Source organism: Schistocerca nitens, chromosome 4 (assembly GCF_023898315.1).
Source record: "Schistocerca nitens isolate TAMUIC-IGC-003100 chromosome 4, iqSchNite1.1, whole genome shotgun sequence".
In the NCBI taxonomy this organism is placed as follows: domain Eukaryota; kingdom Metazoa; phylum Arthropoda; class Insecta; order Orthoptera; family Acrididae; genus Schistocerca; species Schistocerca nitens.
Window position 1 is genome coordinate 125787834 of NC_064617.1, and position 288358 is coordinate 126076191.

The window sequence follows — 288358 nt, forward strand, 5'->3', positions numbered from 1 at the left end:
GGAAACTGGGAATCTGCCTGAGAATGTGTTGATTTAAAAAATTATCCAGTGGGCTGTGGGAACATTTCAACCATTCAAGTCACCAGGCCCAGATGGTATCTTTCCATTCTTTTGTAGCAAATAGAAGACGATTTAATTAGATTCCTATGTAGACCATTTAGGGTCAGCCTAGGAGTGGGAATCATTCTGCATTTACATCTACATGGATTCTCTGCAAATCCCATTTAAGTGCCTGGCAGAGGGTTCATCGAACCACCTTCACAATTATCTATTATTCCAATCTTGTATAGAGCATGGAAAAAAAGAACACCTGTATCTTTCCGTGCCAGTTCTGATTTCCTTTGTTTTATTATGGTGATCATTTCTCCATATGTAAATTGGTGTCAACAAAATATTTTCACATTCTGAGGAGAAAGTTGGTAACTGAAATTTCTTGAGAAGATTCCTAATTCTTGGAGGACAGTGAGGATTGTTTCCCTTCCACAGCCAGGGAGAACTGATCATACTAAGGCTAAGGATATGAGACTGATCAGACTGTCCTTGTTTCTTCTAAAGACATTAGAAAAACTGGTTAATGTGCAGATTATGGAGAAAAGGTTAACTGAGGCTCCTCAACATGTGAAAGAACACCCATATTAACCAGGTATATCAGGTGAAACAACACTTCACCACCTTCTGAAGGTGAAAAATCTCTTCACTTTCAGGAAATAGCTCTCTGCATCTTCCTGGGTATAGAGGGAGCTTTTAGCAATACAACCGCTGAATCCATGGTCAGAGCTGCAGAAGACCATGCCACTGAGACCATCATATGCAGGTGTATTAAGGATCTTGCTAAGTAGAAGAAGGGTAGAGGCCACTATGATTAATGAAAACTGGTAATCTACCCACCATGATGAGTCCACAAGGAGGGGTTTTGTCCCCACAACTGTGGAACCTAGAAGTGAATGAACTCACTGAAGATTTAAATTCTAGTCTCCTTTTTCCAATGATGTGCAGATGATTTAATCATAGTAATATTTGGCAAATTTGGTAGTACTGTTAGAAAAGATGCACAATGTGCAATAGACATTATGGAAAACTGGTGCAAAAAACAGTCCCAAGAAAACTGTTGTAGTACCATTTATTAGGAAGCAAATCCAGCACAAATTCTAAATCTTAAGCTCCTTGATGAAACTCTACCACCAGAGTGGGGAGTGAAGTATTTAGGGATATGCAAAACTGTCATGGACCCCTCATAAAAAGAATATCTGTTTCAGGGTAAAAAGCACTCTTATGAGCACTAGAAAGGCCTTTGATAAAACTGGGTTCCAAACCCCATGAATATGTGCTGGATATGCACCGCTGCAATAATTCCCATGATAATTTATGGATCTACAGTATGGTGGAATAAAGTAGAACAGGAGGTGGCTGCTAAGGAGCTTGGTGAGGCCTGCTTAGCCATAGCAGGTGGAATTAGTGGCACCCCACATCTACATCTACATGGGTACTTTGTAAATCACACTTAAGTGCGTAGCAGAGGGTTCATTGAACCACTTTCACAATAATTCTCTATTACTCTACTCTTGAACAGTGTGTGGAAAAAAAGAACACCCGTGTCTTTCTGTGGGAGCTCTGATTTCCCTTATTTTATTATGATGATCATTTTTTCCCTATGTATGTTGGCATGAACAATGTATTTTTGCATTTGGAGGAGAAAGTTGGTGGTTGAAATTTTGTGACAAGATCCCACTTCAACGAGAAATGCCTTTGTTTTAATAGCGTGAAGCCCAAATCCTGTATCATGTCTGTGACTCTCTCTCCCCTATTTCTTGATAATACAAAATGTGCTGCTCTTCTTTGAGCTTTCTCAATGCACGCTGTTAATCCTGTCTAGAAGGGACTGTGATAAAACTGAGTTCCAAACCCCACGAATATGTGCAGGATATACACTGCTGTAGTAATTCCCATGATAATTTATGGGGCTACAGTATGGTGAAATAAAGTAGATCAATTGTATCTTGTAAGTGTTCTGCCAATAAACCACAGTTTTTGGCTCGCCTTCTCCACAAAATTTTCTATTAGTTCTTTCTAATTTAAGTTGTTTGTAATTGTAGTTCCTAGGTATTTAATTGAATTTATGGCCTTTAGATTTGATTAATTTATCGTGTAACTGAAGTTTGATGGATTCGTTTTAGTACGTAAATAGGTGAACTTACACTTTTCATTAATTAGGGTCAGTTGCCAATTTTTGTACCATACAGATATCTTTTCTAAATCATTTTGCAATATATTTTGACCTTTTGATTACTTAATAGATAATAAGCACATCCACAAAAAACCTAAGATGGCTGCTCAGATTGTTTCCTAAATTGTTTATATACGAGGGTTGGAACTTAAAATAGTGGCAACTATTTATTCACAACTGATACAAAAGAGTTACATGTTTGCACCTGTTACTTTCCTTCAAAATCGTCACCAACATTGTGTAGAACCCGTTGCCAGTGATGTGGAAGGTGTAGTATACCGTTATCAGAGCCTGTTCTGTTGATGGTGAGAATGGAGTGGTCTACTGCCTGTCGAATCTCTGGAACAGTTCTGAAGCGAATGCCATGAAGTAATTCCTTCACCTTTGGAATCAAATCAAAGTCACAAGGACTTAAGTACAGGGAGTATGGTGGATGGTACAGTACTTCCCAATACCACTGACTGAACAGAGCAACCGCAGCTTGTGCTGTATGCACCCACGCATTGTCATGCAAAATGATAGGTGGGTTGCCATTTCTTTCGCAAAGCTGGTCACAGGTGATGCTCCAAAAACAAACAGTAATACTGTGCATTGCTGGTCTGCCATGGAGGAATGTAATGTGTTAGGGTAGCACCATCACAGTTGTAGATGAGAATCACCATAACTTTAGACCGCTCCATTCGCACCATCAACAGAATAGGCTCAGCTAATGGTATACTGTGCCTTCCACATCGCTGGCAATGGATTCTACACAATACTGGTGACTACTTTGAAGGACAGTAAGAGGTGCAAACATGTAACTCTTTTGTATCAGTTGTGAAAAAATATTTGCCACTATTTAAGTTCCAACCCTCGTAGATAAGGAACGGCAGAGGGCCTATAACACTACCTGGGGGAATGTCAGAAATCACTTCTGTTTTACTTGATGACTTTCCATCAGTTACTAAAAACGGTGACCTCTCTGACAGGAAAGTATGAATCCATTCACATAATTGAGACAATATACCATACGCACACAATTTAATTACAAGCTGCTTGTGAAATAGTGTCAAAAGCCTTTTGGAAATCTAAAAATATGGAGTCAATTTGAAATCCCTTTTCAGTGACACTCAGCTCATTATGTGAGTAAAGAGCTACTTTTGTTTCACAAAAACAATGTTTTCTAAATCTGTGTTGACTGTGAGCTAATATACAATTCTCTTCAAGGTAATTCATAATGTTTGTGCACAATATATGTTCAAAAATCCTGGTGTATATTGATGTTAATTATATGGGCCTGTAATTTAGTGGATTACTCCTATTGCCTTTCTGGAATATTGGCGTGACCAGTGCAGATTTCCAGTCTTTGGGTACAGATCGTTCATTGAGCAAGTGGTTGTATATTATTGTTGAGTATGGAGCTATTGCATCAGCATACTCTGAAAGGAACCTAACTAGCATACAGTGTGAACTCAGGACTTGATTTTATTAAGTTGCTTCACTACTCGGATTTACTTCTGAGTTACTCATTTTGGCAGCTGTTTTTGATTCAAATTCTGGAATATTTACTTCATCTTCTTTGGTGAAGGTATTTTGAAAGGCTATGTTTAGTAACTCTGCAGCAGCAGTACTGTTATTAGTATTATTTCCATTGCTGTTGTGTAGATAAGGCATTGATTGTCTTGTTGACTGTGTCTTTGCACTAATATACTTCACAAACAACTAGAATCTCTTTGGATTTTCTGCCATGTTTTGAGACAAGTTTAATTGTGGAAACCATTATAAGCATCTTGCTTTGAAGTCTGAACTGAATTTCAAGCTTCTGTAAAATATCACTGGTCTTAGGGAATTTTGCGTTGGTTTAAATTTTTGTATGCTTTTTTCGTTGTTTCTGCAACAGTGTTCTGACCTTTTTTGTGTACCATGTGGGATCAACTCCATCATTAGTTAATTTATTTAGTATTAATCTCTCAATTTCTACTGATACTATTCCTTTAAATTCAAGCCATATCTAATTTATGTTTACATTGTTAATTTGCAAGGAGCAGAGATTGTCTTTCAGAAAGGCATCAAGCAAATTTTTAACTGTCTTTTTAAAGAGGTATAATTTTCATTTATTTTTGGAGGGTTTGGGAGTTGCAGTATTCAGACCCATATGACAACCCAGTGTCCACTAATCATTGTAGCTGATGCTTGTTATGAGCTCAGGATTATTTGTTGCTAAGAGGTCACTCGTGTTTTCACAATCATTCACTATTCGAATGGGCTCATGAACTAACTGCTCGAAATACTTTTTCTAGAATGTGTTTAGCACTATTTCACATATGCATACCTCTGGGTTTAAACATGTATTTTTGCTCACATATTGGGGTTAAATTGAAGGTACCACTGACTATACTTGTGTGAGTCAGGTACGTGTTTGAAATTAGACTCAAGTTTTCTTTGAAGCTTTCAGCAATTTCATCATCTGAGTTGGGAGATCAGTAAAAGGATCAAATTATTATTTTATTCTGGTTGCGAAGAATGACATCCACCTATACTAACTCAGAGGAACTATCTACTTCATTTTTGCTACAAGATAAACTACTTCTATTGGCAACAAACTGGCAACTGTGTGTACCTATCTTTTCTGAACACTGTTAGGTCCTTCACAAAAATTTGAGTTGAACTTATGTCTGGCTTTATCCAGTTTTCAGTGTGTATAATGATTTCAGCATCAGTGCTTTCTATTATCACTTGGAGCTCTGTACTTTCTCAACATAGCTATGGAAGACAATTTACAACTGTTATACTGATGGTAACTAAATCTATATTCTTCCTATGTCCAACCACGCCCTTCAAGACTGAAGCCCTTTCTTTTGTTACCCCTAGACTCTCTAACATAAAATACCACCCAGTCCATGCCACACAGCCTCTGCTATCCATGTAACAGCCTCCCACCTGCAGGATGTTAAACATTTCTCTCCTTCTCCTCCTGCGAGTAAGAAACCCCTGACTTATTTAGAAGAGCCCAAAACTCCACCACCCTATGGTGCAAGTTGAGTAGTCTGCAACCTACAAGGTTGCAGAACTGTCTGAGCATCTGATTCAGACCCTGCAGTGGGCTCAGTACCAGAGATCTGCAATTGGTCCTGTTGATAATGCTGCAAATTGTGAGCACTACTTTCATCTGAGAAGGAAGACTGGCAGCCTTTACTATTTCTAATAGCGGCTCAAAACCAGAGAGAATCTCTTCTATTCCAAAGTGACACACATCATTGGTATTGACGTGAGCCACCACCTGCAGTTGGCTGCACCTTGAGCTCTTAAAGACATCCAGAAGGACCCGTTCCATGCCTGGAATGACTCCATCTACTATGCACATGGAGTGCACATTGGCTTTCTTCCGCTCCTTGGCAGCCATATCCCTAAAGCCTCCATAATGCACCTAGCAGTAGAGCTCCCAACTACCATTAAATCCACCCTCTGTGATTGCCCAGATCTTTCAGGCTGAGAGGTTTCCTCTGAAACTGGATAAGTGACTGCATCTGGCTGAAGGGCAGTGTCAGCCACAGACAGCACCTGGAACCTGTTTGTCACACTAAACAGGGAGGGCTTATGTTTGGCCCCCTGGGAAGCCTTTCACCACCTGCCACATCCTGAGGTGACCTCCCACTTTACCATGGGCGAAGGATCAACCTCAGTATCAGCAGTAACTGGTCTGACCACTGGTTCAGACCAATCATCTGACTCGTGGGGGTTGTATTGGACATTCAATGGATCATCACAGCTGGCCCACAACAACGATGCCCATCCACTCCAGCCTCAAGCAGTGTAGCCGAAGCCATCACAGCCTGGAGCTGGGAGCAATGTGTCACCAACTCAGCTCTAATCCTCACACAGCAATCCCCATTGCTGGGATAAAGATCGTACTGGACATGGCTCCATTACTCCTTTGGGTTATAATGGAGGCAGTGGCAGGGGCATATGTTAAAAACTGTTAATAGATGGATTCCTTCAAGGTATCCAGACTTTCACATCAGTATAGTGAATATGGTGAATATAGGAATGTTTTGCCTGCCGCATGACTCATGAAGTAGGTTTCTACAAATAGACAGAATGTCCAAACAGTGACCAATATGCCATCACACTTTCTTAATAGAGCCCCAGGATATGAGGTATGAGGCATGACATCTTCGAGTCGACTGTTCAGTAGGTGCCTGCAGATAGTTAAATGTAGTATTACTTGAAGAAATACAGCAGTCAGGCACACCTTGTTTAGCTTTATTTATGCGAAGGTGTGTTTCTAATACATTTATATCTTCATCAGTATAATGTCTTTATTGACCACATAAACAAATGTTTAAGACAAAATGTGCGTAGTTTTTTTTATGTAGAATCTGATTCTGCAGTAAAAAATGGGGGTTCCCATTTGAAATTTTAAAGTTGCCTCCCACCACACCCTCAGGGGGCTGGGGTGGTGGGCTAATTTTAGCACCAGCAGATGTCCCCCTCGAAAACAATCAACTTTGGATTCCATACATTTTTTCGTGTGAAGCTTATTTTTCGAGTTATTCTGGTTTGTCAACTTAAAATTTACACCCTGTATATCAACAAAAAATAAATTTTTGAAGGTATAATGTAACTGGATAGATAAAAAATCTATACATTAAGTGACAGCAGGAGAACACAAATATAAAAATTATTACAGTTTTCAAACTTTCAGAGTAAGTGGTGCCTTATTCAGGCAGAAGGGTTGAGGGGTCTAGAAGGGAGGTGAAGGAAAGGGAATGGTAAAGTTTAGGAAAAGGGGTACAGTTTGGAAAAGTCAGCCAGAACCCTGCATCAGGGGATACTTACTGGACAGTATGAGAAGGAAGGACTGATTGTTGGGGGACTGCACCAGATGGGATTTGAAAACCTGAGAGTTTAAAGGTGGAAAATAGGGTAGTATGCATACTTATGGTCCAACATCAGTAGCAAAAATTAACCTAGAAGTCTTTCAAATGATTGTATAGTTTCTAAAATAACTATTTGTTCATATGCCAATCTTCAAGTAGTTGGACATGATCAAAATCCTCAGTCTGCTCTGTGTCTGCTCCTGGTAGTCTCTCATGCAATATCTACTTGAAAAAGTGCAGAGGAGCTATTCATTATGTTAACATTTCTGTGGCAGAATGCATATTGGTATCTGCAAAAACAGAAAACAGCAATGTTTGTGTCTAAGGTCCAAACAGTGTGTATATTGTGTCTAAATTGTGCTGTAAATAATAGGAAAGCTGGATCATCCCACAATTGATTATTGCATGTTGCAGTCTTTAGTAAGCAATAGACCAAGTGAAATATTATTGTGTAATTTACTTTGATCAGTTACTTCAAGATACTGTGTTCACTGTGACACATGATGTAAATGTGAACTGTGTTTGTGTCAAATTCACTCATTTTGTTTTCATGACTTTTAGAGCAACTATTGATTCCTGGATAGTGCTTTTAAAAACTGTGCTTCAACAACAATTTGATTTATCTGACAAATTCTACCACTGGACTGTTACATGTGAGAGCTAATTGGATTTATAGACTACTTGTTTTGCAAAGTTAAGAAATTGGTCATTATTCCAACAATAAGACATCAAGTTTAATAAATTTGTGAAAAAGAGAAACCAGAATTGTAGTGTTGCATGCATTATTAAGCAAACACGATCCAGTATCATTAAGATTTTCAGTTTCACGAAAACAGAATGGTGTGATACCAGTGAAGGAACAATGAAGAGACTACAAAAATTAGGTTGGTTATCTTACAAACCTTAAAAAATTTCCTGCTGAGGATCTATGTCTTTCAGAAATACTATCCTGTGCCTTTCAAAGTCAGTTACTAAAGAAGAGCTAGTAAACATACATTCAGGACTTCAGCCTGGTATTTCAAGTTGTGTGTCTATAGCTACTCCTTGAACTATACTTCACCTACAGTAATTTTTACATTTTAATCCATCTAGCTGCATCTGTTCAATTTAGGTGACCTCCAGATGACACTCTTCTACTATTTGTGTTTAATAACAATAACTATGAAATTAACACACACAGTACTAGAAGTAAAAAATAATTTAAATATATAGTGTGCATCCCTGTTGGGTTTCAGAATGGAGTTTTATATTCTAGTGCAAAAGTGTATAACAGGTTGCTGGTAGACATTAGTAGGTATTCAAAAAGAAAGTAAAAGAGTAACTTACTAGCCACTCCCTCTATAATTCCACAGAATATTTGGACTAATGAATACATATTCTGACTAACAAACAATGGAAACTCCAGGTAGGAATATCAACAATATATGAAAAGATAGATTGCTACTTACCGAAAAGAAGACACTTTAAGTCAGAGATAGGCACAATTAAAAAGACACTTACACAAAGCTTTCAGCCACAGCCTTCATCAGTAAAAGAGAAAAAAACACCAGTCATATACAGAAGCTAGAATACCTCATGCGCACATGACCGTCAACCATGTGTGTGAAGTGTGCATGAATAGTGTGTGGTTCACTTTTGCTGATGAAGACTGTGGCTGAAAGCTTTGTGTAAGTGTCTTTTAATTGTGCCTGTCTGCAACTTCACATGTCTTCTTTATGGTAAGTAGTAATCTATTCTCTCCTACATTGTTGATATTTTTATCTGGAGTTTCAATTGTGTGCGTGAGGTGTGCTTGATTGTGTGTGTGAATGGTGTGTGTTTCTCTTTTGCCAGTGAAGGATTTGGCCAAAAGCTCTGTATAAGTGGCTTTTAACTGTGCCTGTTTGCAACTTAACATGCTTTTTTTGGAGTAAGTATTATGATTAACATTAATTTTTGTACTTAGCTTTACCATTAGTCTCACATATAGCCCACGTCACCTAGCAAGGCACTTCTGTGCATCGAGGCAGAGCAGAAAGGAAGAGTGAGGGGATGAGAACTACACATGCGCGGCATCAGAGAGCAGGTTGCCAAACTGCGTTTTTGCGGACAACAGTCAGGCTCGTTTGCCTATGGCATATTGTATTATACGTTCAAATCTATGAGGGGAATAATATTAAAATAAATTTTGATCAGTCATCATGAAAGAAATATCAATTCATGTCTTAATGACGTTGCGTCCACTGCTCCATAGATTTACTCTGTGTAACGTCAGGAGGTGAGAACAGCTGACACAGCTTTGTGACGACATGAAGCAAAAATCTTCTCAAAATGACAATTGTCTAATGATAAGGCCATGAAACTGCTTGCAATAATTAACATTTATTGCAATTTGAACTGCATTATAAGTAAAAATTTGATACACAACAAAATTAACTTAAAGCACAAACCGAAATCATTATATTTGCTTGCAACTGCTTCTACTCCACAGAATTTTTAAAAATGTGTAAGGTGTGTGTGTGGATGTGTTTGATGATAGTTAAGTGTAACTGCAGCATGTAAAAAAGAATTAGTGGTCAAAAGGACTAATGCAAAAGACTATGCTAAAAATTGTCAGTAAGTTGTCATACTTTTCACTGTTACGGGCATTATGAGTGTAAACTAACACATTTGATATTACAGTGAGAGACCGCATTTATAATCCATTGAACAAGCAAACAATTAACCATTGTCTGTGAAGAATTCCAGGGAATGCTGACCAATAACATCGAAAACCACTGATATCTCGACAAGTAACAGTTACTGTCATTTTAGGGCCTTATCTAGTTTGTGCCTTGAAAATGGCAGAGGTTTACATGTGGAAACATCAGACTTTTGATGATTTTATCCAGCTGTATTCTTGCGTGTTATTAAAGCATTCAACATGATGGGAGAAGCGTAACTTCCCCTTGGGCAATATTTTGAATGTTATAGTCTGCATAACTAAAAGGATACAAATTCATAATCAAAAAGGCTAGTAAGTTCTCATTATTGTGTATTGACAAACACATGTTTTAAAACATGAATCTTTAAAACTGAGAAATATTATTACTTTGTTCCAAAGTCTATATCGTAATACCATCGTCACTTCACCCAACTCGACTTTCTATTTTTTTGCCGTTACTGTATCTCATTCCTACCTTTGCCATGAGATTACATTACAATCTCATAGTACTTCTCTGTCAACTGCATGCAGTTCATGACTAATTCCATGGAATTTTAATCTCAGCAAGTACAGACCATCAACACTTCTCACTTCTAATCACCTCACCTCACTAGTAATTGGGAGCTAAACTTTATTCCATCCTTTAATCTTGGGTCATTTCTTTTCTCTCTAATTTCATCATTCAACCACAACTGCTTTCAAAGTTTTATAAATATTCAATTTGGTATTTACCTTCTCTCATCCATACTTGGTATTCTTCTCCTCTCATCCATACTGTAGTTATTCTTATTTCAGGGATCAGATAGTAGGACTTCTGTACTTGACATTAAGCTAAAGTTTGTAGATCAATATTTTGATCAAGGAGTCATCATAGTTCCTAAGGTTATCACTGTAATAAAAGTTTATACAACTTGTATTATGGAATGATCACTAAATGAAGATGTTGACTGGCTTAATCTCCTCTGGGTAGGATTATAATGGGTATTAATGAAGAGACAATAATGTAACTAATTGTTAAAGTAAGTTAAAAACCTATTTTCATCAAAAAATGTGTAAGGACAGCAACAGCAGTGCTAAACATTATTAGGACTTATGATACTGTATCTAAGGATACAGAATATCTTATCTATTTAGCTATTGCACTTCTCTGCTCTCAACATCTTCCTCTTTTTTACTCTCTTGCATAATACTTGAGAAGAGGAATAATTGAGACAGTTCACACTATTTTCTGATTTTAGATGCTTCTTCCTTACATACCAATAGAGGTGCAAGCAAATTATAAGCTGATTTTTCTGCTGTTTTCAATTGTTGTTCATTTCCATTTCATATCAAAAATTTAGCTTACTGTATATACATTACACTTATTGTATGTATTGCTTATACAAGCAACTATTTATATCCCCTTAAAAATGAGTAGTAAAATAACAGTTGTTTTAAAGACCTCCCTAATCAGTTAAACAAGGAATTGTCTTTTTTAACAGTGTGAATAAGGACATTTTAAATTATAGAAAAATATTTTGCAAGCAACTTCTCAAGCCTCCAAATTGAGGGCTCTAACAGAAAACAATGAAATAAAGCAAAGTTGAAAATCATTTAGAATAATGAGTTATTTTTCACTGCATATTTTCATTGAAAGCACAGTTTCAAGGAATTAGGAAGTAAAAAAAAAATATCCAGTATTTGTTTGTTAAAAAAGTATTTTATTTGATAAAGCATAAATAATGTACTAGCCACTTATTTACAACAGTATGATGTCAATCTCTCAGCAGTGGATGTGAAACACATCATAAATATTGTCTATCACAAATATTTTATTTTCTAATATTGCATAGTTTTTGAACATTTCATAGTGAGAAAAATAAGTCCCTAAGGCAACAGACTGACATTCAGACCTCACAATGGTGACTATCAGGTAAGAAATATACTTTTCATTATACGTATGGAAGAATCTGAAGCAAAAGGTTTAGAATAATATGATAAAGCCTCTGTCACATTTCATGTGGACATTTCACTGATCAAGAAAGGCCATTGTAGGAATATTTAGTTTCCAAGTTTTACAAGAAATAGCATTTTATCAATATATATGTATAAAAGTAAAAATAACAGAGAAGGTGACATGTATATATACAGATCTTTGCAAATGCTTAAATGTTAGGACAGAGCTTCATTGGACCATTTTACCCTGGCCTGTTAATGACAATTACAACATTCCACAGTATAAAAATTATAGCTTTTGAGTATTTTCTTTGGAGAAGAACATCATTAAATTTCACAGCATATATCCAAATTTTAAAATAGTTTCTAGCTACTTATAAAGACTGATGATGTTTGCATTCCACAGCATAATTCTTTAAAAGTATTTTCTCTACATAATTGTATCAAAAAGTTCTAGGGCTGCCAAGTAACTGTTCATGAAATTTTTTAGGAAAAAATAAAACATTTTTTTTCTTCTTATGAGAACATTTTTGCAAATTCTAAAGGTGCTTGGTGTTTATGTCCTTACAAAGGTCCATAGTCATCTAGGCATTTTCAGTTACTGTGTTTAGATTGTAAAAGTTTATTGCTTAATTTAAAGGCAAAGTTCTTTCAGTTTTTGTTTGTTTAATAAAATACTATAAAGCTACATTTTTTGTATAATGGTGTATAATATTTACTGACAAATATGCAGGTATCATTTGAAAGCACATTAAAATTGAGAATGAAGAAATATTTTATGGTTAATCATCAACCTAATATTTTTACCTCAGTTGCATGTGTTAACCATAGGAACTGTTAAGGAACAGAGTATTCATTAAAATGTACCGAAATCTGAATAAAGAATCCTCTGATTCTGTTCTCACAGTAGAGTGTTGAACAAACTGAGGTTTACAACAACTTAGATGATTTGTCTTACTGCTTTATAGATGCATCCTTCAGATATTCATTCCTTCCATAGTGGAGTGTCAGGCTTAACCAATGAGCAATGATGTTTTAAATATAATGTAACAACGAAAAAATCAATTATTTATAAAATTGTTTAATTGGATAGATAAAATATCTACTCACCAAGTGGTGGCAGAACACACACAGAAAAGATTGTTGTGATTGGCAAGCTTTCAGAGCCAGTGGCTCCTTCTTCAGGCAGAAGAGTTCAAGGGGAAGGCAGAAGGGTGAAGGAAAAGGACTGGAGAGGTCTAGGAAAAGGGGTGGATTTTGGGAAAGTCATCCAGAACTGCAGGTCAGGTGGCGGTGGTGGTTAGTGTTTAACGTCCCGTCGACAACGAGGTCATTAGAGACGCAGCGCAAGCTCGGGTTAGGGAAGGATTGGGAAGGAAATCGGCCATGCCCTTTCAAAGGAACCATCCCGGCATTTGCCTGAAACGATTTAGGGAAATCACGGAAAACCTAAATCAGGATGGCTGGAGATGGGATTGAACCGTCGTCCTCCTGAATGCGAGTCCAGTGTGCTAACCACCGCGCCACCTCGCTCGGTTGCAGGTCAGGGGAAGCTTATCGTACAGGATGAGAAGGAAAGACTGAATCAGTCTTGTCCGATGCAGTCCCCAACAATCAGTCTTCCCTTCTCATCCCATATGTTAAGTCTCCCTTGACCCGTGGTTCTGGGTGACTTTCTCAAAATCTACCTCTTTTCCTATACCTCTCCAGTCCTTTTCCTTCACCCCTCTGTCTTCCCCTTCAACCTTCCTGCCTGAAAAAGGAGCCACTGGCTCCAAAAGCTTGCCAATCACAACAATCTTGTAAGTGTGTGTTCTGCTGCCTCTTGGTGAGAAGAGTTTTTATCTAGACAATTTAAATATAATATGAAATATAAAAATTTTTCTAGGGCACTTAGTGTAGTCTATCAGTGTGAATATTGAATCTTTGGTTTTATTAATGGAAATGCTCTCTTTGTCAGAGAAAATCAATGTCTAAGGAGATCAGTAGGCTCTGATTCATATCTTGGTTATCATTTCAGATTATATTTTTGGTATATTGTCCAATTTACAACTATCACATAAAAGAGACCTCAGTGTAATTATGTAAAATTAAATAAAAAAATGGAAACCCCAGGTTGGAATATCAACATTGAGGAAAAGATATATTGGTACTTACTATAAAGATGAAACGTTAGGATGCAGACAGGCACAACTAAAAGGCATTTACACATTAGCTTTGGCCACAGCCTTAGTCAGAAGAGGAAACACACACAAAAATTCATACAAGCAACCACATCTCACACACACATGACCATCATCTCTGGTGGCACAGACAGGAAGGCATTCTGGCACGAGCTGCTGGAGATGGTGTTCGTATGCATGAGTGTGCTTGCTTGTGTGAATGAATGTGTGTGTGTTTCCTTTTCTGACTAAGGCTGTGGCTAAGAGCTTATGTGTAAGATCTTTTAGTTGCACCTGTCAGCAACTTAACATGTAAAGTTAAAGAATTATAATCACAGTAGCAGAAATTAGGAAAAGATCAACTACAGAATGTTTTCTGACATTTTTTCAATGGCACTTAAGCAGTTTATATCTCTGTATCAGTTTATTTATGTAACCTTCTTCAGCCACAACCTCTTGCTCAAATATTTATTATTCATAAGATGTCCTATTTTCCCTTATTATGTAATTCCCTCTTCATTTCAAAACATCTCTCTTTATATTTTCTAATTATTTTTTACTTTGTTACTTTTAATATATTTTTCTTATCTCATCTCATTAATCAATCAGCCAACCAGTCATAAATGGTGATAGCTTTATGCTGATATACCTATTTGTTAGTACATAACACTTCATAAACATCATTTCCTCTGCAGTAGCCACCAGAAAGATCGCAGGAGTCACACATTGGCACGGTGCGTCACGGACAGTAGTTGCCGCAAATAAAGTCCCATCCACCAGAGGGCACGCGAGAATTCGGCCGATTTCTCCCGTGTCCTCTGGTGGACGGGACTTTATTTGCGGCAACTACTGTCCGTGACGCGCCGTGCCGATGTGCGCCTCCCGCGATCTTTCTGATGGCTACTGCATCCTCCACCCACTTTTTCCAATATAAATTAGAAATGAGTCAACTAAGACCCTATACTGGGCAGTGATTTAGGATATTCATTGTTTCTCTTTGTCTGAAAGTGGCACAGGATCCAGGTAAACTGTATATCAGGTTATGTCTTCACTATTATTTTCTTCCTCCATGCTCATTTCAACATTCATGTACTCAGAAGTTGCACGCCTCCCCTACTGCATTTGTATATTTGCATTATTCAGTTTCACTTCTTCAGCTTATATAGTGATTTGCCACTTTCTCTAGCCATCAGATATCATTTTTTCACAGTATTTAGCCATTGTGTACACACTGTTAATGCCAACCAACAGTTGATATAGATTCATGGACATTAGATATGTCTCTCAGTTTTTAGCACTGTTAAACTGACATTATCATGATGGATGTTATATGAAGAAATCAATACTATCTGTTCGTGATCCTTTGCTCTAAAAAGACACCAGATTTATTTTTAGTATAGAGAATATTGTCTGTATTGGTCCAGATCAACAAGAATGAAAGTTATGGCTGTTAGGAGTTGATATGGTGTGACCTTCCTGATCACTTCAGTGATGTTTCTGAAAGGTGTCAAATATTTTGTATCAATTACAGCTAAATATTAATAACAATGACACATGAAAATATTGTGCAATTGTATTGTCATAAGCTGGAGGAAGAATCTCTGTCACACTTTACTTGTTCTTTTACACGACACATGTGAGTTATTTCATTTTGTGTGCTCAAAGGCCTAAATAAAGAAATTTTGTACATAGAAACTATTATGCATGATTGTGTAGTTTGATTCAGTAAGTTAAAATCTTTGACTGAATTTCATAGTTGCTTAGTCTACAAGACATGTGCAATTTACTGATTAGGAGTAAGTTTCATTCAGCTTGCATTAATGTAAAATGAAATTTTACAATGTTGTAAGTAAAATTTAGAATAATGCTGTATTACTTCATACTTATGTTTTATACAAAAATTTAAGTGGATTTTACTTAGCAATAAACCATGCTGCTTGCAAATATACCAAACTGAGTTTAATAGTAAACACTTGATTCCCCAATAAGATATTTTCATAGACTGCTTATATTTACTTGTTCAGTACATAACTTTAGTTTATAAATTGAAAGGAAATTAAATTTATTTTGTATAGATTTCCATTTGTCTTGAGTGAGGCACTTATCCTTCTGTTCACATCAACTTATCTGTAAATGCTTCAACTATTAAAGGTAAAGGAGAGTGACTTTGTGGTTAAGTGAGTAAGTGTTTAAGTTAACACTTACTCACTTAAAGGTCCAGGGTTTCGTCATCGGTCAACTTTAGGATTTTTTCTGTTGCTTTTCCTTTACTACACCTTTGACAATTTATTAATGTTAAAAATGTTAAGTTGCACTGCAATTTAGAGTCTGTGATAAATTGTAACTTCCCTGTAACTGGCTGGGTAAATCAGTTTAAAGGTGAGAGGAAGGCAAGGACATTTAACCTCCAATGGGGCCATGCCTATTAAACCACTGCAGTGTTCAAAACAATTGACCTGCCTGACAGCATCAAATCAAAGATTTTTAAGCTTTTGTTCAGGGTTCACTGGCTTCCTACACAGAAAAGAAAGAAAAATAGAATGAAGTGATATCTAGATGACTGTAAAGAGAGAGACAAATCCAATTTCTCTTTTAGGTTCAATATTTTCTCTTTCTGTATAATGAATCCATTATGTTTGAAGTTTAAATCTACATCTTTCCAAATTCCTTCTAACTTCTTTTTCGTTTTGGTTTTCCTTACAGATCTGATCCTAAAATACTGAAATCTGCAAATTTTATTTTTCAGTTAGGTATTGATGGGCTTCCTGCTTCTACTTTTTTGTGGCCTTACTTTCATTTTAGACGAGGTTTAACTCCACACGAAATAATAATAATAATAATACACATGTACACGCAGGTGTTCATTACAAAATTCCATGACATTAAATATGTGAACACTGAAAAACAATGATATTTATAATTTAGGTACTGGTAACTAATATATGTTAATATTTCATTGCATGTACAGAAAAATGTTTATCACATTGCAGACTATTCTCTCTTTAACATGTTGTTCACTTACACATAACAAAATGAACAAATTGCATTTGGATGACTCAAAAGAAACACAATATTTCACTAAGGATATATTGTGATATTCCAAAGGCCAGAAAGTTAACAGAAAGTATATAATGTTGATTACAAATGAGTGAGAATGAATGTAGAACAATCTGTTACAGGTTTTGGTAAGAATAATTGATATATCACCTTCTGAGTATAAAGAGTCACAAATATTTTCTTTAAAATGTAGTAATAATTAACTGCTACATACTATGAGAGTTGCAGTAGATTTATAAAAATATGTTATAATCAAAAATACACCAATTTTGGGTTTGTGCAGGCTTACTTCAATACCATTATTCAAACAGTGTCATAGCACTATCAGTAGTCACAACACTCAGGCAATTATTGCCACAGTATGCTTTTCAAATTTCAAGTCATTTATTGATAGTAAGACAAACTGGTTTATAGAGAAGCACATCACATAATTATTGGCGGCAACCCTAGAGATATTTAAAAAAAACACACTCACTGTCACAAGGTTTCATCACATTGAATGTTTTGATTGTTTTCTTGTGGAGGTGGGGCTGAAACTGAAAGTATGGGAAGTCCTTCTCGCATTCCACTCATTGGAATGTTTTCAGCACTACGTGTTCGACGCCCCATTTCTGAACGAAATGGTTGATGCTGAACAAATTCAGAATCACGTACACCAGAGCTAATAAATATAGCTGAGTTAACCCTTGGCCTTGAACGGCCAATCCATGGGTCCATATCAAAACGTTGGTGTGTTGACCAATGCAGATGCTGTAGACAGAAAGTAAATATTTAATATACATATTTCAGTGAGACTGGAATTGTCTTGTTGATAATTATTTATTTCCATTTGTTGCAATAGCCATTACATGTTAAATATTAAATTAATAAACACATCTTCTACAGGCAGACATGGCACTAGACATCACAAGTACATTTAACACACATCAATAGCAACAAACATCAACTGCTACTACACAACTATAAGACTAATCAGGCACATTGGATTTAAGCAAGCCTATTAGCATCTGACTGCAAAGCTGTGCAACACTCAGTATTGGTTCTATTTGGTGCAATTTTAAAGCACAAGAGCTATAATAACATAGTTCAAACACTTCTTGCTTAGGTGTGCCCAACAAAACAACCAGCTAACTAACAATGAAAGCTATATATTGACTCAGAAGTTTTGTAATTGCCCTTATGTTACTGGAGTGTCTCGTAGGCAAGTTTGTGATTCCTCGATGGCACTCACAGAGACTTACTGCTAGGTGTCTGCACGATGCAAGAGTGCGAAACGACATCCACAGTCTCTGGGTGGCTGAGGGCGCGGATAGTTGAAACAGTGATCCAGAACGCAGCACCCCTGACAAACACGGGCAACAAGGCTCTAGTCAACCCCCACAAAACCATGTACCTATATCTGTTTCTCTTAGATTAGGCATACAAATAAAAAGATTTGCCTTACCCTCTTACTATTTGTGTGACAGTGATGAAAAAAAAAGAATGCATCTTGTTATCATTTAAGTCTGAGTTCTGTGTTTATTTTTAATGTTTTTATATCAGTTCCTCAGCCACAGAATGTAATTTTGGCAGAGCTTCAGTTCATTGCTTCCATGATACATAGGCATTCTGCAGAGGCATGAGCTAACATCACAAAAGCTACATGGATGTGTTTGAGATATATGTCAGCTAGCTAGTGTTCATCTGACAAAGCTATGTGAAGCTCACTTCATATTGATTGTGAAATGTGAAATTGTTGTGTAAACCTGGAAGTAAATTTAGAAAAATGCCTAAGGTTTTTTTTACCAGCCTTAAGTGTATGCCACATTTCACTATCAATTGAAATATCTAAGAGTAGCTTTGACAATGCTTGAATGTTGCTATCTGGCAGTAAAGACAACACATAATATGAAGTGAGTTTATAGGCAGTAACAAAGTAGCTGCTTGATGTGGAATTCGCCTAAAAAGTGATGACAATATATGACAGCAACAATTTAGGAAGGGTTATCTACGTCAGCTTAAAGGACAACAGTAAATGCCTTCTAAATCAGATTTGAAACTGACTTTTACATTTTCTCACCCCTTGATTCCTTATAACTGTTCAGTCATTTTCATCTTGTCTACTCCTGTCTACTTCACTTTATTTGGACAGTTACTCCCTGGAATCCGTTTGTACTGCTAGAACATGCAATATTACTATGCAAGACTTTTTTTTTAATCTGGTCAGTATTAGGATAAATTATTTCAACAGAAGAACAATTATTAACTGCTAATAAGACATGTTTTATTCTAGTTCCTGTTTAACAGTGAATTAAAAAAGTTAATTAGCTTATTAAAAATATTTTCAACAACAGCAGAAGCATAGCATTATGTTTTTTTCTTAGTGTATCATGATAGTGTCAATAGTATATTGATGTTATTTCAGACAAAAGTTATTGTATACATAGTTAGTGGCACCAAATCATGTTTTACAAATTCAATTCACTGTTTATATAGATATTGTGACTTAGAATATAGTTTATGTTTTCTAATGGAAATTAATGCATAATTATGATAATCCGTAACACAGTTTCTCATGTAAAGAACATAAATTGCAGTTACCAATGAGAAAATAGGTTTAAAGGATTCTGTGTCTTTTTCAGAGCTATTATCTCTATTCATTCTGGGTTTACCATTACTTTATTTCTGTTACTGGCTGCCCGCCCTTCAAATTACCCTCCCCCCCTCGTCCCCCTCCCCACAATGAAGAGGGCTGAAAAGTTGTGTGTTCTACGTCTGTGAGTCATGGAGATTTTGTTCCAAGTGCTTCAACTATTTATGTGTTGTGCTTCTGAGGCAGAGACATGTAACCAGCCTGCACTATGCCTAGACCATATTGGGTGTAGACTTGCTGATTTCCCAGGTCAATTAATGCTTGTGGGACACCTCGATATGAGATGTTACAGCTTATTTTCACATTGTATAAGCTAGCACATTACCCATTACACTCCAGAAGATGTTGAAGACCTGTTAACATTGTTCATAAAATGTCTCAACAGGAGAAGAGGGGGATGTTGTAATTTATTAAGTTTTTACAGTTTGTCTGAATGATGATTTGCCCCCAGTTTGTAGCCAAGCAGACAACTGCATTTTGTGCACAAAGTGGAATCTTCCACTGGCTGGAAAACCAAGAACAAGCAGTCAGAGATGTTATTGTTTTCTGATCCTGCATGTCAATGTCTCCCACTTCTTTTTCCCCTTTCAGTGCCCTTCTTTTTTTTTTCACATCCGTCCCATAACCTTTTCATTGCAGAACAAAAATTATTATTCACACATTTTAGTTTTTCTTGTCTATATTTAACTATTTAAAAAGGAAAATCAAACAATTGAAAATGAAGAGGGTAGACTGTTACTCACAACATAGATGAAGTATTGAGTGGCAGACAGGCACACTGGGAAAGACTGCTAGATATTATTCAGTCATCAGACTTAATCCTTTGTCAAATTTAGACAAAAAAAATTGACCCTAATTCACATATGCACAACTCACATACACTTGGCTACTGTATTCTCTGAGGCCAGTCAGGCTTTAGCACTTGGAGACAACAGTGGCCAAGTGTACATGAGTTGTGCATGTATTAATATGTATGAGTTTTATTTTATCCATGTCTGTCGAAAGATTAAGTCAGAGAGATTAATAATATATAGTAGTCTTTTTCAGTGCACCTGTCTGTCAGTCAACACTCCTCTATGTGATGAGTAGCAATTTATTCTTTTCATATTATTTTTAAGAAAGAAAACAATGGAAAATTCAGTACGGAATAATGACAATATTATGAAAAGGAAAGATTGCTATCACCATATAGTGGAGCTGCTGGGTCACAGCTAGGCACAACAAAAAGACTGCTAAGCATATAAGCTTTTGGCCAAAAGGCTTGCTTCTGAATTAGATGAAGTACACTCACATATCCACGCAAATGCAGCACACATGACCACTGTCACTGGCCTGAGTGTGGCCTCAGCAGCCAGAGACAGTGATCATGTCTGTATAAGTTGTGTTTGCGTGAATGCGTGTGTGTGTTGTCTAATTCAGAAGAAGGCTTTCTGGGTGAAAACTTACTTGTTTAGCAGTCTTTTTGTTGTGCCTGTCTGCGACTCAACATCTTCACTGTATGGTGAGTAGCGATCTGTCCTTCTAATAATATTGTCACTATGAAAGAAGGAAAGATTAGGGCTTGATGTTCTGTCAACAATGAGATTATTAGAGACAGAGTATGAAATTAAACATGAAGCATATTAGAAAGGAAACTGGTTCTGTCATTCTCAAAGGAACCATCCTGACATCTGTCCAAAGCTATTTAAGTGTACCATAGGAAATCTATATCGGTATGGTTGGTCAGGGATTTAAACGATGGTAATGCAAATGTAAATGTAATGTCATAGTCACTTACGTAATTAAAATGGTACTGAATTATGCACCACCTCAACAGGTAAAATCACTAAAATGTTAATGCACTGGCAATGAACTCAAGAGGTGGCTGTCACAAATCCTACTGATCACAGAAAATGGCCACTTCCAAAGCTATCAGTGACTGGAGGGGTTGTAGCATAAAGTTTCTGACCACTAATCTATTCACAATGTTCTGCGTTGATCTCATTGTATCAGCAAGGGGGCACATGTAATACCTCAGGTGATGATACATTTGTTGGTGGGGAAAGCTGAGCTTGATGGCCTCCTTTGTGTTAGTAGAGTGACAGAGAACCTTTTCTCACATGGGGCTCCCTCCCCCTCTTAGTTTCATTCTATATTCATCCATCAAACAAACACTAATCTATGTTATCAATGTAGCAACTATACAAGTCAGAGATTGGCAGTGGTAAGTGCCTCCACCACAGGTGCAGTGAGAGAATCTCATGTTGTCTCCAATGATCAGTGTTCCTCTTACTTCTCGTATTAACAATTGATGACTGTTTTATTTGAATTAGGTATGTTCTTCAGGAAGATATGTTCAGCTTGCTTAAATGGACAGAATGAGTTGAGGGCTGGACTCTGTGTGCATTCCATAAGTTTCTTGCAGTAGTCGTATCTCAGAGGCCAAAAATGATGAAATATGTAATAGCAGTTAAGTAATTTAGGATCAGAGGTAACCATTTTTTGTTTGGTGAGTAATTAGCTTTACTTGTAATTATTTACATTCTGTCACAACTTTTCATTACCATGTTTCAATAGCCATTAAATTGGGAATTACAGAGCAAATAAGGAGACAGGATAGAACATCAACAAAAATTGAAGGTAATGATGAAGGAACTGTAAAGGGGACAGAGATTAATGGAGGCTCAGGCCATGGGGATTGTCGGATCATAAAATGTGCTTCAAAATGGTTTCAATCTATACTGCTGAGAGGAACTGATATTTAGAGGGGTAAGAGAGCATGATTAACAAGATTGCTATTGTACTCAACTGAGGAATGTAGTTTCTCTTAAGCGTGGTTTAACTATGGCACTGGAATATGCATTATTGTTTGGTGGCCTTTCTCATGTCCAACTACACTCATCCCTACAATATGTGACTGAGGGAACTGTACCACCATGATTTTTCTCTCCTACTGTTTAACCTACAAATAATGGGCAGATAGAGCAACTGTCACTGCGTCTCTGTATGAAATCATTTTCTCTGATTTCACTATCATGCTCATTTCCTGAGATGTGTGTTGGAGGAATTAAAATTCTGTTTCACTCTTCTTGGATTATGTACTTTCAAAATTTTATTATTAAGTCGCTTCTTTTATAGCTTCTGCCATTTGACATTCATCTCCATAACACTCTGATGAAACAAACCCATGGTGAGTCATATGGCTCCTTCTTGGACCTTGACTATCTCCTTTACTAATCCTGTCCAAGGTTCCAGACTAATTACGAGTATTTAAAAATCAGCCAAGCAAGTATTCACAAACAATCTTTTTTACCTTAACTTCTGCCATAAAAATACTTCTTGAAATATTATAGTTTGAATGTTTCTAGTGATTGATCACAGATGATATGATCAAACAATAATGGATCGTGACAAAATGCAGTGGTGCGTTGAGTGAACCCAACAGCACCAGACGAAAATTTGTGCCAGACCAGGAGTTGAACTGACATTTCCTGCTGTATGAAAGCAGTCACCTTAACTGCCTTGACTATAAAAGCAGGTTGTCCACCCAATACAAATCTCCATACGCTGCACACTACAGTGTAGCACCCCTATCCATTGATCCCCTTGCTCGCAGCCTAACTTCATTCCTGCAAGGGCTCGGATACTGTTATGCATCATCACTGTAATATCATAATGCCACCAAGCATACATATATGTTATGTATGGATGTTTCCAAAAATAATTAAGTGCAGTAAATTTAATCTTTTTTGCAATGAAAGACAACTTGCAGTACCTGCATCAAGCATCAGCCCCTTGCAAGTCTCTCTGCAATCTGCTAACTTTTTTTGCGAAGTGACTTCCCTACCCTGATGAGTCAAAACAATATGCCCAATGCTCACCACAAGATTGAATGCCCCCTGTTAGGAAAGCAGGAGAGATTTGTGCCATTTTCCATTGCTTTGGAGTAGACACTTATGATTTGAAATATTATAATCTCTGTCTACAGGCACTGCGGTTACATGACATGGTAAATAAAGTATATCAGTGAAACAAAGACCTGTTTGGAATTATTCTAGCTATGACATGGGCTGGAACAGAGGAAACCTACTGACACACGTGGCTTTTGGAAGTTGTATCAGTGCTATTATGATGCTATAAAAAAACGTGGCAGTCACAGGCTGTGTAGTCACTAGTTCCTCACGTTATATGTTCTGATGTATATCTTATCATCAGATTAATCTGAAAAAATCAGTCAAGAACCACAAATAATACATATGAGGGTGGTTTTGACAAGTTTTCAGAATGGAATAGAAAAAGTACTTACATCACTGAAACTTTTTTAATTTTTGAATGTAGTCTCCTTGTAGATTAATGCACTTGGTCCAATGATGTTCCACTACCTTGATCCCATCTTGAAAATGAGTTTCCTCCAGGCCTGCATAATAGTTGTTGACTCCAGCTATCAATTCTTCGTTTGAAGAGAATCTTCGTCCACCAAGAAAAATTTTCAGTTTTGGAAAGAAATGTGGCAACAATCGTACCTTAGTTTGTGTAATTTTGCCATGGCGACAACACACGCTCAAGAGTCACAGCACCCATCTTGTAGATAATTTTTTCATTTCTAATTCTTCAGTTAAAATGTGATATATCCTTTCAGATGACATCTGGCAAGCATGAGCAATTTAGTGCACTTTCAATTGGTGATCCTCCATGACCATTTCGTGCACTTTTGCAATGATTTCTGGAGTAGTGACACATCTTGGCCGACCACTGTACGAGTCATCATCTAAGCTCTCCTGAACAAATTTAAATTCATTTGTCCACTTGGCAACAGTTGAATATGAAGAAGCAGAGTCCCCCAGTGTAGTCTGGAAATTGGCATCAATGTCCTTTGCTTTCATACCTTTCTTTATGAAGTACTAAATCACTGCTCGAATCTCGATTTTTTCCATCTTCACAAATCATTATGCGGAAACAACAACAGAACCATGTCACTGCCACAGCTCTCTTCAAAGAACACTGACATGGCACATGTTTACAGGCAACAGTCCAATGACTATCACGTGAACACTTCATTGCGCTGGTGCTGACCTCTCATGGTGATTCCAAGAACTTTTCAAACTACCCTCATAGTACATAACAGTAGTTACTGACCACTAAAAACAGACAGGAAATATACCAATGTTCAATGCGAAAACATACAGAGGTTTGGGCGAATGCACCATTCATAGGTATGAAGTCATTTATCTTATCCATAAGACAATGCACAGCTGGATCATTATGGCAGTTGTGCCATTCAGGAAGATAACTAGGTCACCAGGTGGCACTACTGGTGAGCGTTAACATTTAAGACTTAAATACAATTATTATAATCCCATGTAAACAATGAAGATATGACCCGTAGTTTGTGTATAATTAAAAAAGAAATATACATCATATAACATAACAACTCTATTACACACAAAATCAAATTTCATATTGTAAGGGAGGGGAGCCATTACAGGAGGACCAGGTAAAGGCAGAAGGGACCAATCTATGGGTCAGCATGGTAAATAAACCTTTTATTACAAAACACTTATGATTAAAGTAGATGTATTAAAACAACACACCTACATTAACTGCCTCTATACACCAGGCAAAAGAAATATGTTTTTCTTTTTCAATACACTGTTAGCCAAGTAACCTAAACTTACAAAACATTGAACGAAGTTAAAAAATGACAGAAATAAAATAAAACCTAAAGGTGGTAACATATGTAAGTTCAATTTCAGAAACGTGACCATGATTTCATGTACAGGAAGTAACCCCATAGCATAAAGACCATTGATTTAAATAATTACATAAAAATAATACCACATAGGCTTCATAGGCAACGTTGGTCAATAGTGGAAAATAACAACATTAAAATGAAATGAGTTATTGTATGGCATACAATAGCAATGTCATAAAATGAATGATACATTAATAAATTTATTTTAATCATATGTGTTTTGTTATAAAACGTTTATTTTATTTGCACTGACCTATGGATTGGTCCCTTCTGCCTTTACCTGGTCCTCCCTTATTGGCTCCCCTCCCCTACAACTTGAGATTTAATTAGTGTCTAATATGGTCATTATTTTACAGTGCTTGATATGATGTATATTTGCTTTGTAATTATACAAGCCCTCTGGATTGCTTCTTTGCCATTTTCATGGGATTATAATGGTCATATTTAAGTCTCAAATATTAATGCTCACCATTACTACCACTGGTGGCATAGTTGTCTTCCTGAATCGTGCAACTACTGTAATGGTTCAGTTTTACATTGTCTTACAGATAAAATTGATGACTCCATACCCATGTACAACTTGTTGACCGAAACCTTGGTATGTTTTCACATTTCACTTGGATATATTTCCTGTTTCTTTTCAGATGTCAGTAACTACTGTTATGCACTACGTATGATTTGTGGTTCTTTATGGATTTTTTTCAGATTAATCTGATGATGTATAAACTGATACACGTAATAAAGAAAGCGCTCACTACAAAACTCATGACTTCCATTTGTTTTTTATAGTGTCTGTAATAGCACTGATGCAACCTTCAATTTATGTAAAAATGGGTGAGTACTTCTTACTTGACTTCACATATCACTTGTCATAAGTGATTTTTGACAAAGGGCAGATTGTTATGGCCCAATGTCTGTGAATGAGCATCTCAAAAATGGTGAAGTTGGTTGGCTCTTCAGAGGTACTGTCCTTAACCCTATGGAAGATGGCTGAATGACTCTGAAACAATGAGTAGGTGACAAAATGTTGGATTTCCATGCTTCATTGCATGAAACATGGAGATTGGAGACTTGCCTGCTGTGTAAAGTAGTATAGGCTGCAATATGTTTGCAGATCTGATGACTAAAAATCCTCTGCCATGCACTTCACAATGATTGGTTGGTTGGTTAGTTGATTTGGGGGAGGGGACCAAACAGTGAGGTCATTGGTCCCATGAGATTAGGAAAAGATGTGGAAGGAAGTCGGTTGTGCCCTTTCAAAGAAACCATCCTGGCGTTTGCCTGAAGTGACCTAGGGAAATCACAGAAAACCTAAATCAGGATGGCCAGATGCAGGTATGAACCATCATCCTCCTGAATGTGAGTCTAGCCTGCTAACCACTCCACCACTTCAGTTGCTCTCACAGTGGTTGGCAGAGTATGGATGTAGATGTATATGTAGATAGTCTAGTCTATTCTAAGTACAATGCTGGTACAGGTGCTAGTGTTTTGGGGCATACCATTTAGCACACATTGCTGAACAAGGGTCTCTGCAGCAGATACCACTTGCATATTCCAGTGTTGACCCAACTACGTTATTCAGACCGAACCGTAAATCAGTGAGAATGTGTCATCCGGCCATGTAAATCATTATTCTTGTTACTGTAGGTCCTGGTTGCTTCTTGATATACAATCATCCAGGCTAATGGCAGCTCAAAACATGCACTGTGCCACATGTACAGGTTGGTGGGTGCCGTATTATGCTATGAGAGATTTTCATCTAGGCTTCCATGGGACCTGCGGTAGTGGTCAAAGGCACCATGAGACAGTTGTAGACCTGGACCACTTGTATTCCTTCATATTCGATGTCTTCCACAACAATGATGGCATATCACAGTACGATAACTGTCCACGTCAGAAGGCCAGAATAATGCTACAGCCGTTTTTGGGTGCAGGACGGTACACATATAGAGTGGTTCTAATTGTACTTTCGTTACTTTAGTTAGTGTAGATGGAAAACTATTTACTATATGGATACCCAACTTCATACAACTGATATTCAGACTGTGAACTGCACAATTTGTGTTGTTAGTAGTGTTAGTGACATGATCTCCCATTATGCACCAGTTCTGGTATGAGAACGTAGGGTTGAAACACAAGCATCAGTGTACATTACAGTTTCAGACAGTCAGCATGGGTCTGGATAATGTGCTGCTGCTCTTCACAAGTATTGATGCATAAAGGAATCTAAAGATGTCATCTTTCTGCACCAAGTTAAAAAACATGTTTTGAAGTTTGAATCAACTGGTGATTTCGCAATTGCTCCTGAGAGAGATGCTGACAGCTAATTGCATCAAAAATTGTTGAAGAAGTTAGCATTGTCATGGCTAAGTATGCTGGATACATTGTGTGATCTTCAAGCAGTGTGCAAGCTGTGTCATAACAGCAAAATTTTCCATAGTTTGCCATTTGGAAAGTGCTGCGAACGATTGTGAAATGGTATCTCTAGTGTGGTTCCAGGCTGTCGTGGATGCAGATGGTCATCACATTGAGCAATTTGTGTAACTTGGAGTGTAAATGTGGCACACAATTAATAAATTTTACCCTCTCGCGTGGAACTTAAACTGTGATTCCTTCTATCTGCATGTCCTTACGAAAGTTTCCACAAAATTACATTGTCCTACAACCACTTGTTTTTCACGGGGGTCTTCTCAGGTAGTGAAAGTTTAATTACAACCACCCTGTATGTTGATGTCTTTGCTACCAAATTCATCTAATCTGAACCCAAGATAATATATATGGGATGCTATCAGGTGCTAGCCCTGTGTCTACAAAATTCTGGCACATAGATTGAGATTTTTCACTCTGCTGATATGAAACTTCCTGGTGGCTTAAAACTATGTGCCGCACCAAGACTCAAACTCGGGACCTTTGCCTTTCATGGGCAAGTGCTCTACTGTCTGAGCTACCCAGGCATGACTCACGCCCCATCCTCACAGCTTTACTTCTGACAGTATCTCATCTCTTACCTTCCAAACTTCACTGAAGCTCTCCTGCAAACCTTGCAGAACTAGCATTGCTGGAAGAAAAGGATATTGCAGAGACATGGCTTAGCCACAGCCTGGGGGATGTTTCCAGAATGAGATTTTCACTCTGCAGCAGAGTGTGTGCTGATATGAAACTTCCTGGCAGATTAAAACTGAATGTCAGACTGAGACTTGAACTTGGGACCTTTGCCTTTCTCCTCGCAGGAGAGTTTCCGTGAAGTTTGGAAGGTAGAAGTTCAAGTCTCAGTCCGGTACACAGTTTTAATCTGCCAGGAAGTTTAAACTGGCACATAGTTTATGGTTGTTGGGCAATCCTTGCATAGACATGAAGTGCCATGTATGTCTAGTAATCTGCCAAGGATGCGTTGAATCAATGTTCCAAAACTCGAACTGCACACTATTAAGTAAGTGGTTATAGTGTTTTGACATATTGATGTACATACTCATAAAAGTATCCATTCAACTCCTATCCTCTGTTGACTAACTGCAGTTGATTTTCTAATTCAAATTGGGACCAACACTATTAAGCAGGTGGTTATAATGTTTTGGCTTATCAACATATATATTCATACAAGTATCCATTCAAGACCTGTCCTTTGCTGACTAAGTGTAGTTGATTTTCTAGTCCATGATCATCTATCTCTATATCTGCCATTTTTGTGATGATTGAAAGGAGGAACTGTATTATGGGAGACTGTAGTTAATCAATTTTGGAAGAATGAATTCATTGTTTTGGCATTTTATATGTTATCTTCCATTTTGGTGTCAGTATGACCACTGAGCAGAGTCTCTAGAAATCACACATAAAACAGTTACTGACCATTTCCCTGACAGTCACTGCTTGTCAGCTCTGAAACTTAGCTGAGGGTACATCGCTGCACTCTTGCACCTCACAATCACAATTACGTTGATCTGAATATAGTTAAAAGATATGTTCACATCGCAATCTACCTCAGGCAACTGGGAAACTTGTAAACTGAAATAAGCCTAATATACTGTAATATAACCCTGCAATTACGTATCATCTCAACTGATTATGAGCAAAGATCATGCAAATTCAACAGTATTCTAAAAGGGACAATGAACCATAATACGAGAGTTATAATGGTACATGCTATACTAATGTGTCCAGATCCTTCTTTCTACATGCACATTAATCTCAGAGGAAACTGCTTTCATTGTTGTGGGTCATAAATCTACTAATATTCTTAATGAGACTGAGTAATAACCTAGAAGTACAGAGAAACTACATTAAAACAGCATAGCTGCAATCAGTCATAAATATAGCCTTAACTACAAACATACCACTGCTAGTGCTACTTTACTGAGGGCAGTGTGGAGAAGACTAGACTAAACTAAAATAAGTATAAAAAAATTAGATGTTCAGTAAATAAGATGAAGAAGTAGTAGGGTCGTATCTCAATGAGGAACTTGAAACTTTTAGCTCAGGACAGGAGCATGTAGAGGCTCAAGTTTAGAAAAATAGTTGGCCACACACTGGACACTCTAGGTTGGAATATTAACAATATTAGGAAAAGGGTAGACTGCGTCATCATGAAGAGGACACATTGAATTGTAGGCAGGCACAACAAAAGGACTGTGACACATTTAGCTTTTGGCCAAAGCCTTCCACAGAATAGAAAAGTCACAACACATTCACACAAGCAAGCACACCTCATGTACACGGGACTGCAATCTCTGGCAGCTTGGACCAGAATTGAATTGTCAGGCTGTGAGGTAATCTGGAGTGGGGCAGGGAAGAGGCTGGGAGAGCATGGTACAAAAGGAGAGGGGTGGGGGGGGGGGGAGGGAGAGAAGGGAACTGTCTGGCAGAGCATGGAGGGACTAGATGGACTCATGACAAAACTGACAGGTACAGGGTCAGGAGACAGTGGAGCAGGGAGGTGGGGAGGGGGAAGCAGAAGAGGAGAGGAGCAGGGAAGAGCAAACATGGCCGGGTGTGATAGCAGAGGGTAGCACACAGTGACGGTGAGGGGATGTGAATAGGAAGGTGGTGATGGGACAGAGGGGGTGGAAAATGTTAGTGTGAAGGATGTGTGGATGGTAGGTTCACTGTAGCTTGAACCGGGATAGTTTTGGGAGCAAAGAACATGTTGTAGGCCTAACTCCTGTTTGTACAGCTCAGCAAAGCTGGTGATGGAGGGGAGAATCCGGATGGCCTGGATCGCAAAGAAGCCTTTGAAGTCAAACATATCATGTTCAGGTGCATGTTGTGCCAAAGGGTGGTCTACCATGCTCAAGGGGCACAGTTTGGCAGTGGCCATTTATCTTGGTGGACAGCTGGTTGATAGTCATATCAACATAAATAGCTGTGAAATGATTGCAGCAGATCTGGTGTATGACATAGCTACATTCACGGGTGGCCTACCCTCTGATGGGGTAGGATAAGCTTGTGAACAGGACTGCAATAGGAAGTGGTGGGAGAGTGGATTGGGCAGGTCTCGCATCTGTATCTTCCACAGGGATATGATCCCTGTGCCAAGGGGTTGGGATTGGAAGTGGCATAGGTATGGACTGGGATGCTATCGATGTTGGCTGTGTGATGGAACATCAGTTTAGGAAGGGTGGTAAGGAAATTTGGATAGGAAACTGCTCATTTCAGTGCCTGATGATACGTAATCAAAGCCCTGGTGAAGGATGTAATTCACTTATTCTAGTTCAGGGTGATATTGGATGGTTAAGGGACTGCTCCTTTGCAGCTGGTTCCTAGGGGCGTTCGGAGAATTGGATGTGTATGGGGAAGTATCATGGGAGATTTGTTTGTGGACTACATCTGGGGGATAGTATCTGTCTTTGAAGGCCTTGGTGAGACCTTGAGCATACTGGGCAAGGGACTTCTTGTCACTGCAGATACTCCGTCCCTGGGTTTTAAGACTGAATGTGAGGGATTTTTTGGTGTGGAAGGGATGGCAGCTGTTGAAAAGCAGCTACTGTTGGTGGTTGGTGGATTTAATGTGGACAGAGGTGTGGATGAGCCATCAGAGAGGAGGAGGTCAACATTCAGGAAGGTGGCAAGCTATGTTGAGAAGGACCAGGTGAAGCGAATTGGAGTGACGGTTTTATGATTTTCAAGGAATTAAGGTACGATGTCTTGGCCCTGAATCCAGATCATAACGATATCATCAATAAACCTGTACCAGACCAGGGTTTTGGAATTTTGGGAAGCTATGAATGTTTCCTCTAGATAACCACAAACAGGTTGGTATTGGAGTGTGCCATATGGGTGCCCATGGTTAGGCACCAAATTTGTTTGTACAGCTTACCTTCAAAGGAGAAGTAGTTGTGTTTTAGGATAAACCTAGTAACATGTATGAGGGCTGAGATAGTATGTTTAGAGTCTGAAGGATGCTTGGAAAGGTAGTGTTCAATAGCTGCAAGTCCATGGGCATGAGGGATGTTAGTGTATAGGGAATTTCAGTCAACAGTAATCCAGGAGGTAAAGGGTGGGAATGGTGGAGAGTCAGTGAAGGAAGTGGTTGGTATCTTTGACATGGAAGGGTAGATTTCAGGCAATTGGTTGGATGCGTTGCTCAAAGAGGGCCGAAATTCGTTCACGGCTACACAATAACCAGCTACAATTTTTCTTTCATGACTCTTGGGTTCGTTTTTGTATGTTCATCCTTGTGACTAATGGTTTTTGGGACTTTGTTCACTTATGTAATAAAACAAAACACCTGCATCCTTTGTTTTGATGTTATTTTATTGTATGGCAACCAGTTGTGGTCTTTGATCTTCTGGGTCTTAACTGACACTGAGTCTGTGAACTCTTATCATTGGTAGTTGATGGTTGCAGACATGATTTTGCTGTTACAGTATTCGACAGAAGCCAGTTCATAGGTGTTGGCCACTGATGGGATCATGTATATGATTGGAGTTCAACCACTCAGCGCCAGCTGAGGCCTGAAGACAGCGTATTGAGGCACCGAAACTGGTTGCCATATAATAAAATAATGTAAAAAGAATGACTGCAGGTGTTTCAGTTTATTATGTGTTGGGTTTGTGGATTTTGGGGAGCATGTAGAAGGTGAATGCACAGAGTGTCATGGGGATGAAGAGGGGAATGGATTCAGGGGAGAGGTTCCAGCAAGGGTCTAAGGCTTTAGGCAGTGATGGGAGCACTCTGGCAGAGTTTATAGTTGGAGGAGTCAGGTAACTGCCAGAGACATTCAACTTTGTTATGAATCACAGTGACTACATGGTGGAAGGCCTCTGTCAATTATGTGACTCCTTCATCTATAGACTCTGCCAGATTGATCTAATCCGAGGAGTCCAATATGACTTAAAGCCTTAGGCCCTTCACAGAACCTCTCCCCTGAATCCATCTCCCTCCTCACCCCTACCACACACCACACACCCAACTTCTATATGCTCCCCAAAATCTACAAACCCAACACTCCTGGAGGCCCCGTTGTGGCTGGTAATTGTGCCCCCACTGAAGGAATTTCAGCCCTCGCTGACCAACACCTACAACTAATTGCCCATAATCTATCCTCCCATGTCAAAAATACCAACCACTTCTTCCACCAACTCTCCACCATCCCCACCCCTCTACCAGCTGGATCCCTATGCCCCACGCATCTTAGTAACTTTATCCTAAACTACAACTACTTCTCCTCTGTAGGGAAGGTATACAAAGAATTCTGTGGCACAGCCATGGGTACATGAATGACACCCTCCTATGCTAACCTGTTCATTGGTCATCTAGAGGAAACTTTCCGAGCCTCCCAAAACCCCAAACCCCTTGCCTGGTTCAGGTTCATTCATGATATCTTCATGATTTGAACTCAGGGACAAGACAATGTATCTTCATTCCCTGACAACCTCAAGACCTTCTCTTCCATTCACTTCACCTGGTCCTCCCCAACACAGTGTTCCACCTTCCTGGATGTTGACCTCCTGTTCTCTAATGGCTTATCCACACCTCTGTCCACATTAAACCCACCAACCACCAACAGTACCTGTTTTTCAACAGCTACCATTCCTTCCACACCAAAAAATCCCTACCATACAGCCTGACCACCCAGTGATGGCTCATCTTCTGTGACAAGAACTCCATTGCCTAATATGCATAAGATTTCACCAATACCTTCACAGACAGGTAATATACCCCAGACGTAGTCTGCAAACAGATCTCCTGAGCCCTTTCCCTCATACCTCCAATCCACCCACCTCCCACTTTGTCACCCAACGCCACACTGGACTGGAACAACAGAACCACACCCTTTTCCAGGGCTTTAGTTACCCACCATCATGACCTGAAATGAGGGACATCCTAGTCACGATTCTTTCTACCCTTTCTAAAGTGATGTTCTGTCACCCACTCAGCCTCTACAACATCCTAGTCCTTCCCTATGCCATTTCCAGTCTCAAGTCCTTGCCACAGGGATCATACCCTTGTGAAAGATTCAGGTGCAAGACCTCCCAATCCACCCACCCAGCACCTCCTATTCCAGTCCTCTTACAGGCTTATCATACCCCAGCAGAGACTGGGCCACCTGTGAAAGTAGCCATGTCATATACCAGTTCTGCTGCAATCACTGCAAAGATTTTTATATTGGTATGACTACCAATCAGCTGTCCACCAGGATGAATGGCCACTGTCAAACTCTGCCTAAGAGCTTGGTATACCACACTGTGGCACAACAAGGAGCTAAACATAACATGTTTGATTTCAACGGCTGCTTTGCAACCTGGGTGATCTGGATCCTCCCCTGCACAACAAGCTTTTCTGAACTTAGAAGGTGGGAAATAGCCACACAACACATTCTCCACTTCCAAAATTATTCCGGCCTCAATGTACGGTCAACTAATGTCCCCACACCCTCGGTGCAACAGTTCCCGCTCTCTGTGTGCTATCACCTGCTCCCTATTCATGTCCCCTCACCCTCATTGAGTGTTACTCTCTGCAATTTTAACCACCAGTCTTTTCCCTTCGCTGTTCCTCTCCTTTTCTGGTGCCCCCCCCCCCCCCCCCCCACCTCTCAGTTCCCACAGTCTCACAACACTGCATCTGGCAGTCTTACATCTCAATCTAGTCCCTGCATGCATCATCAGACATACTCTTCTCCCCTCCTCCCCCTCCACTCCACTCCCCATATCCTGATATCCCTCCCCCCTCCCTGCCCCTCTCCAGACTGCCACACAATGTGACAGCTGCATTCCAGTCTGAGCTGCCAGAGATGATGGACATGTGTGTGCGAGTTGTGCTTACTTGTGTGAATGTGTGTGTGTGTGTTTTATTTTTTGAAGAAGGCATTGACTAAAAGCTTAATGTGTAACAGGCTCTTCATTATGCTTGTCTGCAACTCAACGTGTCATTTTTATGATGAGTAGCGATCTCTCCCTTTCCTAATATTGTTGACCATGCACTGGATAGATATGTACCCAGCAGAACAGGTTGTGATGGGATGGACCCTGCATTGTATACAGAAACTGAAAGAAATTCCTAAAGAAACAGTAACTACTGCATAATAAATGTAAAACAAAGGATAGGGGTGTTGATAGTGAGACACTGTCAAGAGAACAATGTGTAAAGCCTTCAGTGATTACTGTAGAAGAATATTGTTGAAAGATCTTTCACAAAACCAAAAGAAATTCTGGTCATATCTAAAGGTGGTTACAGGCACCAAAACAAGTATCCACTCACTCATGGATCAGGCAGGAACTGAAACTGAAGAAGGCAAAGAAAAAGCAGAAATGCTTAACTTAATTTTCAAACATTCCTTTACAAAGGAAATCCCCGGAGTATTGATCTGATTTAATTCTCATACCATTGAAACTATGAGTGAAATTGATATTAGTGTCAATGGCATTAAGAAACAGCTGTAATTGTAAAATCTCCAGGGTCCGATGGAATCCCTGTCATATTCTATATTGAATTTGGAGCTGAATGAGCCACTCTTTTAACTATAATCTATTGAAGGTCCTCAGAACAAAAAATTGTGCACAGTAATTGGAAGAAAGCACTGGTCACAGCCACCTACAAGAAGGATAGCAGAAATGATCCACAAAGTTAGCATCTAACATTTTTAACATCCATTTGTTATAGGATCCTAGAACGTATTATGAACTCAAACTTAATGAGGTACCTGGAACAGAATGACCTCCAAACAGCATGGGTTCCAAAAACCTAATTATGTGAAACCCAGCTCCCACTTTACTCATGTGACACACTGAAAATTTTATATCAAGGCACTCAAGTAGATGCAGTATTTTTCCATTTCTGAAAAGTATTTGATTGAGTACATCTATGCTTATTATTGAAAATATGACTGTATGGCACATCAAGTGAAATTTGTGATTGGTGAAGCCTTTTTTGGTAAGGAGGATGTAGCAGTCTATCTACAATGGATTGCTATCAAAAGGTGGAGAAACAGCTTCTGGAGTGCCCTAGGTAAGTAGTTCTGATCTTTGCTATTGATGTTGTACATTAATGGCTTTGTGAACAATATTAAGAGTAACCTCATACTTTTCACAGATGATGCAGTTATCTACAATGAACTACTGTCTGAAGGAAGCCACACAACTATTCAGTCAGGTCTTGATAAGATTTCGAAGTTGTACAAAGACTGGCAACTTGCTTTAAATGTTCATAAAGGAAAATTGCACACTACACAAAATGCAAAAACAAAGTATCCTATGACTGTAATATCAATACCAACAGTTGGAATTGGTCAACTAGGTTTAATGATTTGTAGGTATATGAAATGGAACCAGTCTACAAGGGATGATGCATATGAAACACTTGTGCCACCCATCCTAGAATATTGCTCAAGTGTGCAAGGCTCATATCAAATAGGGCTAAGGGGATATTCAACAAATATAGAGAACACAACATGAATGGTCACAGGTTTGTACGACCCACGGGCCAGTGTCATGAAGATGCTGAAAGGACTGTACTAGCAGATGCTGGAGGACAGACACTAACTATCCCACAAAAATTACTTAAAAAGTTTCTAGAACCAACGTTAAGTGATGAATCTAGGAATAACATCACAACCCTCATGAGTCACTCCCATAAATATCATGAAGACAAGATTTTGTTAATTACAGTGTGCACAGGGGCATTTAAGCTATCATTCTGATCATGCTCAATACATGAATGGAATGGAAAAAAAGAGCTCTAATAACTGGTAAAATGGGATGTACCCTCTGCCAAGCACTTCACAATGTTCTGCAGAATATGGAAATAGGTGTAGATATAAAGAGCCTGCATAAACCACGTTTTTTATTATTGAAAGTACTGGGTGAATACTTTCAAGTGACAAGGTATCAGTTCTACTTATTTCAGATAAAAACTGATGCTTCTTGTAATGCCTTAGGCAAAATCAAAACTGTGTCCTAATTAAAATCCTTTTTCAGCTAATCTTGAGTCTCTTTATGTAAAAATGTACAGTATAAAATTTATTTACAGAGAAATTTTCTAATGATTTACCCTATTGTTCAGTCATGGGCAACAAGTATCTTAAAATCAATCCTCTTCCATATTGAGTACAAAATTATATCTTTAATTATCAACCTAATAAGAATGAGAAAGAACAATGTTTTCATACATAATTATAATTCTCATAAGATGTGACATGATATGTACCATTAAGATCATATCCAATAATTAATTTCATTTCATGGTACACATCTAATTCAGTTTAACAGTTCAGCTTCCCAGGTGTTGGCTATTAAAAATGCATTTAGAGGATTAAGCCCACTTATGCACAACACCACAGTCTTCTGGTACCAGCACCTGCACCTTTAATGGGCTAAGAAAAGTCCACAAAGAGTCTTTACAATTTTTGTAAAAATGGAGATGTTCAATATTACTGTTCATTAAGAAATTCATTTTGACTTTTCTGCACATAACCAAAAAAGAGAATTATTTCCAAAACTTATATATTTTTATTATACCTAAAGAAACATCTTATCATGAATATGGGGGGCAATTCTGTATTGAACAGGTAGCAGTTTGTGTAAGTTCATAGAATTAAACAATAATCATTCGCCAAACGGCATTATGCTGTATATGTAATTAAACTGGAAAAGTGTAGACATAAAGTAGACTGGGTGTTGTGGCATTTCTATATAGTAGGGAGGTACATTTTCCTTTTATGTATAGGTAAATCAGCTAGTGCCAACATTTCGTATGGAATCGGTAAAAGTATGTGAAACTGAAACTAATACAGGTTGCTGTACTGTAGACTGTTCTGCTGAGGTGGTGACTGTTCTTTATGCCCTCAATCAATCTCTCAGACCTGGTTTCCCTTTACACATACAAACACACACACACACACACACACACACACACACACACACACACACAATAAAACACATACGCACACATGAAAAATTCCATATTAAATACCGACTCTCCTACAAAACACTTCTGGAAGGATCAGGAATAGCTGTCTTTACCACATCAAAGGCTTAGCAGTACCATAACATTTGCTGAAATGATTTTTTGTGATGGATTCTGTTGTCTGTCCTAAGACTGAAACACAAATATTACCTGCAGCTGTTCACAGAAATTACAGGAATTAACATATCAACTGAACAATTTGGTATGTATAAGACTGTTACCATGCTTCAATGTAGTGATGTACGTAGTACAAACTCCACATAGTGTCTGTTATCATGTTGCCTGGTTGGCTTCTCTGACTTAAAAATTTACTTTTTTTGTGACAGAACCTTATAAACAGAGTTATCATCAATCCATATGATTTGCACAATGATGTCAGCTTTTTTCTGGGTGGGGGAGGAGGGGGGGGCAGATATTAGTTAATTCTTGTCAGGTATACACTTTTCATCAATAATTAAAGTTCTTCTGTCTGAACATGTCACTGTGCTTATGAGTCTTTGCCATGAAACTGAAGAGTATCAATGTGAAATTTCCAGACTTAGTCACATCTGCTAGGCTTACAGGGAACCTTCAGTGGAAAAATGCATTATTAGGAGGTTTAGCTGCACATTAAAGTGATTGAATTTTGTTTTCTTCTCTGTAGGACTTATAGTTCCAAAGCATGATGAAACTTGGTTTAAGTTATGCTATGTGCCTGAGCAGAAATCTTTTTCTGTTTTTAAAAGTGTCTCAGATGGAGAAATGTTACTGAGGACATATGATTCCTTTGGGAGTTATGTCTATATCATCTAATGGAAGCAGGAAAATCATAACAAAGCTAGACTGTATGAAAATCTAATATGAACTGATAGTCAGATTTAATGAAATGAAACTGCTTTCAATACTACAGTCTATAAAACTCTAGAAGTGAGCTGATAACAGTAGGAGACTGAAGCCGAAATAGAGATTAAAAAAAAAAAAAGAATCATACACAGAGAAAATCATGATGATAAATCTCTGGGTGTGATCTTCAGTCATTTTTCAGCTATTATTCTATTATATTGTCTGACTTCTCCATTTTTCATTTTTACTGTAAATTGAGATGTAATGTATGAATTAAAAAAAAACACCAATGAACTAAAATTAGAAGAATAAGATGAAGAATTCACAAATGAACAGTGTGGAGAGAAAACATGAAACAATAAAAATCATCTGATTCTTTCTCAGATGCTACCCGAGTTTCTATAACTGTTGTATTGTAAAGGATTACTTAGACACAACAAATTCATATGTATTGATTGTCAGAGATGAATATGAGATGCAGTCATGTGCAGCAACAGTGTTAAAATGCGTATTTCATCCACATAATGATATCAAACTCTTTTCCTAACAGCAAACATATATTGTGTGCACAAATACAGAAGTGACTGTGTGAAAAGCAGGCATTATGCTCTTGAACTCAGAAGAAAATATGATCAGAGATAGAAATTGACACCAGGAGTCAACTGATAAAGAACAAAACTATGAGCCATATCTGGTACAGCAGATGTTAATAACAACAGTTCTGCAAAAGCAAACAAATGAAGGTAAGTGTTTTCTTGTTAATGAATTACTAGTGACATGGCATCATCTGCTGAGAAGTGGACAGCAACACAAACAAGGACCTGAAGATAGTAACTGAGCTTACACACATGCGTTCGACTTTATGAAACAAACAAACACACACACACGCACACACACACACACACACGCACACACACACACACACACGAGAGAGAGAGAGAGAGAGAGAGAGAGAGAGCAATACTGACAACAACACTGCCAGGACAGTATGCATATCGGGGCTCTGAAGAGAAAAACACACATTTTTTAAGGAATAATGACATTCTGTCCATGAAAAACATGTTTGACACTTACTACACAGTTCTAGCATATTACTATGACTGAGTCTAAAAAAATTGCAAGGAATTATATAACAAGCTATTCACTAAGTTCATGTTCTTATTTATGTTCATATCTAATGCTCAGTGCTTCCACCCCAACAGGAATATGTTACTGATTTAGTTTTTTGTACAGTAGACTCGCTCTAAGAAGACTCTTGATAGCTGAAGGAAGTAACTGAATTCACGGAAGTAGAGTGACCTCGATCAGTAGTGACTGCTTTATGTTCTCTGCAGCTTTTCCCAACAGACAGTACTGTGTTCGTTCGGTCTATGTCTATGTGATCGTACAGTTAAAGATTTTTGAAATGTTGTATGATGTTGGGTTTTAAATCATCTGTTACTGATATGTGAAATGCATTAAATGAAATGTTGCCTATTAGCTAAAATGGTAGTAACTGGAAAGCAGTCAATATTGATCAACAGCAACTGATTTCTATCGATGCAGCTACTCCTGTCAGTCACTTTGCCAAGAGTTGTTTTAGAGTGTACGTATAGTATTCATCCTGAGCTTAACTCAGCTCTGTAGCCAAGACTGCTAATGCAAGCCTGTGTGGTAGTGCTGTACTTGGTGGTTGCCACTTGGACTTTTGATGGTGGAAGAAATTTTCTCTACAAGTACTTGGCCGACAAGGTTAGGAGAGATGGTGGTGTAAAGTTCCTGACCACTAGACTTTGTTCCAGTGTCCTAAAGTAACTTCCAAAACTCTCTCTGCCATATCTCATGGAATGGGGACAGATGATACTATTGATGGTGATCTTCCCATAGGACGTGGTTGTTTATCTGACAATTCCCTTGATGTTATTCAAGATGAGTAGGCTATGTGTCAGACATGGATTTCACCCTCTCTCATACAACACAAACATGACACCACACAACACACACCCATTACAGTCACTTTCACTTAACAGGCACACTTCCAAGACTCAATTCTCATACACTGACCTGTGCAGAAAGGGGACATGATGAGTGGAAGAAGAAAACTCTTTCTTATTAGGCCCCTCAGGGTCTGCCATCCAACAATGCTATACAAATCTTTCTTTCTTTTATTCCAAGCTCTTTTACTCCAAGCTCTGCCATGTGTCATTAAATGTCCAATGAGGGAAGAAAAGTTAAATTTTCACAATTTAGAAAGAAGGGACTAAGTAAAGGTTTCTTTTAGAAAGTTATGGAAGGTGACAAATATGATAAAATGACTAGAATAATGGAAAGTCTTTAGGTACAGGAAACATGAAAATATAATTGTGTTAAGGGATAAGAAGCTACAGCCAAAAAAAGTAACCTATGATGTGAAATGTTCATTTTGGGGTCAATTACAAACAGAATCAGACACAATGATCATTATGTGAATCTCAAGTTGTGAACAGACATTTTACTAACATAGCACATGCTCCTTGAAATAACAGCATCTGAGAACAGTTAGATTTAAATTCTATGTTTCTTTCTGGTTTAGATATTGGTGGGCTAACAGAAAAAAGGCACCACAATATGGGAATCTTCTGCATTGACAGTTTGTTCTTTGAGTTAAATGTTTCTTTATTGATTAGACTGACCTCCTTATAACTTGAGTTAAAAAATCTTTTTTTAATGAAATGATGAAATATTCAGATATAGGTCTACTATTGATCGACAATGTCAACATTTCTATGTAACTGTGCCACTATCATTTTATTTAAGAAGATACAAAAGATATAGGAAGTGAAAAAGAATCTTGGTAGGTCATTTTCTGGACAAACAGATCACTGATGAGTATTTTCTGTAAATATACTTTATGGCTAAAATTACTTATTTTGCATTAGACAACTGGAAAAAAACACAAAGTATACAAAGGGGAGAATCAGCAATGAAGGTGGTAATGGAAATATTCTCTTTTCTTGTATACTTATTGGACTGTTTGTATGTAGACTGTGACTTCAATACAGTGCTGGTTCCAGAAGATAGTGGGTGATAATGAGAATGGAACTCACCTGTGGACAAGCCTGGCTTGTACCATGACCTTGTGAGCAACCACTACCCACAGGAGGACCAGGAACTTTAAGCTGCTCCTTGTAGTCAGGCTGATATGGTAGAAGCATTCGAATCTTCCCCCATCGATTGAAGAAGAGTGCAATTGCTCCAGCCCAGACAACAAGTACAAGCAGAACTATTCCTACTTCTACACCTCGCACTTGTATGTATGGAGGTGTATGCATATCATCATCTGGAGGACCTCCTATTATCTCCTCCGTCTGCAGACCACCTTCAGTTACAGGCGTAGCCATGGATCCCTCTTTCTGAGGCGATGTGCGTGGTATTTCTAGAAAATATCAAACATAATTCTTCAGAAAACTTTATGCTTATTAGGAATTTGTAAAATTTTATACATGTGCTTTTACAGTTTAGAAAGCTTTTTTTTTTTTAAATCTGCAGAAAGCTAGTATGGCACAATTAAGTACTTCGTAATGCATTGTTATCAATGATTAATTCTGCCCTCATGTATTCATCTGTTCATCAATCAATCCATCAGTCCCTCCATTAATACACTAGCCCTTATCCCAGGCATCACAGAAACACTTCACATAACAATGCTTTATGCATATATAAATGAAAAAGGTCAATAAGTTTAACAAAATGATTTTTTATGATGGACTACAGTCTGGAATTCAGGAGGAAAGAATTTTATCTGAAGATGCTAATGTTCAGTAATGTGAAAAAAAAAAATCATATGTATTACGTGACTTCATCTGTTCCAGCATCCTGCAGAATATGTACTTCATCCATCCCATGGTGTACTTAACATTAGCTTTCATGAAGACATAGGACAAAAGGGAGTCTTTTTGACCTCTTTTAGACAACCTCTCTCTTCCAATGAAACATTTCTAAAACTTTGCTATTGATACTTTCTGTAAGCACTCCTGTTGATATGTCTACTATTCCCACGAAAGATGAGTAGGCCTATATGATTTTATTTATGATCTTTCATCTACATCTGTAATTACTACATGTGTGCCTGTGGGTGTTTTCAAACTATAAAATGACTAAGTATACTTGTAGATCAGAAATGTTAGGTCTTTCATTGTTTAATGTTCATTCGCACAGACAAACATAGTCTCACACATGCAAATTCTGAAATGTGTATAATCTTACAGGGATCAAAGCACTTCTGTTGAGTATAATTTAAAGTTCAGGTAAAATTAATTTCTCTTTTGGGATAACAATCAGCCAGGAAACAATTCTGAACTCAGAGCCACATAGGTGAGCAGAAATGACAGTGATCATTTGATGTTTACTGTTGTTATTTAGCTTAACCTTTTAATAGCTATCACTAACATATCCAAACACCACTGAACACTGCTGCACAAAGAATAATCAGCAAAATATGGAAGCAAACGTAACACTGTTGTACTCTAGGCTGCTACAGAGGCTTTCTATTAGAGACTACTAATAAGGCACATCTGGCATTGGAAATAGTGACCAGTGTAACTGACTCCTGGTATGATCACCAGCAATTTATGATGCCACACATACATTAACCACTGAGAAAGTAAGTTTAGAAAAATAAAGATCATATTAGTGTACCTTCCATCACTGGAGCAACTTCAGGTTTTAAAAAGTTATGTAGCAAAACTTCCAGGGGTGACAGGTATTCAGTTTTTCCAATAATTCCTAATCTCCCACAATGATTTTTGCTTATTAAGCAGTGTGTGCTTCATTTAATTTCAAAATATGCAACCTAAACTGCTAATTATAGAATGTCTCTTGAAAAAAAAATGTAATTATCTAGAGAAAAGGCTCCTTTCAACAGCTAAAAGACTGTACATTAGCTGGAATCTTCTCCTGGTGCAACAAATAAACTGTTAATACCATACACTGTGATAATCTTTTGGGAGAAAGTTTGAAACATTTAATCTGATGATAATCTCTGTGTTACTTCTCCTCAGTGAAGCTTTCTAAAGTTGGGTATCGGACAAGTTTGTGACTTTTGTTCTTTGAGGCCCACAGTGCAAAATATGTCCTCCAGTGACAGGATTATTATGAATATCAGCTAGCTACACTGCTCTTTAGATGGTTTTTATTTTTATAAATCACTTACAATGAGCCCGTTTCGGCATATTGCCATTATCAGGTGCTCTTACATGAAATATCATTGCTGCCATGTCCTGTCTTTTTTGTAGAATTATTAGTTTTTCCTTTGATGTATGTTGGAGACATATAACTGACTTAGTTGGTTTTTATAGCTGCTGTTTTTCTCATGACAGCTTGGATGACAAAGGATCAGTGATATGGCAGGACATGGCAGCAATGATATTATATGTAAGAGTGCCTGATGATAGCAATAGGACAAAGTGGGCTCATTGTGAGAGATTTATAAAATAAAACCATTTAAAGAGTAGTGCAGCTGGCTGATATTCATAATAAAGTTTGTGAACAGTGCGCAATCTATACCTACACTGTATATCTGCAAATCACTATTAAATTAAGTATACTGACATTTCTTCCATTCATTTTACACATTGCACATGAAAAGATTGACTCCCATAGTCTCCATACAGCTTATGATCAACTTAACATTAAATTTCCTGGCAGATTAAAACTGTGTGCTGGACCGAGACTCGGACTCGGGACCTTTGCCTTTCGCGGGCAAGTGCTCTACCGACTGAGCTACCCAAGCACGACTCACGCCCCGTCCTCACAGCCTTACTTCTGCCAGTACCTAGTCTCCTACCTTCCAAACTTAACAGAAGCTCTCCTGCGAACCTTGCAGAACTAGCACTCCTGAAAGAAAGGATATTGCGGAGACATGGCTTAGCCACAGCCTGGGGGATGTTTCCAGAATGGAAACTTAACATTACTTTAATGGCTCCTGTTTAGTGAACTGTAGGCTGTTCCTAGCATCATAACAGAAAAAACAGATTTGAAAGTTACTGAATAGATTTTTTATGAGGTTATAGTGGCACCACCTAAAGCCAGTATGGGAAGTAAGTAGCTGATGAAATGTTACTGACAACTGCTGTGGTGCCACTCTGCAGATGGCACTTCTCGCAAGGAGCACACCTGCCAGGTTCCTGTGTATATGCTCCAAATACATTAATGTGGCCACCGCATACATTTGACGTCAATGTGCAATAACCACTCACAGATGACAGGTGGCAGCAGTGTCATTGGAGGGTAATGGAGTGTGTTGGGGGGGGGGGGGGGGGGGGATGGGGGGGGGTCGCAGAAAACAGTGTAGTAATTGTCATACTGCAGAAACAGAATGATTTATCATCGTCCAAAAGAACATGATTGGCTTTCAGACCAAGGGTGGAAGCATCTCTGAAATGGCTAAGATTGTAAACTGTTTGCATGCTACTGTGGTTAAAATGTACTGTGCATGGCAAAATGGCACTATCCAAAGCAAGTGCTAAGGCATATGTGGTGCAGCTTGGGCCATACTTGATAGGCGTAAATGACAGCTTGGGAGATGTACATGGTCGAACAAACATACAGCTGTTGAGTAATTGACCACCCAGATGAACCAAGGGGTTACCATTAGTGTCACCCTAACAGTTGCTGCATATGGGCCTCTACAGCAGGCGCCTGTTTCATGCATCCTTGCTGACTGCTCTTCATTACCACAAAGGCTGTAATTTGCATTTCAGTACCACAACTGAATGTCCACTGAATAGTAACAATAGGCCTCTTCAGATGAATGATGTTTTATGCTCCATTGGACAGAAGGCTGTTGGTGGGTACAGTGTGAAATGTCTGATAGCAAGCACCCTACATTTATTATGGTCTGGGGAATGTTTCTGTGGCATTTTCTGGATGATCTGATCATTCTGGAAGGCACAGTGGATCAACACAAGTATGTCTCTATGCTCAGGGACCATATCCACCCTTACATGCAGTTTGTTTTTCCTCAGCACGATGACATCTATCAGCACACATTTCACACAGCTCGCAGTGTATGTGCGTACAAAACTGGCTGTGGCTTGAGACCTATCACACACTCAAATCAATCTTTGAGCATTTCATGATTAGGTGAGAATGTGGGCCTTCAACTATGGAGCAACTGCTTATGCAAACCGTAAGCAGTTATCAGGAGCTAATGGCAGCAACATTATAGGCAGTGCAAGTGTTAGTGAATGCAACAGTTACATCTTATGTGCCATCCATGTTTAAAGATTTTCCACCCTTTTATGAACAAAGTGAAGAGTGGGATGCTTACTTCCAATGACTGTAGTTACATTTTATGGCTATGTTCTTGTCAGGAAATCCTGAACAGTATCACCTAGTACAGAAACTAGAGCCACTAATGTATCTGATGGAACTTGTGTTGCCCAGAGTATATTTTTTGTTGCAGGGATATTTTTCAGTGAAGAAATTTGTTATGGCAGCAACTTAGAATCTTGGCAGAAAAGAAGAGGCCCCAATCAGTCTCACTCACATTGAGCTACTGACCTACATGGATTAAGTACTAATTGCAATTCTGAATGTATATGTGGGCAGAATTAGTTGACACTCTATTCAGGGATGTTACAGTGCATCTTATCCCTGACTTGGAAGTCAGGCGCCACACATTGAGCAAACTGAATCCTTCTCTGAGGGAAGTAATACAAATGGCCCAAGCCTATAAAATGGCTTGCAGAGCTCAGAGTTCATTTATGATGGCAGAAATTGTTGTGGCAGTCAGCTCTCTGGCAGTGGTCATATGGGATGTTTTACCACCACAAGCAGGGCCCTCACCTTCTCCACAGCCCAGATGATCCCATCAACAAATGACAAATGGCAAAGGGTCATGTCAGCAGCGGCACCATTGTCTGGCTATAAACTTTGCTTCCTTCACCACGCAACCAGTGCATACCCCCACTGATGTACAACATATCATGGGTGTGGAAGAAGGGACATTTGCAAGAGGTATGTTTTAGCAACACCATTGCAAATGCCCTCCAACCAGCTGAAGTGAGTCAAGTGAGTGATAAATCTATGGAAGGGGAGACTTCTCAGGATGCAGCCACAAAATGTACTTAGATGTGTTCATAGCCAAACACTCAGTAAAGTTGCTCCCCGATTACTTGTGCTTCTGCATTATTGTTAAATCAACCTACTTATTTAAGTTTAAGGTACCTCTGTAGGCAGCCAAGACAAACCTTTGCAAAACTGTCATCATTGTCTAGTAAATTTTCTTGTGGTAACTGACTTCAAAGTTTGAGGATAGGCTCTTTCTATTCTTTTGGGTGTGCAGTCCACGAAACAGTACATGTCTTCTAAGCCAAATGACCTAGCACCATCCTAACCAATCTCTGTGATAGATATGCTCCTCTTCTCATTTAGGTTAGGGAAGGTGACTGATGTTGAAACTCACATCACTCTTAACTTGATGGGTACCTTATGTGTCTACCAGCTACAGTGCTCTCAAATAATCTATTCATTCCAGAAGTTTAAATTATTCCATTATGTACAGAAATTTTTTATAGCCATGGACCAATGACCATTGTTTATCCGGTTTGCCCCAAAGCATTGATTAACAGCCTGGACTACCCATTGATTCCAGTGGTGGATGCTGTAATTGTCTAATTTTCACTAAAAAGTGCTGTTACCCCATGTAACCTGATCTGTCATTAGATCAATGCAAATTGGTGTGTTTATAACATAATTCAGGTCTGGATTCAGCCATTTCAGTTTTCTTTTTAACATCACATGATGTCACGGACATCACCCACAAGGAGCCATTGTTATGCATTCTCATTCACTTTGTGCAACATGGGTGGCCAAAGACACCTCTCAGCCATGATTTTTGTCAATAGGGGCAACTACATCTAAACCAAGGGGTTCTGTTACAAGTCTCAGCCAAGTATCACAGCTGCAACCTAATTCCTCTCCCTCTTCAACAGTGAGTGCTGTGTCTCCAGCACACTACCCACTGAGGCATGTTCCAGATGAAAAGTTTGACATGACAGCACATGTTATGGCTAATATTGACTCTGACATTACGGCCCTCGTCTGCCACTGTTCTGCCTGTCAGACCTAGCAAGCTTCACCACCCCACCAGATTTCTCCTTGACCCAATCCTGTGGAGCTGTAAAGCATATCCACCTAGATTCTGCTGCTTAATTTTTGGGCTCCATGTGGCTTTTTGTGATCAATTCCTTTCCTCACTTCCTTTTGGATTTTGCATATTTGGGCTCACTTATGCTGCTACTATCATGGCCTTAGAAAAAATCTTTGACTTTGTACGAAACCCCACTCCTAGTTGTGAGGAACACTTTGTCTGCACTTTGAAGACCAAACTCTGGAAGGATATGATGTCCAACACTGCACCTAATTCCTTGTGTATTTTCATGCAAACTTACAGGGGTGCCACGAATGAAGACTGCAGCCAAGTGGAATGTCTTTATGGGTGCCCTCACAACACCCTCTTGGACAAGCTGCAACTACTGGTGGTACATTTGAATGCCAAAGCCTCTCCCCTCTTAGTGGACACCACGGTGTGGGTGCATGAGTTGAGACACACTCAACCTGAATCCATGGGATGCTCTCCACTCACCACGGGACCATGATGTATACTGTAGGCTTCAGTCATGGCATTCCGGCATATAATCAAAGTCAGCTTTATGCCTATCATACTGATCAGCAGCCATCAGCATGTAGTGGCTATGGGAATTCAGCAGCTGGTGCTAAATTACTGTCGACTGCCACAATGCTACTGTCAGAATCTGCATACAAGCCCACCCACAGCCAGTCTGAGCCAACTGCAATTCTGTCATAGTAAGCAGTGGAAGTGCATGCCAGTAGCTCTATTGGTTTGGCTCTCAATATGGTCTTGGTTTACAGATGTTTACTCTTTGGACTCTGTTAGTAACTAGCTGGACTCTGACACTATGCAAACTGGGCTTTGGTTAGATTACTTACTTAAAGATAGCTTTCACTGCTCTGGGATGTTCTGTAACACATCTCAATCTGCCAAATAAACCAGGCTGAGTCTCAGTTAGTTTTGTGTAGCTCACCTTTACAAAAGAAGAGATAGTAAATTTTCTTTGAGAATCTACTGAGTCAGATTTTTGACTATTTCTATGATATTCTTCTTTGATTCAAACAAACCCTCTTGGTGTTTGCATATCCCTACTTTTTATGGCAAAATGATATTTCCAGCAGAGAGTAGGAGTGTAGGACAGTAAATCTTTGACGAGGGCTGTTTGGTTGAATCTGCGAGTAGGGCTGAAGGTGAGGCCTTTGGATAGGACAGAGGTTTTGGATTGGGAGAGAGGTTTGGAGGAAAGGTTAACTACTGAATTAGGGTGTTGTGGTTCCAGATTGTGTTGATTAGAATTTTGAGGGTTTGGGGGGAATGGAGCTGGAAGTGGGAGATTGAGTAGATGGGAGAGACTGGGTCTGTGTGCAATGAGAGGAGGTAGAGGTTTGCTGGAAAGGTTGTGAAGGGTGAGTGAGTTGCCTTTCCGGAGGTGGGAAACCAGGAGATTGGATAGTTTTTTGAGGTGGAGGGTGGCATGCTGTTCTAATTTGCAGTTGGCCTGTAGGAGGATGCTCTGAACAGCCGGTGTGGATGTGGGAGAGGAAAGATTGAGGACTTTTATTAAGGATAGGAGTTGACGGGTGTGTTCATTGGCTGAGTTGATGTGTATGGGAAGGATTAGGTGGGTGAGGGCTATGGATTGTTCAGTTTGGAACTGGTATAGGGACTGATGGAAAGAAGGGTTACAGCCAGAGATGGGAACTTTAAGTGTGAGGCCTTTGGGGGTAATCCCAAATGTCAGACAAGACTGAGTAAATAAAATATGGGAGCGTAATGTGGCTAGGGTGAAGGCATGTTTGCGGATGGAATGGAAATAAAACTTAATGGGATCATTGTGGGGATGTTGTAAAGGTGACATGGTATTAGAAGGTGGAAAGTGTAACATGACGCTGAAATGAAAATAAAAATATATGGGGAGAGATAAAGGTGAACTAGAAAGCAACTGGAGATCTGGTGTGAAAAAAGTCGAAAACGTGTTGGTTAAATCTGAGCTATGTTGATCCTGTGGTGAACTTGGGCTGGTAAACAACGATGTGCACGAAGGTTAGGTGGTTGTGTTGCCGCTAAAACACGTTAAAGGGTGGAGAAATTTGGGAAAATTTCGAAAAAAACTGCGTGTAAATGTATTAAAAAGAGTGGTATTGTGGTGGCAGATTACGAAAATGAGGCTAACAATTGTCTGACGAAGAAATAATGACGTTAAAACCTGTGGGAAGCGGCTAAAATGATCAGTGATGTGGAAAAAACGGAAATGGAAATAAAGCAAAAGTTGTTAGAACTAGCCGAAATGATTGTTTAATGGGTGAAAGGAACTGTTTGTGAACTGGGAACGGTGGATTTTACAGCAGCGGTAGTGTTGAAAGAGGAAAAAAATTTTTTTGGTTATGGTTTGGAAGTGGGTTACGTATTATTGAGTATATATAGTCAGGATAAAATTGTATGGTAGATTACGGTAAAAAGGAGAAGATGAATACAAAGTGAAACTACTTGCAAAAACAGAAAGGAAAGTAAGATGACAGAAAAGATTTCGAAATGCAACAGTGACAATAACAAACGTAATTGTTGGGTTCAAATTAATGATATGAATATAATAGAGGGAAGCATTCCACGCGGGAAAAATATATCTAACTACAAAGATGATGTAACTTACTAAACGAAAGTGTTGGTATGTTGATAGACACACAAACACACACAAACACACACACAAAATTCAAGCTTTCGCAACGCATGGTTGCTTCATCAGGAAAGAGGGAAGGAGAGGGAAAGACGAAAGGATGTGGTTTTTAAGGGAGAGGGTAAGGAGTCATTCCAATCCCAGGAGCGGAAAGACTTACCTTAGGGGGAAAAAAGGACAGGTATACACTTGCACACACACACACATATACATCCGCACATATACAGACACAGCAGACATTTGTAAGGGCAAAGAGTTTGGGCAGAGATGTCAGTTGAGGTGGAAGTACAGAGGCAAAGATGTTGTTGAATGACAGGTGAGGTATGAGCGGCGGCAACTTGAAATTAGTGGAGGTTGAGGCCTGGTGGGTAACAGGAAGAGAGGATATACTGAAGGGCAAGTTCCCATCTCCAGAGTTCTGATAGGTTGGTGTTAGTGGTAAGTATCCAGATAACCCGGACGGTGTAACACTGTGCCAAGATATGCTGGCTGTGCACCAAGGCAAGTTTAGCCACAGGGTGATCCTCATTACCAACAAACATTGTCTGCCTGTGTCCATTCATGCAAATGGACAGTTTGTTGCTGGTCATTCCCACATAGAAAGCTTCACAGTGTAGGCAGGTCAGTTGGTAAATCACGTGGGTGCTTTCACACGTGGCTCTGCCTTTGATCGTGTACACCTTCCAGGTTACAGGTCTGGAGCAGGTGGTGGTGGGGGGGTGCATAGGACAGGTTTTACACTGAGGGCGGTTACAAGGGTAGGAGGCAAAGGGTAGGGAAAGTGGTTTGGGGATTTCATAGGGATGAACCAAGAGGTTACGTAGGTTAGGTGGACGGCGGAAAGACACTCTTGGTGGAGTGGGGAGGATTTCATGAAGGATGTATCTCATTTCAAGGCAGGATTTGAGGAAGTCGTATCCCTGTTGGAGAGCCACATTCAGAGTCTGATCCAGTCCCGGAAAGTATCCTGTCAGTGGTTCTGGTTATTTGCTTCTGTACCAGGTCGGGAGGGTAGTTGTGGGATGTGAAAGCTGTTTTCAGGTTGTTGGTGTAATGGTTCAGGGGTTCCGGACTTGAGCAGATTCATTTGCCATGAAGACCTAGGCTATAGGGAAGGGACTGTTTGATATGGAATGGGTGGCAGCTGTCATAATGGAGGTACTGTTGCTTGTTGGTGGGTTTGATGTGGACGGATGTGTGAAGCTGGCCATTGGACAGATGGAGGTCAACGTCAAGGAAAGTGGCATGGGATTTGGAGTAGGACCAGGTGAATCTGATGGAACCAAAGGAGTTGAGGTTGGAGAGGAAATCCTGGAGTTCTTCTTCACTGTGAGTCCAGATCATGAAGATGTCATCAATAAATCTGTACCAAACTTTGGGTTGGCAGGCCTTTTTTCCCCCTAAGGTAAGTCTTTCCGCTCCCAGGATTGGAATGACTCCTTATCCTCTCCCTTAAAACCCACATCCTTTCGTCTTTCCCTCTCCTTCCCTCTTTCCTGATGAAGCAACCGTGGGTTGCGAAAACTTGAATTTTGTGTGTGTGTTTGTGTTTGTTTGTGTTTCTATCAACATACCAATGCTTTCGTTTGGTAAGTTACATCATATATAATGAAAGCACTGGCAGGTCGATAGACACACAAACAAACACAAACATACACACAAAATTCAAGCTTTCGCAACAAACTGTTGCCTCATCAGGAAAGAGGGAAGGAGAGGGAAAGATGAAAGGATGTGGGTTTTAAGGGAGAGGGTAAGGAGTCATTCCAATCCCAGGAGCGGAAAGACTTACCTTAGGGGGAAAAAAGGAAAAAAGGACAGGTATACACTCGCACACATACACATATCCATCTGCACATACACAGACACAAGCAGATATATAAAGATAGTTGTTCTTTGTTCAATTGTGGCTCAGTTTGGGCTTTTTGCAATCACTGACTTCGGAATTAGTATGGCAGCAGACAGTAGAAAAGCTTTCACAGACAATGTTTCAATAGCAACATGGTGATTACAAATCTCTTAGTAAGAAAAATTTGACACAAACAGACAATCTATACTTGTTTTGCCATTGGGTAACTGAGATTTCTGCAACCAGTACCAAAGCTTCAAACTTTCAAAGTGAGATTTTGCAACATTATATGTGATTTGTTCCTATTGCCCACTTGTTTCAGCCTCATGAATGCCTCCTAATCTACCCGTATATGCATGCCGCCCACCCCACTCTCTCTCTCTCTCTCCCCCCCCCCCCCCCTCTCTCTCTCTCTCTCTCACACACACACACACACACACACACACACACACACACACACACACACACACACAAATATATACATTTTGTAGTATTCAATTACTGCTGTTTTTCCTTTGTTTCTTCTCTGTTATTGCCCTCCACTAGTTTTTCCTTCTTTCATTTTTCAGCATCTCTGCCCTTTGTCTCAATTACATATACACCGCCCAATCACATTAATGAGACCACCTGTTGAAAGCCTGAATAACCACCTTTTGCAGTGCGGGTTGCTGTAAGGTGTGCAGGAAGAGAGTCAATGAGGTACTGAGAATGATATGGAGCCATTCCAACTAGAGTGCTGTGACCAGCTGTGCTACGTTTCTTGGTTGAGAATTCCTAGTGCTCATAGCCTGACTGAGGTAGTCCCAGCTTCTTGATTGACATTTGGTGGCCGAGGGATACAGCAACATTATCTTGGTGCTTTCAAACCACGCATGTACACTGTGAGATTTGTGATATGTTGCATTGTCCTGTTTGTAGATGCCACTGTACTGAGGAGAAACAAACTGCATGTAGGGGTGGACATGGTCCCCAATAATATACAAGGTGCGTTCCATAAGTAATGCGACCAAATTCATAAAAAATCATTTATTGAATATATTCGTACAAATAATCAAAAATTTTCAAAATAGCACCGTCTTGCATCGATACACCTCTGGTGTCAGTGTTTCCATGCCTGGAAGGCATCCTGGAATGCCTTTTCCAGAATGTCCTTTAGAGCTGATGTAACATGCGCCTGGATGCTTTCAATCCTGTCCCAATGTTTTCCTTCCATGACTCCTTTTAACTGAGGAAACAAAAAAAGTCAGCAGGAGCCAGGTCAGGACTGTAGGGAGGCTGGGGAACCAATGGGGTCTTGGTCCTGGCCAGGAAGTCGTTGACAGTGAAGGCGGTGTGACTCTGCGCATTGTCGTGGTGAACTTACCACGTGTCCTTGATGTCGCTTCGGCAGCGCGAGACCCTCCTTTTCAGTCTTTTGAACACTTCCAAGTAGAAAGAAGAGTTCACTGTAGTCCCGGTAGGTACAAATTCATGGTGGACAATGCCTCTGATGTCAAAGAAGACAATGAGTATGGTTTTGATCCTGGACTTGGTCATGCATGCCTTCTTGGGACAGGGCGATGATGGGATGTGCCACTCTGAACTCTGCCTTTTTGTCTCAGGGTTGTACTCAGAAATCCATGATTCATCACCAATGATAACCGATTTTAAAAAATGGGGATCGTTTTCACACACTTCCAACATTTCTCGGCACCAAAGCACTCGCATGTGCTTGTGTTTGTCAGTCAACACTTTTGGGACGAGTTTGGCACACACATTTCTCATGTTCAAATCTTCAATCACAATGTGAAAAACGGTTGTTTTTGACATGTTTAGAGTTTGTGCTATCAATTGAAGGCTCAGCCGTCTTTAAGAGTTCAAACAATCATGCACACGTGTCACATTTTCGTCAACTCGTGTGGTTGATGGCCGTCCACTGTGAGGTTCATCAGTGATCTCCTCTCAGCCCTCCATGAACGACTTGTGCCATCAGAAAACTTGTGATTTGGACAAGCAATCAGTCCCAAAGGCATGCTGAAGTAATGGAAATGTTCCGGTGTCGGACTTCCCAAGTTTAACACAAAATTTGATACCGTACCGTTGTTCTACAGAATGATCCATTGTACCGTGTTACATAGACTCAAAATGGGGTTGACAGAAACACACGTCCTGGCTCTCCAGCAGCTCGCAGCTGAATGAGACAAAGAGCGTTTCGAAGCTAACACCCCCCTCCACTTAGTCCAGCCAGTTACAACACGCTGTGGTGTACCGTTGCGTCAGAAAAAAATTGGTCACACTACTTATGGAATGCACTCTGTACTGTTGTTGTTCCATTGTGTCTTCCAAACTGATGAAATCACCCAGGGAACACCATGAAAACATTTCACAGACCATAATGCTCCCTCCTCTGGCCTGGAGCCTTCTGATGATTCTTGCAGTGTGTTTGCTTTTAGATGTTTCATTCCATACAAATCGATGATTAATCTGAAAAGTCCACTTGTTGCCACTGTGGCCATCTGGTTTCAGTACCAGTGTGCAAATTACAGCCTTTTCACTGATGAACAGCAATCAGCATGGGTGCCTGAACCAGGCATCTGCTGCAGAACCCATACACAGCAACATTCGCTGAACCAATCATTGACAAGACACTGTTAGTACCCCTTGGTTCATCTGGGCAGCCAGTTACTCAACAGTTGCATGTCTTTCCACACTTACTCATTTCCACAGCTATTGTCCATCCCTGTTATATATGGCCTTTGGTGCATCACATTTGTCTCAGCACTGGTTTTGGATACTCCATTTTCCATACACGGTATACTTTAACCACAGTGGCATGAAAACAGTTTACAAATTTGGCCATTTTGGAAATGTTTCCACCCTAGGCCCAAAAGCGAATGATCATGCCCTTTCGGACATCAGATAAATCGCTCCATTGTCACATTGTGATAACGACTGCTCTGTTTTCTGTTTCCCTCAACACACTTTACATATACTGCATAGGTAGAGCTGCCACTTGCTATCTGTGAGTGGTTACGGCATGTTGATGTTGAACATAGGCAGTGGTCACTGCAATATGACTGGGCCATGTGTTTCTCTTTACATATCTCTTGCCTAGCTGAATGATCTCTCTGAAACTTCTAATTTATCATTTTCATTTCTCATCTGTTGTTGACATTCATTGCTAATTTCTGTTTCATACTTTGTTGTTATGCTCATCCACTAGGCAGCCAGGATAAATTTCTCTGCAGTCCCTAAAAGCACCAATTTCCTGTAATCCTTTCCTGTCCATTTTTTATAACTTGAACTCTTATTGTATATTAGGTAGGCATTCTTTTTGTATTATTTAAGTAGTTAGGGAATGAGTGCTAGATTAGTGAACCAACTCCAAGAATCTATAAACAATAAAATGTCACCAGTTGCTATCTTCTCTGATCCATTTGAGTATTTTGATTGTGGGAACCATAGTGTGTTACCCAGGAGTGCAGGATATCACAGTTAAAATGGGAAGTAGGGATATAGTTCTCATCATATTTAGACAACAAAACCATAGGGGGGCTGAACAATTCAGATGTGACACCTGCTTCCGCTGACTCATGTGCAGTGAACTGTGAGGTTCCAAATGATTCTGTTATGCACCATTTGCTGTTACTGGTTTTTATAAATAAGCTTCCATTTTGTGCGATCTGGAATACATACTTTGCTCTCTCTACAGTTACACTTTATATGGACTAAAACTCAGTCTCACTTACTTGCTATTTATTCAGTTTTAGACAGCAGCACAAAATACAGAATGTTGTGAACATAAAATATAGATAAATAGGAACACTGGGAGTGGAACCTTTCATATTCCTGCACCTATATCAGCAGCAGTTTCAACTGGTCAGCTCATATTTATGATCTAGGTGTGATATATTTTGGCAGAATTTGCTATTTCTGCTGTAACATTAATTTTTATGATGGGTACAATCAGAGCTGTATGTTTAACGTATTTCCATTAAGTAATGGGGAAATATTCTGGGAGAATGAATGTCAAAAAAATAAAGATTTTATCATACAAAAGAGAGACATCAAAATCTTGAGTCATGTCGTCCTATATGCTCTAGAAGATACTTATTCAGACAGCTGTGGATCCTGAGCTTTCCATGTTAATACATTCACTTATAGGCTCCCGTAGCAAGAATTACACAGTTTACAAAATAAGGAGTGTGTTATGATCCTAGTACAAGAAATAAACAAGATTTATATGAAGAAAGCAGAAGCACAGTCACAGAGGAGAATATTGCTCTTCCACAGAGGGAAATAATGCATTAACAGATCATGGTGCAAACATTACCGACAATCTTACAACAAATCGACAACCATAACCTTCACATGAGCATTTTGATTGTATAATAATTAATAATGAACTGTGTAGTGATATTGTAAAAGAAAAACCAAAATATTATACTTAAGTACTTTTACTTCACCATACTTGCAATTGTAACAATACTGTGAAAGGGAAAGTTGCTACTCACCATATAGTAGAGATGCCAAGTCACAGATAGGCACAGCAAAAAGACTGTCACAAATATAGCTTTTGGCCACTAAGGCTTTCGTCAAAATTAGACGACAAACAAACACATACAAATTCACACAAATGCAACTCACACACACATCATGTGTGTGATGTGTGTGTGAATTGCATTTGCATGAGTGTGTATGTGTGTGTTTGTCATCTAATTTTGATAAACACCTTACAGGCTGGAAGCTATGTCTGTGACAGCCTTCTTGTAGCGCCTATCTGCGACTCAGCATCTCTGCTCTATGGTGAGTAGCAACTTTCCCTCTCACAATATTCTTACATTCCATACTTGTAATTGTTGATATATTATGTACACCATGTGCTTTAAAACTAGCAACATATGTCTCACTGTGAACACCTACTCATTCTACATCCTAGTGATATACTTACATATTGCATCCAAGGAACCTTAAATAAAATGTATAAACAGAACAGGTAGCTCAAAGATTCACCCTATGATCAATTACCATGGAAAACAGTCTCTACATTTAGAAATATTTCGAGAAAAATTGAAAGGTCATAGGAAGACTGTGACCACAATTAGTATAACAATATAATGATAATAGTAATAATAATAATAATAATAATAATAATAATAATAACCCCCGTGGAGGCCCGGGAAAAGAATAGGCCTCCGGTATGTTCTGCCAGTCGTAAAAGGCGACGAAAAGAACAAACCACTAATAGGGCTAACCCCCCTTTTAGTGTGATTACTTGGTTCAGGACAGAACTAAAGAAGCCTCGGACAAGCGCCGTCATGGTCGGGGACGACGCTTGAACCCTATGCCCGCCCACAATGGTAACGACACTGCTAGCCAACTGGAAAATGATTTAAATCCAAATAGAGGTGTTTTGCAGGTTATGCTTCCTGCAACCACCCTAGAAGGAAAACAAAGACAGAGGATGAGATGGTCAGATGAAGTTAATCGACACCTCATGTTCTGTTATTACCAAGCAACAAACCTAGGAACCAACACAACTGGATACAGATCACAAGTACACACAACATTTATTACCAGATACCCAGAATTAAAATTTTTAACAGAACAACGACTAGCTGATCAGATCCGTGTAATAATCAAAAATAACAGGATACCCCAGTCAGAATTAGAAAACATCAAACAACAAGTACAACAAATACTAGAACAAAATAATGTGCAATCAGAAGAAGAAGAAGAAAATACAGTAATGGACTCAAACATCCCAGAGCAAACAAACAAAGAACAACACACATCAATTAAACAATCAGAGGAAAACGACATCTTAAGACAGCCACCAGAACAAGCACAAATAGAACACGAAGTGACACACATGTTAGATATAGAAGAGAAATTTCAGCTGACATATATAGAATACAAAGACACAAATACAGAAATTAGACCATTCTTGCATAGACCACCAAATAACCCACAAGTCGAAACAACAATAACAACTATCAACACAATCATACACAACAAAATAAATGAAAATACAACAATGGAAGAGTTACAACTACTGGTTTATGTAGGAGCACTCACTACACTAAATATACACACTAGGCAGAGATCAGAACCAACCAACACACAGAAGAAACCCACAAAACCAGCATGGCAACACAGGCTACAGATCAGAATAGAAAAACTGAGAAAAGACATCGGACAGCTAACACAATTTATAAGAAATGAAATATCAGACAAAAAACGAAAAAGGTTAGGTAAAATCTCACAACAAGAAGCAATGGAGCAATTAGATGAAAAGAAGCAGAAGTTACAAGCATTGGCCAAACGACTCAGAAGATACAAAAAAAGTGAAAATAGAAGGAAACAAAACCAAACATTCAACACAAACCAAAAGAAATTTTACCAGACAATAGATAACACACACATTAAAATAGACAATCCACCAAACATAACAGACATGGAACACTTCTGGAGCAACATATGGTCAAACCCGGTACAACATAACAGGCATGCACGGTGGATACAAGCAGAAACAGACTCATACAAGATGATACCACAAATGCCTGAAGTGATAATTTTGCAACATGAAGTCACCCGAGCAATTAATTCTACGCACAATTGGAAAGCCCCTGGAAATGATAAAATAGCAAATTTCTGGCTAAAGAAGTTCACCTCAACACATTCACATCTAACTAAATTATTTAACAGTTACATTGCAGACCCATACACATTCCCTGATACACTTACACATGGAATAACCTATCTGAAACCTAAAGATCAAGCAGACACAGCAAACCCAGCTAAATATCGCCCCATAACATGCCTACCAACAATCTACAAAATATTAACTTCAGTCATTACACAGAAATTAATGACACATACAACACAGAACAAAATTATAAATGAAGAACAAAAAGGCTGTTGCAAAGGAGCACGAGGATGTAAAGAGCAACTGATAATAGATGCAGAGGTGACATATCAAGCTAAAACTAAACAAAGGTCACTACACTACGCATACATTGATTACCAAAAAGCTTTCGATAGTGTACCCCACTCATGGTTACTACAGATATTGGAAATATACAAAGTAGATCCTAAATTGATGCAATTCCTAAACATAGTTATGAAAAACTGGAAAACCACACTTAATATCCAAACAAACTCTAATAATATCACATCACAGCCAATACAGATTAAGCGTGGAATATACCAAGGAGACTCATTAAGTCCTTTCTGGTTCTGCCTTGCTCTGAACCCACTATCCAACATGCTAAACAATACAAATTATGGATACAATATTACTGGAACATACCCACACAAAATCACACATTTGCTATACATGGATGATCTAAAACTACTGGCAGCAACCAATCAACAACTCAACCAATTACTAAAGATAACAGAAGGATTCAGCAATGATATAAGTATGGCTTTTGGAACAGACAAATGTAAGAAAAATAGCATAGTCAAGGGAAAACACACTAAACAAGAAGATTACATATTGGATAACAGCGACTGCATAGAAGCGATGGAAAAAACGGATGCCTATAAATATCTAGGATACAGGCAAAAAATAGGAATAGATAATACAAATATTAAAGAAGAACTAAAAGAAAAATATAGACAAAGACTAACAAAAATACTGAAAACAGAACTGACAGCAAGAAACAAGACAAAAGCTATAAATACTTATGCCATACCAATATTGACCTATTCATTTGGAGTAGTGAAATGGAGTAACACAGACCTAGAAGCACTCAATACACTTACACGATCACAATGCCACAAATATAGAATACATCACATACATTCAGCAACAGAAAGATTCACATTAAGCAGAAAGGAAGGAGGAAGGGGATTTATCGACATAAAAAACCTGCATTATGGACAGGTAGACAATTTAAGAAAATTCTTTCTAGAACGAGCAGAAACTAGCAAAATACACAAGGCAATCACTCATATAAATACATCGGCTACACCACTGCAATTTCATAACCACTTCTACAACCCTTTAGATCACATAACATCAACAGATACGAAGAAAGCAAATTGGAAAAAGAAAACACTTCATGGCAAGCACCCATATCATCTAACACAGCCACACATCGATCAAGACGCATCCAACACATGGCTAAGAAAAGGCAATATATACAGTGAGACAGAAGGATTCATGATTGCAATACAGGATCAAACAATAAACACCAGGTATTTCAGCAAGCATATTATTAAAGATCCCAATACCACAACAGATAAATGCAGACTTTGTAAACAACAAATAGAAACAGTAGATCACATCACAAGCGGATGTACAATACTAGCAAATACAGAATACCCCAGAAGACATGACAATGTCGCAAAAATAATACATCAACAGCTTGCCTTACAACATAAACTTATAAAACAACACGTTCCTACATACAAGTATGCACCACAAAATGTACTGGAGAATGATGAATACAAATTATACTGGAACAGAACCATTATAACAGATAAAACAACGCCACATAACAAACCTGACATCATACTCACCAATAAAAAGAAGAAATTAACACAACTAATCGAAATATCCATACCCAATACAACAAATATACAAAAGAAAACAGGAGAAAAAATTGAAAAATACATCCAACTGGCTGAGGAAGTCAAAGACATGTGGCATCAAGATAAAGTTGACATCATACCAATTATACTATCAACTACAGGAGTCATACCACACAATATCCACCAATACATCAATGCAATACAGCTACATCCAAACATATATATACAATTACAGAAATCCGTAATTATTGATACATGTTCAATTACCCGAAAGTTTCTAAATGCAATATAACATATACCGTACAGCAAAATGGAAGTGACGCTTGATAAAGGTCCGCGTCACTCCATTCCTCACCAGACTTAACGTCTGAGAAAGTAAAGATAATAATAATAATAATAGAGAAAATATCATCTGGATCACTTACTGTAATAATCTGTTTTGACCTACTGCCCAGATCAGGTCCATAACCAATGCTGCAGAGTGCGTTTTGTGCAATGGGGCAACAATGCAATAGTTTACTGTTTACTTACAGTCTTCTGTGACATCACTCCTATTGCAGAGATCTAATTGGCAGTTGTGTTTACTGTGGTCCAAGTGCCGTAATGTCATTTATAGATCTGTAGTAGCCTGTCAGAGCTACATACATTACATTGTAGAATTACATATTCTAGTGGTTACAGTACTATAACATCTACAGGTTCTCTGCAGTCTGAATTAAAGAACTTTTTGGGTATGTCAAAATTAATGAAGTTAAGAAGTGGACTGTGACCCTACTGAGGTCAACAGATTGCAACCTTAAGCATTCCTTGGATAAAAATACACTCATTGAATTTTATCCATGGTATCCTATTGACTCTCCTAGGTATTCACCCTCCAGTGTTTCAATTAGAGTTTGTTAATGAGTCATTTCAGTTGTCTACTGAGTTATTTCAGATATCTGATATTTAAGACAATATGTGGCTGCGTTGTTTCTAACAGTGATGTCTATCAGATATATCCAAGTGCCATATTTAGTCAATCTGCAGTCATCCTGAATGCCCCTAATTGTCTCATGAGAACACCCTCCTGCCCTCAACACATAGATGTCCTGCAATGTCCAAAGCACAGTCAGTGTGCTCAATACTCACTGTAATGCTGCCTATTGAGAAAAATATGGGATTAAGGTACACCTTCTTCACATAAAGAAGTACTTTATAATCAGCTGTCTCAGTTCAGGTCAGCTTGTGTGTGGTCTTCATTCTTTGCGAGTGCTGATGGCTATGTGCCCAGTGTTATTTTGCTGTTTATCAAGTTTTGTGTCAAGATTTTTGCACCACACCTGTCTAACAATACACGTGGCTTTTAATTTTAGAACTACATTCCTGCTGAGCTTTCTCTTTAGCAACAACATGTGGTTCTGTGTGCAGCACTCTCAAATTCATTCGCTCACACACATTACACTCATGCACTGAAGCCACCCTACCCCCTCTCAAGGTTTTTCACTGCATTGTAGCTTTTGAGTTGGTGGATACCATGACAAGAGTACTGTCCACATTCACAGTGATGCAACAGGGATTTAAAACACATTTCATTAGCTTACAGCTGAATTCCATCATGATATTCCCAAAGATGTCTCCACAGTCTGCCCCCCTGTAGGCATTGTTTAGATGTACTTTTGATCACAGTTTGCTCTGTGCAAAACTCATGGAAAATTTGACAGAGTGATCCAGCAAGATATACACTCCTGGAAATTGAAATAAGAACACCGTGAATTCATTGTCCCAGGAAGGGGAAACTTTATTGACACATTCCTGGGGTCAGATACATCACATGATCACACTGACAGAACCACAGGCACATAGACACAGGCAACAGAGCATGCACAATGTCGGCACTAGTACAGTGTATATCCACCTTTCGCAGCAATGCAGGCTGCTATTCTCCCATGGAGACGATCGTAGAGATGCTGGATGTAGTCCTGTGGAACGGCTTGCCATGCCATTTCCACCTGGCGCCTCAGTTGGACCAGCGTTCGTGCTGGACGTGCAGACCGCGTGAGACGACGCTTCATCCAGTCCCAAACATGCTCAATGGGGGACAGATCCGGAGATCTTGCTGGCCAGGGTAGTTGACTTCACCTTCTAGAGCACGTTGGGTGGCACGGGATACATGCGGACGTGCATTGTCCTGTTGGAACAGCACGTTCCCTTGCCGGTCTAGGAATGGTAGAACGATGGGTTCGATGACGGTTTGGATGTACCGTGCACTATTCAGTGTCCCCTCGACGATCACCAGTGGTGTACGGCCAGTGTAGGAGATCGCTCCCCACACCATGATTCCGGGTGTTGGCCCTGTGTGCCTCGGTTGTATGCAGTCCTGATTGTGGCACTCACCTGCACGGCGCCAAACACGCATACGACCATCATTGGCACCAAGGCAGAAGCAACTCTCATCGCTGAAGACGACACGTCTCCATTCGTCCCTCCATTCACGCCTGTCGCGACACCACTGGAGGCGGGCTGCACGATGTTGGGGCGTGAGCGGAAGACGGCCTAACGGTGTGCGGGACCGTAGCCCAGCTTCATGGAGACGGTTGCGAATGGTCCTCGCCGATACCCCAGGAGCAACAGTGTCCCTAATTTGCTGGGAAGTGGCGGTGCGGTCCCCTACGGCACTGCGTAGGATCCTACGGTCTTGGCGTGCATCCGTGCGTCGCTGCGGTCCGGTCCCAGGTCGACGGGCACGTGCACCTTCCGCCGACCACTGGCGACAACATCGATGTACTGTGGAGACTTCACGCCCCACGTGTTGAGCAATTCGGCGGTACGTCCACCCGGCCTCCCGCATGCCCACTATACGCCCTCGCTCAAAGTCCGTCAACTGCACATACGGTTCACGTCCACGCTGTCGCGGCATGCTACCAGTGTTAAAGACTGCGATGGAGCTCCGTATGCCACGGCAAACTGGCTGACACTGACGGCGGCGGTGCACAAATGCTGCGCAGCTAGCGCCATTCGACGGCCAACACCGCGGTTCCTGGTGTGTCCGCTGTGCCGTGCGTGTGATCATTGCTTGTACAGCCCTCTCGCAGTGTCCGGAGCAAGTATGGTGGGTCTGACACACCGGTGTCAATGTGTTCTTTTTTCCATTTCCAGGAGTGTAGATAGTGTAATCACACAAACAGGAAAGGTCATGAAAGGTAAGCCAAAGGTGCCTGCAATGTCTGTCATGATAACAACCATGTTTTCCAGGATCTAAAATACAATTAACAGTGCATCAATTATTACACTGTTGACTGAGGGATCACCTCTCAGATCGACAGCTGGATAAGTCTATGGAGCTCCCTGTACACCTGTAATCGGTACACAATGAGCACTCTTGGACCTTAAGCAGTGCATTTAAAAGGAAATTGCATCTCTAGGACAGTAGTTCAGAGGAGTTTTTGGACATATTACTTTTTTCACAGTTTCTGAGATACTGAGTATTCCTTCTAGTCCCAGAACCTTATAGATGATGGAAGTGGAGAATGGCATGATCAGTGGTGTGAGTGTCTGTTTGGCATCTGGGGGGATCCAGTCTTGTCTGGGACCTTTTCACTTTGTTAAATTTGTTATCGAAACCTCCTCTTAAAAGAGAGAGCATGTGACAGTTTTTCTATTGTGCTATAGTACTCTAGTTGAAGTATGTTCTCAATTTATGTGTAGCATTGGTAGTCATTGAGTCATTGGGCGCATTGTAATCTGGGAGTAGTCAATACACCAGGTGGTCTGCTGTATGTCTCCAAACCAGTGTTACCAACTTAGGGGCTTTCCCCCCAAATTTAGGGGGAAGTTAGATGGAAAGGTTTTTTTTTTTGTAGGGGCCTCACTTTTATGGGGGGATCTGAGGATCTACATTCGTTGTGCGTTGTGGTGTGGACATGTTGGGAATGTGGATCTCACGGGGAGCGTGCAAGGGATAAGTCCCTGCAGACGCACTATCCTCTGTGCCCGCGGTGGCTCAGATGGATAGAGCGTCTGCCATGTAAGCAGGAGATCCCGGGTTCGAGTCCCGGTCGGGGCACACATTTTCAACATGTCCCCAATGAAGTACATCAACGCCTGTATGCAGCGAGGGTGTCTATTTAATTATCATTTCATTTCTAGCAAAGCTGCATGGTCATCCACAGTAACTGTTCTTTCAGGAACAGTTACTAACGTCATATATAGTTAAAATATGGCTTCCCGGCCATTGACCTTCTTGTGCGAACGCACACGCTATGCCCGAACTCATACGGGACTTGGTAGATTAATCTGCCACGAGTAATGAGTATGATGGGCAAACATCTATTAGGCGCACAACGAATGTAGTGGTGTGGACATGTTGGGAATGTGGATCTCACGGTGAGCGTGCAAGGGATAAGTCCCTGCAGACGCACTATCCTCTGTGCCCGCGGTGGCTCAGATGGATAGAGCGTCTGCCATGTAAGCAGGAGATCCCGGGTTCGAGTCCCGGTCGGGGCACACATTTTCAACATGTCCCCAATGAAGTACATCAACGCCTGTATGCAGCGAGGGTGTCTATTTAATTATCATTTCATTTCTAGCAAAGCTGCATGGTCATCCACAGTAACTGTTCTTTCGGGAACAGTTACTACCGTCATATATAGTTAAACTGTTGCCTCATCAGGAAAGAGGGAAGGAGAGGGAAAGACGAAAGGATGTGGGTTTTAAGGGAGATGGTAAGGAGTCATTCCAATCCCGGGAGCGAAAAGACTTACCTTAGGGGGAAAAAAGGTCAGGTATACTTTCGCACACACACACACACACACACACACATATCCATCCGCACATATACAGACACAGGCAGTAATATGTAAAGGCAAAGAGGTTGGGCAGAGATGTCAGTCGAGGCGGAAGAGCAGAGATAAAGATGTTGTTGAATGATAAGTGATGTAAGAGGGGCGGCAACTTGAAATTAGTGGAGGTTGAGGACTGGTGGGTAACGGGAAGAGAGAATATATTGAAGGGCAAGTTCCCATCTCTGGAGTTCTGATAGGTTGGTGTCAGTGGGAAGTATCCAGATAAGCCGGATAGTGTAACACTGTGCCAAGATGTGCACCAAGGCATGTTTAGCCACATGGTGATCCTCATTACCAACAAACACTGTCTGCGAATGGACAGTTTGTTGCTGATCATTCCCACATAGAAGGCTTCACAGTGTAGGCAGGTCAGTTGGTAAATTACGTGCGTGCTGTCACACGTGGCTCTGCCTTTGATCATGTACACCTTCTGGGTTACAGGACTGGAGTAGGTGGTGGTGGGAGGGTGCATGGGACAGGTTTAACACCGGGGGTGGTTACAAGGGTAGGAGCCAGAGGGTAGGGAAGGTGGTTTGAGGATTTAATAGGGATGAACCAAGAGGTTACGAAGGTTAGGTGGACGGCAGAAAGACACTCTTGGTGGAGTGGGGAAGATTTCATGAAGGATGGATCTCATTTCAGGGCAGGATTTGAGGAAGTCATATCCCTACTGGAGAGCCACATTCAGAGTCAGATCCAGTCCTGGAAAGGATCCTGTCACAAGTGGGGCACTTTTGGGGTTCTTCTGTGGGAGGTTCTGGGTTTGAGGGGATGGGCAAGTGGCTCTGGTTATTTGCTATTGTACCAGGTCGGGAGGGTAGTTGCGGGATGCGAAAGCTGTTTTCAGGTTATTGGTGTAATGGTTCAGGGATTCAGGACTGGAACAGTTTCGTTTGCCATGAAGACCTAAGCTGTAGGGAAGGGACCGTTTGATATGGAATGGGTGGCAGCTGTCATAATGGAGGTACTGTTGCTTGTTGGTGGGTTTGATGTGGACGGATGTGTGAAGCTGGCCATTGGACAGATGGAGGTCAATGTCAAGGAAATTGGCATGGGATTTGGAGTAGGACCAGGTGAATCTGATGGAACCAAAGGAGTTGAGGTTGGAAAGGAAATTCTGGAGTTCTTCTTCACTGTGAGTCCAGATCATGAAGATGTCATCAATAAAGCTGTACCAAACTTTGGGTTGGCAGGCCTGGGTAACCAAGAAGGCTTCCTCTAAGCGACCCATAAATAGGTTGGTGTACGAGGGGGCCATCCTGGTACCCATGGCTGTTCCCTTTAATTGTTGGTATGTCTGGCCTTCAAAAGTGAAGGAGTTGTGAGTTAGGATGAAGCTGGCTAAGGTAATGAGGAAAGAGGTTTTAGGTAGGGTGGCAGGTGATCGGCGTGAAAGGAAGTGCTGTGTTGTGATGATGTTAATTGATATAAATCTGTTCTTTTGATAGTTCTGTGTTCTACCACAAGTGGCGCGAAGATGCGCAACATCCACCAATAGCAGTACAGTACCTGTCTACACACACAATCCCACGCACACACTCACACACACACACACACACACACACACACACACACACACACACACACAAACAAAGATTCTGTAACTTACCAAACGAAAGTGTTGGTACGTTGATAGAAACAATAACAAACACAAACACACACACAAATTTCAAGCTTTCGCAACTCACGGTTGTTTCATCAAGAAAGAGGGAAGGAGAGGGAAAGACGAAAGGATGTGGGTTTTAAGGGAGAGGGTAAGGAGTCATTCCAATCCCAGGAGCAGAAAGACTTACCTTGGGGGGGAAAAAGGGACAGGTGTACACTCGCACACACACACACACACATATCCGTCCGCACATATACAGACACAAGCAGTAATATGTAAAGGCAAAGAATTTGGGTAGAGATGTCAGTTGAGGCAGAAGTACAGAGGCAAAGATGTTATTGAATGACAGGTGAGGTATGAGCGACGGCAACTTGAAATTAGTGGAGGTTGAGGTCTGGTGGGTAACGGGAAGAGAGAATATATTGAAGGGCAAGTTCCCATCTCTGGAGTTCTGATAGGTTGGTGTTAGTGGGAAGTATCCAGATAACCTGGGTGGTGTAACACTGTGCCAAGATGTGCTGGCTGTGCACCAAGGCATGTTTAGCCACAGGGTGATCCTCATTACCAACAAACACTGTCTGCCTGTGTCTGTTCATGCGAATGGACAGTTTGTTACTGGTCATTCCCACATAGAAAGCTTCACAGTGTAGGCAGGTCAGTTGGTAAATCACCTGGGTGCTGTCACATGTGGCTCTGCCTTTGATCGTATAACCCAGAAGGTCTGTTTATCATAATAGGGTATTTAGATTATAAGTTGCATTGTATTAAATAGAACTATGTAAATAAAATAATCATTTCTTCCTACCCAAATGAGTTTTATTAATAGTTCAATGTTCCTATCAGACACAGATGCCTATTCGGAATTTTAGGGGGTTCGAAGGAAGATTTAGGGGGATTTTGAATTGATCCTGGGGGGGGGGGGGGGGGGAGGAGGGGGGCAGAGTGGGGGGGGGTTGTGTTTTTGGAGTTGGCAACACTGCTCCAAACCCAGGCCATTGTGATATCACACACTCATATCATGGCTATGCTCACTGGAGTATTTTCTTGCCCAGTTAGCAATTTATAGGATGAACTTCAAATTCCTTTTTGTACTTGATTCCCCAAAAACCTATTTTATAATTTTATTCTTGCTTTAGAAGAGCTAGTTTGTATTTTTCTTTAAAAGTTGTATACATGTTAGCTGTATTTAATGGCAGGTGGTGATAATGGTTCTATGAGACACATTCCTGGCAACACTCATTCAACTCAGAAAGTGGTCTGGCTTCAATGCTCAGAGCATTTTACGCTGTTCTCATATCTGAAGAAGTGCTTTATCTTGCACTTGATATGATGCCTATATAAGCTCATATACTTCATACTTTAGAGTCCCCTGTAAATTTGTAACCCCACTTATGTCTTAAATTTCTCTCAATTTGCTTTTTTTTTTAATTTAAATGTTTTTTGTTGTCTGTACATAATTACTTGGCCACATAGTCTTCTGTATTTGTCATAGTGGTTGCTTGAAGTAAGGCTCAGAAGAACCATCCAGATAACAATTTTGGCCAGTCTAGTTCCATTTGTGATCATATTGCTTAATGCAAAAGCTCTATTCTCATACAAATGTGTAATCCTTGCTAATGGACTGTATAGTTTGCTACTTTTATTCACTTTGCTCATTTTGTATCCTTTTTAATGGTCCTGAAAATGTGTAAAATTAAAATTGAGCTGATTCTGTGTGTGTTACAATAGTAAAATTGCTCCCTGCTTGCTATTTAAAAAAAATATAAAATGAATTTATCTGCAGCAGTAAAATTCTTGATATCAATATGCTAGCAACTCTTTTCTCCCTTTCCCTTTATATGACGTATATTCTGCAGATCCAGGATGTAGAGAAACTGTACAGACACAACATAAAAAACTTATTGCATTACTTATATACTAGTATGCCTAGAGGATTTGTACAGTTCTAGCTGGGCTAGAGTAATCATCTCTGTTTTGTACCTATGCATGACATTTCACCACAAAACGTGTATGTAGTAATTATACTTATTGTAGTAAAAATTTCATACCAATCATATTTTAAATACAACTCAGTTGCTCTTTATAAATCATTTTTTAAACAAGTAAGGCATACTAGTATGTAATCAGTGCAATAAGTTTTTTATGTTGTGTCTGTACAGTTTGTCTGCATCCTGGATCTGCTGAATGTATGCCATATAAAGGGAAAGGGAGAAAAGAGTTGCTAGCATATTGATATCAAGAATTTTACTGCAGCAGATAAATTCATTTTATATTTTTTTAAATAGCAAGCAGGGAGCAATTTTACTATTGTAACACACACAGAATCTGCTCAATTTTAATTTTACACATTTTCAGGACCATTAAAAAAGATACAAAATGAGCAAAGTGAATAACATATTGTGCTGTTTAATAATACACCATATAAAAAAGTATATGCAGAAGAGAGATTTTTATATTTTTCATAATGCCTTCATCTTTTGTTCTTGAAACTAGTGATAAGGATTTGCCATCTAAAGTGCCCAGTTTTACTATCTTGAAATGTTAACCTTTCCTGTCTGATTAAGTGCTCCATTGCACGATTCACACATGTTTTCATGTTCTATCATTTCTACAGATTATGCAGTATTTTCATTCTAACTCCATCTAATTTCTATTGTCTTCTGATGATGTCCTGCCACATTCTTGTGTTTCTATTATGTTCCTTGCTATTCTTTTAGGGTTGCTCTCTTCCAGGCTTCTTTGTACCTTACACCTGTTAATTTACCCACACTTTTTTCAGTTGACACTTGCTCTTTGAGCAGGTCACTATTTTTTGTGCACAATGCAACCCACATCCAAGACATGTAAGTTTTTCCCCTCCCTACAGCTGTTTCCCAATATAATTGTTATTTGCCAAATAAAGTTCATTGCATTATTCTTTAAGCACCTTTTTTGTCATCCCCCTCCCCTTCCTGTCCAGTCCTGATTGTTTTTGCTGCTTCAAAATTAATTTCTTATACATGATCGTTTGGAAGACCTTGGCATCAAGGAGAACATGGAATGAGTCAAGACTAATACATGACTAATACACAGCACTATCTGCTGTTACAATCTACTTCTGCTGACTGCATTAAAAATTACTGACAAATAATCTGTTAAACTCTATCTGTCCAGAAGAACTACTGCTTTGGAAAACGCTGCTGCTGTTTAACCTTGTCATGTATAACACAAAAGTGTTATCTTTATCACCTACAATATTAATATTGTTTATAATAATATATTGGTAACTGATGAGGTGTTATAGATACCCACATTTTGTAAGAATGGAAGCCTATTTAGAATGTACATAGTCACTTGCCATGTTACTATTGGAGATGTGCTGGAATAGTCTCCTAATTTGTAAAAGGAATGGCTAATAAAATATGTTTTCAGTTTTCTTACGAGCCTACTGGGAGTTTTAAGTTCTTGTCTATTACAGGAAACATCTATTGTTCTATATTCCATTGCAAAGCCTGTAGAGATAATATTTTTGCGACTTGTTAGTGATTGCGTTAACTGCTGATATCCTGAAATTGATTTTTCTTACTAATTATCAGCAAATTTTCCAAGAATTGTTAAATGAATACTATCAAGAGAGTATAACAATTTAAAGATCTTTCACAAGGCCTCTGAAAGATGAGAGGTTATACACTTCACACAATTATCATATTGTTTACATTTTAGAGCAAATACTTTCTTTTTTATCATTGCAAAATAAATATTTTTTGTTATTGTTAGTGGTATAAATCTTCTGTATATCATTTTTTTGTTTTTAGTATAAAACATTTTTGCATATTTATTAACCAATTTTTAATAATGTTAAATCTCAATCCACTACAATACTTGTATGTGTGTTCTTCCAAGCAAGATTAAAGCTAGTCTGTTGTACTGGATTAAGCAAGTCAGTTTTACTGGGTTTGATATGTAAAAGAAGGAAGAAAGAGACTCATATCTATATTTTCAATTTTAGAGGCTAACTAAAAATGTAGGCATAACAAAATTACAATGAAACTTTTGTCAGTTAAGCACAATGGTGAGACAGAGTATAAAAATTTCTCAGATGTAGTTACTTATATGTTGCAGCACAGGGTGCAGCCATAATGGTAAACATGCAAAATTAAAATACTAACACAAAAGACAAGGTAGCATATTTATATTAAAAATTGTATTTTGTGGGTACTTTCTGTTGATAGTTATTTTTTAAAGCAACAGCAAAAGATGGAGACTACCATTGCCACAAAATATACATATTTTACATAGAAAAGTACTACACTGTGAAACACTTCATGTAATAATATACCCTCAGCTACATTATAAGTGAACCTGAGGCACTGAAGCTCCACGATACTTTGGTCAATAATTATTCCACCATCATCAATGTAGCAGAGATGCATGAGACTTAACTGTGCCACTGACCACTTCAAGCCCAGAACTGATACCTACAAAAATTGCAAAGGTTACTGGACATAGAAGTGAACACGTTAAGCCACAGCATAAATAGCTGCGATTCAATGAGAAGACCTTTGAACATCAATAATATGCAACATTGGTGGATGTAGTTATCCAACAAAATATCATGGAGCTTGTTGAGAACATCAACTCCTCACCTGAGAACTCATCCATGCCTGTAAGCTGCAATACCTACATTTGTGGGCACAGTAACAATGGCCGAAAGCACAAATGAAAACAAGCAGAATTGAAAAAAACTTTTTATTTTCAGGAGTTTTTATTTTTAAAGCAAGTCGTAGATGTATTCAAACTGGGAGTGGGAACATTTTTGGGAAGGTGGAAGCAAAATATGAGCTTCCATTGAAACATCAGTCATCACCATGTTAGTCCATTCACTGCACTCAATTTTTGCAAAAACATAAGAAACACACACAAAATTATTCACTCACTTTCTCACATATACAGCAGCACACAATGTATTACCTCAAAGAGCTGCAGTGTTGGGAGTGATCAGTGGCTACAGTTTTATTTATTGGAAGGACTCTTTCCAAAAGATCAGCTAGCTATCATTCTATTCTTAAGTTCCTGTCTGCCGCTCACTGCATCTTTTATTGAGATGAACATTTTATGTTTATCAGCTGCTATAAGTACTGAGCCTAAAATAGGTTTTATGTATAAAAAAGTATTTAATTTGTATTTTTTATGTTTCATCACTTAAATCTGTCTTTTCTCTAAATGTTGCATTTGAATATCTAGAACACACATGTCAGCTCTGCTCAAGGTGACCTGCTGACTACATGCTGTGATATATAATACAAGACAAATTAATAATTAAGTGGATGTATCCAAGAAATCAGAAAATAGCACAAAGATGTGATAGTTCTGTTACTGGCAGAAGAAAATAATATCTCACTCAATTACATGTCTATAGACTGAGTTATCTTCATAAATGAGGATGTCATTTGTTAAAAAAGTGTGCAATGAAAATCACAAAACTGCAACAGTTTGATGAATGGCCATTAGTTACATAGCCTTTTTGTTTTATTTTGCAGAATTGTTTATAGTTTCAGATTTTATCTCCATGGAGTTTAAGTTGTTTATCAATATTTCAGCAGCACAGACTGAGAACAGATGTAGAGTTTTATAGTGATATATATACGACACACAGGAATTAATGAGGTAAAATTCCACACATATCCAGCCCACTTACTAACCTGTTGTAGTCTGGGTGGTGATGGAAATAGGAAGAATTTCATCAGAAGGCTTTTGGACAATTGTAGTAGTTTCTTGTTTGAATCCTGAAATTGAATCAAGGAAAATAAAGAAAAGCTATTACAGTCAGTGTTCTACAAGTATCTGCTGGATAACTGATACTTGGAAACAAGCAACGTGTAAAGCTTAGTAACAATAAACAAAGATTTAGTATGAAGGAAGAAGTACTTTGCTTATAATTCTACAATAAATTTTAGATAATTTTTAATATACGTCCTGGTAATGAAAAATCACAATCATGACAAAATAGCGAAATGAAAATTTGTAATGTATGTCATACATGATTATTAAGCTGAGATTTCAGATAGAAGCTAACCAAGCAAATCACTCATACGATATCAGTAATTCAAACTGAAACAATCTTTCAGCTCTACTGCAAGTCCACAGTTCATTGATCTTTACTAAGATAGAGTGATATTGCAGTTGGTTAGAATAAAACTGTATATAGTCTCATTCAGTAACATGTCATGAGTTGGCAAACTACTTTTGCGATTTTTGTGCTGTATTACTGAAAGTTAGCTTAGTGAATATGCTGATGGAAGGATATGGTTTTGACCTCTATAACTTCCCATTACTTAATAAGCAGTTGGTATTGAGCCATCTTCCAGTTTGTAATGAGAAATGTCACTTTTGATAATTGTGTCCCAATTCATTACAAATGTTAAACTGACATCTAAAATCTGTGTTTGGACATACTACTTGCCCAGTGCAGCCTAAGTAGACATCACTGTACTGGATTCTGATGCACAATACATACCACTATGCTGTTTGCTATTGCTGATTACTCCATACGCTGTGAAGCATGGATGCTTTCTGAGGTTTCCAGGTATTTTATATAGGATGACAGTCAGTACTACTTCCTACTATGCCAGATTAACACTCAAATGAACCAGTGAATGAATATACTTTATACTTAGTCAAAAATTAATTCATAATTGTCTTCCAACCGTAAGCATCAACAAAGTGTGGACTAATACTGGAACAATGCTGTAGATACTACTCCAGGCATTCATCTACATCATTATTCGGGGCTAAAAGATGTAAATGATTATACTGCAAGTTGTGGTGATTTTATAACTGGTTTTGAAAACCAGTTTATTTATATTGCAATATTTCATCAAATATGACACACATTTAATGCTTTTATAATGTTTCATTCATGATGTAGCATTCTATTCTCATGCAATGTTCTTGAAACTATTACAGGGGAAGACTAAAGAGATATACTTAGATGTGGTGGTATGAGAATTGATCCAGGCAGGAAGGTTCCCAAAGAGCTCCAGCCACACAGGAAGGTGCTGTGCAAAATCTGTCAACAGCACTGTGCACTGCTGTTCACCTATTGTCGAATCCACCCGGCCATGCTTCGCTGCACCACTCAGTATTGGCTCAGCAGCCATCCACAATGGAAGTGACCATTGTTGATCCCAGCAAGTGTGAGATTTGCTCCATAATTTGGTTTTTGTACATGAAAGGGACTCCACCCATGGATATTCATTATTAGTTGACACAAGTGTATGGAAACAAGTGTATGTCTGTTCAACATGTCCAAAAATGGTGTAGGAAGTTTAGTGCCAGTCAGAAGGAGATCCTCGATGAAGAGTGGAGTGGACGACCTTCAGTTTGAGAGCTGGCTATCAGTATGGCCTAATGTGAAGTGCTTCAAAACATGAGGATCACGTCCATGAACTAGTTTCTCAGATTCCTGGGAGCTCTTACGGTACAGCTGAAAGAGCTTTGATGGAAAAATTTGGGTATCACAAGTGTTGTGCTCAATGGGTACCATGTATACTGACAGTAGAACACAAAGAGAAACACCTTGACTGTGGTCACCGATTTCTTCAAAAGTGTCAAGAAGATAGGGAAGAATTGATGAACTCCATTGTTATGGGAGACGAAATGAGTGTGTTATAATTTCACTCCTGAAACAAAAGAAAAATCCAAACAATGGCATCACCCAGTGTCACCAGTCACAAAGAAATTAAAACAAACTCCTACTGCTGGCAAAGTCATGGCCACTGTGTTTTGGGATCATAAGGGGATACTGGTGATAAGTTTCATGGAACCTGGGACAACAATCAACTCAGACAATTATTGTGAAACACTACAAAAACTCAGGTGAGCTATCCATAACCTCCAGAGAGGACACTGACAGAAGCTGTAATGCTGCTCCACAATAAAGCCTGACATCATGCCTCCCGCCAAATCCAGGAACTTTTGACAGACTTTGTTTGGAGTGTCACGTCCCACTCACCTTACAGTCCAGATCTTGCACCTAATGATTATCACTTGTTCCCCAAGTTAAAGGAACACTAGGGTTGCCAATGCCTCTGGAGCAATGATGAAGTCAAAGAAGAGGTGTAACACTTCCTCAACAGGTTGGCGGTGGAGTTCTACGACAGGGGGATACATAAATTGAAGCACCATCTATAAAAATGCATAGAAAAAGATGGTGATTATGTAGAAAAATAGAACTAAGTTTCTTCTTTCCAATGATGTTAATTTCTGTGAGAAAAACAGTGTTGTCCATTTGTAAAAATGAAGGGAACCTTACTTCTGGATCAACTCTCATATATTACTGTGCTACATTCAAATTGTTCTGAAAGCAAGTGCTACCATGCAAAAATTGTTCACTGAATCTTTTATATACTGGCTTTTAACATTTTGCTTTTAAACTTATTATTTAATTACTGTAATAATGTCTGTTGAGTTTAGCTCATATTTGAGATTATTCATTATAAGATATGTGTAACATTTTGCCTGTACTGCCAGAACTTAGGTAATTCATGCAAACTATTTGGAAAATGTGGGTTACATGATACCTCTTACAAAACATGCAGATGGAAATATTGCCACGCTAGTGACAGTTGACAGTTCTCTTATCCTTTGGCTTTGGCACACATCTGCATTTCATTATGTAAGCATGTTTGTGTTATTTAATCATGAGCACATTGATTTTCTATTATCTTGACAAACTGGCAGACCAGCAACCAAAAAGCTTTAAAACACTGAGAAATGCTCAATATCAGTCTGGAAATATATATGTAAACAGCTAGAAATGAAGTTTCTCTCATTGCTCATAACAGCACTATAATGTTTCCAAATAGTTATTACAACTGTAGAATTGGCAATTGCAAATATAAACATTATTTTCTTCTCTTTTCCTCATAATTCTTCTTTTATTGTAACTAAATTGTGAAAGTGAAGAAATGTTTTAAATTAATTTGAATGGACATCTGGTAAAATAAATTGGAGTTCTGGTTCCTGCAGTGATAATTGTTCAATATCTTCTCACATAAATTCACAGACTGTTAAGACAAAGCTGTTGCAGACTTCATTTAAAACGAGTCTTGAATGTGAGGAATAGGAAGTTCAACACGGCTAAGTACAAAAATGTAATACTATGAACATCTTGCAGCCAGCAACACAACATGGCTACAAACTTTTCTTCGTATTCATCCAGCATTGTCCCTCAGAATATAATAGTGCTCATGGATAAGTTATATTATTTTTCAGTAACTGTCATCCAGCAGTTCCAATTAAATGGTTCTAGAGCTGAGGAGGAGGTAAAATTCAAATATAATCCCAACAATTGATATCTGTATTGTATGTTACACTGGGCACATATCGCATGTAACAACACTACAGAGCTATTCAGCTAGAAACAATTCTTACTATTTCTTCTACACCTCAGACTGGTTCTCAAAATATAATAATGATAACAATATGAAATAGGATAGATTGTTTTCACCACACAGAGGAGGCACTAAGTGGCAAACAATCATACTGAAAGAAGACTGCTTGATATCAACTATCAAATTAAGTGCTTCATCAGATGTAGACAAAATACACACACTCACAGATACATGCCACTGTCATCTTTGGCTCATATGGCCTGACTGCAGTCAGCCTGGAGATGACAGGGGCCATGTGTGTGTCAGTTAAGTATATGTGAATGTGTGTGTGTGTGTGTGTGTGTGTGTTTTTTGGCTACATCTGATCAAGGACTTAGCCTGACAACTGATTATATCAAGCAGTCTTCTTTCAATGTGTCTGTCTGTCACCCAATGCCTCCTCTAAGAATAAGTAGGAACTTAACCTATCTCATATTGTTGTGTTCATCCAGGGCTTCCCATTGTCTGAAAATATGATAATGGTTCTTCATAAATAAGATATACAATTGTTCCATAACTGTCACATAACAGCTCTCAAAGGAAGAGGGCCTCAGATGGAAAATAGTCAAAAACAACCAATATTTGTGATGAATGAATAGTTTTCAGTATGTTTAGGCTAATTGCTGAGAGTCTTGATGATAAGGATGGTTGTAGAACCATCCAAAACAGCTGCTGCATCAGCTTCACAACTTCTTCAGCGATTTGAATGGGAGTTACTGGATAAACTTCATTTCAGTAAGAATTTAATGACAGTTGTTCCAACTACAATGGTGATAATGTGGGAAAACAGACATTTATTGTATGTGATGTCTGTACATTAACCCTCTATGAAATTCTATTCAAGCTTGTATCTTCTGTTTACAGAATAGGCCAAACCCTATTGGGTGTGCAGGGGGGGAGGGGGGGAGAAATAGGTGTAACCCGAGTATTTGAGTGCAAGTTCAAAGGAAATCATGTTAGCATTTTGCAAATCAGCAGTCAGTTGACATCGATACAGAAATTGCGTGATCAGTTCACTGAAATGATTTAAACATTACTTTGATAAACAGAAGCCAGATGTTTATTATGTAAGAGATTAAATAATGACACCAGTGTATGTAAAAGCTGAAAACCTACCTGATTCTGAATGTAGAAAATACTGGAGACACAGCCAACATATCTGAGCTGAAGCACCTTTGTTTAGTTTCGACAAATGTAAGCAAATAGCTGAACTAAATCTTATTATTAAGTAGTTAGCAGAGAAGCTTTAGGTCACAAAAGTGCTAAACACCAATAAAGAAATAAACTATTAAGAAAATGTGGATCAATTACATCAATTACTGCGCCGCCCCCCCCCCACCCTCTCTCTAATCTCTAACTAAATGATTATGTGAACAATCTCACAAATGATGCAACACAGACTGGTTTATTTGCTTAGTCTCAGTTTCAGGGGTGTACCTAGGTGTCCCAATGAAAAGAAGCTTCCTGGCACCATAGAAAGAGAATATAAATAAATAGGGAAAAATTAAAATGGGTAGGAAAATTGGAAAAATAGAAGATACAAAATGCATTGCTGAATATTCACAAATGTCTATTGCACACTGATGGTCAACAGTTGTTCTGGAGCTAGTTTTTTGAATGCAAACTAAGCAGATTTTGGTGCTGATAGCTCACAGACATCTGACAGGTATATGACTTCTACCAGTGCACCACCGAAGCAAAGGTCTCCAGCTCGCCATGTTTGTCAAAGGAAAACAACTAGGATATGTTGAGCATAAATCTGTTGAAGTTTGCCTGAAAAGAAGCATGATCTGGTGCCACAAGGAATTTGTTGTAAAGTAGGTACTTGTGGGGGAAGTGCAATCATAATAGTGTGGATGGATGGACGAAATATCACATAAATTCTGCAACCAACTTAATGTCTCCAGCTGCTTATATTGCAGTTGGTGTCATAGACTCGAAACAGAAGTTATTTCATTCCTGTGTAGTAAGTGTGGCACATGTACTTGCTGTTAAGTAAGCTGTATTTTCATCATACTCTGCATCTGCTGCAACTGGATTCCATACATTATCATGTAGAGTTTGCTTATATAGGACAAGCCCTCCTGCTCTGAGAGGTTCCCAGAAACTGAAACAGTAATATTGTGACATTTTGCTCAGATACATTAGATTATTAATGATATTTCTTAACTCTGAATTTTACTATAGCCATTGTATATATTTAACAACTGTGAGAAATAACATGCCAAAGCAGTGTGTAAAACATGGAGAGAAGCACAGAAGAAAGAAAAAGAAAAGTGTTTCCTTGTTATCAACATGACTGAATCAACCAACAGAAAAGGATGACTCGAAGATAAATATTATTATGTCCACAGATGAGGATTATTTTTATTGTTGTGCTACTACAAATGTGCACCCTGTTAAAAACAAAATAATAAAAGAAATGACAATGGACTCCTACTGTAATTAAAGAAGTTTATCAATTTCAGTTAAATTGTGTACATCCAATTGGGTTACACTAAACAGAGGGTAAAATGAAATTAGCCTAGCAAGTCACTTGTGTACTCCTTGTTTAATCTGTACTCTGACTTAATGTAAGTATATAGTTCACACATTACACTTTTCATAATGTTTGTGAGGTACAGTGGACACAGGCTCTGAATAGGTGATGTCGTTGGCTTAATTATTGTACTAGGAGATACAGTTTCAGTCTCTCTTCCACATTTTAAAAACCTCACAATTACACAAACAATAAGACATTTAAGAACAAAAAAGAAATAATATTAGTTTGTCTGAGAACAATGCATGATTTCCCATCATCATCTGGCAGCACTGGATTGCCTATGTAGTTTGTTGAAACAGGAGTAAACCCTGCAGTTTTCCAACATACCTGCATTAACTTAAGAAGGTCATCCACCTGTTTGTATCACTGACCTTTCCCTTGGTATGAGTGCTTCAATTAAAATATTAGTTCATCATGATCCTCAGATAATTTTGACACTCTTCATGGACTTACATATTCCAAAGCCTTAGTCCAATGTTCAGATACTGTATTAGCAAATAATCAATTCTTTACTAGTATTGGTTCTGTGTTCTTTTTTTGCAAAACAGTATTTATTTTTCAGTTTCCCCCAAAATGTGTCTTTGCACATCTAAACTCTCTGAAATATTGGGATAAAATAATGATGGAAAATTAGGTCTAATAGTTTTTCTTGTTGTAACTGTGATTCTTTTACCCTAATCATTAGATTATACGGTTCATAGAATATTCATTGGTGTTGGTGGTTTCTCGGCAAAGCTAACAAAAATCACAAACTGTATGTGTTGTGGGAAATTTTGTTTCTCAGTGGGTACTCAGTTTTTTGATGCTCTTCTCTTCATGCAGATGTCTCTCTTATGAAAACATAGTCACAGGAGCAGTGCACTTGTCATTTATAAATGACACTCTACTTCATTAGGCTCTGCTTTTATAAAACATAATATTTATGTTCATAGAATGCATGTGGCTGATGTATTTAATGACTGTTTCCATCCTGTGCCTGGAGAGAAATTTAAAGATCTCTCTCTCTCTCTCTCTCTCTCTCTCATTATTTTTGCCTTTAATTGTGTGTGTGTGTGTGTGTTTTCTGTACACTCTTCTCTCTTTGTTCTCTTTTTCATCTGTCTGTGCTTCCTTTTCTGACATTTTGGTAATGCTTTGAGTGGTCTTTTTACATAGCGTAATTTATAATCTGTTCCCTTCCTGCCGCAGCTCTCTTTATATGCATATTTTCTTCAACAGCAAGTTTTTAGTATAGGAAGTGGATGGATTTAAGTTGTAGGGATAAAATGCAGGGAGCACAAGGTTATTTACAACTTTTACAGAAAGTGGAAAGCAATCATAACAGATGAAGGACATAAGAGAGAAACAGTAGTTGAAAAGAGAGTGAGACAGGTTTTTAGCCAATCCCTGATGCTATTCAGTCTGTATATTCAGCAAGCAGTAAAGGAAATCAAAGGGAAAATTGGAATGGGGGTTAGAGTTTAGAGAGAATAATTTGAAAATTTGAGGGTATCCAGTGACACTGTAATTCTGCCAGAGATGGCAAAGGACTTGATAGAGCAAACGAGTGGCATGGATAACATCTTGAAAAGACATTATAAGTTGAAAATCAGTAATTGTAAAACAAGGATAGTGGATTAGGGAATGAGACACTAAAAGTAGTAGGTGAGTTTTGTTGTTATGGCAGCAAAGAAGAGAGGATGTAAAATGCATACTGGCAATGGTAAGAAAAGCACTCCCCAAAAAGTTAAATTTTTAACACCTAATATAAATTTGAATGTCTGAAAATACTTGTCTGAAAAAAAGCTTTTTACAGAGTTGAAACATGATTGATGAACAGTTTAGGCTACAAGAGAATAGAAGTTTCTAAAATCTGGCACTCAGGAAGAATGGTGAAGATTACAAGGGTAGATCAGATAACAAATGAGAAGATGCTGAATGGAATTGGGGAGAATATGTACTTATGACACAACTTGACTAAAAGAATGGACTTGCTGGTAAGGACACATCCTGATAAATGAAGGAATTGTCACTTTAGTAAAGCAGGGAAGTGTGGGGTCTAAAACTGGTAGAGGGAGTCCAACAACTGACTGCAATAAGCAGACTCAAGTGTGTGTAGGTTGCAGTAGTTACGCAGAGGTGAAGAGTCCTACATGGGATGGACTAGCATGGAGAGCTACAACAAAGCAGTATTCATACTGAAGACCACAAACAACAGCAGCAATAACAACAACAACAGCTGTATTTGGATCATTAAGCATATGTGGAATCTGGTACTGTTGTTTGTTAGGGCTCAGAGGTACTCAGATATCTTGTTTCAATGTTTCTATGGGTCTGATCTACATAAATGGACTAACAAGACTGTGGTGTGGTGTCTGAGACACAGGGTTGATGGTCAATAGCTGCATTCGATTAAGAATGAACTTCACAATTATGATTATAGTTCTGCATCAGAGTAGACAACAGGACAAATGGAGATTTGGGCTGCTCCTGGAAGTGTGCTCAGATAACCGAAGTGGTTGAGGTGACTGCTTGCAACAAGCACGAAATCTGGGTTTGATTCCCGGTCCAGCACAAATTTTCATTTGTTCTTAAATATTTTACAGATGATGTGGAACCGCAATTGCAATTTGTGAAGTTCATTCTTAGTCTGAGAAGAGTTGCATGTTTGTTGGCAAATTCCCAATTTTTTAAAATTTTTTCAGGATTTGGTGTGGTTGTTGAGAATTCCTCCTTCGCAGCTGTTCCAAGTGTGTTGTGCCCTCTATGGACTGTTTTACATTACCTGTTTCACAAACTTTATGGCTGAGTTTGTCTACCATATGTATGGTAAACACACTGTCTAAGGCTATATGTTCTTTTGTGTTCAATTGCTACATGGCTGTTAAGAATTCTCTTTTGTTGAAAACTGAACATTTTGAGATAAGGACTTATGCAAAAGACAAGTTGATTCTTACAAAGAAGAAAACAACACTAGTCACTGTTGATAATGCTATTTATTTTCACAAATAGTGCCGTTACCAGTTTCGAACAAACAGGTTCATCTTCAGTGCAACATGATGACATGGGAACTTCAACAGAAGTAAACTAAAATAGTTCTGCCTTAGAGATTTGTTTGCACTGCTGTCATTCACTATTAGGTACAGTTACAGTTAAATAGGCTATTTCTTAATTTTCACCACAATGGGAAATAACAGCTGCCAGCTAATGTAAACAACAAATATAGTCAAAATGTGAACAGCCATCTGACAAAGACCCTGTCAGTTTGAAACCAGAAATGGCACTATTTTTGTAAGTAAATAGCAGTGTTTGGTTACTGCTTTCTTTTTTGCAAGAATTAACTTTAATGCTCTGTTTAATCTATTAAGTATGTATCCAAAAATTGTTTGTTTGTGTGTCACTGATAGGCTGGTTGTGAATGACATTGTTTGCATTGCCTTTTATTTTATTGTTTTTTAAATCATAATTCAGAGCCCAAAAATGTCACAAATCAAATTCTACATTTTATATTTAATGGTCTTCAACCATTACTCAACATACATGGACACAGATTTATAATACCTAAATCAACAACACACTAATCTCTTAATGAACCTATTTATGACCCAAAACTTCCAAATTTTACCTATTTTTTTTCTACATACTTTTATGCTCTCTTGAAATGCATTGCATCAACAATTCATTTTTACATTTATCTTGAAAATGAAAGGAGATATTTCAGTTGGGAGTAGCTAAACAGTATTATCCTGAGACAAGTGGAGCTCAGCAAAAATCTCTGCATATATTTGTTAAAATATGTTATTTATTACACAGATGAAAAAGTATACAAATAAGAAGTTAGATAAGATATACAAAATGAGAATCACACACTACAATCGCATTAAAAATCCTTTTGTGTATGGTAGATTCTGAAGCATGGTGTGATGCACAATGGGACCTTGTACTGGGGGCAATAGTACCATGTTTCTCTCTGGATGATCTTCCCATGTACTTTCTGCTTTTTGGAACAAACTGTGCACACTCGTGTTGGATTGCTCTTACTCTCTGTTGGCTTGATGACTTCTGGGAAATGTATTTCCATCAACTGAAGAGGGTGGGGCATCCATCCTGGTCAGCCTGGTTTAGGAGAAATGATGCTTCCTTTCTACTTCTCAATTATTTTTTCGGAGAGGGTCAACATAAATTCCAGTGAGTCCTTTTTTCCTTCAGATTTTTCATACAAATAAACGAATTCCACACAGAAATTTCCAGATAACGAAAAAATATTTTCTTGTAGTACTTCTTGCCTTGCTTTCTGGGTACTGGATATGATGCCATTCTTTGATTGGCGCTATCCATTCCTCCCATTGTACAGTTGTAGTCAAACACAAACTTTGGCTTTATTATTTTCTTTGACTTCTTCTGAGTCTCCACCATATCCATAGTGTGGATAGTTGAAAGAAGTACCACGTCCTTCTTATCCTTTCAATGCAAAGCTAGTACTTTTTCTCGTCTTTCAGCTGCAATTTTCCCCGTTTGTAATTTTAGATTTTGGAGAGTTTGTGGCATTTCTTTCCTGGTTATTTTTATTGTTCCATAACTATCAGTGGACTTCAAAATCAGGAAATCTGCTAACTGTGGAGATATGTAAAAGTTATCTGTCATTAGGCAGTAACCTTGCTTCAGGAGTGGTTTTGGAAGTGTCAAGACAACTTGTGACGACATTGGAAAGTCCATGAAGTTTGCATCCAGCTTTGTCCCTTTCCCCATGTAAATAATCAGGGACCACATATATCTGCTAGCCGATTCACACAGCATGTAGAATTTTATTATAAATCCCATGCAGTTCAGTGGGATATACTGTACCCAACCCAATCTGCCCTTGTACAAAAGTAAACTTTCATCCACCGTAATGCCCTGTTCTGGAACATAAGAACTTTTAAATTTATTTTCCAGGTGCTCGTAAACTGGCCAAATTTTGTTCGACTTACGATTTGAATGATTTGTGGCATCATATACTTCATTGTCAGAAATGTGTAGACACTTTTTTATTTGGCAAAACCTCTTGTAGGACATTACGTCACTGAAAAATGGAATTGATATGCTTGCCCACCATGACCAGTACATCTGCAGTTCAGGTTTCTGTACAACACTTTGTAAAATAATTAGAGCAAAGAAAATTCAAAGTTCTTCACATGACGGGGACAAAACGTTACAGCCAGTGGCTGAAATACATTGGCTGATATAGTTAGCAATTTCCATCTGTATTATTTCCAGGAAACCCCTATCAAAAAAGTGTTCAAATATTTGAAGTTCATCATCAGTAAAAGGAATCATACAACCAGAATTAGCACAAAACAGAAATCTTGGAGGAGCTCAATAAGTATTTGGATTGACAACATGCCACACTCTCACCTGAGACGAATCTATATCTGTGTCTTCCTTACATTCTTCTTTACTTGAGGAAAGATTCCAAAACAGATATGTCTTCCCATTGCTCTTCTTCACTGGAATGATCACTATTCATTTTACATGACTCCAAACAGGTGTAATACTGTGACAACTGCACCAAAATGCTAATAAAGGTTGCAGAATTGTTGCAATGACAATAGAAACGCTACTGATGCAAGTACAATCTAGTTGTAAAATATCCCTCAACTCCCAAGTCTCCTAAAGGCTTCAAGAGCAACACCCAGCAGCAATAAACCAAAGCAAAACATGAAAAACACCAACTAGCGGCAGCAGAAGGAAGAACAATGACTATAACTGGTTTCTGGTGCTAACTAGTGGCAGCAGAAGGAACTACAACGAGTATAATCGGGGTGGTGTTGCATGAATGTGAGAAAATCTGAATCCCGAGTTATCTCAGGACAACATTTCTCAGCAAAACAGTCTATCCCGAGTACATGCGTGCGCGCCCACATGCGCGCACACACACACACACACACACACACACACACACACACACACACAGGTGGAAAAGAGAAGAAACAGAGAGGGGGAAGAGCAATGGGAATTGGCAGCAGCCATATGAACATAGTGTTTCATTAAATTAATGTCTAACCGGCTCGAGTAATGTCAGTAAATGATATGTACACTGTTTTTATGATGGTTTCATGTGAGTAATATGATCACGAATAACGAAACAGCATAAAACTGGGAGTACTTAGAGAAAAAACATCTAATGTGAAAACTTCCACAGCTGGAACTGTTACTTTTATTAAAACCTCCAAGCTATTATGCAGTGGTTCCCTGGATTTTTTTGAGAAACCCTATGTTTCTTCCCCACATGTGGATGACATTTTGAGGAGGTCTCTGACTTGGATAAGCATCCGATTCCTGTCCTGTCTGCTTAAGTAAACATTTGCTACCATGTACTTCAGCATGGAGATATGATGTCAATAAAATTTCTTTAAGTTGTTGTCAACAGTACTTATATTGTCCAGTGTGGAAGACAGATAACTGGCACGCTTCCTCTTCATAACCAAACAACTAGTATCACAAAGTTTCTCACGCCCCTCTTTTTTGATAAAAATTATTACCAAGAGAGGGAACCTCTATCTACCAGCCTTAAATACTTCTGTAACTTACCTGAGAAAGTGGAATATACAAACTATGAAGAGAATGGTACAGAGCAATGTTACATTCATTCATATCTACTGTCTGTGAAGAAGATCTTAAGAAATCAAGCACTTAAATTAGTTTGTCATTTCCTGGTGGTATTTCTCCTCTGTTTCTAGCACAACTTTGTTGATAAGAACTTCATTTAAAGCATAAAAGTCAAACTATATGGTATACAAGACTCAGCAGAAATGATAGTTTTTTAGCTCAAAAACATAGTGTTACCTTGATATATGCACCCCAGATCTACTGTATCTTGTGGTACCTTAGATTGTTACAAAATGTGAGCATTCTTTCTCCAAGCTAAAAATAATTTTAAAAAATCCACTTACTTCTACATAAATACTTATTATTCTAGGATAATACACCATTTTACAGATACAAGAAAGGAAAAAACCATTTTAGTAAGATAAAAATATGGGTCACTAAGTATACACTTCATTAGCAACTTGTATTTTAACAAGGATACTCACAACTGTGTACTTCCTTTAATATAACTTTTTGTGTCTTGTGTTGTAATTAATTAATTTTTAATGCTTTTTTTCTGAATTCAGAAAAGTTGTATTACTACTTAAAATATGAATTTTCATGAAAACAGATTTTGCATTTTATTAAAATTTAACTTGGGTAGTGGTTATATTTATTATGTACATGGATTTAGGGTGTCTTATACAAAAAAAAAAAAAAGGAATATCAACCAAATACTCAATTTTTGCCACAAAGTAGTAGTCGGTAGCTGTTTCCTGAAGTGGGGTCTTCTCCCCACCCCCACTATGCACACAACAGAGACAAGCCAGTCTGATGTGTTGCTTTGCTTTGGACAGCCAACAATATGTAACAACAAAAGTTTCAGGCATTGTGTCTTAAGTGAGCTTAAATTGTGAGTGTGTAATTGTTAAAAATTGCATTTGAAAAAACTATGAAATGGAGAAGTCAATAGTCTCTTTTGTTTTCTTTGCTAAGAAAGAGACCGAACAATCATGAACTTATTTTAAAAGACAATGGCATGGCTCCATGTGTTGTGGGGTGCCACCATGAGGAAGTAGTGAGAGCAGTCCCATCGATAAAAACTGAGGATGAAGCAAAGAAGAATAAGTGTCTTACTTGCATAGTGAAAAGGCTTATTTGATTATGAAGCATAATGTTGTGAAAATAAGCTTATTTCTCCATTATCTTTTCACCTGATCTGTAGTCTACAGGTTTTGCCAGTTGTAATGACTACTTTTTGGAATATTGTGCAGAATTGTAGTAGTTTTGTTTGTTTCAAGTTTGTAGTTTGGTTGCAGAAAGAAGCAGCTTTGCTGCATACTGTTTGGTTTTTGTATTATGGATATGGACACTCAACTTTAGAATTTAATTAGAAGTGAAGTAATGAACCAATAGGCTTATAACAAAATGAGTTACACCAATATTTTTCTTGTTTAATTTCTTAGGCTATAAGAGAAATTTGGTTTTAACGTTCAATAACTATTTTTATTTATGATTATAGTATGAATCATCTGGGTTCTGAGTGTCCTTACTAGGAACTGCTCCCTTTAAATCTCTTGAAACATATTAGTCTGATGTTAATGAAACTTTAACAAGTTAAAACCATTGGTATTGATAGTGTAAATCTCAACTTACAGAATTTTTCAATCACTCAGAAAAGGTTTTTATAATTTTTCTAAAGTAACATTTTCTCAGCCCAATAAAAATGTACAAAAGAAAGCACAGGTTTGTTCTGAAGCTTTTTTATGATAATCTGTAACTACAACCACTGAGACTGTTCAGTGTGATACTGATTTTGTTGTGTCTAGACAAGACAGCCTAGACACAATGAGAGGAAGCCGAAAGGCACGCGCTTAAACTCACGCAGGCTGGCGTGAGGTCTAAAACAGGATATGTAATGAATGCTATAAAGAAAAGTACGTAGCTTCTGGAATACTTAACTTTAATCCACATTTGTAGAACATCTCTCGTTACGGTACATGCTTCATAATATTAATTATCAATTGAATACGGCGCCTTGCTAGGTAGTAGCAAATGTAGCTGAAGGCTATGCTAACTATCGTCTCGGCAAATGAGAGCGTATTTGTCAGTAATCCATCTCAGGCAAAGTCGGCTGTACAACTGGGGCGAGTGCTAGGACGTCTCTCTAGACCTGCCGTGTGGTGGTGCTCGGTCTGCAATTACTGACAGTGGCGACACGCGGGTCCGACGTATACTAATGGACCGCGGCCGATTTAAAAGGCTACCACCTAGCAAGTGTGGTGTCTGGCGGTGACACCACAGATTTTATGGGGAGTAATACTGAAGAGTGGTTGTATGAATGTTGGACTATGTTGAAGTAACTTTTCTGTGGTGGAGATGCTACACCAAAATGCTGACTGTTCATTGGCTGAAAAGTATCTGTGACAAAAGTTACAGTCAAGTTAAGTTATAGTCAGTCCAACTTTTTTTTGAGATATGGGCTGTTTAGTAAGTTGCCAGGAAGCAGTGAGCAGTTTTGGAGCCTGGAATTAGTGTTGATAGCATTTCCAGTTGGTGATACATTCTGACCACTTGCTGTGATATAAATGATGCACCAAAATGACAAGGTTTCATGACAGTGTGTTACAACAGCATTCATGTTCACACATCATAATTACTTCAATGAATATAAAACCTGAAATGTAATTAAATTAAGGCCACAGCACATGGCCAAATAAATAAGCATTTCACTGTGTAATGAATTCTGCAGTGCTGCTAAGTTCATGCTGAGGTGACAAAACTCGTGCGATAGCTCTTAATATCGTGTCGGACCTCCTTTGGCCTGGTGTAGTGCAGCAACTCAACATGGCAGGGACTCAACAAGTCATGGGAAGTCCCCTGCAGAAATATTGAGCCATGGCATCCATAACAGCGAAAGTGTTGCTGGTGCAGGATTTCATGAACAAATTGACTGTCACATAAATGTTTGATGGGATTCATGTTGGTAATGTGGTTGGCCACACCATTTGCTCAAATTGTCCAGAATTTTCTTCAAACCGTTAACAGTTGTGGCCTGGTGACATGGTTTATTGTTGAATAACTGCAAATGGCCTCCAAGTAGCCAGACATAACCATATCCTGTGAATGATTGGTTCAGTTGGACCAGAGGACCCAGTCCATTCCATGTAAACACAGCCTACACCATTATGGAGCCACTATGACTTGCACAGTGCCTTGTTGACAACTTGGATCCATGGCTTCATAGAGTCTGCACCATGCTCAAACCCTATCATCAGCTCTTACCAACCAAAATCACGATTCTTCTGATTTCCAGAATTTATCTAACCAATTATTGTACAACAAGATGTGTGCACAGAAGTAGCTGGGTTAAACTTACAGTCTGAAGCAGTCCCTCTGTCCACTATTCTCAACATTCTTTAGGACAGTTTTGAATATCAAAATCCTGGGAACTGCGGCACTGGGGCCGCCAGTAACTCACCCAGAGTACACTTTCCCCCACCCAAAGTCTTTAACTATGAGCTGTGCCTGTTCTAGAGGGAAGTTGACATGGACTTACCATACTGTCTGCTGTATGGGTTGGTAAGCAGCCCATCCATTCCATGAAGTGGTTCATCAAAATTATAATACAGATAGTAACTGCTGTGTGACATGAATATAAGGATTAAAAAGGGAAAAACCATCTCACACTACCATTTACTTATAAATAGATACCTCTCTGTTATCTTTTTATTCTTTAGATGTACATGTGACTGCATCTATTCTTCATTTTTTGGGACTAACAATGAAATTAGATGATGAGAATACAGGAGTATGGTATGTAATATTGACTTATACAAAATAGAATCCTACTCACTGTTAAGGTGACACAATGAGTTGCCGACAGGCACAACAAAAAGACTGTTACATTCTGAGCTTTCAGCCAAACCTTCTTCAGAAAAGAAGGGAAAACACACAAAAGCACACATATCTCACACACACATCTTCAGATATTCAGGCCACAGTGGCATCATTGCATTGAATGAAAACAGCAATCCGGAATGGAGCAGGGAAGAGGAAGGGGTAGCAGCATACAAATGAGGAAGAGCACAGTGCTGTCTGGCAGAGAATGCCAAGACTAGAAGGTGGCAGGATAAGGCTGCCAGATGTAGCATCATGAGGCTGTGGGAGTGGGAGGTGGAGGTGGGGGAATGGGGAGTGGAAAAGGAGAGGAGCAAGAAGGGGAAAAGATCAGAGGGTGCTTTGGCAGAGACTGACAGCAGTGAGGGTGTGTAGATGTGTGAACTGGGAGCAGTAATAGGAATGAGAGGGTGGAAATAGTTGGGTGGAGGGTGTGGGGATAGCAGATTATCATAGACTGAGGCTGGGCCAGCCACGGTGGCAGAGCGGTTCTAGGCGCTTCAGTTAGGAAACGGACGACCGCTATGGTCGCAGGTTCGAATCCTGCCTCAGGCATGGATGTGTGTGATGTCCTTAGGTTGGTTAGGTTTAAGTAGTTCTAAGTTCTAGGGGAGTGATGACCTCAGATGTTAAGTCCCATGGTGCTCAGAGGCATTTGAACCATTTTGAACTGAGGCTGGGATAATTTTGAGAGCAGAGAATGTGTTATAAGGATAACTCCCATCTGTACAGTTCAGAAGATCTGATGGTGGAGTGGAGGATTGAGATGACTGGTGCTATGAAGTAGCCACTGCAACCAAGCATGTTATGATCAGCTGTAGGCTGAAGTTCAAGAGATTACTCAGTAAGAATCAAAATGCAAACAAGTGGGATACAAAAGTACTGGGGGATGATGAGATACACTTGAAGTTCTCTACGGCTATAGATACAGTAATAAGGAATAGCTCAGCAGACAGCACAGTTGAAGAGGAGTGGACATCTCTACAAAATCACATAAGTTGGAAAAAAACATAGGTACAAACAAAGTAACTGCAAAGAAAGCATGGGTAACAGAAGAAATACTTCAGTGTATTGATGACAGAAGGAAGTACAAAAATGTTCAGGGAAATTCAGGAATATGGAAATACAAGTTGCTGAGGAATGAAATAAATAGGAAGTGCAGCCTACCGGAGGGGCGGCGACCCAGGCAGTCACCCAGAATTTATGTCAAGTTCTTTGGGACCTTTAGATTGCTGAAATCCATTGTTACTGATGAGGCAAGCTGTCTCACTGATGAGGCATTTAAACAGTTTTGTTTAGGAATGGCGGTGCAACACATGACTATGATCCTATACTATCCTAACTTCCCTTATGCTGAACACCTTAATCACAATCTCAGATCTGCACTGATTGACTACCATCATAAAGATCAAAATAATTGGGACTGTTCTCTGTCTCGGTTGACGATGGTGTTTACTGCATGTAATAAGGCTCATGGATCAAGATCGGCCAAATTATTTCTGGGTTATCAAGTGGAAACTCCATTGTGCAATTTGTGGGCAAGCAAGGATCTGTTGCCTGAAGTAAAGAATCCGCAACAAGTTGCTGCACAGTGGAGATTGGCCAGAAGAAATATCAAGAAGGGCCAAAGGAAGGAAGTTATGAATTACAACCAGAAGTGCCATCCGAATTCTTACTAAGAGAAGAATTTCCAGGGGTCAGTAAGTGTGTGAAGAAATCTCTAAAAAATTGTAGCCTTGGTATAGAGGGCCATTGTGCATTAGAAGATTTATTACCCTGGTAATGGTGCTGTTAGAAGATCAGCACACTGGTAAGTAGGTTACCAGGTTACAGCTCACCTCACTCAGATCAAGTCGGGTGCTTGAATTAATGAAGAGAGTTTTCGGCCCTGACCGAGATTTGGGAGAGTGGCGGGGGGGGGGGGGGGGGGGAGTACATGCTATTTTGTCAGTGGTGGCGCCTATTTTCTTTGTTCCTCCTTCTGTAAGGATGGAGTTCAGGGTCTTCACTCCCCGATGGCGTGATTGGGTTGTGTAATGTCAGCGCGTGCAACAAATTGCGGAGAGTGACAGCCGGGATGAGGGTGGACAGTTACAATGTGACAGCAAACTTGTGCAGACTGTGGATTGTGCAGTGTGTCCATATTGTTGGTCTCTGAAATCACATGCCCAAGCAGTCTATCAGTCCTGGTGGTTTGGTGACACAGCTCCAAGAACTATGTGTGATGGTTGTACTTGGAGGCGTGCATTAGCTCTGGCTGATTTGTTTTTATTTTGGATTCAGTATTCATTCTGATGTATCAGTCTGTTTGAGTTTAGTCTGTATTTACAAAATGTGGTATTTTATTGCTGTATTCTTAAGATTGTCTCAACTTGGTATATAAATGTATTTCAAAATTGTACCCCATCTCCCACACAACCAGTGGCTCTGCGCCTTTACATCCCCCTTCATGTTACAATAGTATATTTCAACAACAGCAGCACACAAGCAGTTTACAGACTTAGCTGTTTTGGAAATGCTTCCATACTTGGCCCAAAAACCAGTGATCATGCCCTTTTGGATGTCAGATAAATTGTTTTATTTTCACATCACGACAGTGACTGGCTCTCCAGGCAATTGCCCACAAGTTGCACAAGCTACCACCAGATAACCCAAAAGTAACTTGGTTGGCATTGATCCATGAGCCTCATGATGTGTGGTATTAAATGTCATGCTCAATCAGGACAGAGAATGGTCCTAATTACTTAAGCTGTTTCCCACGTCCTTCACAACATTTTATATATCTTCTACTGCTAGTGCTGGCAACTGCCACCTGGAAAGGTTACTGCACATTGACATGGAACATAGGCAGTGGTCACATGAATGTAACTGGACTGTTTGGCAGTGAAGAAGTAATAAATTTCAACATCATTCCTGATGTGGCAGTGTTTATGACGACATATCTCCTCAGCTATGTGTTGTCAAATGATAAATTTTTCTAGGTCCATTCAGTGGTGTATATGGATAGTGTCTGCAAAATGTGTTGCAAATAGAGTTAGTGGTAAAGATATAATAAATTAAAAAAATCACAGATGATGAGGCTATTTTTCAGGCGTCTCAGTGTTTATGGCAACACATGTCCTGAACCGTGTGTCATGCAACAAGGGCATCCATATTCAGCAGCAAGGGATGGGCCATGGCCTGGCCTAGCTCTCAAGGAAAGGAAAAAAAAAGTAGTGTTGTCAGGGGTGTTTCTTTCAAGAAAATGATTTAAAAGTCAGTTTACACAGATTTTTAACACCACTGGAACTGGAACTTTCTTACGCCTGCTTACAAGTTACCATTTACCTTTTAAAATATTAAAAGTACTCCATACCTCTTGGCCTAGGCACACACTTACAAACTATCGTATGGATGCCCTTGTCACTCAGTGACATAATTTTCCTGGTACATTCAATGGTACACGTGAATACTTTCTGGAAAGTGTGTTGCAAATGCAGTTAGTAGTAGAGAAGTAATAAATTAAAACATAAGGCTTCATGCAACAGTTTTACAGCATGAACAGCGGAAATGTAGTTATCAATTAACATTTTTCCTTTTGTCATTTTTTGTGGTTTGTCAGTGAGAAAAAGTTTTGTAAAGGTTTGATATTATGTCTAAATTTTGTTTCAAATACTGGATGAATAAAGTATGGGCATCCATACATTATGTGCTACACTTATTTTCCACCCCCACCCACATTCCTTTGAGAGGTAGGTACATACACTCCTGGAAATTGAAATAAGAACACCGTGAATTCATTGTCCCAGGGAGGGGAATCTTTATTGACACATTCCTGGGGTCAGATACATCACATGATCACACTGACAGAAAAATGGCTCTGAGCACTATGGGACTCAACTGCTGAGGTCATTAGTCCCCTAGAACTTAGAACTAGTTAAACCTAACTAACCTAAGGACATCACAATAATCCATGCCCGAGGCAGGATTCGAACCTGCGACCGTAGCGGTCTTGCGGTTCCAGACTGCAGCGCCTTTAACCGCACGGCCACTTCGGCCGGCACTGACAGACCCACAGGCACATAGACACAGGCAACAGAGCATGCACAATGTCGGCACTAGTACAGTGTATATCCACCTTTCGCAGCAATGCAGGCTGCTATTCTCCCATGGAGACGATCGTAGAGATGCTGGATGTAGTCCTGTGGAACAGCTTGCCATGCCATTTCCACCTGGCGCCTCAGTTGGACCAGCGTTAGTGCTGGACGTGCAGACCGCGTGAGACGACGCTTCATCCAGTCCCAAACATGCTCAATGGGGGACAGATCCGGAGATCTTGCTGGCCAGGGTAGTTGACTTACACCTTCTAGAGCACGTTGGGTGGCACAGGATACATGCGGACGTGCATTGTCCTGTTGGAACAGCACGTTCCCTTGCCGGTCTAGGAATGGTAGAACGATGGGTTCGATGACGGTTTGGATGTACCGTGCACTATTCAGTGTCCCCTCGACGATCACCAGTGGTGTACGGCCAGTGTAGGAGATCGCTCCCCACACCATGATGCCGGGTGTTGGCCCTGTGTGCCTCGGTCGTATGCAGTCCTGATTGTGGCGCTCACCTGCACGGCGCCAAACATGCATACGACCATCATTGGCACCAAGGCAGAAGCAACTCTCATCGCTGAAGACGACACGTCTCCATTCGTCCCTCCATTCAAGCCTGTCGCGACACCACTGGAGGCGGGCTGCACGATGTTGGGGCGTGAGCGGAAGACGGCCTAACGGTGTGCGGGACCGTAGCCCAGCTTCATGGAGACGGTTGCGAATGGTCCTCGCCGATACCCCAGGAGCAACAGTGTCCCTAATTTGCTGGGAAGTGGCGATGCGGTCCCCTACGGTACTGCGTAGGATCCTACGGTCTTGGCGTGCATCCGTGCGTCGCTGCGGTCCGGTCCCAGGTCGACGGGCACGTGCACCTTCCGCCGACCACTGGCGACAACATCGATGTACTGTGGAGACCTCACGCCCCATGTGTTGAGCAATTCGGCGGTAGGTCCACCCGGCCTCCCGCATGCCCACTATACGCCCTCGCTCAAAGTCCGTCAACTGCACATACGGTTCACGTCCACGCTGTCGCGGCATGCTACCAGTGTTAAAGACTGCGATGGAGCTCCGTATGCCACGGCAAACTGGCTGACACTGACGGCGGCGGTGCACAAATTCTGCGCAGCTAGCGCCATTCGACGGCCAACACCGCGGTTCCTGGTGTGTCCGCTGTGCCGTGCGTGTGATCATTGCTTGTACAGCCCTCTCGCAGTGTCCGGAGCAAGTATGGTGGGTCTGACACACCGGTGTCAATGTGTTCTTTTTTCCATTTCCAGGAGTGTATATGATAACCTATGTGCAAATTCAGGATACAGGCTATCTCCATTATAAATTTCATCCAAATCTGTCTAGCTGTTTCAGCACTAAGTAGTAAGACGCACACACACACACACACACACACACACACACACACACACACACAACTTTAACCTTTATAACATATTTAAGATTATTTAATACCTGTAGCAGTAGTGCAGAGGTGTGTGCTTACAACTTAATGCAACAACTTAAAAGAGAGTAGTTTCCAATCGACAGAATAGGAGATTATTTTTTGTTGTTACCATATCCAGCCAGAGCAACTGATTCTTGTGATTTAAGCAATACAAAGAGTATTTCCTGATTGTCAAAACTCCCTGATATGTCCCATGTCCCATAGGGTTGTCCTTTACAACCGACTCCACATACACGCAATTTAGAAACAATGGGAAACTATGTTAATGGGTTGACATGAAAATTCCTCAGAAAAATATTCTGATATTTTTATTTACTTCTGAGTCAATGAACAAATTGAAAAACAGTGAAAGTTAACTGTTTCCCTCCTCCCTGTTTTGTTTTGTGTTCTATGTGAGTGAATGCACAAGAGGGCGAGGACTGCCTTCATCACATATTCTTAGCTCATTGACTAGTTTGTAATAAGGAAATGTTTGAAAGCTGCAATGGAAGCATAGGTCTTATGAAGTCAGTTGTTGTGGCACAATATCATGTTTCTGACTGTTATGACCGTCATACCATGATCCATTTAGTTTCTGTCTTTAACAGTAGTGTACATCGTCCATTTTTCTCATAAATTTCTACAATTTGTAATTTGCTATGAGAGTTCACCAGTGAGCATAGTGATACAGAAGTTGGAGACAAAGTTCCTAGTAGCATCAGGAAATTTTATCCCAAGTTAGGTGCATGTGTGAATTTAGGTACTCAACAGTGAGGTTGTTAGAACCCTAGCTAATATTCTGCAATAAATGTGATTAAAACACCTTCTCCCTAATAGTTTACAGAATAAGTAAAAAATTACATAAAATTTTAAAAGTCATATCACATTAATCTCATTGTCTTCCTAAATAGAGAGCAGATCAGCTAGTAAACTAGCTCCTGTCCTTTTGACTGAATATAACAAATGTTCAGTGATAATGATAATATTTCTCACCATACAGACAGGACATTGAGTTGCTCACAGGTTCAACAAAAAGTCTGCTATACATTTGACCTTTTGGCAATAGATACTTCTTCTAAAGTAGAAAACACGCCCATACTCACAAGTACAACTCACACATTGAGGCTGGACTTAGGATCTTTATCCACACATTTCATTTAACTGTTGCTGTGTAGTGACAGCAGTGCTCAATGGATACATTCAACAGTTTGTTTATATACATTTCAATAAAAGCTGAATAATTTAAGAAATTAAGGAAGGAAGTTTAGTGTTTAACGCTCCATCAAATAACAAGTCATTAGAGATAAAATACAAGGTTGCATAGGTGAAGAATGAGGAATGGAATTGTGTGTATTATTTCAAAGAAACTACAGGGTGTCCTACTCAAATCTCCCTGATTTCAAAGACCCAGGGAAAAAACACAGTAGAAATGGCAATGAAAAATGCACCACATTGTAGAGAATCTCAAAGAATTTATTTATTTATCATCAATGCACCTCTACATGTGAACCACTTGTAGCACAAAGAATATCGAGTCTATATTCAATTTCTTGCCAAGTTCTTTGTAACATTTCCTCTGTTATTGTTGCAATCACATTAGTTATACAATGTCACAATGTAGGAATATCGTGCACTTTGGTCGCATACACACAGTCCTTCACGAATCCCCACATGAAGAAAACAAGCGGCATAATGTCAGGTGAACGTCGTGGCCAGGCATTGGGTCCTCCTTGTCCGATCCAACGATTGGGAAATTTCCTGTCCAGAAACTTGTGAACAGCCATTGACCAATGCAACGGAGCTCCATCTGGTTGAAAAATGATGTTGGGCTGCAAGTCTTGTATCTGAGGGTACACAAACTGCTCCAACATGTCCAGATACACTGACCCATTCACTGTTTGTTCTGCAAAGAACAGTCCAACAATCCTGTTGTGCATTAGCCTGCACCTGATGTTTAGTTCAGGGCTATCACGAACATGTTCAATGACAATGTGCGGATTTTGCGAACCTCAAATCCGAACATTACGCCTATTAACCCTTCCTTATAAATGAAAGTTGCCTCATCTGAGAATAAACATCTTTCCAGGAAGCTGACATCCATATCAATATGCTGCAGCATATCCACAGCAAATTGTTGTCAGCATGGTTTGTCATTTGGCATCAGATGTTGCAGAATTTGCACTTTGTAAGCACACATACAAAGATGCTGGTGAACTACATGATGCAATGTTGATCGAGGTACATCAAGTTCCTAGATGCTTGATAAATTGACTTACGTGGTCTTCTGAGAAACGTTTGTCTGATGTCCTCCACTCATTGTCTCTTCTGAAACTCCATAACGTGCATCGCCAGAATGTTTCAGAACACTTCCTGTTGTCAGAAACTTCCTATACCATTCCTTAATTGTTTTCACATCAGGTGGATCACATTGATACACACGACGATAATTTCTTTGCACAGTAATCAGCGATTTTGTTTCTGCAAAGCACACTATTGCTTGCACGCACCGCTGTGGAGTCACCATTTTCACTTCGTGCGACCATGCTGCACTTTGGCGACGATACTTGGCATTTCTGATGTGGGAATATAAATTCTTTGAGATGCTCTACAATGTAGTGGATTTTTCATTGTCGTATCTACTGTGGTTTTCCTCTCCTGGGTCCTTGAAATCAGGGAAGTTTGAGTGGGACACACTTTATTTAGGTGCTAAGTAATTTAGGATAACACATTGACCTATAATCCAGACAGCTGGAGGAGGATTTAAAGTCTGCATCAAATGCAAGTCCTGTGATTAAACCTCTGAGCCACCATGCCTAGTATAAATTCAGAAATTGTCTGAACTGCTTAATACTGAAAACATTACAAAATAGTATTGTTAAGGATACTATATGATTTTTTTATTTCTAATGTGAAGCATGGAAGTAGATCTATGATAAAGTCTTCCAGCCATGCACCAAGTTGATGCTCCTATGCTTGAAGGAAGGAAGGAAATAATATTATTGTTCAATATATGATTGATGGAATTATCAGAGCTGGAGCACATGCTCAGACTGGACAAGACTTGGGAAGGGAATTGGCTACATTCTTTTCAAAGGAAAAAATCAATCATTTGTCTTAAATAACTTAGAGAAATCACAGAAAATCTAAATCAGGATAGCCAGATAGGGATTAGAGGCTCAGTCAAGTACCATGCAAATCTAGTGCTTAAACACCACACTATCTTGCTCTGTGAGCAACTTTGATGACTGTTACAAATCTGTTATAAGTATCTAGACTTACTGCAGCCAGTGTAATGAAAACAGTTTATGAGAAAATTGTAGTATAAGTGGAAACAATAGGGTCTGTGCTCCTTCCCCTCTTCCAGGTAGGCCCACTGACTACATTTCAGCATGACAATTCCTGGTCATATAAGTGCAGTACTTGGAAGGCCTCTTCAAAGTATAGGGTTCACAGCTTCTGCGGTCTGCAAGTTCACTTAATAAATCATCCATTGAATGTGTCCAAGATTAGTGTGGTCTACAGATCACTGAGTATGGTTCTTGGTAAGTACTGTTAATTTTTTTGTGGATCCGTGTACAAACTGCAAGGGGAGAGATGTCCAATGACATATCCTTTCTCATTACATGTCAGGACATATCAAGGTTTTTGCTTGAGTTTGTAAGAGAGTTTCATTTCAGAGATATTCACAGTTACATCATTTTTATAACTTGTACATTGCAATATGTCTAATATATGATATACATTTCTCTTCAGTCAAACAAAACCTTTTTGGCACTGATATTTTTACAAACATTAGTGTAATTTGTGCAGCCTAGTAGGATGCTCTATACAGGGCTGACTAACTGCTACTACAAATAAAAGAAGTTCTATCATAGTACAGAAGGATGCTGAGAATTAAGTGGACTGATAAGATAATACACAAGAAGAATTCTGTAGAGCTGTGGAGGAGAGGGATATGCGAGAAACAATGAGTAGGGGAAGGGACGTCTGGGAATAATTTCTGCTGTACTAGAGGTAGCTTTAGAACTGAAAAATGATAGGGGATGACTGAAAATGGAATGTACAGAAGAAATAAGTATTGATGCATGTGCAGATGTTGTTCTGAGATGAAGAGGTTGGCTCAAAAGAGGAAAACATTGTGAGATGCATCAATTATATTATTATATCCCTATTTACTGTGCTCCATATCCTGGTTAAGAGCTTTTAGAGTTTTATTACTCTAAAGAATCAAATTTAATTGTTAAATAACACATTGCCTTTGTCCCAATCTTATTTCTTTCCACACACAGGTATTATATACACCTACATGACTGTCATGAGTGCTTGTACAGCATAATGTTGGGTTTGCATTATTATGGCTGAAGGGAAGGGAGAGGATGAAATCCAGCCTACTACTCATGAATAGTGCCAAGGAGGCCACCAAGCATAACATCCGCATCTGATAAATGGATCACTATCAACTATGCCTCTTGCCCTCATATGATGAGGCACTGTAGAGAAGTTTGGCATTGAACCCAGGGCACAGGAGCAAAGACTGTTGATAGGGGCTTTACGCCAACCCGTCTACTTCCCTTGTCAGCCAAATTCTGGTAGTAAAAGTTTTCCACCACTAGATTCTGAACTAGCTTTCCTCTGGGTTGAGTGCCACAGTGCAAGTGTGTCTTTGTACCATGGCTACAGAGGTGGATTACAAGAAGCACATTTGATATTAAAATTCCCAGCATTTTCTCTACTCACTATCATATGCTCTGTTTTCTTTGTGCTTGTTTTCTAAACCCCACTTGTCATATTCATCAAACAGCATCCTCAGCATATAGCTTCACTACTTCAGCACTTATCACCTAGTCATCAACAAACTGGAGAGACTGCAGCAAGTCATCCTCCACTGATATTCCTATCAGGCTACATTTATCTTAATGAGATCACAAACCAAACAAAAATGAGTACATACAAAAAACAGTAGACAGTATATGTACACATGGATCATACTTTTGGGAAATTAAAAACAGTAGACAGTATATGTACACATGGATCATACTTTTGGGAAATTACAAAGAGAAAAAAAGATCAGTTGCTATTTGTGGGAATGAATTACTGCAAACAATGTGTAAGAATCTCAAAATTAGACCACCTTAGAAATGTGGAAATCAGAAATATGATGTAAGTGGAAGGAAACATATTCTTCTTCTCCTTCTTCTTCCTCCTTTCTTCCTCAGCTAAAGCCAGTTTCCTTCACTATGCCTCAGTCTACCTTGAGGTTTTCACCCCCTTTTTTTCTTGGCTGGCCTACATTTCATTTGCAGGTGGTGATCTATTTCTTATGGTTTTTACAGTCTTCTGTTCATCCATCCTGTCTATGTGATTTGTTCTGTTCTTGCTTGCTCTTATGTACCCACCCATTAATGGAGTCCAAACTGCATTCTTTTTTCATGCTTTCACTTCTCTCTATATCTCTCGGTGCATTTCCTGCAATCCTCTGTAGAACTCTCATTTCTGTGGTTACCAAAGTTTTCTAGTTTTTGATGTTTTAGGTCTCGTCCCAGTCCTATATGTCACAACTGATCTCACTATTGTTTTATATATCCTAGTCTTTGCATCTTTTCCTAGATGTTTGTTTTTGTAAATAATTTAAACACCATGCCACTCTGTTTGCTTTTGCTACTTGTTCTCTATTGTTGTCATTTCCACTGATGGATAATTCAGCACCTAGGTATTTAAATGTCATTATCTGTTAAATCACTTTTCCATTTATGTACTAATTGGTTGTACAGTTATGGCCACACAGTGAGTTTTTTAAATTGATATGATCATTTTTAAGTATTTGGTTGCCGTTTTAAATAAATGTAAAAGTTTTTGCAGGTTGTTTTCACTGTTTGCCAGCAGAACTACCTCCTCAGTGGAACAAATGATTTTTATTTCTTAATCCCACATTCTATAACCACTATCAGCCAATACCTTCTTTATCACTTCATACATGACTACATTAAAAAGCAATGTGCTCAAAAAGTCACCTTATTTAATGCCACTGTTAACGGTATACAGCTAATTAACCTGGAACCAATTTTCGTCTGGACATAAATGTTTGAATAAATGTGTGCAGTTGTTTTTAATAAGTTGAAAGGAATGTTCTGATTGTAAAGCAGGTTTACCATATCTGTGAACTGAAGCCTATCAAAAGCCTTCTGTTAGTCAGTAAGACAAATATTAGCTGTCTCTAGTACATGTCGGATTGTCTACAACCTGAATGAGATTTTCACTCTGCAGTGGAGTGTGGAAGTTTGGAAGGTAGGAGATGAGATACTGGTGGAAGTAAAGCTGTGAGGACGGGGCGTGAGTCGTGCTTGGGTAGCTCAGTTGGTAGAGCACTTGCCTGCGAAAGGCAAAGGTCCCGAGTTCGAGGCTCCGTCCAGCACACAGTTTTGATCTGCCAGGAAGTTTCTTGTCTACAACCTGTATAAGCACGAATACTGCATCTGGGCATAACCTACTGGACCTAAAACCATACTGCAGATCTCCAAGGATTATAATGTTTCTTTTTTTATTTTTTTCTATTATTTTTGTTATGAATTTGAGAGCTGGACTGATTAGAATTATTCCTCTGTAAAAGGACAGGTCTTTCTTACCTTCTTTCTTGAGCATGAGAAATGTGACATGAGTTCTCTGTTCATTTTAAATTTTATTACGAGTTATAATATTGTTAAGTAACTTGGTTAATTCTTCAGTTAGTGGATATCCTCCACACTTCAGTAATTAATTGGAAATCCTATCTTTCCCAGGAAGCATTCCATTTTTAGCAGACTTACAGCTTCTTCTGCCACTGCGTCAATAGAAAGAGCGGGCAGTACCACAGCTCCAGGAAGACAGAGTTAAGTGCCCCCTGTCAACGCTGACTCAACCAGCTGCCCTTGCCAATCAGCTCCAGTCATAGACTTTGAGAGCATCAGCACTGAATAATAGGAAGACAATACTTAGCCTGTCTTCTGCAAGTAGACCTCATAACAAGAAGTTCAGTTATGTTTCTTTCCTTTTTAGAAATAAAGAGTTCCATTAATTTGATAGTGTTATGTACAGATCGTTTTCGATTCCTGCCACCAGCCTTTACAACTTCTCTCCTTCCTTGTTTGAGTTGGTGCTGACTCCCTCAGTAGCCGACACAAAATTTCTTTTTTTCTGACAATTGTTTACCTTTAGATAACCCTGTTTGATATTTAACCCATGACCCCTCATTTGTGTCATTCATTTTCGAGATTTCATTTAATTCTTACCTCTGTTGTCTGTCATTTTTCAAATTTGTTTCTGCAGCATGTAGAAGTCATGTTCTATATTTTTATAAAAGATTTCCCAATGATTCCTTCTTAAAATGATTTCTAGTGATTTTGTCTCATTATGAGTTCCTTTGTAATCTTCATAAAATTCTTATGTTTTATATTTCAGGTAGGCACACATCGTTTTTTACACATTTCTTTAATCTATTTGCAAAACCATGGTGTTCTCTTTGTTTTCCTTTTATGCTTTATATCTAGTGTACCTAGAGCATCTTGAGCTGCTGCTTCAATACTTTCTTTGATCTTGTCTGACCCCTGATCTACACTGAAGAGCCAAAGAAATTGGTACATCTGCCTGATATGTGCAGGTTCCTCGTGAGCATGCATAAGTGGCACAACACGACGTGGCATGGACTCGACTATTGTCTGAAGTAGTGCTGGAGGGAATTGACACCATGAATCAAATCATGCAGGGCTGTCCATAAGTCAGTAAGAGTACGAGGGGATGGAGTTCTCTTCCGAACAGCATGTTGCAAGGCATCCCAGATATGCTCAATCACGTTCATGTCTGCAGAGTTTGGTGGCCATAAGAAGTGTTTAAACTCCGAAGTGTTCCCGAAGCCACACTGCAGCAGTTATGGCCGTGTGGCGTATCACATTGCCCTGCTGGAATTGTCCAAGTCTGATGGAATGCACAATGGACATGAATGGATGCAGGTGATCAGATACGATGCTTACATATGTCATCTATCAGAATCAGGGGTCCCATATGACTCCAAGTGCACATGTCCCACTCCCTTACAGAACCTCCTGCTGACATGCAGGGTCCACGGATTCATGATGTTGTCTCCATACCTGTACATGTCCATCCACTCGATACAATCTGAAATGAGACTTGTCCGACTAGGTGACATGTTTCCAAGCATCAACAGTCCAATGTTGGTGTTGACAAGAGTAAAGCTTTGTGTTATGCAGTTATCAAGGGTACACCAGTGGGCCTTTGGCTTCAAAGTCCCATATTGGTGATGTTTCATTGAATGGTTCACATGCTGAAACTTGTTGATGGCGCAACACTGAAATCTGCAGCAAATTGCAGAAGAGTTGCACTTTTGTCACGTTGAACGATTGTCTTCAGTCATCGTTGGTCCCAATCTTGCAGGATCTTTTTCCAACTGCAGCGATATCATAGATTTGATGTTTTATCGGCTTCCTGATATTCACGGTACACTCACGAAATGGTCGTATGGGAAAATCCCCACTTCATTGCTACCTCAGAGATGCTGTGTCCCATTGCTCACGTGCCAACTATAACACCACGTTCAAACTCACTGAAATCTTGATAATCGGCCATTGTAGGAGCAATAACCAATCTAACAACTGTCCCAGACTCTTGTTGTCTCATGTAGGCGTTGCTGACGGCAGCGTTGCATTCTGCCTGTTTACATACCTCTGTATTTGAATACTCATACCTATACCAGTTTCTTTAGCCCTTCAGTGTACATTATCTTGTGCATCACATAATGGAAGCTATTGAGAAGAAGAGGTTATTTGGAATGAATAAATGATAACAGATGGGCAAAGAAGTTATGAAAGTGGATCCCAGAGGTAAAAAGGAAACATGAAGACAAGTCTAGAGAATGGGTGGCAGATGTCAAGGAACCTATGGACTTCCAGAATCTCCAAGAGGGCAATTGGGAAGAGTGGAAGTGTGTGTATTCTTGTTTTAACGGAGGCAAATGTTGAAATATTCCCTTCCCGGTCCTCATTCTATCTAAGCCTGTGTTCCATCTTGGGTATCATGACCTAAGCAATGACGGACCATGAAACAGTAATGTTGCGCCCTTTGTGGCATTGTCCACCTGCCCCTTTGGACTCACCGAGAGTGCGGAAGACGATGGCCCTGCTGCGGAACTTCCGGCCAGAGCGCACTGCAGTCACCGTCAGCTGGTACTGCGTGTCCGCCTTGAGGTCATCCAGCGCCACAGACCTGGAGTTGCCCGCCACCACCGTCACCACGCGGTAGCTGCAACACACAAATAGCACAGCCCCTGAAGCCACAGTACATGCAAGTGCCAGTGCCTCTGCCCTTGGTTGTAAACGTCTCGGTTTTTGGTGGAAGGAGTTTGCCTCCTCCAATCCCCGCTGAGAACTCAGGATGTTGTGAATAAATAGTTTCTAATAGAGTGTGCAGAAAATAATAGACCCGTATCTGCACAGACTTTATGGTACGGAGAGGGAACAATGGTAGTGGTGGGGGTTCTGATGTGTGTGGATACCGTGCAGTAGAAAATGTACAGTTCAACAGCTGAAGCCTATTCACAAGCAAAACTTCTAAGCCACAACCAGCGAGCCTGCAAACTAACGTACTGACATGTCATGCCATTATGACCGTTAACTTGCTATGTCAGTAGTCTCTGTCGATAGCACCGAGCGAAAAAAAAAACTTTATATAAACAACAGCAAAGCCCTACCAATGAACAATGCACACCACTCAGCAGGCGACTGAAATCTAAGGAATGGACTCACACAGCGGTTAGGATGGGAATGCGTTTCTGCACATGTGCCAGGTTGTTTCGTCTAATTTCTGTATCTATACACAACATGTCTACTTTAAGCATGTGCGGTGCCCATAATACTAACGAACTGCAGGGCTACTATTCATCAGTACGTACTCATTTTTTTAAAAAAGTATTTCGTTACTTCCTCATAAGATTTGGCGGTATGTCTAATAAAATTTTATTTCACTGCCTTAAGCACCAGCAGATGCTATGAACCTTTACATTTGAATTATTATTTTAATGATATAAACAAACATACTAAAACTGATAAAAGAACAGTTACGATATATCCAGATCTTCCATTGCGAGCTGCAGTTCGTAACAGCGTGATGAAGTGAGTCAGTTGTCAGTGGTTAATGAGAATCATTAAATGTAATTATTTCTTTCGGCGGAGCATGGAAACTGATTACATTTGCTTTCGACATGAAGAGCAGGAAGAAAACTAGATGTGCTGAAATCCTAACCCGTAGCAAAGCCCAAGGCCGAGGTTAGTTTGGAACGTGATAATTCCGTTGTGAGTGGGCGAAGCCAACGATTGCCGTAATGGAGTGATGTGTAGCGTAGCCTGAGATATATAGGGTGGTCCACTGATCGTGACAGGGCCAAATATCTCACGAAATAAGCGTCAAACGAAAAAACTACAAAGAACGAAACTTGTGTAGTTTGAAGGGGGAAACCAGATGGCGCTATGGTTGGCCCGCTAGATGGCGCTGCCATAGGTCTATATCTCTCGGTGCGTTTTTAAAAATAGGAACCCCCATTTTTTATTACATATTCGTGTAGCACGTAAAGAAATACGAATGTTTTAGTCGGACAACTTTTTTCGCTTTGTGATAGATGGCGCTGTAATAGTCACAAACATATGGCTCACAATTTTAGACGAACAGTTGGTAACAGGTAGGTTTTTTAATTTAAAATACAGAACGTACGTACGTTTGAACATTTTATTTCGGTTGTTCCAATGTGATATATGTGCCTTTGTGAACTGTTACAGCGTGATTACCTGTAAATACCACATTAATGCAATAAATGCTCAAAATGATGTCCGTTAACCTCAATGCATTTGGCAATACGTGTAACGACATTCCTCCCAACAGCGAGTAGATCGCCTTCCGAAATGTTCGCACAAGAATTAACAATGCGCTGACGCATGTTGTCAGGCGTTGTCGGTGGATCACGATAGCAAATATCCTTCAACTTTCCCCACAGAAAGAAATCCGGGGACGTCAGATCCGGTGAACGTGCGGGCCATGGTATGGTGCTTCGACGACCAATCCACCTGTCATGAAATATGCTATTCAATACCGCTTCAACCGCACTTGAGCTATGTGCCGGACATCCATCATTTTGGAAGTACATCGCCATTCCGTCATGCAGTGAAACATCTTGTAGTAACATCGGTAGAATATTACGTAGGAAATCAGCATACATTGAACCATTTAGATTGCCATCGATAAAATGGGGGCCAATTATCCTTCCTCCCATAATGCCGCACCATACATTAACCCGCCAAGGTCGCTGATATTCCACTTGTCGCAGTTATCATGGATCTTCCGTTGCCCAATAGTGCATATTACGCAGGTTTACGTTACCGCTGTTGGCGAATGACGCTTCGTCGCTAAAAAGAACGCGTGCAAAAAATCTGTCATCGTCCCGTAATTTCTCTTGTGCCCAGTTGCAGAACTGTGCACGACGTTCAAAGTCGTGGCAATGCAATTCTTGGTACATAGAAATATGGTACGAGTGCAATCGATGTTGATGTAGCATTCTAAACACTGACGTTTTTGAGATACTCGATTCTCGCGCAATTTGTCTGCTACTGATGTGCGGATTAGCCCCGACAGTAGCTAAAACACCTACTTGGGCATTATCATTTGTTGCTGGTTGTGGTTGACGTTTCACATGAGGCTGAACACTTCCTGTTTCCTTAAATAACGTAACTATCCTGCGAACGGTCCGGACACTTGGATGATGTCCAGGATACCGAGCAGTACACATAGCACACGCCCGTTGGGCATTTAGATCACAATAGCCGTACATCAACACGATATCGACCTTTTCCGCAATTTGTAAACGGTCCATTTTAACACGGGTAATGTATCACGAAGCAAATACCGTCCGAACTGGCGGAATGTTACGTGATACCACGTACTTATACGTTTGTGACTATTACAGCGCCATCTGTCACAAAACGAAAAAAGTGGCCCAACTAAAACATTCGTATTTCTTTACGTACTACACGAATATGTAATAAAAAATGGGAGTTCCTATTTTAAAAAATGCAGTTGATATCCGTTTGACCTATGGCAGCGCTATCTAGCTCGCCAATCATAGCGCCATCTGGTTTCCCCCTTCAAGCTAGACGAGTTTCGTTCTTTGTAGTTTTTTCGTTTGATGCTTATTTCGTGAGATATTTGGCCCGATCACTATCAATGGACCACCTTGTATGTTAGTCCTTGCAATGGCCTACTTGCAAGAATTATTTCAGATTTTTCTGAAAATTCCGACGATATAGTTAAATTATAACCTAACAGAATGAAATAAATGCTAACGTTATTTACGAACAATGGGAAATTACAAATGAGCATTCTGATTGGCTATCGACAAACGACTGACACTTCGTATGCTGTTCACTTCCCATCAATCACTACACCGTTACTAACTGCAGCGCGAAACAGAAGAGTCATGTGTACCGTAACTGCAATTATGCCATTTTTACAAATAATACATTTGTCCATCATAAAACTGGAAAACATTTTTTGGAGTATAGCCTAATAATTGTTCACTCTCAGGAGACTCGCGAGTCGAAGGCTGATGGGACTAGGTGTAGCAATAGACGCCTAATGTCCTCAGTCGGCACCGACTGTTCATCAGCGCTGCCTACCTAGTCAACTTTAGCTAGCAGACAACATTTCATTCAGTGCATCTACGTACCCTTAAATGTAAGGAGACATAATGCGTGGGGTTAAAAATCACAAAAATATTAAATATAATTGAAGCACGATTTAAATGTATTGGTTTATTCAATGGAGATTTTGCACACAGCGTTGAAAGCTAAGGTAGGCAGCAACTAGAAACGAAGCGAATATCGGTCCGAAGCAGTGAGCTCGATAAAAAAAAAAAAAAAGCAGTGAACTACTCAGCGAAGCCAAGAAATGACGCATGGCATCACAGTAGCTATGATAGGCCGGTGGAAGCTGTCAAACTGGTCTGCTAAACAGAAGAAATAAAATTATTGTTTATCGATACTACGTGACACTTTCTAGGTTTAGTTTGTAGTTCACTGAATTAAATGGCAAGCACAAACAATTTAGTTTGCTCACACCTTTCTGAACGTGGGCACCCTCGTTATGGGTAGGCAGAAGTCTGTTGATTGTGGCTCGCTAATGTTTTCTATCAACCAGCTGCTAGCTTTGGCGATCTGGCATTGTAGCACGTATACCGTAGCAGTTAGGAAGTAGCTGTCGCGCAGTGTGGCAAACCCGTGAACAAGGACTCCTTTGATTAGCTCTCCAGTTTTGTATCGAGCTCACTGATCCGGAAGTCATACACCGTCTTCTGACGCCTATCAGAACAACTTCTTCCGCCAGCCACCGCGCCGAGTCTTCTTAGAGCGAACGATTTATAATTCGGCTGCGGATAAACTAGAGCTGCCCAAGTGATCTTACTGTTGCTTTCACTAGGTGTGAAGAGTAGGTTACCGTAACCACTATTGATTCTTTTTCAGCATCGCTCGCATTACCAACCATTGCAGGTGCTAGACTCTGCAGACTGTCTCTATATTTGATTATGAAGTACTGCAACTCAGGTTAAAAAGTAAAATGTTTTATATTATACAGTTACGAAGATTACAACTCCGGAAAGAACAAAATTTCGTGGCACACTACTTAGTTTTGCGCCATTCAGCAACCCGTCTCACCACATTGTCTTCAGGGGGGGCAATATAGAAGTATAACCCTATAACAACCGATGGGAGAGAACGTGCACACGTCTATCCGAATGGGTGAAATTTTACGTTGAAACACGACAGACAAACATACCTTAAAGACACCCTGTTTTTTGACTGAATAACGTCAGTGAAATGAATGCAAAATACGATCGCACAAACAGCTTTAAGTGAGCAGATTATCACTACCGGTTACCTTGACTCAAACGGATCGCTGTCGGACTTATGGAGGTATTTCCGTTTTCCGACTGTTTCGCTGAGCAGCGTACGTTCTGTGGCGCGAGTGTGTGTCGGCTGCAGCATTAACATAGATTGTCAGGAATGCTTCGTAAACAATGTAAAACAAACAATAACTATTAACAATATTGTGTTGCAAGTTCATAACAGTGCACGGCAGAACATAATGGAACATAATATGCAATACGTAGAATGAGGTTTAATGGAATACAAAATCGTCGAATGTATTCTTCAAAATCTTCGAAAACACAGTCAACGTTGGGTCACTGATGTGTTATTCCCACTGGTTTAAAAAGAACTACACAGAAGCCTAAACATCGTTATTCAAAACTGCAATCTAGAACTGCTAACGGTTAATTTCCCCCGGGGCCCCTGACAGCGCGGGGCTCGTGGCATGTGCTATACATATAAACCGCATCTGACGTTCAGTATGTACTGGTAGGATGAGTTACGTCAAGCCCCATTTCCACCGGAGAGAATGAAAGCGAAAACAAGCGAGCGAACATTTACAATCAATGCGCCAGATTTCACTACCGTTCGCTTTTTGCTGTGAACTAGTGGTTTTCACTGGAGAGAACGAAAGATAAAACGAGAGAACATGCATAGCGAGTTAATCCTTTGAACGGTGCCTCGTTCTGCTGTAATAATTGGCACTTTTTATGGATACGTGTTGAGTTTGCGCTTCTATAACCGGATTGCAGCTGCAACTTTGCTTGGTATTATCCTAAAACCCTGCACGTATGTCGTTTGTCGCTTTTCGCTGGCTTCTAATTTCACTGAGGGTGAAATTTAAATTCAGGATATTAATTATTAAGCAACACAAGTTGACGAAATGCTACCATGTAATATATCTGTGTTTTCTGTCTCCAACGTGATTATGAATCAAATCAGTTATTTTGAAGTAAATGAAAATATTAGCAATGAGTAAATATGTCCTACGATTACCTATGTCACAGATAATTATTATTATTTACCTGTGGATTCCTTTTTTGTCTCCCTCTTTACGATGACGGAGACAATCGACAAAGATGGTTAGTTCTAGACTCGCGACACTCAATGCTGCGAAAATTGTTACCATCTGACAGCTGGTGCGACACTAGCGCCCCAAGCGGCGAGAAAGTAGCCGTAAAATTAAAGTAATTTTTAACAATTTTTCTAGTTAATTAGCGAAATAATTACTACATTTTGCTTTCAGGCGTTAGCAAATTTTCAAGAGTATTGAATGATCATGAAATACATGTAAGAACAGCTGCAGCTCCCTAATTCAGTGACATAAGCTACGACTTAGTGATAAAGAAATACTTCCGGTTACGTGTACAACTGCAACTTTCTCCTCTGGAAACAAGAGAATATAAACACATATTTCATGCATGAGAAGAATATATTTCTTGCATTGGCTGTTCTTATTATAACAAGCACTTTCCTTGACACGTAACAACTTTGTAGGGAGCCTCATGTTTCGCTCGTTCTTAGAGTTCACACGACTTTCTAATACATAAATATTCTTGTAAATATGATTACTTCCGCTTCAGAAGTGAATGTGTTGATGCTTGGCGTTTGTGGCTCAGACGCAGCAATAGTTGTGGAAGTGGTTTCTTCCGTCTTGGGGAAACAGTTTTATTGCTTTTGTTCCTTTATTATCACGTCTATGTGGTTTTTCCTTCAGCTATAATTGTGGTAGTTTATATGCTACGTTAAACAAAGTAGGTAACGCTTTTCATACACGATTCTTATGTTCCACATGATGCCTTTCCTCAAAAGCTCGGATCTGTTCACTTGCAATTTTTCTTCTTAAGGAACACAACATTTTCAAGTAAATATCTGTAGCTTACAAGTAAATCGTTAATAAACTGTTCTGTAATGTAGCGGCTCACACTTCCTGGAGTAGTTAGGAAACCTTAAAAAGAGAACTGTTGTGTCTCCTTTTTGTTGCTGCATATTACTGAGCAACAGATGCTCACGTTTGTAAAAACTATTCTACAGACCAATATAAGCAATTACGATTCGTTTTCGCTTTCACAAGCTCTCACCGAACTCAACAATATAATTTCCTGGCCGCTTGGCGCACTGCAATCGCAGTGGGTCATTCAAACAAATAAGACGTAATTAGCACGAATTTAATGAATGGAAACTGTAATGCACCATTACGTGCTAAGTTTTGGATATGTAGCCATGTGTTATATTAGTATTCCGACGAAATTATTAATATTCAGATGTTTATCTGCGAGGAAAGAGCTAGCATTTACAATCTAGTTCTTAACAACTGCAGTCATTTACTTTAGAAATTACTTCGCATTTCAAAGCTGATATATGTCGTATAGTTCCTGATATGTGCAGCGACATACGTGAAACGCTGAACTTTTTTAAAAAATATGTGTAAGGCAGATAAATGATATATTACGATTAAGATAATGTAACATACGCATTGATTTCTGCTGCCAATAAGTAATCTGTTAGAGGCAAGAAAACGTCATCGAGGGAAAAACCATTTTTATTTATTCAGTTGTTGTTGTTGTTGTTGTTGTGGTCTTCAGTCCTGAGACTGGTTTGATGCAGCTCTCCATGCTAATCTATCCTGTGCAACCTTCTTCATCTCCCAGTATTTACTGCAACCTACATCCTTCTGAATCTGCTTAGTGTATTCATCTCTTGGTCTCTCTCTACGATTTTTACCCTCCACGCTGCCCTCCAATGCTAAATTTGTGATCCCTTGATGCCTCAAAACATGTCCTACCAACCGGTCCCTTCTTTTTGTAAAGTTGTGCCACAAACTCCTCTTCTCCCCAATTCTATTCAATACCTCCTCATTAGTTATGTGATCTACCCATCTAATCTTCAGCATTCTTCTGTAGCACCACATTTCGAAAGCTTCTATTCTCTTCTTGACCAAACTATTTATCGTCCATGTTTCACTTCCATACATGGCTACACTCCATACAAATACTTTCAGAAACGATTTCCCGACACTTAAATCTAAACTCGATGTTAACAAATTTCTCTTCTTCAGAAACGCTTTCCTTGCCATTGCCAGTCTACATTTTATATCCTCTCTACTTCGACCATCATCAGTTATTCTACTCCCTAAATAGCAAAACTCCTTTACTACTTTAAGTGTCTCATTTCCTAATCTAATTCCCTCAGCATCACCCTATTTAATTTGACTACATTCCATTATCCTCGTTTTGCTTTTGTTGATGTTCATCTTATATCCTCCTTTCAAGACACTGTCCACTGCTCTTCCAAGTCCTTTGCTGTCTCTGATAGAATTAGAATGTCATCGGCGAACCTCAAAGTTTTTATTTCTTCTCCATGAATTTTAATACCTACTCCGAATTTTTCTTTTGTTTCCTTTACTGCTTGCTCAATATACAGATTGAACAACATCGGGGAGAGGCTACAACCCTGTCTTACTCCCTTCCCAACCACTGCTTCCCTTTCACGTCCCTCGACTCTTATAACTGCCATCTGGTTTCTGTACAAATTGTAAATAGCCTTTCGCTCCCTGTATTTTACCCCTGCCACCTTCAGAATTTGAAAGAGAGTATTCCAGTTAACATTGCCAAAAGCTTTCTCTAAGTCCACAAATGCTAAAAACGTAGGTTTGCGTTTTCTTAATCTTTCTTCTAAGATAAGTCGTAAGGTTAGTATTGCCTCACGTGTTCCAACATTTCTACGGAATCCAAACTGATCTTCCCCGAGGTCCGCTTCTACCAGTTTTTCCATTCGTCTGTAAAGAATTCGCGTTAGTATTTTGCAGCTGTGTCTTATTAAACTGATAGTTTGGTAATTTTTACATCTGTCAACACCTGCTTTCTTTGGGATTGGAATTATTATATTCTTCTTGAAGTCTGAGGGTATTTCGCCTGTCTCATACATCTTGCTCACCAGATGGTAGAGTTTTGTCATGACTGTTTCTCCCAAGGCTGTCAGTAGTTCTAAAGGAATGTTGTCTACTCCGGGGGCCTTGTTTCGACTCAGGTCTTTTAGTGCTCTGTCAAACTCTTCACGCAGTATCTTATCTCCCATTTCGTCTTCATCTACATCCTCTTCCATTTCCATACGATTGTCCTCAAGTACATCGCCCTTGTATAAACCCTCTATATACTCCTTACACCTTTCTGCCTTCCCTTCTTTGCTTAGAACTGGGTTTCCATCTGAGCTCTTGATATTCATACAAGTCGTTCTCTTATCTCCAAAGGTCTCTTTAATTTTCCTGTAGGCAGTATCTATCTTACCCCTCGTGAGATAAGCCTCTACATCATTACATTTGTCTTCTAGACACCCCTTCTTAGCCATTTTGCACTTCCTGTCGAGCTCATTTTTGAGACGTTTGTATTCCTTTTTGCCTGCTTCATTTACTGCATTTTTATATTTGCTCCTTTCATCAATTAAATTCAATATTTCTTCTGTTACCCAAGGATTTCTATTAGCCCTCGTCTTTTTACCTACTTGATTGTCTGCTGCCTTCACTACTTCATCTCTCAGAGCTACGCATTCTTCTTCTACTGTATTTCTTTCCCCCATTCCTGTCAATTGTTCCCTTATGCTCTCCCTGAAACTCTGTACAACCTCTGGTTCTTTCAGTTTATCCAGGTCCCATCTTCTTAAATTCCCACCTTTTTGCAGTTTCTTCAGTTTTAATCTACAGTTCATAACCAATAGATTGTGGTCAGAGTCCACATCTGCCTCTGGAAATGTCTTACAATTTAAGACCTGGTTCCTAAATCTCTGTCTTACCATTATATAATCTATCTGATACCTTTTAGTATCTCCAGGATTCTTCCATGTATACAACCTTCTTTGATGATTCTTGAACCAAGTGTTAGCTATGATTAAGTTATGCTCTTTGAAAGAAATTTGTTTTCATCAGTTACCCACTAGCAACTACTTCCACGCTCACATAGTGTGAAACTAAATTCCCGGTTCGAACAAGGACGAACTGACTTCTTGTGATTACGCGTGATAGACTCCCATTCGTTCAAGATGTTTCTCATTCATTCTCATGACCCGTAGCAACATTCTGAATTTGCTCTTCGGTTTCTGACAAGGATCGAAGTTGATGACATGTGACCAGGCAATATTCTATGGAGTGCAGTGAATGCACAGAATTGCCGAGTTTGGGGTATTCGAAAAGAATACACCCGGAGGGCCTATTAGTTGTACCGTGACGTGTAATGTTATCGAGATCCTGTATAACATATGATTCCTACTTTGGAACAGCGCAAGTGTGTGGAAACCACAGTTTTATGCCAAATAGTTAATAACAAAATTCACCATTGTGCCTTTCTCACTCGTTTGAGTTTTTCTGCCCACGTCCCGTTCCTAATCCATAACATATGGGAACATTTCTATACATCTTTCTTGTCTTCACAGCGCCAGATTTGTATCTGGTGGCCAAAACTGGAGCTAATTTTTTTTCCCAGTCTAAATAGGTCCCCGTTAACGTTCTGGCGTATCTTTCAAGTTTCGTTGCCATACGATAATTACCGTCCACACCGAACCTCCGTGCCTACTTGCACTTTAACTACAACCACGTGGTACTTGCCTATTCTGGCGCAGACGTTTATAGGCTTATCAAAAAACTTAATCCAAAAATAGACGCAGAAGCAAGTACAGTTGCAAGAGAAGTTGGTAGAATACTATGACTCGCAAATTCATGTAGCTGCTGCAAGGCACAAATATTTTAGTTGTGTCAAGAAAGACAGGCACAGTTACTGAGAATGAGTTACTCAGTTGCAGGGATTGACACGAGATTGCAGATTTCGGTGTCTTAATGATAAATGTGTCCGCCTCCGGTAGCTGAGTCGTCAGCGCGACAGAATGTTAATCCTAAGGGCCCGCCTTCGATTCCCGTCTGGGTCGGAGATTTTTTCCGCTCAGGGACTGGGTGTTGTGTTGTCCTAATCATCATCATTTCATTCCCATCGACGTGCAAGTCGCCGAACTTGTGTCAAATCGAAAGACCTGCACCCGGCGAACGGTCTACCCGACGGGAGGCCCCAATCACATTTATTTTAATGATAAATGTAAACAATCATATGCTGACTCGCTCGTGAGAGATTGATTTTAGTGCAATTTACTGATGAGAGTTTGAAAAATGATTTATTGAACTTAAAAAAAACCATCAGAAGATGTATGTTTGCCAGTAATACTCGCATTTGACCAAACAATAACATCATCCACAGTGTTTAAAGATCCTTCGGTGCTCCATTAGACTAGTAAACGTTAGCCAGACGAGAGCGTTCACACACTAGCAGTAAACAAGGCAGGCGAGATTCAGCCACAGGCTTGTAGAGTACACCAGCAAAACAATTCCAAAATAAGTTACGCTCAGCTTTCAGGTGGTATTTCTCACGAAGGTGAAATTTTTTTGGAAATCTGTGGTAAGGTCTTATGCTGAGGTCATCGGTCCCTAAGCCTACACACTACTTAATCTAACGTAAACTAACTTACGCTATGGACAACACATACACCCATTCCCGAGGGAGGACTTGAACCTCCCACGGGGGCAGCCGCACCGACCTTGACAGGGCGCCCTAGACCGCGCGGCTACCCCGCGCGGCACACAAGGGTGAGAATTGCTACTTTCGCAAGACGAAATGTGAAACATGTTATAAAAGGAGTCACAAGGCCAAAATGTGTTAATTCTGCACGTAAATTTAAAGTGAATAGCACATGTCTTACGGAAGCAAGTGAAGATAGTGAGCAAGACACAGTGCTCATCTCACAAATGTTTCTTAATAAGGGCAGTTTTACCGTGCTGAAATTAATCTTTACATTTACAGGTGGAAATCAACAGAACTTCGTTAAATTTCAAGCCGATACGGGGTCATCGCCCACACTTTGAAATTTTCTAACGTACAGGCATTGAGGCTCATGAAAGTTACTGCCATTTAAAAGCACTTTTACGAGTTACAGTACAACAATATCGCCATATGCAATCAATTCTTCGCTACTGTAATGTATAAAGATGACACTGTAAAAGCGGCCGCAGATCGTGGTCTAGCGGCCAGCGTTGCTGCCTCTGGATCGCAGGGTCCCGGGTTCGATTCACGGTCGGTTTGGGGATTTTTCTCTGCCCGGGGTCTGGGTGTTTGTGTTATCCTCATCTTTTCATCATCATCCTCAGCACTCATGGCAGTGGCTAGACTGAACTGTGTACAAAAATTGGGACTTGGTACGGGCGCTCATGACCGCGCAGTTGAGCGCTACACAAACCAATCATCATCATCATCAAACTGTAAAAGAAAGACTCATTGTGGTCAGGTCGAATGAAGCTAATATATTGGATCTGGATTTGTTCTCCGAGTTGCTTGCTGCGGTGCACGACTACACCAGTCAGAAGAGGAGGAGATTAGTGTTTAACGTCCCGTCGACAACGAGGTCATTAGAGACGGAGCGCAAGCTCGGGTGAGGGAAGGATGGGGAAGGAAATCGGCCGTGCCCTTTCAAAGGAACCATCCCGGCATTTGCCTGAAGCGATTTAGGGAAATCACGGAAAACCTAAATCAGGATGGCCGGAGACGGGATTGAACCGTCGTCTTCCCGAATGCGAGTCCAGTGTGCTAACCACTGCGCCACCTCGCTCGGTCCCACCAGTCAAGTGCAAGCTCAAGTGCCCCAAACTCGACTCACGCAACTATTACGCAAATAGCCGAAAATTTATTATGAAAAAGCTACTAGTGTAAAGGATTCTGAAGTATGCATCACGCTGAAACCTGGGAGAGGTTTGCAAAGCCTGCAACGTGCCTTTTACTTTGAAAGATGAATTAGAATAGCAAAAATTACAGGAAGAGGGTGTACTAGAACCTAAGGCCAACAGCCAATGGGCTAAGCCAGTGTGCTCATAGAGAAAACCGATTGTTTCCTGCGAATCTGCAGTGACTTTAAAGCGTCAATTAAGGCACGAGCAATTATGGATACTTACCGGATTTTCAAAGTGTGTGTGTGTCCGTGTGTGTGTGTGTGGTGGTGGTGGTGGGGGGGGGGGTGTTACGATACAGTTGGCCGGAGATCAATTGTTGGAAACATCGAGTTGAAGGAAGCTTACCTTCAGTTGTTTTTGGAGCAACAATCCCAACCCGTTATAGCGATTAATACTACGATTGGTTTATTTAAGCATAAACGATTGCCGTTTGAAGCTGCTAGCGCTCCATCTGTTTTCCAAAGTTATGCTCAGCATTTCACTAACAGAATTCCAGGCACTCCAAATTATTTCGGTGATAATCACAGTCCATGAACCATGGACCTTGCCGTTGGTGGGGAGGCTTGCGTGCCTCAGCGATACAGATGGCCGTACCGTAGGTGCAACCACAACGGAGGGGTATCTGTTGAGAGGCCAGACAAACGTGTGGTTCCTGAAGAGGGGCAGCAGCCTTTTCAGTAGTTGCAAGGGCAACAGTCTGGATGATTGACTGATCTGGCCTTGTAACAATAACCAAAACGGCCTTGCTGTGCTGGTAATGCCAACGGCTGAAAGCAAGGGGAAACTACAGCCGTAATTTTTCCCGAGGGCATGCAGCTTTACTGTATAAATGACGATGGCATCCTCTTGGATAAAATATTCCGGAGGTAAAATAGTCCCCCATTCGGATCTCCAGGCGGGGACTACTCAAGAGGATGTCGTTATCAGGAGAAAGAAAACTGGCGTTCTACGGATCGGAGCGTGGAATGTCAGATCCCTTAATCGGGCAGGTAGGTTAGAAAATTTAAAAAGGGAAATGGATAGGTTGAAGTTAGATATAGTGGGAATTAGTGAAGTTCGGTGGCAGGAGGAACAAGACTTCTGGCCAGGTGACTACAGGGTTATAAACACAAAATCAAATAGGGGTAATGCAGGAGTAGGTTTAATAATGAATAGGAAAATAGGAATGCGGGTAAGCTACTACAAACAGCATAGTGAACACATTATTGTGGCCAAGATAGATACGAAGCCCACACCTACTACAGTAGTATAAGTTTATATGCCAACTAGCTCTGCAGATGACGAAGAAATTGAAGAAATGTATGATGAAATAAAAGAAATTATTCAGATTGTGAAGGGAGACGAAAATTTAATAGTCATGGGTGACTGGAATTCGAGTGTAGGAAAAGAGAGAGAAGGAAACATAGTAGGTGAATATGGATTGGGGGGAAGAAATGAAAGAGGAAGCCGCCTGGTAGAATTTTGCACAGAGCACAACATAATCATAGCTAACACTTGGTTTAAGAATCATGAAAGAAGGTTGTATACATGGAAGAACCCTGGAGATACTAAAAGGTATCAGATAGATTATATAATGGTAAGACAGAGATTTAGGAACCAGGTCTTAAATTGTAAGACATTTCCAGGGGCAGATGTGGACTCTGACCACAACCTATTGGTTATGACCTTTAAGGAGATGGGACCTGGATAAACTGACTAAACCAGAGGTTGTAGAGAGTTTCAGGGAGAGCATAAGGGAACAATTGACAGGAATGGGGGAAAGAAATACAGTAGAAGAAGAATGGGTAGCTTTGAGGGATGAAGTAGCGAAAGCAGCAGAGGATCAAGTAGGTAAAAAGACGAGGTATAGTAGAAATCCTTGGGTAACAGAAGAAATATTGAATTTAATTGATGAAAGGAGAAAATATAAAAATGCAGTAAATGAAGCAGGCAAAAAGGAATACAAACGTCTCAAAAATGAGATCGACAGGAAGTGCAAAATGGCTAAGCAGGGATGGCTAGAGGACAAATGTAAGGATGTAGAGGCCTATCTCACTAGGGGTAAGATAGATACTGCCTACAGGAAAATTAAAGAGACCTTTGGAGATAAGATAACGACTTGTATGAATATCAAGAGCTCAGATGGAAACCCAGTTCTAAGCAAAGAAGGGAAGGCAGAAAGGTGGAAGGAGTGTATAGAGGGTCTATACAAGGGCGATGTACTTGAGGACAATATTATGGAAATGGAAGAGAATGTAGATGAAGATGAAAAGGGAGATATGATACTGCGTGAAGAGTTTGACAGAGCACTAAAAGACCTGAGTCGAAACAAGGCCCCCGGAGTACACAACATTCCATTGGAACTACTGACGGCCTTGGGAGAGCCAGTCATGACAAAACTCTACCATCTGGTGAGCAAGATGTATGAAACAGGCGAAATACCCTCAGACTTCAAGAAGAATATAATAATTCCAATCCCAAAGAAAGCAGGTGTTGACAGATGTAAAAATTACCGAACTATCAGTTTAATAAGTCACAGCTGCAAAATACTAACAGGAATTCTTTACAGACGAATGGAAAAACTGACAGAAGCCAACCTCGGGGAAGATCAGTTTGGATTCCATAGAAACACTGGAACACGTGAGGCAATACTCACCTTACGACTAATCTTAGAAGAAAGATTAAGGAAAGGCAAACCTACGTTTCTAGCATTTGTAGACTTAGAGAAAGCTTTTGACAATGTTGACTGGAATACTCTCTTTCAAATTCTAAAGGTGGCAGGGGTAAAATACAGGGAGCGAAAGGCTATTTACAATTTGTACAGAAACCAGATGGCAGTTATAAGAGTCGAGGGACATGAAAGGGAAGCAGTGGTTGGGAAGGGAGTAAGACAGGGTTGTAGCCTCTCCCCGATGTTGTTCAATCTGTATATTGAGCAAGCAGTAAAGGAAACAAAAGAAAAATTCGGAGTAGGTATTAAAATTCATGGAGAAGAAATAAAAACTTTGAGGTTCGCCGATGACATTCTAATTCTGTCAGAGACAGCAAAGGACTTGGAAGAGCAGTTGAATGGAATGGACAGTGTCTTGAAAGGAGGATATAAGATGAACATCAACAAAAGCAAAACAAGGATAATGGAATGTAGTCTAATTAAGTTGGGTGATGCTGAGGGCATTAGATTAGGAAATGAGACACTTAAAGTAGTAAAGGAGTTTTGCTATTTGGCGAGCAAAATAACTGATGATGGTCGAAGTAGAGAGGATATAACATGTAGACTGGCAATGGCAAGGAAAGCGTTTCTGAAGAAGAGAAATTTGTTAACATCGAGTATAGATTTAAGTGTCAGGAAGTCATTTCTGAAAGTATTTGTATGGAGTGTAGCCATGTATGGAAGTGAAACATGGACGATAAATAGTTTGGACAAGAAGAGAATAGAAGCTTTCGAAATGTGGTGCTACAGAAGAATGCTGAAGATTAGATGGGTAGATCACATAACTAATGAGGAAGTATTGAATAGGATTGGGGAGAAGAGAAGTTTGTGGCACAACTTGACCAGAAGAAGGGATCGGTTGGTAGGACATGTTCTGAGGCATCAAGGGATCACCAATTTAGTATTGGAGGGCAGCGTGGAGGGTAAAAATCGTAGAGGAAGACCAAGAGATGAATACACTAAGCAGATTCAGAAGGATGTAGGTTGCAGTAGGTACTGGGAGATGAAAAAGCTTGCACAGGATAGAGTAGCATGGAGAGCTGCATCAAACCAGTCTCAGGACTGAAGACCACAACAACAACAACAATCATAGTCATGGGAACAATTCCGTGTGATTTTCCAGAAATTCAGACGCATTATTTCAAGCTCTGGAGTGAGCTAATTTAAAGTGCACTAAGGAAAAGTACCTTCCTTTCACTTCGTTAAACAAACACGGTACCTGGGACACATATTCGGCGCTGATGGTATAACAGCACATAAACATATGAAGACAATTAAGACTGACGAACGTGAAGCAACTAAAAAGTCGATTCTGGTTCAGATCAGCTGTTATAGGAAATTTATTTTGAGCGCAGCGTCCATCTCAGAACCTTTAAGAAGAGTCTTACAAAAAATGAGCGGTTGGATTGGAATAACGAACGTCAACAAGCATTTAACAAGCTTAAACATGCACTGATTAAACCCAGTAGCTTAATTAACTATGATGTGAAGAAGTTAATTACAGTGGCTGCTGATTCTTAGGACTACTGGCAGGGGCAATTATTTCGCACAAGGCCAGTGAGTTGGGGCGACCCATAGCATATGCTTCGAAAACAATTAACGCTGCTCAAAGAAATTATAGCCAGATAGGAAGGAGGCTTAGATATTAGGTTCCCTCTCAAGAAGTTTCACGACTATGTGTAAAGATCTAGTCTGTTAAATGATCACAAATATTTGCTCTCGGTATTCTATGAGAGAAGTAACATTCTTACTTTCATAAACAAACTTGTCAGGGATTCTTTTCGACGCAACACATTGGTTTGTCGATCAAAAACTGCTTCGCAATACGTAATGGAACAGAAGAAATGAAGTAACTACATTTTATAGAGTTCTCCTTGTAGATCCTGAAAATGACAAAACTGGAGTCATCATACTTAGGGCCCCTACAACCAAGGCACTTAGTTTAGAGAGGAATTTCGCCTTATGCAAGACACCTTTGTAGTTCTGTTTTCGCCCAGACATGTTGCAGCACTTTTTGTACTATCGTCAGTGGTTTTATTGCTCTATTTTTCTTCTCTCATGAAGATATTGGATGTTCATGCAAGCAGCTCTAGGTCTAGTACGCACTCTAACACCTTGTCATATTTTTTGATGTTGTGGTGTTTTTAATTTGTTTGTGTCGAGGTAAAACGCTTATTTCTTTCGCTTTTGCCGTTACACGCGCATTTTGTAGGATTTGTTTGCAAATCACACAATTTTCGCCGCCTCTGTGTTTGGCGAACGAATTGCAGAAAATACATATGTAACGACAAAAACGAAACAAATAAGAGTGATATCTCAATACAAACAAACTACAACCACCACAACATCAAAAACTATGACAAGGTGTTAGATTGCGTAGTATACTTAAAGCAACTAGCATAAACACCCATGTGAGAAGGAAAATAAGTTAATAAACCCACTGAAGATAGAACAGAAAGTGCTGAAACATGTATGGGTGAAAACGAAACTACAAAGTTGTCTTGCATAAGGCGGAATTTCTCTCCTTAGCAACACGGAAATAACAAGAACTGTAACATTCAGAAGATGGTACTTAGTTTGCTGCACCAGGGTCGTTGGAGCATTGTTTGCACTATAAGGATATCCTGTGAACAGGTTTTTTGGAGAGGGATCGACAAAGATATTGAGCTAACCCTAGAAAATTGTACAATATTTCAAAGCTACCGAGCAGCACTGCCTAGAAAACATTTTCCTTGGCCAGAACCCTTTCAGTCTTGGACCAGCATACAGTTCGAATTTGCGGGACCATTTTAGGTGCCGAAATGCTCATTGTGATGGATCCGTTTGGTAATATCGAGAATATTTGCAACAGAAGGGCTGCCTACAACTTTAATTTACCGAAGAATCTGAGAAACATTGTACAGCAAACGGCGTCACACATGGTAGATCAAGACCATTTTATCTCATATCAAATGGTTAGGCGGAAACGTTCGCGAGAACCTTCAACGCGCAAATGACCAAGTTAATTCATAAATATAATCAAGCTGATGCCTTAACTATGTTCTCCACACATCGCATCACACCTCATGAATACAAATTTAAGCAAGCAATGCAAAGATCGGCGTTGTGAGTGGTGGGTCAATCTGGACCGACTGACCGCCGTGTCATCCTCTGCCAATTGTGTCATTGGTTGCGGTTTCTTGACCTGGAAGCCGCCGCTCCTTAATTGGCTTCACGAGGCTGAGTGCACGCCGCACCAAACATCTCCTCAAGGAAAAATCCCTGGTAGTGCTGGGAATTGGCTCCTCCGCACAGCAGCCTCACACGCTCACTACCGAGCTATGGAGGCGGATAGCAGATAAATATCCAGCTGAGAAACTACATGGTCGACTCCAAAGAGCTACACTGTCTATTTCATACCGGTGGAATACGGCAACCTACCATATACAGAGCAGTCGCAAAAATTTAAGCTGCATGACAATGTATTTGCGTAAATATTTGGACACGGCGAAAGAACGGGATTGTCAGCATGCAACTGTTGGGACACACTACGTTTGAGGTCCAAACCTCAAGTGGTTCAAATGGCTCTAAGCACAACGGGACTTACCATCTGAGGTCATCAGTGCCATAGACTTAGAACTACTTAAACCTAACTAACCTAAGGACATCACACACATCCATGCCCGAGGCAGGATTCGAACCTGCGACCGTAGCTGCAGCGCAGTTCCGGACTGAAGCGCCTAGGACCAGTCGACCACTCTGACCGGCTTACAGCACAGGGAACGATGATGAAGGTGGATAGCGATCACACACCCTTCTCTCCAAAGTAGACCACAAAGGCTCCACAATATTAATATCTGGTGACTGTGGTGGCCAAATTCATCCTAGTGCTCGCGATATCCGTCCTGTCCGATGCGGGTCTTGTGAACAGGGGCCCTGTCGTCTTGGAACAGAGCGTCACCACTGGGGAACAAACATTGTATCTTTGAGATGGAACTGACCATCCCAAATGGTCACATAATTCTTGCCAGTAACGCGACCTTGTAGAGTAATCATGGAGCTATAACGGATCAAATATAATGGCGGCATGTGCGTGTATTAATTTCTCATAAGTGAACACGTGTTGTCACAAGCCCCTATAATAATAATAATAATAATATAAATTCGTATGAGTTCTGAATTCCTCGCGAATGCTAAGTTATCTGTGAATCATTATATGTAACGAGAGGATTACTTATGATTTTACTTCTGTTGTGGATCAGGCTACGGCATTCTATAGGCGTAAAAGTGTTCAGTTAGCCAGCAAGCTATTTTCTGTGAATAAATCCAAGATATTTAACAACTTTTCTTAGACAAAACCTACTGAGATACTTACTACTACAGACAGACAGGATTATAACACTTGGGATCCTTGAGGAATGATAGTGGGTTCGAGCCTGCTTGTGGTCTGGCTCTATATATGAAAAAAATTTGCTGGCCGGGGTGGCCGAGCGGCTCTAGGCGCTACAGTCTGGAACCGCGCGACCGCTACGGTCGCAGGTTCGAATCCTGCTTCGGGCATGGATGTGTGTGATGTCCTTAGGTTAGTTAGGTTTAAGTAGTTCTAAGTTTTAGGGGACTGATGACCTCAGAAGTTAAGTTCCATAGTACTCAAAGCCATTTGAACCCTTTTTTGAAAGAATTTGCTCTGTTTAAGTCGTTACATCATATACAAATTTTCGCCTTTTGGATACCAATGATCAATACTTCGTGGAGAGAGCTACATTGCATGGTAGTCTCCAATGTGTCTTAAGTGCTCCCATGAATTCTTTTTCAACTTCCAGCGTCACAAGAAATAGCAACTGTTATTTTATTTATATTATGGCTAATACAGACATATCATAAAATTAAATTATATGTAGATATGTTCATATTTACATACAAAAATCTTAAGTTTGTCTTTACGTCTGAATATCCAGTCCTTCAATACAGCGCACTGCATCCGGAGTTGCTAGCAGGAAGTCCTCTTCAGCACGGTGATAGGCTCGAATGCTGCATTCACTGACAATGTGGTGAACAGTCTGGTATGGAGCCCCGAAGTCACAGGCCGGATTAGACAGCTTTTCCCACTTAAAGAGAGCATCCCTGCATCGGCCACGGCCGGTACGGATTCTGTTGAGAGCAGTCCAGGTCTTGCGTGGTAGGTCGAGTCCACTTGGAAGTTTAGCACCTGAGAAGATGTTGTGCAGGCGCAGATCCTTCACTACTTCCCACCGACCGTAAATCCTTAGCAACCATGTGAGCAGCATCGCACAGAGTTGGATGGCGTGATTTCAGTCTCTTACAATATAAAAGTGGTAGGTCGCTATGCAAGGGGAAGTTAGAATTCCTGGAGATCTTGTGGAATTCCCTCATAAGGACAGTACGTCTGCTTAGATCAAGAGGCACTATACCGATTAACAGTGGAAGGCAATAAACTGGAGTAGATCTGATTGCGCCAGATATTATGCTCATTGTCGTATTCAGCTGGGTGTCAACAATTGTATGATGACTGTTCATCCAAACAGGTGCACAATACTCAGCACTTGAATACACCAAGCCCAGAGCTGAAGATCGCAGGGTGGTTGCTGAAGATCCCCAGGTAGTTCCGCATAGCTTATGGAGGGTGTTGTTTCGAGTCCTCAACTTTTGGTCTAAGTTAAGAAGGTGTCGTTTGAAGCACAGTGTACGGCCTAGGATGATATTTTGGGTTCCAATAATGACGAAGAATTCTGCCTCTGAAACATACTTCCAGTTTTACGTTCGCTAACCGATTATTTAAATGGAACCAACACACTTCTGTTTTACTCACACTGGGTTGGAGTCTCCAGATTTTGAAGTAATTATCTGGTGCAGACAGGTCATTGGTTAGAATATCTTCTGTTGTCTTCATTTCCTGGTGTTGTACAGCTAGAGCCAGGTCATCGGCATAGCAGAATTTTCTGGACGAAGTGTCAGGTAGATCAGATAGATATAGATTGAACAGTGCTGGTGAGAGAACTGATCCATGGGCACTGTAGCGGCGTGGAACATGAAGGATTCTACGGCGACCGTCTTGTTAATATTTTTTCAGCTCTACGATATACCGACCACCGTGTCAAACAAACACAAAGTGCTATCAAAGAAGATCTATTTCTTTAATTACTGTTTTCTCAATTCACTATAGCCACTCGAACAGATCTATATAACGAACTTCAATGAACTGTAATTTAATGATCTTAGTCCGTATTTAATTAACTCCATTGAGTTAGACTTGACAAGAGTACCAGGCTAGGGAACTGTCGATAGCCACTAACTAATTATGATAATTATCTCGAATAAATCAGATATAGCCTTTTCACTATTAAAATCGTTATTTTGGAGTCCATAAAGTACCAATGATATAGCTCTCCAAATCATCACTGAATCGCCGCCATGTTTCACTCTTGGGACGTAAATTCGGCCCGAAATTGGAGAGAGTGTAAACGAGACTCACCCGACGAAACGACTTTCTTCTATTGCTCCAGAGACCGGGTTTATGGCTTCGCCACCACGTTCTCCTGTTATGCGCATTTGCGTCACTGGTGAGTGCAGTTCCCAGCTTGTGGTGTTCCCTAAGCGTTGTTCTGGAGCTAACAGGAATAGCTAGTGCGACATTCAGTTCTGCAGTGACTTCTTCAGCTGTTGGACTCTTATTTTTCGTCACAATTATCTTCAACGAACGTCTGGGATGCTCAATAGATGTCACTGATTGGTTGTTGTGTTTTTGGCGCGCAATTCAAATTGCGTTGGAGCAACACGCTACCTAGTATTACTAGGAGCGTGTTGCTTGAAAACTCACTTCCGGTGCGATTGCGTAAGCTGATAAGAGTCCACATCCGCTGCGTGCGCCAGGACTGATGCTATAAATAGCACACTGTTCTGTCTAGCGCATTCACTTGGTTTGAGTGAATAGCCACTGAGGCACTGCTTCTTAGAATGATGCGTAAACGTTACTTTCGTCGTCGCCGGCGAATGTTGATTTACAAATCACTTGTCAATGTGGACGGCACTCTTGGTGCTTCGACTTCTTCTGGGAAGGGTAAAAAGAACGAAACTTATTCAGAGACTGGTGATTATATTGTTTGTGCTAGGTGGATTAGTGGTAGACATCGTCTGGCACGTTGTCTCTCTCGTATTTTTCATTATAATATAAAATTCAGTGTAAAGATATATTTTGATGATGAATAATTTTGAAGATTTATTGGATTGTGCATATATAAGGTACGTTGTTAGTGAAAATCTGCTAGCAGAAAATGCTTTTCCTGATAGCAATGTGGCTCGCTTATTGTCAGGAGAATTCCCCTCCAGTTCAGATTCTAATCTGGATGGTAGTAATTTACGTGATTCTGAAGATATTCCATGTGGCCAGGCATCTCCACCATTAAAAGAGTTTACACGGAACAGTTCGGCTACCATGGTTACGGAAGCGCCCACCGTGTGAGCACCAACAATACACCTACACAGACCATATTCAGACCACAAAGACATTGCAGAGGTGCCGTTCGTGGTTAAAAACAACAGCGCAACCTGCAGCCTTGGCTTGCATCTGCATTTCTGACCAAGCATGCATTTCTAGCGGCGTTTACATTTTTCTGCACAACCCCTGTATATTTTCTTTTATAGTGTTTGTGGGTCACATGTCCTGTTGAAGTTTTAAAGTTGCTCGTCTCAAATGACTTCTTTCAACCTTTATAATTTACCTGGCTTTCTAACTTGTGAGCACATTGCTAACGTATTCTGTGTCCAGTGAGCGATTTTTGCAGTGAGGGTTGTCTTTGACCAGTTGTGAAGGGAAGTCTGGGACACGTTCTTTGGTGAGCAAAGTCTCGGCCAATGAGAGCTCGGCGGAGGCTCGTGCATTAAGGCATGGGCATCATTCGAATATGAGAAATGTAGATGAAGAGACATTTTCCTACGTACCTTGGGAGAGACTTCTTGTGTGAGTGCAGCTCTGTGCTGACACGTTCTTAGTGAAGGAGATTGATATGCAAACTTCTCTTAGCCACTCCATCATATCCATGAGAGTCCTTAGTCTTCAGTGATTTAATTATTGACTCAATCTCCCCCTTGTCTGTATCACAGAGGAATATTTCAGACACCAATCTCGGGAAGGCGTTTGCCAAGAGAGTTATATGATTCCCTGTAGAAACTAAATTTTTATTTAAATAACCATCAATGCTCATAAAATGGTTGTTAAATTCTCTACATACATCTGATTTATCAGTAACAGAAACATTTTTACTACGAACTGACTTTATGTCGTCGACCTTGTGCCTGTGACTAGACACTTCCTTCACAACTGACCATATGGTTTTAATTTTATCCTGTTAATTAGCTATTATATTTGCGTACCACATACACTTTGCCTTCCTAAAAACATTTTTAAGCACCTTACAATACTGTTTGTAATGGGCTGCTGTAGCTTGTTTGTGACTACTTCTAACATTTTGATATAATTCCCGCTTTGTTCTACGTGATATGCTTATCCCACTAATCAGCCACCCAGGCTGCCTTTTACTGCTAGTACCCTGTTTAGAACGTTCTAATGGAAAGCATCTCTCAAACAGAATGAGAAATATGCTAAGGAAAGCATTATATTTGTCTTCTATGTTATCGGGAATATAAACATCCTGCAGCTTTCTATTGCCGTTGGATTAACTTTGCTACATAATTTGTAATTATATGTGACAGTTGTTTGAGTACAAAAGCCTTTTAGTGTTAAAATTTGTGCATCATAGTCTGGAAAGCCTTTTACCCTTGTCTAACAGAATGCCCATCTAGAAATGAAGAATGAACAAAAATATTGTCTATTGCTGTGTTACTGTTCCCCTGCACCTTAGTTGGAAAAAAACACAGTCTGCATCAGATCATATGAATTTAGGAGATCTACCAGCATCGTTTTTCTTGCACAGTCATATACAAAATTACTATTGAAGTCATCAAATATAACTAATTTCTGGTATTTCCTATAAAGTGAATCAAGAACCCTCTCTGGCTTGAGCAGAAATGCTCTGAAGTCAGAGTTAGGGGACCTATAAACAACAAAAATTAGAAGTTTTGTTTCACTAAATTCAGCTGCATCTACACAACATTTAATGTGTGTTCAGTGCAGCGTCGTGATACGCCTATGTACGAAAACGGAATACTATTTTCTTACGTACATGGGCATTCTCACCCTCCGCAAGGAACTCCTTGAAAAACAGCCAGCTAATCTGTATCCTGGTAAAGGAAGCCTCTGCATTGCCAAATTATTTAAGTGGTGCTCCGATATACCAATAATTTCAGAGTCAACATCTATAAGCAGTTCACTAACTTTATCTCTAATACGTCTTATATTTTGGTGAAATATGCTAGATCTTTCTCTACTTGGAAACATGACGTCCTCTGAAGGTGATTCCTTAATTAGAGGGATTTCCTTTAAGCAGGTATACCTCTCAGCTGACTTAAATATAAAAAAGTGCAGCTCTAACACCAACTACTACAGGAATTTTTCTATGTGTGTTCCCACCACCAAACACTACACTGTCCGCTATAAGCTTTGTCAGCCTCCTTTCCCGTACCTACTGAGGTGCAGGCCATGTCTAGTGAAACCCGATCTACTGACAGACTCAACTGGCACCACTGCAATGTGACCCATGACCTCTGCCATCAGTGCCTTCTTCAGCCTCAAGTTAACACGCCTAACAAACGCTTTAAGATGAGGCCGATCATGAGGCTGAAACAGTTGCACGAAATGCACATTAGTGCTACCAGTTGAAGTAGCTATTTTTTCCAGGTCACCACCTACATCACATTCTTGTTCCCTGTTCCATCCACTATCACTACCTGATCCTCCTTCGCAAAATTATTACAGAACTGCCCTACGCTGTCAGTCACGTGAGCCAACCCTGCACTAGGCTTCACAATGCTAGTGACCTATTCACTCCCCAACACTTTCTGCAACTGCTGGCCCACACCTCTAGCGTCTGAACTACATAGCAGCAGAACCTTCTTCTTTCTGTTAGTCTTCGCAACTGACTTAGGCCTTCTAACTGCTGAGGACTGCTGCATGTTTCCTATACTTACGGCTACAAGAGGCTCCTCTCCACTCATCTCTGACAACTGGTTAAATCCATTGCATACATGTAAAGTACAACTAAATACCTCCTCCTCCTAGCTGCCTTCTTGCCAACTGAAGTATCCGCTTTGTAACAGTTCGTTGTGACGCTGTGGTCTCAACTGCTACTCATATTGCTGCTGCAGATGCAGTACGATGCTCCAGTCATTGGCCGAACACGATGGTCTTTCCTCTCGGTAGGGCCACGTGGGCGTTCGGAGCCCGCTCTTCTTGCGTCCGTCCACTCTCGTGACCACCTCTGCCAGCGGTCATGTACAGTGGCTATTATTCCAGCCAAGTCTTTCTGAAATATCACAGAAGAACTTCCAGGTTCTCGTAACCCAATTATATGACCTCGTTACAAATCAGTCAGGTGTTGATAATGGCCTCCTTGTCGCCTTAAAGGCATTCTTGCTGACATCAACTCACCACGTCCAATCTCAAATGTAACTAAGGTTCACGACATTTACAGTGTGTGTGTTTAAAGCAAACCTAATTTGCACCCTCATAGTGGCGCCACTGGCGTCATTCTTATGCGACTGGTGCGAAATTTGGGTAGATATCATCTTTCAGATGTAGAAAAACGCCTAATAACTATCCTTTATGTTACATAAGTCCGTGTTGGTGTCGCGGTTTTTTTCTATCAGTATTGTTTCCTCGTCTAAACATAATTACAAAGCAGAGCTGTACGCTGTAAAATTTATTGCCTCAGTCAATGACTATAACCCTGTCCTCCTTGCTGTTTAACGTCTTTTTCGATGTTGTTCACGAATATTGCACCCTCTTTGACGATTTTAGTCAGTTCAAGTCTGGTTATGGCCTATTAAGCTGGAAACCAGCTAACAAAATACGAGGGCGGTTCAGAAAGTAACCTCCGATTGGTCACAGTGCGGGTTGTGGGGGGAGTAGCGACGCCATCTGTGCGTTCACGCACTCAACAGGTCAGTCGGCATCAAGCCGTGGTCGAGTGAACGTCGTACCAGCGCTAGTTTAGTTTTTGTGGCAGTTTGAAATGCGTGCTGCAATAGAAAACCCCGCCAAATGTGAAGTGCGTGCTGTCATAAGGTTTTTTACAGCCAAAGGATATTCTGCAGCAGCTATTCATCGTGAGCTTTGTGCTGTGTACGGACCAAGAGTTATGAGTGAAGGAGTTGTCCGTGAATGGGTACGTTTATTTAAAAGTGGACGAGAGAACGTTCATGATGAAGAGAGGAGTGGTAGACCATCATTGGTGACTGACGAACTCGTTCAGACAGTTGATGCAAAAGTTCGTGAAAATCGACGTTTCTCAATGTCGGAGTTGTCTACTGGTTTTCCACAGATTTCTAAGACTCTCTTGTACGAGATAGTGACAGCAAGATTGGGTTACCGTAAGTTCTGTGCACGATGGGTGCCCAAAATTCTTACCGACCACCGCAAAACTCAAAGAATGGCCTCTGCATTAGACTTTCTGTCACGTTATGACGAAGGAGAACCATTGTTAAACAGAATCGTGACCGGTGACGAAACCTGGATTAAGTACGTGAACCCTGAGACAAAAGAACAATCAAAGATGTGGGCACATTCAAATTCGCCTACCAAACCAAGAAAAGCCTCGCAAGATTTTTCTGCCAGAAAACTGATGGCAACGGTGTTTTGGGATGCCAAAGGGGTGTTGTTGGTTGAATTCATGGAACGTGGTACGACCATTAATCAAGACGTGTACTGTGAAACAATAAAAAAGTTACGACGGGCTATACAGAACAAACGCCGTGGTATGCTGACTTCCGGTATCGTTTTTTTGCACGATAACGCCCGTCCTCACTCCGCTCGCAGAACAACGGCCCTTCTTGAGTCCTTCAAGTGGGACGTTATCAACCATCCACCTTACAGCCCAGACCTGGCGCCAAGTGATTATCACCTCTTCATGCATTTGAAGAAATGGCTCGGGTCACAGCGGTTTGATGACGACAAAGAGCTCAAAGATGCGGTCACAGGCTGGCTCCAGGCACAAGCGGGTGATTTTTATGCAGAAGGAATTTCAAAGCTTGTGAAGAGATACGATAAGTGCCTCAATCGCTATGGAGACTATGTAGAAAAATAGTGCAAAGATGTAGTTGTAAGATGTATATATTAAAATATTTTTATTTAACTTGGTGTATTTTTTTAAATCAACCGGAGGTTACTTTCTGAACGGCCCCCGTATATCAGTGCTATGTAACATGTTTTACAATGATAAGGACTGCTTGCGAAAGTGCGGTAAAATGTTAGGCGCCGTTGTAATGCATGCAGTTAGACTGGCAGTCCGTCACTTTGAGCAGCTGCTATAAACTTATTTTATTGTGGAGGCTCTTTAACGTAGTAGTTTTAGGCGGTGGAGGTGGGGGGTCGGGGGGAGGGACCAATGTTTTCAACTATGATGGTGGAAAATACCGGTAGCGGCCAGATCTCATTGACGACACTGCCAACCTTGGCAAGCAATTGCACTGCAGCCGTTACCGTGTGATTTGTATACTCCACTTTGCGTTGTGTTGGCTTTGCTCTTTGTTGTCGTATATAATTTTGAAATGACTGAAGAGACCAATCCTAGTCCATCACCGGGTTGGAGTACGCCTCCCACCGACACCAGAGGACACAGAAGTCACTCATATTGGTTGCAGTCCTCCTCTCCCTTACCGACCGCGGTGGCGCTGTGGTTAGTACACTGGACTCGCACTTGGGAGGACAACGATTGGAACCCGCGTCAGGCCATCTTGATTTAGGTTTCCTGTGATTTCCCAAATCAGGCAAATGCCGGGATAGTTCCTTTGAAAGAGCACAGCCGACTTCCTTCCCCATCCCTCCATAATCCGATGGGACTGATGACCTTACTATTTGGCCCACTATCTCAAATCAACCAACCAACCTTCTCTCCCATTGAGCTGTCTAACTTCTCGTTTGTTTATGCTCACGGCACGCCGTTACATTAAAGCGCTCGCGCTGTATTTGGTGTAAGGGGTAAGATATTGATGTCAACAAAAAGGTACACTATTGAACGAATGCTTCCGGACACCTGTTGGTGGACTTCAATATAGGGTGCGCCCAACCTTCGTCTTTATGACGGTTTGAACTCTGCTGGAGACACTTTCAATGACGAGTCTAAATGTCTGTAGAAGAATGGCAGCCTACTCTTCCCAGCGACAAGAAACCACAGAAGGTAGTGATGTTGGACGCTGGGGTCTGCAGCGAAGTCGACTTTGTAACTGATTCCAGTAATTCGAGGTTCTGGGACTTTGGACAGGCCTGTCGATTACGAGAATGTTATCGTCCTCAGACTTTTCACAGACTTTAACTCTTCCTCTGCTATATGTAAACAGTATACAACGTTGTAAAATATGTTCAATCCTTCCGCATTTAAGGGTACCACACCCTGCCTATCTAATCCATGTTAATTTAGGCAAGTATTTGATCCATTTCTGAAAAAACTGTTTGATTCAGGACCTTAATATTTTTACTGCTTGTTACAGGATGTTAATAGAGTCAACTGTACTAAAATCTAGTTAATCCATTTTATAATTTTTAAGAAATACTATTTTTAATTTATCAACAAAAATATTAAGTTTTTTCTGCAGACAATATTTGTTGTGTACTTCCTAACTGGGGAATATTAATGAATGTAGTACCAGAGGTGGCTTTTTATGTTATGCAGAGTCTCTGAAAATTTCATTCATTTATCTATGATATTTTCTTATATAATGGGGTATGATTATTGAAAATTTTAGTTTGCGGGAAATTGACTGTAAAGAAAATCTTTTGACATTTGTTACTTGCAGTTAATTAAACTGTCCTGTTGCATATTATGGCCCTTCTTTGACCTCTAGCAGGTCTTCCAGCTTCTTTTTCACCTTCCTGGATGTTTGTCTTGCTTTCTTGGTCATATTAGATGCAGATCTGTCTGCTTCGGCTATCCTCATTTTATCGCAATGTTGCAGCCCAGTGATCACATTTTCACCAGGATTAATTGGTTCAAATGGCTCTGAGCACTATGGGACTCAACTGCTGAGGTCATTAGTCCCCTAGAACTTAGAACTAGTTAAACCTAACTAACCTAAGGACATCACAAACATCCATGCCCGAGGCAGGATTCGAACCTGCGACCGTAGCGGTCTTGCGGTTCCAGACTGCACGGACTTTAACCGCACGGCCACTTCGGCCGGCAGGATTAATTCCCAGCTTTTTCAGTACCCAACACTTTCCAATATTACCACAACTGAATGTAATAACAGGATCATAAACTCCTAGTTTCATTGTATGCATGCCTACAAATACAGTTTTAGGAAGCGGTTTCAAATTATGCTGTTGCAGCATTCATTTGGTTTCTGTGTATGCCCATGCAGACGTTTCCTTAGAAGGTCAGGATGAGCCAAGTCTCTGAAAATAGGTTTAATTGCTGTAATAACAGAAGCAGGAAGAGAATGCTGGTGAGAAAAGATTCTCCAGTTGCCTGAGCCCTATTGTCTTTGCACCACGAATTTTCTCCTGATCGACACAATAAATGACATGGCTTATCATCGAGAGAGGACTTAAGGAAGCATATGGCTCAAACATCTCTCTTCATTGCCTCTGGATTTTCTTTATTTCTCCTGATTGCCTGCCCATAATATACCTGCAAGTTTTCTATTTCAGTTTTAATTATCCGACCCTGTCCGGTCAACAATTTTCCATCTTCTAATATTTTTCCTCTCATATCAACAGTTAGTTTTCTCAGCCTTGTTCTCAATCGTTTTTGAGCATTCTATTTTGCTTATAACGGCATCTCTATATGGCTTAGAGTTCACCACATTGTTGTATGCCTTACTGCCACCATCGCCCAACTATTTGGTGTACCATACGCCTCTTGTTTCTACAGAGCGATGAAATATTTTTTGTACTCCATGAACTTCCATACCACCACTTGTTCCTCTAAAATTAGCCACTCAGTTGTCTTCTTTATGTTAATTGACTTTACAATATTTGCAATATTTAGACATTATCTGACATTATCTCCACATCTAACACTTTACTGGTGTCTACACTCGTGGCAGTCACTACTCCATTCAGAGAAGTATGTCCTCTTTTCTGCCAACTTCCGTCAAGTGCAACTGCAATATCCGAACATCCATTTTTTACTGCCACGTTCCACAATGTTCGACAGTCACTGTCTCTCAGTACGTGAGGTCTGCCTGGTTTAGCTGGATATACATCTTTCCCGAATTTGTGATTATTTAACATGTATGCTTGTGTTAACGGATAGTAATTCGAAGACTGTTTTTCACTGTGAGTTAGTTTACGTTCCATATGAACTAATGCAGCTTTACTGTATGATTAAATGATGATGGCGTCCTCTTGGGTAAAATATTCCGGAGGTAAAATAGTCCCCCATTCGGATCTCCGGGCGGGGACTACTCAAGAGGACGTCGTTATCAGGAGAAAGAAAACTGGCATTCTACGGATCGGAGCGTGGAATGTCAGATCTCTTAATCTGGCAGGTAGGTTAGAAAATTTAAAAAGGGAAATGGATAGGTTAAAGTTAGATATAGTGGGAATTAGTGAAGTTCGATGGCAGGAGCAACAAGACTTTTGGTCAGGTGATTACAGGGTTATAAATACAAAATCAAATAGGGGTAATGCAGGAGTAGGTTTAATAATGAATAAAAAAATAGGAGTGCGGGTTAGCTACTACAAACAGCATAGTGAACGTATTATTGCGGCCAAGATAGACACAAAGCCCATGCCTACTACAGTAGTACAAGTTTATATGCCAACTAGCTCTGCAGATGATGAAGAAATTGATGAAATGTATGACGAGATAAGAGAAATTATTCAGGTAGTGAAGGCAGACGAAAATTTAATAGTCATGGGTGACTGGAATTCGTCAGTAGGAAAAGGGAGAGAAGGAAACATAGTAGGTGAATATGGATTGGGGGGAAGAAATGAAAGAGGAAGCCGCCTTGTAGAATTTTGCACAGAGCATAACTTAATCATAGCTAACACTTGGTTCAAGAATCATAAAAGAAGGTTGTATACCTGGAAGAATCCTGGAGATACTAAAAGGTATCAGATAGATTATATAATGGTAAGACAGAGATTTAGGAACCAGGTTTTAAATTGTAAGACATTTCCAGGGGCAGATGTGGATTCTGACCACAATCTATTGGTTATGAACTGCAGATTGAAACTGAAGAAACTGGAAAAAGGTGGGAATTCAAGGAGATGGGACCTGGATAAACTGAAAGAACCAGAGGTTGTAGAGAGTTTCAGGGAGAGCATAAGGACACAATTGACAGGAATGGGGGAAAGAAATACAGTAGAAGAAGAATGGGTAGCTCTGAGGGATGAAGTAGTGAAGGCAGCAGAGGATCAAGTAGGTAAAAAGACGAGGGCTAATAGAAATCCTTGGGTAACAGAAGAAATATTGAATTTAATTGATGAAAGGAGAAAATATAAAAATGCAGTAAATGAAGCAGGCAAAAGGGAATACAAACGTCTCAAAAATGAGATCGACAAAAAGTGCAAAATGGCTAAGCAGGGATGGCTAGAGGACAAATGTAAGGATGTAGAGGCTTGTCTCACTAGGGGTAAGATAGATACTGCCTACAGGAAAATTAAAGAGACCTTTGGAGAGAAGAGAACCACTTGTATGAATATCAAGAGCTCAGATGGAAACCCAGTTCTAAGCAAAGAAGGGAAGGCAGAAAGGTGGAAGGAGTATATAGAGGGTTTACACAAGGGCGATGTACTTGAGGACAATATTATGGAAATGGAAGAGGATGAAGATGAAGATGAAATGGGAGATAAGACACTGCGTGAAGAGTTTGACAGAGCACTGAAAGACCTGAGTCGAAACAAGGCCCCGGGAGTAGACAACATTCCATTAGAACTACTGATGGCCTTGGGAGAGCCAGTCATGACAAAACTCTACCATCTGGTGAGCAAGATGTATGAGACAGGCGAAATACCCACAGACTTCAAGAAGAATATAATAATTCCAATACCAAAGAAATCAGGTGTTGACAGATGTGAAAATTACCGAACTATCAGTTTAATAAGTCACAGCTGCAAAATACTAACGCGAATTCTTTACAGACGAATGGAAAAACTGGTAGAAGCAGACCTCGGGGAAGATCAGTTTGGATTCCGTAGAAATGTTGGAACACATGAGGCAATACTAACCTTACGACTTATCTTAGAAGAAAGATTAAGAAAAGGCAAACCTACGTTTCTAGCATTTGTAGACTTAGAGAAAGCTTTTGACAATGTTAACTGGAATACTCTCTTTCAAATTCTGAAGGTGGCAGGGGTAAAATACAGGGAGCGAAAGGTTATTTACAATTTGTACAGAAACCAGATGGCAGTTATAAGAGTCGAGGGGCATGAAAGGGAAGCAGTGGTTGGGAAAGGAGTGAGACAGGGTTGTAGCCTCTCCCCGATGTTATTCAATCTGTATATTGAGCAAGCAGTAAAGGAAACAAAAGAAAAATTCGGAGTAGGTATTAAAATTCATGGAGAAGAAATAAAAACTTTGAGGTTCGCCGATGACATTGTAATTCTGTCAGAGACAGCAAAGGACTTGGAAGAGCAGTTGAACGGAATGGACAGTGTCTTGAAAGGAGGATATAAGATGAACATCAACAAAAGCAAAACGAGGATAATGGAATGTAGTCAAATAAAATCGGGTGATGCTGAGGGGATTAGATTAGGAAATGAGACACTTAAAGTAGTAAAGGAGTTTTGCTATTTAGGGAGTAAAATAACTGATGATGGTCGAAGTAGAGAGGATATAAAATGTAGACTGGCAATGGCAAGGAAATCGTTTCTGAAGAAGAGAAATTTGTTAACATCGAGTATAGATTTAAGTGTCAGGAAGTCGTTTCTGAAAGTATTTGTATGGAGTGTAGCCATGTATGGAAGTGAAACATGGACGATAACCAGTTTGGACAAGAAGAGAATAGAAGCTTTCGAAATGTGGTGCTACAGAAGAATGCTGAAGATAAGGTGGGTAGATCACGTAACTAATGAGGAGGTATTGAATAGGATTAGGGAGAAGAGAAGTTTGTGGCACAACTTGACTAGAAGAAGGGATCGGTTGGTAGGACATGTTTTGAGGCATCAAGGGATCACAAATTTAGCATTGGAGGGCAGCGTGGAGGGTAAAAATCGTAGAGGGAGACCAAGAGATCAATACACTAAGCAGATTCAGAAGGATGTAGGTTGCAGTAGGTACTGGGAGATGAAGAAGCTTGCACAGGATAGAGTAGCATGGAGAGCTGCATCAAACCAGTCTCAGGACTGAAGACCACAACAACAACAACATGAACTAATTCACTTATTCATTCCTGCTTTCTTCCCCAGACTGCTTACGGTAAGAGGGGAGCATTTTACTCACGTAACTGTGACATTTTAAGAGCTGAATGCGTGTAATTACAGTTCAAAGCCATCACTGAGCTGTCTTACAATGGAGTAGTTTTGATGTGTCAAACTTGTATGAGGACTAGTCTGGTCCATGCCACACAAGCTAGACAAATGAAAAATAAAACTATAGTCACTGCTGTAACAAGAGAATTGACAGTCAAATCCATATGCTTCCAAACATTTTGTCAGCTTACTGTACAGCAACAAAAAAGTAAAGCCATAACGAATATTCCTGAAACCTGTGAATGTTTTTATTTCGTCGCACCACTGACTGAACTGTAATTCATCACATTGCTCTAATTCCTGCTACACACATCAGAGCATTTCCTTTTCTTGGCAGATTGACACTCAAATAGGATGATGATGATGATGATGATGTTTGGATTGTGGGGCGCTCAACTGCGCGGTCATCAGCGCCCATACAGAGTCCCAATTTTTACACAGTCCAATTTTTTATCAATCCAATTTAGCGACTGTTACGGATGATGATGACGAAATGATGAGGACAACACAAACACACAGTCCCCGGCCAGAGAAAATCCCCAAATGGCCGGGAATCAGATCCGGGACCCTGTGATCCAGAGGCAGCAGCGTTAGCCACTAGACCACGAGCTGCAGACTCACAGGTAGGATGGCTGAAATGGTGCTAACACCGGCGGTTTTCGAGGTGACGTAAGTTGACTGCCGTCGTCGCTCATCATGCTGTGTTCTCGAACAATATCGTTTTCCGTTAAATGCTTTAGGCGAAATTCTGCTTCAGAAACTAGCTTGTTAAGTGAAGAAAATTCCATTTAGCTCACAGAAAATCCTCCTTACAGGAAACGAACGAGATAACACTATTTCTTCGATCTATAATTGGGAGTGTAGTAAGGCACACAGCAATTAGTTGTCATTTGAAGAATTTTGTAAAAAAAAATTAACGTGTTCTTCAGATATGTGCAACCAAAATGTACACATGGTTTACGGCAAAAGCTTCACAGATGCTAAGTGAGAAGAGTAATTAATTTGCTGCAGGAAATACTCTTAGCTTCTTCATGTTAAATACCAGTTAATTGTTACTCGTGATGCACTATAGATTGCACAATAAACTGAATAAGGATCCATTACATACAATAATCGACAAACAACAGATAACAAACACTTCGAACTACGTAAACGATCTCTGGCCGGCCTCCGGCTATGACGTCATGTCCATTCTCCGTTCAAGCAGCCAGGTCAAGTAGTTCTACAAGGGCCTCGCTGCGGTACGCATAATTACTGTACTATTAGATCGCCAATGTTGACAGAGGCAGCCACAGAATACTCGTAACCCGAAGTCAGCTCGCTTTCGAGGTGGTGGCAAAGTTTCAGCCGATCCAGAAATGAGGATCCCTCGTTCAGGATATTGTCAACAAACTACAGATGTAGATACTAACTTTCAGTACAGATCCATATTGATAAAATCGCTCTCTCTCTCTCTCTTTGTCTTCCTTTCTCTCTCTTCCTAAAAAATGGCCCTGAGCACTATGGGACTTAACATCTGAGGTCATCAGTCCCCTAGAACTTAGAACTACTTAAACCTAACTAACCTAAGGACATCACACACATCCATGCCCGAGGCAGGATTCGAACCTGCGACCGTGTGCGGTCGCGCGTTTCCAGACTGAAGCGCCTAGAACCGCTCGGTCACTGCGGCCGGCTCTCTCTTCCTAAGCGTTACACAGGAACATTAGTTATTGCTCTCCCAGTACTTCCGTAACGGAAATTTTTCGGGAAGAAAGCCGTCCAGGTCACGCTCTATATATTTCTTTATTTATAAAATCGTTTCGGCTACTGCCATCTTCATAGCAGGCTGCAAAATACGAAAAACTAAGAGGTTGCAAAATTAATTGTGTGGCAAATACCTCTTATCCTTACATTCCTTTAATCTTTAGAGCTGATAGTGGGAGCAGCAAAAAAAATTATTAATAAAGAAATATATTAAGTGATCTAGACGGCTTTATTCACACAATATGCAGATTTATCACAGACCTATTCAGGAAATTCATTTCCTTTATCAATAAATAGTGAAATGTTTTGTTTTCGTTCCATGTGGAACACGTAACTGACCATCGTGCCGTTTCGTACGAAATGCTACTAAAGCGCTGACAGTTGGCGGCAAGCACAAGTCAGGAGCAGGTGCTGTTCGACCGTCCAAGCCGACACTCGGTGCGGTGGCTGATGGGAGAGACTGTAAAAATGAAAAAGCATTTACGGTAGCTCCCATCTGCCACCGCACCGAGTGTCGGCTTGGACTGTGCGAATACTGATCTAATATTTGGGAGCTGAGACCCCACATTTCTCCAACTGATATTTCGACCTTATACCTTCCCACCTTCTTCCAAGTGTACTGACAGTATGAAGCTACAGCACTCGCATCTGTTATTTTAAACACGACAGCTTTGTCACTTGGCCAGAGATGTTGTTCCGTGGCAAAGAGTTTTGTAGGAACTGAATCAGTGGCTAGACACTCGATTCATGGTGGGATATCGATGCATCACTAGGAGCTACTCTAGGGCGTCCATTTCATTCTAATTGAAAAAGGAGACATTTAAAATAAATTAGAGAAAAACCTAGGACAATGAAGAAAAAAACGGGACATAAATATTGTATTGACTAAATTTAATACACATACAAGTTTACCTTTACAACGTGCAGTTTTGATCTGCACAACGTACATTCTACAGTTTCTCCACTACCAGTGGAGGAAAGTCGCTTTTTATATTACTGTTAAAATTACACTTTCGTTTTAGCATAATGAAACAGTGATTGCACAGTGCAAAACATTAACAGTGTGGTGACGAAAGCCAGAGAGCAAGTATCAGTGGTGTAGAGTATCTCTGGATCCAAAGGACGGATTCAGTGGATCGATTTAGAAGAGAAGAATCTTCGTTGTTATTTGTAACCTATAGTGCGTTTAAAATTACTTGCGATTTTTGACAGTTCGGTACATAAAACTTCCTGGCAGATTAAAACCGTGTGCCGGACCGAGACTCGAACTTCGGACCTTTTGCCTTTCGCGGGCAAGTGCTCTATCGACTGAGCTACCCAAGCACGACTCACGCCCCGTCCTCACAGATTTAATTCTGCCAGTACCTCGCCTCCTACCTTCCAAACTTCACAGAAGCTCTCCTGCGAACCCTGCAGAACTAGCACTCCTGGAAGAAAGGATATTGCGGAGACATGGCTTAGCTACAGCCTTGGGGTTGTTTCTAGGATAAAATTTTCACTCTACAGCGGAGTGTGCGCTGGTATGAAACTTCCTGGCAGATTAAAACTGTATGCCGGACCGAGACTCGAACTCGGTCCTGAGTTCGAGTCGCGGTCCGGCACACAGTTTTAATTTGCCAGGAAGTTTCATATCAGCGCACACTCCGCTGTAGAGTGAAAATTTCATTCTAGTTCGGTATGTGTTTGGAGTATGCTGAAAGTCATCACACGCTTCCTAGCGTAAATAATTGCGCAGTTAATAGAAAGTCAAACAACCAGTAGCGTAAAATACCCTAGCCAAGCGGAATCATAAAAAGGGGACATTTGAGCGTCCCCAAAAAAAACTTTCGGGACAGCGGGACATTTTGGTAAAAAACGGGACTGTCCCGGGAAAAACGGGACGAATGGACACCCTAAGCTACTCTGTAGTGACATCTTTGCAAATTGATCAAAGAAAGTACCGAATTACGTGCGTTATCCAGAATAAATCCGCTATCTCTTTTAATTAAACCGCTCGTCAAACGAATTTCCAGTGCTTCCCACACTACTGAGTCCCAGAATCGACACTTGCTGCTGTACTCTGTATGATAATGTAGAAATTTTATCGGCGACTGCTGCTGCACGCCTGAAATATAATGGTCGCTTAATACTCTAGGAAAATATTAAGATGCATAGAAGCGGGCATCTGGACCTACACTCACCTGGCGTCAGTCGGCTTGTACATGACGTCGAACTTGTCGGCCATGACGTCACTCGTGGTGGCCCACGACACTTTGATGGTAGTAGGGCTGAGGAACATCACCGTGATGTTCTCGGGCACCATGCTGGCTCCGGGCATCGAACCTGCGGTACAAGAGAGAGAGCCGTTCTTAATTGTGAATTAAAACTGCAAAGGTACATCACCAGTCTCGTGCAAAATTTATCGTAAAGCTGGGTGTAGCAATAACTGAAAACTACCATATTATATCTCTACGCGTACATGCAGTTCTCTGTTAATAATTTCATAATGTTTTCCGCCAGAGTAAAACATTCCGGAAGTGAAGTGTACCCCACGTGTACCTTCGGGTAGGGACTGTCCTGGAGGATCAGTCAGACAAAATCAGAACCGTGATTAGGGTAAGCACAACACTTATAGGAAGGCTAAAAGGGTGGGGAACACTAGGTAAGTCAAAGGTAGAGATGGAAAGGATGCAGATAGATATTTTAGGAATCAAAAATGTGAGATAACCGTATGAGTGGGAACTATAGAGTGGACATAACAAGATCATCGATATTATATCAGATAGCAGTGGAGCAGAAGCGGGAATGATAATGACTAAGGAAACAGGCAGTAGAGTAATGGGTTACCGGTAGCAAACATAGTGGACATCATGGTGAAACAGAATGAATTTCGTACAGAAATTTTAACCACAGCCAAATACGTATCAACCGCAGGTGCGGATGACAGCGAAATTGGAGAAGCGTGTGTTAATATTAATTAACTCGTAAAATATGCCAAGGGGGCTGAGAATTTAATTATAATGGGAGCTCGGTAAGCATTCGTTGGTGGGGATGTACGGAATGGAAAACAATGGGACATTTTAAACTTAGCAAGGGAAATGAGGGGCGAGAAAATTTAACAGAATTCTGTGCTAAGCAGGGGTTGGTCATGCGAAAACACTTTTCGATAATCACTTGAGAAGGTGATAGTAGAGGATTAAAAAAAATCAGACTGACTATATTTTCGTGAAATAAAGATTTAGGTGTGCTCATATTGATGATGATGATAACCCAGTACTAATGAAATGCTAACTGAAATTTAGGAAATTAAAGAGAAGGCAGCCTAAACGTTGAATCGTGGAGGAGTCGAAGCAACCAAAAATTCAGACTTCTAACAAGGGAACCTCCCCATCGCACCCCCATCAGATTTAGTTATAAGTTGGCACAGTGGATAGGCCTTGATAAACTGAACACAGATCAATTGAGAAAACAGGAAGAAGTTGTGTGGAACTGTGAAAAAATAAGCAAAATATACAAACTGAGTAGTCCATGGGCCACATAGGCAACATCATGGACGTTATCAGGGCAGGAACGCCGTGGTCCCGTGGTAGCGTGAGCAGCTGCAGAACGAGAGGTCCTTGGTTCAAGTCTTCCCTCGAGTGAAAATTTTACTTTATTTTTTTGTTTTTGTTTTGCATAGTTATTATCTGTCCGTTCGTTCATTGACGTCTCTGTTCACTGTAAAAAGTTTAGTGTCTGTGTTTTGCGACCGCATCGCAAAACCGTGCGATTAGTAGACGAAAGGATGTGCCTCTCCAATGGGAACCGAAAACATTTGATCGCAAAGTCATAGGTCAACCGATTCCTCCACAGGAAAACACATCTGATATATTCTATACAACACTGATGACGGCATGTGCGTCACGTGACAGGAATATGTTGTCGACCCACCTAACTTGTACACTTGGCGGATGGGTAAAAACATTCTTCTACCTTGCCCGATTTAGGTTTTCTTGTGGATGTGATAATCACTCCCAAAAAAGTGATGAAAACATCAGAGTTGGTCACATAAACTGAAAATAAAAAATTAAACTTTTCACTCGATGGAAGATTAGAACCAAGGACCTTTCGTTCCGCAGCTGCTCACGTTACCACGAGACCACGGCGCTCCTGCGTGCCCAATGTCCTTGATGTTGCATATCTTGCCATGAACTACTCAGTTTGTATATTTTGCTTATTTTTTCACAGTTCCACACAACTTCTTCCTGTTTTCTCAATTGATCTGTGTTCAGTTTTTCAAGGCCTATCCACTGTGCCAACTTATAACTAAATCTGAGGGGGGTGCGATGGGGAGGTTCCCTTGTAAGAACATGTTGTAACACTACAACGCAATACCTCATATCTTTCATGTCTTTTATTTTCACAATTTTGATAGTAATGTCATATAATAAATGTATATATTTTGCCATTCTATTGTCAGTAACAGTTATGTAGACTATTGTAACGCAAATTTATTGTAAATCATTTAAAAATACTTTTGTAAAAGAATGTAGTAAAAACGATGGCAAAGTCAGAGTTTTTGCTATGTGCAATAACCATGGATGTAAAAGAAAGAGGGGAGGTGGCATTACGTCACAAACTGGAAGCAGATGTCCGCCATCTTAACTAGTCATAAACTTTGGTTAGCCGCGCCCATACCCTATAGCAGGCCCCCACAACCGCACGAGTGGTCGACTGTGAAGAGCGGACAAATTGAATAGCTGGCCGGCGGTCATTAGAGTGGTAAACTGACGCGCGGAGTTCGAATGTTTATACATCGCTTTTGGTTATAAAACGCCTTCCCTTGGGTTAGGTCACAAACATAATGCCTCATTTAAATACGTTACTACAATATACTTTTTAATTTATGAACAAACAGCAACTAGTCACTGTTTATGTATTTATCTTACGTACTACATGGAATCTGCCGTAGCTAAAAAGTTACATACTGGACCCCTAGCATTTTTCGTAGTTCATTTACGATAGATGTACGCAAAATGCATCAAAATACTCGAAGATTTGCCCACTATATTAATAGATATTTTCTGACTCTACCTTGCTTTAGATTTTATGACGAGAAGTGCGTTATATATGGCATAGTGCTTTGGCAACTCACGACCAAATTATCAAGTTTCAACCTAATGTAGACCATGAAAACACTACAGATCAGCCAACTTTCTTCAAAATGATCAGAACATATAAAATGGTATTCTGTCGGTTGGAAATGTTGCCCCCTGACAGCGTGTAACCATTTTTTGTAACAGCTGTGGGGACTAGTGCAGCAGGGGGGTGATACAACCCGTCGGCTTTGAACAATGACGTCACAAGTCGCCAGAGAGCATGTATTACAGAGATGAAAGAGCTGAGGAGAATGTTGAGAAACAAAGGAATGCGAGAGAGATAAACATTGATCTTGTCAAAAGCATAAGTGTTTTTTGACTTTAAAAAAAAAAAAATCTCACGAGATAGAATAAACTGATCCTACTTTATTAAGCAATATCTTGTCAAAAGCCGAGAAGCGATTGTTCTTAATGTTCTAGCTCCCTTGAGTACGTAATAAGTGTTTTTTGACTTTTTTTAAAAAAAATCTCACGAGATAGAATAAACTGATCCTACTTTATTAAGCAATATCTTGTCAAAAGCCGAGAAGCGATTCTTCTTAGTGTTCTAGCTCCCTTCAGTACGTAATAAGAGTTTTTTGGCTTTAAAAAAAAAATCTCACGAGATAGAATAAACTGATCCTACTTTATTAAGCAATAGTGTTTTTTGGCTTTTTTTTAAAAAAAATTACGAGATAGAATAAACTGATCCTACTTTATTAAGCAGCTCCCTTCAGTACCTAATAACTGTTTTTTGCCTTTTTTTTAAAAAAAAATCTCACGAGATAGAATAAACTGATCCTACTTTATTAAGCAATATCTTGTCAAAAGCCGAGAAGCGATTCTTCTTAGTGTTCTAGCTCCCTTCAGTACGTAATAAGAGTTTTTTGGCTTTTTTTAAAAAAAATATCACGAGATAGAATAAACTGATCCTACTTTATTAAGCAATAGTGTTTTTTTTTTTTTTTAAATCTCACGAGATAGAATAAACTGATCCTACTTTATTAAGCAATCAGTAAAAAAACGAAATGGAAAGATAACAGCAAAAGCTGTTATGTTTTAGTTTAGTTTTTTTATTGATTGCTGAATAAAGTAGGATCAGTTTATTCTATCTCGTGAGATATTTTTTTAAAAAAAGCCAAAAAACACAATCCACATTACCTCAATATCATTACGAAAAATATTAAGTGCCGGACGAATAAAAAACAAACAATTAAGTTACTTAAATCACACATTCAATGATGCACCGAATATCAAGCGATCGCTTTTAGATTAACATTCAATTATTTTAATGATAGTGCTTATTAGAACACAGAACTGCTTTATTATCTATGCCTCGAAGTGAAGACATTACGATCTATGACTAAGGAATGACGTCATTGTTCAAAGCCGACGGGTTGTATCCCCTGCTGCACTAGACCCCAGCTGTGGTTTTGAGAAAGGAAACCTGCAAATAGATGCACAGACATGATACTACTACCGTGTTACAAAAACATTTATTAAGCAAGTGCACTGACATACAAAACAATTTAAAATATTCACTTACCTGTGAAATGTAATATTCGTTCCTTTCTCGAATTTATTTGTACAATTAGTCGCTGCAAGACTCTTCACCATTGTACTTCTTTTGATTGGAACGTACAGACAGTAGAATTACGAGTAACAAATACTGTATGTACGTCCCAACAAATATACAACGTTGAATCAGGGTCTTCGTAAACAACAGTACTACACAACACATCAGATTACAACCACTATAATGGCGTCCAGCCGAAGGTTCAAATTATCCCGCGACTGCAGCGCCATCAGTGAGTCTAGTTATTTTTTACAAGTTCTTTGCCCTATAGTTACCTGGGTGACACTTCCCAGTGACGTCACTCTGCCTGTGTCCTATTACTAGAGTAAATACGCATTCAAGAACATAAAAACTTTCGAAATTGCCTTCCTGGCACTATGTTAGTATTTAAAACAGTTATTGCGTGCACACGACAGTAATAATGACCAGGAAGCATTTGTAAACAGCAGTCTGCTATGTTTTGGGCTACTTAAAATGGCGCCCACTCTAACTTCAAAACAACGTACAGCGTAATTCTGTAATGCCACCGACCTTATTTTTTTACCTCCATGGTAATAACAGTCTCTAACCAAAGATAAACTCGGCATGGCACTAACGTCATTGGTACGCGAGAGCGAGCACACCCTAGAGTTGCAAGTAGACGGAGAGAGAGACTGAATGTGTATAAGGACGAAAGCATGTGAATTTCGTGGGCATAAAATGTTGGGCGAGGCATTATGAATGCAACAAGCAGTGGTATGAGTCAAGGTACAGCAATTACTTGAGAAGAGTTTCAAAAATATTAATGGAGGAAGAGTAGAGTTTGGCTAAATGCACTTAATTCTGCTCGTAAGTGAAAGGAAGAGCCTGTTGTCTAACAACCATCGTCATCAAATCATCACGCCGTACCTGCAGCAATTCCACGTCCAAGTAAGACTGTGCCATTTCAGGAATTTAGAGGTGTAAAAGACTTGCCAGTGTATTAGAATCAGCAACTGAACGTGACAGATATTTCGTTAACTTCAGTTTTTGTTAGTGTTAGTAATTACCCCAAATAATTATTACTAATAGGAAGATCCTATTCCCACGATAAATTAATGGGGCGTAACTTAAAAGAAAAGACTTGCAGTTTAAATTTATGAAAGAACTAGACAGTAAATCTTGAAAATTGTTAGTTCAGTGAAAAGTGAGACATGACAATTTATCTGCCACTGTTGATTAACTTTTGCAAATTTAATTGCTTTCGTTAACTTTTTGACAAAAAAACACGTATTCATGAATCATTTAACCCAGTTTGTTGGCAAAATAATAAAACATAATTTATTTCAATAGTGTTGTGTAACTTTAAGCGCTTATCTGTATGTTGCGTGTTTCTTGCGTGTTTCCATTGCTGGTGATTGTGACCGATTCAGTGTTCAGTTATAGGTAATATTTCTGATAATGAGTTTTGTTTATTTAAAAGAAATATTAGTGAATACTATAGATAGCAAGCGTTATAGCGAAGTAACTCATCTCAATCATTACTGCGTTATGTGTCACAATTAATAAATGAATCGAGTTTGAGTTATTGAAAAGTGTTCAGTGTAATGCAAATCAACTTTCAGACAGTTTACAAGGCTTTTGAATTTTTAACCGAGCTCCCTTGCTTGAACTGAGCGTCAATGTTCACAAAAATTTCGGTACTTTTTACGTAGATTCACATTTGTATTTAACATAACTACTTTTATAACTGCTGCTCAAACACGAGCTGGCGACCGCATTGTTTCATTCATTAACTTCAGTTTCGTTGAATTTCAACTCATAATTACTAAAATTCTCGTTATCTACGGAAAAGAAATTGACACAAATATACATTTTTCTAATTTCGATCGTTATTAGCACAACGTGTTTTGTTGGCATAATAAATTTCAACTGAACGTTTGTTCGCAGTCTGCTGGTACAAAATTTTTCGGAATAGATGCCTTCTCCGAGAATTACAGAACATAGGTACACGTTTCATTTAATTATACGTTGTTACCATAGAATGTGACAAATTGCTTCAAGGAGTTACTGGTGCGGAAAACCGAAGGGACAGCCTTTAAAGAGGGTAGCAAATGCAACAGAAAGGCACTAGGAATGAAATAAGCAGAAAAGGGACTAGGATTGGAAAAGGCAAACAGGGGCAGCCATACATAGTGAATACTGAAATTAAGAAAGCACTGACGAAAACGTGAAAAAAGTTTAACAGAAACAGGAACAAACATCGGCTGGTTATTAGCTAGAAATGGAAACAAAGTATCGTAAATACTGCAAACACTCCAATAAAAGTCATTTTGGTGACTGTGACCAAGAAGCACGTTGATTGGATGCGAGAAGGGTTAGTGGGTCATGGAAACAGAAAATAAGATGAGAATATGGAAACAATACTTGCAGGAGCTTTGTAGTTACCCAAAAGGAATTATTCCAATTGAAAAAGAGGACACTATACAGAAGATTGCAAAGGCAATTCAGTTATTATCGTTGAATTTACAGGGGTTGCGTATCTTAGGGAACATTTTTGTGTTGCTATTGTCTATTACTTGAAAATAAACAGTATTTATGGCAAATCGAATTACCAATGTTTAATTCGGGTTTATTCAAAAACTGTTGATTAGCAACGTACAACAGAGGGCTGTTGTAGTAAAATAAATAAAACGATACAAATTTGACATATAGGGATAGAAAAGGTAATTCCCTCAACAAAAAGGTGGAATAAACTATATAAAACATCGCTTCATCGTTACAGTACTTCGTCGAACTTGTATCTTTATCAGTAATAACAGAAAACTCTTGCCTATATATATCAATAGTAACTGCTTTGTTTACGTAAAAGCACATTAGTTCCATGATCAACTAATTTTTAGTAGTTATAAAATGCAGTTTATATCCTGTAGTTACATAAAACACACAATGGACTAACACTCAATGGTGGGCTGTTAGAATTATGTGCAAGTCAAAAAACCAAACAAATAAAAGAATAAAGAGGAATCGTCAGCTACAAGTTTATCTCTTACACATGCATTTATGCTTCATTCCCTAGCAGTGCTACCAATACTACGAGTAATACTTCATCATGTGTGTAGTGTACCATAACTACCGAATTGTAGTTTTGGTAGAGCACAACTCTAATTAGGAACAGACCTTCCTCTACCTTATGTTGTGTTATGAGTTAGCGACAAAAAAGGCTCTCTGAACAGCTATAACGGTGCATAGTTCCAATTGAATTTTGTCTATCTAACGGCTTCCAGAGGCTACAAAATTTGATTTTCAGTATTTTATGTAATCACACAGGTCTAAAAATTTATACTTCATTATTGTTTCTTAGTGATTTTAGGTGATCCTAATTTTTTTTTAAATGCAGAGTTTAGAAATGTTATATTTCCCTCTATCACATTTGAGTTGTCCACAAAATGTTGCTGAAATTCATAAAATGCATACAAAACACATACATTCAGAATAATTTGATTAAGAAAACAAAATGACAAAATAAGAGACTCCTAATATTATAATGAAATATTATTTTATTTAGGTCTAATACAAAGGCATAAATGTTAATGTTTCTTATTTTTCCCCTCAAATCTCTGTGCACTGACTAAGGACACTCGGTGTGCAGCATCCAGCAGTAGTCTGCTATCGTGCTGGCACCCCTGTTCAATTCCTTTTACATTCTGATAGAACCTTCTCCCTGTTCCTCACTCACAGCGCGTAGGTAGCTGGCATGTGGATCCAGAAACTGCAATTTGAAGCTCACTGAGGCATCATGTATTTTAGAGCTAGCCAGCATGTTTATTACAAATTCTCGTAATGATCTTTGCTGTTGCCAATAAATTTGTCGATAACTTTTTTAAAGGATATCCAAGAGTATGGTAGGAGTTGTCATAATGGGCCAGATAAAGATCTTATTTCCAGGTCACTTCTGGTGTCATTTTACATCCGAGGCAATTGGACTTGTTACCTCTAAGGTTACGAAATCCATCCCGTCCCCCTGGTGACTCACTGCACAGCCCACGCACCCAAGGCAACTTTATACAGGGTGAAAAGCATTAAAACCGACAAACTCTGGGAGGTTGTAGGGGACATCAAAACAAACATTTTTCCCTAATGTCATTTTTTCCTATGAGGAGTTTTTAAACCGGTAGAGGAAGATTTCTCTGGCGGCAAATTAATTAAACCAACAAACACTTTTCCATTTTTTATGACCAAAAGGCAACACATTAACACAACCCAATTTCAATTACAGTATATTTTCAAAAATGCCTCCATTGACACGTAAACAAAGGTTACACCGTCGGATCATGTTCTGTCTGACACGGATAACAACCCCAGGAGTATCCTGAATTGTTCCTGCTGCTGCTACTATCCGGGTAACCAGATCCTCTTCTGATGCAACAGGAGTTGCGTAAACAAGGTTGTGCATCTCTCCCCACACAGAAAAGTCCAGAGGGGACATATCTGGGCCATGGTACGGGATCACCTCTGCCAATCCACGTTTCTGGGAACCGTCGGTCCAGGAATCAACGCACATGACGACTGAAATGTGCAGGCGCCCGTAATTCCGGCAATGCTCTGGCGAGAAAATTATAATAGTACCTGCCATTTAATGGCCTAGGTAGCAGATACGGCCCAATTAAACAGTCTCCAGCAACACCCACCCACACATTAACGAAGAACCGCACTTCATGAGCGCTAGTAACTGTGGCATCTGGGTTATCCTCACTCCAAACATGTTAATTGTGCATTTTGAAGAGTCCATCGCGCCAGAACGTTGCTTCATCGGTAAACAACACAGAGGATGGAAATGTAGGATGCATTTCACACTGTTCCAGGTACCACTGCGGAAACTGTGCTCTGGGTGGATAATCAACTGGTTCCAGGTTGTGGACACGCTGTAAGTGAAATGGACGTAACAACTGCTCTCGAAGGACTGTTCTTACATTCGTCTGATTCGTCCCCATGTTACGTGCAATTGCACGAATGCTGATTGAAGGATCCCTCTCCACATGCTGCAAGACAGCTTCCGCAAATTGCAGCGTTCTTACCGTGCGACGTCGTCCCTGTCCAGGTAATCTGCTAAATGACCAGGTCTCACGCAAACGTTGGTACACAGCAGCAAAGGTCGTATGATGCGGGATACGGAGATTAGGATATTGTTGTTGATAAACCCGCTGTGCAGCTCGCGCGTTGTCGTGCGCTACGTAGTACGCACCAACTATATCAGTGTACTCACTCCAGGTGTATCGCTCCATTAGTAAACAGACAATCCACTACTACACTGGTGGACAGCAGTTGTCTACAACTGAAGATCGTAATACGCCCTCTATCAACTGAAGATCGTAATACGGCCTCTAGCAACTGAAGATCGTAATACGGCCTCTAACAACTGAAGAGCATAATACGGCCTCCACCGGTTTAACTAATCCTCATAGGAAAAATGACATTAGCGAAAAATACTTGTTTTGATGTCCCCTACAACCTCACAGAGTTTGTCAGTTTAAATACTTTTCAACCTGTATGGTACAGTCAAGGCCCCCCTTGCCCTTCGCCGTATATCTCTGGACCAATAGGCATCAAACTTCCCATCCCTTTTATTACTAGAGCAATTGCGTAGCGCTTGCCTTTCTTGTTCTGCCCGCTATAAAGGATATTCATGAAGTGCAAGCAGAGAGAAGGCACTGCATCGAGCAGAATAAAATGAATAAGAAGGCTTGTAAGTACCCTTTCCTTTGCCCGCTCGGCTGGTTGCGCGGTCTAACGCACTACTTCCCGAGCGGGAAGGCGTGCCTGTCCCCGGAACGAATCCGCCCGGCGGATTAGTGTCGAGGTCCGGTGTGCCTGTCTTCACGTATGTGTACACCATAGTTACTCTACCACACAAACATTTGGGGTTACACTCGTCTGGTATGAGACGCTCCTGGAAGGGGAGGGGCGGGGGGCCGGACCGCACAACAAGCCTGGGTTCAGTGTGGGGCGGCGGTGGGGCGAGTGGACTGCTGTAGACTGTTGTGGGGTTGTGAACCACTGAGGGCTACGGCGGGGACGAAGCCTCTCCGCCGTTTCTACGTCCCCGGATCAATAAACAATACACACACACCCCTTCCTCTCATAATTAATTCCTATCTACAAGTTTTATGTAATTTGTTGCAATTTTACCAATTCTCGAACACCCACATCTCTGCCCTAAGATTTATGTTAATACGATGTTAAACGATTACAAAATGCATTTTTTAACAAACTACTCCAATATTCAGAGTTAAACAATTTTTGAAGTACTTTATTTAACAACATATGCACTGGTGCACAGACTTGGAAATTTGTGGTAAGGTCTTATTGGACCAAACTATTGAGGTCATCGGTCCCTAAGCTTACGCACTACTTAATGTAACTTAAACTAACTAACGCTAAGGACGACACACACACCCATGCCCGAGGGAGGACTTGGACCTCGGAAGGAGCAGCTGCCCGGACCGTGAAAAAAAAGAAGAAAAAAACAAAAAAAAACAACGGAGTGAAGTATTTCACGATGAACTTCAAGTTTATACAGTGTTGTTTAACAAATATGTAGCCCATGTCCGTCCGAATGTCAGAGTATGTAAAAAGAACATTTCGATAATTTTGGCAATAGCGTTTCCCCTTTATGTATTACATGTATATTCATATATTAAAAAATATATATAGACTACGTCCGTCCGAATGGACCTTACAGTGTTGTGTAAAAATTTAAAGTAAATCGGTCAAGAAGTTTTCGACACTTTTGGTGACACCATTTCCAATTCCTTTATTACTTGCATACTCATACAGGGTATCCATTAAAAATATATAACCTATGTCCATCAGAATGTTCATTAGAGTATCCTATAAATATCTGAAGTAAACTGGTTGAGAACTTTTCGAGATTTTTGCCCCTTTCTGTATCACATACACACAATATCAATCACACAAATCAAGAGGCCGGTGCTGGACCCTGTACTGTGCTCTATTTACACATCAGACCTGATAACAACGCCAAGACTCTGCAGAAATACTCACATAGATGTCATTGCCCTGAACATCAGAGCCGGCCTTGGTGACCGAGCGGTTCTAGGCGCTACAGTCTGGAACCGCGCGACCGCTACGGTCGCAGGTTCGAATCCTGCCTCGGGCATGGATGTGTGTGATGTCTTTAGGTTAGTTAGGTTTAAGTAGTTCTAAGTTCTAGGGGACTGATGACCACAGCAGTTGAGTCCCATAGTGCTCAGAGCCATTTGAACCATGTGGTTACTTGCTTATAAGCGATACTGAAGTGGCTGACATGGGTGTCCAGTCATCGCTGAATTCGTGTGATGAAGTTACCAGCAACTTGCTGCAATTCTGCTGGAGTGATGTTAATTTCTCCATCAATGTTCCGCTTAAGATCATGTATTGTGCGAGGACTGTCAGCATACACTTTGCTTTTTAGTGGGTCCCATAAATAAAATCAAGCGATGTCAAGTCCGAAGACCTCTGGCGCAAGAGGCTTCTACTGACAAGTCTTTCTTCGAGACAGTGTTGCCACTTCAAAAGCAGTTCGACTGGAGATGATTAACCGGTACGTGAGGCGTACTGGTTTATGTGGGACACCCTGTGTCTATCTTTGAACAGGATGACAAAAATACGAGTAATGAATGTTGGGGTATAAGCCTGCTGGATTCAGTCTATAAAGTATATACGAAAATCCTGAATAGAACACTAAATTATCATGGAGGAACTAATATCTGAAGAATAGTCAGGTTTTAGAAACGGACGATCAACTGTTGACAAGAAGTTATAGAAGGGAGACAAGAATTCACTAGGCAAACCCATATTGCTCTTATGGATTTTGAACAGACATTTGAAAATCGCAGCAGAGAAATGCTATGGAGTATTATGGTCATTTCCCCTCATACACAGATAATGACAAAACAAATGACCCGATGCAAAGAGGTAAAACAAAGATGCTGCATTTCCATGATACTGTTCAGTATTAGCATAGAGGAAGTGATCATTAAATAGAAAATGGTAAATAAAAAAGGAGTATTTTTAGATCCTGACATTAATACTACAGGGTGTTACTAAATTCCCTTTGCAGATGGTCAGGACTTGTAGTAAGGGCCAAGACGACTAAGTTTAGCATAGGAACTCATGTCCTGAAACGTAATGTTTTCCCGTTTCATGCAAAATACCACAGCCCACGTTCAAGTCTCCCGCATCCACTTACTAGGATATTATGTACGTCATTCACCGATCACCTTACGTCCTATACCCACTATAGGTTTGTTTACGTGGCGTTCCGTTGAGTTTGTGATCTGCCCAGAGGGGTTTTTACCCGATGTTGTGCTTGTGGTCTTCGTCGATACCGTACTAATCTACAGTAGTAATCATTCGCAGAGATTATATCCACCACCAGCAGGGCATTATGCAGCGCTCCACTGCGGCGCCGCACACCCGAATTTGTAGACGCCGTGTACTGCATGCAATGCAAGAGCACGCGACGACGGGTACCAGAAAAATAGCAAGAAGACTAAATGTGGATCACCAAACTGTTAAAATTCTCGGTCAAAGCTTCAGCTGTCCTTTATTTTGCGCAATTCGCTACTAGTTGCGGTCAATGACCATTATCAAGCTTAGCTGGGATGGTCGTTGACCGAAACTAGTAGCGAATTGTGCAAAATAAAGGACAGCTGAAGGTTTCACCATGTATTTTAACAATTATTTGGCAACTGAATATCCCCACCTGCAAACATACATAGATTACTAAACTGTCTGGCGTGTTCTGCATGAGCAGCAGCTTCTCCCGTAGCACCCCTAGAATGTACAGGCAATGTGACCATAGGATTCTTCGTCATGAGCCCACTTTTGTAGGCGTTTCTTGTACCGTTGTGTAGACCAGTCCGACAACCCACGGCGGATCCTATTCACCGTTGGAGTTCACCAGGGAAGGTATTCTAAATTCTCACAACAGTCATGCGTGGATCGATGAAAGTCCGTATGCTGCAGATTCCCCATCCCCCTCTCCCATCCCCAAAGGTTGAGGATCGGTACAGTCTGAATATTTCGGCAGGCTTCCTCAACTGAAGTGTGATAGGGCCATAACTTCTTTCACCTCACCTTACGGGTGCCGCCGCGTACTTGCGATTCCTGCATGGGCTCTTGGAAGAGGTACCACTGCATGTGCGTCAAAACATGTGGTTTCAGCACGACGGCGCACCACCTCACTTTTCATGTGCGGTCCGAGATCATCTGGGACAAGTATTTGAGCAACTGTGGACAGTTCGTAGTGCTTAGATTGCTTGGCACGTACGTTCTCCCGACTAGAACCAGCTAAACTATTATCTGTGGAGCCATATGATATCCTTGATCTTTGGCATACGAGAAAGACCTATAGGCACGGTTTATGCCTGCACAGGCGCTGGATGGTCAGGGATTGGTGATGATCGTGCGTAACGGAACTTGGTACGGAGCTACCGTATCTGTTTTGACGTCAGTGATCGTAAGTGGACCCAAGTGATAAGCAACAGGAGTTAGAGAGCAACTTACGAGCATGTTGTTGTATTATACGTGCAGTGGGAAAAACGGTATGTTTCCAGACATGAGTTCCTGTGCTAAACTTAAGTTTAGCACGGCGTCTTGGTCCCCACTACAAGTTCTCAGAGTCGGTAAAGGTAATTTAATTACACCTTGTGTAAGCGGATGACCCCATCAGGGATTGCAGGTAATAAACATAACCTTCAGATCAGGGTCTGTAAGCTTGAACAGACAACTTCAGAATACAACCTAAAGTAATAAAGATAACCTTCAAAAGAGAGTCTATAAGTTCCCGGAGAGAGCTTCAGAATAGAACCTAAAATTGTCTGCAGGTAAAATGACAGCATGGCATATGAGGGCACACAATCAGTAAACTCAAAAGCAATGTTCAATAATAAAATCTTGGAGTGCGTTAAACATTTTAAATACCTAGGATGCGACAGCACACATGAACATAGCCATGGCGTGGAGATAAAATTAAATTAATTTACTTCCACATGTGGAACTACTGTTAAAATTTTCCAGAACAAAGCCAGGAAAGAAACCCAGCTGAAGTTTTACCAAACCAACGACACCTAGAAATAGAGAAGCAAGTAAAAGAAATGAGGACTTAAGGAAAGATTTTGGAAATGTAACCTAAACGAAAAAATAGAAGAAAATAGGAAAACATGGAAGTAACAAGTGGAACGTATGGGTTGAGAGTCTCCCAGTAAAGGCTCTCAATCAACAGTGTACTGGGAGATTAATTTGACTCTTACATGAAGTGAAGAAGAAGATGGTTTCATCAGTGTTGTAGTTTTAGTAACTTGAAAGACAACGACAATGATTAAAACATTTTTTCTGAGGTAAAGCTGTTTTCTTCGACCAGCTTTCTAGGCTTTTAAGTGTCAACGGCATTTGACGACATGTTGTGAGGCTAGAGGACGATAGAAAATCGAAAAGTTGTGGGGGAGCTGATATGAAAATAGTAGAAAGCAACAAATAAATCTATACATAGAAAATGGATGTGTATGTGTGTGTGTCTGTGTATTCACATCTCTTGCTAAACCACTGGATCGATTTCAACCAAACTTGACACACATATGACTTACTGCCACGCGACAATAGCTATGGGATAAGAACCGCCTACCTATCAAAGGGATGGAGGTGAAGAAGTAGCGTAGCCCGCGACACGTAAATTGCGACTTTATCCATCCAATATCTATGAATGCCCCCCCCCCCCCTCCCCCCCTGAACCATGGACCTTGCCGTTGGTGGGGAGGTTTGCGTGCGTGCGTGCCTCAGCGATACAAATGGCCGTACCGTAGATGTAACCACAATGGAGGAGTATCTGTTGAGAGGCCAGACAAACATGTGGTTCCTGCAGAGGGGCAGCAGCCTTTTCAGTAGTTGCAGGAGCAACAGTTTGGATGATTGACTGATCTGGCCTTGTAACACTAACCAAAACGGCCTTGCTGTGCTGGTACTGCGAATGGCTGAAAGCAAGGGGAAACTACAGCCTAATTTTTCCCGAGGGCATGCAGCTTTACTGTATGGTTAAATGATGATGGCGTCCTCTTGGGTAAAATATTCCGGAGGTAAAATAGTCCCCCATTCGGATCTCCGGGCGGGGACTACTCAGGAGGACGTCGTTATCAGGAGAAAGAAAACGGGCGTCCTACGGATCGGAGCGTGGAATGTCAGATCCCTTAATCGGGCAGGTAGGTTAGAAAATTTAAAAAGGGAAATGGATAGGTTAAAGTTAGATATAGTGGGAATTAGTGAAGTTCGGTGGCAGGAGGAACAAGACTTTTGGTCAGGTGAATACAGGGTTATAAATACTAAATCAAATAGGGGTAATGCAGGAGTAGGTTTAATAATGAACAAAAAAAAAATAGGAGTGCGGGTAAGCTACTACAAACAGCATAGTGAACGCATTATTGTGGTCAAGATAGATACGAAGCCCACGCCTACTACAGTAGTACAAGTTTTTATGCCAACTAGCTCTGTAGATGATGAAGAAATTGATGAAATGTATGATGAAATAAAAGAAATTATTCAGGTAGTGAAGGGAGACGAAAATTTAATAGTCATGTGTGACTGGAATTCGAGAGTAGGAAAAGGGAGAGAAGGAAATGTAGTAGGTGAATATGGATTGGGGCTAAGAAATGAAAGAGGAAGCCGCCTGGTAGAATTTTGCACAGAGCTTAACTTAATCATAGCTAACACTTGGTTCAAGAATCATGAAAGAAGGTTGTACACATGGAAGGAGCCTGGAGATACTGGAAGGTATCAGATAGATTATATAATGGTGAGACAGAGATTTAGGAACCAGGTTTTAAATTGTAAGACATTTCCAGAGGCAGATGTGGACTCTGACCACAATCTATTGGTTATGAACTGAAACTGAAGATAAATCTGAAGAAACTGCAAAAAGGTGGCAATTTAAGGAGATAGGACCTGGATAAACTGACTAAACCAGAGGATGTACAGAGTTTCAGGGAGAGCATAAGGGAACAATAGACAGGAATGGGGGAAAGAAGTACAGTAGAAGAAGAATGGGTAGCTCTGAGGGATGAAGTAGTGAAGGCAGCAGAGGATCAAGAATGTAAAAGACAAGGGCTAGTATAAACCCTTGGGTAACAGAAGAAATTTTGAATTTAATCGATGAAAGGAGAAAATATAAAAATGCAGTAAATGAAGCAGGCAAAAAGGAGTACAAACGTCTCAAAAATGAGATCGACAGGAAGTGCAAAATGGCTAAGCAGGGATGGCTAGAGGACAAATGTAAGGATGTAGAGGCTTATCTCAATAGGGGTAAGATAGATACTGCCTACAGGAAAATTAAAGAGACATGTGGAGAAAGGAGAACCACTTGCATGAATATCAAGAGCTCAGACGGAAACTTCTAAGCAAAGAAGGGAAAGCAGAAAGGTGGAAGGAGTATATAGAGGGTCTATACAAGGGCGATGTACTTGAGGACAATATTATGGAAATGGAAGAGGATGTAGATAAAGATGAAATGGGAGATATGATACTGCGTGAAGAGTTTGACAAAGCACTGAAAGACCTGAGTCGAAACAAGGCCCCGGGAGTAGACAACATTCCATTAGAGCTATTGACGGCCTTGGGAGAGCCAGTCCTGACAAAACTCTACCATCTGGTGAGCAAGATGTATGAGACAAGCGAAATACCCTCAGACTTCAAGAACAATATAATTGCAATCCCAATGAAAGCAGGTGTTGACAGATGTGAAAATTACCGAACTATCAGATTAATAAGTCACGGCTGCAAAATACTAACACGAAACACGAATGGAAAAACTGGTAGAAGCCGACCTCGGGGAAGATCAGTTTCGATTCCGTAGCAATATTGGAACACGTGAGGCAATACTACTGACCTTACGACTTATCTTAGAAGAAAGATTAAGGAAAGGCAAACCTACGTTTCTAGCATTTGTAATCTTAGAGAAAGCTTTTGACAATGTTGACTGGAATACTCTGTTTCAAATTCTAAAGGTGGCAGGGGTAAAATACAGGGAGCGAAAGGCTATTTACAATTTGTACAGAAACTAGATGGCAGTTATAAGAGTCGAGGGGCATGAAAGGGAAGCAGTGGTTGGGAATGGAGTGAGACACTGTTGTAGCCTATCCACGATGTTATTCAATCCGTATATTGAGCAAGCAGTAAAGGAAACAAAAGAAAAATTCGGAGTAGGTATTAAAATCCATGGAGAAGAAATAAAAACTTTGAGGTTCGCCGATGACATTCTAATTCTATCAGAGACAGCAAAGGACTTGTAAGAGCAGTTGAACGGAATGGACAGTGTCTTGAAGGGAGGATATAAGATGAACATCAATAAAAGCAAAACGAGGATAATGGAATGTTGTTGAATTAAGTCAGGTGATGCTGAGGGAATTAGATTAGGAAATGAGACACTTAAAGAAGTAAAGGAGTTTTGCTATTTGGGGAGCAAAATAACTGATGATGGTCGAAGTAGAGAGGATATAAAATGTAGAGTGGCAATGGCAAGGAAAGCATTTCTCAAGAAGAGAAATTTGTTAACATCGAATATAGATTTAAGTGTCAGGAAGTCGTTTCTGAAAGTATCTGTATGGAGTGTAGCCATGTATGGAAGTGAAACATGGACGATAACTAGTTTGGACAAGAAGAGAATAGAAGCTTTCGAAAGGTGGTGCTACAGAAGAATGCTGAAGATTAGATGGGTAGATCACATAACTGATGACGAAGTATTGAATAAAATTGGGGAGAAGAGGTGTTTGTGGCACAACTTGACAAAAAGAGGGGACCGGTTAGTAGGACATATTCTGAGGCATCAAGCGATCACTAATTTAGCATTGGAGGGCACCGTGGAGGGTAAAAATCGTAGAGGGAGACCAAGAGATGAATACACTAAGCAGATTCAGAAGGATGTAGGTTGCAGTAAGTACAGGGAGACGAAGAAGCTTGCATAGGATAGGGTAGCATGGAGAGCTGCATCAAACCAGTCTCAGGACTGAAGACCACAACAACAACATCTATGAATGAAAACTCTTAGCGAGATGCAAAAAACTTTGCACATAATTTCAAACCTGTACCAAATTTTTCTCACGGACAGGCCCTACAAAATGATGGAATTCAAAATATTTATCGGTTACTATTTTCCCGCTGTTTGTGCGCTTAGGCACCGCATGAGGCTTGACGTTATAATTTATTACTTTTTTACTGCTAACTGTATTTGTAACACATTTTACAAACAGTGTGTACATATACCAAGCTTCAGGAGATATAACGTCATAAACAATGAAATGTGTGAAAAGCTGCCGCGTCGTGCGTGACGTTTAAATTGATTGCTTCGTCGCTACTGACTCCATTCGCAACACAATTTGCTGACAGTAGCCAGGTATGCCGCTGAATGCAACTTACAAAATTATATCATTGTACGATACATAGTTCAGGAGATATGAAGTCGTAAACGTTAAGCCCAAAGCCAGAAGCTACGTGGTATGGGCATGGATGCACAGCTATAAATAAATACCTGGGCAACGTCGTGTTCCTTCGCTAGTAAATAAATAAATAAATAAATGGACAACGTGGATAATCAGTTATTAAAAAATATAGATATGCATGTTTCTGTAGCTAAGCCGCATTAAAAGTCATACAACAGATGAATAATGACTTTATTCATCACAAAGTATGCATGATTAGTTTCGAAATTATTTCCATCTTCAGAAATCCGAGTGCACTGATAAGAGCAATACTGTCATCTCGTGTTACGTACACAACTGGTAACGCTCTTGTCCTCGCGCTATGTAATTACTTGGCATTCTGAAGATGCAAACAACGCCGAAACGCGCCATTAACACTTGGTGACCAATAAAGTCATTCTTCACCTGCTGTATGACTTTTTATGTGATCTAGCCAGCTTAACTACAAATCTACTCATACGAGGGTGAGTCAAATGAAAAACTTAAATATTTTTTAAAATATTATTTATTGTGCAGAAGTGGTACAAAGCTGTATCACTTTTCAACATAATCACCCCCACGCTCAATGCAAGTCCTCCAGCGTTTACAAAGCGCATAAATTCCTTTAGAAAAAAAATTCTTTTGGTAGTCCGCGCAACCACTAATGCACCGCGTGGCGTACCTCTTCATCAGAACGGAACTTCCTTCCTCCCATTGCGTCTTTGAGTGGTCCAAACATATGGAAATCACTTGAGACAAGGTCTGGTGAGTATGGTGGATGAGGAAGACACTCAAAATACAGGTTTGTGATTGTTGCAACTGTGGTACGGGCAGTGTGAGCCCTTGCATTGTCATGTTGCAAAAGGTCACCTGCTGACAGCAATTCACGTCGCTTTGATTTGATTGCACGCAGCATATGATTTCTTGGGAGATCTGTGTATGATGCACTGGTCACAGTGGTCCCTCTAAGCATGTAATACTCCACAATGACGCCTTTTTCGTCCCAAAAGAGAAAGAGCATTCCTTGCTCGCTCTCTTCGTTTCCGGTTGGTGGAAGTGAACCCAGGTTTCGTCCCCAGTGACGATTCTGGCAAGAAAGGCATCACCTTCTCGTTCAAAGCGCCGAAGAGTTCTTCGCAAGCATCACCACGTCGTTCTCTCATTTCAGGAGTCAGCTGCCGTGGCATCCATCTTGCAGACACTTTGTGAAACTGGAGCACGTCATGCACAGTGTGGTGTGCTGACCCATGACTAATCTGTAAACGTGTTGCAATGTCATTCAGTGTCACTCGGTGGTTTTCCTTCACCATGGCTTCAAATGCTGCAATATTCTGTGGAGTCACAACTCGTTGTGCCTGACCTGGACGAGGAGCATCTTCCACTGAAGTCACACCATTTGCGAACTTTCTACTCCATTCGTAGGCTTGCTGCTGTGACAAACATGCATTACCGTACTGAATCTTGATTCGTCGATGAATTTCAATAGGTTTCACACCTTCACTACGCAGAAACCGAATAACAGAACGCTGTTCTTCCCTGGTGCAAGTCGCAAGTGGGGCTGCCATCTTTATACTGATACTGCGACGGTATGTGTTCATCTGCACCATGCTGCCACCTACAGTGTGTAAACTTTTAGATGGCAGACCTCTCCCTAGTCCTGAATTGGTAGAAGTCGGTAAACGTCGGGAGGCTTCGGTAGGCACGCAGTTTCGACTGCTGCCAACATTACGTAGCTGACTGTGTTGTACAAGGTAGCCATTGTCGTCTGCTTCGTTATTGTTTTTCGCTGTACTGTTCTGCACGTTTTTATTGTGCAGTTGTGCTAAACATGATCAAAATGAGTGAAGAGGCAGTTGCTGGCCCATCTCGGGAGTCGCCAACAACACTTACCGGTAGGCCTACGGTTAGAAGGAAACCAGTATTACGTAGCGATGCTCGCAAATTATATTGCGTGTGATTGAATGCTGCGAAAGGGAAAGGGAGCAGAAAAAATTGCTTCACCCCATTTACAAATCTTCAGTGAGAGCTGCTACATACACAGGAGAAAGCATGCGTAGCATTGGAAGATTCAAACAGTTTTTCAAGAATCATCCTGGCGTATCACCACAAACGCCTGGCAAGAAAAGGTGAGTTTCCATTCCAGATATTTTGTTCGCGATCACTTTGAAGGAGCCCCCTATTTTGTCCGAATTACCTTATATTTCATTTTTCCTTGCTACCGTATTGCTTTGTATGGAAACACCACTGGTTACTGTATTATTTCGAAACACATTCATATTACAGTACATTGCAATCGGATGAATGGTTTTTGAGCGCATGGTAGACAAACATACATACATTCATTTTTATATACATAGATTTTAATGTACGTGACGATTTCAGTTTCGTTTACGAACAATATTTAAAGCTTTCGTGTAAGCATGACGCGCAATTTGTAGTGCCAGCACTGCAACTGCTAGGCGTGCCTTGTGTCCCCCCCCCCCCCCCCGCCTAACGCCCAACGGCTCGCCTTGTCCCCCCCCCCCCCCCGCCCAACGCCCAACGGCTCCTCTCCCCTCGCCAGCCAATGCTTACTTCCTCCTCTTCCCTCACTCCCCTCACAACTCTGCCGTCTTACAGTTAACACACTGTACAGGCCATCATTCTGCACGCTGTTTGTAGCACGCTTACCAACTTAACAGGATAACGGCGCGAAATTTCGATTAGTTATTACAAATTTAAGGTTTTCATTTGACTCACCCTCGTATTTACTAGAATGGTTGCAAGCCTCTACGTGAATTTATATGACACCTTTAAAAAAACATTAGTCCTCTCTTAAATTTTGTATTCTCTGTCAGACGAAGACGCTGTTTAATGCTTCTCGTGTCGTGTTGGCATTTCCCCGTTGTTGCACAGCACAGTGATCAGGATACAGACTGTCCGGTCTTGTTGAGTACGAGTGGTCATTTTAACAGCACTACTCAGTGTTTATATTTCGCAGTGCCCCGTCTGTAGGAAACAGGGGGGGGGGGAGAGGGGGGTCTGACGTCTAAAATTTATGCCAGGAAGTCGACAGAAATATCGGCCCAGTTTTCGTGACGGGGCGGCGTTATTAGGCTTTTGTTTTCTGCCACAACATTTTCCGTGGAGTTAATTGTCTGAGGGCTTAAAATAAAAGAGTAATGGATGGCAGGCGGGGCTACAGAGTGCCGCACTGCGCAGAAATCGCGTGTCCACGGGCGCTGCTGTGTCTGCTCCCAGCAGAAACTGGATAAAGGCGGCGTCGCCGCAGCCAGACTATAAGGGGGCAGATGGCCAGGCCGCGAGGAATTCTGGCACTGCGACGCGAGCAACGATTTTTGATTTAGGATATCTACTTGACTCTTTAAAGAAGTTGTGAAACTTTTTTCACGTAGACGAATAGGCACAAGGAGTACGTAAATTAATGAAAGACTGGCTTTCTTAACCTTATCAACCTCTGAAATAAGGATAAGCGTACCTGACAAAAATTTAGCCACGTCTAGGCGACATCACACTAACAAAATCACCGACACTAGCTAGGATGACGATTTTTTTTCTTTCTTGAGTCGTCAGTCTTTTGACTGGTTTGATGGGGTCCGCCACAAGCTCCTCTCCTGTGCCACTGTGCCAACCTCTTCATCTCAGAGTAGCACTTGGAACCTAATTCCTCTATTACTTGCTGGAGGTATTTCGATTTCTGTATTCCTTTACAATTTTACCCTCTATAGCTCCCCGCAGTTTCATGGAAGTTATTCCCTGAGGTCGAACAGACGTCCTATCATCCTGTTCCTTCTTCTTGTCAGTGTTTTCCATATTTTCCTTTCCTCGCCGGGTCTGTGGAGAAGGCCGGCTTGGGTGGCCAAGCGGTTCTAGGCGCTACAGTCTGGAACCGCACGATCGCTACGGTCGCAGGTTCGAATCCTGCCTCGGGCATGGATGTGTGTGATGTTCTTAGGTTAGTTAGGTTTAAGTAGTTCTAAGTTCTAGGGGACTGATGACCTTAGAAGTTAAGTCCCATAGTGCTCAGAGCCATTCGAACCATTTTTTTCTCTGGAGGACCTCCTCATTCCTTACTTTATCAGTCCACCTAATTTTCGGCATGCGTCTGTAGCACCAAATCTCAAATGCTTCCATTCTCTGTTGCGGTTTTCCCACCGTCCATATTTCACTACCATACAATGATGTGCTCCAGACGTACATTCTCAGAAATGTCTTCCTCAAATTAAGGCCTATATTCAATACTAGTAGACTTCTCTTGTGTAGAAATGCCATTTTCGCCATGGCTAGTCTGCTTTTGACGTCCTCCTTGCTCCGTCTATCATTAGTAATTTTGCTGCCTAGGTAGCAGAATTCCTTAACTTCATCTACTTCGTCACGATTAGCCCTGATGTTAAGCTTCACACCCCATTTCTGCAACTTCTACTTTTGTCTTTCTTCGATATACTCTCAGCACATATTCTGTACTCATTATATTGTTCATTCCCTTCAGCATATCATGTAATGTCCGCCCCCGGTATCTGAGTGGTCAGCGCGACAGACTATCAATCCTAAGGGCCCGGGTTGGATTCCCGGCTGGGTGGAGATTTTCTCCGCTCAGGGGCTGAGTGTTGTGTTGTCCTAATCATCATCATTTCATCCCCATCGACGAGCAAGTCGCAGAAGTGGCGTCAAATCGAAAGACTTGCACCAGGCGAACGGTCTACCCGACGGGAAGCCCTAGTTCAAATGGCTCTGAGCACTATGGGACTTAACATCTATGGTCATCAGTCCCCTAGAACTTAGAACTACTTAAACCTAACTAACCTAAGGACAGCACACAACACCCAGCCATCACGAGGCAGAGAAAATCCCTGACCCCGCCGGGAATCGAACCCGGGAACCCGGGCGTGGGAAGCGAGAACGCTACCGCACGACCACGAGATCCGGGCGGGAGGCCCTAGTCACACGACGTTATTTATATCATGTAATTCTTCTTCGCTTTCACTCAGGATATCAAGGCAATCACCGAATCTTATAATTGATATCCTTTCATCATGAATTTCAGTCCTACTCTTGAACCTTTCTTTTATCTATAGCTTCGATTTATAGACTGAACAGTAGGGTCAAAAGACTGAAAGACTACATTCCTGCCTTACACCTTTTTTGTTCCGAGAACTTCGTCCTTGATCTACTAGTCTTATTATTCCCTCTTGGTTCTTGTACATCTACGCAAATAAAAATGAATGTTTCTATGTATGTTTGTCCTCTATGCGTTCCGAAACCATACATCCGACTGCAATAGAACTTGGATGAGTTGCTCTCCGTACACCCGCGAAGGTTTCTAGCCTCCCCCCCCAAAAAAGAATATGACACATAATTCAGGAGATATGACGTCATAAACACTGAGATGGCATCGCGCGGAAATATCCACATTTATGCGTCCAGTATTTCAGAATGAGACCACTTAGCGACCGGCAACAATCTTAAAATAATTTATACACTCCTGGAAATGGACAAAAGAACACATTGACACCGTTGTGTCAGACCCACCATACTTGCTCCGGACACTGCGAGAGGGCTGTACAAGCAATGATCACACGCACGGCACAGCGGACACACCAGGACCCGCGGTGTTGGCCGTCGAATGGCGCTAGCTGCGCAGCATTTGTGCACCGCCGCCGTCAGTGTCAGCCAGTTTGCCGTGGCATACGGAGCTCCATCGCAGTCTTTAACACTGGTAGCATGCCGCGACAGCGTGGACGTGAACCGTATGTGCAGTTGACGGACTTTGAGCGAGGGCGTATAGTGGGCATGCGGGAGGCCGGGTGGACGTACCGCCGAATTGCTCAACACGTGGGGCGTGAGGTCTCCACAATACATCGATGTTGTCGCCAGTGGTCGGCGGAAGGTGCACGTGCCCGTCGACCTGGGACCGGACCGCAGCGACGCACGGATGCACGCCAAGACCGTAGGATCCTACGCAGTGCCGTAGGGGACCGCACCGCCACTTCCCAGCAAATTAGGGACACTGTTGCTCCTGGGGTATCGGCAAGGACCATTCGCAACCGTCTCCATGAAGCTGGGCTACGGTCCCGCACACCGTTAGGCCGTCTTCCGCTCACGCCCCAACATCGTGCAGCCCGCCTCCAGTGGTGTCGCGACAGGCGTGAATGGGGGGACGAATGGAGACGTGTCGTCTTCAGCGATGAGAGTCGCTTCTGCCTTGGTGCCAATGATGGTCGTATACGTGTTTGGCGCCGTGCAAGTGAGCGCCACAATCAGGACTGCATACGACCGAGGCACACAGGGCCAACACCCGGCATCATGGTGTGGGGAGCGATCTCCTACACTGGCCGTACACCACTGGTGATCGTCGAGGGGACACTGAATAGTGCACGGTACATCCACACCGTCATCGAACCCATCGTTCTACCATTCCTAGACCGGCAAGGGAACTTGCTGTTCCAACAGCACAATGCACGTCCGCATGTATCCCGTGCCACCCAACGTGCTCTAGAAGGTGTAAGTCAACTACCCTGGCCAGCAAGATCTCCGGATCTGTCCCCCATTGAGCATGTTTGGGACTGGATGAAGCGTCGTCTCACGCGGTCTGCACGTCCAGCACGAACGCTGGTCCAACTGAGGCGCCAGGTGGAAATGGCATGGCAAGCAGTTCCACAGGACTACATCCAGCATCTCTACGATCGTCTCCATGGGAGAATAGCAGCCTGCATTGCTGCGAAAGGTGGATATACACTGTACTAGTGCCGACATTGTGCATGCTCTGTTGCCTGTGTCTATGTGCCTGTGGTTCTGTCAGTGTGATCATATGATGTATCTGACCCCAGGAATGTGTCAATAAAGTTTCCCCTTCCTGGGACAATGAATTCACGGTGTTCTTATTTCAATTTCCAGGAGTGTAATTTCAAACTTTTATGATAACTTTTCTCGCTGTCACTCCCCACAAAATGATGAAAGGATAAAAGGTTACCGCTTACAACATTTTCACTGTACATGCCGTGAAACTGCCGCACCAGGCATGACATTTTAATGTATTACTTCGTTTTTGCGAACTACAGTTGCAACATATTTTGCATTCTATATACACATATACCACTAAATGTGCCGGCAAATTCATATCACTGTATGACACGTAGTTACAGAAGTGCTCAGGAGTTATTACGTAATAAACACTGAGAAGCCTGAGACACTGACGCATCATACAACAAGTTTAAATTTATAGCTTTCTTGTTATACCTCTATTCGCAACGCTTTTCACAGACAGTTGCCACATCTATCGCTGAATATACCTACAAAAATATATCATTGTACGTCTCATAGCTCAGGAGATATGACGTCATCCGAAAGCCCTGGAACGATTTAAATCAAATTTGGTACTCATGTTAATTACAACTTCGAGAGAAATACTGTACGGGAACCACCAGCCTCCTATTAGGGTAAGTGTGATAACGTCGAGAGAGGAGGAAGGTTGAGGGCATAAGGGGGAGGAGCATATTAGCAGAGGGGGTGAGGGGATTGACAGAGAAAGCAAAGAAAAGGAGATGGACAGAGGCAGGGAAAGGAATAGATGTGGGAGGAGGAGATCAATAGAAAGGAGGGAGGAGGAAATGGATAGAAGAAAGGAATAGGAGGAGATCGAGAGAGAGAGAGAGAGAGAGAGAGAGAGAGAGAGAGAGGAGAGATGGACACAGAAAGGAATGGGGAGAAACAGACAGAGGGGGAGGAGCAGATGGACAGAGAGAACAACAGGTGAAGATGGACGGGGAGAGGGAGACGAGGAGGTTGACAGAGAGGGGGAGGGGGAGATGGAATTAGAGTGGGGAGGAGGAGATGGACAGAAGGGGAAGGAGCAGATGCACAGAGGGAGAAGCAGCAGATGGACAAAGTGTGTGGAGGAGGAGGTGGAAAGAGAGAATGGTTAGTTGGGATGGGCAGAGAAAGCTGTAAATCAGGAGATGGACTAATAGAAGATTGGAATAAATACTGACCTGGACAACTACGGGTACTCAGCTGGTATTGTATATTACCCATCTTTCCCTGCAGATTACATAATTTTTGTCAGATTTCGGTCAAACGCTTTTTCCAGGTCGACAAAACCTTCAGTCTTGCTTCTGTTATCAATCGAAACGTCAGTACAGCCACTCTCGTGCCTGAACCGTTCCCGAAGCCAAACTGATCGTCACCTAATAGATCCTCAATTTTCTTTTCCATGCTTCTCTAAGATATTCCTGTTAGCAACCTGAATCAATGAGCTGTTAAGCTGACTGAGCGATAATTCTCGCACATCTCGGTTCTTGCAGATTTCAGTTGAATTACATCATGGTCAGCACAGATTCCGAAGTTGGATATTGGATTGTACGGCGTATCCAGGAACAGTTACAGCCTCAGTTCACAATCCAGTAGTGAAGAAGAGTAGCACTAAACTTAAAAAAGTAGCCGGGAAGATTCAATGCACAGATAAGCAGGATACGAAAGTACTATGGAATGAAGAGACATGTTTGAAATCTGAGGCTACAGATGCTACGATAATAAATAACACAGTAGGCAGTTCAGTTGCAGAGGACTAGATGTGTCTAAAATGGGCAGTCACAGAAGTTGGAAAGAAAAACATGGATGATACTTTTCCCAAAGTCAGATGGTATATCGCCAGATTCTTACATTCTACACACCAGCGTGAATAGTCGTTTTGTTGCCACTTTCCCCAAAGATTCTAGAAATTTCGATGGAATGTTATCTATCCACTCTGCCTTATTTGAGCTTAAACCTTCCAAATATGTTTTATATTCGGGTTGTAACACTGTATCCCCCATCTGTTCCTTTTCGATTCCTGTTTCTTCTTCAATGATGACATTAGACAAGTCCTACCCCTCATAGAGACCTCCCATCTACCCGCCCTCTCCTCTGGATTTAACAGCGGAATTACCATTGCACTCTTAATGTTACCGCCGTTGCTTCTAATTTCACCGAAGGTTGTTTTGACTTTTCCACATGCTGAGCCAGTCCTTCACATTTTTATTGCAGCCATTTCGCCTTAGCGTACCTTCGCTTCCTATTTATTTCGTTACGAAGTTAGTTGTACTGTATTTGTTTATTCCTAATCATTTTTCCACTTCCTTTTTTCATCAATTAACTTAAGTATTTCTTCTGGTACCCATGGTTTCTTCGCAGTTACCTTCCGTCAGCCCACGTTTTTCTTCCCAACTTGTTAATGCCCGTTTTAGAGATATGAAATCGTCTTCAGTCCAGCCCGATAACGGAGTGGTCAGCGTGGCGGTCTGTCACGCCAAGGGGCCCGGGTTCGATTCCCGGATGGGTCGGAAATTTTCTCCGCTCAGGGACTGGGTGTTTTGTTGACCTCATTATCATTTCATCACCATCAGTGGAAGGCAACGGGAAACCACCACTGGAATCACTTCCCTAGATGCTCATGCGGTGGACCTCTCTGAAGAGGCTTCTCCCATGACAAGATCTGCCGTAAGGCAGAACACAAAGTTTTTTTTTTTTTAATCGTCTTCAGCTGAACTGTCTGCTGTGCTATTCATTATCTCAGTATCTATAGCATCAGAGAACTTCAAGCATGTCTCTTCATTCCTTAGTACTTCTGTATCCCAATCCTTTGCACATAGATTCTCCCTGGCTAGTCTTTCAAGCTTCAGCCTACTCTTCGTCATTACTATATTGAGAGCTGAGCTTATAACTGTTCCTGGGTACGCCATAAAATCCAATATTTGATTTCGAAATCTCTGCTGACCATGATGTAATCTAACTGAAATCTCCCGGCCTTTTCCTAGTATACCTCCTCCCCTTGTGTTTCTTGAACAGAGTATTCGCGAAATTTATTGCAGAACTCAGTCTTTCTCCTTCCTCATTTCTGTAAGCAAGCTGATATCGTTCCATAACACTTTTTTCTACTCCTTCCCATACAACCGCATTCGAATACCCACGGCTGTTAAATTTTCAGCTCCCGTTATGTACGAAATTACCTCTTCAGTGCCCTCATGTAGCCTACTTTCTCGATCTCTTCATGTTCTGCTTGCGACGTCGGCATGTATTCTTGAAATATTGTTGTCGGTGTTGGTTTGCTGTCGATTCTGATAATGAAAATTCTATCACCAAACTGTTTATAGTAACTCATTCTCTGCCCTACCTTCGCGTTCATAACGAATTCTATTCCCTTTATACCATTTTCTGGTGGTTTTAATATTACCCCACCATCATATGTCCAGAAATATTTGTCTTCTTTCCATTTTACTTCACTGACATCCACTGTGTCTATATTGAGCTCCACACCTCCCTTCGAGATATTCTGGCTTCCCTCCTACATTCAAACTTCTGAAATTCCACACTGCTATTCGTAGGCCGTTACACTTTCGATGATTATTCAATATGTTTCTCACGTTCACCTCCCGACGGCAGTCCCCACACGAAAATCCGAATGGGGGACTAATCTGGAACATTTTGCCAATGGAGACATCATCACGATACTTTTTCAGCGCCGGCCGCTGTGACCCCGCGGTTCTAGGCGCTTCAGTCCGGAACCGTGCTGCTGCTGCGGTCGCAGGTTCGAATCCTGCCTCGGGCATGGATGTGTGTGATGTCCTTAGGTTAGTTAGGTTTAAGTAGTTCTAAGTCTAGGGGACTGATGACCTCAGACGTTAAGTCCCATAGTGCTTAGAGCCTTTTGAACCATTTGAAATTTTTCTGCTGCACGTCACACGTCCTCTAGATCTTAATTGCGTGTATTTAATGCAGTGGTTTCCATTGCGTTCTGTACCATCATGCGTTGATCATTGCTGATTTTTCCGCCTTTCAGAGGCAGTTTGACACTCCAAGGACAAGAGAGTGCACTGAACGTCTGGCCGCTCCTCCACCCTCTTTGAAAAGGCAGTTGGCAGAGCGAGGATGACTTCTTATGCTGGAAGTTCGAACCAGGGACCGAGGACTTTTTTATTACTAATCAAAGATGCTACCCGGGATCGGAATTGTTGTCGTACCCGACTAGATAGTGGGCGTAACGTATGTGGAGCCACACGATTGTATTAGTCCTGTACCGAGGGAAAACAGAAAAGTTCGAATAGAGAAGAAGTTCAACCAGAAAGTAGCTTCAGCTGATCAGGTAACGAGATCCGGTTGTTGCTGAATCCAGTGCTAGTGTTATTGTCTGCAAGAGACAAGCCTGTCTAGTAATATACGAGGTTGATACATTTGCCGCAAAGACCAGTCAGACGAAGGCTAATGCAATGAACTTCGTTGGTCGGGATCAGATTGTGGATGACCATATACCACGATGAAGCGACGTCCATCGGGAAGATAGTGTTACGTCTGCAACAGATGGCCCCTGCCAGGCAGGCTACACTCAATACACCCCTGTGTACCATATAACATACACAAGCACTTGCAGGCGCAACCAAGAGAACAACAATTCTTCAAAACAAAAAGAACTTGCTGGAGACTAATGCGAACCTTTTTTCTGCAGAGGTCGCCTCACAGATACAGGGAAAGTTGGAGTACTCCGCCGGCCTCCGCCGGCTTTATAAGGCCAGCACAGCAGCGGTACAGCCAGTTTCTCGCCGAGCTAGAAAGAGCTCCGACAGACCTCACTGACGCTCTTGATGAATGGTCGTCTACAAGTTGTTTGTTTTTGTGTGTATATAGTGATTGTTCGAGAAGTGTAGTTCACTTTCAATAATCGACATTATACTGAGTGTTCTACAATACTAAGTATTCTCCAGATAGGAAGATTAACGTGAATCCAGGATACCAATGACGCGACCATTCCAACTGGGGAGAGGGATGATTGTACTTCCCAACGAGAAAGCAAGGATTTGGTCGTAAAGCGTATCACATAATATGTCAGCTCCCAGAAAACTTATTATAATATAAAATTCACGTATGTGCCGCAGCTTAGAGTTAATCCGGCTAACACCTGCAGGAGGAGTCAGACTAGCCGGTCGAAGGCACGTAAACAGACGAGATGTGGAATCAGTAGCTCGAGTACAAGTGAAGATTATTCACAATATAAACAATACTAAAGCCTTTACTTTGATATCAGGAATCCCCTACTCTCGAAGGGGATGGGGCCTCCCTTCATACCGGAGTCTAAAAATATGACTTTTCTATAGCAAACGTCCTGATGATAGCATCAATTTGCGCATCATCATATGGGAATATTTGTGCAACATAATGCACGTTACTAAAACTGTAGGAATCTAAGATCCATACTTCGTGACGAAAGCTAAGGGAACGGCGCTCGTGTTCTCGAATCGCCCTATGAATTCGATCTGTCACCTCTCTCTCCAATTGAACGCAGTGATCCACTGCAATCCTCACGGATTTATCCATGGAACGACAACTTGATGAAAACTCCGCGGTGGTAACAGGATGCATTTCCGCTCATTAATGCGGGCCCCAGAGTGAGAACAAAAGGAATCCAATATGCCCTTGCGCAAGGATGTGTCATCGATATGATGTTGCAACACCATAACATTATCCATGTACGCTCGCACGGAGAAGGTTTCTCCCAACATCTTGCAACCACATAACGGAGCAGCAATATAGCAAAGCAGAGGTTCTAGGGACAAGAGAAAATGCGGCATGGAGAGCGGGCTCGCTGCTGTTAGTCTTGTAGGTCTGTAATCTTGGAAGTAAATTGTCCATTCACTGCAACAGACGCTTGAATAACATCAAAAAGATTGGATAATACCTATCAGGCAGTATAATAGAGACCGGTCGCCTCGAACAACTCCATCAAGAAACTGTGACTGACTCTGTGAAATGTATCATGAAAGTCAAAAAAAGTAAGGCCCCAGAAACAAAAGTAACTGCAGCGACCGAGACGACGTTCCGGCATTCGACTACAGAAGTCAGGATCGTGCGCCCAGGCACACAGCTTTGGTAAACTACAAGAATTTTCTCTCGCAATGTCGGAAAATGACTTTTAATTGCCCGCACGACAATTTTGTAGTCGAAATTAAGGGGTGTGATAGGACGGAATTTATCGATGTCAGGCGTCCGGTTGTCTTCGGAATTAGAACGATTTTACCAACCTTGAAAGGGGGAGGAATCAAACTCCTCCCCGTATCACCTCATTTAACAGTGACGTAATGATATCACCTATAAGAGGCCAAAAATCTATATAAATTACCTTAGGAATACCGTTGAGTCCTGGCGAGTTCTGTGGTGGTGAACCAGCAATAAGGCGATAGTCACTTAGAAGTTCATCATTTAATGCAAGAGCAACCACGCAATCCACGAGAGGAGTAAATGCATCATGGAAAAGGATATCAGTAGCACGGGCGTCATAAAGCTCGGTAAAGTAATTATAGATCGCTCTGAAAATGTCATAGTGGGATGTCAGTACGTGACCATTGTTGTGAGTGAAAGACGCGATACATGGTCTTTTTCGACGCACCCATAAGGAGGTCAAATCATACTGTAGGAATGACCGGGATTTTGAGCGCATCTTGAGTCCTTTATTTGTTGTCTCATTAACTGAAGAAACTTCACCTTAACAAGGCGATCATCCATAATCCGTAAGGGAGCTTGTTTGGCACTTTCATGAAGTTGTCGTAAGATAGAATAACAGAAGTTCTAGGGCTGCCGGAGATCCCTCGCCCTGTCTGCATCGTAACTCATTAAAGCTTTCCTGAGCAGCGATTTTGCATGCCCTGACCACCAGCAGATAGGAGAAGGATAACGATCCTGGGAACGCAAGGTACGGGTCCAAACCTCTCGAACGATAATCTCGAGGTAGGGTTGTTTAAGAGAGATGTGTTCAACTTCTATGGAGGCGATACAATTTTACCGGTTGCGGTACATGATTTAAGGTTACAGCTATGGCACAGAGCTCAGTGAAACAAGTGGCTATCATATTTATCGCTCACAGTTGCCCAAACAAAGAACCAGAAAGATAAAAACGGCCAAGTCTGCATCTATAAGTAGCTGTAAAATGAGTATCCTGAGGAGAGTGGGACAGTGACAGATCCATGCATCGCGTATTTGCGAAGAGATGTTCTAGTTCCTTAGTAAAATTAAACCTGGAGGTCAGATCCACAGAACGCAAAACACAACTAAACTCTCCGGCTAACAGAATTTTACGAAATAAATAAACTATATCCTCTTTGTAAAAACGCGCTCAATGTGTTGAATGTTCAATTTCTGAAAGGGCATAAAGAATAGAACTACTTAAACCTTACTAACCTAAGGACATCACACACATCCATGCCCGAGGCAGAACCTGCGACCGTAGCGGTCGCGCGGTTCCAGACTGAAGCGCCTAGAACCGCTCGGCCACACCGGACAGCCATTGAAGTGGTTATCATTGTACAATAACAGATTAATCTGAGCACGACATAAACCAGAACCCTCTGCCAGTCACTTCATTGTGAATAGCAGAATAATGACGTAGATGTAGATGTAGATTTGTAGAGTATCTATGTAGATGTAGATGCAGCCCGTCACGAATTCTTCTCCTGTACCATATTCTTCATCTCAGAGTACCACTTGCAACCTACGTCCTCAGTTATTTGCTGAATGTATTGCAATCTCTCTCTTCCTCTACCATTTTTACCCTCTACAGCTCCCTCGAGTATAATGGAAGTCATTCCCTGATGTCTTAACAGATTTCCTATCATCCTGTCCCTTCTCCTTATCAGTGTTTTCCACATATTACTTTCCGATTCTGCTCAAACCTTTTCATTCCTTACCTTATCAGTCCACGTAATTTTCAACATTCGTCTGCAGTACCACATCTCAAATGTTTCGATTCTCTTCTGTTGCAGTTTTCCCACAGTTCATGTTTCGCTGCCATACAACGCTACTCCAGACGTACAGTCTCAGATATTTGCTCCTCAAATTAAGGCCTGTGTTTGATACTAGTAGACTTCTCTTGCCCAGGAAAGCCCTTTTTGCCATTGCTAGTCTGCTTTTGATGTCCTCTTTGCTCCTTCCATCATTGGTTATTTTACTGCCAAGGGTTCCTTAACTTCATGTAAAAAATGGCTCTGTGCACTATGGGACTTAACATCTGAGGTCATCAGTCCCCTAGAACTTTGAACTACTTAAACCTAACTAACCTAAGGACATCACACACATCCATGCCCGAGGCAGGATTCGAACCTGCGACCGTAGCGGTCGCGCGGTTCCAGACTGAAGCGCCTAGAACCGCTCGGCCACCGCGGCCGGTGTAACTTCATCTACTTCGTGACCATCAATCCTATGTTCAGTTTCTGAAAGGGCATAAAGAAGAATTAACATAAGGTCACAAAAATACAGCCTGTACCTTCGCCATTATCAAGAAATACGAAATCGGTTAATGGTATTCCCTCTCTGTAAAATAACATACTACCAGTAGATAGTTCAGGAGCCACAAAAACCCTCCGTTATTCGCGCGAAAATTCGTGGCATGGTCAGTCGCGCGGATGACAGGTGTCATCCGCAAAGCAAGCGATATGTTTGTATACTTTGAACTGTCTTTATGACTGATTTTATGATTTTTTTATTAAATCTAAATATAATACATTCAATATTCGTACAGAGTATAATATTTTCTAACGTCTGAAACGGTCCGACCATTCGAAGAACAATATCTTCAGCTGAATTACTGGCATTACATGGTCCCTCTGGTTGCTTACCGACGTACGGTTCTAAATTCAAAGTGTAAGCTGTTTTTACATCAACCAAAGTAAGCACTTTTAACCCATACTTTGCTGGTTTACTAGGGATATATTGCCTGAATGGAATGTCCAGTTTCCTCTAAATGCCAAAAGCTGTTCGTCAACAGTAAGATACTCAGTAGGTGAAAAATATTTTTGGCAGTTGTTCGTGAATAATTCAAGTACCTCTCAGATAGGAGCCAACTTGTCAGTCTCTCTGCGAACACCTCCATCACGGATATTATCAAACCTAAGACATCTCAACAGAAACCTGAATCGGTTTTCACTTATGCATAAATAACATGATTCAAGTCCGTTTGCCTTTGAGTTATCCCACAATTTCGATATACTCTTCCTAGGACATCTCAAAGATCCACACAGATATAACAAACCAACGAAAGCTCTGATATCTATCGCATCTGTTTCTTTAGCATCCCTTTCCGTAGAGAAGTTACCATGAACTTCAGTGATGGATATATTAATGCATGTTGCGATAATGCTTATTATATTTTCATCCAAGAACAAATTCAGAATTTCTATTTCAGTCTTTTTATACGAGCTTGATTTTTTGGTCCAGGCAAATGCGTAATAACTTTACAAGATCTGCTTCTAACAATGGTAGGATATTTATTTTTTCTCCGTTTAGTTATTCAATCTTTCCCTAAAAGAAATGCATCGTCTTGAGTTACTTCTTCCTGTGACTCATATTCATCATTGTCTGGCACTTCTTGTTCTGTTCCTGAATCATGACCGCTTCCATGAACACAGTCCTCAGTCTGAGTCAGCGCTATCACTGCGAGCATCTTCATCACTCACCTCATTGAACCATTCCAACCATACATTAGGATCTCTACTAAACTCTGTCCCAGGTTTTTTTGCTTTTGACATCCACAATCTAAAAATAAAGAGAATACTAGGTAACATGGAAGGTAACTGCAGTCAGTTTAAATAAGTCCAAATTTACGCACATGAAAGATCGATCGAATCTAGGAAAGCAATAAAGTAATACAGACTTACTTTGTTTCAGATTGTGGCAGCAGAGCTCGCGCGGATGACTGGTGTCCTCCAGACTATAATAATGTTTCATAAACAATGTATCTTTCGTAAATGAAAGACAACAATGATTGGAGCTAACTGCTGGAGAGTTAACAGAAAGGTACTGAAAATGGCTCGATCTCAATCCTGACCTGTCAGACAAAATTGAGCGGGAAAGTGACGTGGATGACGAGTGTCATCCGCGGGAGCAAAGCAAGGTTAGAAGGAACAAAGCCGGGAATAGAAAAATGTTTAAGTAACAGTTCTTGCAAAAATATAACGTCTGCACTTGAATCGCAGATAAAATGTCGCGGCGCCGCAAGTCAAAGATCGGGACTAATTATGTCCACATTCAAGGTAAGAAAAGTGTAGGCCTGCATCCAGTTGTTGCCAAAACTATTCAGATGATTCCAGAATGAGATTTTCACTCTGCAGCGGAGTGTGCACTGACATGAAACTTCCTGGCAGATTAAAACTGTGTGCCGGACCGAGACTCGAACTCGGGACCTTTGCCTTTCGCGGGAAAGTGCTCTACCAACTGAGCTATCCAAGCACGACTCACGTCCCGTTTTAATCTGCCAGGAAGTTTCATATCAGCGCACACTCCACTGCAGAGTGAAAATATTATTCTGGAAACATCCCTCAGGCTGTGGCTAAGCCCTGTCTCCGCAATATCCTTTCTTTCAGGGGTGCTAGTTCTGCAAGTTTCGCAGGAGAGCTTCTGTAAAGTTTGGGAAGTAGGAGACGAGGTACTGGCAGAAGTAAAGCTGTGAGGACGGGGCGTGAATCGTGCTTGGGTAGCTCAGTTGGTAGAGCACTTGCCCGCGAAAGGCAAAGGTCCCGAGTTTGAGTCTCGGTCCGGCACACAGTTTTAATCTGCCAGGAAGTTTCATATTCAGATGATTACTTACAAGTACCGTTAAGGTCGTGTATCACAATCCATGACCGAGTCAATGAATAAATGTGGATGTGAAGTGCTGGCTCCATCTGCTGCACCCTCTCTGTTATCTCTTTTGTCGAGACGCCGCATGCTCAGGCTGAAAATGCTGTTTGTTTGGCTTTGTAGGAACGGGACTGCCGCGTGCGGTAATGTGGTTGGTCCTGCAGGCGCAGAAGAGTAAGTTGGTACACCCCACTCCTTCAGAGGCGGGCAGAGCGGCTAGCGAGAAGCGACAGAAAAGAAAGTTGACGGTATGGCTTTTACCGTCACCACGTACTCCACTGGCACACTTGTGCTAATCTGCATCTAATCAGTAGCGACCTGTGGCATGCTTTCCCCATTCGAGGGCGCAGAAGTAGGGTGGGAATGCGTGTCAGGCTCAGGGATGCTCTGCATGTCCGACGATACAGTAAGAAGCTCAGGAACAGGTACATCCTCATGCGATCCCAGAGAGGCAGTCGCGATCTCGGGAGATACATCAAAATGGTTGCTGGACAGTTTCAGCTGTTCAAGCAGATGAACTCGGTGAGGGGAGAGGCATCCTGCAGTGTAATCTTTTCAGTAGGGTGGAGAACGGAAGAAGAATCGTCTGATTCCTTACTACCTTGCGTCCGTCTACGTTTGTTCTGAACTGTAAGTGGCAGGGATGCGGAAGATACAGTGGCGGGGATGCGGAAGCTACAGCGACAAAGACACTACGTGAGGATAACGGCGAAAATTCACAAGAGCAATCAAGCAATGTCTCGTGTTGCCCCTCAGGAACTGGGTCAGGCACAAGAGGAACGTGGCCGCTAAATTCGTAACTGGATGTTAAGAGCGTGACAAACAGGGGAATTTTTTTGTGGAGGTGTCCACTCTCACTACATTTAAAACTGGTCCCTTCTTTCCCTGTGTAAATTATATGTACTCAGTAACCACACACCACCACGACCACGGATCAAACACCTTTATCAACTTAGAAAAGGATGTTGGAGTGGATCAGCGTTCCCGTCGTAAATACCTTATGTCCCTGAAGGGAAGCACGATGGTCTTGAGCAAAATGTAAACAATTTCAGGCGGTAGGCTAAAAACTTCGACGTTCGTATATGCCACAGCAGTATTTGCCAGAATAACTATACTATTAGAACCATAGTGATGGGTGAAAGAGACTTGTTATCATGCCACAGAAGGAGCCTGTCAAACTGAAGCGGATCTAGAAACTTGACATAAAATGCAAACAATTCAAAATTGAAGTAAGCCATACGAATTTCTTCTGACGTTACCCTGATTGTGTCTAAAAGGCAATCACGAATTTCTAACGAACCTGGCGGCATATGCCGCGTGAATTTGTCAAAACTATAACTGACGGTTCCCGTATGTGGAATGTTTTTGGGTGTTGCGGCCGATGTCACGGCGCAAGACAATGCCGCGCCAAAATTTAATCACAGTTACGAGACGCCGAGAGACAGACAACGATGCGACACAAAAACTCACACGACACTAACGGGAAGACAAAGAAACTGTTGCAGCACTGCAGTCGAGGTGGAACCAGGTAGGCCTATAACCGGTAAAGTACGAGTGGACCTGTGGTATGTTCTTGGGAGCCACGGACATCACAACGCAAGGCAATGCCGCATCAAAATCGATTCTTGCTAACGGGACACAGAGACAAACAACGATGCGACACGAAGAAGGACTCACACGACATTAATAGGGAAACAAGGAGGCTACAGTTGCAGTAGAGGCGGAACCAGAGAGAACCTACTCGTCCAAACCACGAAGCAGGAATGAACGAAGGATGACTTGATAATAGCCTCAGTTTGACAAAAAAGTAAGTGCACAAGTTCCTTCATGTATGTCATATCCAGATGAAGTCCTCATTGGTGATTATCAGTGTAATGCCAAATAGTTGTTTTACTGTCGTAAGTGCTTAACCAAATTATTTTAAATTTTTACATGATTATCATCTAAATACTGAGCTGGACATGAGTTATGTGTTTTTTAATTAATTGTGTAGACTTTGTCCGTTAAAATCGACTGCGCGAAAGTAAAACCGTTAGAGAATTGGTTTCCTATATACAGGGTGTAGCAGAGGAAACGCATGTTTTTTGAACCGCTAGTACGCGGCGACTAGAGGGGGTATTGACCTTGAATGAATGTTGGCAGACTGCCCATACAATGCAGTTTCAGTCGCTATGGAGCGTTGGTGTGTAGAGCTTCGTGTGTTCGTTGTCGAGCAGCACTTCAGAAACAATGATTCCGTAGTCACAGCGCAACGTCTTTTCAGTCAAAATTCTAGAGTTGCACGTCGAGGTGTAGTGCCTGATGGGTTGTAGCGTTTAGAAGTACTGGATCTGTAATGAAAAAGAAACCACCTGGTCTTCCCTGTACAGTTCGTACTCCAGAAAATGTAGACCGAGTGAGAACGGCAGACCTTGCTAGTCCGAAACGATCGGCTAGACGGCAGGCTGAAGTGCTGGATATGTCACGTCGTTCGCATCTTACATGATGATCTTAAGTTTCACCTGTACAAGATAATGATCGTACAGCAGCGTAGTGAAGGGGATTTTGTGCAGCGCAGAGTGTTTTGTCGCGAAATGGACGAAATTTTTACGGAAGATGCTGATGCTACAGTCTTCATGAGAGATGAAGCACATTTTCATGTAGACGGTTACGTCAATGTTCAAAATTGTCAGTATTGGGCGCCGGAGAACCCACATGAATTATGCCAAAGACCTCTCCACAGTTTAAAAGTAACAGTGTGGTGCTGCATTTCAAAGATGGGGATTGTTGGACCGTATTTTTTTTGAAGAGGACATCAGCGCGCTACGTTAAAATGTTAAACAACTTTCTTCATCCAGAACTTGAAAGGCGTCAAGTGAACATGAGAGAAATATGGTTTCAGCAGGATGGTGCGACAGATCACACGGCGAGAGTATTCATGGAAGTGGTTCGACAAATGTTCCCAGGACATGTTATTCCGAGATATGGTGATGTTTACTGGCCTCCTCGCTCACCCGATCTGTCGATATGCGACTTCTTTTGTGAGGATATTTAAAACCAAAAGTCTACATGAACAAGCCTCGCACAATCGATGACCTGAAGAGCTCGATTCGTCAGGAAATTGAAGCCGTGACGAATGAAATGTCGGAGAGAGGCATGCGTAACTTTCGGGAGAGGATCCAAATTTGTATCCAGCAAGAAGGACGTCATCTCCAAGACATTATTTTTCGAACCTATGTATATTTCAAAACTGCATTAAAAAATCTATCAGTAAATGCTTGTTTTTGTTATTTTTATTAAATCGTGTCCCAGTCATTCAATAGTGAAAACATGCGTTTCCTTTGCACCACCCTGTATATACGAGCTGTTTTGTTTCCTTCCTCACAGTCCGTTTTAACAGAAAGCAGGAAAATTGTATTTACAGTTTATCACTTATTAGAATACTACTGCGGAATCTGAATCGTCTGAGGCTTTGTAATCCTACCAGTCTGCAAGTTAAAACTGCGCAAAATACTACCATTTATTTTTGAGTCATCAGTCTTTCAATTGGTTTTATGTGGCCCACCACGAATTCCTCTCCTGTGCCATCGCTTTAGCCTCGGAGTAACACATGCAACCTACTACTCAATTACTTCCTTGATGTATGCCAGTCTTCGTTTTTACCCTCTACAGGTCCCTATACTACCATGGAAGTTATTACCTGATGTTTTAACTGCGGTCTATAGAAATATCACACAAGAAGAGCTTGCGACAGTTGGCATCGAAAGTACCGTGGACGTCCGTCAGCAGGAGAAATATCGCTGCGCTCAAACCAATCACGCTGTCCGCGAGAATCACGCCCCCTGGGGCGGCAGTGCCACCAGAAAGAGAGATGCGCACTTCATTAGCTGTGCACGAGCGGAAATGGTCAGACAGTTGTAAGGCAGTCCGAGTCTTGCTAGGGAGTTCCTGCAGAACGTTCGTCGTGTTTTCAAGTCGTAGAGCAAGATGCAAACAGTGGCCGATAAATAGACAGTGGTTAATCTTCAGTAGAAACAGGACAGTGAATAGAATTATTGTGTACGGACGGAGACAGCCTGCCTAGAGATTTAACTGAGTACTGCTGGTTTGGAACTTCTCTTCGTTAGATTTCTTCCGACTTTAGTTCAGAGACAATCATTCAGTTTGTGTCATGGAACTGTAGTCAGCGCAGGACAGGGAGGCTAAACCTGCATCCTACAATTGCTGTAACCAGCGTTATCAAAGGTGAGTAATATAATACACCGTACACTATTCTGTGTGACCTTCATTGCGTGTGTGTGTGTGTGTGTGTGTGTGTGTGTGTGTGTGTGTGTGCTGCTGCTCTAGAACCCATGCATGGTCTTGAACACCTGTATTAACTTTCTCAGCGGCAGCGAGATTATCATCAAAGTGGACGCACTGTCCCATCATCCTGTACTTCTTTTTGTCGGCGTTTTCCATATTTTTCTTTCCCCGCCGATTCTGCTTAGAACCTCCTCATTCATTATCTTGTCGGTTAACCTAATTTTCAACATTCATCTGTGCCACCACATCTCAAATGCTTTGTTTCTTCTGTTCCGGTTTCCCCACAGTCCATGTTTCACTACCTTACAATGCAGTGCTCCAAACGTACATTTTCAGAAATTTCTTCCTCGAATTAAGTCCTGTATTTGACAACAGTAGACTTCTTTTGGCCAGTAATGCCCTTTCTGCCAGTGCTAGTCTGCTTTTTATGTCCTTCCTGCACCATTCATCATTGGTTCTTTTGCTGCTTAGGTGGCAGGATTTCTTAACTTCGTCTACTTCATTATCACCAATTCTGATATTAAGTTTCTCGATATCCTCATTTCTACTACATCTCATTACTTCCGTCTTTCTTTGATTTACTTTCAATCCATATTCTTTACTCATTAAACTGATTATTCAATTAATCAGATTCTGTAATTCTTCATCATTTTCCTGAGGATAGCAACGTCATCAGCGAATCTTATCATTGATATTCTTTCACCCTTAATTGTAATCTCGCACTCGAACCTTTCTTTTATTTCTGTAACTGCTTCTTGGACGTACAGGTTGACAGTGGGGACAAAATGACTACATCCTTGTCTTACACCATTATTAATCCTAGCACTTCGTTCTTGGTCTCGGACTCTCATTGTTCCCCCTTGGTTCTTCTCTATGTATTGTATATTACCCATATTTCTTACTCGTATTTTTCTCAGAATTTCGAACATCTTGCAACATTTTACACTGTTGAGCACTTTTTCCAAATCTACAAAATCTATGAACGTGCCTTGATTTTCTTCATTCTTGCTTCCATTGTCAATCGCAATGTCTAAATAGCCTCTCTAATGCCTGTACCTTTTCTAAAGCCAAACCAATCTTCATCTAACAGATCATCAGTTTTCTTTCTTTCTTCCCTGTGTTATTCTTGTCATTAACTTGGATACATGAGCTGTTAAGTAAATTATGCGAGAAATCTCGCGCTTCTCCGTCTTCTTCGGATTTGTGAGGATGACGTTTTTCAGAATTTCTGATGGTGTATCACCGGTCTCGTACGTTCTACACACCAACATGAAAGTTGTTTTGTTGCCACTTCCCCCCCAGTGATTTTAGAAATTCCGATAGAATGATCTTAAGTCGTACAAAGATATTTAAAATTCTGAGTTTATGATTCCTTACCTATTCCCTGTCGACTCCTGTTTCTTCTCGTACGACGTCGTCAGAGAAGTCCTCCCTCTCATAGATGCCTTAAACGCCCTCTTTCGCTCCATCCACTTTCTCGTCTGCATTTAACAATGGAATTCCCACCGCACTCTTAATGTTACTTAATGTTACCGCAATTGCTTTCACTTTCATCGAAGGTTGTTGTAACATTTCTATACGAGTATGTTGAGTCTGCCCTTCCGACAATCGTTTCTTTTTCAATTTCTTCACATTTATCACGCAGCCATTTTACCTTAGTTTTCCTGCGCTTTCTATTTATTTCGTTCGTAAGCGACTTGTATTTCTGTATCCCTGAATTTCCCTGAACATTTTTATTTCTTCTTTCATCGAACAACTGAAATGTTTCTCCTGAAATGTTTCTTCGCAGTTACCTTCCTATTACCTACGTTTCTCTCTCCAACATCTGTGATTGCCATTTTTAGATATGTCCATTCCTCTTCAACTGACCTGCATACTGAGCTATTCATTATCTCAGTATCTACAGTATCAGAGAACTTAAAGCGTGTCTCTTCATTCCCTAGTACTTCCGTATCCCGCTTGTTTGCACAGTGATTCTTCCTGACTAGTCTCTTAATCTTCAGCCCACTCTTCATCAATAATAAATTGTGATCTGAGTCTATATTCGCCTCCTGGATACGCCTTAAATCCAGTATCTGTTTTCGGAATCTCTGCATGACCATGATGTAATCTAACTGAAATCTTCCGGCCTTTCTCCTCCCCTTATGATTCCTGAACGGAGTATTTGCTATTACCAGCTGAAATATACTACTGATCTCACTTATTCTTTCTCCTCTCTCACTCCTCATTCCATGATCGTTAGATTTTCATCTCTCTTTCCGTGCTGAATTACCATTTCAATATTGTCATATACTTTCTCGATATCATGTTCCACTTGTTATGTCGCGTATATACCTGAACTATTGTTGTCGGCGTTGGTTTGCTATCGTTTCTGATAAGGACAGCTCTATCACTGAACTGCCCTACATTCGTATTCATAGCGACTTCTACTCCAGTTATACCATTTTCTGCTGCTATTAATATTACCCTCGTCTCATCTGACAAGAAGTTCTTGCCTTCTTTCCATTTAACTGCACTGACTCCCACTGTATCTAGATTTTCCCGTTTAGATTTTCTACCTTCCTAGGCAGCAAAATAACCAATGACGGACGGAGCACCAAAAGCAGACTAGCCCTGACAAGAAGGGCATTCTGGCCAAGAGAAGTCTACTAGTATCAAACATAGGCCTTAATTTTAGGAAGAGATTTCTGAGAATGTACATCTGGAGCACAGCATTGTTTGGTAGTGAAACATGGACTGTGGGAAAAACGGGACAGAAGAAAATTGAAGCATCTGAGATGTGATGCTACAGACTAATGTTGAAAACTGAGTGTACTGATAAGGTAAGGAATGAGGAGGTTCTGCGCAGAATGGGAGAGGAAAGGAATACGTGGAAAAGACATCTGTGAAGATATCAGAGAATGACTTCCATGGTACTAGGGGCAGTTATAGAGGACAAAAACTGTAGAGGAAGACAGATATTAGAACACATCCAGCAAATATTTGAGGACGTAGGTTGCAAATGCTACTCTGAGAAGAAGAGATTGGCACTGGAGAGGAATTGGTGGCGGTCGCATCAAGCCAGTCAGAAGACTGATGACCCAAAAATAAAAAAAAGCTTCCTTCCCCCGTTAAAACTTCTGACATTCCACAACCAGATTAGTCCAATGGGTACACTTTCGGTTGTTATTCAGTCTCATGATCACCTCCCTTTGGCAGGCCCCTCACAGAAATCCGAATGGTGGACTAGTCCTGAATCTTTTACCAATGGAGCGATACTGACGATACTTTTTCAGTTGTCGGTCACATGTTTGTGGATCCACAGTGTGTATTTAACGCAGTGGTTTCCATTGCCTTTGCACCTTCATGCCGTTAACCACTGCTGATTCTTCCGACTATTAGAGGCATTTTCTCACCCCAAGGACAACAGAGTGCCCTGAAACTCTGTCCGCTCCTCTGCCCTCTTTGACAAGATCGTTGGCAGAGCGAGGGTGACTTCTTATACCGGAAGTCTTCGGCCGCCAATGCTGACGATTTCTATTTAATATTTAAGCAGCAGCTAGGTTCGAATCCCGGACCAGGGATGTTTAGATCGCCTGTCAGGGATGCTATTACCCTTTTTCTTTTTTCTTGCTATACCACGGATGCCGCTCGTTTGCAATAACAATAAAAAAAACCTGCCAGAGAGATAGAGTGTGAGGGGGAGGGAGGGGTAATATGAGGTCGAGAGGAGGACGGGAGACATTTGAGGCGGCAGGGGAAAGAAAGAGATACACAGAGAGAGGGGGAATGAGGTGACGCACAGAGAGATTGGGACGTATATGCATTTCTAATGCGTATTTAACAATTTGGAAGCATTGCCGTGTTTACTAGTCTAATGGGAAGTTTCCAAACTGCATCATTTCAACCGCTGTTCTTAATAGTCTCAAAACATTCGAGTAAAAAATTTTATTAACCTGTAATCAAATGGTTCAAATGGCTCTGAGCACTATGGGAATTAACTTCTGAGGTCATTAGTCCCCTAGAACTTAGAACTAATTAACCTAAGGACATCACACGCATCCATGCCAGAGGCAGAATTCGAACCTGTGACCGTAGCGGTCACGCGGTTAAAGACTGTAGCTCCTAGAACCGCTTGGCCACCGCGGCCGGCAATCTATAATCATCCACTCTGATTATGTGATATGCTTGGATAGCTAATTGTCTTCTTTTTGACCATAAATTATTTTCATATATATCGACCTACAGTGAGGTGACAAACGTCATGGGATATCGGTATGCTTATATACCGATAGCGGTATGTTGCACATACAGGGTATGAAAGGGCAGAGCAATGACGGAGCTGTAATTTGTACTGTTGATTAACGTGAAAAAGTGTCCGAGCGACGTGATTATCTTTGTTGATCCATTACGTACTGTGGGACAACGCCTGGCATGTGTTTCTTGATGCAATAGTTTACCAATAGTGGTATGTATTGTAGAAATTTATTTTATGAACTTCTTATATGCTACCAGTTTCGGCATTACATTGATGCCATCTTCAGGCCCCACACGTCATAGTCGTAAAATCGATATACGCGGAAGGAACCACATAACCGGATCTGTGAATCAAATCGCTATGCAACAGCTCTTAGTGGCCAGGCGACACAGAATGGGGCGGTTTGCAAACATCGATGTTCACGGACCCACTTATCTGGCTTCTTCCGTGTATAGCGATTTTACGACTATGACGTGTGGGGACTGAAGATGGCATCAATGTAATGCCGAAACTGGTAGCATATAAGAAGCACATAAAATAAATTTCTACAATACATACGGCTGTTGGTAAATTATTGCATCAAGAAACGACGTGATTATGGTCGCACAACGGGACAGACTTTGAACGTGGAGTGGGAATTGGAGCTAGAAGCATGGGACATTCCATTTCGGAAATCGTTATGGATTTCAATATTCCGAGAGCCACAGTGTCAAGAGTGTGCCGAAAATACCACATCTCAGGCATTACCTCCACCACAGACAACGGAGTGGCTCAGGGCCTTCACTTATCGACCCAGAGCAGTGGCGTTTAGTGGAGTTGTTGGTGCTAACAGACCAGCAACACTGCGTGAAATAACCACAGAAATGAATGTGGAATCTATGACAAACGTATCCTCTAGGACAATGTGGTGAGATTTGGCTTTAATAGGCTATGGTAGCAGACGACCGACACGAGTGCCTTTGGTAACAACGTTACAGTGCCTGCAGCGCCTCTCTTGGGCTCGTGACCATATTGGAAAACCGTGGCCCACTCAGACGAGTGCCAATTTCAGTTGGTACAGGGTGTTTCAAAAATGACCGGTATATTTGAAACGGCAATAAAAACTAAACGAGCAGCGATAGAAATACACCGTTTGTTGCAATATGCTTGGGACAACAGTACATTTTCAGGCAGACAAACTTTCGAAATTACAGTAGTTACAATTTTCAACAACAGATGGCGCTGCGGTCTGGGAAACTCTATAGTACGATATTTTCCACATATCCACCATGCGTAGCAATAATATGGCGTAGTCTCTGAATGAAATTACCCGAAACCTTTGACAACGTGTCTGGTGGAATGGCTTCACATACAGATGAGATGTACTGTTTCAGCTGTTCAATTGTTTCTGGATTCTGGCGGTATACCTGGTCTTTCACGTGTCCCCACAGAAAGAAGTCACAGCGGTTCATGTCTGGCGAACAGGGAGGCCAATCCACGCCGTCTCCTGTATGTTTCGGATAGCCCAAAGCAATCACACGATCATCGAAATATTCATTCAGGAAATTAAAGCCGTCGGCCGTGCGATGTGGCCGGGCACCATCTTGCATAAACCACGAGGTGTTCGCAGTGTCGTCTAAGGCAGTATGTACCGCCACAAATTCACGAAGAATGTCCAGATAGCGTGATGCAGTAATCGTTTCGGATCTGAAAAATGGGCCAATGATTCCTTTGGAAGACATGGCGGCCCAGACCAGTACTTTTTGAGGATGCAGGGACGATGGGACTGCAACATGGGGCTTTTCGGTTCCCCATATGCGCCAGTTCTGTTTATTGACGAAGCCGTCCAGGTAAAAATAAGCTTCGTCAGTAAACCAAATGCTGCCCACATGCATATCGCGGTCATCAATCCTGTGCACTATATCGTTAGCGAATGTCTCTCGTGCAGCAATGGTAGCGGCGCTGAGGGGTTGCCGCGTTTGAATTTTGTATGGATAAAGGTGTAAACTCTGGCGCATGAGACGATACGTGGACGTCGGCGTCATTTGGACCGCAGCTGCAACACGGCGAACGGAAACCCGAGGCCGCTGTTGGATCACCTGCTGCACTAGCTGCGCGTTGCCCTCTGTGGTTGCCGTACGCGGTCGCCCTACCTTTCCAGCACGTTCATCCGTCACGTTCCCAGTCCGTTGAAATTTTTCAAACAGATCCTTTATTGTATCGCTTTTCGGTCCTTTGGTTACATTAAACCTCCGTTGAAAACTTCGTCTTGTTGCAACAACACTGTGTTCTAGGCGGTGGAATTCCAACACCAGAAAAATCCTCTGTTCTAAGGAATAAACCATGTTGTCTACAGCACACTTGCACGTTGTGAACAGCACACGCTTACAGCAGAAAGACGACGTACAGAATGGCGCACCCACAGACTGCGTTGTCTTCTATATCTTTCACATCACCTGCAGCGCCATCTGTTGTTGAAAATTGTAACTACTGTAATTTCGAAAGTTTGTCCGCCTGAAAATGTACTGTTGTCCCAAGCATATTGCCACAAACGGTGTATTTCTATCGCTGCTCGTTTAGTTTTTATTGCCGTTTCAAATATACCGGTCATTTTTGAAACACCCTGTAAGAGCTGGTAGTAGGGTTCGAGTGTGGCGCAGACCCCACGAAGCTATCGAACCAAGCTGGGAGTGGCTCCATAATGGCGTGGGCTGTGTTTACATGGAATGGACTGAATCCTCTGGTCCAACTGAACCGATCATTGTCTGGAAATATTTATGTTCGGTTACTTGGAGACCATATGCAGCCATTTATGGACTTCGTGTTCCCAAACGAGGATGGAATTTTTATGCGTGACAATGGGCCACGTCATCGGGCCATAACTGTTCGCGATTGGTTTGAAGAATATCCTGGAAAATTCGAGCGAATGATTTGGCCACCCAGATCGCCCGGCATGAATCTCACATTTATCGGACATAATAGAGAGGTCAGTCCGTGCACAAAATCCTGCATCGGCAACACTTTCGCTATTATGGACGGATATAAAGGCAGATGGCTGAATATTTCTGCAACGGACATCAAACGACTTGTTGAGTCCATGCCACGTTGAGTTGCTGGACTACGCAGGGCAAAAGGTCTGGCACGATGTAAGGAGGTGTCCTACTACTTTAGTCACTTCAGTTTACTTCTTTTGACAGAGATTTAAAGTGTTTACGAATGTATCTTTCTTACGTGAAATTGTTTCTTGTGAAAATTTTCTTACATTGAAAATTACTATGACGTATTGGAAATCGATTCACGTACTATAACCAGTTTGGATTAAATATAATGGACGTTCAAACGAAACAGCATGGAGGAGACAGTTGATAGTGGAGTTGTAATTTGGAAACGAAGTACGCTAGAGTTGGCGGACTTCATCAAATTCGGTAAAGTGAGAACATAGAGGGAAAGTAATTTGGTGTGTGCTGGTAAATGGAGTATTAACAGATGTGTCTACCGATGTATTAAACAATGACGTTTGCTTTGACAAGGAGTGTTTTAAACTGTCTTGGTGTCAGCGTGTAACGACTGTGTTATGGAACTGTTTGATGAACGCTGCGTGAGGTCTTCAGTTATTTATTTACACGAAGTCGTGGATGTGCTAAAGGAAACCAGACTAGCAGAACGAGATATGAAGAGTGGGCAGAAGTTCCATCTTCTATCAGAGTTCTTCACGTAACTTTCACTGCTGACACAGTAGCTTTGATTCTCCGTTGATGCATGCGTTCACAGACTATTATGTTCTCATATGATGAACATTTACCATACGAGGTGTGGCTATAAAATAGCGGAAATGATGCTGTCACTGAGAAAGTATGAATGCGCCAAAAAGAAGAACGATCAATAGCTGTGAACTGTGAAGCCTTCTCAGCCGAATGCAGCACGTCTGGTGTCCGTAGACAAATCAACGTGACTTCGTCCTTCGTTTGTGTATGAGCTGTTATTTTGTTTTACCTGAAAATCGATAAGTGTAACAACAGAGCAACGAATTGTGAAGTTTCACGTGAAACTTGGAAAAGCTGCTACTGAAACCTGACTTTTGCTAGAAAAAGTGTGACTCACGCCCTGGACGCCCTTCAACATAAAAAAACGGATGAAAATATCGAAAAAGTATACCTGATTTGATCTGACCGTCGGTTGAGTATTAGTACGATTTTGCTTAAACTGTAATAATTGGAAAAGAATGTTTAAGGCAATTTTATATAACCGTTTAACATGAGAAACCAGTGCCTAGAATTCTCACGTTCGAACAAAAAGAAGCTCGTGAAAACGCTTGTACTGGCATTTTTAATACCATTGATAATGATCTTAATTTCTTGGAAGGAATGATCACATGCGACGAATCGTGGTTTTTCCCCTGTGATCCAGAAACTAAGTGCCAGTCCGTGCACTGGAATGGTCCAACTTCGCCGAGAGCCAACACAACTCGAATGAGCGAGTTGCAAAGCGATGATTATTGTTTTTTCGATTATATTGGAATTGTGTGTCTTCACTGGGTAACTTTTTCACCAAAAATCTCGAAAAATTCATGACCAATTTATTTCAGATTTTTACACAATGCTCCTGTATCATTCGGAAGGACATACGATATATATTTTTTTAAAATGACAACCAACAAGTTTTCTATTAAAACCGACTACGAGGAAAAAATTCTGTGCTGTGCTGTTAAACCGCGGTTATTTCTTTCTCGCAGTCTACATCTGCATCTACATGGACACTCTGCAAATCACATTTAAATGCCTGGCAGAGGGTTCCTCGAACCACCTTCTCAGTTCTCTATTATTCCAATCTCGTATAGCGCACGGAAATAACGAACACCTATCGATTTCCGTACGAGCTCTCATTTCCTTTATTTTATCGTGGTGATCGTTTCTCAGATTCTGCATAAAAATTACGTACATTTTGTCTTAAACATTTGTTTTGATTCTTGGTACTTGGCGCTGTAATTCAAGAAATTCCATGTTCTCATTTTTGCGTGGAAAATGGTTACGGATAAATAAAAAATACTTATTTACTTCGTAAATTTTGATTCGCTAAAACTAAAAGTCTCATTCTCTCCCCATAGGGTGGGGTTTGAGAGAAAAAAAATGGCTCTGAGCACTATGGGACTTAACACCTGAGGTCATCAGTCCCCTAGAACTACTTAAACCTAACTAACCTAAGGACATCACACTCATCCATGCCCGAGGCAGGACTCGAACCTGCAACCGTAGCGATCGCGCGGTTCCAGACTGAAGCGCCCAGAACCAGCCGGCCACACAGGCCGGCTTTGAGAGGAAGAAGTAGAGTTTTACAAATGTTGACCCAAATATTAATTTCTTCCTCAGATTCGGATAAGTTTTGTTTGATTCGTGGTCATGAGGCCACACAACTTTTAATTATCAAACAAATCATCTGACTAGCTAACTAACTAAGCAAACATCCTACTTACTAAGGAGTGAACTCAGTAACTAACAGAGTAAACAAAGTAAAAGACTAAATGAGGAAAAGACTAACCCACTCGCTAACTAAAGATGAACGTATTTCCGTTTAGTACTTGGTGGTCCTGAGAAGGAACGATTGGTTTCGTTTTATTGTTGATTATTTGCAAATACTTGCAAGTAAATGAATTCGGGGTGCTTGTTTCCAGTGAGTCCCCTCGCCTCTCACTTTCGGTCTGCTTGTTGTCCGTAAATCCCTTGCATCTCGCCGTTTTATGAAATGAAATGTTCAAAGTGATGACCTCCAACTTCGATGCATTTAATCTGAGTGTTTTTGTTTTATTTTATTGTTTTGTGTCGATTCTGGCTTTTGGCCTACGGTTTTAAACTCGGTTTTTAATGTGTTCACGGTGGTTGGCTTTTCCTTTTTTTTCCTATGGTCGGCCAACCACCGTCACACTCTGTGTGATTTAATTCGTTTTGCCTGGTCTTTATCTCCGTTTCTCTTGTTCTGTGTCGTCTGTGTTCTGTTAATCGTTTTTCTTCTCTGTGGATGTTTTTAGGATTTGGAAAAAGGGACCGATGACCGTAGCAGTCTGGTCCCTTTAATCCCACAAACCAACCAACCAACCTGTAAATGCCTGCACACCTCTGGATAACATGTCTGGTGTAATTGCAGCGCAAGCATCTCTTATTCTTTGCATCATGTTTTTGCGAGTGGTAGGCGTTTCATGATAAACGATATCTTTTAGATAACCCCATAAGAAAAAAAATCTGGCGAGGTAAGGTAAGGCGATCTGGCTGGCCAATTCACAGGACCTGCCCTGCCGATCCAGCGACCATGGTAAAGTCGATCTAGTACATCGCGCGCTGCGAATGAATAATGCGCTGGACAGCCATCATGTTGAATCCACATGTCTTGTCGAAGTTCGATGCTCAGATTCAGCAGGTCTGGCAGTTCATTTGCAAGTAGGTTTCGATATTTGTTGCCATTCAAATTACCGTCGATAAAATATGGACCGATCAGTTTATCGACAATTATACCACACCAAACATTAACTGACCAAGGTCGCTGATGGTTGACTTCTGGAATCCAGAGAGGGTTCTGTTCACTCCAGTAATGCATGTTATGGCGATTAACTTCGCCGTGGTTTGTGAATGTTGCCTGATCGGAGAAAAGTACTCTGGCAAAAAAGTTTTGGTTTGTTTGCATCCGCTGAACTGCCCAGTGTCTAACGTTATACGGTTTTGGAAGTCATTACCATATAGTTCCTGATGCATGGATACATGGTATGTATGAAATTTGTGGAGTTTAAGGATTTTCCAAACACTCATGTGTGAAATTCTTGATTGCCTTGACATTTCTCTTGTGCTCGAGTGTGGATTATGAGCCGCAGCAGCTAGGTCTGCCACTTGATTGTTTTCTCCACAAACAGTCGCCGCACGGGTTCTTTTTTTTCTGGTTCACACTACCTTCCGCAGTAAATTGTTTAATAACTCGAACAAAATAGGACCGTGATCGTACTTGGCCAGGAAAACGCTGCCCATAAAGCGCGACTGCATCGTCAAAATTTCTCTCACTTTCTCCATAAAAGTTCACCATCTCAATTTTTTCTTCCACAGAAAGGTAATTCATAATGGCATATGCCACCTATTCATCTCAAGAGAGAAAAGATAAGGGGCGTCGAGAAAGGCAGGGTTAGACTTTTTATGAGCGAGAAGCGGCCCGCTCGGCCTTAATTCAGCCTAGCAGTACTACGGCTCGATGCACACGGGCGAGAAACAGCCGCGCGTCCTTGCAGCGAGATCGTGGTGAGGAGGGGGAAGGGGGGGGGGGGGTGAAATTTCAAGTCATCCGATTTGTGTTAAAAAAAGGTTCAAAATGGTTCAAATGGCTCTGAGCACTATGGGACTTAACTTCTGAGGTCATTAGTCCCCTAGAACTTAGAACTACTTAAACCTAACTAACCTAACGACATCACACACAGCCATGCCCGAGGCAGGATTCGAACCTGAGACCGTAGCTATATTCATAGTGCCTCTGCCCATTACACTCGTTACTCGCAGTTTTACTGCCGATTCCCGTAAGAGTTCGGGCACTGTGCATCCGCACAGAAGAAGATGGTCAAATGGCCGGTGAGTTTTAACTATATATATTACTTATTTCGCTTACAAATACATCAAGCAACGCAACAGGAGGTTTTGGGTTCACCCGCTCGTTAGTTCACGACTGCTGAAAGGAGCGTTCGTGACTCTGTTTACAGATTTACGAGAAGTTGAAGTTAAATTCTTTAATTATTTTAGAATGACTGTACAGTAGTTTGATGAATTAACAGTGAAACTGCAGTCATTCATCAAAAGCATAGTCTCTGCGATTAGGCTTTCAGTTTCACCTCAAGAAACGTTGGCTGTGACTTTGAGGTAAGGATCTATTGTGTTCGCAAGGAACGACAGTTGACAGGCGTATATATATATATATATATCTTCTAGACGAAATCGCTCCTTGCCCTGATTTTGTGCGTTTCTTTTCACATTTAATGAAGGAATTCTTAATACCCTTCCACCTTTTCATGAATTTTGAATCTGTAACAAAATACAAACTTTTGTGTAACGGGGTGCCACTAAAGACACAGTATTATTATTAAGTTAATATTGATCTTTTTCAGATACCTGGGTAGTGGCTGCAATCTAATTGACCTACATTATCAATACAGAATCGGTCACACAACACTGTGTAAAATAGTAAGGAAAGTTAGCAAAGCTGTGTGAGAAGTCATGCGTGAAGAGTGTATATCATAATTTACAGAAGAAAGGTGGCTGAAAAATTCCAGGAGATTTGAAAAGCACGCAGACTTCGCGAACTGCTTAGGTGCCTTTGATGGCAAGCACGTGAGAATAGTTAAACCAGATTTCAGTGGTTCTCAGTTCTACAACTATAAAGAATTCCATTCTGTAGTTCTGTTCGTAGTTGCAGATGCAAACTATTTGTTCAACTATGTTGAAGTTGGATCTCGTGGTAGAGAATCGGATAGCACTATCTCCGAAAACTCTAAGTTGTATAAACTACTAGAAAGTGACCAAGTAGGCCTACCAAAAGGACAACCTCTACCAGGAACTACAGAACCTTCTGAGCCATTTACGTTATTGGGGGATGAAGCGTTTTCTCCGTCTAATTTCGTCATGAGACCGTACACCGGAACTTTTTTCTCCTACAAGAAACACATCTTTAACTACAGTTTAAGTCGTACTCGGATATATGTGGACTGCGCATTTGGTACTCTGACGAATAAATGGCGAATATTTCACAGACCTGTCAATGTTAAGCTGAACTTCACTGTTAGCATCATCAACTGTTGCTGTGTCCTTCACAACTACTGTCGTTCTACAGGGTGTCGCAAAAAGATGCGGCCAAACTTTCAGGAAACATTCCTCACACACAAAGAAAGAAAATATGTTATGTGGACATGTGTCCGGAAACGCTTACTTTCCATGTTAGAGCTCATTTTATTACTTCTCTTCAAATCACATTAATCATGGAATGGAAACACACAGCAACAGAACGTACCAGCGTGACTTCAAACACTTTGTTACAGGAAATGTTCAAAATGTCCTCCGTTAGCGAGGATACATGCATCCACCCTCCGTCGCATGGAATCCCTGAGGCGCTGATGCAGCCCTGGAGAACGGCGTATTGTATCACAGCCGTCCACAATACGAGCACGAAGTCTCTACATTTGGTACCGGGGTTGCGTAGACAAGAGATTTCAAATGGCCCCATAAATGGAAGTCAAGAGGGTTGAGGTCAGGAGAGCGTGGAGGGCATGGAATTGGCCCGCCTCTACCAATCCGTCGGTCACCGAATCTGTTGTTGAGAAGGGTACGAACACTTCGACTGAAATGTGCAGGAGCTCCATCGCGCATGAACCACCTGTTGTGTCGTACTTGTAAAGGCACATGTTCTAGCAGCACAGGTAGAGTATCCCGTATGAAATCATGATAACGTGCTCCAATGAGCGTAGGTGGACGAAACTAAAGTGAGCTCTAACATGGAAATTAAGCGTTTCCGGACACATGTCCACATAACATCTTTTCTTTATTTGTGTGTGAGGAATGTTTCGTGAAAGTTTGGCCATACCTTTTTGTAACACCCTGTAGAGATGGCTTTGACATTGAAGACACTTCAAGTATACAGAGCCTATGTGATCTGGGCAATGAAGTTCCAACAACCCAAGGAGGAAGTTCACTTAATTCTAGAAGAAATGTTGTCGCTCATTCCTCCATAAACGATGCTGGAAAAGTACCATGGCAAGACAAATGTATTTAAATCTGTACTGTCGAATGTGAAAGACGATTTCATTTATGTCACTATTGAAATGTGTGTAATTATGTAGTTTGTGGCTGCAGTACAGTAAAGCTGAAGGGACAAAATTTATTTTAAACTTTCGTTATTAACTGGAGATTTGTTCATTGAGATGGTGGGCTCTCGCCAGGGAGCACAAAGCATTTGTTGCTTAACGCTATTTCAAGTTTTGAACGCCCACATTCGAGAAAAAGCGCCACCACTACAACACAAACACAAAATAGTTTAACGATCATACTTACCTGTATCATTTGTCTCGTGTGCATCGAGCCTAACTCCGCGTCCAACGCGACTGGTGGCGAGCAAAAGCCGCGAACGCAGTCACACAAGGTAATCAAACATAAGTAGCCCAAAAGACAATCGTTATAAACGATTTATTGCTGTCTGAATGGTTAGACTGGTAAAAGATACAGTGCTTTTATTATATTAATACTTATAATTTCTAAAGCCCAGTCTTATTGCGAGAATAGGCAAATTTCTCGTGCCTGCGCTACCTATGGGCGGCACTCCAAAACATTACGCCGCTCATCAGCAAGGGATGGATAAGAGCATCGATTATCGATCAGGGCTGAGTGGGATATCGATTATCGTACATAATTCTAAAAATGTAAACGACGTAACAGCCGCGATATTCCGAAATAAAATAAAGATATGAACAATGTGATTTAACTCAATAAATTTATGAATGTCGTTTTCTACGTATTTCCACTCGAAACTAAAAGACTCAAATTAAGCAAGCACCTCAGTTGTGAGACTTCTCGAAAAACAAGAGTGATTACTCCGAATGTAATAAAAAATTAGGTTTGTGAGACAGTAAGTTTTTAGCTCATGAATTCACTCGTTAGTGAGTAGGATGTTTGGTTAGTTAGTTAGCTAGTCAGATAATTTGCTTGATAATTAAAAGTTGTGTGGCCTCATGACCACGAAACAAACAAAACTTATTCGAATCTCTCCCTATGGGGAGAGAGGTAGAGTTTTAGTTTTTGCGAATCAAAATTTACGAAGTAAATAAATATTTTTTTTATCCGTAACCATTTTCCACGTAAAAATGAGAACATGGATTTTCTTGAATTACAGCACCAACTACCAAGAATCAAAAAAAATGTGTAAGACAAAATGTACGTTGTTTTTTATGTAGAATCTGATTCTGCAATAAAAAATGGGGTTCTCATTTGAAATTTTAAAGTTGCCTCCTGCCCCGCCCCCAGGGGGCTGGGGTGGCGGGCTAATTTTAGCACTAGCAGATGTCCCCCTAGAAAATAATCAACTTTGGATTCTACACATTTTTTTTGTGTGAAGCTTATTTTTCGAGTTATTCTGGTTTGTCACCTTAAAATTTACACGCTGTATATACGCAGACAGAATAAAATCAATAGAAACGGACGAATATATATATATATATATATATATATATATATATATATATATATATATATATATATATATATATATGGGATTCGAGGATAAAGAAGGTGGAGGTGGTGAAGGACAAAGAGAGACGTGAGGAGGAGATGAATAAAGAAGTTGGTTATGGTGGTGGTGGGGGAAGGAGTTAACGATATATATCCAATTCCCACACATATATTTCAATTGCAAAGCTATGCGGATTCGCTAGTTCATTATAAATTTTACAAATATTTTCATAGCTATCGGTCATATGTTTTCAGAACTATCTGTATGGATCAGGAATCTATATAAGCCTAGGATAAATTATTTTAGCCTTGTTAGTGCAATTAGTGTATTATATTAAATATTTACTTTTATTTACATAATTATTTTCTATTTTGTAGTTATGTGTATGTTTGTGTGCAAAATTTCTCAACAGATTTTAAACTTTTTGATGAGATTATGTTATGACTGTACAAATTGTGACCAGAATCTGACAAGGACCTTGCAGAGCTAAAAGGACCAGCAGAGATATACCGACTGGTCGGCGTCCACCAACAGCAGTTACCCGTGAGTGAACAGGAGGACGACAACAAGAAGACGAAAACGGACTATGCACGGGAGGTTAACGAAGTTCCAACGAAAGCGAAAACATAAGGCACAGCGAAATCTGAGACCAAACCAACGATTTGTAACGAGAACCATAAGAGAGCACAGCGATTACACAACTGAAGGTAGAGTGGTGCTAGTGCTAGCCTTATAGCAAGGTGTGCGTGACCCTGTGGTGACTTGAGACCGGCGCTGCAGAGGCGATTCTAATGCTCGCAGATGTAGCAGCGTCACTTAGCGCCCATCCTCGAATTCCAAGCATACCACCTGGAACGCATTCCACCGACACAACATGCCTAGCAGCTGATATGTCAGGCGTTACCAAACCTTTTGGTCCGTTACCCCACCCCAGTGTGAACTACAGGGATCAGACAGACAAGAGGACGAATTAATATTTCATTGTCATCCGTTTTGAGCTATGTTTAAAATTTCAAGCCTCTAGTTCATCGGGAAGTTAGTTTAAAATCAATTGCAAAATTGGTACTGGACAGACAGAGTCTTTACAAATGTTAAAAAGAGGCAATGCGCTTTTTCTTTGATGTCAGAAAGAACCTTATGCAGATGAAATTGTGGGGGATTACCAAGCTGGCTTTCGGAGGAACAGATCAACTATAGACCAAGTATTCACCCTGCGTCAAATTTTGGAAAAGAAATGGGAATAAAATAAACCAGTATCGCAATCAAAATTGTACAGAATTCTTTTGGAACGTGGAATACCAAAGAAGTATGTTAGACTTATAGAAGCCAGTTTGAAAAACACAAAAGGTACAGTACGCGTGGGGAAGAATTTGTAATAAAGAACGGACTTAAGCAGGGAGAATGCCCTGTCTCCGCTACTTTTTAATTTAGTCCTAGAATATATTGTACGAATGGCAGCAGATAATTCAGAGGGTGTGGAGTTAAATGGAAATATTAAGATATTAGGGTATGCAGATGATCTAAACATCATTAGCGATGGGAAAGAATCTGTAACAGCAAATGCGAATGCGTTAATCAAGGCTAGTGAAGATGTAGGTCTAAGGATAAGTGAAGACAAAACTAAATACCTGGTTACTACTAGAACGCCAACAGCAGTAGATCAGGCAATGGAAACATACACTTTGAAAAAGTGAACACATTTAAGTATCTAGGCGTGGACATCACTTCGAGAAATGAGATTGAATCCGAACTGAAGAAGAGATTACGCGCGGGAAATGAGTGCTACTTCTCACCGAATAGATTACTTACATCACGGATATTGTCTAGGAATTTAAAGATTAGAATATATAAAACTCTTATTCTACCAGTTATGCTGTATGGGTGTGAGACTTGCTCTCTCAAAATGTAAAGCAGTTTCGAGTATTTGAAAACAAAATTTGAGGAAAATTTTCGGAGCAAAAAGGGATGACATTAACGGAGAGTGGCGAAAACTGCATAACGAAGAGGTTCACGAACTCTATTCAAGCCCTGACATAATCAGTATTACTAAATCACGTAGGCTGCGATGGGCGGGTCACGTAGCTCGAACGGATGAGGGCAGGGCAGCGCGCAGAGTACTGGTAGGGCACTTAGAGGGAAAACGTCCTTTGGGGAGACCGAGGCGTAGATGGGAGGACAATGTGAAGGCTGATTTGAGGAGGCTAGGTATTGAAGGTGAATGGAAGGAAATAGCCCAAGACAGGGACAGATGGCGAAAATACGTTGCTGCGGCAATGGACTCTCGAGTCCGGTATGAGCAGTGTGAGTGAGTTAGAAAGAACCTTTGCTGATTTCAGAGACATAACGTGTATGGCACTTCATCAAATACACTACCGGAAAAAAACCGATGCACCACGGAGGAGCTTCACAAATTGAGCAATTCAACTCTGGCATTTATACAAGCAGTTATTCGGCTTAGCATTGAATGATAGAGTTGTTGGATGTCCTGAGGAACATCGTGCCAAATTCTGTCCAATCGTCAGAATCCCGAGGTGGCTGGAGGGCCAGACGTTCTCAACTGCGGACAGGTCCGGTGACCTTGCTAGCCAAAGAAGGGCTTGGCGATTACAAAGCACTAGAAGCTCTCACCATGTCCGGGCGGACATTATCTTGCTGAAACGTAAGCCCGGGATGGCTTGCCATGAAGGTCAACACATGGGGCGTAGAATACCGTCGACGTACCACTGCGCTGTAAGTCTGCCGCGGATGACCAATAAATAAAAGGCGTCCTGCTATGAAAATAAATGGTACCCTAGACCATCACTCCTCGTTGTCGGGCGGTATGGAAAGTTGGTATCCGACCGATCTCTGGGGTGCCTCCAAACACGTCTTCCCTGGTCATTCGGGCTCAGTTCGAAGTGGGACTCATAACTGAAGACCATTCTACTCCATTCAGTCAGCCTCCAGGGGGAAAGTCCCCGACATCACAGCAGAAGGGTTTGGTGATCTGCAGAGGTCAATGGTAGTTGGCTCAAGGAGCACTGTAAGTCCCTTTCCTGTGAGCTGCCTTGCGATCATCGAAGAACTAGTTGCACGTCGGATAGATCATAATGATGAAACCGGGACTCTTCAGTGCCTCCTTGATGATTGCTCGGGCTTCGCGCTCTGTCGTCTTAGATCGACCATCTTCTTCTTGCAGTTGTGTTCGGCCTTGGTTCTCCCATTCTTACCAACATCGTCGAGTGGTGGCATCGTTCCTATTCAAATGCCGAGCGATTCGCCGATTACTCGAACCGACTTCTCTGAGCCCAGCTACACGTCCTCTTTCAAATACTGACATCTACATATATTGTTCATGTGCCAATCTGCGAGGCATACTTATTTTCCAACTGAGTACAAGCAATGAAATTCGCAAAGACTTTACACCCTGGTATCGACATGTCCCCTGTTTACCATCCTTGCCAGCTCGACCGTGAAATTGCGCTGCAGCGTCACACGTTCATCCATCGCCAGACAGACTGTAATTTTGCTCTTTACGTCGATATCTGTGTGAATATCTGCTTGCATAGCTCCTTCGTGGTGCGTCATTATATTTCTTAGAGTGTAGTAAAAAGATAACAATGCGACAAACCACTGTCCCATCGTTAGAACATGCTCCAAACGTCTGCTCTGCTATATAGAATGTAAGCAAACGCGTAACTCCAGTACGTTTCGTGTATTTACCTCTGCAACTTAACAGTCCGTGATATCTTTTTGTAGCGATCAGAAAACTAGCTCATTTAGTTGTTCATACTTTCACAGTGTATGATAGTCGATAAAATGTACACTACTGCCCATTAAAATTGCTACACCAAGAAGAAATGCAGATAATAAACGGGTATTCATTGGACAAATATATTATACTAGAACTGACATGTGATTACATTTTAACGCAATTCGGGCGCATAGATCCTGAGAAATCAGTACCCAGAACAACCACCTCTGGCCGTAATAACGGCCTTGATACGCCTGGGCATTGAGTCAAACAGAGCTTGGATGGCGTGTACACTGTACAGGTACAGCTGCCCATGCAGCTTCAACACGATACCACAGTTCATCAAGAGTAGTGACTGGCGTATAGTGACGAGCCAGTTGCTCGGCCACCATTGACCAGACGTTTTCAGTTGGTGAGAGATCTGGAGAATGTGCTGGCCAGGGCAACAGTCGAACATTTTCTGTGTCCAGAAAGGCCCGTACAGGAACTGCAACATGCAGTCGTGTATTATCCTGCTGAAATGTAGGGTTTCGCAGGGATCGAATGAAGGGTAGAGCCACGGGTCGTAACACATCTGAAATTTAACGTCCACTGTTCAAAGTGCTGTCAATGCGAACAAGAGGTGACCGAGACGTGTAACCAATGGAACCCCATACCATCACGCCGGGTGATACGCCAGTATGGCGATGACGAATACACGCATCCAATGTGCGTTCACTGCGATGTCGCCAAACACGGATGCGACCATCATGATGCTGTAAACAGAACCTGGATTCATCCGAGAAAATGACGTTTTGCCATTCGTGCACTCAGGTTCGTCGTTGAATACACCATCGCAGGCGCTCCTGTCTGTGATGCAGTGTCAAGGGTAACCGCAGCCATGGTCTCCGAGCTGATAGTCCAAGCTGCTGCAAACGTCGTCGAACTGTTGGTGCAGATGGTTGTTGTCTTGAAAACGTCCCCATCTGTTGACTCAGAGATCGAGACGAGGCTGCACGATCCGTTACAGCCATGCGGATAAGATGCCTGTCATCTCGACTGCTAGTGATACGAGGCCGTTGGGATCCAGCACGGCGTTCCGTATTACCCTCCTGAACCCACCGATTCCATATTCTGCTAACAGTCATTGGATCTCGACCAACACGAGCAGCAATGTCGCGATACGATAAACCGCAATCGCGATAGGCTACAATCCGACCTTTATCAAAGTCGGAAACGTGTTGGTACGCATTTCTCCTCCTTACACAAGGCATCACAACGTTTCACCAGGCAACGCCGGTCAACTGCTGTTTGTGTATGAGAAATCGGTTGGAAACTTTCCTCATGTCGGCGGCCGGGGTGGCCGAGCGGTTCTAGGTGCTGCAGTCTGGAACCGCGCTACTGATACGGTCGCAGGTTCGAATCCTGCCTCGGGCATGGATGTGTGTGTTGTCCTTAAGTTAGTTAGGTTTAAGTAGTTCTAAGTTCTAGGGAACTGATGAACTCAGAAGTTAAGTCCCATAGTGCTCAGAGCCATTTGAACCATTTTTTTCCTCATGTCAGCACGCTGTAGGTGTCGCCAACGGCGCCAACCTTGTGTGAATGCTCTGAAAAGCTAATCATTTGCATATCACAGCATCTGTTTCCTGTCGGTTAAATCTCGTGTCTGTAGCACGTCATGTTCGTAGGGTAGCAATTTTAATGGCCAGTAGTGTATACCGTTTTCTTTTGTGGTGGAAGTGGTCAAAATATTAGACCAGTGTTTCGTTCGTATGCTAAATCTATCCTGATCCGTGGAAACCGGATATGCCGAGTTAGTTTGTGAAATCTATTGCCACAAAACCTATTAAGTCACTGCAAATAAGAGCTCATTTGAACTGCCAACACATGTTGATGAAGCTAGTCGTAGGTTCTAAAGAGAAACCAAATAGACAACTTGAACAACATGACGAAAGCTGGTAAAGTAAACACAACTGAAAAGATCGAAAAGGAATGTGATGGATAATTTCAAGCGACTTTGCTTCGCGACGAAAAGTGTCTGTTGTGTCACATCACTGTAGTTTTCGTACAGGTGTTGCTAACATCAGAGTTGAGAGCCCATAAACACACACACACACACACACACACACACACACACACACACACACACACACACACACACATTATGTTTCATCAGAACTAACTTGTATTGTTGTTGTTCTTGTGGTCTTCAGTCCTGAGACTTCTATTATCGTACTTAAAATTTTAAGTTACACTGTACAAAGGGGTTTTTATCCGAAGCATTTCGTTTGATATAGATGGAGACCTTGAAATCTGAATTGGACTGACATAAAAGCGAGGATAATTCGATATAATTATGTCACATTCACACTTGTTAGCATCTGCATACTTCTTAATTGGGATTATTAAATTCTTCTTGAATTCTTGAGGTATTTCCGTCTGTCTCATATATCTTGCATAGAGTGTGGACAAAATAATTTGGTCTCTACCTGTACATAAGGCGCAATAGGAGAGGGATGAATGGTGGTGGTGGGGGTACTGCACAGTTGGGAAGATGTAGTTCGACAACTGAAACCAATCTACAGTCATATGTCACATAACTTGTACGACGGCGGGTTCAATAAGTAATTCAATACAGTTTTTCTCAGCCACTTTTGGTTGCAAAAATGCGGAATTTTTTGTGGGACATCGTGGAATATTCCCGCTTCAGCTCCTATAGTTTCACGAAGTTCCGAAACTTGGCGGCGCTATACGCAGCCATCAAAGTGGCGTCTGGACCGGAGGTGCGTTCCAGCAGAGAGCTGTCATTTACTTTGTTTTGGCGAAAAATTACAACACTGCAGAAATTCATAAGCTCTTGGAGAATGTCTACGGAGGGCTGGCAGTAAACAAAAGCATTGTGAGTCGTTGGGCGAGGTGTATGTCATCATCGCTACAATGTCGCACAAACCTGCTCTATCTCCTATGGGCTGGCCGGCCACAGACAGTTGTGACTGCTGCAATCGACGGATGACAGATACCTCACTGCTCAACTGGATGTCTCTGCTGATAAATATTGACACACTCGTCCACCAGTTGGGGTACTAAAAGGTGTATGCCCACAGGGACCATAAAGAACATTGGAGGACCGTCTGTGCAGAATTGCTTGCACGCTGCAAGGCTAACCGTGACAATTTTTTTATCGAACATCGTCAAAGGCGATGAAACATGGGTTGTTGTTATTGTGGTTTTCAGTCTTGAGACTGGTTTGATGCAGCTCTCCATGCTACTCTATCCTGTGCAAGCTTCTTCATCTCCCAGTACCAACTGCAACATACTTCCTTCTGAATCGGCTTAGTGTATTAATCTCTTGGTTTCCCTCTACGATTTTTACCATCGACGCTGCCCTTCAATACTAAATTGGTGATCCCTTGATGCCTCAGAACATGTCCTACCAACCGATCCCTTCTTCTAGTCAAGTTGTGCCACAAACTCCTCTTCTCCCCAATCCTATTCAATACCTCCTCATTAGTTATGTGATCTACCCATCTAATCTTCAGCATTCTTCTGTAGCACCACAATTCGAAAGAATTTATTCTCTTCTTGTCTAAACTATTTATCGTCCATGTTTCACTTCCACACATGGCTACACTCCATAAAAATACTTTCAGAAACGACTTCCTGACACTTAAATCATTACTCTATGTTAGCAAATGTCTCTTCTTCAGAAACGCTTTCCTTGCCATTGTCAGTCTACATTTTATATCCTCTCTACTTCGACCATCATCGGTTATTTTTCTCCCCAATAGCAAAACTCCTTTACTACTTTAAGCGTCTGAGTTCCTAATCTAATTCCCGCAGCATCACCCGATTTAATTCGAATGTATTCCATTATCCTCGTTTTGCTTTTGTTGATGTTCATCTTATATCCTCCTTTCACGACGATGTCCATTTCGTTCAACTGCTCTTCCAGGTCCTTTGCTGTCTCTGACAGAATTACAATGTCATCGGCGAACCTCAAAGTTTTTATTCCTTCTCCATGGATTTTAATAACTACTCCGAACTTTTCTTTTGTTTCCTTTATTGCTTGCTCGATATACAGATTGAATAACATCGGGGATAGGCTACAACCCTATCTCACTCCAACCACTGCTTCCCTTTCATGTCCCTCGACTCTTATAACTGTGATCTGGTTTCTGTACAAACTGTAAATAATCTTTCGCTCCCTGTAATTTACCCGTGCCACCTTTAGAATTTGAAAGAGAGTATTCCAGTCAATATTGTCAAAAGCTTTCTCTAAGTCTACAAATGCTAGAAACATAGGTTTGCCTTTCCTTAATCTATTTTCTAAGATAAGTCGTAAGGTCAGTATTGCCTCAAGTGTTCCAACATTTCCATGGAATCCAAACTGATCTTCCCAGAGGTCGGCTTCCACCAGTTTTTTTCCATTCGTCTGTAAAGAACTCGTGTTGGTACTGATAGTTCGGTAATTTTCAAGCCTGTCAACACCTTCTTTCTTTGGGATTGGAATTATTATATTCCTTTTGAAGTCTGAGGGTATTTTACCTTTCTGATACATCTTGCTCACCAGATGGTAGGAAGCATGGGTTAACGTCTTTGAACGGGAAACAAAACGGCAAACAATGGAGTGGGGAGTGGCACCGCACCACGGCCCCGCCGAAGAAAAAATACAAAGCCGCTCTCTCAGCTGGTAAGGTCGTGGTGATTGTTTTCTGCGACTCTCAAGGGGTTGTCCTGTTTGATGTCCTCCCTCATGAAGCAACTATCAACTCTAACGTGCACTGTGGTACTCTCAGGAAATTGAAGAAACCAGTGTTTTCGTTGCCATGAAAATGGAAACGGACTGTTTCTTCTCCATGACAGCGCAAGGCTTCACAGAAGCTTGCACACAGGAGAGGGGTCAGAGAACTTCATTGGACTCATTTTCTTTATCCGCTCTACAGCCCGGGCCTTGCACCTTCCGACGTCCATCTGTTTGGCGCGATGAAGGATGGACATGGATGCTAGAGAGGGTACTGATTGAAGCACATTGGATCGGGGACGTCGGCCAGTAGAGTGGTAACATGAGGGCGTAGAGGCTCTGCTAGTACAGTGACGTAAGGCCGCTGGATTGAACGGAGACTATGTTGGAAAATAGAGTTTTGTAGCAAAAGAGTGGGGAATAATACTGTGTCGTGAATAAAACCAACCTCCTTTCAGAAAAAAAAAGATGTGTTGCTTTACTTATTGAATGACCCTCGGAAGGTACAGCTAGTGAGTCTGCAAATATAGACGGTCAAAGTCAATAGTTTTTCAGTAGAGTAGCGACAAAGAAATAGTTGCATAAATAAAGGACCAAACAAAGCAAAACAAGATCGACAGTGCATTGACAAAAGGTAATGTCATAAAAAAGAGTTAAAAACGCAGTGTAGCAGACAACGTAGTTTCATGTGGTACTCACAACGTAAAATAAAGTCTTCTAACAAACTGTTCGTCAGTATTACTTAAAAAATGGTTCAAATGGCTGTGAGCACTATGGGACTTAACATCTATGGTCGTCAGTCCCCTAGAATTTAGAACTACTTAAACCTAACTAACCTAAGGACATCACACAAACCCCAGCCATCACGAGGCAGAGGAAATCCCTGACCCCGCCGCGAATCGAACCCGGGAACCCGGGCGTGGGAAGCGAGAACGCTACCGCACGACCCAGTATTACTTAATTGTAAATTTTCTTTTCCTTCTCCCGTGTATTTCGTAAAGTACTGTATAATTTTCTTTCTTTATTCTCTTTATTGTGCGGTTGGAATAGCTAGGGGGTCCTGTTACACTCCCAAGCACATCTCTAAAGAATTGTGCTTCCTCGTTTGTCTCTCACTCATTATTTTAATGGCTTTGCAAATGACCTCACATGCCTGATTTTGAACTTAACATGCACCTATGGTGAAGACTGCATTGCCATCGGATGTAACAATGAGAAAGCTTGATGTAAGTCGGCAGGCGACCATCCCTCCGGAACCGAGTGGTGGACTCCCCCAGCGCACGCTGCGAGAACGCCTTTCTGCACAGGGGCCACGTTAATTTGCGCCAGCTCTACCAGGTGGAATAATTTTGCCGTGGCTGGTTGTCCTCAGGATGTGAATAATTCTGAATCGCCTGTACGAGAGCCGTGCTTTGACAGGAACAGCAGGTAGTGGGTGGGTGGGCTGCCTGGCGGCGTTACTCACCTACGCAGCCAGCTCCGTGCAGAACGAGCAGCGCGGCCCACAGGACCATGCTGCCCCCCCTAGCACCGCCGTCTGCCCATAGGGCGCCTCCTCTGCAACACACAACACACACAGAATGAAATGGGGGTGAATTTATTCAAGATACAATGGCATTAAGTGATAGCAGTACACACTGCTCAGATATTTTGAACCTGCAATGTAATGGTTATTACTGTTCGTTTACACCACCTACGTTATATGAAATATGTAAACTCATATACAAAATATTGTACATTTACATTTTCTAATGTGAAAATACTATTCATAGAGAAATTAGTGGGTTAATGCATAAGTTCGTAGCGTTTTTCCGTAAGTTTTATAAAAAACACAACAGATGCACATAATAGACTTAAATCATCAATAATATAGTCTCCTTCACTATTTACAACATCATGCCAACGCTGGGGCAAATTTAGATTCCTCGACTGTGGAAATCACGTGGTTTTGAGGCGAAGAACTCGTAGAGCCACGTTCGGTGTGCATTTTCAAGTGGAAATGGGTTATCTTGAAAACTGTTCGATAGAGAGCGGAAAAAGTGAAAATCTGAGGGCGCAAAATCAGGTGAATGAGGTGGGTGTGGAATGACTTCTCAACCCAGCTCCCGTATAGTGCTTGTTGTCAGTCTAGATTAGATTAGATTAGATTTACTTTCATTCCAATTGATACGTAGTCAGGAGGTCCTCCAGGATGTAGAACATGTCAGAAAAACAATAATACATGACAAATTTTCACAAAAATTGTTCAAATGGCTCTGAGCACTATGGGACTTAACATCTGTGGTCATCAGTCCCATAGAACTTAGAACTACTTAAACCTAACTAACCTAAGGACATCACACACATCCATGCCCGAGGAAAGATTCGAACCTGCGACCGTAGCGGTCACGCGGTTCCAGACTGGAGCGCCTAGAACCGCACGGCCACACAGGCCGGCGACAAATATTTACAACTGAAACAAATACGCTAATGTACCTTCCACAGGTCCCAAGTGGAATGATCTTTTTTTAATGAACACTGTATGAAAGAATCATTTTACAAACACCAATGCACTGAATTTAAAACGAAAAAACTTTTTTTATTTATAAGGCAATAAACACGTAATAGAACTACTATAATACTTATTTACAATGAACATATTAGTGCACTGAAATTTTGCAGAAGTTATATTGCGTATATATACAAACCAGTTGGTTCTACTGAGAAATTCATCAATGGAGTAGAAGGAGTTGACCACCAATAACTCCTTTTGGCTTCTCGTAAATTGAATTCCATTGTTTACTATTAAAAACACAGTAGTGATTCTCCAGCAGAAAGAGGTTCTTGCTCAATGGTCTGAAGATGACCACAGTAGTGGTCGAAACCGGTCACCTTAATAAATAAATCGTGATCAAGACTGTTTTTAATAGTAAATCTTTGTAACACATTGATCACTGTCAACTCCCATAACGTATTCAAAAGTAATGAATTTCATTGGTTGTAACTCTTCAGGCTTTCCCGGCGAGACCTTGACTTGTGGAATAATCGGGTCTACTGCCGAATGTTTGTGTCGCTCTGGCACAATGTTTCGGCCGCGTAACTCGTTGCCTTCTTCAGGTGCTACCCGAGACTGCCGTATTGGAGGATCTGGTCCAGTATTTATGCCCAGAGGGCGCTGGGTGCTCTCTCCTCCAATATGGCAGTCTCAGGTAGCACCTGAGGAAGGCAACGGAAGGCAACGAGTTACGTGGCCGAAATATTGTGCCAGAGCGACACAAACATCCGGCTATAGACCCGATTATTCCACATGTCAATTTCATTGGTTGTTAAGCTTTTTACGGCTGCTGGCAAGTTATTGAAAATGTGTGTTCCTGAATAATGGACACCTTTTTGTACAAGAGTAAGTCACTTTAAATACTTGTGAAGATTATTCTTATTTCTAGTTCTGATTCTATGAATTGAGCTGTTGGTTTGAAAAAGTGATATATTTTAATGACAAATATCATTAAGGAATAAATATATAGGGAAGCAACAGTTAGCATCCCTAGTTCCGTAAACAGACTTCTGCAGGACGTTCTTGAGTTCACACCACATATAACTCTTAGTGCACGTTTTTGTGCCCGGAAAACTTTAGCTTGGCTTGATGAATTACCCCAAAAAATAATCCCATATGGCATTATGGAATGAAAGTAGGTATAGTACGCGAGCTTCTTCATTTTTATATCCCCTATGTCTGACACAATTTGCATTGAGAATAGAGACTTGTTAAGACGCTTCAGCAATTCTGTGGTGTGCTCCTCCCAATTGAATTTATTATCAAGCTGTAATCCCAAGAATTTAACACTGTCCACTTCTTCTATCTGCTTGTCATCGTATGTTAGGTATATACTCGTGGGACACCCCTTAAAAGTTCTGAACTGCATGTAGTGTGTTTTTTCAAAGTTTAGTGACAAAGAATTGGCTAGGAACCAGTCATCAATGTCCACAAATATTTTATTAGCCGATCTTCCTAAGAACACACTTGATTTGCTATTTATTACAATGTTTGTATCATCAGCAAACAAAACGAACTTGGCATCTGGTAATGTTACTGATGAAAGGTCATTGATATACACAAGAAAAAGTAAGGGCCCCAAAATGGAACCTTGTGGGACCCCACATGTAATTGCCTGATAGCTTAATACATGTCTCTTTCCTAATAGCACCCTTTATTTCCTGCCAGAGATATAAGATTTGAACCATTTTGCGGCATCTCCTGTTATACCATAATATTCTAATTTACTTAAAAGGATATTGTGATTTACACAGTAGAATGCGAGCGGGCGCTATCGTGAAGTGGCACCACTTCAATCAGTCTTCCTGGTCATTGATCTTGGATTGGGTCTGCAAGACGTCTCAGTTCTTAAGAACAAGTGTCACCATCGTTGTTCTATCAGGTACATAAGATTATCTTCTGTGGATGCGTGCAGGTCTTTGCAAAGGGAATTGCTACTTTGTTTGGGCTCAGCTATTCCTTGCTTTTCCTTATGTTAGCAAAAAGACACCATTTCCCGTCACCTGTAGGATGGGAATGGTCGTTGTTGTTCAGATCCATCGGGGACGTTTCAGCGTTTCTCAAACACAATAGTTTTGACATAAAATCCGTGAATGGATCTGCGACCATGTTAGGCTCAAATAATTTACTATTCTTTTATTTATTTTTACAGTTTGGTTTGGGAGTAACAATAAAAGATATTTGCCGACTAAGACAAGAGTAAATTTTTGATCTTTTAAAGCTTTGGTGATGTGATGGTGAAGTGAAAATCACAGCTAACCTAAGATCAGTCAGCGATCGTTGAACATTGCGCACGATGGATGTTTGACATCAGCGGAAGGAATCACTCCTCAATTTCAAAGTGCTATCAGCAGTCCATCAATACTCCGTTCATCATAAGAATAAACCTGATGTAAACAAACGTGATGATTGGTCAGAAGCCGTAGCATACGTACACTGGTGTTGTTACACTTTTGGAAGTAGGTAATATTTATGTATTAGATGTATTATCACTAAGCTACGTTAAATGAAACCTTAAGACATTCAAATGTACTAACAGTCATTAACGTTTTTCTTAATCACGCTTTAGCTACGTAGTTTTCATTTAAAAAATCGTGTAAAGTCACAGCCTCTGGACTGCTGTGCTCTGATTTACGCGCTGTTAATACGCAGTATCAAAATGACTGAGGCTGTGTAGAGCGAAAGGTTTCTGCGATTCTATTATTAAAGAGGCAGTGGAGATACGGGTCAGTGATAACCTGGTCAATCGGGATAGTGGCTTCCAACTCAGCACCGTGTGGAACACAACATTAGCAAGAATGAGACGCGAGCACACCGATGGAGGCAGGTCGGTGGCGGCGGATGGAATAAACAGGACCCGGCGCCGGCGCCCCCCCCCCTCCCCTCCAATCACGCGTCGCCGCGCCGATTCCGCTCGCGCCTGATTGGCCCGACCGGTGCCGAGGATGCAGAGAAGCCCGTGCTCCAGCGGCTATAAAGATCCGGACGAGACGTGAACCTGACACTTCGATTGAAGATGGCAAGTCAGAAATTTGCTGAAACGTTGATGGAGAACAACATATTGACTCGGCTATCAACCCGAGAAGATTTTATAATCGAGATGCGCTGAGAAAGCCTGCATTCTCATAATCCACATATGGAGTGATGGTTCAGCGACGCCTGATATTGTAGAAAGAACGACGCCACTGGACAGTGGATGACTGGAAATGAGCGATTTGGAGCTATGAACCACTCTTTGCCCTATGCCAATCCTATGGAAGGGTTTGGGTTTGGTGAATACCTGGAGAACGTTACCTGCCTGGCACCATGTGTAGTGTCAACAGTGAAGTACGGAGGAGGTGGTGTTACGATATGGGTGGTGGAGAGCGGGGGGGGGGGGGGAGGGCTTTTCGTGGTTAGGATGAGGCTTCCTTATTGTGCTTAAGAAAACGCTGTATGCGGAAGCATATGAAAAAATTTTACAGCATTTCGTACTGCGTCCAATAGAAGAATAGTTTGGAGACGATGGTTGTTTACAGTGTATCCTGTCTTAAAACAGCGTCTATGAGGCAATGGTTTGTGGAGAGTTACATTCCTGAAATGGGCTGGCCTGTCCAGAGCCCCGATCTATCATATGTTAGAACGTCAACTTCTCTCCAGAACCGAGCATCCTACAAGTAAGAGTGGGCTCCCATCACTCCACCGGCTTTCAGACACATTGCTGAAACAGTCCCCAGCAGAGCTCAAGCCCTCGTAGAAGGCGCATGACGCACAAAACCCGTATTAATGTCCACCAATAGGTGCCCGGAAGCTTTTGATCAGTATATTGCGCTAAGGAGCGTGGGGATCTCAGCATGCAGATTATAATAATTTTCTCAGTTGGAACTGTAATAATTTCCGCTGGTTGTATAGTATTTCTAAATGAGACGGCGTTTCATTCTCCAAAGTCCTGTTATACTTTTGAAAGAAATTACATTTCCGCCTTAAGATTTTGTCTATTTTAAACGTGAAACCGATAACTGTGTCATGCGGAAGTTCGAGGTTTCATAACCAAAATAAATGACGTCGGATAATGAGGAAACAGTGTTGCACCGCTGCGATACCGATAGGAAAGAGGCACCGAGTAAGTGTAGCTTTCATTCTGTCTGTGACTGTTGTAACGCGAGTCACTGAATGCTGTTTTGCAAACTAGCTAAATGTCACTTTCTCCATGGCGGTCATACACCGATGTGACAAAAGTAAGACAAAATGGTTCAAATGGCTCTGAGCACTATGGGACTTAACATCTGAGGTCACCAGTCCCCTAGAACTTAGAACTACTTAAACCTAACTAACCTAAGGACATCACACACATCCATGCCCGAGGCAGGATTCGAACTTTGACCGAAGCAGTCGCGCGGTTCAAGACTGAAGCGCCTAGAACCGCTCGGCCACAGTTGCCGGCAGAGTAAGGCATACCTCCCAATATCGTATCGGATCTCCATTGCCAGCGTAGTGTAGCATCTCGACGTGGCATGGACTCAGCGAGTTGTTGGAACTCCCCTGCAGAAATGCTGTGCCATGGTGCCTCTTTAGCCATCCAAAATTTCAAAAGTCTTGCCAGTGAAAGATGTTGTGCACGAACTAACCTCTCGGTTATATCCCACAAATGATCGATGGGATTCATGCCGGACGATCTCGGTGGCCATATCATTCGCTCGAATTGTCTACAATGTTCTTCAAACCAGTCGTGAACAATTGCGGCCCGGTGACACGACGCATTGTCCTCCATAAAAATTCCTTCGTCGTTTGGGAACATGAGGTCTATGACTGGCTGCAAAGCAGCCAGACCTAATCATTTCGTCACTGATCGGTTTAGTTGGATCAGAGGACCCAGTCCTTTCCAGGTAAATGCAGCCCACACCGTTATGGGGCCACCACCAGCTTGCACAGTGCCTTGTTGAGAACTTGGGTCGATTGCTTCGTTGGGTCTGCGCCACTCTCGAACTGTGGCATCAGTTATTAACAACTGAAATCGGGACTCATCTGACCAGGCCACGTCGTCTAGGGTCCAACCGACACGGTCACGTGGTCAGAGAGGCGCAACAGGTGATGTTCTATTAGCAAAAGTACTCGCGTCCTTCTGCTGTCAATAGCCCATTAACGCCAGATTTCGCCGCGTTGTTCTAATGGATACATTGGTCGTACGCCCCACATTGATTTCTGCGGTAATTTCATTCAGTGTTGACGAAATAAATCTCGAGTGAACAGCCTGGTTTGAGTGTGCACAGAACACAATATTTCGGCAATCGACCACGTTGCCATTATCAGGTCCGCTGGTGTACTGACCGTCGGTATATATATATATATATATATATATATATATATATATATATATATATATATATATATATATATATTCCTGGAAATGGAAAAAAGAACACCTTGACACCGGTGTGTCAGACCCACCATACTTGCTCCGGACACTGCGAGAGGGCTGTACAAGCAATGAACACACGCACGGCACAGCGGACACACCAGGAACCGCGGTGTTGGCCGTCGAATGGCGCTAGCTGCGCAGCATTTGTGCACCGCCGCCGTCAGTGTCAGCCAGTTTGCCGTGGCATACGGAGCTCCATCGCAGTCTTTAACACTGGTAGCATGCCGCGACAGCGTGGACGTGAACCGTATGTGCAATTGACGGACTTTGAGCGAGGGCGTATAGTGGGCATGCGGGAGGCCGGGTGGACGTACCGCCGAATTGCTCAACACGTGGGGCGTGAGGTCTCCACAGTACATCGATGTTGTCGCCAGTGGTCGGCGGAAGGTGCACGTGCCCGTCGACCTGGGACCGGACCGCAGCGACGCACGGATGCACGCCAAGACCGTAGGATCCTACGCAGTGCCGTAGGGGACCGCACCGCCACTTCCCAGCAAATTAGGGACACTGTTGCTCCTGGGATATCGGCGAGGACCATTCGCAACCGTCTCCATGAAGCTGGGCTACGGTCCCGCACACCGTTAGGCCGTCTTCCGCTCACGCCCCAACATCGTGCAGCCCGCCTCCAGTGGTGTCGCGACAGGCGTGAATGGAGGGATGAATGGAGACGTGTCGTCTTCAGCGATGAGAGTCGCTTCTGCCTTGGTGCCAATGATGGTCGTATGCGTGTTTGGCGCCGTGCAGGTGAGCGCCACAATCAGGACTGCATACGACCGAGGCACACAGGGCCAACACCCGGCATCATGGTGTGGGGAGCGATCTCCTACACTGGCCGTACACCACTGGTGATCGTCGAGGGGACACTGAATAGTGCACGGTACATCCAAACCGTCATCGAACGCATCGTTCTACCATTCCTAGACCGGCAAGGGAACTTGCTGTTCCAACAGGACAATGCACGTCCGCATGTATCCCGTGCCACCCAACGTGCTCTAGAAGGTGTAAGTCAACTACCCTGGCCAGCAAGATCTCCGGATCTGTCCCCCATTGAGCATGTTTGGGACTGGATGAAGCGTCGTCTCACGCGGTCTGCACGTCCAGCACGAACGCTGGTCCAACTGAGGCGCCAGGTGGAAATGGCATGGCAAGCCGTTCCACAGGACTACATCCAGCATCTCTACGATCGTCTCCATGGGAGAATAGCAGCCTGCATTGCTGCGAAAGGTGGATATACACTGTACTAGTGCCGACATTGTGCATGCTCTGTTGCCTGTGTCTATGTGCCTGTGGTTCTGTCAGTGTGATCATGTGATGTATCTGACCCCAGGAATGTGTCAATAAAGTTTCCCCTTCCTGGGACAATGAATTCACGGTGTTCTTATTTTAATTTCCAGGAGTGTATATATATATATATATATATATATATATATATATATATATATATATATATATATATATATAATTATTTTGTCATAAAATACGCCTGGAGAAATTGAATAATCACATCATCCAGTGTTGTTTGTCTGTTAGCACTGACAACCCTAAAAAAACGCCGCTGCCCTCGGTCGTTAAGTAAAGACCGCGGCCACTTTGTTGTTCTTGGTGACGGTTAATGCCTGCAACTCTGACACTGTGGATCTCGGAATCTTGAATTCCCTATTTCCGAAATGGAATGTCCCATGCATCTATCTCCAGCTACCATTCCGCGTTCAAAATCTGTTAATTGCCGTCGTGCGAGCATAATCGCGTTGGAAAGTTTGCACGTGAATCACCTGAGTACAGATAGATCCGCCAATGCAGTGCTATTTTACACCCACCGTACGCGATACTGCCGTCATTCGTATGTGTGCATATTGCTGTACCACGACTTTTGTCACGTCAGTGTATAGCTACAAATGAGTGTATTAATACGTCACCACATTTATTCAAGGCATAACATTTACAGTTCGAGTAGTATGAGGAGACTTTGGATAAAATGTGCAGGATAACTAAATACCACTTGGTGGTAGAGACCAAACAGGATAAATTATACTTTCCTGATTCAAAGTCCAGTCCAAGCTAGTCAACTGCCTGGATGGTGTCCAATCTGCAAATAAACTTTTAAAAAATGCCATGAACCACGAGGGAATTATGTGGTGCACATGTACAAACAAATAAATACTTACAATTTTAGAAAAAAAAGATGATTTATTCAACAGAAAGAGCTTCACAAATTCAGAACGTCAACAACGCGTTGGACCACCTCTGACCCTTATGCAAGCAATTATTCAGCTTGGAACTGATTGATAGAGTTGTTGGATGTCCATCTGACGGATATCGTGCCAAATTATTTCCATTGGCGCAGAAGATCGTCAAAATCCCGTGACGGTTGGTGGGCCCTATACATAACGCTACAAACGTTCTCAATTGGGGAGAGGTGCAGCGATCTTGCTGGCCAAGACAGGAAATCACGAAAACAAGCGCTAGAAGCTCTCTTCGTATGCGGTCTGGCATTATCTTGCTGAAATTTAAGCCCAGGGTAGCTTACCGTCGAGGGCAACAAAAAGGCGCGTACAATATCGTCGACGTACCGCTGTGTGTTAAGGGTACCGCGGATAAGAGGCTGCTGCTGTGAAAAGAAGTGGCACTCTAGACCACCACTTCTGACTGATGTGCCATATGGCGACCATCGCTGTCCGGGTCGTCTCCAGATATGTATTCTCTGGTCATCGGAGCTCACTTCGAAGCGAGACTGATCACTAAAGATAATTCTACTCTGCTCAAAGTGATTCCCGGTCGAAGACGTGTCTGGAGATGTTCCAGACCTCGCTGACATACCAACATGGTTAAAATGGCTGTAAGCACTATGTGACTTAACATCTGAGGTCATCAGTCCCCTAGACTTAGAACTACTTAAACCTAACTAACCTAAGGACATCACGCACATCCATGTCCGAGGGAGGATTCGAACCTGCGACCGTAGCAGTAGCACGATTCCGGACTGAAGCGCCTAGAACCGCTCGGCCACAGCGGCCGTCTTCCAACATGGCTGTCGACCTCTGTACGACCCGACAACCAGGAGGGATGGTTTAGGGTGCAAATCCTTTCCATAGTAGCACCACTTTGGTTGTAATCCGCTGCCCTCTTACAGTACAGCGGCCCGTTGACGATATTCTGCGCCCCGTTTTGTTGTCCTTCATGACAAGCAATCCTGGGCTTACAATTCAGCAAGATGATGCAAGCCCACACGCGTTGGAAGTTTCAACTGCTTGTCTTCTTGCTCGTAAAACCCTACCTCGGCCAGCGAGATCGCCGGATCTCTCCCCAATTAAGAACGGTTGGAGCATTATGGGTAGAGCTTCCAACCAGCTCGGGGTTTTGACAGTCTTGTGCGCCAATTGGACAGAATTTGGCACGATATTCCTCAGGAGGAGATCCAACGACACTGTCAATGCCAAGCCGAATATCTGTTTGCATGGTTCAACGCGTTATTGATTTGTTCAATTTGTGAAGCTGTTTCTCTTGAGTAAATCATCCAATTTTTCAGAAATTGCAACCATTTGTTTGGCTGTACACATACTCCACATCTACCGATTTCCGTCCCATTCAGATAATCCCTTCGTTTTTTTGTGTTAGAATATACAGTAAACTCTGTGCAGCCGATTGGCTGTATACATCTTTACTGAAATATCCTCTTTTTTGTTTCTTGTCGCGTCAGATCTAATTAAAATCCCGAGCTTTCGACGAACTCCTCCATCGTCTTATCTGGGAACAACTTACTGTCGTGTCTGCTGTTATTATGACCATATACAGGGTGGTCCATTGATCGTGCCCGAGCCAAATATCTCACGAAATAAGCGTCAAACGAAAAAACTACAAAGAACGAAACTTGTTTAGCTTGAAGGGGGAAGCAGATGGCGATATAGTTGGCCAATTAGATGACGCTGCTATAGGTCAAACGGATATCAACTGCGTTTTTTTTAAATAGGGACTCCCATTATTTATTACATATTCATGTAGTACGTAAAGAAATATGAATGTTTTAGTTTTGTGATAGATGGCGCTGTAATAGTCGCAAACACATGGGTCACAATTTTAGACGAACAGTTGGTAACAGCTAGGTTTTTTAAATTAAAATACAGAACGTAGGTACGTTTGAACATTTTATTTCCATTGTTCCAATGTGATACATGTATCTTTGTGAACTTGTCATTTCTGAGAACGCACGCTGTTACGGCGTGGTTACCCGTAAATACCACATTAACGCAATAAATGCTCAAAATAATGTCCGTCAACCTCAATGCATTTGGCAATACGTGTAAAGACATTCCTCTCGACAGAGCGTAGTTCGCCTACTGTAATGTTCGCACATGCATTGACAATGGGCTTACGCATGTTGTCAGGCGTTGTCGGTGGATCACGATAGAAAATATCCTTCAACTTTCCCCACAGAAAGAAATCGCGGGACGTCAGATCGGGTGAACGTGTGAGCCATGGTATGGTGCTTCGACGACCAATCCACCTGTCATGAAATATGCTATTCAACACCTCTTCAACTGCACACGAGCTTTGTGCCGGACATCCATCATGTTGGAAGTACATCGCCATTCTGCCATGCAGTGAAACATCTTGTAGTGACATCGGTAGAACATTACGTAGGAAATCAGCATCCTGTGGTGTCACCGCCAGACACCACACTTGCTAGGTGGTAGCCTTTAAATCGGCCGCGGTCCATTAGTATACGTCGGACCCGCGTGTCACCACTGTCAGTGATTGCAGACCGAGCGCCACCACACGGCAGGTCTAGAGAGACTTACTAGCACTCGCCCCAGTTGTACAGCCGACTTTGCTAGCGATGGTTCACTGACCAATACGCTCTCATTTGCCGAGACGATTGTTAGCTTAGCCTTCAGCTACGTCATTTGCTACGACCTAGCAAGGCGCCATATTCAATTGATATTTATATTGTGAAGCACGTGTCATCAAGAGCGATGTTCTACAATTATGGATTAAAGTTAAGTATTACAGCAACTGCGTCCGTTTTTCTAAGTTCTCATTTCTCTGACCTGTTCCAGACCTCACGCCAGTCTGCGTGTAATTAACGCGTGCATTTCGGCCTCCTCCAGCAATACGGTGTTGGCTCTTCTGCCAACACAGCACATACATTGCACCTTTTAGATTGCCCTCGATAAAATGGGGGCCAATTATCCTTCCTCCCATAATGCCGCACCATACATTAACCCGCCAAGGTCGCTGATGTTCCAGTTATCGCAGCCACCGTGGATTTTCCGTCGCCCAGTAGTGAATATTATGCCGGTTTACGTTACCGCTGTTGGTGAATGAAGCTTCGTCGCTAAATAGAACGCGTGAAAAAAATCTGTCATCGTCCCGTAATTTCTCTTGTGCCCAGTGGCAGAACTGTACACGACGTTCAAAGTCGTCGCCATGCAATTCCTGGTGCATAGAAATATGGTACGGCTGCAATCGATGTTGATGTAGCATTTTCAATACCGACGTTTTTGAGATTCCCGATTCTCGCGCAATTTGTCTGCTACTGATGTGCGGATTAGCCGCGACAGCAGCTAAAACACCTACTTGGGCATCATCATTTGTTGCAGGCCGTGGTAGACGTTTCACGTGTGGCTTATCACTACCTATTTCCTTAAATAACGTAACTATCCGGCGAACGGTCCGGACATTTGGATGATGTCGTCCAGGATACCGAGCAGCATACATAGCACACGCCCGTTGTGCATTTTGATCACAATAGCCATACATCAACACGATATCGACCTTTTCCGCAATTGGTAAACGGTCCATTTTAACACGGGTGATGTATCACGAAACAAATGCCGTCCGCACTGGCGGAATATTACGTGATACCACGTACTTATAGGTATGTGACTATTACAGCGCCATGTACCACAAAGCGAAAAAAGTGGTCCAACTAATACATTCATATTTCCTTACGTACTACACGAATATGTAATAAAAATGGGGGTTCCTATTTAAAAAAAAACGCAGTTGATATCCGTTTGACCTATGGCAGCACCATCTAGCGGGCCAACCATAGCGCCATCTGGTTTCCCCCTTCAAGCTAGACGAGTTTCGTTCTTTGTAGTTTTTTCGTTTGATGCTTATTTCGTGAGAAATTTGGCCCAGTCACTATCAATGAACCACCCTGTATAATCCATAGAAGACTGATGACTGATCGGCGTACATCTTCACGTCACGCTGCCCGAGAGTGTGTTCATGTACGCCCCGATGCTTTCAGCGCTGTCGTAACAAAGCCAGCGCGTTGCTGCGTGTCTTCTCAGCTTGGCAGCCCCTCCTAAGGTGATTTCTGCAGGACCGTAGGATGGAACAGACGCCCCAATCGCTGAGGACTGACTCGGCCACGCCATCTCCTTCCAAAGAGAACAGAATGGAACAGAAGAGGGAGGGACAGGGCGTGGACTCAGGGCCCTGTCACGTTTCCAATCTGCCGGCGCGTCTGTCATCTGCGCGAGGAGAGCGCGGCGCTCCCGACACAATAGAGCGAGCAGCGTGTGAGTGCTGGGAGTCTGCCGAATAAAATAAAACGACGGAGACAGAAGGCGGGCCAGATGGAGGCGGCAAGGCGGAGCGGCAAATCCCGCTGAGTTGCGGGTTGCCGCGGCGGAAGGCGCCGGCGCCGGCGCAGGGCAGGTGGGGACCAGCTTCCGTACGCATCCGCGCTCGCGAAGTACGGTGCTCTTATACGGCACTTTTTAAAATTATTCTTTATTTCTACGTCCCTTTGCCCTCCACTTTTGTTCCATTTCAAGCGAAAATGCACCATCGGTAGTGGGAAACCGGTAGCTCTAGGCCTTAAAAATCGAATAATGAAGCTAAAAAAAGAACCCTACTGAGTTCGCAATATATTATACCTGCTTGAAAAATTATTCATAACCTCATGAACTCGTAGCCAGGTTGTTTACTTCAATATTTTTTTTAACAGCTGGTGCCCTACAGCACGTAAATATTTGAAGAACGTTATGATTTATCGCCAAGAGCTCCTGATAAAAATGTATTTGTTGAACAACGAGTTTCGGTCTAGAGACCATCAGGTTCATAACACATATACATTGTAGCGGGACTTTGAATTTCGCCGCGCTACACTCGTTTCCTCAGATATAAATTATACCGTCGCACCTCTATGAGCGCTCGACGGCAGAGAAAGTTTTTATAAGAAAATGAAGGTACAAAAGTTGTAACCCTTTTTGTTTTCTACCCGCTCTTGTCTCTTGATAGCGGAAACTTAACTTGACTTATTCGCTAGTCTTGCTATGATTCGGACGTAAAAACTTTTATTCGTTAGTCTTGGTCTGATTAAGACGTAAGAACTTATTGATGTGCAGACATATTGTATTGTGGAAGCTTGTATGAAATTTGTAGGATGGAAGCAGACGTAAAATACACTGCATTCAATATCAAGATGGTTTTAATCCGTAGACATTAGTAATTCCTGGACGATGAAATTTACTGCAAAATTTTGGAACAGCTACGAATTTTTCATGCAGAAATGAAGCAGGAGATTGTTGGAGAAGAAGACCTGGACGCCGCACGAGAGAAGACATATTAACTTGGTAATGAATGAACTCTTATCTACGCCATTTCCCCCTGTTAATCACATTTTGTTATTCTCTGTTCTCTTTCAAATAATTTTTGTAGTAGAAATTGGTTTGACTTTTGCTCAGAAACACCCCAAGGACCACCCCAACAATAGCTTTTCCGAATCACGAAGTCCGATAGCTTTTCCGTAATACGAAGTCCGATTTGCATTTCGTTCTTTCCCTTTTTCACGGTCATTAACGATTTTAAAACGCCCTTTTTATTCACCATTTCTTCCCACATTTCCAACCTTTTCTTTTCTTTTCTTCTCTTTTTCTTTTTTATTAACCACTACAACATTATAAAATCATTTCCATCAGATAATTAAATACATGAATTCGTCATTGTTGTCAAGTAGTAAAAAAAAATTTGCAATAGAAGCATAAAAACACGTAATAATAATTGCATCGTCAATTGTAATTTTTTAGGTAATTGACGATGTCATTTATATTAAAGTTTTACAACAACAAACAATTTTTTGAGTTTTTTATTTGTCACTAATGATTTTATATCGCCTAATAGGATGTTGTGAATAATTTTTGAATCTGATGACGTCCATGCTCCGAAAGTGGTTGTTCAATGAAGAAATTTATCAGCAGCTCTTGGTGGTTAATCATGACGTTCTTCAAATCGTTTACTTCAATGAGGTTTCATTTTACCTATTTTAACATCTTCTCAGAATTTTGCTGTTCATTGAGCGAGCCTGACAGGATTTCCTACTATTCTATTGGTTCCACATAAAAACAAAAAATTCCTTCATGTGACACCTAGCGTGTTCTCCAAATCTTTGGATCACAAGTTGTTCTACAGCTGCTTATGTAAATAGTGGGCTGGGAAGTTAACAAAACGGCTCGGAGAACTATGGGACTTAACATCTGAGGTCACCAGTCCCCTAGAACTTAGAACTACTTAAACCTGACTAACCTAAGGACAGCACACACATCCATGCCCGAGGCAGGATTCGAACCTGCAACCGTAGCGGTCGCGCGGTTCCGCACTGAATCGCCTACAACCGCTCGGCGGGGAGTTAACACTCCACAGCACATTTATTGTGGAGTCGTTGGAGGTTTTCAAGATGAGTCTTCGCTATGATGCAGCATACGGGGTCTCATTACATATATCATACTGATCGAGTGACTTGATGAATCAACGCAGACCACTTGACTAGTCTTACACGTTCGAGGGAAGGAGGGTAGCAATCTTACGAAATACTGTCTATATTTGGTTTAGGGGGATCATTCATGTGCTCAGATATTACCCACATGAAACAATTTGAAATAAACTACAAACATTCATAACTTTGTAACATGAAAAAACAAATGTCGTTTCACTGTTTCAAAAAATTATTTATTATTTTTGCAACCGGGGTTACGGTTATTAGGCCACTGTCCACTGTTACTGGTACATATTTTATTGTGTACATAGGTACAAATGTAAACAGAGTAAAGAATTTTGGATCACCAAAGAAAGTAACTGCTACTATTAAATATGCAAAATAGTAAAATCGTAGAACGCTAGATCTGAAATGGCACATTCATTTATAATGGAGCACAGCTTAACGAAGGTGAAATGGGCAATGAATCAGGTTTAGTAGTACGAAGGAGTGGGAATTAACTGAAGTCTGCTAGAATTTAGTGACACGTTCCTCAAGACCGATCGAGTGGCATGTAAATAAAGATGTGACCAACACTACACTAGTTATTAAACGGAAAGTCTTAATTGGTCGAACTACGACAAATGGCAAGCTAACAAAGGACTAATGAAAAGCGGTCAAAAAATAGAACCATTATGTTTTTCAGGCTGTGACTGCGTATTACCATACTTTTCCAGGACACAGAAACAGAATTTATCAAAAAATAAAAACTTTTTAAAAAAAATTTGCCTCACAAACGTGACAGCTTCACAGACGTATTATTAAAATTAATACAGCAATATTAATAATCAAGTTGAAAGTAAGAAAGTTAATGGTTAAACAGGTAACTTTGAAGAATATTTCTGAGATAAAAAAGGAAAAAGAAAGGCTTTTACACATTTTTGTGACACGGAGAGTCCTCTTTCCTAATTTAGCTCAAATGGCACACAAATATTTTTTTGTGCAATGGACTAAACTGGCAAACTGTGTCGCGGTCTTCTGTTTAAAGAGCGGTTTGAGGCAGCAATCCACTCTAGTCTGAGCCGCGCAAACTTGTTCGTGGCTGTATAACTAGTGCAACCAACATCGTAAGAACGTATTTCCTATAGTCAAGCCTTGGCCTTAACCCTCCTACGTTTCCTAAATTATCAAACTAACAGCTTGGTCTTAGTTCTTCCCGAACCCCCCCCCCCCACCTACTGTTTTCACAATTATCAAGCTAATAATATCTTGATGTCTCAATATGTGCCCTACAAAATGATCCCTGCTTTAAGGTTGATGGTGTGACAATTGTTTTCTTCAATTCGATTCAATGCTCCTCATTATTTGTTCGAAATATTACTCCAATTTTCAGCACTCTACTGTAGTACCGCTTCCGAAAAGCTTCTAGTCCGTTCTCCATGTTTCACTTCTGTACAAGGCTCCTTTCCAGATGTCTGGAGCACAGAATTGTGTGGAAGTGATTCCTGGACTGTGGGAATACCGGATAATCGAAGTTTTTGAGATATGATACTAGTGTCGTAACTCGACGTGGATCACGGCATACTTATGGACTGTGTGTGGGAATACCGGATAATAGAACCATTTGAGATATGATGGACTGTGGGAATACCGGATAATCGAAGCTTTTGAGATATGATGGTAGTATCGTAGCTCGACATGGATCACGGCATACTTACTTTAAAAGCCCACACTCAGATAAAAAGGCCCACAGAGTTTAAGGTCATTTGTTTCTTGCTACGCACGCGCCTGCGTACGGAAGTAAACGGCGAAGGGGTCAGGTTGAGATTTTGCAGGTTCGTGGTTGGAGACAGTACAGAAAGACTTGGATGTTGTGCTAAGAAGTTGATATGGAGATGGCAAGGGGAATGAGACTCGGGGTTGGTTTACTGGCCTGCTTTTTATTGCATTTTCATGTGTTTTGCAATGAACAAGCAGAAGAGCATATAAAAGCATAGATAAGGCTTACTTGATTCTCCAGTAGGGTGCCACAACAAATGGACACTCCGGTCTATAATTTTACTAAGATTAGCAACGTGTGGCACTACAGACCTCGATCTATGGAAGAGCCAGATTTAATCACTCTAATCGAACTCTTAGGTTCAAGTACTCCTCATAATGTAAGTGACACACAACCGTAGGTACATGTAGAGAAATTTACGATGGAAATCAATAACCCTAGGCCAGAAGTACCCACAGACAAGCTTTTGGCAAGCGCCTCTTAGTGTACAAGCTTAACTGAAGATAATGTTCACTCACATGCTATCTGCTGCAGGCTGTCGACCATCCGAGGCAAGAACTCTTCTGATCGCTGGACTCTGAAACTCTTGAACTCTGCGTCGCTTAGCGTTTGAGGACCTTCATATAGGAAGTTTGGGGCTGTTTGCTTACAGATGGGACGTCATGTGGGTGTCGCTTTTTGCCTCCAATTCACAATCAAATGGTTCAAATGGCTCTAAGCACTACGGGACTTACCATCTGAGGTCATCAGTTCCCTAGACTTACAAGGGAACCTCCCCATCGCACCCCCCTCAGATTTAATTATAAGTTGGCACAGTGGATATGCCTTGAAAAACTGAACACAGATCAATCGAGAAAACAGGAAGAAATTGTGTGGAACTATGAAAACAATAAGCAAAATATACAAACTGAGTAGTCCATGCGCAAGATACGTAACATCAAGTATAGTATGAGCTAAGGAGCGCCGTGGTTCCGTGGTTAGCGTGAGCAGCTGTGGAATGAGAGGTCCTTGGTTCAAGTCTTCCATCGAGTGAAAAGTTTAATTTTTTATTTTCAGACAATTATTATCTGTCCGTCCGTCTGTCCAATGCGAGGTAACTGCGCCGTAGCATGGGTGCCCTACACCTAAACAAACATCGAAACCCACGACGTCAGTCGACTACAGCGCACGGAAGAGAGCGTATTCCTGCTAACGAGGCTCCCTGGCTGGCAGTTGAGTGTTCGCTGCTTTGGATGAGACTGCATTAAATACGTGAGATGTATTCCGTGGGCAATATGAATCCAGCAAATATAGCTCGCGACTTCAATAACAATCGCACGGTTTTGCGGTGCGGTCGCAAAACACAGACACTAAGCTCATTACAGTGAACAGAGACGTCAATGAACGAACGGACAGATCATAACTTTGCGAAAATGAAAAAAGTAAACTTATCACTCCACGGAAGACTAGAAGCAAGGACCTCTCGTTCCGCAGCTGCTCACGCTAACCGCGGGACCACGGCACTCCTTCGCTCACATTATCCTTGATGTTGCTTATCTTGCGCATGGACTACTCAGTTTGTATATTTTGGTTACGTTTTTCATAGTTCCACACAACTTCTTCCTGTTTTCTTGATTGATCTGTGTTCAGTTTTTCAAGGCCTATCCACTGTGCCAACTTATGACTAAATATGAGGGGGGTGCGATGGGAAGGTTCCCTTGTTAGAACTACTTAAACCTAACTAACCCAAGGACATTAAACACATCCATGCCCGAGGCAGGATTCGAACCTGCGAGCCTAGAAGCAGCGCGGCAATCCACAATCACCGAGCGTGAAATCAGAGGTTTCGCAATGCATATGACCTCTTAACGGACTGACGAAAGCAGCTGGCACTTTACGTCCCTACCTAAGCTGACAGCTAATATTCATACTTACATGACTTTTTTCCTTTTTTTCTGGCAGTCCTTCATGTTTCAGTCATTTCACTACAGAAGGATGTTGAGAAATGCTCGTAAGGAATGAGGTACTTCTTCGTAGACTCGGAAAGAAATTTGTGAAAACACTGACAAGAAGAAGGAACAGGATGTTAGGACATGTGTTAAGACATCAGGGAATAACTTTCATGGTACTAGACGGATTCGTAGATGGTAAAAACGGTGGAGGGAGGAGAGACAGTTACTAGACTATAGCCAACAAATAATTGAGGACGTTGGACGTAAGTGCTATTGTGAGGTGAAGAGGTTGGCACAGGAGAGGAAGTCGTGGCGGGCCGCATCAAACCAATCAGATGACTGACGATCTGAAAGAAGATAAACTCAGAGAGACTTCTGAATTTCTCCCGGCGTACACAGTTTTCAAATAACTGGTTGAGGACGTCGATGACCGCGGTGCCGACGGCTTTGAAACGTGCGTTTTTTTTTCAGGTACGTAGACGATTCTTTCGTTATTTGGTCTCATGTCAGTGAGAATTTGAACGACTTTTTAGAACACCTGAATTCAATCGTTCCGAACATTCGTTTCACACTGGACGTGGAAAAGGACGTGTGCCTTCTCTTCCTTGATGCGTTGGTCAGGAGCAAGGTTGATGGTGTGTTGGCACATGCTGTTTATATGAAACTTGCTCACACTTACTTGTATCCACAAGCTGGTAGTTGTCACCGTTCGGCTCAGAACCTCGACACCTTGGTTCATAAGGCCCAGGTCATTTCATACCCTAAGAGTCTGTCAGTTGAGTTAAAATATTCCATGGAATAACCGGTGCCAAGACAGCGTTCTGCAATAATCGATGTACTCGGCTAATGTATGCGCATGTGACGCTTATGTTCAGTACACCGATCTTCCACGGTCCTCATAATCTGACCAATAAATGGCACGCCTCAACTACAAGGAATACGGTAGACACCCGCTTTACACGTAACAACGGAACCTAAAAGGATTATAATTTTAAATGGAGGTCCGAAAACACATTTCACGTTACATTTCCGCGAAATAAGATTAACTTGGTTGGAAATGCTGCCTGCGTAAAGCAGAAAGGCCGCATACCGTGATGCAAATCGGTATCATCGGGACTTAACCGGTGCACCGTTGGTAGATAGCGCAACGCACTTGGTCTGTCTTTCAGTACATGCATTCTAGTGAACGTGATCTCAAGATGGTTTAACTCAGGCAAATCGGAGGCTCTGGCCTGCACTTCTAGCTATTGGGATAATGTTATTAAGGAAGCAGTTGAAATTAACCTTGTAAATAGAGATGGAGGTTTTTGTTCAAATTCTGCTTGGAATCTTGCTGTCTCATTTGTCAAAAACCAGAGGGACAAATGCCACATGGCCCATTGTTTAGTAATTTTCACTATGGATATCTTCTGGCGTCGGTCATATTTGGTTGAGTGGTGACTCTAGTGTTTACAGTGTGTGTGTGTGTGTGTGTGCGTCTTTCTTACGTGCTGCAATTTTGCACTGGAAATGACAGAGTGATCACCTGTCGAAATACCGCTGGTTATCGACATCACTCGGCTGCAGTCCCATAAGTCGTTTGAACTAGGAAGAGTTACTTCTACATCTACATCTACATCCATACTCCGCAAGCTACCTGAAGGTGTGTGTGGCGCAGGGTACCTTGAGTACATCTATCGGATCTCCCTTCTATTCCAGTCTCGTATTGTTCGTGGAAAGAAGGATTTTCGGTATGCCTCTGTGTGGGCCCTAATCTCTCTGATTTTATCCTCATGGTCTCTTCGCGAGATATACGTATGAGGGAGCAATACACTGCTTGACTCCTCGGTGAGGTATGTTCTCGAAACTTCAACAAAAGCCCGTACCGAGCTACTGAGCGTCTCTTTTGCAGAGTCTTCCACTGGAATTTATCTATCATCTCCGTAACGCTTTCGAGATTACTAAATGACCCTGTAACAAAGCGCGCTGCTCTCCGTTGGGTCTTCTCTATCTCTTCTATCAACCCTATCTGGTACGGATCCCGTACCTGTGAGCAGTATTCAAGCAGTGGGCGATCAAGTGTACTGTAACCTACTTCCTTTGTTTTCGGACTGCATTTCCTTCGGATTCTTCCAATGAATCTCAGTCTGGCATCTGCTTTAGCGACGATTAATTTTATATGGTCATTCCATTTTAAATCACTCCTAATGCCTACTCCCAGATATTTTATGGAATTAACTGCTTCCAGTTGCTGACCTGGTATATTGTAGCTAAATGATAAACGATCTTTCTTTCTATGTATTCGCAGCACATTACACTTGTCTACATTGAGATTAAATTGTCGTTCCCTGCACCATGCGTCAATTCGTTGCAGATCCTCCTTCATTTCAGTACAATTTTCCATTGTTACAACCTCTCGATATACTACAGCATCACCTGCAAAAAGCCTCAGTGAACTTCCGATGCTATCCACAAGATCATTTATATGTATTGTGAATAGAAATGGTCCTACGACACTCCCCTGCAGCACACCTGAAATTTACTTCGGAAGACTTCTCTCAATTGAGAATAACATGCTGCGTTCTGTTATCTATGAACTCTTCAATCCAGTCACACAATTGGTCTGATAGTCCATATGCTCTCTTTGTTCATTAAACGACTGCGGGGAACTGTATCAAACGCCTTGCGGAAGTCAAGAAACACTTGGTGCTGGATGAAGCAGTAAAAAGGAAATATGGTAGGACCAGGCTAATACTATAACACGCAGAAAATATTATAGACTTCATCGACATGAAGTCAAACCCTTCTATCCTTTTTTTAAAAAAAGAAAGAAAAATTCACGCTAAAAACTCACGCTGCAGAATACGAATAGATAAAGTTTCTTTTAAGTCGTAATTTAATTTCTTCCTTCTTAAGTGGTCTGCTAAAAGTGAATGGTGTTTAAGCAAGACGATTAGTTCCAGCGGACGATTCACACGAAAGAAATTTTATTTCGACCACTGACAGCTTGAAACTCAGGGTAGGGATTTGTGAAGTTGATTTGCGCTGGACTGTTTTTGGATAGTAGGTAAGAGAGCGACGAAAATGGTACTGGGTTTTGACAGGGGAGAAGCGCGGACTCGGACCTGTGACGTTTCGCCACGCGCTGTTGGATTTATTTCTACTCGTCACGTTTCTGGCTGTCGCGTTAATTACGAGGTTTTTATCCATCGCGCTGTTTGCGTTCTGTGGCTTTGCCTGCCTGTTTGCGCGCTGATTGTATTGTTCCCCCAGTGACCTTTACCTTCTCTCTGTTTTGTTTGGCATGTTGTGCGTTGTTCGAGCGCACCTGTGGCCAAGTTCTCGTCTTTTCGTGCCTCGGATATAGCAGTCATACGTGTGAGCATATGTAAATACGAGGTGCGGCTAGAAAACAACCGGACTGATGCTGGAAAAAACATTTATTTACAATTATTTACAATTTCATGTTATCTCCTTCAATGTACTCTCCTCCTCGGTCTCTACACCGCTCCATACGAATTTTCCACTGTTCATAGCAATGCTGCAGATCATTTTCGGTAAGTCCATACATTACTTCCGTCGCTTTTTCTTTTACTGCTTCAACAGTCTCAAATCTAGTTCCTTTCAAAGCTGACTTGACTTTAGGCAAAAGAAAAAAGTCACAGGGGCCAACTCAGGTGAGTAGGGTGGATGATCTAAGATGGGAATGTTGTGTGTTGCCAAAAACGTCTTCACTGACAACGCACTGTGAGCTGGGGCATTGTCTTGGTGAAGGATCCATGACTTTTTTCTCCACAAATCGTTGCGTTTTCTCCGTACTCGCTCACGTAGGGTAGCCAGGACGCTAATGTAGTAATGCTGATTCACTGTTTGTCCCTCTGGTACCCAATCAATGTGCACAATCCCTTTGATGTCAAAAAAAAAAAAAACAATCATCATTGCCTCGAATTTCGATTTTGACATTCGTGCTTTTTTTTGTCGTGGAGAACCAGGAGTTTTCCAATGCATCGATTGGCGTTTACGAGCCACGATTCATCGCAAGTAATAACATTTTGTAAGAAGGTGGGATCACTTTCAATGTTTTCCAAGATATCAGAACAAATCATTCTTCGGCGTTCCTTCTGTTCAATTGTGAGACACTTTGGACCCATTTTTGAACACACTTTGTTCATGTTGAAACTTTCATGAAGAATCTGCCTAACACTTTCCTTGTCAACTCCTGTTAACTCAGACACTGCTCTGATTGTTAAACGGCGATCTTGTCGAACAAGTTTACCGATTTTTTCAATGTTTGCATCAGTTTTTGCTGACAATGGTCTGCCAGTGCGAGTGTCATCACTGGTGTCTTCGCGGCCATCTTTAAATCGTTTAAACCACTCAAACACTTGTGTTCGCGATAAACAATCATCGCCGTACACTTGTTGTAACATTACAAACGTTTCACTTGCAGATTTTCCTAGTTTGAAACAAAATTTGATGTCAACACGCTGTTCTTTCTGTACACTCAACATTTTCCGACGCACAGACAAAACGTCAACTACTTAAAACAGACGCCACGGGCAGACTGAGTGCAGGAGGCAGATGAAACTCGAGCAGTAGGCGGAGCGAGAGTCACATGACAGGCCACGCGACTTTCAGCCTTATTGCATTCGTTTTATTGTTTCACCAGTACTAGTCCGGTTTTTTTCTAGCCACACCTCGTACATGGGGTCAGGCAATTGAGGTAGCCGATCACTAATTTATTGAGAAAGAGTAAATACGCTGCCGGTAACGAATGTCAGCGCCATTAACGACTGTATTCAGTGGTGTCTGGAGAGAATATGTGCATACGAGACGTTGTAGCGTGATTCGTTTGTCACGGTTATCAGCGATCAGATGGTGTGCTCAGGAGGCCTCTCTTTTCCGGCAGTTACTGGGCTGAGTTTATGTGTGAACAGTGCTTGCAATATTTATTTTAGGGTAAAAACTATGCTACGCCGACGAGTATATAAAACTTCAACCATTTGAACGGGGTCGTATTGTGGTCCTGCGGGAAGCTAGGTAGACGTACAGACATAATGTTGTGTATATTGGGGAGAATGTACCAGTGATGTGTCGCTACCTTCAGCAGTGGCCTGTGAAACACTCCCACACACGTAGACAGGGTTCTGAATGTCCGCGTAGTACAAATGTACGTCAGGATCGACGCATTGTACCCGCAGCGGTGGCCGACCGAACATCGTCCAAGGAAGAAATCCGGGAATATGTTGCGCCTGTTATATCTTCAGGGGTCACTGGGAACCATCTGCTTACAGCAGGACTAAGAACACACGTGTCACTGGCCAGATTACCACTGACACCACGACACCGCAAGCATGGCTACACTGGTGTCGCGGAAGAGTTGACAGTGGAATGGCTCTCTATGTCGTTAGTTATGAGAGTAGGTACTAGCTGTATGTGAGTGAGGATCGTACACGAGTACGGCTTAGACCTGGTCAGCGATCTATTCCAGAGTGCATTCGTCCACGACACACAGGTTCCACCCCACGTTTCACATCGAGAGAGTCTATCAGTTACAACTCTCAGTCAGATTTGGTGTTTCTGCAGGGCCAAGTAACCAGTACATCGCGCAGATTTGCTATCCTCGTTGCTACTGCAATTTCTTCGACAGGAAGGTGACGTGATTTTTCAGAGGGACATTGCACGTCCATATACGACTGTTGCAACGCAAATTACTCTTTGGTTCAAATGGCTCTGAGCACTATGGGACTCAACATCTGAAGTCATCAGTCCCCTAGAACTACTTAAACCTAATTACGTCCGACACACACATCCATGCTCGAGGCAGGATTCGAACCTGCGAACGTAGCGGTCGCCCGTTTCCAGACTGAAGCGCCTAGAACCACTCGGCCACTCCGGCCGGCAATTACTCTTTGTTGTGTGCAAAAAGTCTACTGGTCAGCAAGATCACAAAATCTCTCGCCAACTGAAAGCGTATAATGGGACATAATGAAGTGTGAACTTACTCGTTGCCCAGGGCCTACAAGAACGATTGCCGAATTACAACAAAAGGCGCAAGATGCTTACGACAGTGTTTGTCAGAATGCCATTCGGCACATTTATGAGCGTTTGCATGCTAGAGAACATGCCTGTGTTGACGTCAGAGGGGAGTTCACTGTGTACTGACAAAACTGTTGTCTGAATTTGACAGTCAGGCAATGATGATCCACCTGATACCTCACTGACGGTAAAACGACCTCGTTATTGAAGGTCTAGAATTTTTTTTCGACGGTGTACATGGAGTTGCGGGTTTCACAAAGTTATAGCGGACATTGTGGAAAATTTTTTGGCGTACGCAGCAGCCGGATTATGACATGAATTTGTCTTTTTATTTGATTGAGCTATAATTTTTTTATGTGGCATTCGAGATAGCTTTCGAAGAGGACATTGACATAACATGTGTGAAACTTAATCAAACCGTAACAAGGCAACAGTGCCACAAACTGCGGACGCGCTTCCAGGAGAAGATCTATAATTAACGTCTGCGCTGCTGTACCAACTGGAAGCTGCCAAGTAACTAAGATACCTTTTGTGTGTTTACCTGTGTACTTGAAGATTGTCATTCTGTGAACTGCTGTTGTCGCGGACAGAAACCTAGATCGTATAGTTGCTCAGACTTCCGCAGTGAATACTACGTTCATAGTGTACGTCGCCAAACTGATAAGCAGTGGTATGGTTGTATCAATAACTCATCCAGATCGTTCATAGCTCGGACAACTTGTCTTACAAACGCTACAAAAAATTCATGAAACTAAAAATGTGAAAAAATATACCACGGAAAAATAATAGAAACTGTAGCAATCGGTAAAACGCAAATGTTTCTTGTACGCTTTAGCTCATCACTCGATTCTAGGACTACAAAGCATAACTGACGGTAGAAGAAAGTTCATAACTGTTACACCGCAGGTAGGTATTCCAACGACCGTGGGATGTGTTAAGGAAATCTTTCACAGACTGCACGTAAAACGAAGTGTCGTCAACACACAGTCCTAAGCTGAAGTGGTAAGGGCAAGGAGAATGACTCTGAACCCAGGCTTACAAACGTAGCAGAATATCTACAATCTCTAAGTTTTAAGCAATACCTGCAACCGACGTGCAGTGTCACTTCAGGAAAGTTAGTGTACTGACCACATACACTGCTGAGCCGAGAGATTAGGGCCGCTGCCCACCTCGAAATTAAGTGTAGCTGGCGGCATTGTGGGCACATGACGCAGTATGGAAATTACACGGCGTGTTAGGAGTGTAAGTGAAGGTATTTTTATTGGTGACTGAGGACAGTATACTGAACAATGTTACATCAGTATTTACTTCATTCGCAGTCTAATAATTATAGCTATTAGGAGTAGTGTGTTTTTAAGAAAGTTAGTACCTCCAAGTACACGTGACAAGAGCAAGTCATTAATCATTATTTCCCCCTGGGCAGCAGGCCAGGTATTGAAGCGTGGACGAATAGACGCAAAACAGTTAGTCTATAGTGACAGCTTTAGTCCACTTAGTACGTTGTTGGGACTCTGCAGAAAACTTATGTGATGTGTTTGCGGGAAGACTGTTACATGCAGAAAGAAAAAACAAATGATACACCGAACTGGATATATATTAGAGTACCAGTGATCACAATATCTCCAATTATATTCCTTTTTTTTTTTTTTTTTTTTTTTTTTTGTCATCAGTCTACTGACTGGTTTGATGCGGCCCGCCACGAATTCCTTTCCTGTGCTAACCTCTTCATCTCAGAGTAGCACTTGCAACCTACGTCCTCAATTATTTGCTTGACGTATTCCAGTCTCTGTCTTCTACAGTTTTTGCCCTCTACAGCTCCCTCTAGTACCATGGAAGTCATTCCCTCATGTCTTAGCAGATGTCCTATCATCCTGTCCCTTCTCCTTATCAGTGTTTTCCACATATTCCTTTCCTCTCCGATTCTGCATAGAACCTCCTCATTCCTTACCTTATCAATCCACCTAATTTTCAACATTCGTCTATAGCAGCACATATCAAATGCTTCGATTCTCTTCTGTTCCGGTTTTCCCACAGTCCACGTTTCACTGCCATACAATGCTATACTCCAGACGTACATCCTCAGAAATTTCTTCCTCAAATTAAGGCTGGTATTTGATATTAGTAGACTCCTCTTGGCCAGAAATGCCTTTTTTGCCATAGCGAGTCTGCTTTTGATGTCCTCCTTGCTCCGTCCGTCATTGGTTATTTTACTGCCTAGGTAGCAGAATTCCTTAACTTCATTGACTTCGTGACCATCAATCCTGATGTTAAGTTTCTCGCTGTTCTCATTTCTACTACTTCTCATTGCCTTCGTCTTTCTCCGATTTACTCTCAAACCATACTGTGTACTCATTAGACTGTTCATTCCGTTCAGCATATCATTTAATTCCTCTTCACTTTCACTCAGGATAGCAATGTCATCAGCGAATCGTATCATTGATATCCTTTCACCTTGTATTTTAATTCCACTCCTGAACCTTTCTTTTATTTCCATCATTGCTTCCTCGATGTACAGATTGAAGAGTAGGGGCGAAAGGCTACAGCCTTGTCTTACACCCTCCTTAATACGAGCACTTCGTTCTTGATCGTCCACTCTTATTATTCCCTCTTGGTTGTCGTACATATTGTATATGACCCGTCTCTCCCTATAGCTTACCCCTACTTTTTTCAGAATCTCGAACAGCTTGCGCCATTTTATATTGTAGAACGCTTTTTCCAGGTCGACAAATCCTATGAAAGTGTCTTGATTTTTCTTTAGCCTTGCTTCCATTATTAGCCGTAATGTCAGAATTGCCTCTCTCGTCCCTTTACTTTTCCTAAAGCAAAACTGATCGTCACCTAGCGCATTCTCAATTTTCTTTTCCATTCTTCTGTATATTATTCTTGTAAGCAGCTTGGATGCATGAGCTGTTAAGCTGATTGTGCGATAATTTTCGCACTTGTCAGCTCTTGCCGTCTTCGGAATTGTGTGGATGATGCTTTTCCGAAAGTCAGATGGTATGTCGCCAGCCTCATATATTCTACACACCAACGTGAATAGTCGTTTTGTTGCCACTTCCCCCAATGATTTTAGAAATTCTGATGGAATGTTATCTATCCCTTCTGCCTTAGCTCTTTTAAATTCCGATTCTAATACTGGATCCCCTATCTCTTTTAAATTCCGATTCTAATACTGGATCCCCTATCTCTTCTAAATCGACTCATGTTTCTTCTTCTATCACATCCGCCAAATCTTCACCCTCATAGAGGCTTTCAGTGTATTCTTTCCACCTATCTGCTCTCTCCTCTGCATTTAACAGTGGAAATCCCGTTGCACTCTTAATGTTACCACCGTTGCTTTTAATGTCATCAAAGGTTTGTTTTGACTTTCCTGTATGCTGAGTCTGTCCTTCCGACAATCGTATCTTTTTCGATGTCTTCACATTTTTCCTGCAGTCATTTCGTCTTAGCTTCCCTGCACTTCCTATTTATTTCATTCCTCAGCGACTTGTATTTCTGTATTCCTGATTTTCCCGGAACATGTTTGTACTTCCTCCTTTCATCAATCAACTGAAGTATTTCTTCTGTTACCCATGGTTTCTTCGCAGCTACCTTCTTTGTACCTATGTTTTCCTTCCCAACTTCTGTGATGGCCCTTTTTAGAGATGTCCATTCCTCTTCAACTGTACTGCCTACTGCGCTATTCCTTATTGCTGTATCTATAGCGTTAGAGAACTTCAAACGTATCTCGTCATTCCTTAGTACTTCCGTATCCCACTTCTTTGCGTATTGATTCTTCCTGACTAATGTCTTGAACTTCAGCCTACTCTTCATCACTACTACATTGTGATCTGAGTCTATATCTGCTCCTGGGTACGCCTTACAATCCAGTATCTGATTTCGGAATCTCTGTCTGACCATGATGTAATCTAATTGAAATCTTCCCGTATCTCCCGGCCTTTTCCTAGTATACCTCCTCCTCTTGTGATTCTTGAACAGGGTATTCGCTATTACTAGCTGAAACTTGTTACAGAACTCAATTAGTCTTTCTCCTCTTTCATTTCTTGTCCCAAGCCCATATTCTCCTGTAACCTTTTCTTCTACTCAATCCCCTACAACTGCATTCCAGTCGCCCATGACTATTAGATTTTCGTCCCCCTTTACATACTGCATTACCCTTTCAATATCCTCATACACTTTCTCTATCTGTTCATCTTCAGCTTGCGACGTTGGCATGTATACCTGAACTATCGTTGTCGGTATTGCTCATGAAAACCACACACTGCATGTTGTACCACCATACAGCGAGACCTTCAGGGGTGGTGCTCCAGATTGCTGTACACACCGGTACCTCTAATACCCAGTATCACGTCCTCTTGCATTGATGAATGCCTGTATTCGTCGTGGCATACTATCCACAAGTTCATCAAGGCACTGTTGGTGCAGATTGTCCCACTCCTCAATGGCGATTCGGCGTAGATCCCTCAGATTTGGATCAAATGGCTCTGAGTATTATGGGACTTAACTTCTGAGGTCATCAGTCCCATTGAACGTAGAACTACTTAAACCTAACTAACCTAAGGGCATCACACACACCCATGCCCGAGGCAGGATTCGAACCTGCAACCGTAGCGGTCGCGCGGTTCCAGACTGTAGCGCCTAGCACCGATCGGCCAACCGAGGCGCCCCCTCAGAGTGATTGGTACGTCACGTCGTCCGTAAACAGCCCTTTTCAATCTATCCCAGGCACGTTCGATAGGGTTCATGTCTGGAGAACATGCTGGCCATTCTAATCAAGCGATATCGTTATTCTGAAGGAAGTCATTCACAAGATATGCACGATGGGGGTGCGAATTGTCATCCATGTAGGCGAATGCCTCGCCAATATGCTGCCGATATGGTTGCACTATCTGTCGGAGGATGGCATTCACTATCGTACAGCCGTTACGGCGTCTTCCACGACCACGAGCGGCGTACTTCGACCCCACATAATGCCACCACAAAACAGCAGGGAACCTCAACCTTGCTGCACTCGCTGGACTGTGTGTCTAAGGGGTTCAGCCTGATCGGGTTGCCTACAAACACGTCTCCGAAGATTGTCTGGTTGAAGGCATACGCAAGTTTCGTCGGTGAAGAGAACTTGACGCCAATCCTAACCGGTCCATTCGGCATGTTGTTGGGCCATCTGTACCGCGCTGCATGGTGTCATGGTTGCAGAGATGGATCTCGCCATGGACGTCGGGAGCCTATTGCGTACAGTTTGAGTCGTAACACGACGTCCTGTGGCGGCACGAAAAGCATTATTCAACATGGTGGCGTAGCTGTCAGGGTCCCTACGAGCCTTAATCCGTAGGTAGCGGTAATCCACTGCAGATAGTAGCCCTTGGGCGGCCTGAGCGAGGCATGTCATCGACAGTTCCTGCCTCTATGTATCTCCTCCATGTCCGAACAACATCGCTTTGGTTCACTCCGAGACGCCTGGACACTTCCCTTGTTGAGAGCCCTTCCTGGCACAAAGTAACAATGCGGACGCGTCGAACCGCGGTATTGACCATCTAGGCATGGTTGAACTACAGACAACACGAACCGTGTACCTCCTTCTTGGTGGAATGACTGGAACTGATCGGTTGGCGGACCCCCGTCTAATAGGCGCTGCTCATGCACGGTTGTTTGCATCTTTGGGAGGGTTTAGTGACATCTCTGAACAGCAAAGGGACTGTGTCTGTGATACAGTATCCACAGTCAACGTCTATCTTCAGGAGTTCTGGGAACCGGGGTGATGTAAAACTTTTTTTGATGTGTGTATATTGAGAGGTAAGTTCTGTGGAAAATAAAACTAAGTAGCTATTAGATATCAATTAGCTTGACAGCATAGAGGCGTATCTCACGTTGCACTTGATAATGGAAGCACGACTTACGAAAAATTAAATTACTTTTTCACAGAATTTGTCGGCCTACAAAAAGCACTGGATAAAGTAAACGGCTGAAAAATATTCAATACTCTCAGGAAAAGAGGAGTAATCTATAGGGAAAAGCTGGAAATATGCAGTGCGTACAAGGACCAAGCTGGAAAATAGGAATGAAAGACAAAGAATGAAGTACTCGGATTATAATGGGTATAAGAGAGGACTGTAACAATTCGTCCTTACTGTTCAGTCTATACATCCTAGAAGCATTTGCGTAAATAAAAGAAAGGTGCAAAAGTGGCATTAAAATTCGGGATCAACAAACAGTCTAGGGAGAACACGCTATGTGTTCAGAGAAAACTGAAGAAAGACGTAACTGATGAAAAATAGCAGAACTGAAATTAACGATAAACTTACCAAAACTGGGGACCACGAAATAGACGAAGTTAAGGAATTCTGCTACCGTGTAAGCAAAATAACACGAAACTGAAAGTCCCTGAGGCCACTACAATTTTGAGAGAAAGAATTATGGCTTCGAACTGAAGTGTGTGAATTTGCAAGATAGTTCTTGTTTGGACTTATCTTCAGGACCAGTTTAAGCACCAAGCGAGAGCTGCCACTGCTGTGGGATTTCCATACAGGTCGTATCACAGTAGCGTAATTTGAGTGAACGTGTAAAAGGGAAAACTGATGAAAGGGGGAGGGGATATTAGTTTTCGTCGCTTTTGAGGAAAAATTTTTTCGAACCGACCCTGTTTATATTAGTGACATTAGCTTGAGTAACATTCAGTGAACGAATAAAAGGGAAGTAGTGCAGTACGTCCTCAGTTAGTGTTTCATTTGGCGATACAAATGCCATTTTGAGACAGCATTTGGCCACTGCGGGACGTTGAATTATTTAGAAATGGTCTCAGAAATGGCAGCAGTATAAAGTGCGTGTCGTGTTGTGTTCACTCTGTTCCTTATTATACCACCTCTCGACACAGTATTTTTTCCTAGCTTAGCGTGGTCGTCACAAAAATTAGATAGAGAGTTTGTTCAAAATACATGCCATGGACTCCTTGTATATATTTTTACAAAATCAATCTTCTCGCATAACAAATTAAAAAAGAAGAATTAGAACTACGAAAGTGTTTGTAGGACTATTGCTAAATGCAGGACTGCCACTGTGTGCGCCATCCAGCGTTTACACCACTCACTATTGCAACATCAGTATGTAGTTCAGTATTTGTAAAAGACAGTATATTAAATCCAGCTGAGAAGCTCTCTTCGGTGTCCTACTGATCCCTGTATCGTGACGTTTAAGTGCAGGGAGTAGACATGAATGTTGGAAGTACATCTGATTTCCAACGGAATACAATACGAATATCGATGTCAACAGTTTCTGGGTCGTCTTTGATATGTGATGCAGGACCTTAATATTTTTACTGTATGTTACATGATGCTAATAGAGTCAGCTGTACTAAAATCTACTTTATACATTTTATAGTTTTAAGAAACACTTCTTTAAATTTATTAACAAATTAACAAATTAACGACTGGGTCTGCGGTGGTTTCAGCTGAAGAATCGCACCGGCTGACAGCAGCTGCCATTAGGTTCAATAACTTACCTTTCCGATCAATGAATTACTTAGTGCATTCCGAAGAACTTCCTATGCAATAATCGATGTGGGGAGGGGAGTTGAGTGTTGGTGATTTTATACGGGTGTGGGCACGAAGAGGCACTGTTGCCGGTCTGTCTAGCGATCGGGACTGGAGTAGACTTCGCACGAAGAGGCTATTAGGGTCAGGATGAAGACACTTAGCCTCGTTTTACGGTGGTTCCGCATTCGCCCAAGTGGGTGTGAGCGTTCAAACCGCGCTGTTCAGGGTCTCAAACCAAATTCATTTGTGTAACTTCTACGCCGTACGCTTAAGCACTTGGTCTACGCTACTGACAGACACGCTAGTATTGAACAAAACATTTTTAAGTGCTTTCCTAGAACAGTAATTGACTACGATTTCACAAACCACAATTCTTTGCATAGTATTCTCCGAGCCACTGGTTTATGTTTATAGTAACTGGTCCGAAGTACAGGCAGAATGTTTGTCTAGCTTGTAGGCAGTAAGTCACAGAATGGAGCGCTTTTACCTCTGATGGATGGCTTCCCTTGATTCTTACACCAAGCAGTTAACGGTGAACTTCATCAAACAACGGCGATCGTCTCCAACGAGAGCTAGTACTGAAAGTCACGAAAATGGTAACCACAGCAGGAATCGTCAGCTGCGGACAACTTGCAACATTTATTATTAATATTTTGGTTTATTCATTTATGGTCCGCATCTAAATACTGAGATGAACCATATGTTTCATTAAGATGACACCAATGATCCGTTTTATATTTGAATGATAATTCTGCCATTTGACTGTATAACTTCTTTGTTTTACATTTCTATCATGCTTATGTCCTTAATCCATTACCTGGTACAACCATTTTATATGTAATTAGAGCTTGTTAAGTGAAATCATCGTCAAGATCTATTGAATTGGATCTCCCAGCGTGTAGATAAACACACAGTCAACGAAATGTATGGCGGACAGGTAGCAAACATGTTTTCCAGCCATAAAATAACTGAGTAACAGAATGAACAGTAATATAAAGGTTAAATTGCGTTGAACATGGTCTGAAAATATGAAAAACGAAGACGCAAGATAGCAATAGTTGCCACACTCTTAAGGGGACCACACCCTGCCTATCTAGCCCACGTTAATTTAGCCAAGTATTTGACAAATTTCTGAAAAAAAACTATGTGATGCAGGACCTTAATATTTTTACTGTATGTTACATGATGCTAATAGAGTCAGCTGTACTAAAATCTACTTTATACATTTTATAGTTTTAAGAAACACTTCTTTAAATTTATTAACAAAAAATATTAAGTTTTTTCCTGCAAAAAATATTTTTGTGTACTCCCTAATGAGGGAATATTAATGCATGTAGTACTAGAGGTGGCGTGTTATGTTGCGCAGAGTCTTTGAAAATTTCGTTCATTTATCTGCGATAGTTTCTGATATAATGAGGCATATGTACTGAAAATTTTAGTTTGTAGGAAATTGACTTTAAAGAAAAATCTTCTGAAATTTGTTACTTACAGTTAATTAAAACTGTCTTGCTGCATATGATGGCCCTTCTTTGGCCTCTAGTAGATCTTCCAGCTTCTTTTTCACCTTCCTGGATGTTTGTCTTGTTTTCTTGGCCATATTAGATGCAGACCTGTCTGCATCGGCTATCCTCATTTTATCGCAATGTTGCAGACCAGTGATCATATTTTCACCAGGATAAATTCCCAGATTTTTCAGTACCCAACACTTTCCAATATTATCACAATCGAATGTAATAACAGCATCATGAACGCCTAGTTTCATTGTCTGCATGCCCACAAATACAGTTTTACGAAGGCGGTTCCTACTTATGCTGTTGAAACATTCATTTGGGTTCTGTATTTGCCCACGCAGACATTTCCTTAGAAGGTCAGGATGAGCCAAGTCTATGAAAATAGGTTTAATTACTGTAATAACAGCAGCAAGAAGAAAATGCTGGTCAGAATAAGAGTCTCCAGTTGCCTGAGCCCTATTGTATTTGCACCACAAATTTTCTCCTGATGAACGCAATCCATGATATGCCCTATCATCAGTAGAGGACTTATGGAGAAATAGGACCCATACATCTCTCTTCATTGCCTCCAGATTTTCTTTATTTCTCCTAGTTGCCTGTCCATAGTATACCTGCAAGTTTTATATTTCAGTTTTAGTTAACCGACCCTGTCCGGTCAACAGTTTTCCATCTAAGTTTTTTCTCTCATATCAAAAGTTAGTTTTCACAGCCTTGATCCCAAACGTTTTTGAGCATTCTATTTTGATAGTAATGGCATCTCCATACGGCTTAGAGTTCATCACATTGTTGTATGCCTTATTGTCACCATCGCCCAAATATATGGTGTACCGTACGCCTCTAGTTCCTACGGAGCGATGAAATATTTGTTGTACTCCATGAATTTCCATACCACCACTTGTTCCTCTAAAATTAGCCACACAGTTGTGTTCTTTATGTTCATTGACTTCACAACATTTGCAATATTTAGACATTATTTCCACATCTAACACTTTACCGGTGTCTACACTCGTGGCAGTCACTACTCCATTCAGAGAAGTATGTCCTCTTTTTTGCCAACTTCCATCAAGTGCAACTGCAATATCCAAACATTTTCTTCCACTGCTTCCCTAGCAGCCAGTTTCATGCTTTCCTCAATGACCTCACATACAGCTTTAATATTGCAGTCAGTTTTTCAAATTTATTTGGTGGTTGATGTAAGTTCATCACTGAACAAAATGTTCTCCCTGCAGCCATTCCCTTGCCAATGGATCGCAGGCATAAACTAGTATTGATTTCATAAGGGCCACTTGCATCTGGTTTTGAAGAACTCATAAATGAAATTACAGCTGAGCATTTAGTGCAAATTAAATCCAAAGCAATTACTACGCCTTTTCTCCCACTGGCACTCTCACAAATTTTCACACTTTATGACTCACCACACTATCTATATTGTACAAATTTAGAAATTACATCTGATAATATTCTCAAATTTATAATAATGTTCTAGGCGCTTCAGTCTGGAACCGGGTGACCGCTACTGTCGCAGGTTCGAATCCTGCCTCGGGCATGGATGTGTGTGATGTCCTTAGGTTAGTTAGGTTTAAGTAGTTTTAAGTTCTAGGGGACTGATGGCCTCCGATGATAAGTCCCATGGTGCTCAGAGCCATTTGAACCATTTTATAATAATGTTACTGCACCCCTTGTCACTTACAGTAAATTCGTTGTAACTCTCTTGAAATGGTGAGAGTTTCTTTGATGATGCACAAAATAAATGTCTTCAGAGAAAGGGAGGCAACACAGGAAGAACGGCAAGGAATATAAGGGATGAATTTGCAATCTACTTTTTATCGGATGATGGTGAAGTGAAAAGGCAAGAGAAATATGAATAAATAAATATCAAGTGAAAAGGCAAATATAATTAAAAACTTCCGAACAAAACCTTTATAGCTTTAGTTATTAACAATGTAAGCCATTAATTTGCAAACTACTTTTTATCAGATGTTGACAAAATGATACGACAAGAGAAATAAATAAATTTCCGGTGAAAATACAGTTTCCGACCTAAACTCTTGCAGCTTCAGTTACGCTAGTGAATGACAATTTACTTACGATTGTAAATGTTTTTCTCCCTGGCTTGTTCAAGTCTAGCAAATACTTGAAATGCTCGAAAAATATCCATTTCGGAACGTAGATCTCAGGTGTCACAGACCCACATTTAATTATGACCAATTTACATTGCAATGCTCACGATTGTACTGTTTTCCCATATTTGTCCATTTCCTTTCACTCTCCACCAGCAGTACACCAATTTTATCCGAAACTTCTTTCAACAAATCTTTCCCTTTATATCTGTCTTTATATGCAGAATCAGGAGGATCCCACAGAGGTTTCCTCATTTCAATTTTTAATAAAGACTCAGTTGTTGGCGACTCGTGAGTTGCCATTCTCGAAAGAAACACAGCACACGAAGAAAGAAACACAGCAGACGACACGGCAAATGCGCATGCGCAAGTCACACAACTCTGCCGTCTTTTCGCTCATGACCATAAACTACAAACTCGAGACGAAACTTCCCTCAGCTAGTTGTTCAGACTCGCGACTTCAAACAACTGTTGGCTACAGTTGAAAACAATTCTCAACCGAGTTTGTTGGAGTTGGTTTTCTGTGTGAAGGTACCTTTACACGCCATGTCCAATTACATGTAGTCAGGTGTGATTCTGTAAGTAGTCTCTCTTAACTAAGTCAGCCTGGAGTGCCTCACTGACGTGATCGTTACACATAACAACACGAACATCTCCATAATACAGCAACAGGTTTCATCTTCAAAACAGATAAATCCTAAGTTGTGAATATTGCAATTTTTCCAAAGCTACTAATCGTTTTGAATGAAACGCCATTGAATATGTCTCTTTTTACATTACAAAACTGACAGTAGAAATTACTATAGTTTCATATGGAAAGAAAAAGAAATTGATACCGCTATATTTGTAATTAATATAACTTAGAGAAGAGACTACAAGTCATTTAGTGAGACATGTTTAAAAATTTATTTGAGTGAAAGTAGAATTCTAATAATGGATACAATTCAGAAAATATTTTAGGTGAACAGCTTAGCTGAATCAGCATGTATACTTTATTCAAATTTATGCTATAACTAGAATGACGCAAGGGAAATGAGTCCAGTGTTCTGAAACAAAACATCCTACTTGAGGTGAACAGCTTGGGAGTAGAAAGGAAGGGACGTTACAGAAGATTAAAATCCGAGACATATCAGTGCAGCCAAAAAGTGTTTGTTAAAAAAAGTTTATTCCGCAAAAACTGGGAGCCCCATGCGTGCATTGCATGCTCAAACCTAAGGATGGAGGCGGCGAGCAGTCTTCCCATACCACGCATGGGAAGGGAGAGCAACATTTCAAAGCATTTTGTTAATTCGGACGGAGAAAAATCCACTCCATTAGAGGACCTGTAATGAACAATGATAGACTGCTTTTAAACGTGTTACGTGATGGAACAGGTGTACAACGTGTAATAGGCTGAAGAAGATTAAACGTGATAAATGTTCATTTAAATACACAATTCCTGAAAAATACGTAGATGGGATGAGAAAGGGGCCTGCGTCCGACTTTCTGACTGACTTTGGGTCACTAGTTTTCTGACTGCTTTACTGCAGCCTACCATGAATTCCTCGCCTGCATCAACACCTTCATTTAAAGGTAGCACTTACACTATACGTCTTCAATCATTTGTTGGATATATGTCTCTGTCTTCGCCCGCAGTTTTCCCTTCTACAATCGATGTTATTCCACCTTGCCCATTCCTCTTGTTAACGTTTTCCATGTTTTTGTTTATTCGTCGTTTCAATGGAGAAGTTCCTTACTCTTTATCATTCCACCAAATTTTCAACATTCTTTTGTAGCACCAAATCTCAAGCGTTCCGATTCTCTTCTATTCCGGTTTTCCGCACCGTCGGTGATTCACTACCATGCAATACTGTGCTCCAAAAGGACATTATCAAGAATTTCTTTCTGAAACTAAAGTCTGTGTTTCGTACAAGTAGACTTCTTTTGGCCAAGACTGTCGTATTTGCCTGTGCTTATCTACTTTATATGTCTGCTTCGTCCATCATCGCTTATTTTGCTTCCAAAGTAGCAGAATTCCTTCACTTCCTCCGCATTCACGTTAAGTTTAATCTGATTTCTGCTATTGCTTATTGCTTTCATCTTTCTTTGGTTTACTCCTAATCAATATTCTGTACGCCCTATTCACTTTCACTTCCACTGAAGACACGAGGGGCGTTCAACAAGTAATGCAACACGTTTTCTCCTGAAGCTAGGGTGCTTTTTTTTCGGGATTCCAATACACCATATTATAACTCACTCTTTTGTTTACAAAACCCTATTTTGGAACATAATCTCTGTTCAATGTGACGGCCTTATGCCACCTCACTGTCAGGACCGTTGTGCCTGCATGATACGACGCTTCCGGTCGACGTCTGAGCCATTGTCTTGCTGCGTCAGTAACCTCCCCACCATTCACGTACTGCTTCCCACGGGGTGCATCCTTCATTGGGCCAAACAGATGCAAGTCGGAAGTTGAGAATTCCGGGTTAAAGGGTGAATGAGGAAGTACAGTGTAAAGAAGTTTGTGAGGTCCTCTCGGGTGCACCGAGCGAGGTGGCGCAGTGGTTAGCACACTGGACTCGCATTCGGGAGGACGACGGTTCAATCCCGCGTCCTGCCATCCCGATTTAGGGTTTCCGTGATTTCCCTAAATCGCTTCAGGCAAATACCGGGATGGTTCCTTTGAAAGGGCATGGCCGACTTCCTTCCCCGTCCTTCCCTAACCCCATGAGACCGACGACCTCGCAGTTTGGTCTCTTCCCCCAAACAATCCCCAACCCCTCTCGGGTGCATAGACTTGTATGAGGCATTGCGTTGCCATTAAGAAGGGGAAGTTCGTTTGCATTTTTCTTCCTAAGAACTCGTTGAAGTCGGTTCTTCCAATTTACTGAGAGTACTATAGTTCAGAGTTGATCGTTGCACGATGAGGGAACACAACAAACAGAATAATCCCCTCCGAGTCCTAGAAGACAGTCGCCATGACTTCACCGGCTGAGGGTGCAGATTTGAAGTTTTTCTTCGAAGGAGAGTTGGTGTGGCACCACTCCATAGATTGCAATTTTGTTTCCGGTTCGAAGTGATGAGCCCATTTTGATTGCCCGTGATGATGTCCGACAAAAAATTGTCACGATCAACGTTGTAACGTGCAAGCAGTTCCGCACAGATAGTCCTTCGTTGCTCTTCATGATCTTGAGTTAGGTGGCAAGGAATCCAGCGGGCACACACCCTTAAGTATCCCAACTGGTGTATGATTGTGTCAGCACCGCCAACAGAAACGTCCAATTGAGCCGTGAGGTTGTCTGACTGTGATCCGTCGACCACCTTCAATGAGAGTGTCCACACGTTCCAACATTGCAGCTGGGTGCGGTCGGCCGGCCCGTGAGAGATCAGTCAGGTTTGCACTAACTCGTTGCGATGTTGACAGATGCCTCGCCCAACGACTCACCATGCTTTTGGCCACTATCTCGTCTTTGTAGACATTCTGCAAGCTCTACGTCCGCAGCTCGTGGTCGTGCGGTAGCGTTCTCGCTTCCCGCGCCCGGGTTCCCGGGTTCGATTCCCGGCGGGGTCAGGGATTTTCTCTGCCTCGTGATGACTGGGTGTTGTGTGATGTCCTTAGGTTAGTTAGGTTTAAGTAGTTCTAAGTTCTAGGGGACTGATGACCATAGATGTTAAGTCATATAGTGCTCAGAGCCATTTGCAAGCTCTACAATGCTCTGCTTTTCCGCCAAAAGGAACTAACTGAAGCTCTCTGCTTGGAACGCACATCCTTGGCATTTTGAAGTCTACATATTGCACCGCCACCTATCGGAACTTATGGAACTATAATGGTTGAAGCGGGAATATTTCACTATGGCCCAAAACAAATTCCGCATTTTTTTTCAACAGAAATTGTCTGCGAAAAAAAAGTTGCATTGCCTATTGAACGCCCATCGTAGCAATGTCAAAACCGAATCTTTTCATTAAAATCTTTCAGCCTGAATTTTGATCCCACCTTGAACCTTTCTTTTATTTCCGTCATTGCTTCGTCGGTGTATAGGTTGAACAAAAGGAGCGAAAGGCCGCACCCCTGTCTTACACCATTTTTTATTCGATCCAGTTTTAGGAGGACCTACAGTTTAACGTAAACTTCGAACCACAGCATAGCTCGGCACTTTCCACACCATCAAAGATAGCCACGAGGGAAACAAATGGTAAGTGGCATAAAAAATGTTATATCTGACCAGGAATCGAAGACAGTACGACTGAATCAGTAGTCCAGAACTTTACCACTGTGCCACTGAGCTACAAACAATAGTTTTCTGCATTGCTGTTGTGACGCAGATTGATGGACGGCCTTTACCCACGTCGGCTTGCCTTCTGAGACGTGTCGTCGCTGCTGGAAAGAAGGCGAGAGTTGAGCCAGGACGAGACGGGACGGGGGAGCTTCGCACTCAGCTGCCAATTACGCGCCTCGAGCGCTTCTCTCGTCTCCGCATTCTACCTGCGCAGCTCTCGGGCCGCGTAATTAGACCCTCGAAATGGAGTGCGAGTAAAGAAGAGACGAGACGAGACAAGGCGGGGCGACAAGTGGGAGAAGGAACAACGAAAATACCTGCGGTGTGGCGCGCGCAGTCTTCTGTCGCCTGCTCCTTGCCCCGTCTAGAGAGCGCAAAGCAGGCCGTCTGCCTTTAACAGCTGCAGAATGTCCCGAGTGCTGAACAGAGATGCGCCAAGTTTTTCTCCTAGTACAGGCACCCATTAACTTCCTTAGCGAAACAAGCACCCTTCCCATCTGGAATTATTTTAGTGAAAAATGGAGTTTTAGTAAATTTCAGCTTTTAACAGCGCCTCTTGTTGTGTACCGGTGTTGTTTTGTTGTAATATAGCCGGCCGGGGTGGCCGTGCGGTTCTAGGCGCTACAGTCTGGAACCGCGCGAACGCTGCGGTCGCAGGTTCGAGTCCTGCCTCGGGCATGGATGTGTGTGTGTCCTTCGGTTAGTTAGGTTTAAGTAGTTCTAAGTTCTAGGGGACTGATGACCTCAGATGTTAAGTCCCATAGCGCTCAGAGCCATTTGAACCATTTGTTATAATATTTCACTGCATTGCCTATACCTGTACATGGCGAATTTAAGAAAAGAAATCTGCGTAGTGTACCTATATTTTCATTAATGCCTAACCAGATATGACACATTTTATACAAGGGGACGTCATAAATATTGTCGTTGTTAACAATGGTGTTGACTTAAAATACAAGCTACAAGCAAAGTGTTTTACAAAATTTTTTCGTTTTTTTACATGTTTGTTATTTTTGTATCGAGTTTTGTGTTTATGAGATAGTGAAAATCAGCTCCACAAACAACCCAAAACATAACTTAGTTACTTTTAGTGATCGATCTAATGTGTGAAATAGAAACAAAAGCGTATCGTTGCACTGCAGTAATTACAACTGTCAACACTCGTAAGTAGCTCACAATTTAGCGATGTGCACGGTGAACTAGAAATCCACCGACGTACTTTCGATGGCGGTGGTATGGACCAAAACAAGGAAAAAAGTATGCAGTAAACATGGGCTCCAAAGTGCATACTTTAACAGCTATGAGCACTTGTTCATCTCTGGTGCTGTGAAACCTCTTTCACTGAACAAATTCTCATAGCTCTTGAAGTACAAGGATGTATTTTAGTATCCATGTTTACCAGACTCATTTTTCTTGTTTTGATCCATATTACCACCTATGAAAGCTTGTCGGTGAAGTTCCAGTGCCGGCCGCTGTGGAAGTGCGGTTCTAGGCGCTTCAGTCCGGAACCGCGCTGCTACTACGGTCGCAGGTTCGAATCCTGCCTCGGGCATGGATGTGTGTGTTGTCCTTAGGTTAGTTAGGTTTAAGTAGTTCTATGGGACTGATGACCTCAGATATTAAGTCCCATAGTGCTTAGAGCCATTTGAACCATTTTTTTTAAGTTCCGGTTCACCTTGAATAAACGTGGTCATACTGTAACTGCTCTATTGTTGAAATGTGTGTGAAATCTTATGGGACTTAACAGCTAAGGTCATCAGTCCCTAAGCTTACACACTACTTAACCTAAATTATCCTAAGGACAAACACACACACCCATGCCCGAGGGAGGACTCGAACCTCAGCCGGGACCAGGCGCACAGTCCATGACTGCAGCGCCTCAGACCGCTCGGCTAATCCCGCGCGGCCAACTGCTCTATTAATACGTCTTCAAAAGGGACTCCACAGTTAGGTTGCGTGATGATTTAATCCGTTCCCGGGAGCTATTTCAGCTGCAGCGGCTTAAGAAAACGTTGCCTTCCATGGACCGAGGCTCACGGAACCGGGCGAGAGCACTGTTTTTTGATACTGCACACGGTCTCTGACGATGGAATGAGCACTGCCTGTTGAAACGCTCACCTGCAAAGGCATGTCCGCGACAAGCACTCTGCGATTACTACGAATCAGCTCCTCGAATCCCTGGATATTGTTGGTAGTCGACATCGGTGATCTTCCTTCCCGATCAGCATCACTCACATCCGAGTGGCGTCAAATTGTTGGTACCATTTCATTACGGCTCGATGCGACATTACATTTCGTCCACTTACCGCCAGAATTTCACGCTGAAGCTGTTTACAGTTTAGACGTTACTACTTTAGCAGAAGCATTATCACGCCGGCCACGGTGGCCGAGCGGTTCCTAGTCTCTTCAGTCCGGAACCGCGCGACTGCTACGGTCGCAGGTCCGAATCCTGCCTCGGGCATGGATGTGTGTAATGTCCTTAGGTTAGTTAGGTTTAAGTAATTCAAAGTTCTAGGGGACTGGTGACCTCAGATGTTAAGTCACAGAGTGCTCAGAGCCATTTGAGCCATTTGAACCATTACCACGTTCCGCATAAAGCTATTTACGTTCCGGTACGGCGCTATGTCTCTACCGATGTTGGTCACTACACACACTATCTCACCCTTATGTTCGTGCTGGAGACAAAGCACAGCTTCGGCGACAATGTCTCAAGCGCCGGAGCGCTACTTAAACATTCAAATATTGAGTGAGTGGGTGTGGCAGTACACTTATAAAGTGTTACCGAAATTCTCTTCGGCACAGAATTATAAAACTAAACAAACCTTGTACATGGAAATTTGTAGGAGGTTTCCTCCAGAATTATTCTTCTGTGCTGTACCTTTCAAAGCTCTTGTACAAAATGGAAATGGACAAATATCATGTGGGGTTTATCGACTTAAAATTCTTTCTTATGGATGCTGCTCTTTAATGTTATTACCCAACGAACAGACACACCAGATAAACAAAATACGAATGAGGAAAGTCATAAAGCGTCGTTTGACCATCAGTTTTATCCCCATGTCGCAATCAACATCTTTAAAGATCAACTTCAAAAGTTTTCGGTTCTACGTTGAGATTTGTACACAACATTTGTTTCACACGTTGTATAAATTGCATGAAGGACATAATATCATAATATGTACAATTTTTACTTGACATACTAAAAGAGTGGAGGAGGGGAGTGGTGTTTAACGCCCCATCCATAACGACGTCATTAGAGGCGAAACACAAGCACGGATTAGGAAAGGATGGAGAAGGAAAGCGGCCGTGCCTTTTGAACGAACCATCCCGGTATTTGCACTAAGGGATTTAGGGAAATCACGGAAAACCGAAATCAGGATGGACGGACGCTGGTTTGAACCGTTGTCCTCCCGTACGCGAATCCAGTATGCTAACCACTGCGCTTCACCGCTCGGACACCTAGAGCGTATTTTCGTCTGAACGTCAATACCGCGCGGAATAGGACACCTTCCTTTCTTTTTTGCGTACTAGTTTTGCATTGGACAATAATCAATGAGAATCGAAACTGAGCCTAAAGTACAATTTCTACTTATCTACTGTCAAACTACCTTTCACTGCCTATTACCTACACTGAAAATATTTAAACTGCTCATTTCTCATTACGATGGCTCTGTACAGATTATTTGTTCTTCTGTTTGAGTTTGGTTCATCGTTCAGTTGAGTAAACTACACTCCTGGAAATTGAAATAAGAACACCGTGAATTCATTGTCCCAGGAAGGGGAAACTTTATTGACACATTCCTGGGGTCAGATACATCACATGATCACACTGACAGAACCACAGGCACATAGACACAGGCAACAGAGCATGCACAATGTCGGCACTAGTACGGTGTATATCCACCTTTCGCAGCAATGCAGGCTGCTATTCTCCCATGGAGACGATCGTAGAGATGCTGCATGTAGTCCTGTGGAACGGCTTGCCATGCCATTTCCACCTGGCGCCTCAGTTGGACCAGCGTTCGTGCTGGACGTGCAGACCGCGTGAGACGACGCTTCATCCAGTCCCAAACATGCTCAATGGGGGACAGATCCGGAGATCTTGCTGGCCAGGGTAGTTGACTTACACCTTCTAGAGCACGTTGGGTGGCACGGGATACATGCGGATGTGCATTGTCCTGTTGGAACAGCAAGTTCCCTTGCCGGTCTAGGAATGGTAGAACGATGGGTTCGATGACGGTTTGGATGTACCGTGCACTATTCAGTGTCCCCTCGACGATCACCAGTGGTGTACGGCCAGTGTAGGAGATCGCTCCCCACACCATGATGCCGGGTGTTGGCCCTGTGTGCCTCGGTCGTATGCAGTCCTGATTGTGGCGCTCACCTGCACGGCGCCAAACACGCATACGACCATCATTGGCACCAAGGCAGAAGCGACTCTCATCGCTGAAGACGAGACGTCTCCATTCGTCCCTCCATTCACGCCTGTCGCGACACCACTGGAGGCGGGCTGCACGATGTTGGGGCGTGAGCGGAAGACGGCCTAACGGTGTGCGGGACCGTAGCCCAGCTTCATGGAGACGATTGCGAATGGTCCTCGCCGATACCCCAGGAACAACAGTGTCCCTAATTTGCTGGGAAGTGGCGGTGCGGTCCCCTACGGCACTGCGTAGGATCCTACGGTCTTGGCGTGCATCCGTGCGTCGCTGCGGTCCGGTCCCAGGTCGACGGGCACGTGCACCTTCCGCCGACCACTGGCGACAACATCGATATCGATGTACTGTGGAGACCTCACGCCCCACGTGTTGAGCAATTCGGCGGTACGTCCACCCGGCCTCCCGCATGCCCACTATACGCCCTCGCTCAAAGTCCGTCAACTGCACATACGGTTCACGTCCACGCTGTCGCGGCATGCTACCAGTGTTAAAGACTGCGATGGAGCTCCGTATGCCACGGCAAACTGGCTGACACTGACGGCGGCGGTGCACAAATGCTGCGCAGCTAGCGGCATTCGACGGCCAACACCGCGGTTCCTGGTGTGTCCGCTGTGCCGTGCGTGTGATCATTGCTTGTACAGCCCTCTCGCAGTGTCCGGAGCAAGTATGGTGGGTCTGACACACCGGTGTCAATGTGTTCTTTTTTCCATTTCCAGGAGTGTATGTTTAAACTCACTGTAGTTCTTCCTTTCATCTTTTCTATTTCAGCAAGCTTTGTATCGCATGAAGGGAATATATGTCTTCGCACAAGCATTTGTATTCAGTTTTCTCATACGATTCACGCTCGCTTTGGTATACTGGAGGCAGAATTGCTGTGAAATCCTGGTTTAGTTACTTACGTTACAACATTGTTTGTCGCCACTGAGCTTCTTACTAGAAATCTCATTCCCTGATGTATTCCTTTTCATTGTAACACAAAAATATTATTATTCAGTTCGATCGATTCATAAATATTCATTTTATTTTTCTTGGATTTACTTTCTCTGTCACCATTACTAGTCAGTTCGAACACTTGCTAAATCAGCATACTGTAGCCACTATCATAACAACACAAACTCTCTCTTCTTGTCACGACAAAGCAGACATACGATCTGGTTTCGGAAATGCTCTTTTTCACTCAAGCTCTTGAACATTGTAATAGCAGGTTTCAAAATGAACTTCAGATATCGGAGAAAGATATTAGCGTGATACTCCATAAAGAGATTACAGGCAGAGCCAACATACGTGTTGTGGACGTAACAAATTTTGTATCGTCGTCTGGAACAAGCCGTTCTTCCATTGTTGCTCCCATTCCTCGTTTATGAAGCACCTGTTCTATTCACGATTCGAAAATTGTTGTATGCCAAATGTCTCGATGGTAAGTCTCAAACTTGCTGCTGTTTGGCCCTTAACCTCATTACGATATTATTGCCCTGAAAATATTCCCCTTCCTTTACAAAATTTAGAAACATAAATGAACTAGAATTGGTTCTGATTTCTATCAATGAAATAGCATAATGGAATATATGAAGGGGCCTTTAACATGTGTTAAAGTAGAGCAAAATTATAACCATGATATTCAATCATTCTAACAAAACCTGTATGTCTTTTTTGCGACACTGTCTAGATTCCTTCCTAGAACAAAAGCAATCGAAGTGTTGGTTGTAGTAACTGGTGATCTGACTAGACGAAAGAATCTCTAAGAGGAAGCTTAACTAGGCGCCCAAAAACAGTACTTAGCTACCTGTATTTCATAAATAAGAAATCGGATAACATTTATTTATGATTGAAAACCGAAACTGTGACTGTTCTGTAACACTCATTAATTATTCGAACTAGCTTTCGGTTTACAAACTCATCGTTTCGCCTGTAGAGCTGAAGATCGTTTTCAAAATAAATACCGTATTATAGAACATTGTCAGTTGGAGTGGTCATGGATAAATGAGAAATTGTTCATATTAAGCAACGAAGGAAGAATCCATCACAGTGAGATAATTTGTGTTTACCTGATTAACAATGTCAGAGCAACAGGCTCACCCGTAAAACACAGGTCTGAAGGTGTTGAATGTTCTGATGTAAACAGCACAAATCGCTAAACAGGAGAGCCCTGAGATGATTTAATTGCTTAGAGTCACTAAAAATATTGTTCTGATGGCGTCTTTTATTTACCTATTTCCGTTTATCTTTACTCTCAAATCATTTTCGTGCGTTTTACACATTTCTCTGTTCTTTATACCATACTGAATTATTTTTATCAACTGATGCACGCTATGCTTAAATTTATCTATAATCTGCAGTGATGAACAATTCAACTGCAAATCGCTGCCATGTCGTCAAATGAAATACGTCACATGAAATAAAGACAAGTGTAAATTATTATACGTAATTCATAGTCCATTAATAGGAAACAACTGGCAGAATTAAAATGGCCTACTTTGACATCATTGCACATAAACTACATTGCATATTTAACAACGCACTGAAATTAAATATTAGATTAAACAGCGTCAATAATTTACATAAATAAATATTTCACAGTGCTACACACCATAATAAAAATAGATACAGGGTGGTCCATTGATCGTGACCGGGCCAAATATCTCACGAAATAAGCATGAAACGAAAAAAACTACAAAGAAGGAAACGTGTCTAGCTTGAAGGGGGAAACCAGATGGCGCTATGGTTGGCACGCTAGATGGTGTTGCCATAGGTCAAACGTATATCAACTGCGTTTTTTTTAAACAGGAACCCCCATTTTTTATTATATATTCGTGTAGTACGTAAATAAATATGAATGCTTTAGTTGGACCACTTTTTCGCTTTGTGATAGATGGCACTGTAATAGTCACAAACATATGGCTCACAATTTTAGACGAACAATTGGTAACAGGTAGGTTTTTTAAATTAAAATACAGAACGTAGGTACGTTTGAACATTTTATTTCAGTTGTTACAATGTGATACATGTACCTTTGTAAACTTATCATTTCTGAGAACGCATGCTATTACAGCGTGATTACCTGTAAATACCACATTTATGCAATAAATGCTCAAAATGATGTCCGTCAGCCTCAATGCATTTGGCAATACGTGTAACGACATTCCTCTCAAGAGCGAGTAGTTCGCCTTCCGTAATGTTCGCACATGCATTGACGATGCATGTTGTCAGGCGTTGTCGGTGGATCACGATAGAAAATATCCTTCAGCTTTCCCCACAGAAAGAAATCCGGGGACGTCAGATCCGGTGAACGTGCGGGCCATGGTATGGTGCTTCGACGACCAATCCACCTGTCATGAAATATGCTATTCAATACCGCTTCAACCGCACGTGAGCTATGTGCCCGACATCCATCATTTTGGAAGTACATCGCCATTCCGTCATGCAGTGAAACATCTTGTAGTAACATCGGTAGAACATTACGTAGGAAATCAGCATGCATTGCACCATTTAGATTGCCATCGATAAAATAGGGGCCAATTATCCTTCTTCCCATAAGGTCGCTGATGTTCCACTTGTCGCAGCCATTGTGTATTTTCCGTTGCCCAATAGAGCATATGATGCCGGTTTACGTTACCGCTGTTGGTGGATAACGTTTCTTCGCTAAATAGAACGCTTGCAAAAAATCTCTCATCGTCCCGTAATTTCTCTTGTGCCCAGTGGCAGAACTGTACACTACGTTCAAAGTCGTCGCCATGCAATTCCTGGTGCATAGAAATACGGTACGGGTGCAATCGATGTTGATATAGCATTCTCAACACCGACGTTTTTGAGATTCCCGAATTTCGCACAGTTTGTCTGCTACTGATGTGCGGATTAGCCGCGACAGCAGCTAAAACACCTACTTGGGCATCATCATTTTTTGCACGTCGTGGTTGACGTTTCACATGTGGCTGAACACTCCCTGTTTTCTTAAATAACGTAACTATTCGGCGATCGGTCCGGACACTTGGATGATGTCGTCCAGGATACCGAGCAGCATACATAGCACACGCCCGTTGGGCATTTTTTTCGCAATAGCCATACATTAACACGATATCGGCCTTTTCCGCAATTGGTAAACGGTCCATTTTAACACGGGTAATGTATCACGAAGGAAATACCGTCCGCACTGGCGGAATATTACGTGACACCACGTACGTGTTTGAATATTACAGCGCCATCTATAACAAAGCGAAAAAAGTGGTGCAACCAAAACATTAATATTTCTTTACGTACTACACGAATATGTAATAAAGAATGGGGGTTGTTATTTTAAAAAATGCAGTTGATATCCGTTTGACCTATGGCAGCGCCATCCAGCGGGCCAACCATAGCGCCATCTGGTTTCTCCCTTCAAGCTAGACGAATTTCGTTCTTTGTAGTTTTTTCCTTTGATGCTTATTTCGTGAGATATTTGGCCCGGTCACTATCAATGGACCACCATGTATATATAGTTTTATGTGTGATAAACAAGACAAAAAGTGAAAAATTCTTTTAAAGAGAATTTAGACTGCTACAATTAATAAAAATGGTCGGTAACAACATGATATATGAGTCTGATAGATATACAGCGCTCAAGTACGTATAACATGTCTGACGACTAATTAATCCGTCTTAGTCTATTGGAGCGAGGCAGGTGACCTTTATGACGATGGTAGACAAAGGAGTGAACAATGATAATCCACATTCGCTGATAAAACGTTTAGTGAGCCGAAGTCATGCAGCGGAATTGTGGGAGCAGTATTTTGTTGGAAGTATGTAGAAGCGGCTGCAAAGTTCATTCATTGACTTCATGCCAAAAATAAGCATTAGAGTTCGAAAATAATTTTTGGCATTCGTCCATAGCATTTTATGCCAAATTCTACTATTTCCATCTACTCCCAATATGCATAGGTCAGTCTACAATTAAACGTTTCTGAAAGCTATTTGAGAACAACAAATTTGTTCTGTTGAAGGAAATTACCTTCACCTGTCTAGTAGTGGTGTGTAAGTACGAAGGTGGAATTCGCTTCTTAATGTAATACTTGTTGCTTTTGCTTTATGCCATCCATAACGAACATTACAGAGGCTAAAAACGTCCACCATAGCTGAACTAGCATGAAAATCGACGCTAAATATTCTACGTGCGCGCCAAAGTACACACTACAATAAGACGTGGGAGGACGACGCTACTAACTGTCATACAGTACACTGTTCCTTGTGACTGCACATTGCAACAGTTTTTTAATTTTGTTTTGGCTTCAGGAAACGATGACCATACTTACAGCGGTAATTGAACGGCGTAGAGTTAACACAAAATTTTGAGTTACAATAAGCTGACACAATAAGCCAGCATTATGGACAGTACCAAATAAATCGAATCATATTCGATTATCCTTTCTCCAACAGCTTCGTTCACATATATGTTCGACAGATATATGCACACGCCTCGTCCCATCCCCTCTCCCTGTCCACCTCTTCCTCCCACCTATCTATGCCCATCTACTACTTCTCACTCAACATTCGAAACTCCTCCTCCCCAATCTCTCAGACTCTCTTCTCCCACTGCCCATCTCCTCCTCTCATCTTTTGCTATTCCCTTTCTTCTCTGTATCTTTTCCTGCCCCCTTCCTGAATCTCCTAAGTGCCCCTTCTCTCTGACCACCTCATCTTCCCACCAGAATCTCTACATCTCCCGATGCTCTCTGTTTCTAACCTCTCTGTCTTCGTGTCTCCGCCTTCCCCTATTTCATAATCCTACCTTTCTCACCATCCTCCTCCTTCTACTGCCTCTCTCTACTCAGTTGTGCCCATTCACACATATAGCCCATGCAAGGCATGCTGATACTACCTGAATAACACCCTTGTCATATAGGGCACTCTATATGTCAGGGAAATCATATTTTGCCTGTATCACCGCACCAACGACAGCTAGAAGCTTCTAGCGCCCACTGTGCTGATTCTCATACGGCACAAATTATATATATATATATATATATATATATATATATATATATATATATATATATATATAATCACACACAAACCTGTTATTAGAATGGTTACATATACAGTATCTTATTCAAGACAGGAGTCTGCCTACCAAATATAAGTTTTTAACACATATATATGAGAGGACGAGTCACCATATCTCTGTAAACAATGGCTGGGGCATTCTACGAATTGTACAGTTCCTCAATGATAGAAATCCAGTGCTTGGTCACAGAGCCATTGGAGAACTTCTCTCTTTATGTAACTTTTGCAAAATTTCTTTTCCCTCTAGAGGTTTTTTCAGCTTGCCAAATGCATTGAAATAGCATGACATGAGATCTGGACTTGCCAATCAGCATCATAAACATCTGGGAACTATGGACAAATTATTGGCGCCATTTTCCTACAACTAGATGCAACATTGGATTTAGTTCATACACTGCCAGGATTTCATGGTGAACCTGTGTGAAATTTAGATATTTTGTCGCTATAATCGTACTGTCCCATATACTTAAACTTTGGAGTTCTCACGACATTTCACATGGATTCTGTGGTGCATGTATTATCAATACCACAGCAGAACTGAGTCTGTAGGAAACATAGAACATGTACTCTCTTCTGACAATGCGCCACACTTGTTGCAAACTGATCTTAGCGTGCAATATGTCATACATATTGTCACAGAAGAAGCTGAGTAGCAGTCTGGTGTAGGGGTTATGATACTAAACTGTTGCATGGAGGTCGTGAGTTCAAAAATCACCTGGAGTGTACAATTTTAATTTCTATATTCGGTTCGAGTACATTCTAGAAGTATCCACAAATGTCAAGATTCATTGTACTGGAATGTTCTGTAGCTGTATATATACTCTATGTTTCTGGCTGGAGGCAGTTCGCTCTGCGCTCTTGTATGTGCAAGTGCTGAATAAACCTTCGTTAAGTGATGTTAGTGTTCGGTTCGTCAGTCATCTAATTACACCTTCTTCTACATGGCAATATATGTACAGGATCTGCCAGAAATATTCTGACAAAATTCGAGGAGTTGTAAGGGGTGTCTTGATGAACAGAGGATAGGAAGCCGTGTTCAGAAACGTCATCCAACGACGGTAGAGTGCGTCAAAGTTATAGGCGCCGCCGCCTGTCACTAGACCACACCTTTTGCAGCAAATGTGACTTTTTTGGCTTATGGACCATAGTTGTTTGTAGTTTAGTGATCACGACTGATTGCCATGATCGCCAGTGGGGAAGATGGAGATCGCTGCTGTGTAGAAAGGCCTTGTTTCCTATAGATGGTTCAAATGGTTCAAATGGCTCTGAGCACTATGGGACTCAACTGCTGAGGTCATTAGTCCCCTAGAACTTAGAACTAGTTAAACCTAACTAACCTAAGGACATCACAAACATCCATGCCCGAGGCAGGATTCGAACCTGCGACCGTAGCGTCCTATAGATGGAACTCTCCCTTGCCTTTGAGGATGATGGTTTCAGACATAAGTTTCCCCCCACAGTTGAGTTTGCAGCTAGAACAGTATGATTGGCGTCAATGGAATTGTACTTATTAAATGCTCCTCTTTGCTAGGATGTCACTAATTCGTTATGAAACATACCATGACGTCCTTTTATCCATAGCAGATGGACATCTATGCAATTATTCCTTGCTTCTGTGGTGGTATGCAATATATACAAAATATAAGTATTAATCTACTTGTCAAATTTTGAATTTTATAATTTCTGCGAAACGCTTTCAAAGTCCCTGAGTATCAATATGAACTTAAATGTCTGTACTCCATAATAAGCAGCCCACTAGCTACATTGATATGTGCACACTACTAAATGTGGACAAATGCTGCTGTCGGAGCACAAAGGCGCATATACTTCTGTTTAACTGAGGTATCAGCTGACTCAGACCATCTTCCTCGGCACCGTTAAAAATTTTCCCAAAAAGTTTGGCATGTGAACATATTCACGCTCTTTCGCACTCTCCTCTCACTCCCACATGCTCCTTTAACTGTAACTCGTTCACACCCACTACTCCCTCACTGTTAGTCGCTTATACCCACCCATTCCTCCTGATCTGTTCTCACTCACCCATTCAGCTCAGTTCATTGTTATTATCTCTTTGTGTGTCTCTCTAACAATCACTGTCTTCTGTCTCTAAGCAACAGTCTCCACAATTCTGCCCTACCACTACTATCTCCTCTTACTGTCACTGTCTCCATCATGATTCCTCTTACTGTGACTATCTTGTTCATTCCTTCCCACTGCTGCTGTCTCTTCTCACTGGCGCTATCTCTCACGTTGTCATTGACATAAATTCTATGTTTCAATATCACTGGCCCTCATCCACTTTCTCGTTTTCTTTATTCCTCTTCAATTGACGTGGTCTGCATGACTCTTTTCCTAGCACTGTTCTGTCACTGTCGATTACGTTCCATTGCCACTGTGTCCCTCTCTTTCCCTCAAACTAACATTGTCTCCTTCGCTCTCTCTTTACCCCAACCACTGTCTACTATCTTCCAGCATTTATTGTTTTTTTCACTGCTATTGTCTTACTCTCTCACAGCAGAAAAAAGCACGAAAATGTTTGTATGCCAAATTTTTTGGGGAAATTATTAGAGGTGCTGAGGAAGTTAGAATGAGGCAGCTGGTACGCCATATATCAGTCAGCGTCCGGTACACATGGGCATATTTGCCTTTTTTGTGTTTTGACAGGAGCATTTTCCCGCTGATTACCTTCTTTTCTCTGCCACTGCGGGGCCTCTCACTCATATGAAAAGAAGTATACTGGTCAGTAGAATTTTTATAGTTTATTTAAATGAAACTGAAATAATGCAAAACTAATTTTACACCTCAGACCAGATTTTATGTACAGAAAAATTTTGCATGTGTTTCAACACTACAAGAAGGGGTTTTCAGAACCCTGCTGACGGAAACAGAAACACTTGACAGCATATTTATCAGTGCTACGTCACTTTATAAACAACATTTTCGCTTCACACCGGATTTTACATGCGTATATTACGGGTACAAGAAGAGTAACTTTGAACCTCTGTACCACGGAAACGGATAGAGATATTAATAAAATTTTCAAGGCTGTTCGAGATCGTATCTTGGGAATATATATCGCAAAAGTTGCACCAATTTGCTGTGCATAGCCGTCTTGGAATCTGCTACTTGATTTTGGTATCCAAAAACCATGCTTTTGGGATGTTTCTCGATTAAAAATTAAGATTTTTGAAAATGGGAAGGTGGCATTTCTGGGAAAATGGGTAGAGAATAAATTTAAAATTTAAGAAATCTGCTACGGTTATTTATTATTTAGTTTCAGCCTCACATCGGATTTCACGTGCGTATTTTAAGTGTGTATGTGTGGTAACTTTGACCATCTATATCTCGGAAAGGATGAGCATATCAATAAAATTTTCAAGATTTTTGGAGATCGGGATCTCAGCAATATGTCATAAAAATTTCACCCTTTTTCTGTGCATAGCCTTCTTGGAATCTGCTGCTTGGTTTTGGTACTGAAAATGGCAAAAAATGATTTCTAAGGAAACACCCGTGAACTAATGATGTCTCCATAAACTCCTTAAGCTCCACCGTAGACCATATAAAATACAAAAAGAACCGATGATTTACTGCATTTGGCTAAGCAAGAGGAACTGTGTGATACTCAAATTTTGACCCTGTACTATAGGACAGTTACAGTAAGACGATATCACCAACAGAACCCAAGGTATGAGCCCCCGAAGAATCCCGTTTTCACGCGCCGTGTTTCGGAGCATATTAGGTAGGGCATGCTGTCGAATGCTTACCGATATCGCACTTCAGTCTCTTCCTTCACTCTACCATTCTGCGCAGTTTATTACCGTGAACTGTCATGTGGTAGTCCAGGTCGCGAAAGCAAGCTTATCTGCTAGCGAATGACTCGGGAAATAGCAGGTTCGAATCCTGACGGTGGAAAAAATTTTCACGGTCGCTATTTGGAGGGGAGGAAACGAAACGCACAAATGCTGACCACAGAACTTATCTCTACGTTCTAGATTAAGTTCCAAATCATGCTGATTGTGATCCATCCATCGAATGAGAACGTTGAGCCTGGTGTAACCTTGATGAAATTTGAGAAGAGCAGCCTGCTTGCCACAAAACAAGTTTCAGCCCCTCCCTTACCTCTGGTCATGATCAACGATAAGATGAAATCACACTCCACACGCATTCAGTACAACCATCTATATTAAAAAGACTCTTTACACAGAAGTTACCAGAATTAATGGCAGAATGGTTTCATCCAAGCCAGCAATCAAACGAGTAAGAAGAAAAATTTAGTTTCTGTTTGCTTTTGTAGGTACGACGTACAAATCAAATCATTCGCATCTACTTTTAAGGCCAAGCCTCCTTACAAAAACAGTCCACTTTTAATTTGTGAAACTCTCCATAACTATAAAAATGACAGAAATATTTCGATGTTTTCCTTGTTTATAGTGATGAGTTCAGATTTTCCACAATTCGGTCTTTGATAATATCAGATTGATCATTTCTTCATCGGTTTTATGACTGGTCTGATGCGGCTTGATACGATTTCCTCTCCTGTATCAACCTCTTTTTCTGAATATAGGAATTACACCCAGCGTCCTTTCTGTTATTTCCTGAATATTTTTCAAATTGGTTTTTCCTACAATTTTTGTCGTCTATGGTTCCTCTAGTACATTGGAAGTTATTCTTTGATGTCTTAGTACATGAACTATCATCCTGGGCCTTCTTCTACGTAGTGTTTTCAACATATATCTTTCATTGTAAATTCTGCGAAGAACTTTCTGATTCCTTACGTTATCATTTCATTTAATTTTCAGTGTAACACCACAACTCCGACACTTCGAATCTCTTCTTTTCCGCTTTTACAACAGTATATAATTCATTTCCATACGATGCTACGCTTCAAACTTGTATTCTCGAAAATTTGTTTCTGAAATTAAGGAGTATTTTTGATAGTATAAAAAATGATTGCTACAGCTACGTCACTTCGTTCTATTCACGTGTTCCTTACATCGTTCCTTTTAACTGAACCAATGTCTGTTAAAACACTTTATATTGGCGTTGAAGTAAATTTTCTCATACGTCATCGAAACAAGATTTTGTAACGTACGGTATTCACCATTCACAAAATATCGAAAAGGGAAGGCAGTAAAACATTCTCTTCAAAATCATCCACTCGTGTTACAGCCTTCTAGAAAGTTGGATGCCTTCCAGGCGACACGAACCTAATTATTTCCGACGTTTACACAACTTTGACACTTTTATTTACAATTCGTTGTACAGTTCTCCGACACGAAACGCTTCAGAAGTCTGTTTGTGTGTCTTCAGAATGTCAACAGGAGGAGTCTCTCTCTCTCAGTCACGTTTGAAAACACTGCAAATGATCCCCTCGCCTCCTCGTGGAGTACTTCACTTTTATGAACGTCACCCGATGTATTTATTTACAGTCACTTTAGTACTGTACGCTGCAGGCACACTTACACGGCTAAACCGATACCCCAGAAAAAGTCACCAACAAGTCAGCCACAATGAATAATTTTGCTCGATGGATTGTTGCGATGTACGGGAAAAGGGTCGGCTACGGACAGCAGTTTTCGCCGTCTAACCGTGACTCTCCGCTATGCGCTCCGAAAGAGAATACATAAATGTTATTGACTGCCTACAGGGGGATGCGCAGAATGGCTGGAAACTGCGCCCCCTTCGCCTGTGAATTTTTGTGTCGAAGACTGTCCTCTCTGGCTGTATGTCTACTGTGTTCTCCATGCTCCGTCTGTTACCCGTTACATTACAGAATTACTTCACTGCGTCCGATTCGCATGCGCTTCATCGCACTATAACACAGTCGACCCTCGATAACTATAAGCTGAAGGGACCTAAAAAAAAGTTCGAATATTTGAGAGTTCGATTTAACGAAAGTGCAACTGATGAAGGAGGAATCAAGCAAGATCAAATTTTAAAAAATATTAATATATTTTCAATAACATTCGTAATTTTTTACGCAGCAACAACTAGAACTCATTTTTTCCCTTTCAATAATGTTTAGTTGTCTTAAAACGAAAAGCAATTACAAATTTGTTAAAATAAATGAGCAAATGTCAAGTTTTACTTTTCCAAGAAATCCATGAAGTTTTTCTGCTCCAGTGCCCTCCAGGATGCATGATCAAGAGCGTTTTCTGTAGTGACTGACCTGAAATACAAGGTAGTTATATTTAAATTTTCGCTACTTGAGCCGGGACGGGTTGGAAAACTATTTAGCGTGCGGGTACCCATCTTTATAGGAATGATGTTCAGACTATGCGTTGCAGGATTTCCGTTGCTAGTAGTGTTGGCGTCATCACTTGCCGCTAGGGTCGCAACAGGTACGGCGACGTAACGTTCAATCGCAAGCATAATTGCAGACAGGCAGCTTCGATCTGGACGAGGAGAGAAGGGCATTACTAGCGAAGCTGTGTCATCAAAACAACAGCAATAGTGCTGCTGCTATTCGTGAGAATCGACGCATGAAAGGAATACCGAGAGGTCCTGTATCCGCACAAGGGTTGAAGAGCGTGATTCTAAAGTTCGAATTAACTGGCGATTTGGGAATTGTTTCTGGGAGAGATGGAAGGCGAATTGCGCCACAAGTTGTTTAAGAAGTTATTCTTGCCGTAGCTGTGAATGCTGGATGCAATATGAGATCTTCAAGCAACTGAACGAGCCGTGTCACGACAGCCGAACATTCCATGGTCCACCGTTCTAAATGTGCTCAGAACAATAGTGACATGGTATTCGCATAACTTTCTGATGTACACGGTCGTCCCGTTGAGCATCGTTTGTGATCTGCAACGTAAACATGGTATACGTGACAAATGTTAGCCTTTCATGAGGAATTCAAAATGTGTTTCTTGCAATGGTTTATTCGTTATTTGTCTTCCGCATGTCCTTACAAATGTTTCCACAAAGTTTTATTGTCCTATACTCACTCGACTTTCACGGGGGGTCCATCTCAAGTAGCGAAAGTTTAATTACAATCGCAATCATCTTGTACGTTTTCGTCTGCTTCCGTTCTAAGGATGTACACGCGGAATATTTTCAATGACAAATTTACCTCGTTTGAGATGGAATCTTCTCTGCTCCTCCTTCTTAAAAATAATGTTGTCGGCTGTTCTTTCTTCCTCAATCCGTTTTCAGCAAGCTGATCTTCCCAATTCAGCACTGTTAACAGCGTGGATGGCAGGACCCCAAAAGTTTACGCTAATTCTTCCTTTTACTCCACATTCGACTTCCTTAACAACCTGGGGGGGAGTCAAAAACTTGTTTTTGTGTGAGATTATTTTTACAACTGATTTATACACTGTTGTACATCATACACTGTTGAATAACGGAGGCAAAGGAGGCGTTCTGCACACCCCCTCCCTCCCCCCCCCCCCCGGCAGTATTGCCAAAACTGAGCCGCACCTCCCCCCTTACATAAAGCTTTCTGCAACTTTTTCAGCACTTATTTTATAATCTTACCTTTAATAAGAATGAAGAATTGCTGAAAAATATTACTTAAATGAACTATATTGGTGAAAAATAATTCTCAAAACAAATTGAATGTATTACTGTACTAAATAAATCACAATTTGTCATGTTGAATAATCTGGTCTCTGCCGGTTACTCGCGTCTTTTTTCTGCAAGAAAGACGCGAATAACCGACAGAAGCCCGATTATTCAACATGACAACGTCTCGCCGAGAACGCCTGAAGAATTTTACAATTTGTATATTATTTATAAAAAAATTGTAAGTGAGACACAATCCATATCTTGTAGTTTATAGCAGTTACCGAACATTAGTTTTATTATGATGTTTAATAAACAACAGATTTTACTTTAAGTACTGCAACAGTTATTAACTGCGTAGAACTAAAAGAAAAAGGGTTTAAGAGAAATGTCCCTTTTTCTTTGTTTACACGGGGTTTATACTTAGGTGAACAGATTATAGCTGTCTGTAGATACGACTAAAAAGCACTGTATTTTTTATAAGTCAATGAGGGTTCTTTCTTGGATTCTGTTTTATCTACACAGAAGATCATACTAACTGATTTGGGAGCAGCAAAAGTATTGGCTGGAGAGGAAAGTCAATTACGTACCCTCTCCGCGTTTTTTGCTTGTTTCCTCCAAGCTCTACAGTCCAAGGAATTGCCTCGCGTAGTCCTTAGCTGGCAGAAACCGCAAAAAGTCTGTTCAGTGAGATAGCTTATTTACTCCAGCAAATGTACGAGAACCTACAGTACCGTAATGAAGTAGCAGCAAGAACTGCACTGATGTACTTGAGCGGCGTGTGTAGGCGACAACTGTGTGAACCAAGTGCATTATTGCCGCGTAAGCCACGTGAGCGATAGACGTCTGTTAGGTAGTAGTGGTTTCATTATTTTGCTATTCGGACTAAATGACAGTGTGAGAACAGCGCGCGTGTCGAGCTCAAGACCGAGGGAAAGGTTTGTTCTCGTAGGCAGAAGAAAGGAACACGAGGGTAGGGCAACTCAATCACCTTTACGGGTCAATTCTTAAACCGTCTTGTGGTCAGTTTTGCTCTCCCTATGATTCTGCGCCCTTCGATATGACCGTCTAGAGAAAACAAAATATCACAAAGAGTGGAATAACGAAACAAATACTGAAACAACTGACGGAAGAATTCGAATTACCTAGCGTTACATACGCTCTAACTTCGAATTATTGCGTGTTTGCAGGGGATGTGCACAACTATTGCCTCAATTTACCGAATCTACCAAAACACATACGATTACCTTGAATAATCAAGATTTTTTCAGTGAATCAGAAAAAAAATATTTCTAGTAATCGAAGAATTAGATTTATCGAGGTTCCAATTAGCAAGAGTCGAGTAAGTATAGAAACAAGATCAAATGCAATGTAAGGTTTACTTCGAACCACATTCGGGAACCTTACCCCATTAAACGAAACTACGTATTCCAGGAATTTCAGTATGTATTTACGACGATTTGGATTATGAAGGGCCGCGCGTGACTAACCGAGCGATCTCAGGCGCTACAGTCATGGACTGTGCGGCTGGTCCCGGCGGAGGTTCGAGTCCTCCCTCGGGCATGGGTGTGTGTCTTTGTCCTTAGGATAATTTAGGTTATGTAGTGTGTAAGCTTAGGGACTGATGACCTTATCAGTTAAGTCCCATAAGATTTCACACACATTTGAACATTTTTGATTATGAAGGAGATGCAGAGAACGCATAGGAAGGCAAATTCGTTGTGGAGTAAATACTCCCAGACGAGCTAGGTACCGGTCGCTTCTTGGACAGCCCGGCAACCATTGTGTAACCGCGGACACTCACGGAAAGAATCGGCTTAGAAACCTCCCGCCGTCTTAATTTGCGCTGAGGTTTAAAGCAACTTGAGGTGATTCGCTGCCCTAGTCAATATTTCGACCAGTCTGTTGCTCCACCTTCCCATTCTTACTAACTGCACAGATTTCAGACTGAACCGCTTCTCCTCCAGGCCGTCTTCTGTCTCAAGAAACAACTGGCATAGTTTCAAGGAATAGAGCTATTCAAAGAATGCTGAGTCTTCATGCTTAGAACTTTGTGTGATGCGTAATACTATAACTGTTTTCACAACATCGTCCTACCTCCAGCACACGCCCCAAGTTTGGTGCCCAACATACTAGATAGCAGGACGAAAACCCGCTACCACACAGATAAACAGTAAACCACGAAGACTGACAAGTAATGTCCGCCCCTGGTAGCTGAGTGGTCAGCGCGTCGGAATGTCATACCTAACGGTTCGGGTTCGAAACCCGGCTGAGATTTTCTCCGCTCAGGGACTGGGTGTTGCGTTGTCCTTATCATCATCATTTCATCCCCATCGACACGCAAGTTGCCGGAGAGGCGTCAACTCGAAAGACTTGCACCAGACGAACGGTCTACCCCTCGGGAGGCCCTAACCACAAGGCATATCTATTACCAGTAATCAAGCAGCGGTAGCACCGCCCTAGCCAGTTCTTAACCGCCATGCAGCAGCGCTGCCTAGTGGATGATGGAACACTGGTTATTCCTCGTGTTTTACTGTCCCTCTTAATACTTATCGATAAAAGAAATATTGTACTAGACTAATTTGAGACCGCTCTGTCGAACTGGCACGTAAAAGTCCGATTTAAGAATCATTTCGTTTGTGACGAGAAACAAACCTACGCATTCCATCGACGCTGGACGTCGGTTGAAAGACAAATGGCTTCAAATGGCTCTGAACACTATGCGCCTTAACGTCTGAGGTCATCAGTCGCCTAGAACTTAGAACTAATTAAGCCTCACTAACCTGAGGACATCACACACATCCAAGCCCGAGGCAGGAATCGAACCTTGCGACCGTAGCGGTCGCTCGGCTCCAGACTGTAGCGCCTAGAAACGCACGGCCACTCCGGCCGGCGGTTGAAAGACATGATGAGCCGTATTTGTTTGGGATAAGTCCAGCTACACATTCCAAAGATGCAAATATCTGCCGAAATACCAGAGAAAATACGGATTATGACTCTTAGGAGAGACACTATGTATTCAGGGTATGGAGAACATTTCATGCACCTTAATGCAGGCAACCCAACTTTCATTATCCACCTCAGCTGCGGATGATATGAGCTGGGTTGTCTATCTTAAAGAGCGTGAAATACCGGGTGGCTATAATGAAGTGCAACTACTCTCAGAGGTCCATTGTGAGCTGTAATTATCGTATGCCAACGAAACTCAGCAGATTTGCTAATGCGTTAATGCGGAACCGATTGAAGCTGGAAAAAAAAAAGTTAATTTCAATTTCGCCGGCCGGGGTGGCCAAGCGGTTCTAGGCGCTACAGTCCAGAACCGCGCGACCGCTACGGTCGCAGGCTCGAATCCTGCCTCGGGCATGGATGTGTGTCATGTCCTTAGGTTAGTTAGGTTTAAGTAGTTCTAAGTTCTAGGGGACTGATGACCTCAGAAGTTAAGTCCCACAGTGCTCAGAGCCATTTTTTTGACACTATTAAGACATTTGTTAAGGTCATCATATTCACCGTTGACTGTAGAAATTATTTATTTTACAACTATTTATTTTACATGACCTTTACTGGTCATGTTTACATGTCGGAGGATTTTAAAGTGTGACATGTGCTAAAGCAAAACCTTTTCCAGAACCACTTGAAAATCTCCCAAAGGCCGAAATTACTATTCTGAAATAAGTAATTTCTACAGTCAACGGCGTATATGAAGTGCTTTAAAAAATTTTACATGATGGTGAACCACGATCTTGATAAGCTATTACGTTAATGGGTTTGTTGTGAATGTAGTAACTGAATGCTGCTATCAATTTAGCTCAAACGTCGATGGTAGCTGGAAAAGATTTCCCTGTTACAGTTCCTTAAAGGTAGCCATTGCCAGTTGTTTTTATTAAACACTTGTCTGACAGGGCAGACTATAATAGAAATGTGGCAACACAATGAGAAATAACGAATCACATTAATAAGAGTATGTTACAAAACTGTACTTTGTTACAAGTAGACGCGTGGCACCGGATGTACTGTTACTTAATATAATAATATCTACATAACTTTCTTGTCTCTTGGCAGTCCATTATATTGTCACAAGAAATAGCAGTGATAGCGGACACTCTTCATAGTCCAATTACTCTGTAAATGGTGATTGCTAAGTTGGAAGGTAGTCCTCGGAATACTGTACTCAGCTGGCTGCAGGCTCTGAACTGGTCTAGCAGCTGAATGGTAATTGTTTGTCTGTGGAGTACCGCGTTTTGGTTCCTGTATACGGGAGGATTATTATGTCTCTATTACAAAGCGGAAGCAATGTAATTTGTGGTTGACAGTGCTCCCTGTGGCCGCTGTTCACTCTATCGACAGACGTATGCGACGCGCCGAAGGAAGCGGCGCAGAAGCAATAAAAGCTCCGGATTTGCGAGCAGGCTGCTGCACGGAGCTCAGCGATGCAAAGCGAGAGGTTGTGCCTGTGTGGCGACGGCCGTCGTGGCAGACAATGTAATACTTCTTCACTTTTACTCAGGATAGCAATGTCATCAGCGAATCATATCATTGATATCTTTTCACCTCGAAGTCCATTCCTAAAGGTTTCTTTTATTTCCAGCATTGCTTCTTCGATGTACAGATTGAACAGCACTTAGTTCTTGTTCGTCCACTCTTATTATTCCCTTTTGGCTCTTGTGCATATTGTATATTACCCGTCTCTCCCTATAACGTACCCCAATTTTTCTCAGAATTTCGAACATCTTGCACCATTTTACATTGTCGAAGACTTTTTCCAGGTCGACAAATCCTATGAACGTGTCTTGATTTTTCTTTAGTCTTGCTTCCATTATCAACCGCAACGTCAGACTCGCCGCTCTAGTATCTTTTCCTCTTTTAAAGCCAAACTGATCATCATCTAGCACACCCTTAATTTTCTTTTCCATTCTTCTGTATGTTATTCTTGTCAGCAACTTGGATGCATAAGCTGTTAAGCCGATTGTGCGATAGTTCTCGCACTTGTCAGCTCTTGTAGTGTTGAGAATTGTGTGGATGATATTTTTCCGAAAGTCAGATGGCATATCGCCAGACTCATACATTCTTCACACGAACGTGAATAGTGGTTTTGTTGCCACTTACCCTAATGATTTTAGACACTCTGATGGAATGTTATCTATCCCTTCTCCCTTTTGCAGTTTCGATGATCAGATTTATTACTAGGGTGAACTCAGAGTGAACAACTAGGTACTGCCGCGCATATCGTGCGAAGGTCAGAAGTGACTTCTATACACATGAAAGAGTATGGTCTGAGATCCAAAAGATAGAAACCAAACTAGGAATCTCTAAATAACTGGGGCATTTATGGCCACTCAATACGGGACGTTTACTATATTGTAGGTACAACAAAAGGGGCTAATAGACGACAATGAGACAAACAAATAATCCTAATAACCATAAGTCTGGAAGTCAGTAGTTGAGCAGCAAACGCTATGTGCACGTTTAGCATCGGAAGCGGTTGCCATTGCTCTGCCGGCCGTTGTGGCCGAGCAGTTCTAGGCGCTTCAGTCCGGAGCCGCGCTCCTGCTACGGTCGCAGGTTCGAATCCTGCCTCGGGCATGGATGTGTGTGATGTCCTTATGTTAGTTAGGTTTAAGTAGTTCTAAGTCTAGGGGACTGACGACCTCAGATGTTAAGTCCCATAGTGCTTACAGCCATTTCAACCATTTTTGAGCCATAGCTCCACATATACCTTGAAATGGCTGATATCCACTTCATGTACAGACATGATAATGGCAAAGTATGGTACGCGCACCACGAATCGCGGAGAGTGTACCACAAGTAGTGGACGAAACTCTGGGAACAGGGAGCAGAAAGATTACTGCAGTAGAAGCAGAACAGCAAACACCGTGTGTAATCGACTTGAAGTACGGAGAGTTGGGCGTTCAATTAGACAGACAGCATCATGTGGAGTGATAGGGCAAGCAGATCGTGTGTTTGGTGTGACGGGTTATGTGTCCCGCCGGCGCGGACGGCTGTCGGGACGGGGAACGTCTTACGCCGTGCCGAGATTAGCCTGAGAGATTCGCCGGAATGTGACGATGGCAGGCGAGCCGCGCTATCAGCCCTGGCGGTAATAGGCGGCTCGCGTGCCGCGCTCGTGTGAGTGGCTCTTGCAGCCGTCGGGCAGGATGTGACCAATGCACGCCATTGTGTTCTGCTTCCCGTGCAGTTGCAACAGTGCCGAGAGGCGCCGAGCGGCGCAGCCAGCCAAAGCGTTTGTTCCTCCCGATCGTTTATAAAATGCAATGTGTCATCATCCGTCGATGTGCAAAAACGTCTGCCAGCTCAGATCATCAGTGCACAAAATGGACAAGTTGAAATTGCACACACGTCCAGGCGAGTGATACATACGTGATAGCACACGTATGACATAAAATCCAAAAATTAAGAAAAGTGTTTCCACCTCCGATTAAACAACAAAACATTAAGACCACTGTCCATAGCCGGAGAGAGTGGTTAAAGGTAACGTTGCGGGCACATTATACGGCAGTGGAAGTGGAGGAGAGACAAATGTGGAATAATTTAACAGAGAAATTCGGCAAACAGCCGTCAAAGTGAGAAGATACACTACTGGCCATTAAAATTGCTACACCGCGAAGATGATGTGCTACAGATGAGAAATTTAACCGACAGGAAGAAGGTGCTGTGGTATGCAAATCATTAGCATTTCAGAACATTTCCACAAGCTTGGCGCCGGTGGCGACACCTACAACGTGCTGACATGAGGAAAGTTTCCAACCCATTTCTCATACAAAAACAACAGTTGACCGGCGTTGCCTGGTGAAACGTTGTTGTGATGCCTCGTGTAAGGAGGGAAATGCGTAGAGAAATGCGTACCATCACGTTTCCGACTTTGATAAAGGTCGGATTGTAGCCTTCGCGATTGCGGTTTATCGTATCGCGACATTGCTGCTCGCGTTGGTCGAGATCCAATGATTGTTAGCAGAATATGGAATCGGTGGGTTCAGGAGGGTAATACGGAACGCCGTGATGGATCCCAACGGCCTCGTATCACTAACAGTCGAGATGACAGGCATCTTATCCGCATGGCTGTAACGGATCGTGCAGCCACGTCTCGGTCCCTGAGTCAACAGATGGGGACGTTTGCAAGACAACAACCATCTGCACGAACAGATCGACGACGTTTGCAGCAGCATGGAGTATCAGCACGAAGACCATGGCTGCGGTTACCCTTCACGCTGCATCACAGGCAGGAGCGCCTGCGATGGTGTACTCAACGACGAACCTGGGTGCACGAATGGCAAAACGTCATTTTTTCGGATGAATCCAGGTTATGTTTACAGCATCATGATGGTCGCAATCCGTGTTTGGCGACGTCGGGGTGAACGCACATTTCAAGCGTGTATTCGTCATCGCCATACTGGCGTATCACCCGGCGTGATGGTATGGGGTGCCATTGGTTACACGTCTCGGTCACCTCTTGTTCGCATTGACATCACTTTCAACTGTGGACGTTACATTTCAGATGTGTTATGAACCGCGGCTCTACCCTTCATTCGATCCCTGCTAAACCCTACATTTCAGCAGGATAATGCACGACCGCATGTTGCAGGTCCTGTACGGGCCTTTCTGGATACAGAAAATGTTCGACTGCTGCCCTGGCCACCACATTCTCCAGATCTCTCACCAATTGAAAACGTCTGGTCAATGGGGGCCGAGCAACTGGCTCGTCACAATACACCAGTCACTACTCTTGATGAACTGCGGTACCGTGTTGAAGCTGCATGGGCAACTGTACCTGTACACGCCATCCAAGCTCTGTTTGACTCTACGCCCAGGCGTATCAAGGCCACTATTACGGCCAGAGGTGGTTTTTCTTCTGGGTACTGATTTCTCAGGATCTATGCAAGCAAATTGCGTGAAAATGTAATCACACGTCAGTTCTAGTATAATATATTTGTCCAATGAATACCCGTTTATCATCTGCATTTCTTCTTGGTGTAGCAAATTTAATGGCCAGTAGTGTATTTTATTTTCGCTACCAATCGCGCTACAGTGGTCTTGAGGATCATGAAGATGAACTCACGTCGATGTCTTTGGCGCCCAATTCACCTGATTTCGGCCCCATGGAACACATCTGAGACGCCAGCTGCGCGCTCACATACCACTGGCCTGTAATTTACAAGAACTGCGTGGCCTGTGCATACACCCCTGGTGGCTCAAACATCCAGAAACCTACCAAGTACTTGTAGGATCCGTTATGCCACGCAGGATCGCCGCTCTATTGTTCCAAACGTGATCCAACTCATAATGTTTTTGGCTCCTCAGCGTATTAATTCGATAACCCACTTGTTTAGGAATATCACTTATTTCGATGTTGCGACAATGAAGCCAATCAACCGTCTCCTCCTTTAGCTTTGTCGTGATAGACGTACGTTTAGCCAATAACAACACAATAGTCAGGCGTGTTATTAAGAACAATAATTGTTGACAGTGCAGAGACGTAACTCGGAAACAATATCTCTCGACCAGTCACCTGGGCAACAGAGCGACGTCGACCATTTCCACTTAATAACAATTGACAACCGTGCCTTTGACATTCTTCAGCAGCACACAACAAGTAACAAATAATGGTAATAACAGATAAAATATTAACATCGCAAGTGTAAGGAATGAAGCCAAAGAAAATCTTGGAGTGTAACTAACGGTCAGCAACCTGCCGAAGCGGTAAGTGTTGTATTGGTAAGGGGGGAGAGGGATGGGGAGAGGGGGGGGGGGTGCGGAGGCGTCAGAGGGAGAAAGTTTGGCTATTTTACGTGGTTGCTTATGCTACAATCTCGTAGTACTGGCTGAATACGTCCAGTGAGTGTCGCGTGAGGCTCGCACAACTACAGTACTTACTTCGCTGGTGTTCTAAACTACCTGGAAGACTAAAAATACGTTCTGGACCGGGTTTAGAACGTGGAGCCTCTCTTGGCCGGTACGTGCTCACCGACTAAGCACAAGCAGGACTCACGTCCAGCGCTCACACGTTTCCGCCATGAAACAGAGTGAAAACTCATTCTGGAGGCTCTAGTTTGTTTTATGAAGTTTCTGCTATGGGCTGCTCCTGGATAGGAGCGTATAGGACAAACAGACTATCTGAGAACGAAATGATTGGAGATCACCATCACATAAGAAAAAATGACTGACTTCAGCGGTCTGGGAGTCGGGTGGCGGAGTGGTTACCCATGGTTATCTGGGGTAGAGCAGAAACGGGATTCACCGCGACATATTTCACCAACACTCTTATTTTTCTCGGTCATGGCACCACCCAAAATGCAGCCATTTGCGGTTTTGTGTTAACAGCAGCCCACGAATGGGGCGGTAACTCCTTAGTCGGCTGCTGGTATTCAATGGTGCGACACCAAATGTTGCAGGGAATCCATTACTTGTTATCGGATGGCAGGCGCAGATGTGGAGGAGTTACGATGTGCTTTACACCCAACACGACGAGGTTGATCTGATACTTGAAGACTAGCATGGCTACCCTCATGTTCCCATCCAGTCCAACATCGAGGCACTGGCTCATCTGAATACTCCACAAATCTGGATTTAGCACGATTAGACATTGGCCAAATGCAGAGCCACAACGAGGCCCCTTTCAAACTGTGTGAGGCGTTGATAACCCTATCTCACGCGGCAGCTCTGTGTTCTTTACAGTGATCACTCAACATCTGGCGCTCTTCATGCCGGTTATATATTCTACCAGGCCTTGTAACAACACTTAACACAAACAACTCTAATGCACTCTCGTGATCTTTCTACCAGTCACAAAGAAGTGCAACGCTAATGATTTACATAGCCATTAATGGTGCGTACGTGTACGAAGTTACATTGACATCCGACCACACTTCTTTGGTCAGGAGGTCTTATCGCTGGACAAAACACGTCGACGGCAGAGACCATATACCGCTAAATGGACAGTAACTACGCCAAGTGAAGCCCGCCCGGCTAGCCGCGCGGTCTAACGCGCTGCTTCCCGAGCGGGAAGGCGTTCTGGTCCCCGGCACGAATCCGCCCGGGACTGGTTCCCCTTATTCCGCCTCAGTTACACTATGTCGGCGATTGCTGCGCAAACAGTCTCCACATACGCGTACACCATAATTACTCTACCACGCAAACATTTGTGGTACACTCGTCTAGTATGAGACGTTCCCGGGGGGGGGGGGGGGGGGGTCCACTGGGGGCCGAACCGCACAATAACCGTGGATTCGGTTGGGGTGGCGGTGGGGTGGGTGGACTGCTGTGGCCTGTTGTGGGGTTGTGAACAAGCCTCTCCGTCGTTTATAGGTCCCCGGTTTAATTCACACACACATGCACATACACGCCAAGTGATCGTCGGCTACGTAATCGAGCCGCCTGGAGAGCTACAAAAATAGCCATTTATAATAGGCCGTTGTGAGATCCCTTCAGGGAGCAGTCTCAAACAGATCCCACAAGCTACTATGAGCCACCGTCTTTTCACTGCCGCCTCCGCTGGACTCTTGATTACGACACCGTTTCTCTCCCCTGAAGTGTCGAATTCATCGTCCTCTTCTACTGCTGTAGGTTAGCGTAGCTCAGGCAGTATAATCGGAAACATTTCCTGTGTATAAGTGTGCTACTGTGGTCTATGTCGCGTGAAACACCCTGAAAACTTGTTCACTTGTCACCGATTGCACACTGTGGCAGAAAATGAAAAGATGAAACTTCAAGTATCAACCGTTTCTGTTTTATTTATTTTCTTCTGAATTTTTTTCAGACAGAAGGATCCAGTGATTTAAGATGTATTTATGTTTGATTAACAGTAAATACTGCAACTGAAAGATGTTTATTTATTGCAGTAAGTTGTAGCAGTAACTACAGGGCCTAAGAAGTAAGTGCAGATGGTGAAAGGCTAATTATCATCTCCATGTAGAGCCAATACGGATGAGGAAGGTGTTGGTTCATAGGTAAAAAGTTTAGCACCCTGACAGCCATTCACAATGGAGTATCTGGCTCATACACCAAGTATAGACATGAAGGAATGAGAAGACCACTTCAGTAAGATACTGAACAAACGAGGAATCAAAACACCCCCAAAGAAAGAGAAACAACATCAAACTAAGGAAACGGACACTGTATGGGAACCTCTAAATGAAGAAGATGTAAAAGAAGTAATAAAAGCACTGAAGAACAAGAAAGCAGCAGGACCCGATAATATATGTAATGAACATATCAAAGATGCAAAAGAGGCCCTCCAGTATGTATGGATCAAACTATTCAACAAATGCCTGGAACTTGGAAGAATACTTACCCAATGGAGACACTCGACAATAAAAGTTCTCTACAGAGGTAGAGGACACTCAACAGACCCAAACAAGTACAGACGCATAGCCCTGGAAAATACCCAGTTCAAGATGTTTTCAAAGATAATTACACAAAAAATCAGAGCCTGTGTGGACAGCCATCTCCCAGAACAACAAATGGGCTTCAGATCTGGAAGATCAACACTTACGGCAGTCAGGCTTCTTCTAAACAACATCGACGAAGCGCTACAAAAGAAACAAATGCTCTACACAGTGTTCATAGACTTTACCAAAGCCTTTGACCTACTGGAAAGAGATCTCATAGTCCGAAAACTGGAAAACACAATGGGAGAAGATAGCGTGTGGACAAGAATAATCAAGTCAATCCTTGAATACAACATTATCACAATATCAGACAACCTCTCTTTTTCGAACCTCATTCTGCAATCGAACGGAGTCTTACAGAGTGACCTAATGAGCCCTTTGCTGTACAATCTTGCCACTGAAGAAGTACTGCGAATTGGAGAAAATTAAAAAAAATGTACAGGTATATGCATACGCTGACGACATAGCCGTAGGTTCAACAGATATATAGAAGCTGTAGAAAATCATTGAGAAAATAGACATATGGTGTAGTGAACACAAACTACACATAAACGTAACAAAGACAGAAATGGTGATTTTCAGAAAAGGAGGCAAAACACCGAAGAATGCGGAAATAAACTTCAGAGGACAAAAAATAAAAATCTTATCAGACTTTAAATACCTAGGGGTGACATTGCAACCAACAGCCAAATGCTTCACAAAACATAGAACAGAACGTGCAGCCCAAGCAATAATAGCAATACAGGACTTCCAAAACATCCGCCTACTCAGTCTAGAAACGGTCATCAAATTATTCAACGCAAAAATCCTGCCAATCCTGGTCTATGGGATGGACGTTATATGGGACCACCTGACAGAAAAAAATCTAGAAACACTACAAAAGGTAAAATCGACTTATCTAAAAAGAACACTAGGTCTCTCAAAGACAACAAGATCTAGACCAGTGTACCTGCTAGCGAGAGAGACATTCCTAATTGAAGACATCAAACTTCGATATATGTTGCCACACACCAGAGCTTCCAGAAATCAAATTAGGATCATGGAGGACAAACGAGAAAGAGTATGTCTGACATGGCTGGCGCCGCTAACCTGTGATCTTGTTCAGAGCGCGCACTGTAATCGATTATAGTTCGCTGTCCTGGTGCGGGTGGCGCTCCGGTGGCGAATTGCTATTACGTCGCTGTCGTGTGTTTGCGGTGGCCCGCGGAAAGCGAGAGGGTAGTCGGTTTCCGGGGATTGCACGGAACGTGAAGTTCGCTCTGCCTGACCTACTAGTGACTAGCGCTAAGGTTGTTGTGCCTCGCAATATGAGCAGAGTGGTGTAGGACGGAGGCGATTCGCCGCTGTGCTGCCCATGCGGTGGTGATTTATTGGAGTCGGCGTACTTGTTCTGCCTGCCTGTCTGATGTGGAGGCCCGGTGGGGTCCTGGTGATACTCTGGTCCGGAGACAACTAGTTGCTGAATTTTGGAGACGTCTGCCTGGTTAGGGTGTGGGCTCGGTTGGCTCGTCAGATTTTCCGCTGGAAGCTCCAGCAGCGGTTTCTGAACTTTATTCTGATGTGGGAGGGCGTTGTTGGAAGTTTTTGCTGTGTTTGTGTTTGTGTGTGTGGCACGTTACGACATTTGTTGGTACTAATTTATTTGCTCAACTAAGAGTATCTTTTGGTTATCCCGCTGAGTGGGTCGTTGCTCACCCGGTCTGCACAGCGTTACCTTTGCTGATGCCTGTTCGTCCATTTTTGAAGGAATTCACATAGGTCGTTCCTGTTACCTGCCCGGAGTTACGTTCATGTGTGGTATATTTGGCATTTGATGTGTTAGGTAAAGTCTGCCTAAGAAAGGCGGTTTTGGACAGTATATGGATAGTGAATTAATGCTGCTTGGTATATGTGGTCTTCTGGGACCTGAACAACACGATCTCGTCAATCTGGTTGTGTAACAGCATTTAGTGGTATGCTCTGTATTTTTATCTCACTGTGTTATTAACTTGGTGGAGTAGTCACGTTTGGTGTCGTTAAGGCACTTCTAAGACTGTGGTTTGACTATTCATGTGCCCTTGGCTTTTATTGTTTTGTTTTAAGAAGCGAGAATTGTTTATTAAGATTTGTGTGTGTTGGCTTCCGGCACTTGTTAAGAGCGCCCGAGTTAACGACGCCGTGGTTATCATGTGCTGTCGGGATGTTATATTGTTATTTGATTTTTGAATTTTATCTTGCGTTGATATTATCTGTCGTGTGTTACAGACCATAACCAGGGTGCGTAAGTGATGGGCAGTTGTGGGAGGCGTGTCGGGGAGCTCTCAGCGGTTTATTTCCGGGACCGTTTGTAGTGGGAAGGCTCCGAAGTGTTGAGAGCTCGCTTGTCTGTGATTGCGTTGGGAGTTGCCCTCGCCCTTCGGTTGTATCAAATTATTATTTTGTTATTATATTTATTTGTTGTGTGTTGCGCTTCTTTCATTTTATGGTGCCAAGCGCCATTATATTTCTGAAAGTTATTTTAAATATTTTTTTTCAGTTTTTTTATATAAATGATTTTAAATTGTAATGCCAAGTTAACTTATTATTGGATTTCGTCTCTTGGGTAAACTTTAAAAGCACTATTGTAAAAGCTTGTTTGATTTTATGGTGGCAAGCCGCCGTTATTGTTTTTAAAGCTCATTCTTTTAACCATTTGTTAAGTTCTGTAGGTTATATGAATTTGTTGTTATGTAAAAGAGTTTAGTATTGGCAATTTAATAAATTGTGTACAGAGTTTGCTGTTTGGATATTATTGGGTGGAACTCCTTGGATAGTTGTCAAATGGCTCTGAGCACTATGCGACTAAACTTCTGAGGTCATCAGTCGCCTAGAACTTAGAACTAATTAAACATAACTAACCTAAGGACACCACACACATCCATGTCCGAGGCAGGCTTCGAACCTGCGACCGAAGCGGTCGCTCGGTTCCAGACTGCAGCGCCTAGGACCCCACGGCCACTGCGGCCGGCGGATAGTTGTCCTATAAGAAAACACATTCCAATGTCGTAACTAGATTTTCTAGTCACAGCTTTCATCATCTAATGTGCACAAAAAAAATTTATCACGATACAACCACAACATGTGTATGCGAATTGTGTAACGGAGCCTGTGAACGATATCGCATAGAACTGTGCAGTAAAAGAGTGAAAACGATAAATGAATATGCAAAAATACAAAATGTTAAATGTTAAGCAAAGTAACTGTATATGGCTATTTGGTTGCAGTTTTATTAAATAAACAATGGAGTACTTGTAACCTTGATTTGCGCTTTACAAGGAGACAGCAACGCCACTCTGGGGGCATGGGGGAGAGCTGTAGTTCTCCAGACAAGGAGCGACGCCTGCGTGTTACGCCTGCACCTGTTTTACGTCGTTCGCATTGCTATTAAGCGCGGCTTGACATCTGGTTTTATCTCGTGTCCTGCTTAATGCTGTGGGTCTACATGCACTTTCCTTTGCTTGTCTTATCTGACGACGCCGCGCCGTGTCTGCTGTAAACTCCATGTCGACGGACCATCACACACGAGAATGTACTCGGATTGTTTGTGTGCTGACTGCAGGCTTTGAGGCATGGCGGACAGAGAAAGAAGCATCAATATGAGTTCCTAACACGCCACAGTGAAGTCTCAAGACAAACCAACATGCTGCCCAGTATGAATTTTAGAGTTTTGACTTTCGTCCAGTAAGAAACTCAGTGAATATGTGGACTACTTATTTCTTATCTTGGCGTTCTTACATTTAACAAGGTACTTTTCATATTGTTGCTGTGGTCATCGGCTCGAAGATGGGTTTGTTGCAGTTCTCCATACTAGTATATCTTGTCAAATATTCTTCATCTCTGCAAAGATACTTCATCCTGAATACATCAGAACCTGCTTTGATCAATCAAGCCTCTCTCTCCAATGTATATTCTGTCCAATGTATATTCTGTCCTCCCCCCCCCCCCCCCCCCCAATGCCCCCCATCCCATCCGAACCAACACTTCATTACCAAAGCGATGACTGTCTGATGACTCTCTGCCTCGTGATGACTGGGTGTTGTGTACTGTCCTTAGGTTAGTTAGGTTTAAGTAGTTCTAATTTCTAGGGGACTGATGACCATAGATGTTAAGTCCCATAGTGCTCAGAGCCATTTGAACCATTTTTTCGTCTGATGACCCTAAATTTGTGATATGAATCGATCCTCTAGACAAGTTGTGCCACACATTTCTTTTGTCCCCAGTTTGACTCAGGAACCTCAACATTAAGTTATCCGATCTGCCCATCTAAACAGTGAATGGTGTAGCAGCAGCAGACTAATTCTTTCTGTCCTCTCCGTCAAGACTCAAAGCCTGCAACAACTGCGTTCTACCAGTACCACTACTCGACACACGCTTTTGTTTTCTTCCTGTCAGCTTATTCTACACGTTTCAGTTCAGTACAAATACCTCTAGAGAAAGACATCCTAATATTAAAATTTGTATTCAGTGTTGACTAATGTCTCATTTTCATAAATACTTTTGTTGCTATTGCCAGACTGCATATACACCTCTCTACTTCTGGCATAATCAGTTACTTTGCTGTCCAAACAGCAAAATTAATTTTCTGATTTTATTGTCTCATTCCCTCATCGAATTTCCTCAGCAACGGCTGATTTGACTGCATTTCTTCATCCTTATTTTACATTGTTGTTCGTGTTATAGCCTCTTTTCCAGACCTTATCCATTCCGTTCAACTACTCTTCCAAATCCGTTACCATCTCAGTCAGAATTACTAGATCATCAGCAAATGTTGAAGTTTTTACTTCTTTTCCCTTTCCAGATTTCTTCTTGGTTTCTTTTACTGCTTGTTCAATACATAGTGTGCACAACATGACGAATGGGCTACAAATGTCTTTCACTTCCTTGTTAACCACTGCTTCCATTTCATTTCTTTCGACTTCAGTTTGGCTCCTGTACAAGTTGCAGATAAATTTTTGCTTCCAGTATATTATCACTGCTATCTTCAGAATTTCAAAGTGTGTGTTCCAGTCATCACTGTCAAAAGCTTTCTCTAAATCGACAGACGCTGGTGACGTAGGTTAGTCTCCCTGCAGACTAACAATTATTAAATGACAGAATCAGTAAAAAGTTGAATAGTTTTAAAAGTATAAAATAGTTTATATTAGTTTGTGAGGAGTAAAATGACAGAGCTTAGTTTCTGTCAGATAGTTTTGTGCTGTGGGCCATAGCAGCAATGAACATGAGACAAGAGATGGGGTGTCCACATGAAAATAAGTGATGCCTGGTGACCGAAAGACAAAGAAGCATAACTGGGAGAATAAGAGAGCGTCTCACGCTTCTCAGCGATGGGTGTGTTGCATATTTTACAGAGAAGATCCAGCCTTGTCTCAACCTGTTGCGTTCGCTTACAAGAATATCGTTGGGATTGGGTGAGAATGGAGCTGAGCGTTTGGCGTCATTGGCCGGGAGGCCCCTTGCGGGGCAGGTCCGGCCGCCTTGGTGCAGGGCTTCTTACATTTGACGCCACATTGGGCGAACTGCGCGCCGGATGGGGATGAAATGTTGATGAAGACATCACCCAGTCCCTGAGCCGAGAAAATCCCTGACCCATCCGGGAATCGAACCCGGGCCCGTACGACAGCAATCAGTGACGCTGACCACTCAGCTATCGGGGCGGAGGGGGTCAGAATATTCTGCTGCTAATGTACAGGAGCTCTGTAAGATCTATAATCGATTATCTGTAAGACCATCTTTATACAACATGAGTGTAGGATCTTGGTGGTTCAGTGTAAATGTCAAATCAAAACACCTTCAGCTATCTAGACTTTCAGTTTTATTTTATTTATGCAACCAGTTCCTGCGTTACATTACGCCACCTTCAGGCCCCCTGAACGACGTTTAGGAAGAACCCCACCTATTATACCGTCGAAATAGGGGCCAGCATTCAGTTGCTGGCATCCGTAGATTCTTCTTAACACAGCGATGCCTTCGATCATCACTTGCCGATTTTTAGACAGAGATTCAGCATGTTTGTCTAACAGTCGGTAAGTGACATCGTAGGGATCGCTGTGTTAAGAAGAAATATACGGATAACAGTAAATGAATGCTGGCCCCTACGTCGACCGTATAGAAGGTGGGATTCTTTCTACATGTCGGACAGAGGGCTTGAAGATGGCGTAAGTAACTCTGAGACTGGTTGCACGAATAAAATAATACCCGAAATTTGGACAGCTGAAGGTGATTTGACGTGACATTTAAGATCAATTATAGTGGCATGTTGTTCTGCAGAGGCAACAGCAAATCATTTTCTGAACTAGCAAAATTCCAATGGAGCTGCATCAGGACTTGGCTAGGAGCTATGGGTTCCACGCCAATGCGTTAGCGGAAGCTGCAAAAATGCCCAACGGTTTCAAAATGGAAACTAATAACAGACATTTTCATCCTGAAAAGATATTTTGCAATTGGGCCCCACTCATACAGAAGCTCCATAGACTGCCTCAAGGACAAATGAGCGTCATACGTTTAAAGGAAATTTTACCCACTCTACAATTAACACCAACGTATCCTAATTCCGATTACTGGTATAGCTAAGTGCCTTCACCACCCGATGTTTTCTATTTTCCAACGAAAACATTCAAGGGAGCAGAGCAATACATAAAAACTTGCATTGCTGATAAATTCCTGGATTATTTTTAGATGCACTCTAACGGATCCAAAACACTGGTAATGGAAGAGAGGGTTGTGCGTTCCTGCGACCAACGATAGGTTACAAGGAATTAATTTCGCTTCGCAGTGAAACTTCTAACTTTTTCAGCAGGAGCCACAGCTACAATTTTAATTTTACAGTACTTGCAGAAATTCACAGTACAAAACGTTTTAAGTACATATAGAAGCTTACTTCAAGGTACGGAGACATCATCCCTCCTCATGAAACCTCCTCATGGAAACTAATCCACTGGTAATGCGTATAACGTAACCACCAAGAAGAACGAAAATCTCTAGTATAAGGTAAATTTTATCAGGATGAAGGAACACGCTAACACATTATAAAGACATAGCCAATGACTTAGCGAAGCCTCCTCAAAACGATATATTTGAAGGTATCTTACTACCTCCTTCAGAGCTGAAGATTGTATTATATAGAAGAACAAGGTATGAATGGGAAGATAAATATCAGTCATCAATACGCAGTAAAGGGAAGTATTATGCACAATTTTGGTAAACATTTCTGGAATACAGTGATCAATTAATTGTTATATTTAGATTAAAGTTCAGTCTTGATCACGTTATGTCTGTTTTAATGAGTAACCGGTTTCGGTTTTTTCTATAAAACCATCGTCAGACCCATTGGCTCCTTTGGGCTGGTAGGTGGAGCTCTCCTTGCTGTTGTGCAGTCACAGCAAGGAGAGCTCCACCTACCAGCCCAAAGGAGCCAATGGGTCTGACGATGGTTTTATAGAAAAAACCGAAACCGGTTACTCATTAAAACAGACATAACGTGATCAAGACTGAACTTTAATCTAAATATATGAAGTATTATGGACAAATACAGCCCTACATCCCACCGTAGCCCTTGTTCCACTCAATTAAGGCGAATAAAAAGTTTACAAGTTCTATAATTGGCATGAAATTTTATCATGGCTCGTTCTCCAGTCCTCCTCACCGAATACGCGTTCGAGAGTAAAACCATTGCGAATGTGATGGAACAACAATAGGAGATATCAAACGCTTTTTTTCGAATGTAAACTGTGTCCACACCAGCAAATTGATTTCACACAGCACCTAATGAGGTGTCACCAACCGTTAATAATATCAACCTGCCTTCATGAAAATAATATATTCATTTTATGAGTAATTACGAAATGTTTAAATAAATAAATCTTCCTTTCCAATCTCACAATAGAAACTTCTCAAAACTCTTAAAACACTGGGGCCAAAAGAAAGCATCTGCTTACCAGTATTTGCTTCACTTTTTGATACAGAGAAATGGTCATCCATATAAATTATTGAGAGAAAAACGATGACAAAATTGAAGTGCTTCAGGTAGTTCGTGAATGCACACAGTATCGGCTGATGCATAGAGTTCAGGGTAATTTGTAGCAGAGACGGGCAGTAGCACTAGAGAAAGAGACCACCAGTATTTTTGTTTTATAGATGGGCACTACTAAGACACTACATTCGTGAGATCTGCGTTGTGATTATGATGGGATGAAAGATACTTGTAAACGTGATGAACTGAAGGGAGTGAACGCTTAGGAACCAATGAAGTACACACAGCGTATGGTGAAACTTACTGGCAGATTAAAACTACATGCCTAGCCAGGATTCGGACCTGGGTTGTGGGTCGTTATTGTATAACTCAGTCGGTAGAAAACTTGCCCCTGAAAGACAAAGGTGCCAGTTTCGAATCCCGGCCCATATCGCAGTTTCAGTCCAACTCAAAGTCTTAAACCAGCGCACACTTCGATACACAGTAAAAATTCATTCCAGTAACGTGAGGTTGTTACGTAACTTGTCTGGTCGCAGCCATCCTACTTGGGCATATTACACGTCAGACAGACAGTTGTTGCATTTTAAATGGAAAGGGAGGAAATGAGCAACAACAAAATGTTACCTAGTTCGTTAGCAAGCGGCGAGGTAAGGCTGTAACAAAACTATCTTATTTTGGTACAAGTTGCAGATACAGGAACACTTCCCAGGAAAAACATAGATCTCGATTTGGCTGCCTATGAGATGAGGACTGTAATGACGGTGTAACCAGATTCACTGGGCCAGGTTTGAATGCCCAATATGTTGGGGGGCATTGTCCACGTCTAGGACGATAACAACATAAAAATTTTAAATTTCATTTACTTAAATATACAATAGTACGGTAGATCTCGGGACTGGACCCGACGTGGGTAATTAAATATACAGATAGTTGCACAAATACTGAAAGGAGGCCATTTCTTTAAAATAAAGTCAAATTTGTGTGTACATAATGGTGTAATATTAATTTAATGACTACAAAACATTGCTGTTTACATTTCTTGAACGTACTGGTCAGGGTCAGTTGCTTTGCTGTCTTCAGTCGTCTTCATGCAGCCAAGTTTCGCATCCGTTTGACGGATGGCAGCTGTATATGGCCACACGCAGGTTTGCACTCCGTTAGCACAGACACGCAAACACACCAGCTGACGGTCCCACATCTGGTTCAGTGATCAGCCCCAGATTTATGACATTTCCGAACCGGACAAAAACTTGATGGTGGTGCGTTTGGGATAGGAGTCAAACATTTAAAAAATCGTTTTTTCAAAAATACGTTAGTTTTGTGGTGCACAACTAAGACACTACATTCGTGGGTATCACCTAATCCAAATCAAGGTGAATATCAGTTGGACCATGTGGCAATAACGACTCGCAACTACAAGGAAATCTTGGATGTCAGAGTGAGGAAGGGCCTAAACATAGACTCAGATCATTATCTGACAGATATAAAGACCATGTTCCAACCAAACAAACCTAAACCAAAACCAAGAAGATTTCCAAGAGTAAACACTACATTTCTCCTGCAAAAGCAGGACAAATTCTGTCATATACTAAACACAAGAAAAATGGGTAACTGGGAAGAAATTAAAGAAACAATGATAGAGTCAGTTAAAGAAATGGGACAGCCACGAAGAATACCAAAACACAGATGGTGGAGCGAGCTGTGTGATGAAGCAATTGACAATCGACTAAAGGCATGGAAAAAATGGAACAGTAATAAGAAACACGAATACTGGGAAGAGTTTAAAGAAGAAATTAAAAAGACAGCAAAAATCATCAGATCAGTGAAAAGAAAATATGACAAAGACAGATTAGAAGAAATGGATTCTGATTTCAAAAGGAACAACACTAGAGACTTCTATAAGACTTTCAGAGAAGTTTTAACAGGATTCCAGTCACCAAGTTTACATTTTAAAGATAAAAATGGAAAAATGGTTTTAAGCAATAAAGAGAACTGCCAAATCTTAGCTGAATACTTTGAAAATCTATTAAATTGTGAGGAGCCTAATGACAGGTTGCAATTTCAAAAACCACAACATGAAGATCCACCGTCGGAACCACCTACAGTAGAAGAAATAGAAAAGATTATCAAAGCATTGAAGAATAACAAAGCACCAGGTGAGGATGGGATGGTGGCAGAAATGTGGAAACTAGGGGGCTTATCCGCATGTCAGAAAATTCACAAAGTAATTAAAGACATTTGGACAAAAGGAATCATACCCAGTGACTGGAAACAAGCATTGATCCACCCTCTCCATTAAAAAGGAGATAAAACAGACACCAACAACTACAGGGGCATATCCTTGTTACCAGTGACATACAAAATATTTTCTAAAGCACTTTTAAATAGAATAGAGGAACAAGCAGGACCTAATATAGGAGATTATCAAGCAGAATTTAGAAAAGGTAGATCATGTGCCGAACATATTCTTAATTTAAAAACAATTTTGAGAGTGAGAGCTATACAAAATAAAAATACAGTAGTTACTTTCGTAGACTTCAAGAAGGCCTACGACTCAGTTGACAGACAAACAATATTCCAGATACTTTATGAATTAGGGATAGATGAAAACACCAGAAGACT

The 288358-nt window shown here is 41.5% G+C and overlaps 1 protein-coding gene and 2 non-coding genes across 4 annotated transcripts; 2 read left to right on the forward strand and 1 right to left on the reverse strand.

The window, feature by feature from the left end:
* Window positions 1–17080: 17080 nt before the first annotated feature.
* Window positions 17081–208151, reverse strand: LOC126252924 (fibronectin type III domain-containing protein 5-like). Of its 2 annotated transcripts, XM_049953914.1 has the most exons (6): window positions 208064–208151; window positions 141829–141970; window positions 104119–104264; window positions 72743–72826; window positions 41567–41895; window positions 17081–17670 (listed from the first exon to the last, which is right to left on the reverse strand). In XM_049953914.1, exons 1-6 carry the CDS (start codon window positions 208110–208112, stop codon window positions 17398–17400), a joined length of 1023 nt encoding a protein of 340 aa, XP_049809871.1. In that variant the 5' UTR covers window positions 208113–208151; the 3' UTR covers window positions 17081–17397. The 2 variants fall into 2 exon arrangements, with proteins under 2 accessions (XP_049809871.1, XP_049809872.1); XM_049953915.1 differs by lacking the exon at window positions 72743–72826.
* Trnat-ugu (transfer RNA threonine (anticodon UGU)) lies at window positions 64603–64677 on the forward strand. The gene has a single exon. It is a non-coding gene; the product is annotated as a tRNA-Thr (tRNA).
* On the forward strand, window positions 65043–65117 carry Trnat-ugu (transfer RNA threonine (anticodon UGU)). The gene has a single exon. It is a non-coding gene; the product is annotated as a tRNA-Thr (tRNA).
* Window positions 208152–288358: the final 80207 nt, after the last annotated feature.

What these genes read in the sequence shown, in the direction of transcription:
- LOC126252924 (XM_049953914.1), bottom strand. Translation starts at nt 208,112, where the DNA reads ATGGTCCTGTGGGCCGCGCTGCTCGTTCTGCACGGAGCTGGCTGCGTA. An exon ending in GCACGGAGCTGGCTGCGTAG is followed by an intron (nt 141,971 to 208,063) that starts GTGAGTAACGCC and finishes CTTGTACCGCAG; the next exon opens with GTTCGATGCCCGGAGCCAGC. An exon ending in CATCGTCTTCCGCACTCTCG is followed by an intron (nt 72,827 to 104,118) that starts GTGAGTCCAAAG and finishes ATTCAATTTCAG; the next exon opens with GATTCAAACAAGAAACTACT.